The 244,330-nt window shown below is 44.7% G+C and overlaps 1 protein-coding gene and 1 non-coding gene across 9 annotated transcripts; both read left to right on the top strand.

Annotated features, from left to right (window-relative positions):
- The first annotated feature begins 31,589 nt into the window (after nucleotides 1–31,589).
- On the top strand, nucleotides 31,590–231,054 carry nedd4l (NEDD4 like E3 ubiquitin protein ligase). 8 transcript variants are annotated; one of them, XM_042335933.1, is made up of 32 exons: nucleotides 31,590–31,678; nucleotides 88,184–88,257; nucleotides 117,090–117,171; nucleotides 119,848–119,886; nucleotides 121,690–121,743; nucleotides 169,317–169,367; nucleotides 180,277–180,338; nucleotides 183,021–183,056; nucleotides 185,589–185,691; nucleotides 187,443–187,603; nucleotides 189,921–190,044; nucleotides 191,661–191,834; nucleotides 192,969–193,040; nucleotides 197,543–197,611; nucleotides 201,491–201,625; nucleotides 205,596–205,712; nucleotides 208,941–209,138; nucleotides 211,272–211,349; nucleotides 212,015–212,069; nucleotides 212,241–212,299; nucleotides 213,897–213,962; nucleotides 214,789–215,018; nucleotides 215,743–215,864; nucleotides 216,978–217,048; nucleotides 218,065–218,160; nucleotides 218,250–218,323; nucleotides 219,214–219,274; nucleotides 219,873–219,932; nucleotides 221,026–221,133; nucleotides 226,799–226,895; nucleotides 228,463–228,535; nucleotides 229,275–231,054. In XM_042335933.1, exons 1-32 carry the CDS (start codon nucleotides 31,634–31,636, stop codon nucleotides 229,375–229,377), a joined length of 2,949 nt encoding a protein of 982 aa, XP_042191867.1. In that variant the 5' UTR covers nucleotides 31,590–31,633; the 3' UTR covers nucleotides 229,378–231,054. The 8 variants fall into 8 exon arrangements, with proteins under 8 accessions (XP_042191867.1, XP_042191866.1, XP_042191863.1 ...); XM_042335932.1 differs by having other exon boundaries at nucleotides 183,018–183,056; nucleotides 201,494–201,625; XM_042335929.1 differs by having other exon boundaries at nucleotides 183,018–183,056.
- Nucleotides 204,205–204,276, top strand: trnat-ugu. The gene has a single exon. It is a non-coding gene; the product is annotated as a tRNA-Thr (tRNA).
- Nucleotides 231,055–244,330: the final 13,276 nt, after the last annotated feature.

The raw sequence follows: 244,330 nt of genomic DNA, 5'->3' as shown, positions 1-244,330 counted from the left end.
TGTGAAGCGCTTTGAGACGTATAGAAGACGTGAAAAGTGCTATATTAAATGCAAGGATTATTATTATAGGTAGTTTCCTGTTAACTAGCAGCTACTTGCATTAATACTGTACCCTAGAGTGTTACAGTAATAATAATCCTTGCATTTGATGTAGTGCCTTATAATAGTAATAATCCTTGCATTTGATATAGCGCTTTTCACGTCGAGAGGACATCCCAAAGCGCTTCACAGAACACACTGTAAAGTGAATTGACTGAACGAGAACTTCAATGCCTGGAAAGGGTTGTGAATAGGAGAGATAGTATACTCCACTGAAGATTAAATGAAGCAGCAAATGACGTTAATGATTGATCTGATTCATGGGAATTTAGGTTTCTGCGACTGAACAAAGCACTCAAAATGAGAATGAATTTAAAATATGCCCGATTGGACCAGACAAAGTGTAACCTGCACCTGAGAGCAATGGGTACGAGCAGTATTTGTATTTTGAATGAAATTATAGAGTTTAAATTTCATATACAAGTCACAAATCGTCTTTCAAAACGATCTGACTTATTCCAAGGCAAAATGGATCTTACAGGTGCTAAAGTGCAGTTTCTTTCTCCTGCCCAGTCAAATTTTTCACTTTCTCTACTATGTGGATTATTAGCCTGGACTGTGAGCTCAATATAATAATAATACTAGTACTTCCGTTTGATATAGCGGCTTATTGTGTCATTGAGACGTCTCAAAGCGCTTCACAGAATGTATTGTAAAGTTGATTGACTGTATATTTTGTGGACGAAATGCAGAAGCAATTGCGCACAGCAGTGTCCCACAAACAGCCATGGACTGAGTGACCAATTTTTTTTTTGAGAGATTATTACTCCCGGAAAGTGATCCACCAATAAACTAACAACACGGTTCCAACTTACTGCTGGGTAAACAGAGGTGTGTGGAATAAGGAAACTTGCCTGAGGCTTCTTCATGTCCGGGAATCAAACCTGGATCCACTTGCTTGCGAGGCGAGCGCTTGGGGTTGCACTACGCTACGGGGTTGTACTGCCTGAGTTCAGTGGAGAACTGCAAACAGCACGTCACGAGAGAAGGCAAACCACAACAGGGGAGAGAAGGAAAAACAATCCTCTCCAGGCTGCTGGTGAAAGGTTATCCACTCGTTATTCCAGCAACAAGGTCGTGGATTGTTTGCAGAGTGAATTTCGGTGGGAATTTCTCAGGGGCCCTGGCCAGCAATCTGTCAGATAAAATCGATCACTCTCACTCCATGACTGTTTGTGAGGTCTAAAAAATGCAAAGTCACTACACTTTACAGAATACAAATGAACAATTTTACACATGTTTCACATCAGGAGGAAGTCCCAATGAGCTTGATAATCCTGGACTTAGAACCTGAGCTGAGGGTGAGAGCCAATTGTGGGTGGCGAGGGGATAGATGGCCAAAGGAAGATCTCAAGACAGATCAGTAAAATCCCGAGAGGCTCTTTGAGATGTTTGACAGCATGATAAGAGGCTATATCAAATGCAAGGTTAAATTAATTCCTCTATTTTTTTTTGTGTGTCTGCCATCTGTGGAAACCCTTCACCATGCTTAACAGTATTGAAACCAAACAGATACTTGTATTAATACTTCATTATTATGATCTAATACTTAGTTATGTTTATTCAAAAAAACTAATAATAATTTGGTCATTCAATCCACAACTGTTTGTGGGACACTGATGCGATGCAATTGGCTGCCATTTTTCGCCCACTAAATATATAGTCGATTCATTTTACAGTATATTCTGTGAAGCACTTTGAGACGTCTCAAACGAGGGTGCTATATCAAATGCAAGGATTATTATTATTACTATTGGAGTTTGCGAAATTGTCAGGAATTCTACAGTTGACTTGACTCCATTTAAGGATTTTCAAGGCTTGCATTCTCAAATGCTTCACCTTCACTGACAAAGCAAAAAACCTGATGAGGCTGGAATTCATCTAATGTTCCTCGGAGTTGCAACACACTTGATGAACCATTGCAGCCTATGTCAGTGAGACAGTGCCAATAGCGGCCAAGAACTTTAATCCATTATAATTTGAAACAGACAATCTTAGCAATACACACGTTAACCATATTCCACAGGTGTCAACATGACTCAGTTTTAGCACTCTCGCCTCTATCTCAGAAGCCCCACACCAGGACTTGAAACTTAGATAGTCTAGGCAGGTGCTTCAGTGCATTGCTGGGGGTATTCTGCACTGTCAGAGGTGCCGTCCTTTGGATCAGACGTTCACAAACCAAGGTAAAGTCTCACTGTTCAGATAGATGGATGTTACAGATTCCATAGCACTATTCGGAAAGGGTAGGGAGCTTTGCTCATTATTTAGCCAACAATAACAACAGCATTTGATATAGTGGTTTACCACATCATTGAGACAGTTCAAAGCAATTCACAGGATTTTATAGCAAAGTTTTGTGACTGTGCTTAAGGGAAGACAATTTGCGCTCGTCAATGTATAATTTCACGGAATATGTTAGTATATTTCTTTATTATCAATTTAAAGCACTCTAACCACTAACTATAGCCACACCAACTTGTTCTACTCCCAGTGTCCTTTTGTACTTCCTGTCTTTATTTTATTGGATCTTTCTTAACTGTTCTTTAATTCTTAAAGAGATATCCTATAAATCTCTCACAAATATCCATGGAGTGAATGATCAATATTATCTGGGAATTGCTGGCCAGGCACTGGGAGAAACTCCCTTCTATTTTTGAATAGCACCATGGAATCTTTAACATCCACCTGAACAAGCAACTGGCACCGCAGTTCAAAGTCTCATCCGGAGGACAACATCTCAAACAATGCATTGGAGCAGCAGCCTAGACAATACGAGTTCTTAGCCTTGACCCCATAACCTTCTGATTCAGAGACGAAAGTCCTACCTACTGAACCAGGCTGAAACAATATCAAGTACAAGTAGTCATGGAGTGGGGAAAAGGTGGGAGGAGAGGGTTGCAAAGAGAGGACAAAGGCTACTCATCTCAACAAAGACGTGGAGTCTAATAAGGAAGAAAAAAAGCTGAAACTCACACTGCCAGTAGTCCTGTATTAGTTTAACTGAGGATTGATCGGATCTTGACAAAACACACACACAGAAACACAGCAGCGAGGGTGATCCATTATTGTTGCTCTTTAGGAATACAGAGCTGCCACATTTAGTGGGCAAGTGAATTCCATTGTATAGAGCGACTCCTGACATTGTCTGGTGCCTTTCACACTTGAAGATGGAACTGACCAAGATAACTTTCTGAAGCCAGGAAGCAGAAGAGCATCAGGTTTCTCTGCATGCATTACATTGCCTGCCCTAGTGATGGGTCTTATATTATCCCTCATTAATGATGTAGGGCACCCTCAATGGACTGTAACAGGAGCCTTCACAACTGAAGCTCCCAATTAAATGATTCAAATTGGCTTGTGCCTCTTAAGCATAAACATCCTTCCATTTAGTCTAAATCAAGCATTTGATTTGTAGGAGGGATTCGTTTTTCCTTCTCCTCCACCTTCTCTCTCTCTCGCTCCCCCTTTTCCAACCTCCCTGCCCAGCATGAATCACATGATCTATACATGACATGTAACACAAAAATAATAATAGTCAGGAGATGAACGACCAATTTATGATTGTTGGCCAGGATAAGGGGGGAAAACTCCCTTCTCTTTGTAACTATCAACTTGAATTGTCAGACCAGACCTTGGTCTCATCATCTGAAGGAATGGCAATTCTAATAATGATGAACTCTCGTTCCTCCGCATCCTGCCCATTATAATAACACAATGGTAGTAATCCCTGCATTTGACATAGCGCCTCATCATTTTGGTTACACATCTCTCAAATAGCTTCACGGGATTGTACTGTAAATTGTAGTGACTATACTTTGTATAATTTAAAGAAATATATAATAATTTGGTCACTCAATCCCCGACGGTTTGCACGACACTGCTGTGAGCTACTGGCTGTCGCAGCTCACCCACGAAATACACAGTCAATCCATATGTATTTGGATACACAGTCAATACAATATGTATTTTGTGAAGCGCTTTGAGACAATCTTTTGAGAAATGTGCATCACAACTCTGTTCAAAGCCGAACTGAGCTGAGTTAACCAGATGGTCCAGTTGTAAATCAGCATTAAATCACCTGAAAAGGTTTGACTGATATTAATCACACAACGTCAAACTTTTCTGCTTGGCAGCAGATCGAGTTCCAGCGTGGCATATCCAGGAGGCACTAAATCATTTACTGCACCATATCAAGAACGCCAATTGGTCAGAAGGAAAACTTGCCATACTAGTCACACTGGCTATCTAGCATTCTGGCACCAATTTCCCTGTTGTATATTAACTCAGGAGGGCTGTTTGAGATTACAGACAGCGCCTTCCAACAACACACAATGGCATACAATGTAAAGGAAGAATTTGCACTGGGCGAGGATGGTAGTACTCTCACTTTCAAGTCAGAATGTGTATTCAAGCCCCATTTCCGCACTTTGAGCTCACAGTCTGGGCTGAAACCCCAGTCCAGTGCTGGGAAACCCTGCATTGTCGGTGGTGCCGTCTTTTGGATCAGACATTAAACCGAGGTCCTGTCAACCTGTTCAGTTGGGCATCTCACGGTACTATTCGAAATGAGAAAAGGGAGTTTATCCAAGTGTCCCTCACTAACAAACCCCCAGATAAAATTGGTCATTCATTGGTCATGGCTGTTTGTAGGACATAGCTGTCAGCAAATTGTCTACCATGTTCGCCTTCCAGGTTATGAGTCACTACAGTCACTACACTTACAGTAAAATCATGTGAAGCGCTTTGAGAAATCGTGCAAATGAGAAAGACGCAATATCAAATGCTAGGATGATGATCACCACTGTAAGATATCCATAGTCACGTCAGGCGATCCAACTATAATTAAAAGCTCATAACCTGGCAGGTCTCGCGCTTTAAGAACACATAAATGAGACCAACCTGCTTCATGTTCTCTGCTCTACCTGACCAACCATCAACAGACAGTCGTTTACACATTATACATTAAAAATATCTCTGATTTTGGTGCTTTCAGTTCACTTGAATGCTGCACGTCTCACTCAATTCCGCCCCTCTTTCCACTAACCCATCATTGGGGCTCACAAGCTTTCATCCCTGCTCTCTGGAACTCTCTACACCCCTCGCCCTCTTTAATTGCATTCAAAATCCCTCATCACCCCCACTCCCTTTGTGGTTCCTTACCTGCCCGTTTACCATTTACCTATTCCCATCTCACTCAGTGTTAAGGACATATTCTCTGTGAAAGACACGTTTGCAAGGTTGTTGTTCTCAAGTGTTTTTTTAAATTAAAAAAAAAGTTTCCAAGAGTTGTTTTTAAAAAAAACAATGTGACTTAGATTTATACAGCGCCTAGGGACGTCAGGAGGATGTCTCAAAGCACTTCACAAGCGTGGCTATCTGGGGCCCCAAATTTAAGGGGAGGGGAAAACAAGAGAACAAAAAATATGTCCAATATGCAAACTTCAAGGCAGGCTTTAACATGTACAGCACCTTTATACACAGTAGTGTTTAAGCACTTAATAGTGGTGGACCTTGACTCAAAAAGAGAGAGATCACCACAGGCATGATCAAAGTGGAAAATCTTCAGGTGCGATCTGAAGACGGGTAAAGAGGGGGCAAGGTGCAAATATTGAGGCTGGGAGTACTAGAGGTGTGGGCAGTGGCTGAAAGCAGATCTGCCGATTTAGAAATGGGGAAAGAGGGAGGGGGCAAGTCGGGAAGGAGTGTCAGACAGTGGGGGCAGAAATGACACTAATGGTGGAGTGTAGCGCCTAGGGACATCCTCCCGACTTGAAAGGCGCTATACAAATGCAATTTGCTGTGGTTGTGCATCAGGTAGAGGGCAAGTATTCTCAGAAACGCATGGAAAAAAAAAACACATTTCTCCTCTCCCCCCTCAAAAAAAAATTCATTTCAGAATATATCAATATTCCTTAATAAAAAATCAGCCAAAATTGAACATTCCAGCCCGTGAAGGGTTAATGGCCAAGAATTAGACAGGTGTAGAAATTCAGTCCAGCTCATTAACTACTCACGGCAATCACAAATTACAAGCCATCGCTGCAGAAGGCAGCCTTGCTTTTAGCACTGTCTCGGGTGGGGTGAAGGCAAGGGCAGTGTGGTTGTTGAGGCAGCTCTAAATTGATAAAGGGATTCAACGCAGCGACAGAGAGACTGTTTCCTTTGGTGGGGTAATCCAGAACAAGGGAGGATCATCTTAAAATTAGATCTAGGCCATTTAGGAGTGAGATCAGGAGCAGTTTTTCCACTCAAAGTGTAGTGAAAATCTGGAACTCTCTCCCCCAAATGGCTGTGGATACTGAGATCCATTCACATCTTCAAGGTGCACAGATATTTTTAGGTCAGGGTATCAAGGGATGTGGGGCAAAGGCGGGTAAATGGAGTTGAGGCACAGAGGTACAGATCAGCCATGATCTGATAGAATGGCAGAACAGGCTGGAGGGGTTGAATGGCCTCCTCCTGTTCCTATGCCGCACCCGTCTGGACACGACAGCAGCTGGGAGAAGCCTGAGGTGGAGATTCTTTGGGTATTGCATTCTTGACTTGGAACTGAACGTAAACATCCCACCAGTGATAATTAGCACATGCCGTATTTTTTTCACCAATCCGTATACAAGTCGGACTCCGGATCCAAAAAAAAATACTTGATACCAGGTTTGTTTCTGAAGGAAACCATAAACCGGTCAAAGTCACGGGGGCTGCTTGCCTGATAAATGGGGGAAATTTAGTAGCTCAGCAGTTTGCTCTGTTCTGCACATACACAAAGCGTTGCACTGTTCTGCCAAGGCAAGCTTGAACAATGCCAGCCTGCGAAAGAGAGAGGAGAGAGAAGGAAAGATGGGGGTGGGGGGGGAATTAATGGGACAACTGAACAGTCGGTGACTTTTACCGAGTGAGAGAGAGAGAGAGAGAAATGCACAATGGCCGAGTGATGTGGAGTCTTTCACAGCTCAGGCTCTATCTCTCTCTCTCACTCACACACAGGGGTGTGGCTGCTCACAGGTCAGTCTGCACCTCACCAGGGACTGCTTGCACGTTTTAAAGGCAGCTTCTACCCTAGCAGGTCGCTGATTTATTTCCTTCAGCAAAGCAGAGGGTCAATGAACTGTCTACCTTTCCGTTCCTCTCGATTCCAACCCCCAGCTCGGGTGAAAACCCTTCACTGTCCAGCGGCTAAATAAATGCAATTTATGTAGCGCCTTCAACTCCTGACATTTTTACCTGTATCCTCTGATGATGTTCCTTCCACCCCCCCCAAATAGAGAATTAACTTTGATAAACTGGATTTACAACACATTTTGTTTTAAAACAAAACAAACAAACATGAACAGTCTGATAAAGTCCCACAAAAGAGACTTGTAAGCAAAATAGAAGTCCACGGTATTAAAGGACAGTGGCAGTATGGAAAACTGGCTGGGAGTCAGAAAACAGAGAGAAATGGTGAATGGTTGATTTGTGACTGGAGGGAAGTGTGCAGTGATGTCCCCCAGGGGTCAGTATTGGGACCACTGCTGTTTTTGATCTATATAAATGACCTGTTCTTGGGTATAGGGAGTACAAGTTTGCAGATGATACTGATGGTACAATCTTAAAGGGGGAGAAGGAATAGAGAGACCTGGGGGTTCATATAAGTAAATCTTTCAAGGTGGCAGGACAGGTAGCTTTAAAAAGCATACGGGATACTAGGTTTTATAAATAGGGGCATAGAATACAAAAGTCAGGAAGTTATGATGAACCTTTATAAAATACTGGTTAGGCCTCAGCGAGAGACTGGGTTCAGTTCTGGGCTCCACTTTAGGAAGGAAATCAAGTTATTGGGGAGGGTGCAAAGGAGATTTTCCAGGATGGTGTCAGGAATGAGGGATCAGTTATCAGGAGAGGCGAGAGAAGCCGGGATTACTCTCCTTGGAGCAGAGAAGGTTAAGAGGAGATTTAATAGAAGTTTTCAAAATTCTGAGGGGATTCGATAGGGTGAACAAGGAGAAACTATTTCCACTGGTGGGTGGGTCGGTAATCCAAGGACATCGATTTAAATAGTTGTTAAAAGAAACAGAGGGGAGGTGAGGAGAAAAAAAAATTCTCCTCACAGAGGAGAAAACACAGACAATTGTTCGGATCTGGAATGCATTGCCTGAAAGAGTGGTGGAAGCCGATTCGATAAGAACTTCTAAGAGAGAAGTAGATAATTACTTGGGTAGGACAAGTTTGCAGGGTTTTGGGGAGCGAGCGGGGGAGTGGGATTGATTTGGATAGATCTTTTCAAGAGCAGGCACAGACACGATGGACTGAATGGCCTCCTTCTGTGCAATTCTATGATCCTGTAATTCCGGATTACTGCTAGTTACAAATAAAATAATAATCCTTGCGTTTGATACAGTGCCTTTAGTTAGGTCACTCAATCTAAGACTGTTGTGGGACACTGCTGTGTGCAATTGGCTGCCGTGTTTCGTCCACAAAATGCGCAGTCAATCCACTTTGTAGTGTATTCTGTGGAGCATTTTGAGACAACAACAACTTGGATTTATTTAGTGCCCTCCATGCCGGATGGCGTCTCAGCTCATGTGGAGGGGTAAATTTGGGGTATTGCAATGATCCACAACATGATAATGAATCAGGGAGGGTAGGGAGGATGGGATGGGGAAGCAATATAAAAATGTCAGCGCGAGCAAGGAACCGAGATTGAGGTCTGCCAACATGCAAACAGGTCAAAACATGTACCAGACTGTCCAAGATTGTCTGGATCTGATCAGAGCACTGTAGTGTCATGTAGGCTGAACAATCAGACCATTAAATCGGAACTGTGATAAAGCTGCATGATGGCTCCCAAACCAGACACAAAATCAGTGCCTCTGGCAGGGATTAGCCTCAGCTTTGATGTGCTTCCTGGTGGAGTTCAGGGAGCTTTTGTGAACAATATTATTAGATACCTGAAGATTGCCTACACACTGCCACACACGCTCCGTGTCATATTCCATCAGCTGGAATGTGGTTCTCTCGCGTTCTCCTTTAAAAGGGCAAATGTCAGGCTCCCTAAGGTTGGCATCAGTGAGAGAAACTGACACTCTCAACAACAACTTGCCTTTACACATCGCTCTTCGCACAGGGTAAAGTCTCGGAGCGCTTTATCGGGACAGTATTGATCACCACCTGCGGAGCTGTGCGGTTTTAGCTGGTTAGACTCCAGCAGTTACCCCAACCCACACTCTGGGATCCCCAAGCCTTGGCTCTTGCCAACCTGCGCCTAATACTTTCCGGAATTAGGTAAGCAGGAGGTGTCCCTCCAGAGAGAGAGCGCATTCCATTCCAACAATCTCTCTCTGGGATTTCCATGTGTAGGTGGGATGCAGGGAATTCTCAGTTTGGTTTCGATTCTCTTAAGCGCGGTCATGGGTTTCCGCGTGTGTCAGACACCCGGCTGACAAGGGGTGGGGGTGGGGTGCGGCAAGGCAGAGGGATTGGGGGAAGAGAGTGCCAAAGCTTCGGAGCGTAGAGGCCGAAAACACGGCCACCGATGGTGCAGCAGAGGGGCCGAGGTACAAGCAGGAGACCAGAGCCAGCCGAGCGGAGGCGGCAGGGTGAAAGGGAGTCAGAAAGGTAGGGAGGTGCCAGGACATGAAGGGATTTGTAGACTAGCGAGAGGATCTTGAAATCGATCCGTTCTGCGAAGGGGAGACAACCGAGCCTGGCGTGACAGGGCTCAGTGCGGGTGAGAAGACAGGCGGCGGAGCTTTGGATGAGTTGCGGCTTGTGAATGGTTCAGCTTGGGGAGACCAGCGAGGAGAGCGAAGGAAAAGTTGAAACAGGACGTAACAATGGCTTGTGTTTGAGTGGCAATGGGCGTGGGATCAGTGACGAGGAGATAGAGAGCGAGAGAACGAGAGAGAGAGGAAAAATGAGACAACTGACTACGTCACTCAGACTAAAAGTCGGGAACAAATGATGCTTTTAACCCACGACTGTTTCGAGATGTCAATCACCAAGATTTCTCCCCCCCCCACCCCACACACCCCTTGAAACAACAAAAACAATGATAAAAATTCAGGATTGACGTCGGCGCAGAACAAAAGTCACAGACACAGAAGGCGTCAAAAAGTTTCAAGCGAATAAAATAAAACACGAGCTGCCACACGTTTCGAAGTGTCGTCACATCCACGTCCCAGGTCAGGTACTTACGCTGCACGCACACACGCACACGCGCATACGCACAGAAAATACAGACACACGCAGAAAACACAGACACTCGCAGAAAACACGCAGACACGCACACTGACACGCGCGCAGGCACGCACGCAGAAAACACAAACGCGCCCGCACGCACGCATGCACCGTGAAGAACACAGAGTTGCACGCAGACACGCACGCAGACACAGAAAACACAGACATGCAGACACGCAAAACACAAAACAGACACACCCCACACACACACACCCCGCACCCCGCACCCCCCACAGACACACCGCACCCCCCACAGACACACCACACCCCGCACACCGCACCCCGCACCCCCCACAGACACACCACACCCCCCACAGACACACCGCACCCCCACAGACACACCGCACCCCCCACAGACACACCACACCCCCACAGACACACCCCACCCCCCACAGACATACCCCACCCCCCACAGACACCCCCACCCCCCACAGACACACCCCACCCCCCACAGACACACCCCACCCCCCCACAGACACACCCCACCTCCCACAGACACACCCCACTCCCCACAGACACATCCCACTCCCCACAGACACACCCCCCCCCACAGACGCACCCCACCTCCCACAGACACATCCCACTCCCACAGACACACCGCACCTCCCACAGACACACCCCACCCCCCACAGACACACCCCACCCCCCCACAGACACACCCCACCCCCACAGACACACCCCACCTCCCACAGACACACCCCACTCCCCACAGACACATCCCACTCCCCACAGACACACCCCACCCCCCACAGACGCACCCCACCTCCCACAGACACATCCCACTCCCACAGACACACCCCACCCCCCACAGACACACCCCACCTCCCACAGACACACACCACTCCCCACACAAACCACATAGACACACCACAGAACACACACACCACAGACACACACACACCACAGACACACACATAACAGACACACCCCACCCCCCACAGATGCACCCCACCTCCCACAGACACATCCCACCTCCCACAGACACACCCCACCCCCACAGACACACCCCACCCCCCACAGACACACACCACTCCCCACACAAACCACATAGACACACCACAGACACACACCACACAACACACACACCACAGACACACAACACACACACACACCACAGACACACACACACACCACAGACACACACATCACAGACACACACCACAGAGACACCACAGACACACAACACACACACCACAGACACACAACACACACACCACAGACACACAACACACACACCAGACACACAACACACACACCAGACACACAACACACACCACACACACCAGACACAACAGACACACAACACACACACACACCACAGACACACACACCACAGACACACACACCACACACTACAGACACACAACACAGACACACACCACAGACACACACACACCACAGACACACACCACAGACACACACACACACACCACATACACACCGCACACACACATACCACAGACACACTGCACACACACGTCACAGACACACCGCACACACACACACCACAGACATACAACACACAACACAGACACACAACAGACACACACCACAGACACACCATACACACTCCACAGACACACCACAGACACACACCACAGACACAGACACACCACACACACACCACAGACACACACCACAGACACAGACACACCACAGACACACACACACACAACACAGATACACACGCAAGTAGATCTCTGACTTAAAAACACCACATCCATCACTCCCGAATCAAACTCGCCCTCTGAACAACAACTAAAATTACATTTGTGTTTGTGCCTTTCACATCAGGAGGACATCCCAAAGCGCTGCCCACTCATCCCATCTCCAGAAGCATCCAATTGCACCACCTTACCTGCTTCCGCAAAAGTCGCAGGCTTTAATAACGTTGCCCTCTTCTTCGGTGACTATGGAGAGATCGGGCTGGGAGAGCCACAGCTCTGCTGCCTTCCAGCGCAAAAAAGATTGTGTTTCAACTGGAGCCCAACAAACTGGACAGACAAGTTTCCCAACTTCCTAAACGAGGCTCTTATTTCTCCTTCGCCTTCTCTTCACAAACAAAAAAAAAGCAGCAACGCCTTCAGGCAAACACCTTACAGAGGGTCTCGCTGGGTAAAGGAAAACTGACACCTGAACATATTCTGCTCCTTTAAACCTGGGGTCGGGTTGATACAGAAAGAGAGAGCGATAAAGAAAGGGGGGGGAGGGAGATCACGTGATTCCAGGTGTAGTCACTATCGTCCTTTCTCATCAGTAACACCTTTCTCTCTTATGTGCTCTATCGTACATCAGGGCCACAGCCTTTTTTGAATGGTCTCTTCTAAAGTTGCACTGTACGTTATTTTGTTGCACACAGTGGAAGCACTAAAGAAAGAGGGGAACTGGCAGGTGTATGTGTGGGGATGAGTTTTACTATTTGGGTTTAATTACTTTCTCTTTCTGCTGACACAGGCTCCTCCGAGAGCGAGAGAGAGCAGTAAGTGTTTGTTGTGAGTATTCTTTTATGCAATCCCTCCCTCCCTCACTCCTCCTCACTTTCTCTCTCTCTCTCTCTTTCCACCGCTCCCACCTCAACGAAAAGACAAGAGACGTCAACACCTGCCTGTGTAAGCCTTCCTCGAGCTGCCTGGAGGAAAGCAGGATTTTTGCTTGAAGCTTAAAAATAATCAGCCGACAAACCCGGGGGCATTTAGAAACTTAATGCCGCTAAGGTTTTTTTTTGCTTCCCCATTAATATCTGTACACATACAACAACGGGTGATTAGCTGTGGGTTTTACCTGTGACAAAAAGGAGGCAGCAGGTAAACATTACTCAGGCAACAAGCCGCCCCTTATTTGCAAATCTCACACAGCTGGGTTATATGAAATTATTCAAAGGGCTGAAATGTGAATGCTGTATCATTAGGACGCCTGTGTTTCAAGGAAGAAGGAAGGGGGAAGAGTAGTCGTAAAGGGTGTTTACATAGTAATTACCCTTGCATCTGATATACAACTACAGCAACAAGGCACTGGACAGTGTACAGAATTTCAGACCCGAGCTGGGGTTGGGGGAGAGAAGGGAGGGGAGAGGAAGAGGAAGAGGGGTGGCCGATGGCATGGTCGAAGAGGAGCGTCTTGAGGCGGGACTTGAAGGAGGCTAAGGAGGGGGCGAGGCGGAGTGATTGGGGGGTGGAATTCCAGAGGTTGGGGGCAGAGTGGCTGAAGGCTCTCCCGCGGGTGGGTCGGGGGACGTGGAGCAGCCAGAGCCGGCTGAGCGGAGGGAACGGGCGGGTTGGTAGAGGGTTAGGAGGTCACAGAGGTAGGGTGGGGCGAGGCTGTGGAGGGCTTTGTAGGTGAGGACCAGGATCTTGAACTGGATCCTCTGAAGGATAGGGAGCCAGTGGAGTCGGGTGAGAGTGGGGGAGATGGGGTCACGGAGTTTGGTGCGGGAGAGGACACGGGCTGCAGAGTTCTGGATTATCTGCAGCCTGTGGAGGAGGAGTTGGGAAGGCCAACAAGTAGGGCGTTTGCATAGTCGGGCCTGGAGGTGATGAAGGCATGAACAAGAGTTTCAGTGGCCTGAGGGGTGAGGTAGTGGTGAAGTCGGGCGATGTTACGGAGGTGAGGGAAGGCAGAGCGGGTCATGGCTTGAATGTGGGGGAGAAAAGACAGTTGAGGGTTGAATAAGACACCGAGGTTCCTGACTGGTTTGGTGAGTTGTAGTGTGCAACCATGGAGGTTGATGCTGCCAGAGCCTGAGGTGCTGAGGCGTTGGCGCGAGGCAATCAGGAGGGCCTCAGTCTTGTTCACATTGTAGGAAGTTTGCCCTCATCCAGGACTTGATGTCCGACAGACAGTCTGTCAGGACAGCAGTGCTCCTGGAGTTGAGGGTATAATCGTTAAAATGTTTCAAAACAATTCACAAAGTATTGTAAAGTGGATTGACTGTGTATTTTCAGGGTGAAACGTGGCAGCCAATTGCATACAGCAGTGTCATATGAACAGTCATGGATCATTATATTTTGGAGGGATTATTACCTCTGGAAAGTGATCTGCCAGCAACTAACAACCAGTTTCCTACTGCAGTTACTCCAACGCACATTCTGGGGGTCTCCAAGCCTTGGCTCTAGCCAACCTGCGCCTCTTGATCTCTGATGGACTTAAACTTGGTGAAGAGTTTCTGCACCTGTCAGACACCAAGCTGATCAAAATACAGTCAGGCAAGATACAAGAGCAGTAGAACACAGCTGACTGTCCGCAAATCTGCTTATTTGTGTCAGTCTGGCTCAGTCTGTACCACTCTGGCCTCAGAAGTTTGTCGGTTCAAGATGCATGTTGGAACTAGAAACTCATATAATCTAGGCTGACACTCCAATGCAGCGCTGGGGGTGCGTTGCATTGTTGAAGGTGCCATTCTCAGATGAAATGTTAAACCGAGGTTCCTGTCTGCCTGTCCAGGTGGGCGTTAAAGATCCTACGACAATTTTTTGAAAAGAGAAGGGAGTTTCTCTTGGTACCCTGGCCGACAATCCTCCAAATAAAATTGGTCACTCACTCCTCGGCTGTTTGTGGGACATTGCTCTGCGCACATTGGCTGTTGCATTTTCCCTATAAAACTGGTAAAATGGGCAGACATGTGGCAGATGAAGTTTAACATGTAGAAATGCAAAGTATGTATTTTGGGAGGAACAATGAGGAGAAGGCAATATAAGCTGATGATACAATTTTAAAGGGGGTGAAGGAACAGAGAGACCTGGGGGTTCATATAAGTAAATCTTTGAAAGTGGCAGGACAGGTACATAAAGCTGTTAAAAAAGCATACGGGATCCTAGACTTTATAAATAGGGGCATAGAATACAAAAGTCAGTAAGTTATGATGGACCTTTAAAAAACACATGTTAGGCCTCAGTTAGAGACTGGGTTCAGTTCTGGGCAATACACTGTAGGTAGAATGTCAAGGTGTTGTAGAGGGTGTAGAGGAGATTTACCAGGATGGTACCAGGAATGAGGGACTTCAGCTATTAAGAGAGGTGAGAGAAGCCAGGATTATTCTCCTTGGAGCAGAGAATTTTAAGAGGAGACATAATAGAAGTTTTCAAAATTATGAGGGTGTTTTCACACAACAAGTTGTTCGAATGCATTGACTGAAAAGGTGGTGGAAGTCGATTCAATAACAACTTTTAGGGGAGAAGTAGATAATTATTTGGGGAAGACAAGTTTGCAGGCTCCCAATGTGAAAGGCGCTGTATCAGATGTAAAGATTATTATTTTGCAATGGGGCTGCAATACGAATACAAAGTCAGGTTGCTATGTGCGCTAATTTACAGTCGGGTACATGTGTGCAACATTAGCAGATCAGTGTCTTTCTGTTGCAAAGAGGGCGAGGTGGAGTAATCCGATACAGGTAAGTAAAAGAGACACACAAGATACGTGAGTGAGTCAGCGAGCGAAAGAGAGAGAGAATTAGTCCCAATTAGTGGGGCTATCAGACTCTCTGGATATTGGACATTGTAGCATTACAAGGTTGATTTACTAAGACGTTACCGGGTGGGGAAGGGGGGAGTGGATACAGATGGGCAAGTTTCCTAACTCCACACATCTGTTAATAATCCCTCAAGAAAATAAATAATAAATAATAAATTGGTCACTTCAATCCATGACTGTTTGCGGTACACTGCTGTGTGCAGTTGGCTGCCACGTTTTACCCACAAATATACAGTCAATTCACTTTACAGTATATCCTGTGAAGCACTTTGAGACATCTAGAAGACATGAAAAGCGCTATATCAAATGCAAGGATTATTATTGTTATTATTAGATATCAAGAAAGTGGAGCTTTTCTCTCTGAAGTTGGGATGATCAGGTGGACGTTAAAAATCCCACGGCACTTTTTGAAAAGCGAAGGGAGTTTCTCTTGGTATCCTGGCCGATAATCCTTCACATAAAATTGGTCACTCGCTCCGTGGCTGTTTGTGGGATAATGCTGAGCGCAAACTGGCAGCCATGTTTCACCCGCAAAACATGGCCTTTACAGTATATCCTGTGAAGTGTTTTGTGCAGGTTTCAACAATGTGATAAAGCCCTCTATCTAATGCAAGGATGATTATCAAAGTCAATTGACATCAATTCCCGTGAAGTGCTTTGAGACCCTTGAAGCAGGTTATTGCATGGTATCTGTTTGTAACATCGCAAAGTGCTTGACAATGTGGAAGGGGTGGGGAAGGGAAAACAATATGGTGATCGAATGGCCTTCTTTTACGCTGCTATAAGAATCTGGATTTTAATTGCGAGGATCCTTATTATTACACATCAATATATGTTTGCTGTGGTTCTCTATGAGAGGCTGTTGCTATACTTGTCAAACAGACCTTACTGACTCTCTCATTCAATTCTTTGTCGTTTACAGCCTCCTTCCTTATGTGTCTCTAGTATGCTTATTGTAATAGCACCAGATTACCGTTATGCATTTGCTAGGTAGTATTGTGCTGCTGCTAATTACTGAGTCTCAAATGACCTTGCTCTCCACAAGGCTGGCAGCTGCATTGGAAATTATTTGTTGGAAAGTCACTGAGGCGTAATTCTGTGAGAAGTATACGGTAGCTGATCTGTGCCTCGCTGACAATGGGAAATTGACTTTGGATATTAATAACCAGTTCAGTTATTCCTCTGTCAAATGTACGATCAGGTTATACACCATCACGTATTCATCACTTCACTCACTATGACTGTTCAAGGATTATTATCATTATGGTTATATGTTCCACTGTAAAGAGGAATGTATTTCACTATCATTATTATTAATAATAGTAATAATAATGATATAGCCAGTTTGATATAGCCAGTTTCATCTGGATGTTAAAGATCCCATGGCATGATTGGAAAATCCCTCAAATAAAATTAGTCACTCACTCCTTGGCTGACTATTAATAATAATAATCCTTGCTTTTGATATCGCATCTTATCATGTCATTGAGACGTCTCAAAGCGCATCACAGAATGTACTATAAAATGGATTCACTGTATGGAGTCCTGTAGCTCAGTGGTTAGAACATTCGCCTTGCAAGTGAGAGGACCTGGGTTCAATTCCAGGCAGGTCAGGGTGAAACCTTGGGCAAGTTTCCTTACTCCACACACCTAATAATAATCCATCCAAATAAAAACAATAATAAATTGGTCATTTTTAATCCACGACTGTTTGTGGGACACTGCTGTACGCAATTGGCTGCCGCGTTTCGCCCACAAATATACAGTCAATTCACTTTACAGCATATTCTGTGAAGCGCTTTGAGACGTCTAGAAGATGTGAAAAGCGCTATATCAAATGCAAGGATTATTATTATTATATTTTCTAGGTGAAATGGTTCAACCAATAGCGCACAGCAAAGTCCCACAAACAGTCGAAGATCGAGTGACCAAATTTGTTTTTGAGGGATTATTTATTCCCAGAAAGCAAGCTGACAATTGACTAACAACTGGATACTTACTGCTAGGTAAGCAGAGGTGTGCAGAGAAAGGAAAATTGCTTAAGATTTCGCCCCACTCAGGAATCAAACCCGGGTCCTCTCGCTTGCAAGGTGAGTGGATATAATAAAGACCTCATTGGGTACAGAATGCCTGCCACATTGGCCTCTTGATAGAATCACTATTACGAGACAGCAATTATCTGTGAAATGATTTGAGAGATTTTAATGTTATAGGCTCAATATTACATGGAAGGATTATAGTTTTGACTGGGCTACAGTCTCTAGGGCATGAATTGGCTACAGCTCAGCGTGTGTATTGATACAGAGGTTTAGCAGTGTTTGGTCTTCTATTACCGTGGCCCCATTACCTGAATCTAAGCCCAGTTTGTTTTGTTATGTACACAATTTGAGCAGTAGGTGAAGCAGCCCTGCTTCATTCAGTGCTCGGCATTGATCTTCCTCTCGCAATCACTTTTAGTGCGGTTATTCAAAGGGAGAAGCTTAATCATATCAATAGAATTATTGTATCAAGAACAACAGTACTTGTATTTTGGAGTCCTGTAATGTATTTGTTAGAGTACTTTCCTCACAAGCAAGATAACCCCGATTTGATTCCTGGGCGTGGCAAAACCTTAGACAAGTTTCCTTACTCCACACACCTGTTTATCAGTAAGTAGCTTCTTTCTGCGAATCGTTTCTCACTGCTTGTTAGTCGATTGGCAGATCACTTTATGGGGGAAATAATCCCTCCAAACAAATAATAATTTAGTCACTCAGTGCATGACTGTGTGTGGGACCTGCTATGCACAATTGACTGCTGCATTTTTCCCACAAAATATACAGTCAATCCATTTTGCAGTACATTCTGTGAAGTGCTTTGAGACGATTCAACGTGTGATAAGGCACTGTATCGAATGCAAGGATTTTATTATTATTAATAACAATTAGCCCTTATATTACACACAGTATCCTGACCAACAATTCCCCCCCAACCAACAAACCATGGAGGGCTTGGAAGGTGAGGACCAGGATCTTGAACTGTATCCTCTGTGTGATGGGAAGCCAGTGGAGTTGGGTGAGGATGGGAATGATAGGGTCGCGGAGCCTAGTGCATGAGAGGATATGGGCTGCAGAGTTCTGGATGATCTGCGCCTATGGCGGGAAGAGTTGGGGAGGCCGACAAGCAGTGAGTTTGCATAATAATAATAAGAATAAGAATAATCCTTGCATTGATATCGCGCTTTTCACGTCTTCTAGACATCTCAAAGCGCTTCACTGAATATACTGTAAAGTGAATTGACTGTATATTTGTGGGCGAACGTGGCAGCTAATTGCGCACAGCAATGTCCCACAAACAGTCATGGATTGAAATGACCAATTTATTATTTTTTTTTGGAGGGATTATTATTAGGCTCTGTGTGGAGTAAGGAAACTTGCCCAAGGTTTCGCCCTCTGCCTGGAATTGAACTCAGGTCTCTCACTTGCAAAGCGAGTGCTCTAACCACTGAGCTACAGGACTCCATAGTCATTGAGATAGTTGCATTGACAACCGGGTAAGGCACTAAACCAAATATAGCAAATATGTTGTTGGCACATGACAACGGCTTTCACCTACACTGCATTGGAGTGTCAGTTTTGACTCTTTGAGATCAAATTCCCCAAACTCAGCTGACCCTTATAGGAATCTAGTGGAGCTGTAACGCAGCAATGAGTCAGCACTTTTCGATGGGGGCGCTGGGTTGGAGGAGAACTTTGATCACAAAATCCTGCAGGAGTCCTGTAGCTCAGTGGTTAGAGCGTTCACCTCGCAAACGAAAGATCTGCGTTCAATTCCTGGCAGGGCGAAATCTTGGGCAAGTTTCCTTACTCACTCCACACCCTGAAAAGTAATCCCTTAAGAAACAAAAGATAACAATAAAGTTAGTCGCTGCAATCCTCGTCTGTTTATGAGACGCTGCTGTGCACAATTGGCTGTCGCATTTCGCCCACACATATACAGCCAATTCACTTTACAGTATATTGTGTGAAGCGCATTGAGTCGTCTAGAAGAGGTGAAAAGCATTACATCAAATGCAAGGATTATTATTACAATTAAAGTCGATATACAAGAAAAAATTTCGGCATTTAGTGTGCGTGTGTAAAAAAAGGGTTTGGATATAGGTAAACTACTGTCACCTAGTGGAGTCTTTTGGCAAAGCATCAACACACATCCTGTAAGATCCGCAAACCATTTACCTGTCCCTACTAAGCATATTTATGTGTTGAGAATGGCCCCTTCTACCAGCATCTATGTATATTCAAGATGGCATTGATGGATAAACTCAGGCATGCATGGATTACTGTGTTTATTTACCCTTTCCCCATCACACTTCCCTACCGGCCCCTTGTCCCTCCGTAGATCAGCTTCAAGATCCTTGCTCTGATCTTCAAATCCCTCCAAATACTTGCCTTTCCCTCCACCTCTGCAACCACCCCAGCCTCACTATCCCCGCACCCCCCCCCCCACCCCGCTGAGCCTTTACTCTCTGCAACTACCCCTCTCTCACACTCACCTTCTCTGCCTGTGTTCAGTACCCTTGTAAAACCCCTTCAATAATAATAATAACAATTATCCTTGCATTTGACATACGCTAGTGTTTTATCATGTCGCTGAGTTGTCTCTGAGCGCTACACAGAATATATTGTAAAGTGGATTGAGTCTTTCAGTCACCTACCTTGAACTGCCTCCCTTATTCCATTCTGTCCCTGTATCATGCTTCAAAGTACATCCTTTATAAGGATTCCTGTAAAAGTATTAGCAATGAGTATGGTGTTGGGTAAAGGATTAGGTTAGAAATTACTTTAGTAATTAAACCTCAGAGAGTGGAACTATCACAGGAGAAGGAATAAAGTAGGGGAGCTTAAGAGGAACTTCTTCATGCCAAGGGTGATGTGAATGTGGAACTCTCTGCTGGATGTTGTGGTTGAAGCAGATTGCATCAGCATATTCTAAAGGAAAATTGATGTGTACATGAGGAAGAAGGGAATAGAGGGGTATAGAGATGAGACTTGTGTAGATACTAGCATCTCCTTGCAAGCTGCAGACCATTCAGAACTCCAAAATACAGTTAATTCACTTTACAGTATATTCTGTGATGCGCTTTGAGACGTCTCGAAGACTATATCAAATGTAAGGATTATTATTATCTCCAGCAAGTTGAGCGTTTGGGGGTTCACCAGACATCTATGTTTTCAGGGATGGAACTTCACATTATTACTTTACAAGTTGCATTTTTCACCCCTGAAATTCTCAAATTTAATTTTTAACCTCTTTCCCCCACCTCCTCCCTCCTTTTCTTGATTTTAAAAGACTGAGTTGCTTGTTTTTTGAATGTCTGGTGTATGTAGAAACCCATTACCGTGCTTAAGCATGTCCAAACTGCACACATCCTGCTTCACTAATTCCAGAGAATATTAGGTGCGGGTTGCAAGAGCCAAGAGCTAAGGCTGGAGTCTAGCCAGCTAACACCGCATAGCTTACCATAGCACCTACTGGCAAGCTTTCCCACCGCTAGGACCACGTTACCTGATAGCGGTTTGACTTGCAGGGTTAACAGGAGCTGCGTGGGGGGATTCCCTGCTCGATCTCTCCCCATAGCCCTGCAAACCAGTCCTCTCCATATAATTATCTACTTCTCCCTTAAAAGTTGTTATCGAATCGGCTTCCACCACCCTTTCAAGCAATGCATTCCAGATCCGAACAACTTGCTATGTGAAAAAATTTCTCCTCACCTCGTCTCTGTTTCTTTTAACAACTATTTTAAATTTGTGTCCTTCGGTTACAGACCCACCCGCCAGTTGAAAATGTTTCTCCTTGTTCATCCTATTGAATCCCCTCATAATTTTGAAAACTTCTATTAAATCTCCTCTTAACCTTCTCTGCTCCAAGGAGAATAATCCTAGCGTCTCTAGCCTCTCCTGATAACTCAGCGCTTGGGACGTCCTCCCGAATTGAAAGGCGCCCTATAAATGGAATCTTGTTGTTGTTGTTGAAGTCCCTCATTCCTGGTACCATCCTGATAAATTTCCTTTGCACCCTCTACAACGTTGACATCCTACCTACAGTGCGTTGCCCAGAACTGAACCCAGTCTCTCGCTGAGGTCTAACCAGTGTTTTGTAAAGGTTCATCATAACTTCCTGACTTTTGTATTCTATGCCCCTATTCATAAAGCCTAATATCCCATATGCTTTTTTATCAACTTTACCTTTCTGTACTGCCACCTTCAAAGATTTACTTATATGAACCCCCAGTTCTCTCTGTTCCTCATTTTTCCTCCCAAAATTCATCACTTTGCATTTCTCCACATTAAACTTCATCTGCCACTTGTCTGCCCATTTTACCAGTCTGTCTATGTCCATTTGAAGTCTGCTGCTATCCTCCTCACTGGTTACTACTTTTCCCAGCTTAGTATCATCTGCAATCTTAGAAATTGTACTCCCTATACCCAAGTCCAGGTCATTTATATAGATCAAAAAACAGCAGTGGTCCCAATACTGACCCCTGGGGGACATCACTGCACACTTCCCTCCAGTTAGAAAAACAACCGTTCACCACCACTCTCTGCTTCCTGTCACCCAGCCAGTCCTGTATCCATGCTGCCACTATCCCTTTAATACTGTGGGCTTCTATTTTGCTTACAAGTCTCTTATGTGGCACTTTATCAAACGCCTTTTGAAAATCCATATAAGTTACATCAACTGCACTACCTTCATCCACCCTCTCCGTTACTTCATCAAAAAACTCTTATTTGTTAGACATGATTCTTCTTTAACAAATCTGTGTTGGCTGTCCTTTATTAACCCATCTTGATGGGATTCGGCATAGAATTGGTTTACATGTTGTGCTGGGATTCAGTGCTAAATTGGTTTATATACTGAGCTGAGATTCAAAGCTAAAATAGGTAATATACCATCCTCGGTTTCAGTATTTAAATAGTTAATATAATGCGCTGGGATTCAGTGCTGAAATTATTAATATATTGTGCTACGATTCAGAGATTAATCATTGTGCTGTGACTCAGATGTCAAACAAGTAAAATCCTTTACATACAGTACTTAATACCTTAATTTGCTGTTTAGTCATCAAATGCATTTGAGGTTAAGTGATATGTTCACAACTCTGGAGCAGTATTTTTGCACGTGGTACAGTCAAACACAGTCAGCCTCAAGGGGGAGCAAACACGTAGCAATCACACAAAGGAACATTTTCCTTGTGCACTTGAATTTAATCACTGTGTCCAGATCAAACACTTTGCTTTCTACAGGTATAACAAAATGGGCAGTAATGTTACAACACAAGATATTTCTGCTTATTTCACTCACTCCAATTTCCGAAAGGCCATGATTTATATCACAGGGGGTTCTCCCCGCACAATACAATAATAATAATCCTTGCATTTGATGGAGTGCTTTATCACGTCTTCGAAGCGTCTCAAAGCGCTTGACAGAATATGCTGTAAAGTGAATTGACTAGGTTTTGTGCATGAAACGTGGCAGCCAATTGCTCACAGCAGTGTCCCACAAACAGTCTGGATTTGGCAAGCACATTTTTCTAAGGGATTATTACTCCTGGAAACACAATCCACCAACCAACTAACAACCCGGTTTCCTACTTACTGAGAGGTAAATAGAGACGTGAGGAGTAAGAAACCTGTCTAATATTTCGTCCCGCCTGGGAATCGAAACCAGGTCCTCTCGCTTGTGAGGCAAGTTCTCTAACCAATACGTGACAGAACTCTCCCCCCCGCCCACCCCCACACACAATGCTCCACAAAATATATATATATATATATATATATACATGTGATGGTGGAGCGGATAGGAATTTTGAAATTGATCCCGTCTGCAGTAGGGAACTTGTGGAGTCTGGCAAGGACCAGGGCGAGGGAGGTGCAGAGTTTAGTGAGGACACAGGCAGCAGACTTTTGAATTCATGAGACGTTAAACCAAGGACCTGTCTGCGAGTTCAGGTGGGTGTTAAAGATCCCATGGCACTATTTGAAAAGAGAAGAGAGTTTCTCCCTGTGCCCTGGCTAACGATACCCCAAATAAAATTGGTCACAAACAAGCCAGCACTGCATGGGAGGGTTGGCCTAGATCGGGTGGGCTCAATGGCCCAACATGGGGCTTGAGCCCACAACCTTCAGATCAGGAGGCGAGAGGGCAACAGTACTAACTAAGCCAGACTGATGCCTCAGGTCAACTGAGAAGAAAAAGATTCCAACAACAACTTGGATTTATACAGCGCTACTCAAGTAGGGTAGGGAGCTTCCATAATTCTATTGACAAGATCAAGAGGAAGTGGTGTACCAGACTGTCTGAAACAAGAGAGTTAAATGTATGACAAATGCTTGGCCGCCTCATTCCATCAGCTCTTATCTGCTAATAGCAAAAATAGACATTCCAGCAAGTTTGGACTGGATTTTATTTCCTGTTCCAGTAATGAACAGAAAAATTATTTCTATCCTGGAATCAGCGCCCAAATTCACCTTTAACTACTGCTTTAATTAGCACCTGACAAAGGATGAATTAACTAAAAGGGAATCTTTTCATCGCAATCGCACTCATCCAACTGGAGTGACCTTATACATAACAAAAGGGAAAATGATTCAGAGGAACATGTTGATTCACGTGGTCTGTGCTTGAGTACTACTGCACATGCCCAAAACAACTTGCGTTTATACAGTGATACAACACAAAATACACATTATACGCAGTGTCTAATTATGTCGGGAGGACGTCTCGAAGCACTCGACGATGCTGGCAGGTTACCTGAGCTGGGAGTGGTAGCTCAAGGCAATATCCAGACAGTTGATGTATTTACTGCTCTCATGTAAATGCCTGCAAACAAAGTCTGTGATAAAATAGCAGCAATAAACAATTTGTATTTATATAGCATCGTTTTCGAGGGGGAGTGTCTCAAACCGGTTAACAGTGGCGGAGCCTGAGGCTGAGTCGGGGGAGGGAGGAGGTGACTGTTAGCACGGTTGAAGAGGAAGGTCTTCAGTCATGATCTAAATAAGGGAAAGAGGGGACAAGGTGGAAGGATTGTGAGTTCCAAAGCTTTGGGGTATAGTGGCTGAAAGTGCAGCCGCTGATGGTGGAGCAGAGGGAACGAGGGACAAGCAGGAGGCCAGAGTCACAATAAAAAGCTTTAGCACAAAACAGTGTGTTTCAAAAAGACTGTTAAAGGGGAAATATAGTCTTCTGAATATTGTGGAATACCTGATCAATGATTAAGAATCACTCAATATTCACTCAATCCACGACTGTTTGTGGGACACTGCTGTGCGCAATTGGCTGTTGTGTTATGCCCACAAAATATGCAGTCAATTCACTTTACAGTGTGTTCTATGAAGCGCTTTGGGACGTCCTCCCGACGTGAAAAGCGCTATATCAAATGCAAGGATTATTATTATTATTATTATTATTATCACGTCAGAAAGTAATTACTGACCAGTGCAGCATCTATTTGTAGGGGAACACAGCAGTCAATGTTACGCATGATAGTTTTCCACAAAGACTCGGATGGTGAATAAACAATTTTAACTGGAGGGTTTTGGCCAGCTCAACAGGAGAAATTCGCTTCTGTTTATAATAATATGACGAGTTCTTTAACATCCACCCAAACAAGCAGACGAGACCTCGGTTGAACGTTTCATCAGAAGGACAACAATTCCCACAGTGCAGGGCTGCCCCAACACTGTACGGGAGGCAAAAATGCTGCCAACTGAGCCAAGTTAACACACGTACATGCTTACTACCAGTTGTTAGTGACTCCAAAATGCTACCAACTGAGCCAAGTTAACACACGTACATGCTTACTACCAGTTGTTAGTGACTCATAAAAGGAAGTCTTGTTTGAGAAAGGGGAATTTTATACTGAATTTTATACTGAATGTTCTTATTGTCATCAATATAATAATAATAACAATACTTGCATTTGATGCAAATATTGTTATTGAGGAGTCCTGTAGCTCAGTGGTTAGAGCACTCGCTTTGCAAGCGAGAGACCTGAGTTCAATTCAAGGCAGGGCGAAACCTTGGGCAAGTTGCCTTACTCTACACGCCTAATAATAATCCCTCCAAAAACCAAAAACAATAATTAAATTGGTCATTTTCAATCTACGACTGTTTGTGGGACATTGCTGTGCGTAATTGGCTGCCGCGTTCACCCACAAATATACAGTCAATTCACTTTACAGTGTGTTCTGTGAAGCGCTTTGGGACATCCTCCCGACGTGAAAAGCGCTATACCAAATGCAAGGATTATTATTGGATTAAAGGGTATGGAGGAAAAGGGTAAATTTCACCATATCCTTTAATATGGATTCCTGCAGGGAACTGGTTAGAGCTCTCGCCTCCTAAATAAGAGGACCCAGGTTTGATTCCTGGGTAGGGCGAAACCTTAGGATAGGTTCCTTACTCCATACGCCTCTGTTCACCAAGCAGTAAGTAGGATTGATGGATCACTTTCCAGGAATAATAATCCCTCCAAAAAATTTAAGTTACTCAATTCACGACTGTTTGTGGGACATTGCTGTGTGCAATTGGCTATAGCATTTCGCCCACAAAATATACAGTCAATGCAATTTACAGTATATTCTGAGAAGCGCTTTGAGACGTCTCACTGATGTTATAAGGCGCTATGTCAAATGCAAGGATTAATTTTATTAGTATTATTATTATCTGCCTGATCTAAACAACAGAAAGAGCACACTGAACTTCTACTTCTCCAAAAGATTGTTCTCCTTGTGTTTCTGTGTTCCTATGAATGAAAAAAGTGGTATGTGATGTGATCATTTTTATTAATAGTGATAATAATAATCCTTGCATTTGATAGAGTGCCATTCAGATCAGTAGGACATTCCAAAGTGCATACCAGGATATACTGTAAATTGCACTGACTGTGTGGTTTGTGGGTGAAACTCAGCAGTCAATTTACGCATAGCAATGTCCCAGAAACAACCATGAAGTGAATGACCAATTTTTTCTGGGGGATTTGCTAGCCAGGTCACCAGGAGAAACTAGGAAGATTAACTTTTTTAATACAAAGAGCTGGTGTCACACAATAATTGTAATAATCCACGCATTTGATATAGCACCTCATCACAATGTTGAAGCATTTCAAAGAGCTTCAGAGGATTTTACTGCAGTGACATTGCATTTGGCAGGCGAATGCAACAGCCAATTTACTCACAGTACAGAAACAAACAGCCACGGAGTAAGTGACCAATTTTATCTGGGGAATTGTGGCCATGACATTGGCAGAAAGTAGAAAGAGGGAGAAGGAGAGGAAGCACAGTTTTACTTTTAAATTAAAATATTTTTTAGTTCACGTACAAAATACACAGTCATTCCAATTTAGAGTAAATCTTGTGAAGCTCTTTGAGACGTCCTCCTGAAATGAAAGGCGCTATATCAAATGTGAGGATTTTATTATTGCGCTAACACCAAATCAAAAAGCAAAGCTTTGTTTGCTTTTTGATTTGAAAGGCCGTCCTTGCAATAACCTTTGTTTCCGTTGATGGACTGCAATGATCTGAACGCTACAAGATGCCATTTCAACTGCAAGTTGTTGTTGATCCTACAAGTTTCTGCCTCTCCTAATGAAGAGAACCAAAGTGCTGGGACTTTGCATTCATCAGTGTACAGCAATACTGCATGTGCAGTCCATCAAACATTTCCTTCTGGACCCATTCTGGAAAATATTGTGCCACTAAGCTTTGGATCCCTGTCCCTCTACCCTTCCATCTCATCCTCTCTTGAAATCCTGCCTGAAAAATTACCTCTTCCTCCATATTTATGGTCCCCCCTCACCCTTCCCCTTCTCTCTTGTTCAGCATCTGATGAAATGCCCTGAGACATAATCTTACGTGAATAATGTTAATAATTCTTACATCTGATATAGCGCCTTTCACCTTGCATTGGGAGGACATTAGTAAGGCATTTACAGAATATGTTGCAAGGTGAAATGACTGTGTGTTTTGTGGGTGAACACAGAAGCTGATTTGTGCGCAACAGTGTCCCACAAATAGCCATGAGGTGAATGAGGCTTGTTTGCTAGGTCATGGGGAGAAACTCCTTTTGCTTGATAGATACCATATAAGCAACAACAACTTGCATTTATATAGCGCCCCGCTCACAGGTTAGTGTCCCAGAGTGCTTTACATCACCCTAAGTGACCGTAAGCACTGTCAAAGACAAAGGTCTTCAGGCATGACCTGAAGATGGGGAAGGAGGGGGCAAGGCAGAGGGATTGAGGGAGGGAGGCCACGCTTTCAGCCACTATGTCCGAAGCTTTGGAACTCTCTCCCAATCCCTCCACCTTGTCGGCCCCTCTCCCCTATTTTAGATCACGACTGAGGACCTTCCTCTTCAACCGTGCTTACGGTCACCTCCTCCCTCCTCCCAGCTCGGCTTCAAGCTCTGCTACTGTTAATACTCCGAGACGTTGCCCCAGGTGAAGGGCACTAAAATAAATGCAAGTTGTTGGTGTTGAGAGTTCCAAAGTTCAGGACGTAATGGCTGATAGCTTAGCCGCCAAAAGTGGTATAAATGCAAGTTGTTGTTGTTGGTGACTCAGTTGGTATTCCTCTTGATTCAGGATCAAAAGGTTATGGGCTCCAATTGAAACATGAGCTCAGAGTCAAGGTTGATAGTCCAGCAGAGTGCTGGGGGAAGCACTACATAGTTGAAGGTCTTGACCTTCAGAAAATATACTAAACTGCTTGTTTTTAGACCACGTGAAAGCCATCTCTTGATGCTATTCTAAAAGTGATGGGACTTCACACTGGGCACCCCAGATTAATTGACCATTCACTTCATGGTTGTTTATTGGACATTGCTGTCAACAAATTCGCTGTCACATTTGCCTGTAAAAATACAAATACTAGGCTTGGCAGCACTTAATTGTGTTATGTTTTCGGATGCTTTGACACCATATAATAATACATTCTTGCATTTAATATAGGCCTTATCATGTTATTGAGATGCCTCAAAGTGCTTCACAGGATATCAAACAATAAAGTGCTATGGTTGTGCATATTTTATCGGCACTAAATCAAATACAACAATTACAGTATTTACTGTAAAGTGTTTAGGGATGTTATAATAATAATAGTCCTTGCATTTGGTATAGCGCCTTATCACATCTTCGAGACATCTCAAAACGTTTCAGAGGATATACTGTAAAGCGAATTGGCTGCATATTTTGTGAGCGAAACCCGGCAGTCGTGGATTGAGTGACCAAATTATTATTATTATTATTTTTTTATGGAAAGAATTATTATACCCGGACAATGATCCGCCAATCGACTAACAAGCGATATGTCACGCGATTGTCAGGATGGTGGAAGGCGAACTGGATGGACATTGGTCTTCTTTTGCCTCGCAAATTCTTATGTTATTATGGATGCCCAGACAGCACTGTCAGACATTCCCCCTACTCCCTGCGGATGGAAAGGCGCTGCTGTGTAAATCGCATTGTCTGGAAAATCCTATGGGAATCTGTCCTCTGTCGCCAATGATAGTGACTCCCATCAGTTGAAATCTAATCTTAAATTCTTCCCCTTCCAACCAACCACCGATATACAGTGTCTAGCTGCCTTACTTAGATGGTAGCACTCTCAGAAGTCAGCGCTGAGTCAGAAGATTCAAGCTCCACATTGTTTTTTTGAAGTCATAATGTAGGCTACTGCCAATGCTGTACTTGGTGCATTGCATTGTCAAAGGTACCCGGCCTCTATATGAGACATTAAACTGAGATACTGTCCGCCTGGTTTGGCAGGATGTTAAAAATTCCACAGCATAAATCCCCCAAACAAATGAGTTTCTCCTCATGTCTTGGCCAACAATCCCTCCCCGTAAAAATACATTACTGTGTGCAAATTGGCTGCTGTGTTTGTCTACAAATGCACAGTCACTACACTTCACAGAATTTTTGTGAAGTGATTTGAGTGTATAGTATATAGGCACTGTATCAAATGTGAGGATAAAAATAATAAACAATCCTTGCATTTGACATAGAGCCTTATCACTTCGTCAAGACATCTCAAAGCGCTTCACAATACACGTGGCAAAGTGGTGTGACTGTTTGCACCGCCTGATGCAGTAAAACCGGTGGACGGGTTTTGGGACGTTTCAACGAGGTGATAAAACTGCTCGCAAAACGCGGGGATTATTAAAACATAGATTCTACAGTGGATAGGAATGAGACGTCATCTCACTCTTAAATGAGAATGGCTTTATTTATTTCCATTGGCCGCCTTGAATGGCCGGGCAGCAGGAAGGATGCAATTAGGCAATGAAACCGCATTTACCAAAAAAGGTGTGTGTGTGTGTTTGTGGAAAGGGGAGGAGGTTTCGATGTTTATTTGAATACTGAACTCGCTTTAGGAAGCCGGCTTCAGACATTACCCAGAACGAGCGAGCGAGAGAGAGAGAGAGGGAGAGAGAATTCGAGGCGGATCAAGCTCGTAACCTTCCCTGCCAGCTTTGCCGGGCCCAAACTGCTCGACGGGCGTTCGCCACCTGACTGTACGGAACGCCAGTCACTCCGCTTGACGGTAAAAGCCCCGTTCCGTTCAAAGAAAAAAAAAGCGCGCTCCGAGACGCCTCCGAGCGGAGCCGCGAAAGGCGGCCGGGGGGGGCCGGACGTCATCGCGTCAGCGCGGCCCGAGGTCCGAAATAGAAAAAAGAAAAAAGAGAAAAGAAAACCTCAGAAAATAAAAACGCAAAGCTTGGAAAAAATCCGAAAAAAAATTTGCGCTTTCTTTTATGTTATTTTCCTTTTTTTTAAATTATTTTTAATTTTTTTATTTTTTTTAAAAATAAATAAATGTATAATAAATAAATAAATAATAGGGGGGGGTGGTGAGACAAGTCCCTTTTTTGGGGGGGGGGGGGGGGAAGAATGAGCTCGTTTATAGCCTGGAATGGTTGGCATTCCCAATGATCAGGAGGTCAGGATTGAGGGGGGAATCGAACATGGAACCACCTCACAGGAGGAGGAGTGGGTGGAGGGGAAGGGGGAGGGGCCGGGGGGCGGGGCGAGGGGGGGGCGCGCAACCTAGAGTGCTGGTCGCTGGCCGATCCCGCCCTCCGACCGACCTATCGCCCTTCGCGTCGCCACCTTCCGCGCAGCCGATTGGTCCGAGCCGCCCGCCCCCTTATCATTGTCCGGCTGAAAGGGCGCCGCTGATTGGGCGCCGCCGGCTGTCTGTCAATCTGGCGGCGGCGGCGGCGGGGAGGGGGAGGGGCCGCGGGGTAGGTTGAGGGGTGCGGGTGGGGAGGGGGGACGCGAGTGCGCATGTGCAGGGGGTTCCCTCAGCTGAAGAGGAGAGTGGACTCTGTGCACAAAGATCTCTCTCTCTCTCTCTCTATCTGTCTCTCTTTCTCTCTCTCCCTCTCTCCCTCCTTCCCTCCCTCTTCTTTTTCTCCCTCATTATTTGTCCTCAAAGCGCACACACACACACACACACACATATATAATCGGTCCCTATCAATCCAAAAAAAACACAGTGGGTTTTTCTTTCTCTTTCTCTCTTCTCTCTCTCTCTCTGCGAAGAAGACAATTGTGGGGTTTTTTTTTCTCTCTCTTCTCTCTCTCTCCCCCTCTCTTTCCCCTCCTCCCTCCCTCCCTCCCTCTGGGGTGAGTGGGGGAAGGAAAAGGGGGATATTCCTGAAGGAAGAAGGTGTTTTATTGTTCGAGCACTTTTCCCCCCTTTCTCCCCCTCCTCCTCTCTCTCTCTCTCCCTCCTTCCTTCCTTCCTTCCTTCCCTCTCTCCCTCTCTCCCCTTCTCTCTCTCTCTCTCTCTCTCCTCTCTCCCCTATGGCGACCCACAACGAGCCCATCTACGGACTTTCAGAAGATGAAGTGAGTAAAAAGCGGTGATGTTTATTTATTTATCTATTTATTGATGGCCCTCTCCCTCCCCCCCACCCCCCCCACCCCCAGACCCCATCTCTCAAAAGCCTCCCCCCCACCACCCCCCCACCCCCAGACCCCATCTCTCAAAAGCCTCCCCCCCCCCCACCCCCCCACCCCCAGACCCCATCTCTCAAAAGCCTCCCCCCCACCCCCACCACCCCCACCCCCATCTCTCAAAAGCCTCCCCCCCCCCACCACCCCCCCAGACCCCATCTCTCAAAAGCCTCCCCCCCCCCCACCACCCCCCCCCAGACCCCATCTCTCAAAAGCCTCCCCCCCCCCACCCCCAGACCCCATCTCTCAAAAGCCTCCCCCCCCCCACCACCCCACCCCCAGACCCCATCTCTCAAAAGCCTCCCCCCCCCCACCACCCCCCCCCAGACCCCATCTCTCAAAAGCCTCCCCCCACCCCACCCCCAGACCCCATCTCTCAAAAGCCTCCCCCCCACCACCACCCCCACCCCCAGACCCCATCTCTCAAAAGCCTCCCCCCCCACCCCCCCACCCCCAGACCCCATCTCTCAAAAGCCCCCCCCACCACCACCCCACCCCCAGACCCCATCTCTCAAAAGCCTCCCCCCACCCCACCCCCAGACCCCATCTCTCAAAAGCCCCCCCCACCACCACCCCACCCCCAGACCCCATCTCTCAAAAGCCTCCCCCCCCCACCCCACCCCAGACCCCATCTCTCAAAAGCCTCCCCCCACCACCCCACCCCCAGACCCCATCTCTCAAAAGCCTCCCCCCCCCCACCACCCCACCCCCAGACCCCATCTCTCAAAAGCCTCCCCCCCCCCACCCCCCCACCCCCAGACCCCATCTCTCAAAAGCCTCCCCCCCCCCACCACCCCACCCCAGACCCCATCTCTCAAAAGCCCCCCCCACCCCCCACCACCCCACCCCCAGACCCCATCTCTCAAAAGCCTCCCCCCCCCCCACCACCCCACCCCCAGACCCCATCTCTCAAAAGCCCCCCCACCCCACCCCCCACCCCACCCCTTGCCCTTCTCTCTCTCTCTCTCTCTCTGCCCACCCCAAACACGCCCACCCGCCGATCCACCCCCCGTGGGTCTTCCGCCGGGCGCCTCGAGACGTCTCGACGGCGCGGTCGGGCGCGCTGTCAAGCGCGAGGCTCGCGGTTGCTGGTGGTGGTCGGTTATGTCGGGCGAAGGTATGCGGTCGCCCGACTCCGGCGGTTGGCGGACAGGAAAGCTTTACTCTCGGGCGAAGCAGTGAGAAATAGCTTTATCTGAATATATGTATAAACAATTCCCTTTCCTGTCGCCGCAGATCTCTTACTCCTCCTCCCCCCCCCACCCACCACCTCTTCTCTTTTCTTGGGAGAGAAATTAAAACGGGTAACTGCTATGTGTCAATTTGTAACCCCCCCCTTTCTCTCAGGGTGCGATTTCAGGGCTCTCATCCCTTTCACTGTTCAGCATCAATAACAATAGTATTAATCGCGATAATCCTTACATTCACGCCATATCGCATTGTTTAGTAGTCTCAAAGCACTTCACAGGATGTACTGTAAAGTGGATTGACTGTATTTTGTGTGCGAACCCGGGAGGCAATTGCAGGGATTTATACAATAGCTGCCTTCCTGCTCCTTGTTTGCTTTGACTCCCCAGTCCTGTTTTATGATGGCCAACAATAACGGTCGAGCAAAAAAGTGTTGCGCGTTTCTTTTGAAGCGTTTGGAGTGAGAAGAAGTGGGGGGGGAGCAGTTGGAAAGTCTGTGTCTCTTGTTTTTCCAGGCGCAGCTTATAGAGCAAAAGTGGCGATGGATGGCGGGTGCGGGGTTTTTAATGTGCGATCAACCGCGGTGGATTGATCGCAAGAACTGTCCCAGAGAGGAACAAATTGACACGTAGCGGTTACTCATTTTAATTTTTTATTTTGTTCCCATTCTCCTTCTCTTGGGAGAAGGAGGTAGTAGGAAGGGGAGTCGGAGCAGATTTTCGGGGAAACAAATGGGGATTTTATAAGTATTCATAATAATAGTAATAATAATCCATGCATTTGATATAACGCCTTATTAGGTTGAGACATCTCAAAGCGCTTCACAGATTATATTATAATTGACTGTGTATTTTGTAGGTGAAACTTGGCACAAATCACAAACAGTCGTGGTTTGAAAAAAAAAGCTGTCTCATTTTCTCACCCAAGTGAAAGGTTTTCCTTCCCCTTATCAACCGCTGGCATTCATTTTTTTTTAAAAAAAAGCAGCGCAGAATTTTTTTTTGCGTGATTGCTTTTTTTTAAAAGAAAGTACGAAAGAGAAATGAGCGTTCAGACAATCTGTCTCTCCAGGAGGCAAGCAGGAACTGGGCAAAAGAGTATTGTGGAAATCCCATTAAAAAAAACGGTCTTAGTCTCCACCAACACACATGGTGGTGGGCGGATATTGTAATCTGATTTTATTAGTGCACTTGGTGTCATCATAAAGGCACATCGTGACTGTTTTAGGAGAATGTGGTTCAAACCTTCCAAACAAATAGCCTTGGTGTAAACTTGCCTGTTTTTTTTATCTTAAGATCATGCATTTGGCACATCAGGTTGTGCGTAAATAATGAAGTAGTGAAGCATTTTAGCGCTGTGAAGATGGGGAGTGGGAAGAGAAGAAGTCAGAAATCCCAGTGCAGGTCAAGGTTTCCCTTTGGTTGAAATCCAGTTAATCGTTTCTGGAATTCATTGCGGTGAAACTGGGAGCCTTCTGCATATTTGAAGGAAACAAAATCTGGATTGCGAATCACATCATTCAGCGATTCTTCCGATTACTTTCTATATTTAGATACAGTAAACTTTTGATAACTCGTCAGTCCCAGGAAAATGCATAAATAAACATGGCTGGGATACTGACTATATTTGCATTATATTTTTGACTTGAGTGGTTGTGATAAGTTTCGCCCACAAATAATAATAATAATCCTTGCATTTGATATAGCGCTTTTCACGTCGGGAGGACGTCCCAAAGCGCTTCACAGAACACACTGTAAAGTGAATTGACTGTATATTTGTGGGCGAACGCAAATATATAATGCAAATATACAGTCAGTTCACTTTACAGTGTATTCTGTGAAGCGCTTTGAGACCTCGAGAAGACGTGAAAAGTGCTATATCAAATGCAAGGATTATTATTTATTATTATGAGTTAAGCCAAGGTTGAGTTATCAGGCGTTTACTGTAGGTTCAGGAAGGCAGTACGTTTATGTTCGCAACAAATAGTAACAGACAGGACAGTATTTTTGGAAGACAGACCTTTACTTCTATGAAAGTAGAGTTAGGAATTCTTTCTCCTTCCCCATTTGTATAAACACATCACTCATGTCACTTGTAGCAAGAACTGCATTTTAGTGCACTTTATCAAGATGCAAGAACAACAACAACGTGCATTTATACAGCACCTGTCATGCAGGGTGGAGTCTCGGAGCACTTAAATTGGCGGAATACGACGCAGGGCCTCTTACAGTAACAACTGGCAAATGTAGTGACTGTTTTATGCTTGATGCCGCAATGAAAATGACGCTTGGTGTTTTCGGGACTTTTATTTGAAACTTTCTTCTTCACTTTCTCCTATAGTGGGGCTGGTGGGAAGGGGGAGAGAAGTGTGTGATCCACTTGACCATCAAGGTTTAGTGGGACGATGGAGTGCAGAGAGGCAGGAGGGCGGCTGAAGGCACGGTCGAAGAGGGGGGTCTTCAGTCTTGCCTTGAAGGAGGCACGGGAGTAGCGAGGGGGGACAGAGAGGCTGAAAGCCCGGCCGCCAATGGTAGGGCGGGTCGGCTGGGAGACATGGAGCAGGCCGGAGCCCGCTGAATGGAGGGAGCGGACAGGTTGATAGGGAGTCAACAGGTCAGAGAGGTAGGAGGGGGCAAGGCCGTGGAGCGCCTTGAAAGTGAGGACGAGGATTTTGAACTCTATCCTCTGAGGGATGGGGAGGCAGTGGAGCCGGGCGAGGGTGGGGGTGAGATGGGGTCACGGAGCCTGGGGCGGGAGAGGACACGATGGCTGTAGAGTTCTGGATGATCTGCAACTTGTGGAGGGCAGAGTTGGGGAGACTTGACAAGGAGGGGTTTCTGTAGTCCAGCCTTGAGGTGATGAATGCGTGTGTGAGGGTTTGCCTGAGGGGTGAGGCAATGGGGGAGTCGGGCAATGTTGTGGAGGTGGGGGAAGGCAATCCCGCCCCTTCCTCCCCCCACGCTTGGGTCCTGATCCCAAAATTTCAGTGCCATGGGACGTCCTCCCGACTTGAAAGGCGCTTTACAAATGTAATGTTGTTGTAAACCTATGTTTTGACCACCACAGAATAGTAAGAATATTATAAATAATAATTGATAAATCTTTTCATTTGATATTGCACCTTTCACACTGGAGGGATGCCTCAAAGCGCTTCACAGGATTTACTATAAAGTGTGGCAAATGTTTTATTTTATATGTGAAGAGCAGTCAGTTTGTGCACATCAGTGTTCTGTAGACAGCCATGAAGTGAATGACTAGTTGACCGGGTGACAGAGGGATTCCCTTTTCTTTTTTGAATAATAATCCCATCAAACAAAATAATAATTTTGTCGTGGGAATGATGCGATCAAATGCAAGGATTATTATCGTAATAGTGCCATTTGATCATTAACGTCCACCTGAGCAGACAGTACCTCGGTGTGATGTCTCATTCTGAAGGACTCAACAACAACAAAATTACATTTATAGAGCGCCTTTCACGTCGGGAGGACATCCCAAGGCGCTGAAAGGGCATCTGCAGCAGTGCTCGGGTGGGGGTTGAATGGGGGTCAGCCTAGACTATGTGAATCAAACGCTCTGTCATAGGGCTTGAACCCTTACCTTCTGATTTGGAGTCTATAGAGCTGCATAAGCATGAAGCATACCTTTTGGAAATGTCGTTGAGTTAATTAATATTGCTTAGATTTGATATAGCGCCTTATCTCGTCTTTAAAATGTCCCAAAATGCTTCACAGAATATACTGTAAAGTGGATTGACTATATATTTTGTAGGCGAAACAGTCGTGGATTACGTGACCAATTTTTTTTGGTGGATTATTACCCCAGGAAAGCGATCTGCCAATCAACTAACAGCCAGGTTCCTACTTACTGCAAGGTAAACAGAGGAGTGTGGAGTAAGGAGACTTGTCTAAGGTTTCAGTCTGTCTGGGAATCAAATGTGGGTTCTCTCACTTTCAAGGCGAGTGCTCTAACCAATACGCTACAGGACTCGATTTTTTTTTCTTCAGAAATCTCATTGCTTTCTGCCTTTCTCTCTTTTCTCCCTTACTCACTTTTTCCTGTTTATCTTTTTGGTCTTAAATGAAGCCGTTGAGAAGCAGATGAACATTCATCCTTCACTCTTGTCTGACCCCTCCTCCCCCAGGTAATGTGTGCACAGGCACAGATGTACGGTATTAAGGTCATTTTCACAGCATATGTGCCTGTCTCTAACCCTGGAGGAGCTATCTGATGCTCTCCTGCTCGAATGATCACATTTTCTTGTAATATAAAGTGAGTAGCTGTTCTGCTTAAAAAAAAGCAATTTGCCTTCGGGAAGAACCAAACATAACAGCATAAAAATTGGTCAACGAAAGAAGACCAAGATCCATCCAGTTCGCCATCCACCATCCTGGCAGTCGCTTGCACATTCACGTCCCAAACTATATACTGTATCCCACAATATTATTTCCTAAAATAAATCTATTTGAAAGAATCACCACTTTCTGCTTCCACTGTGTCCCTAGGGAGCCTGTTCCATACATGTACTACTTGTTATTAAGCTTGCAGACCTTCACTTAAGCAATTTTTAAAAAAAAATCTTTTCTGGGTCCCGACGGTGGAGAGTCTCGCTCAAAGGGAGCCTGAAATGGGATTCGTTGGGCGAAGGAGATTGGATATTAACTGGAATTGCATGGCAGCACAGATAAGGTTTAAGGCCGTTCGATGGACCCTGTTTATCACATGCTGTCTTTGCAGTAAATGCATTGTCCTGTCCTGTCGCCAATTTTTTTATTCGTTTTGCTCACAAATGCTCAGTGACTGCTCCTTACAGTATAATCCCGTGAAGCGCTTAGACGAGTCGTCCCCATGTAAAAGCCGCGATATTAAATGTAAGGAATATTATTCCACCGCACGCTCCCAAGATACGTAATGATGTGCTGGAGGGAGCAATTTTGTCTGTGGAGAGGAGGAGGCCGAGGTTGAGTGTGGATGTATGAGAGTTCTGTTTCATACAGTTTGAGTGATTGGGGTCACAGAAGCTGTTGGAGCCTGCGATATTGTTGGTTATGCGTGTCTCAAGTCGGGAAGATGTCCCAAAGTAATTGTGCACAACAGTATTCCGCAAACGACTATTGAACAAATTACCAATTTTTTCTGGGGGTATTGTTGGCCAGGTCTCTGGGACAAACTCCCTCTTCTTTTTGAATAGTGCCGTGGGATCTTTAACATCTATCCGAACAGGCAGTTGGTTTAATGTCTCATCTGAAGCACGGCACCTCTGACAATGCAGCCCTACCCCGACGATGCAGCCCCCCGCCTGTCCCCCCACCCCCCACCACCACCGGTATTGTATTGGAGAGTCTGTATGTGGAGGTCAGCCTAGATAATTAATTGAAGTCCCGGCAAATTGCACAGTCTTCTGTCTCAGAAGCCAGAGCGTTACCAGCTGAGCCAGACTGACACACGATGTCACATTGATATACATTGTCTGAGTAAGGAGTGAGCTCAATGGTACGGATGTCCTTTTGATTTCTTTCTGTATTTCCGACTGAGTTTGGGGGAACCCTTTGAGATGACCTCCCAACGTGAAAAGGACTTTGTAAGTGTGTTTGGCCTTTGTGGGTTTGTTGTTGTCGTGGCTCACTGATGAATTGCCATAGCTGCTCCCTGAGGGTAAAACTGAGAAGAATGACCAGAATTTCCACTCTACCGGTTTGTGCTGAATTGGCTGATCTCAGCCAGGGTAGCAATGGAGGGGTGGGGTGGGGGAGTTGGGTCAATTGGCCTATGCACGCTCTGGGCTAGGTTCGAATTCCTGGTCTGCAATGGGAATCTGTTCTAAGTGCTCCGAGACGCTGCCCAGCATGAAGGCTCTGTATAAATGTAAATTATTGGTGTCTATATCCAGGAGACTCTTGTTGCAGGCAAATTTGGTTGAAGGTAGGATCAGGCTGAGAGATGCATTAATCAACTGATTTTGTTCCCATCCCACCACCCATTTCTCTTGCCCTCCTCTTACAGTCAAATGAGCTACTGACACTTAACTGGGTTCAGATATGAAAAATGACGTCTGTGGATCTGGAGCTGTACGACACTTGAGGAGAGTTGAGTGGGTTGGAATGAGGAATGAGAGGAAAAGTAATGTATCTTCCGTAGTTTGGTACTGGATCTTTCTGTGCATCGAATACTTTTCAATTTTCCAACGCTCCCATCAAAAACTGATGCTGCAAATGGTTACCAGTGATGTTTATTTTACAGCCTCCATTTCATCTCGCATGTTACGTGCCATGTATTGTGATATGTGATATTGTCAGCGCACAGTAATACGATTATGTTACCGATGTACAATTGCTACAACACAACGATATTAATAATCATAAGAATGCTCATATTTACATAGTGCCTTTTATGTCGGGAGGACGTTTCAAAGCGCTCCACAGGATTTTCTGCAAAGGTTAGAAAATGAGGGGATTAAGTCCAATACAAATCAAATTTACATTTATATAGCATTTATCACACCAATGTTATTTGCAGCTTATACTGCGTAAGTACATTTGTCCGTGAAATGCTTCCCTCCAGGCATGTTCGGTGACAGGGCTCCAACATAAACTATGCTGTTACATACTTTTTTTTATATGCTGTTGGATTTGGCTGCCAGAATTTGAAGCAATTTGAATTTGAATTTGAAGTAATTTTGCTGTATCAACGCAGGGCGTTGCTCTTTTTTTTAAACACTTGGTGTGAATGTTCGGCTGCATTGCTTTCACAGGTATATTTTCACTGCAGGAGAACTTGTGGCACAGTGGATGGATGAGATGCTAATCATTTCATCTTTGAGACTTGGGTTTGAATCCAATTAAGTCAACCGCGCTTAGCTGGTAGAGGGTTTAGACCCCATAGTGGGACATGAAACCTCTCAGTTTGGGCTGCTGTTCCATTGTATGTTGCATTGTTAGAGTTGCTGTCTTTTGAATGGGATATTTTTGGCCCACAAAATATACTATCAATTCACTTTGCCGTATATTCTGTGAAGAGCTTTGAGAAGTCTATGAAGACGTGCTAAGGCGCTATATCAAATGCAAGGCTTATTATTATTAAAGTCAAGGTCTCATCTGCCTGTTCAAGTGGATATTAAAGATCTCATGGCGCTAAGGATACTATACGAAATTCTTTTTATAAAAAGATATATACATATATATATCTTTTTATAAAAGGAGTTTCTTATAGTATCCTTAGCAACAATTTCCAAATAAAATTAAGACTGTTTGTGGTACATTGCTGTGCATAAAGTGGTTGCCACATTGGCCTACAAATAAATAATAATAATCCTTACATTTGATTTAGCGCTTTTCACGTCTTCGAAACGGCTCAAAATGCTTCACAGAATATACTGTAAAGTGAATTGACTGTATATTGGTAGGCAAACGGGGGAGCCAATTGCACGCAGTAGTGTCCCACAAACAGTCATGGATTGAGTTACCAAATTATTATTGTTTTTTTTTGAGGGATTATTATCAGGTGTGTGGAGCAGGGAAACTTGCCCAAGGTTTTGTCCTGCTCGGAATTGAACCCAGTTTCTTGCTTGCGAGGCGAATGCTCTAAACACTGAGCTACAGGACGCCATAGTAATTGCATTTGAGGTAACTTTGAGATGTTATGATATGAGAATCTCGGCACCAATTGCCATTATATTATTCATGGTTAATAAAAAAATGCATTTAGTAGCTGCCTCAATCTGATAACCTGTGGGCAATGAGTTCTGCCGCGGTTCAGTGGGTTACATTACAGGTCGGAAATTATTTGGTTTATTAACGGAATGGGGTCTAAAGTTATTTAATCACTGGGAATCCACTTGGAACGTCTTTGGCTTAAAAGTCTAAACCACGATGAGGCAGAAATTGCTTCCATCTTATTCAGAAAATTGAATTCCGAGCAACTTGGGTTGAAAAGTCCAGGCTGATTATGTGGGGTGAGTGGAACTCGGTGGGATTTTTTTCTTTCTCCTCCCCCCCCCCCCCCCCCCCCCCACATCCTCCTGAATTGCCAATTGGAGTGCTACCTCCAGAAGAGATCTGTTAACCACTTAACCAGGGGCTGAACTGAACCTCCCAGCTCTGTATTCCTCAGTTCCACACATGTCTGCGGCATTACGAATGGAGCTGTTGGTGAATCTATGGCACGGCAATACATCTTGCGTTTACGTGGCATTTGAGCGAGTCTTTGGTAAAGAAAAGATTGTCGGATTTGATATAACATTTTCCACGTCAGGAGGACTTTTCAAAGTGCTCGTGATAGAGCAGGAAGTCGAGAATGGTATTTGGCCTATTCTTCATATTGTTTTTCAGCTTGCACACTGGCACTATCTATTTACATCCCTCTGCTTTTGCCTCACCCCAACGTACCTTTTGGCCTTGTCAAAATGCAAGTTCTTTTCAATCATTAATGGAGGAAAAGCATTGGAAGCTTATTTAGGTACTATTAAGTGTGCTTGAATAGCGAGCTATACAAAAAGAAACTGTGTGAGTGATAAATAAATCCTTACATTTGGTGCAGCGACCATTCATGTCATGACGACTTCCCAAATTGCTTCACAGATTTTTATTGTGAAGAGGAGTACTGTTATCCACTCCGAGATGACGCCCTATGCGCAGGGCGCAATATAAAAGTAAGTTATTGTTGATTGTTTTGTGGGTGAACGGGCAGCCAAATTGCGCACAGCAATACCGCACATACAGCAATGACGTGAATGACCAATTTTATTTGGATTGTTGACCAGGACATGGGGAGAAACTCCCTTATATATACAGTGAACCTCACATAGGTCGTATCATTTGGGACCATACATTTAATATGACTAATGCAAAGTGTGAATTATGTCAAACTTGCATAGAATATAAACTCTTGAACAGGACTCGGTCAGATGTACGACTTAGGCAATAATACAATTTTTGCAGTTCAGGCATACGTGAGTTTTACGGTGTGTGTGGTGTGTGTCATATATAATATTTACAGTAAAGAGTCCTGTAGCTCAATGGTTAAAGCACTCGCATTGCAAGCGAGAGATCTGGGTTGATTCCCGGCAGGGTGAAATGTTGGGCAAGTTTCCTTACTCCACACGCCTCTGTCTACCTAGCAGTAAGTAGGAACCCGGTTGTTAGTCGATTTGGCGAATTGCTTTTCTGGTGGTAATAATTCCTTCAAAAAGATAAATCAATCACTCAGTCCACGACTGTTTTGAGGGATACAACTATGTGCAATTGGCTGCTGCATTTCGCCCAGTATATATACAATATATACAGTATATTCTTTGAAGCTCTTTGAGACGTCTCAAAGATGTGCTAAAGGGCTAAAGCAAATGCAAGGATTATAATATACACACACGTTTACATATTGTATGCTGAAATGTAATCGTTGAGTCTAGTTGACCTTCATCCCCATCTCCCACTTTTCCTCTGGCATTGGGTACCAGAAGCATTTACTGCATTGCTTGTGATAAGAAAACTTCACCAGAAAAAATGCTTGAGTTCAGCACTTAGTGGCAGTGCTCAAATACTGCAGACACAGTGTCAACATTTACAGATTAATTGGCTTCGCATGAGGGAGCACTCGCATTCATTCCTTTTACTCTGAAGTACAATGCATTCCGTATCTTTGCTTAAGGATAATTGATACACTGAATAATTTAGGTTTCTCTTCTACAAAAAACAGAAGTAGGAATAATAAAAATAATCCTTGCAGTTGATATAGCGCCTTATCACGTCTTCGAGACAACCACAAAATTACATTTGTATAGTGCCTTTCATGTCGGGAGGATGTCCCAAGGCTCTGGACAGAGTACAGCATTTCAGACCCGAGCTGGGGTCAGGAGGGGAGAATGGAGGGGAGGGGAAGGGAGATGGCTGATGGCATGGTCGAAGAGGAGGGTCTTGAGGCGAGACTTGAAGGAGAGCTAAGGAGGGGGCGAGGCGGAGTGACTGGGGGATTCCAGAGATGAGTGGCTGAAGGCTCTCCCGCCAATGGTGAGGCGGGTGGGTCGGGGGACATAGTGCAGGCTGGAGCCGGCTGAGTGGAGGGAGCGGGCAGGTTGGTAGGCCGTTAGGAGGTCACAGAGATAGGGTGGGGCGAGGCCATGGAGGGCTTTGTAGGTGAGAACCAGGATCTTGAAGTGGATCCTCTGAAGGATAGAGTGTCAATGGAGTCAGGTGAGAATGGGGGAGATGGGGTCACGGAGTTTGGTGCGGGAGAGGACACGGGCTGAAGAGTTCTGGATTATCTGCAGCCTGTGGAGGGAGGAGTTGGGAAGGCTGACAAGCAGGGCGCTTGCATAGTCGAACCTGGAAGTGATGAAGACATGAACACGAGTTTCAGCGGCCTGAGGGGTGAGGTAGTGGTGGAGTCGGGCAATGTTATGGTGATGAGGGAAGGCAACAACAACAAGATTACATTTGTATAGCACCTTTCACGTTGGGAGGATGTCCCAAGGTGCTGGTAGAGCGGGTCATGGCTTGAATGTGGGGACGAAAAGACAGTTGAGGGTCGAACACGACACCCAGGTTCCTGACTGGTTTGGTGAGTTGAAGTGTGCAACCATGGAGGTTGATGCTGTCAGAGCCTGAGGTGCTGAGGTGCTGGCGCGAGTCTTGTTCACATTCAACTGTAGGAAATTTGGCATCATCCAGGACTTGATGTCCGACAGGCAGTCTGTCAGGACAGCAGTGGTCCTGGAGGTGAGGGTGAGGGCAGAAAGACAGAGTTGGGTGTCATCCGAGACATGTGGAAGTTGACCCCATGTCTGCGGATGATGTCACCAAGGGGGAGCATATAGATATCAAAGAGGAGAGGGCCAAGGACAGAGCCCTGGGGGACGCCCGACTTGACAGTGCGGGGGCTGGAGGGGAAACCGTCAGAGGCAACAAAGTGGAGACTGTGAGAGAAATAGGAATCGAACCAGGCAAGGGCAGGTCCACGAAGATTGAGTGAAGAGGAGAGGTGGTGTATGAGGATGGAGTAGTTGACAGTGTTGAAGGCGGCAGAGAGATCGAGGAGGACAAGCAGGCGGAAGGAGCCCTGATCACAGATGTTCAGAATGTCATGAGCAACATCTCAAAGTGCTTTGCAGGATATACTGAGAAGTGAATTGGCTGTATATTTTGTGGGCAAAATGAGAATGAACGAGAGAGAGACACAAGGATGAAAATATTGCAGTTACGGTACACTTTTATTTCAATTGTCTCTGGTAGTGGGGGCTCTGACACATATGGCAAAAGAACAGATGTATGCTGATGTTGCCCTTATTAGTATGAGCTTGGAGAAACATCCTGCCCTTGTGAAGACGAGGCAGTAATTGACAGTTCTGATTTCTATCACACTCTAACCCGCCTGAGGGGTGCTGTACAAATGCAAGATGTTCTTGATCCAGATCACCGTTCATTGAGAAATTTTCATTAGGGTAGGAATATCAATGATAGGAAATGGAATGTGTAATCAGTTTTTGGTGCTCGTTGCCAATTAGTGTCAGTTGCTCGCAAATTGGACGTTCTGCAGACCACACACTGGGCTTCCATATGTGACCCCTGATCTCCTCCCGTTGATTGTCAGAAGGTTGTGGTTTGAAGCCCCAAGCCCCACGCTGGGGCAGCACTACATTGCTGCCGGAGCCGTCCCATCGAATAAAATGTTAAACTGAAGTCCTACCTGCCTTTTGAGGTAGACCTAACTCACAACCAGAAGAGAAAAGGGTGGCCCTCCTGGTCTCCTGGCCAACAATCCTTCAGATAAAATTAGCTGTTTGTGAGACATTCCTGTGTGCTAATGGACTGTAGCATTCACATACACGATACAGTCACTGCACTTTACAATAAATCCTGTGAAGTGCTTTGAGGTGCCCTTCTAACGTGGAAGATGCTACATTAAATGGGGGAAAAAAAATGTGCTGTTTAAAGGCACAGGTTTACTACAAGAACAACATATTGCATTTATGTAACATCTTTTGTGCAGAATAGCGTCTCGTACTTGTAGTGAGACAACCATCAACGATTATTTCTGCAAGTTGGTGAATTGACTGGAGGCTAGTCACTGAAAGTGTTAAGAAGAATGGTGGAAGAAACCTTATCACGCAGAGTAGCTTGTGAGAGCACAGAAGGCTTTGCTACAAGTAGCTGTTAAAGCTGATGTTGATGGCGTTATAAAGAAGAATTGGATTAGGTTCGGGGAAAGAACAGCAATTGGAATTAATTGGCTCCATCGGGGCAGCTGTCACCAGCACAGGTTTGATTACAACACGGAAGGCAACCATGCAGCCAATCTCAAAGTATCTGTGACTGGCAGTCAAGGACTGAGGGCAACTAGATTGTGGGTAACAATTTGAGTAATTGGAATATAGATAGGGAATTATGGATTCCTGACTGACTTGTGCAAAACAAAGGGTTTTTATATACAGTATATAATTTTGTGCAATTTAATATTAGGTTGCAGGAAAAAAAGACGAGAGGGTTGTGCTGAATTTCATTTGTTTGATTAAAACCTTGGAAAATATTAGAATTGGAGCTAAGTCTAAAATTAAGTGGATGGAAAGAACTATAAGTAATAATAATCCTTGCATTTGATATAGTGCCTTACCACATCTTCGAGACATCTCAAGGCGCTTCACAGAATATATGGTGAAGTGAAATGACTGTATATTTTCTGGGCGAAATGCAGCAGCCAATTGTGCACATGAAAAAAGGCCTTGAGGATCTTCAAGTAATCATTGTCTGGTGCAGTGACTGTTTCTTACAGGCCACTGTGGCAGCTATTTGCATCGGTTAGGTTCTTTGAGCAACCGTGAGCTGACTGCTGTGTTGGTCCACAACTAGTCGCTGCGCTTTACAGTAAATCCTGTTAAGATGCATTGATAATATAATTAGACACGACAACCCTGAAACTGTTCATTCAGCCCAACCTAGTCCATATTTAGACTCCGTGAGTCTCAACCCGGGTCCTCTCGCTTGTAAGGCGAGGGGTCTAACCACTGAGCTATAGGATTTCATTATTTCCTTCCTCAACATGCTTGTTGCCTTTCTGCTAAAAAATGTTTTTTTTCCTGCTCTTGCATTGTCTTTCGTTCTTACTTTGAACCTTTGAGTATGAGCGCATGTTGAAAGGTGTTGATGGGTAAATAGGGAGAGACTAGTTCTGCTGACCATCGGGTCTGTAAAGGAGAGATAAATTGAGGATGACAACCAGAAGGGGGAAGTTAGAATTGCTTACTGTAAGAGCATGAGGATATTATGGGGTTAAGGTAGATGAGTCTGGTAGGGTAGCAAGCAACAGCACAGATGCAATGTGTGCTCTATGAATAATAATAATCCTTGCATTTTGATATTGCACCTTACATCAAGATGTCTCAAAGCGCTTCACAGAATATACTGTAAAGTGAATGACTGTATATTTTGTGGGCGAGTATGTTTCAGCCTTGCTTTATTAATGCACAGTCACGACACGAATGCCACGTTTTTCTGATCCACAGTAATTCCTGTGCAGCGCTTAGACATGTTATGATGTTGTGATAAGGTGCTGTATTAAAGGCCAAAGTTAGTGCACCTTTACTGCACTTCATCTTTCGCAAAGACGGTCCGAAAAAAGTGAGATCATAAAAATATTTTGCCCTCTTCTCCTTAAGTCATCACTTCTTTCCTCCCCCTTTCTGTCTCAGATTAGATTTGATTAGAGAGATGTTACAAATCTCATGCTAATAATATAGAGACACATAGCATAGTGGTTTGCATGCTTGCTTCCCAAGTAAGAGGACTCCCAATTTGATTCCTGGGCAGGGAAAACCCCAGGCAAGTTTCTTTACTGTTTCCTTACCTCTGTTTACTTAGCAGTAACTAGGAATCCGGTTGTTCGTCGATTGGCGAATTGCTTTTCCGTGGGTAATAATCCCTTCAATAAAAATAATTTGGTCACTCACTCCACGACTGTTTGTGGGACACTGCTGCGCACAATGGGTTCCCACGTTTCACCCACCAAATACGCAGTCAATCCACTTCACAATATATTCTGTGAAGCGCTTTGAGACGTCTCAAAAACGTGATAAGGCACTATATCAAATGCAAGCATTATTATTTGGGAAGTGGACTCAAGCAGATTTTTTTCCTTCTCCCCCCCCCCTCCCACCCCTGCACTGCCTGAAATCCTTTTCTGGAATGTAGCTATCTGCCTTTCAGTTGTGGATCAAGATAATTAATTTGGCAAATATTGTGTATCCTTTCACCTTGGGTAGCTCTCATCACTTAATGTTAAACACTGAGCAAAATGTGACTAATTCTTTTGGGATTTTGACTGAATCTGAGTTGATAAAGAAGTTGAATTTTGTTAATGTATTGTGTCTCATCACATCGACTTACCGGAGTGATATTTCACAATTACTGTCTGTCTAGTAATGCTTTTCTTGGCAAAAGCGGCAGCTATTTATAATAATAAACTTGCATTTGATGCAGCACCCCATCACACATTGTTCCACTAATAGTCATCAATTTAATAACTATATTATTACTTTAAAGGAATTATTACCCCCAGAAAGCAATCCTCCAATTAACTAACAACTAGGTTGCTACTTACTGCTAGGTAAACAGAGGGAGTGTGGAGCAAGGAAACTTGCTAAGGTTTCACCCTGTCTGGGAATCAAACCAGGGTCTTCTCGCTTGCAGAGCGAATGCACTAACCAATATGCTACAGGACTCTGATGTACACGAATGAGCCAATGAGCTATTTATCTGGAGGAATGGCCAGATGTAGGCCAGCAAGGTAGAAGCTTTAACATCTCATCTGCAGGAAGGCACTTATGCCGTGCTGATCCAAAATTGCCTTGAAGATTCAGCGCAGGCGAGGAGCTTGTGTCCCAATGTGGGTCTCGATCCCAGAGGCAAATGTGCTGCAGACTGAGTGAGGCTGATACCTGAAGCGTTACTGGAACTTGAACTTGATTGACTTTGTCGTGCTACCCATTCGGTGTCTGTTGTAGCTGATCAGTTAATATTTTGATTGACATTTTTGTGGGAAGCACAGCCGCTTCCCACAAACAGCCATGAAGCGAGTGACCAATTTTAAGTGAATGAGAGATTTAAGATCATTGGCAAAAGAACCAGAGGGGAGATGAGCAGAATTTTTTTTATGCGGCGACTTGTTACGATCTAGAATGCACTGCCTCAAAGGGAGGTGGAAGCAGATTCAATGATAACTTTCAAAACAGAGTTGGATGTATACTTGGAAATAAAAAAAATTGCAAGGCTATGGGGAAAGAGCAGGGAAATGGGACTAATTGGGTAGCTCTTTCAAAGAGCTGACACAGCACTATGGGACAAATGGCCTCCTTCTGTGCTGTAGGGATCTATGATTCTGTGATTTTTAATGGGGATTGTTGGCCAGAGCTGTGGGAAAAACTTCCCGAAGTGTTTAGAGTCTTTCATTTTTTTTTGAGAGACGGCGAAAGAGTGTTTCATTTCTTCTCTGCGTTCTCGACTCCCCCTTCCCCCGCCACTGAAATCCATCTGATTCATCCTATCGCACTCCTGGACCAGCTGAGCTGCCGTTGTCTCTTTTAAAGACGAACGGGAGACCTACAGCGGAGGGAATCTTAAACCGTTGGCTGCTTTAATTTGTTGCTGATGCAATGTGTAATTTCCATGACTCGGATGTGACCTTCCCCGTTGTCAGGCCAGTTAAGCTGGCTGTACATCTCTCGATCTGCTCGTCAGATTTGGAAGCGCTAGCAGCAAGCCATATGTGCGTGCACATATGCTCCAGCTTCAGATTTTACTCAATGAACTCTAATAAATCCAACCATTCTTAAACCTCTCCCCTCCCAATCGTTTCCATTTACTCTGAGGATAATTCCACGTACCAACGAACTCTCCTAAGCTCATCTTTTGCTCATAATAATAATAGTAGTAATAATAATAATCCTTACATTTGCCTAATAGCCATGGAGTGAGGGACCAATTTTTTTATTTGGGGGATTGTTGGCCAGAACGCCAGGAGAGAGAAACTCCCTTCTCTTTTTGAATAGTTCCATGGTATTTCTTGGAATGATCCTATAACTGTTCTTGCGTCACTGTTTTCCTTCCCAGGAGTTTTCCTAAGCGCTCCAGGACGCTACCCATATAAAGGTCCTATATATATGCATGTTGTTGTTTCACAGAGAGGACAGCTTGGTTCCTGACAGTGGAAGGGGAGGATTATTATTACTATTCTGGGGAATGTTGAACTATGCGGCTGACGTTGTGTTGAATCACTGCAAAGTCTCTACCTTGGGAGGTCTTGTTTAATTGCAACGTGGACCAGGAGAGGGGATAGAGGATATGTTCAAATTGTTTACACAGTAGAAACCTATGGACCAAAGTATTCCCTGGCTCTGGTATGCAGTGCACAAGAGTGAACATGTGTATGTGGAGGGGTATGTGTATTACCAGCAGGTGATGAACACCACCTTACAGTAGCTTCGCGCTGGTTTGGCCTTTGTTGTGGCTATTTGCAAAGCCTGCTTCAAAATTTACCGTTCTGAACATGCTTTTGGTTATTTTTTTCATCCCCTCCCACCTCAGTTCGGGTGCTCAGCCAGTCAGAGTGCCTTCAGGTGTTCTTGTGCTGTGAAAGGCGTGATATAAAGGTTTATTGTGTTTTCATGTGTCAGCTTGCTTCATTTGAAATTATTTGGGTCAGAAGTTCCTGTGTTCAGTCATAAACTATTATGGGACTTTGAATTCACAGTCTGTCGCTGGCGGATCGCTAGGCACACTGTCAGATATGCCGTCCTGCAGATAAGACTTTAATAATAATAATAATCCTTGCATTTGATATAGCGCTTTTCACGTCGGGAGGACGTCCCAAAGCGCTTCACAGAACACACTGAAGTGAATTGACTGTATATTTGTGGGCGAACGCGGCAGCCAATTGCGCACAGCAATGTCCCACAAACAGTCGTAGATTGAAAATGACCAATTTATTTGTTTTTTTTTGATTTTTTTGGACTATTATTGGGCGTGTGGAGTAAGGAAACTTGCCCAAGGTTTCGCCTCTGCCTGGAATTGAACTCAGGTCTCTCGCTTGCAAAGTGAGTGCTCTAACCACTGAGCTACAGGACTCCACTTTAAACCAAATGCCTGTTCAGGTGGATGTAGAAGATCCCACGACACTGTTTCTCTCTCCCACTGTCCTGGCCAACAATCCTCCAGATATTTCTCCCACAAAAGACAGTCAATTCACTTTACAGTGTATTGTGTGAAGCACTTTGTATTCTTGAAGACATGATAAATAAATAAGAATCCTTGCAATTGATGCAGCGCCTTATCATGTCTTTGAGATGTCTATACTATAAAGTGAATTGAGTGTATATTTTGCGGGCGAAATGCGGCATTCATTTGCCTGCAGCAGTGTCCCACAAACAGTTGTGGATTGGAGTGACCAATATATTACTTTTTTTGATGGAAAAAGATAAGGTGCTATATCAAAGGATAAGATGAGCCATGATCTAATCAAATGGCGGAAAAAGCTCGAAGGGGTGAATGGCCTCCTCCTATTACAATGTTCCTATGCTCCAAATACAAAGATTGTTATTATAAAAAGGATCACTTCATGGCTGTTTGTAGGACATTTCTAAGTACAAATCAGTTGCCCTTTTCTATTTACGACTAATAGCAATCCTTACTTTTGGTAGAGTGCCTTTCAAGTCAGGAGGACGACTCAAAGTGCTTCGCAGGGTATGCTGTAGAGTGTTGTGACTGTGTTTTGTGGGCGAACGCAAGTGAAACACACAGTCAGTCACTGCACTTAACGTAACATGCTGAAGAATACGTTTGAGACATTTTAACTTGATAAAACGCTACACCAAGAGTGGTTGTTGATGCCTGCCAATCCTGTGGGTGCTTCATTTTTGATCAATGACTTGAAAAGCCCTGAACCACCTAAAACTTGAGCCACTTTCCCTCAATGTTGAGTGAGCAATACTGCTGCATATCTCAGTGAGGCCGGGGCCTGTATTAACAGTAGCACATTTGACGAGTTTACCCACCGCAGACTAAGATCTTGGAATGCCATGTGCAGTACATTATAATCTTCCTCCCTTGTTGTCTTTCAATGCCTGTAATTGCAAGCTTCCCACAGACACCAAGTTGTTTACTCACACCAATGATGTGGAGTAACATATTCCTTGTTAGCCTTGCATTTGATGTAGTGTCTTATCACATGTTTGAAAGCGCTTCGCAGGATTGCACTGCGCAATTTGTAGATGAACGTCACACCCAATTTATGTCCCACAAACCTCCATGACGTGAATGACCAATTTTATAATAATAATAATCCTTGCATTTGTTATAGTGCCTTATCACGTCTTCGAGACGTCTCAAAGCGCTTCACAGGATATACTATAAAGTGAATTCCACGAGACGGTAGATCGGTAACCTGAGGGCACCGATTTTAAAATAGTTGTGAAAAGAAATTGAGGAGAGGTGAGGAGAAATTTTTTCACCCAGCGAGTTGTTCAGATCTGGAATGCATTACCTGAAAGGGTGGTGGAAGCCGATTTGATACCAACTTTTAAGAGAGAAGTAGAGAATTATTTGGGGTTGACAAGTTTGCAGGGCTATGGGGAGAGCGCGGGGGAGTGGGATTGATTTGGATGGTTCTCTTCAAAGATCCGGCACAAACACCATGTGCCGAATGGCCTCCTTCTGTGCTGTATGATTCTATGACTGTTTATTTTGTGGGCAAAACTTTTATCTGGGGGATTGTTGGCCAAGCCACTGGGAGAAACTCCCTTCTCTTTTCAAGTCGTGCCACATCCACCCAAACAGACAGATGGTATCTCAGTTGTACATCTTATCCAAAGGACGGCACACACAAAATTAGAGCCTTCCCACCCGCAGAGTATCCTTCCTTCTGAGACGAGAGTATCATTTTAGATAAGAGCACAAAGTCTCGATGTGGGACGTTAACCCACAACCTTCTGTTTGGTTGAATGTACAAACTCCATGCTACCTGTACGTACTGAGCAATGCACACGTTCTAGTAATAATAATAACAATAATAATATTTGCATTTGATATAGTGCCTTATCATGTCTTTGAGACGTCTCAAAACGCTTCACAAAATATACTCTAAAGTAAATTGACTGTATATTTTGTGGGTGAAACATGGCAGTCAATTGCGCACAGTAAAGGCCCACAAACTGGTGGACTGACAATTATTATTATTTATTTATTTTTTGAAGGGATTATTACCCCTGATTATTTAATCCTGAGACATCGTCACGTTGTCGAGATGGCTTAAAGTCCGTCACAGAATATATTGTAAAGTGAATGACTGCATATTTTGTGGGCGAAACACGGCAGCCAATTGCGCACAGCAGTGTCCCACAAATAGCCGTGGATTGAGTGACCGAGTTGTTGTCATCTTTTTCTGAAGGGCCGAATGGCCTACTCTTGTGCTGTGAATTTCAATGGTTCTTATGCTCTGTGGTGCAAGAGTGATCTTGCTTAGCTAAGGCACATTCTTACTGTATATTTTCACATGGGTTTCCCGGGGGCACAGACTTTTTTCTTTGAGGGTTGATGCTTGGGCACTTTCCGACCGTTGTTTCCCAGGCAGCTTAACACAAGACTCCATCGTTAAAACCACTGCTGCATTTTAAGCCTGGAAGAGACGTAGTGGGAAAGACTGTATTCAAATTTAGGGCGTTACTACCGTTTAAATGTGACCCGATCACTTGTACACGAGGGTACACGGCTACTTAGCAGCTGGTGAGCCGCTGGCTAGAGCTGTGAATTAAATTCAGTTTAGAGGCAGTGATGAGAAAAATATTCGTAGACTTCTTTTTCCTCTCTCCCTGCTTATATTTTTTCTGTCCTTCAAATTTGGGTCCACCCCGCCATCTCCTTCCCACCCATCTGCCTACCCGAACACGTCCAACTTTCGCCTCTGTGCGTCGTTCCTCAACTGTGAGGATGGGCAGAGCATCAACTATCTCTCAGTGCAGCTTTGTCATGTGCTTCTGCACCTGTTGTGTGGTAGGGCTCAGCAAGATCTGGGTCTTTTCGTGCTCCTAAAATGGTCCGAAGTGATTTCACACTGGTGTCAGCTTGGCTCAGTCGATAGCTCTCTGACATTTGGACCAGGGGCTTGTGGATTCAAATCCTACCCCAGGACATGGAGCCACAGATCAGGCAGGTGCTCAGTGCAGTACTGTGGGAGTGCTGCATTACCGGGGCTGCCATTCTTTGGGCAAGATGCCGCTGACAGCAACATCTTGCATTTATACAGCATCATCACACAGGAGAGCGCCTCAGATGCTGCACAGTGGCGGACCTGAGGTCCTGTTTGCCTGGCAGGTGGATGTTAAAATCAAAAGGTTTTCTCTCCCCCCACCCCACCCCATCCAGTTTCCTCTCCTCCCATTCTGTCCTTGCCAACAGTCCTATTAGTTGGTCATCATCACTCCATGGCTGTTAGTGGAACATGTTTGCCCACCTAAACATTTTTTTGGGTCAGCTGAGTGTCTGACACATGCGGAAGCCCATCACCATGCTTAAGAGTTTCCAAACCAAGCTGAGAATCCTATGCATCCCACCTACACATGCTCTCCCGAGGAACGCATCCTGCTTATCTAATTCCGGAACGTATTAAGCGCAGGTTGGCAGGAGCCAAGGCTTGGGAACCCCAGAGTGTATGCTGGGGTAACTGCTGGAGTCTAACCAGCTAAAATTCCATAGCTTGCCATTGATATCGCTGTCTGGCAAGCTTTCCCGCTGCTGGTCCCCTACGCGTTAGGGCTTTGGCTTGCAGGGTTAAGAGGAGCTGAGTCGGATGACTTCCAGTCAGACGCTGCACTTTGACAATTCGCTGTGAAGTGCTTTGCGACATGTTAACATTGTGGTGCTACAAAAGTTCTTCCTCTTTTGACTGACAGGGTGATGGGTTGTGCAGAGCGATGTGATCGTCGAGGTTGGTCAGCTGGGTTGTCTTGACACATGCAGTGAATATTTACACGCACGATTTATCACCATGATCGTGTAAGGTAGCGATGAGGTGATCCGAAAGGGAATTTAGGAGGAACTACCTCACGCAGATAGAACACTTGCTTTTAAGGGGAAGTTAGGTGGACGCACGAGGGAGAAGAAAATGGTATTTATCTGTGTAATTTGTGGGTGTTTTGCATATCTTGTGTGTCAGCTTGTTTCAATGGTAGCACTCTAGCCTCTCAGTCAGAAGATTGTAGTTTCAAATACCCATGTCAGGACTTGAACTGAGCTGACATCAAATATAAAAGAGAGAAGGGAATTTCCTCTCCTGGTGTCCTGGTCAGAAAACCCCCTAAAAAAAATTGCTCATTCACTCCAAAGCTGTTCGTGACATTGTGAACGCAATTCTGCGGCAGTGTTTGATTTCATAGATTCATAGAATGTTACGGTACAGAAGGCGGCCATTCGGCCCATCGAGTCTGTGCCGGCTCTTTGATAGAGCAAGTCACTTTCACTAACCCCAATCACCAGCTTTCTCCCCATAACCCTGCAAACCCATCTTCCTCAGATACCTATCCAGTTCTCTCTTAAAAGCTGTTATCGAATCGGACTTCGCTACCCTTTCAGGCAGATCATTCCAAATTTGAACAACGCGCTGAGTGAAAAAAATTCTTCTAACCTCCCCTCTGCTTTTTTTGGTAGATATCTTAAGACTGTGACCACGGGTCGCAGACACACCTACCAGCGGAAACAGCTTTTCCTTATCTAGCCTGTCGAAACCTTTCATGATCTTGAACAACAACAGGATTTCATTTGTAGAGCGCCTTTCATGTCGGGAGGACGTCCCAAGGCGCTGGACAGTTGGGTCAGGACCCGAGCAAGGGGGAAATGGTCAGGGTGAGGGGAGGGAAGGGAGGGAGTGAGGAAATCCAGCATCTCCTTGCAGACCTCCGCAGACCTCCTTGAAAACCTATCAGTTCCCTGCATAACCTTCTCTGCTCTAATGGGAAAAGTCCTTCTCCAGCCTGACCTCATAGCTAATGTTCCCCATTCCTGGTATCATTCTCGTGAATCTCCTCTGCACCCTTTCCAGTGCCTTAATGTCCTTCCTGAAGTAAGTTACCCAGAACTGGACGCAGTACTCCAGCTGAGGCCTCTCTGTACGTTCACCCCCCTTAAGATTGGGCTACCAAGTCTATATTGCCTCCTATCATTTTTCCTACCTAAGCGTATCACCTCACACTTATCCACATTGAAATCCATCTGTCACATGTCAGCCCATTCCACCATTCTGTTGGTTACAGTCCTCCTCACTATTTACTACCCTATCGAGCTCAAGTCACTTCAATTCACAGTAAATCCTGAGAAGAGCCTTGAGGCGTCCTTCTGACATGTTAAGGAGCTATACCAAATGCAATTATTATTATTATTATTTGAACAATGGTCACTCTGGGCAGGATACTGTATGGAAACAGGTATCTGTGGAGCCAAACCCATCAAGTAGAAGCCAGACTGGAGGCAGAAGCACACAGCAATGGGTTAAAAAAATAGAAGAGGTTTGGGACACACTGTATTTTTAAAAAAAAACAAATGCTGCTGCAGATTTTTTTTATTCATTACTGAGGGTGTCGATCATTTTGTGTGCTCCTCTTTCTATTCTCTTTCCCCCCACCACCTGTATTATCACACCAGGGGATAAAAATTCAACTTTGCGTTAGTGGTATTGACCATTTTGTCTTAAATTTTAAGAAGTCAAAAATTTAAAAGCTCTTCCATGCCTAGATCAAAAGTTTTTCATTTTTAACAAAAAATGTGTGGAGAAAAAACAACTTTCAAGTTAAGGTATCATTTGAGAATCTTCCACAGTTCTGCACTTTATAACTATTATTTTGCAGGCTAAGACTAGATGGACTTCTGGAGCTCATAATCCATTTGCCGAAGTCTCAAGTGATAGCGCCCCCTTATTTTACCAAGTCCAGTGTGTAGTGTGTGTGTAGCGTGTGTTGTGTGCATAGTGTGTGTGAGCTAGACGGACAGCCCATGTTTTCTACATTTCTGCTGCTTTCAAGGCTTGAATGAATGTGTCCCATATGCTCATCGGCCAACAATGTTAATGGGGCAAGATGCTTAGCCCAGTGTGAAATATTCTGCTATTTTAAAAGAGAAACTTTTCCAAATTGATTCAGTTAAAATTATCGTGAGATGTGTTGCATTTTGCTGTGTTCTAAGGCAGCTCTTAGTGGCAGTGAACTAATCTTTTACTCCGCTTTAAAATTCCAATAGTAATAATAATAATAATAATAATAATCCTTGCATTTGATATAGCGCTTTTCACGTCGGGAGGACGTCCCAAAGCGCTTCACAGAACACACTGTAAAGTGAATTGACTGTATATTTGTGGGCGAACGCGGCAGCCAATTGCACACAGCAATGTCCCACAAACAGTCGTAGATTGAAAATGACCAATTTATTATTGTTTTTGGTTTTTGGAGGGATTATTTTGGTTTTTGGAATGGCATCCAATAGTAATGGCATCCAATAGTAATGGCAAAATAAGAGTGTAAAGGGCAAGGAGGGGAAGGATTCCTGAAATGTGTGCAGGATAACTTTCTGGATTAATGTTTCCAGTCCAATGAGGAGTGCTGGATCTAGTTCTGGGGAATGAAGTGGGGCAATTGGAGCAGGTTTCAGTAGGTTAGCATCTGGACAACAGTGATCACAACATCATTAGGTTTAGAGTACTTATAGAAAGAGACAAGGAGCAATCAAAGGTGAAGATACTCAACTGGAAGAGGGCTAACTTCAGTGAGTTAAAAAGGGACCTGGCCAAGGTGGACTGGAAAGAAAGATTGGCAGATAAAACAGCTAACGAGCAATTGGAAGCCTTCAAGGAGGAGATAGTTCGGGGACAGAACAAATACATTCCGACAAAGGGGAATAATAATAATAATAATAATCCTTGCATTTGATATAGCGCTTTTCATGTCGGGAGGACGTCCCAAAGCGCTTCACAGAATATACTGTAAAGTGAATTGACTGTATATTTGTGGGCGAAACGCGGCAGCCAATTGCGCACAGCAATGTCCCACAAACAGTCATGGATTGAAAATGACCAATTTATTATTGTTTTGGGTTTTGGAGGGATTATTATTAGGCTCTGTGTGGAGTAAGGAAACTTGCCCAAGGTTTCGCCCTCTGCCTGGAATTGAACTCAGGTCTTTCGCTTGCAAAGCGAGTGCTCTAACCACTGAGCTACAGGACTCCAAGGTAGGGAATCCAAACCTCCCTGAATGAATAAGGAAATTGGGATTTAAATAAATAGAAAAAGGAGGCCTATGATAAATGTCAAGTCCAAAATACAGAAGATAATCAAATAGAGGACAACTGAAAAAGGGAATAAGAGGGACAAAGAGAATGTATGAGAAAAGATTAGTGGGTAACATAAAAGGGAAACCTAAAGTATTTTATAAGCATATAAAGAATAAAAGGTTAGTCAAAGGTAGGGTGGATTCAATTAGGGACTAAAGAGGAAATCTTGTGGAGGCAGAGGGCATGGCTGATGTACTGAATGAGTACTTTGCATCTGTCTTCACAAAAGAAGAGGATGCAGCCAATACCACAGTATCAGAGGAGAGAGTAGAGAAATTGGATAGGATAAGAATAAACCGCGAGCGGGCACTAAATAGGTTGTCGGTGCTCAAGGTAGATAAGTCACCCGGTCTGGAGGGGATGCATCCTAGGTTACTGAAGGAAATAACGGAGGCTCTGGCTGCAATCCTTCAATCTTCCTCGGACACCAGGGTGGTGCCCGAGGACTGGAGGGTTGCAGATGTTACTTCCCTGTACAAAACAGGGAGAAGGACAAACCCAGGAACTGCAGGGCAGTCAGCCTAACCTCAGTAGTGGGGAAACTTCTAGAGACTATCATCCAGGACAAAATAAATTTTCACTTACAAAAAATATTGGTTAATAAAGGACAGCCAACACAGATTTGTTAAAGGCAAATCATGTCTAACAAACTTTTTTGATGAACTAACGGAGAGAGTGGATGAAGCTAGTGCAGTTGATGTAGTTTATATGGATTTTCAAAAGACGTTTGATAAAGTGCCACATAAGACTTGTAAGCAAAATAGAAGCGCATGGTATTAAAGGGACAGTGGCAGCATGGATACAGGACTGGCTGGGAAACAGGAAACAGAGAGTGGTGGTGAACGGATGTTTGTCTGACTGGAGGGAAGTGATGTCCCCCAGGGGTCAGTATTGGGACCACTGCGGTTTTTGACCCATATAAATGACCTGGACTTGGGTAGGGAGTGCAATTTCCAATTTTGCAGATGATACTAAGCTGGGAAAAGTAGTAAACAGTGAGGAGGATAGTAGCAGACTTCAAATGGACATAGACAGACTGGTAAAATGGGCAGACATTTGGCAGATGAAGTTTAATGTGGAGAAATGCAAAATGATGAATTTTGGGAGGAAAAAGGAGGAGAGACAATATAAGCTGATGGTAGAATCTTAAAGGGGCGAAGGAACAAAGAGACCTGGAGGTTCATATAAGTAAATCGTTGAAGGTGGCAGTACAGAAAGGTAAAGTTGATAAAAAAGCATATGGGATATTAGGGTTTATGAATAGGGGCATAGAATACAAAAGTCAGGAAGTTATGATGAACCTTTACAAAATACTGATTAGGCTTCAGCTAGAGACTATGTTCAGTTCTGGGCAACGCATTTTAGGAAGGATGTTGAGGAATGTCAAATTATGAAGGGATTCGATAGGGTGACGAAGAAACTATTTCCACTGGCGAGTGGGTTGGTAACCCGAGGACACTGATTTAAACTAGTTGTTAAAAGAAACAGAGGGCAGGTGAGGAGAATTTCTTTCACACAGCGAGTTGTTGGGATCTGGAATGCTTTGCCTGAAAGGGTGGTGGAAGCCGATTCGATACCAACATTTAAGAGAGAAGTAGATAATTATTTGGGGAGGACCGGTTTGCAGAGCTATGAGGAGGGAGTGTGGGAATGGGATTGAATTGGATAGCTCTTTTCAAAGAGTCGGCCCAGACACGATGGACCAAATGGCTTCCTCCTGTGCTGTAAAATTCTACGATTCTATGAATCCTTGCGTATGACCTCCAGTCAACTCAAAAGTGCTTTACAAAAATGCGAGGATTATTCTGTAAAGTGTAGTCTCTGCATTTTGAAGGTTATTTGGCAACCAATTTGTTCACCGCAATGGTTTGGACATTGTCTCTTTGACAATGCAGCGCTCCCCCTGCATTTCTCTGGAACGTCAACCTAGACTGTAGGCTCTGTACAGCTGTTGCAGTTTTCGGGGAAATAAAAAGGCCTAATTCGTGATAGAAACTTAAAATGTCTCTGCAGCTCTTGTTCTTCCTGTTTTGAGCAGTATGGCTGTGAAACCGAACTTTGTCATAATCTTTGCGTTTTGATATTTGATATGGAGTGCTGTAGCTCAGTGGTTAGAGTACTCGCCTCGCAAGAGAGAGGAGCTGGGTTTGATTTCCTGGCTGGGCAGAACCGTAGTCAAGTTTCGTTACTCCACATGCCTCTGTTTACCTCGCAGTAAATAGGAACTCGACCAAGGCAGAAAAATAGATTGAAAGTACGGTGGAAGGGGGAAAAGGAGAGGATTAAGTGCCTTGACAGAAAGCAAAAGACAGGAGAGAGCTCTTTCAAGTTCTGCTCGGAAACCCAGCTTCCAAATTTAAGACTGAGACCATGAGATATAACAGGCCTCAGGAGAGGGGGAAACACAATACTCTAAAACTGCGGCACCGTCGGAGGTCATTCGACCCATTGTGATAGTGAAATAACAGCGCTTACCGGCTGCTGTCTAGGGCTGTCTGTTTGGCTGCTATACAAATAAATTGCATGTTGTAAAACAGAGTATCCAGTGCGAACCAATACTGCTGTTGATCCGCAGTGCTTTTGATTGCAGTATTGTAAATCCGTCTGGCATGTTTCCTTGGAGTGAGTACAATCCCTGGAGACTGCAAATCCCCCTTTTCCCTCTTCTCCATGCCCCACTCGCACACTCTTTCTCTTTCTTCCAAATTTATTTTTTGTCCCGCTCCCTGAAACTCTGCCTTGCACCCTCCCTCGGCTTGTTTGTCTGCAAACCTACATCTCTTTGACTGCGTTTTTGGTCATCTTTCCCCTCCATTTTCCATTCCCTCCCCCCACCTCCTCTCAGACTGGGTATCCAGACAATGCTTTGGCACGTCCCCCAATGTGAAAGGCATTTTATAAGTGTAAATGTTATTGTTATGTTAGCTCAGTGGTTAGAGCACTCGCTTTGCAAGTGAGAGACCTGAGTTCAATTCCAGGCAGGGCGAGACCTTGGGCAAGTTTCCTTACTCCACACGCCTAATAATAATCCCTCCAAAAAACAAAAAACAATAATAAATTGGTCATTTTTAATCTACGACTGTTTGTGGGACATTGCTGTGCGCAATTGGCTGCCGCGTTCGCCCACAAATATACAGTCAATTCACTTTACAGTCTATTCTGTGAAGCGCTTTGGGACGTCCTCCCGACGTGAAAAGCGCTATATCAAATGCAAGGATTATTATTATTATTATTATTATGTATTGCCTTTCTCCCTGGCTGTCAGAAGCGCTGAATCAATCTCAAAGCAGAAGTTGAAGGGATGAATGGATCCACTGGGACCTGAATCGAAAATCTTCTGGCCTCAAATTCTGTGCTAGGACTAATCTCCAATATGATGATGGCAGTTTCAGTGTGATAGAGTGATGAAACGATGAGAAAGGAGCCACTGAAAATCTGATAGCTAGCATGTGAGAAAGATAATAATAATCCTTACGTTTGATAATAATAATAATCCTTGCATTTGATATAGCGCTTTTCACGTCGGGAGGACGTCCCGAAGCGCTTCACAGAATAGACTGTAAAGTGAATTGATTGTATATTTGTGGGCGAACGCGGCAGCCAATTGCGCAAAGCAATGTCCCACAAACAGTTGTGGATTGAAGATGACCAATTTATTATTGTTTTTGGTTTTGCAGGGATTATTATTAGGCTCTGTGTGGAGTAAGGAAACTTGCCCAAGGTTTCGCCCTGTGCCTGGAATTGAACTCAGGTCTCTCGCTTACAAAGCGAGTTCTCTAACCACTGAGCTACAGGACTCCACTAATATATAGCGCCTTATCACTTCGTTGAGACGTCTCAAAGCTCTTCACAGAATATATTGTAGAGTGCATTGACTGTGTATTTTGTGGACCAAACGCAACAGCTAATTGCGCACAACCTTGTCCCGCAAACAGTCTTGGATTGAGTGACCATATTTTCCTGGGGGGACCCCTGGAATGGATCCACCAATCAACTACAAACGGGTTCCTACTTACTACTAGGTAAATAGAGACGGGTGGAGGAAGGAAACTTGCCTAAGGTTTCCCCCGCCCGGGAATTGAACCTGGTTCCTCACAACAACAGGATGGGTAGGGGGAGAGAGACATTTGAAAGACAGTTACCATTAGCGAATAAAATGGTGGTGTAGGTTCAAAGGGCTGACTGAAATCTATTCTTGTATCTGATGGCCATTTTAAATGTACGTTTCGATGGATAGATAGAGAGAAGCTATTTCCTCTGTGGGGGAATCCAGAACAAGGGGGAATTATCTAAAAATAGAGCGAGGCCATTTAGGATTGAAATTAGGAGGTAGATTTTCACCCAAAATAATAATAATAATAATCCTTGCATTTGATATAGCGCTTTTCACGTCGGGAGGACGTCCCAAAGCGCTTCACAGAACACACTGTAAAGTGAATTGACTGTATATTTGTGTGCGAACATACATTTTTTATATTTTTATATAAATTTTTTTATATTTTTTATACATTTTATATTTGTGGAAAAGGCAGTGGAAATCTGTCACTCTCCCCCAAAAGGCTGTGGATGCTGGATCCACTCACGTTTCCAAGATGGAAGTCGATAAATATTTGTTAGGTAAGGGTATTAAGGGATATGGGGCAAGGGCGGGTATAGTTCAGCCATTATCTCATAAAATGGCGGAACAGGCTCAAGGGGGCTAAATAGCCTACTCCAGTTTCTATGTCTATGTATCTGTGAGTCTTGCAAAGTCTTTTGACATAGGAGAAGGGAGCTTGTTCCAGTCAGGCATGGAAGTAATTAGCAGCTCTTGAGTTAATGCAATGAGACAGCTCCATTACTCATCCCTGCTTGGCTCACCTTTGTCCATAATGGTCTAGACCTCAGATGTTTGCAAAAAAAATCAGACGTCTTCTGGAACAGAAGTTGGTCCAAATGAGAATTAACCCTGGATTTCCCAGAACTTTCAACATTAACAAGTAGAAATAATAATAACCCCTGCATTTGGTACAGCTCCTTTTCACATCTTTGAGACATCTCCAATGCCCTTCACAGAATATACTGTAAAGTGAATTGACTGTATATTTTGTGGACAAAACGCGGCAGCCAATTGCGCACAGATGTGTTCTACAAACAGTCGTGGATTGAGTGACCAATTTATTTTTATTTATTTTGGGGAATTAGTAATCCACCAACCAACTAACAACCGGGTTCCTACTTACTAATAGGTAAACAGGGGTATGTGGAGTAAGGATACTTGCCCAACGTTTCGCCCTGCTGGGAATCGAACCCAGATCCTCTTGCTTGCGAGGCGAGTGCTCTAACCACTAAGCTATAGGACTCCAAGAATGCTTCAGAATCTATGGTGTTGACACCTGATGAAAAGACCAACCACTCTGTCCCTTCAACAAAACTCGAAGGCATAGAGTGTTTAGGAGCAGGGATTCTTCCCGCTCGGTCCTATTAACCCTGTGTTTTAAAACTGGAATAGGTACAGGAGAAACGGAACGCGCTCTCTCTCTCCCATGAGGGACTTGTCCTGCCTGCCGAATTCTGGACAGTTTTAGGGTTAAAGTTGCCGAGAGCCAAAGTTTGGGGGAGCCCAGAATGTGTGTTGTGGTAACTGCTGATCTTGCATAAGTAGTCCTGTAATTACAGATTTTTGATAATTAAGAATTAAAATATAAATTGGTAGTGATTGGTAGATAATTAGTTTTACATGTTTGGATTAAACCCTTTCATCCTTCAAGCGACAGAGATGAGCCAATACCTTTGTGCTGTGTCAAGAACTGTGCCAGGAACTGTGTTCCTTCTTACTGCTGGGTTAACAGAGGCACGTAGAGTTAGGAAACTTGCCGAAGGTTTTGCCCCACCCGGGATACCACAATCTTAGTTGCTTAAAGCAGTACCGCTACTCTGTTCAGCATCTAAGATGCAGCAATGTTGTTTGGCTTGACGCCAACTGAGGGGAGATGCATTATCATTAGTGGAGATGGTCATATTCCCAGGATGATTCAGCACCAAATGTTCCTGTTAATTCAGCTTCCGCTCGCTGTTGGGTTCAGCAGGTCTTCTTCCAAAGGACAACTGTTGATCAGCATCAACTGCTCTCGCTGTGAAACACAAGCGTTGAGCGAAAGTTGCTGAATATAAAAAATATGATGAGGTTTTAATAATTCCTGGAAAGAACAGATGTTTATGTAACATTTGTGGAGGGAAGGACACATTATTCCAACAAAAACTTGGTTGTTTTTGCTTTATTTTTTGCATATAACATGAGAAACTGAGAATGGATGTTGGTAAGGACTGATGTAGGGAGAGGAACTGACAGAAGGTTGGAGGAAATGGGAAGAGAAGAGCAGTACTTTGTGCTGTGTCAAGTCCATTGTGTTAGGCTGTGCTTGTCTTAATCAACTTGCCTCTGTTGCTCAGTCACCATCCGGTCCTTATTTCGTCTTCCAGAGCTGATGTGCCTGTTTAATTTTGCTCCTGTCCCGAAAAGATCACTTGAACATCCTTCAATCTTTCCCTCATTTAGATTGATTGAACGTTTTTTGATGTTGGACTTAACGGGTTGCATCATCAGGGGAGAATTGGTTATTTTTAATTTATTATTATTATGGTGATATTATGTTGATATTAATCTGAATGGAGATTGTGATCCGATGAGCAAGCAAATGGTAAATTTTGCACCGAGGTATTGCAAGTTGCAAGTTTTTGATTTCCCCCAAGAAAGCCAAGGTTACTTAATCACTTTTTTTCCTGAAGATCATCTTGGATTCTTGCGCAAACCATCCTATTCATTTGGTTCACATCCCAAACTCTCAGCTGCACAGCATTACAGAAGAGAAGCTCTTAATTGTTACCAAATAATTATGGTCTCACGCCACATTTCACCAGATTAGTTGAGATAAAAAAGACCCTTCTGCTCATCTGATCCCATTGCTACTGTCCTCCCATCACAAAATTGAGTAGTTCCTTTTAAAGAGTCCCAGGGTCCTGGTCACAACCACCCCATCTGCTAACTCTGTTCCAGTTGTTATTTAGCCTCTGGGTAAAGAAATATCTTGGCGTCTGTTCTGAAATTGCTGATTGCAACCCTTAATCCTTGACTGTACAGCACCTTGAGATGTCCTCCCGACATGCGTGTGTTAAACAAATATAATTTGTTGTTATTAAACCTATGACCTCAAGTACTACTCTCTCGCTGCATCTTAAAGTATTGATCTGGGTTTACATTTTCCATCCCATTTAAAATTTTATATTTTCTGACGAAAGGTCATTGACCTGAAACATTAACTCACTTTCCTCTCTTCATGGATGCTGCCTGACCTGCTGCGTGTTCCCAGTGACTTCTGTGTTTATACCAAATTTACAGCATTTGTAGTATTTTGCCTTTTTTTAAAAAAAAATTAATACACTTCTCCCAGGTCCTTTTGGGGGCCTTCAGCCATTATGCCGCAAAATAGTTCTCTGCCTCAATCCCTTTGCCGTGCCCCCTCCTCATCTTAAACAAGACAAAATTCAAGTCATAAAACTGACCAACAGTTGTAATGGAGAAGCCCCTTCCCCTACCCTCACGTAAAAATTGATAATTCAGTTCACTTCATGGCTGTTCAAGGGACATTGCTGTGCAGTTGCCTTTGCCTACAAAATCTACAGTCACTGTGGCTTTCTTGTGAGGCACTTTGAGATGCCTCTGATGTTATGAGGCAGTGAATCAAATGCAAGAATTATTAATAATAATAATCCTTGCATTTGATATAGTGCCTTATCGAGTCTGTGAGACATGTCAAAGTGCTTCACAAAATCTACTGTAAAGTGAATTGACTGCATATTTTGTTGTCGAAATTAAGTTTCCATTGACATCCCTTCGTTTGTGCTGTTGCTTCATCGCACTTCATTGTGGTTTTCTGTGCAAACTGTTGACTACAACCACATCATTAAGGGGACGGCTTTGCTTCTTATTTAAATTGGGATCAATGGACTGAGCACTTGTGGAGTCCTGTAACATTTTGGTTAGACCCCAATTTTTTTTGAGGGATTATTACCCCTGGAAAGTGCTCCGCGGATTGACTAACAACCAGGTTCCTACTTACTGCTGAGTAATCAGAGGCATGTGGAGTAAGGAAACTTGCTTAAGGATTCACCCCACCTGGGAATCGAACCCGAGTCCTCTCCCTTGCGAGGCGAGTGCATTAACCGCTACATTATGGGTCTCCACTTAAGTGAGCTTTTCAACTAGGAAAATAGTCAGACTTTCATGTCACTAATAGCGATCCCCTATGAAGTGCTCTGTACCGTCTGACGTTTGCGTTGTTAAATGCAAAGATAGAATAATGGTTATAATCCCACTCCGCTGCTCGCTCCTCAAACCCTTTAATCCAGACCAACTCATTATAACTCTGGTTCCGTAAACGAGTGAGCTTTGAACAAAAATGGCCGGCTTCTGGATTGTTGCTTCCTCACTCATGTCATTTGCACTTCCGATGCTTAGGGTACAAAGATGAACAGCAACTAGGAATTGACATCGACACAATCGATGCACAGGAAATGTCTTTGATGGTGAACGGTTGTCCTGGAAGTTGGGCATTTTTTAAGTTTGGAAAGCCAACTTGTCAGGTCCAATTAGTGGTGGAGTCCAAAGGATTACTGTACGTAAGGCTGCCCTTGAGGGTGTTCTGAAGGGCTTGCGCTGAACAAGAGGAACATAAAAATCCGAGAGTACCATATCATTGGAGCCAACATCTTTTGACAAGACAATAAATTGAGGTCCTGTATTCCTGCATGTTAAAGATCCCATGGCACTTCTCTAACAGAAGGGATTCTCCCAGTCCTGGCCACCAATCCTCCAGATCACATTTACTGTGTAAAAATTTGCTGCCACATTCGTCTTCAAAGTCGCTCTACTTCACAGGAAATTCTGTGAAGCGCTCAGAGACGCTTTTCCCACAAGAAGGGAGTTATTTATATAAATGCAAGTTGTTGTTTTAGTTTCCCCTCCACCACTTTCCCGTGTTCAGTAAGAATCATGTGAGCTGGCTTGTTGAGTCCCAATTTGTGAAGTATAGGAGAATTGGGTCAGATACCAATTGATTGACCAGTAGTTTTTCCAGCAGCCTGGAACCACAGAAATGCTTCTGTCTCGGAAATTTGTTCAGTACGGCTTCATCGTACCCGACACACTTTGAACCCCTGAGTAACTCCCAAGACTCATCGTTGGAGCGTACATTAAAATCCTTGTTGTGGATAATGAGAGGTGCAATTAACGCTTCAAGTATTTTTGGGGATCAAAGTCGATAGTAATAAAATCGCTTTAGTTTTGCAAATTCTGTTTGAATATTGCCCCCCCTCCCACCGACAGCTCTGGGAAAATACATAGCGAAATGTGTGCGCTGTAATTCCAAGCGCTAATCTGTCTCTTTAATCTCGTTGCCTGAATTTGCGACAGCAGTTTTCATGACGTTGCGTTCACAGTAATTTTGTGCCATGCTGACCTCGGGTTGTGCACATTCTCTTGAGCCAGCTGGGAATCTCCTTGATATTGAACTCGAGCCCCTAAGGTGAAAAGGTACTTTGCTCACCTGGGTCAATATTAAGACTCCTTACAAAAAGGAGGACATTAATAATAATCCTTGCATTTAATATAGCATCTTATCAGGTCATCAAAACGTCTCAAAGCGCTTCACAGAATATACTGTAAAGTGAATTGACTGTATATTTTGTGAGTGAAACGTGGCAGCCGATTGCACACAGCTGCGTCCTACAAACAGTCGTGGATTGAAGGACCAATTATTATGATTTTTTAAGGGAACAGGAAACCGATCCACCAATCGACTAACGACCGGGTTCCTACTTACTGCTAAGTAAACACACGTGTGTGGACTAAGGTTTCACCCTGCCCAGGAATTTAACCTGGGTCCTCTCAACAACAACAACAAATTACATTTGTATAGCGCCTTTCACGTTAAAAGGACGTCCCAAGGCGCCGAGCGGTCAGAATATACTGTAAAATGAATTAACTGTATATTTTATGGGTGAGGTGTGGCAGCCAATTGCACACAGCAGTATCCCACAAACAGTTGTGCATGTGTGACCACTTTTTTTTAAAAGGGATTATTACCCCCTTTGTTATTTTGTAATAATTTTTATTATTTTGTGGGTTAAACTTGTGTCTTGTAGTTTTGTACATCTCATTCCTTTTGTTCTGGGGCTGAGCCTCACTGCTCTCCTCTTGAATTACCTGTTATTACAGTGTTGTTATTGTTACTTCTCAGTTCTTGGGCATATTTTAGTTGTTCTATGTCTTGTCAATGACCCTCCCAGTGTGTATCTAGCAGAGCCATCCTTGTGAAGCTTTCCACTTAACGTGGTAACTTTGTTCTCATAAGAGAAACAGAAGTCGCTGGGAACACTCAGCAGGTCAGGCAGCATCTACGGAGAAAAGGGAGTGAGTCAACATTTGGGGGCCGCGCCCCTTCTCGTCAGAGCATGACGAAGGGTCGTGGACTGAAAACGTTGACTCGCTTTCCTTTCTCCATAGATGCTGCCTGACCTGCTGAGTGTTCCCAGCGACCTCCGTTTTTGTTTCAGATTTCCAGCATCTGCAATATTTAGCACTTTGTTCCCATGTGGAGTTAAAGATTCCCGCGGCACCATTCAAAAAGTGAAGGGAACTTCACAAACCTCCAGATAAAATTGCCAGTGAAAGGAAAAACTGTATAATAATAATCTAAAATAACAATTTTTTAAAAATATATGATTAATAATAGTAATAAGAATACTACTACTAATAAAAATACTACTACTAATAATAATATTCCTTGAATGTTATCTCACCTCTCATCCGAAGGACGTTTTGAGACATTTTGAGTCGCTATAAAAAAATGCATGTTGTTATTTTGATTTATTGTACTTAAGTCTTTTTCTCCCCCTTTCTCTCTCTCTGTCTCCCTCACACACTCAGTTATTCTTGCACGTATTGTTGATGACTTTTCACCCCTTTAATGTTAACTGCTGCTACTCTAGCCGGCAGATCCGTTTTGTCTTCCAAACTTGTGATCCGCGCTGTTAGCCATTGGAGGCGAAGTAGGTCAATGCCTCACTCTGTTGCATCCACTTTGAGAGAAACGCCGAAATAAAGTTATTCTGAGAGCACTGCTGTTTAATTTTGGATGAGGTGCAGAAGTTATTTTTGTCTAGAGCACCTGGGAGTCCAAACTCAGAACCATACGATACAAATATAGCTCTGTTTACGTCTCGTGGATGTGCAAAGGTGCTTAACAAAAATGGCTTGGCACCTGAGCGTGGGGAGGTTGGAGCCGAGAGGTTGGAGCTGAGGGGGAGGGGAAAGATGACTGAAAATTAAGTTAAGGAGGTAGGTCTTGGGGTGGACCTTGAATTAAGTAACTCCGTGAGGTGAGGGAAGGAATGAGTCAGAAGGATGAAGTTCCAGAGAGTGGGGGTAGAGAGGCTAATAGCCTGCCCGCTGATGGTATAATGGTGGGTGGGTGGACATGAAATGAAAGTCACAAAACACATTCTCTATCTGTGACCAGGGCTCCCTCTGCCTCCTCCTCCTTCTGGATCTCTCTGCTGCATTCGACACAGTCGAACACGCCATTCTCCTCCACCGCCTCTCCCTCATCCACCTTAGTGGGACCGCACTCCCATGGTTCAAGTCCCAGGGCTTCATCCTTGGCCCTCGTCTTTCCCTTACCTACATGCACCCACTGGGCGATGTCATCCGCAGACACGGAGTAAACTTCCACATGTATGCAGATGACACACAAATCTACTTTGCCTCCTCCAGCACCAACTCCAGACCTGCCGATGTTCTATCAGCTTGTCTGGCAGACATCAGGGGCCTGGATGAGTGTAAACTTCCTGTAGCTGAATATGGACAAGACGGAAGCCATACTCATTGGCTCCCATCAGTGCCTTCACTCCTGCGGATCTAAAGTCCTCAACCTCCCTGGGATCTCCCTCAGACTCACCGAACCAGTGCGCAATCTAGGAGTCTGGTTCGACCCCCAGCAGTCCTTCCTCTCCCACATCCGGCCCCTGACCAGGACCGCCTTCCTCCACTTCCGCCACATTGCCTGCCTCCGACCATACCTTATCCCAAATGAAGCCGAAACTCTCATGATGTTTCTCACCTCCCGCTTGGATTACTCAAGCACACTCCTCGCTGGTCTCCCCACCATTCCAAAGATGCAGCTCATTCAGAACTCTGCCGCCCGCATACTGACCCACATCTCGCCAGTTCTGGCCAAGCTCCATTCGCAGTCATGTTCAAATCCATTCACTCCCTGGCACCTCCCTACCTCTCCGACCTCCTCACTCCCCAATCCACCACATCTGCTCTGCCTCTGCTCGACTGGCTCCGGCCTCCTACTTGTCCCTTGCATTCTCTGTCCTACCATCGGAGGTCGTGCTTTCAGTCGCTACACACTAAAACTCTGGAACACTCTCCCTCAATCCTTCCGCCTTCCCCCCTCTCTCCCCTTTTTCAAGCATCGCCTGAAAATCTTCCTCTTCGACCGAGCTTACGGCCACCTCCCCTCCCCCCTCTTGGCTCGGAGTCAGGCTCTGCCATTGTTAAGTGCTCTGAGACGCTACCCTGCTTGGGGTGGAGGTGTGCGTGCGCGCGCGCTATGTAAGTGTGAGTTGATGTTGTTGAAGCAGTCTGATGCCCGGTTGAACTTAGACGGGTTTGGGTCCCATCGCATTTAGTCTGTACGGTTATCGCAGGCGAAGTATGAATTTAGTAGCTTCGCTCATTTGCACACAAAGGTAAATATCCTACAATATGGCTGGCATTGGGCTGCACACACTTATGCTCTTTGAGCAGCTTGAGGCTGGGCTTCCCTGGTGGCCCAAATAGTTCATATCCACCATATGGTGTGGCGCTGATTAACACGTCCCCTCCGGACGCCAGTTGGGTTGTTGAAGTTTGCCTCAGTACAGTATATCCTGTGAAGCGCTTTGAGACGTCTCAACGATAAGGTGCTATATCAAATGCGAGGATTATTATTATTGTGATGTTGGATGCTGTGAAGGGTGTTCTTTACATTGAATTGCATGTTGGTACATGCTGGTGAGCAAGGAGGAAAAAAAAAAGCACAGGTATTCTACGTCATGATAAATGCAAAATCCTAACCTCCCTCTCACATAATTTTTGGGTAATTTTTTTTATATATGCGCACTGGTTGCCAACTCCCATCGCTCGTATGTTGTGCTTGTATGGTGAGAGAGGGGAGTAATAATGTGTTGCCTAAGTTAGTGAAACATTCACCAGAGTGAAAGTTTCACTAACTTAAGGCAACACCAGTTTCAAAAGTTTGAACCCTGATTGTGCAAGAATATTAATTCCATGTCCCTTGTCAATGCCTTTGTCACCTCTCGGCTGAACTACTCTAACTTCCTCCTCTCTGGTCTCCCCTTCTCCACTATTCACAAAATCCAGCTCATTCAAAACTCCGCCACCCACATTCTCACCCGCAACAAACTTCCTACCCCAATTATTCCAGTCCTTGTCAAACTCCACCGTCACAGAGAGGATCGACTGCAGGATCCTCACTCTAGTGTTTAAATCCCTCCATTCCTTGCACCCGCCCCCTCCCCAACTCTCTAACCTCTCTCCTCACAACAGTACCCATTGCCTCTGCTCTACTGGGTCTGGCCTCCTCCGTGTCCCCCGAATCCTCCGCTTCACCATCTGCAGCCGTGCCTTCAGCCACTACGCCCTGAAACTTTGGAACTCCCTCCCTCAACCCCTTCGTCTCGCCTCCTCTTTCCCTAATTTCAGGTCGCTCCTGAAGACCTTCCTCTTCGACCGTGCCTACAGTCACCTTCCCCCTCCCCCGGCTCAGCCTCGGGCTCCACCACTGTTAAGCTCTGTTAGACGCCGCCCAGCTGGAGGACGCTATATACATGCAAGTTGTTGTTATTACATGTTACCTGAGGCAGCATGAAGTTGCTGGGCAAGGTGTCAGTCTCGCTCAGTCACTCTCTGCTCTGAGTCAGAAGACTGTGGGTTCAAGTCATATGCCAGGATTTTGAACAAACAGACGGGACTGACTCACCAATACAGTGCTGGGGGAACACTGCATTATCGAGATGCCATCCTTTGGATGAGACCTCAAAGTGAGGTCCTGTCTACCTGTATTATTCAGAAAACAGAAGGGGAGTTTCTCCTGGGATCCAGGCCATCAATTTCCCCCCGCCCTGACTGAAATTGGTCAATCCTGTCCTGACTGTGGGACATTGCACTGTGCCAATTGACTGCTGTATTTGCCTACAAATATTCACTATGATTTTACAGTAAAATCCTGTGAAACACCTTAATAATAATAATAATAATCCTTGCATTTAATATAGCGCTTTTCACGTCAGGAGGACGTCCCAAAGCGCTTCACAGAACACACTGTAAACTGAATTGACTGTATATTTGTGGGCGAACGCGGCAGCCAATTGCGCACAGCAATGTCCCACAAACAGTCGTAGATTGAAAATGACCAATTTATTATTATTTTTTGTTTTTGGAGGGATTATTATTAGGCTCTGTGTGGAGTAAGGAAACTTGCCCAAGGTTTCGCCCTGCCTGGAATTGCAAAGCGAGTGCTCTAACCACTGAGCTACAGGACTCCACCTTGAGACATGTTGACAATGTAATGAGGCACTATATCAAATGTAAGAATTATTTTGGGTATTATGTGTGTGTGTGTGAATTTACGCAATTACTGCCTGAGGACATTGCTGCCTCTGCATTTTTTGTCTCCCGAATATAAATATCTCATCAACATACTGATTACTCAGATGCTTCAATTTTTCTTTCCTATAATTTTTCTCTTTCCCCTCTCCCCACTACAGTTCACAATATTGCCTTAATATTTGACTTGGTTGGGGAAGGGGCAGAGTTGCTTTAAAAATTTCAATCGCTTTTCATCGAACGGTCTTGACTTGAGACGATTATACAACCTGAGATGTAAACCTTTAAATACAAACACTGCACTCGACAGTGAAATCCTTTGAAGCGCTTGAGACAGTTCAATGATAAATGCACTAATACTAATAACAATCCTTACATTTGGTCTAGTGTTTTCATGTCAGGCGGAAGTTCTAAAGCACTTCACAAAATATTCTGTAAAGTGGAGTCACTGTAATTTGTGGGCGAACATGGCAGTCAGTTGCGTCCCAAAACAGCCATAGTTAGTGAAAATTTCAACCCAGATTGTGCAAGAATATTAATTGCATATTACCTGAGGCAGCATGAAGTTGCGGGGCAAGGTGTCAGCTTGGTTAAGTCACTCTTTACTCTGAGTCAGAGGATTGTGGGTTCAAGCCGCATGTTTGAACCCATTTTTATTTGGGAGATTGTAGGCCAGGACACTGGGAGAAAATCAGTTCTCTTTTCGAATGGTGCAGTGAGATGCTTAATGCCCACAAGTACCTCATTTAGACTGTGAGTTTCAAGGGAGGTGAAGGGAAAGATGACTTTGTCCCTCTGTCTAACGGGAGGAAGTGCTCCGGGACGCTACCCTGCGTGAAGTGTGCTATATAAATGCAAATTGTTGTTGCTGCTGTTGTTATGACTGCAGTTCTTCTAAGATTGAGTGAAAGGGATCATAGATTGCAAAAAGCTTCACAACCTGAGCCTTAAGGGTGTCATAAGTTTTTTTTTTAAAAAAATTAAGGTTTGAGGTACAGATCAACCTGTTCCGCAGTCTATTAGGATCATGGTTGATCTGTACCTCAAATCTTATTTTTTTTTAAAAAAAACTTGTAATAAAAAAAATCAACAATGAAACAACAATGAGTCTTAACTGACGTCTGCTTTCCTGCATTTCGTCTTCAGAAGCAGTTTCTAATTTAAGAGTGAGCTTTTCGAGATTCGAGCTGCAGCTGAGGCTTGAGGAATTTCAGGCTTGACGTCTTTCAGCAACTGTTAAAGAATATGTTACAGAAAGAATATGTTTAGCTCAGCCTTTTTAGCTCATTTATATATATATATATATATTTATACATTTAAACATGCAGTCCCTTTAACCTGGAAAGAAATGTCTTGAAGCATTTTCCAAAATGAGATTGAAAAGTGGACGTTACAGAAACTGAACATTAGAAGTTAGCAGCACAGAAGATGATCATTCGGCCCATTGTGTTTGTGCTCTTTTAACAAACATTCCTTTCAGTTCCATTGACCTGCCGTTTCACCATATCCCTGTAGCTAACTCGTTGTGGATAATCTATCTAATTCTGGGACATTGCTGTGCTCAAATTGGCTGTGGTGTTTGCCCACAAACAATATACGTGGGCAAACATATTTTGCCCATTTTATACGTTACAATATATCCTGTGAATCGCTTTTCAGACCTCTCGATAGCATAAGAACGTAAGAATTGGGAGCAGGAGTAGGCCATTTGGCCCCTCGAGCCTGTGCCCCGCCATTCGATAAGGTCATGGCTGATCTTCAGACCTAACTCTAATTACCTGCCCTATCCCCATATCCCCTAATCTTCTGTTTTTTTAAAAATCTATCAGTCTCAGCCTTGAAGATGTTCAAGGACTGAGCATCTACAGCCTTCTGGGGCAGTGAATTCCATAAATTCACTACCCTCTGAGTGAAGAAATGTTTCCTCAACTCTGTTCTAAAAGGCTGACCCTTAATTTTAAGACTGTGAGCCCTGTCACAGGCGCATTATGAAAAGCAATAATTATTATACTATTAGTTGAGTCCTCAACAATGTGTCAAAGCAATCCATATCCCACCACCATCTTGTTTTTTTTGAACCTCCCTTTTATTTATTGTCAGAACATAAATATATGGCAAGGGTTCTCAATCCCTGCGCTCGTGCTGTTTGCCCCCCTGCAGCCTTTGGTAAAAGTGATACTGAACTTGGTGATATCTTAATTCATGAAGTGATACCTGAATTACAATCTCCTGTTGCTGTGCTACTGTTTGGTTTGCTGCACACAATGTGGGTCTCTTACCCACCCCCCGCCCCACCTACCCCATGACTTTCTGTTGGGAACAAAGGCACTACCCAACCTCACGTGGGACTGAAAACAAAAACAGAAGTCGCTGGGAACACTCAGCGGGTCAGGCAACATCTTTCGAGAAAGGAAAGTGAGTCAACTATTCGGGTCCGCAACCCGTCAGAACAGATTGGGCTCTGACGAAGAGTCGTCGATCCGAAACGTTGACTCACTTTCCTTTCTCCAAAGATGTTGCCTGACCTGCTGAGTGTTCCCAGCCACTTCTGTTTTTGTTTTCAGATTTCCAGCACCTGCAGTATTTTGCGTTTTGCTGACTGTTTAAAACCCCTGTAAATTTGGCACAGGGCTACACAAAGTATACACATCAACAGCAGCATTTTTTATTTGTATATCCCAGAAAATTTACAGTAAATTCACTTTGCAGTATATTCCGTGAAACGGTTTGTCACGTCTCAACGACGTGATAAGCGTTATGCAAATGCAAGAATTATTATTATTATTAATCCTTACATTTGGCCTTTCACATTGGGAAGATGTTCCAAAGCACTGTAAAATGCAGTTACGGTGTATTTTTGAGGGCGAATGCGGCAGCAAATTTGCACTCAGCAGTGTCCCATAAATAGCCATAAAACGAATGAACGATTTTATGGGAGATTGTTTTCTTTCTAATGTAGTGCTTCTTCCTCACATCCCCCACCACATGCCGCAGTGCTTCCTCCTGCTCTCACCCCCACAACCCCCCCCACCCCTCGCACTGCATTATAATATCAGTCTAGGCCGTAAGCTTAAAGCCCTGACATGGGGCTTGATCCCACAATCATCTGACTCGGAGGAGAGAGTGTTGAGTATTGAGCCAAGCTGAGTGTTGGAGTCACACAGGCAAAAGTACAAGAACTATTTTTGTGAACGACGTCCCACAGACAACTATTGAGATAATGAGAGTGAAAAGCCTCCGCCCACACAACCCCCCACACCCGCTTTGCCAGCTGCAAACTGATGCTTTTTCAATGCCATTGCTGTCTCATTGGAAATACCTAGATCAGAGCAAACTTACTGAGATGCATGCGATACCTCCCTGGAGAATGCAGCAATTAACTTTTTTTTCTTGACTCCGTGTCTTAGATTATTTATTTAACGTTGGCAAAGTCTGGTGCTGCTAACCCCTTTCCCTCTCCATTACCACGGGTACAATTCCAAGCCGGAATCTTTACGCTAAGTTATGTATTTATTGGCTTTAGATTGCCGCATGTTTGAGGTGACCTTCTGACCAAGAGGCTTTGGTTGTGTCGAGTGGTAACCACAAGATGAAGGGCTGGTGTGGCCACTCATCAACCACAGTAGCAAATTGCATTTATATAGTAACTTATATTTTACATTGGGAGGACGTCCCAAGGTGCTGGACAATAAAGGGTTTGTACCCGAGCTGGGAGTTGGGATGAGAGAAGGATGGAGAGGAGGTTAGTTGACCGAAGCCGTGGTCATAAAGGAATCTTTTGAGACACGCCTTGAAGGAGGCAAATAATCCTAATAATCCTTGCATTTGATATAACGGCTTAACACGTCTTCTAGATGTCTCAAAACGCTTCACGGAATATACTGTTAAGTGACAAAATGCAAAATACTGCAGATACTGTAAATCTGAAACAAAGTGTTAAAGTACTGTTCTAAAGTACTATTAAGTGAATTGACTATATTTTGTGGGCGAAACGCAGCAGCAATTGCGCGCAGCAGTGTTGCACAGTCATAGATTGAATTATTTAGTCAATTTATTACTATTATTTGTTGAAGGAATTAGATCTCCTCCATGTGGATTATTCATTCACTCTGAGAACTTGCTGCTTTGACTTCTGCTGAATAGAGGAGTGGGGATGGCGCGAGAAAAGCGTGAATAAAATGTTTTTGGAGACCAGATTGTTGTCTAGGTCAGATGTTCCCTGCATAGTCAGGGGGTTCATTTGGCAATGCAGTGATGCAACAACGTAGATCACGCCCCTCTTTTCCTCTCTCTTTTTCTCCCCTCTCATTCCAATACTGAACTAAATAATTCTATGGGGTTGCAGGAAACCGAGGCTTAACCCCTTTCTAAAGGAAATGGATAGATATCAGAGGGTGAGTTGTCACAAGGTCACCTTTGCGCCCCTTCCAGCCACTTGGCTTGGCTTAAGAGCAACAACAACAACAAGATTTCATTTATAGAGCTCCCTTCACGTCGGGAGGACGTCCCAAGGCGCTGGACAGTTGGGTCGGGATCCGAGCAGGGGGGAAATGGTCAGGGTGAGGGGAGGGGAGGGAGAGAGGAGGAGGTTGAGAGTCGAGAGGGGAGCTGAAGGCACGGTTGAAGAGAAAGGTCTTGAGACCGGCCTTGAAGGAGGAAAGGGAGGAAGCAAGGAGAAGGCACTAGGGGATGGAGTTCCAGAGCCGAGGGGCTGAGAGGCTGAAGGCCCGACCACTGATGGTAGGGCGGTTGGGGCGGGGGATGTGGAGCAGACCGGAGCCTGAGGAACGGAGGGTACGGGTAGGGGGATAGTAGGTCGGAGAGGTAGGAGGGAGCGAGGCCATGAATGGCCTTGTAGGTGAGGATGAGGATCTTGAATTTGATCCTCTGGGGGATGGGGAGCCAGTGGAGGCGAGCGAGGGAGGGAGTGATGTGGTCCCGAAGCCCTGGTGCGGGACAGTACACGAGCTGCAGAGTTCTGAATGTTCTGCAGTGTGGAGGGAGGTGGCGGGAAGGCCGGCGAGGAGAGAGTTCCCATAGTCCAGCCTTGAGGTGACAAAGGCGTGAACCAGGGTTTCAGCAGCGTGAGGGGTGAGGTAGTGCCGTAGTCTGGCGATATTCCAGAGGTGATGGAAGGTGGTGCCAGTTGTGGTGCGGATATGAGGAAGAAAGGACAGCTCAGGGTTGAACAGAACACCGAGGTTCCTGACCGGCTTTGAGAGGTGGAGAGTGCAGCCTTGGATGCTGATGCTGTCAGCGCAGCAGAGGATGGAGAGCTGGCAAGAGTTGCAAGAGCTCTGTGACACAACAGAGACGGCCTGGGTTGCACAAGGCAATGATGGCTGCAAAAAACAAAAACAAATGAAAGAAAAAATCCAATTACACCATTGTAATTTGGTCACTTAATCCACAACATTTGTAGGACACTGTTGTGCGCGATTGGCTGCCGCGTTTCGCCAACAAAATATTAAGTCAATTCACTTTACAGTATATTCTGTGAACCGCTTTGGGACGGCTAGAAGACCTGATAAGGCACCAAATCAAATGCAGGGTTATTATTACACTTGCATTGATATAGCATCCTTTACACACACAAAAGAAAATCCTGGGCAGTGACCAAGCAAGCAGGGAGAGCGCGGTTGGTCTTAAGGTGGGAAAGAAAGATGAATAGGACGAGGTGGAAAGTTCCAGGAGATATGGGGAATGACAGTGGCTGAAGGCACGGCCCACAAATGATGGAAGAAGAGGCAGTGAGAACCAGTGCTTTGCAGTGTTGGTAAAACCACTGCGGTAAGCAAGGTGGCATTGCCATCACAGGCCTGGCTCAATGTGCATCACCTCTGCATTACGTGTTAACTTTTATACAATTCGATGCCAACCTTTGCTGGAGAAATGGCAGTGTGAGTGAGATGAAACCACAACTGCTTCACTGCCTCAGGCTGTTGGCTCCCTGGTGGAAAATGAAGGGACAGAGGTGGTTTGATAACTAACAAGGGGATGAAGAGCTTAATTAAAATGCAGCTGTGAGTTTTTTAAAAAATTCTAAGCTGCATTAGAACGGCAGTGAGCACAGCCGTGCGGGGGCTCAGTTACACAGTGATCTATTCAGTGCATTTATCCAGAACTCCGCGCACACATTACCCCGGTCGTCACCAGTCTCCACTGACTCCCTGCCTCCCAGTGTGGATCATTTTTTGTTTTTGCCTCTTTCCCCCCTTCCCCATCTTTTTCAAAGCCCTCGTCTACAATTCCATCCACTCCCCCCTTCCCACGATGTGATAAAACTCTAAATCTGCGCATGGATTAATGCTATAAGGATCAATTATTGTTAAATTGTAGACGTGGCCTGATATTTATCCTGGAGTTTTTACGTGCCTTTAGGATTCAGTAGAGGTGACGACAAGGACAGTGTATAATTGCAACCAAATACAGTACTAAAGTCAGCAAGTCTTATTTATTTTTGCTACGTTCCAGGCCCTTGACAGCAATTGCACTTTACAACTTGTGTTGAAGCCATTTGTTCCGCGTGGGGTCATTTTATTTACTCCCTGCCACCCACCCATTGGGTGAAGCTCAGTGTTAATTTGCTGGATCCCTCCCTGTGCAAGTTTTTTCCTTTTTAATTAAGATCTTGGAGTGCTGTAGCGTAGTGATTAGTGCGCTCGCCTCGCAAGTGAAAGGACCAATTTTTGGGTTCAATTCCCGAACGGAATGATACCTTAGGCAAGTTTGCTTAGCCATGTACCTGTTTATAATAATATAATATAATAATCTTTGCATTTGATATAGCGCTTTTCACATCCTCTAGACGTCTCAAAGCGCTTCCCAGAATATGCTGTAAAGTGAATTGACTATATATTTGTGGGCGAAACACAGCAGCCAATTGCGCACAGCAGCATCCCGCAAACAGTCGTGGATTAAAAATGACCAATTTATTATTGTTTTGTGTCGGAGGGATTATTATTAGGCGTGTGGAGTAAGGAAACGTGCCCAAGGTTTCGTCCTGCCTGGAATTGAACCCAGGTATCTCGCTTGCAAAGCGAGTGTTCTAACCACTGAGCTACAGGACTCCGATATAATATTATTATTATACACCTGTTTACTTTAGGAATCTAATAATTTGATCACTAAGGTCACGGCTGTTTGTAGGACATTGTTGTCAACAATTGGCTGCTGCGTTTTGCACAAAAAATACACAGTCAATCCACTTTACAGTATATTCTGTGAAGCGCTTTGAGACATCTCAAATACAACGATTATTATTAATATTAATAATCCTTTTACTATTTGGTAATGGGGCCTTTCACGTCGGGTATATATTGTGGTGACTGTTTTTGGGTGAACTCTGCAGCTAATTTACACACAGCAATGTCCCACAAATGACCATAACAATAAATACGTGAGATTGTAAGTGTGTAAGGATCTTATGGACGTACCATGCTGGTGCTGTTACAGCTTATACAATCCCAAAGTAAATATTGGACGCTGCTTTTTGCAGTGTTTAATGTTTAACGTGAGAACTGTAGTAAAGGTTGAAACATTGGCAGACCAGAACAGGGAATGGGGGACATGCAGCTGAAGCAGGAAATCCCTGTTGCCTCATCTGTAAATAAAATGGAAATCACTTCATTTCATTTGCATTTTCGTCTCGGAATCAGAAGGTGGTGGGTATAAGCCGCACATCGGCACTTTGAACTCGTAGTGTCTGCTTCACGTCCCCCACCTTCCTTGCTCGCCCCACTATTGGCGGGAGCGCCTTCTGCCACTGTGCCTCCACCCTCTGGAACTCCATCCTACTGTCCCTCCACCTCATCCCCCTCCCTCACCACCTCAAGACTCACCTCAAGACGCTTGGGAACTCAGCAGGTCAGGCAGCATCTATGGAGAGAGGAAAGTGACTTAACATTTCAGGTCGAACTTTCGTCAGAACTGGCTAAAGTTCTGATGAAAGGTCATCCACCTGCAACGTTAACTCACTTCCCTCTCTCCATAGATACTGCTTGACCTGTTGAGTGTTCCCAGCGACTTCTGTAAGAATTATCATTGTCATTATCATTCCCTCGTGTGCTGTTTGCAAGTATTCCCTTTGTGTTGGAAGTTGGGTACTTGGAATGTTCACGTCCCCGGGGAGTTACATAAACCTGATTAGCTTTGTAATATTTAAGCCCCGTTTTGATCACTGCATCGTCACCTGTGCAGGATTGGAGCTAACTTCAAAGAGCAAGAAGAATTTAGGAGACAGTTGTGTGTTTGCAGTAATGCTTGCATTTGATGTAGTGTCTTATCCCTTTAACAAGGTTCACTGTTAAGTGTGGTGACTATGTATTTGTAGGCATTTGTCGGAGACCGTTTGCACACTGCCATGTGACACAATCAGCCATGAAATGAGTGTCCAATATTTACACGGAGAATTGTTGGGCAGGACAACAATAATAATAATAATAATCCTTGCATTTGATATAGCGCTTTTCACGTCGAGAGGACGTCCCAAAGCACTTCACAGAACACACTGTAAAGTGAATTGACTGTATATTTGTGGGCAAACGCGGCAGCCAATTGCGCACAGCAATGTCAGACAAACAGTCGTAGATTGAAAATGACCAATTTATTATTGTTTTTGGTTTTGTAGGGATTATTATTAGGCTCTGTGTGGAGTAAGGAAACTTGCCCAAGGTTTCGCCCTCTGCCTGGAATTGAACTCAGGTCTCTCGCTTGTCAAAGCGAGTGCTCTAACCACTGAGCTTCAGGACTCCACAACAGCAAGATTACATTTGTATAGCGCCTTTCATGTCCCAAGGCGTTGGACAGTGTACAGCATTTCAGACTCGAGCTGGGGTCAGGGGGGGACGAAGGGAGGGGACGAGAAGGGGGTGACTCATGGCATGGTCGAAGAGGAGGGTTTTGAGACGTGACTTGAAGAACAACAACAAGATTTCACTTATAGTGTGCCTTTCACGTCGGGAGGACGTCCCAAGGCACTGGACAGTTGGGTTGGGACCTGAGCAGGGGGGGAATGATCAGGGTGAGGGGAGGGAAGGGAGGGAGCGAGGAGGAGGTTGAGAGTCGAGAGGGGAGCTGAAGGCACGGTCGAAGAGAAAGGTCTTGAGACCGGCCTTGAAGGAGGAAAGGCTAAGGAGGGGGCGAGGCAGAGTGATTAGGGGATGGAATTCCAGAGGTTGGCAGCAGAGTGACTGAAGGCTCTCCCGCCAATGGTGGGGCGGGTAGGTCGGGGGACGTGGAGCAGACTGGAACCGGCTGATTGGAGGGAGCGGGCGGGTTGGTAGGGGGTTAGGAGGTCACAGAGGTAGGGTGGGGCGAGGCCACGGAGGGCTTTGTAGGTGAGCACCAGGATCTTGAACTGGATCCTCTGAAGGATAGGGAGCCAATGGAGTCGGGTGAGAATGGGGGAGATGGGGTCACAGAGTTTGGTGCGGGAGAGGACACGGGCTGCAGAGATCTGGAGTATCTGCAGCCTGTGGAGGGAGGAGTTGGGAAGGCCGACAAGCAGAGCGTATGCATAGTTGAGCCTTGAGGTGATGAAGGCATGAACAAGAGTTTCAACGGCCTGAGAGGTTAGATAGTGGCGGAGTCAGGCGATGTTATGGAGGTGAGGGAAGGCAGAGCGGGTCATGGCAGGACACTGGGAGAAAGTCCTTACTCTTCTAAATAATAATAATAATCCTTGCATTAGATATAGGACCTTATCACATTTCTCAAAGTGCTTCACAGAAATTCTGCAAAGTGAATTGATTGTATATTTTGTGGGCAAAACCCACCATCAATTGAGCACAGCGGTGTCCCACAAACAGTCGTGGATTGAGTGACCAATTTTTGTTTAATCCTGCCATGAGAGATCTTTAATGTCCACCTAAACAGGCATAGGGGACCTTGGTTTGATATTCATTCTTAGGGAAGGCATCTCTAACCTATAACCTTCTGACTCAGAGGAGAGAATGTTACTTGCTGAGCCAGGCTGACACCTGGTGTTTGAAGGCAGAAAGACGTGGAGCAAACCACCAGTAACAACAATAACAAGACTACATTTGTATAGCGCCTTTCACATCGGGAGGATGTCCCAAGGCGCTGGACGGTGTACAGCATTTCAGACCCGAGCTGGGGTCAGGGGGAGAAGGGAGGGGAAGGGGGGGTGACCAATGGCATGGTTGAAGAGGAAGGTTTTGAGGGGGAACTTGAAGGAGGCTAAGGAGGGAGCGAGGCTGATTGATTGGGGGATGGAGTTCCAGAGATTGGTGGCAGAGTGGTGCCGGGTGGGTCGGGGGATGTGGAGCAGGTCGGAGCCAGCTGAGTTGTGGGAGCGGGCGGGTTGGTAGGGTGTTAGTAGGTCACAGAGGTAGGGTGGGACGAGACCATTGAGGGCTTTGTAGGTGAGGACCAGGATTTTGAACTGGATCCTCTGAAGGATAGGGAGCCAGTAGAGTCGGGCGAGAATGGGGTGATGGGGTCACGGAGTTTGGTGCGGGAGAGGACACGGGCTGCAGAGTTCTGGATTATCTGCAGCTTGTGGAGGGAGGAGTTGGGAAGGCCGACAAGCAGGGCGTTTGCATAGTCGAGCCTGGAGGTGAACAAGAGTTTCAGTGGCCTGAGGGGTGAGGTAGTGGCGGAGTCGGGTGATGTTGCAGAGGTGAGGGAAGGCAGTGCGAGTCATGGCTTGAATGTGGGGAAGAAAAGACACTTGAGGGTCGAACAAGACACCGAGGTTCCTGACTGGCGGTGAGTTGAAGTGTGCAACAATGGAGGTTGATGTTGCCAGAGCCTGAGGTGCAGAGGCGTTGGCGCGAGCCAATAAGGAGGGCCTCAGTCTTGTTCACATTCAGCTGTAGGAAGTTTGCCCTCATCCAAGACTTGATTTCTGACAGGCAGTCTGTCAGGACAGCAGTGGTCCTGGAGTTGAGGCAGAAAGATAGAGTTGGGTGTCATCCGCAGTTGACCCCATGTCTGCGGATGATGTCACCAAGGGGGAGCATGTAGATATTAAAGATTGAGTAAAGCGGAGAGGCGGTGTATGAGGATGGAGTGGTCGAAAGTGTCGAAGACGGCAGAGAGGTCGAGGAGGACAAGGAAGCAGAGGGAGCCCTGATCACAGATGATCAGAATGTCATTAGTGACTTTGACCAGAGCTGTTTCCGTACTGTGGGTCACGCGGAAGCCGGATTGGAGGGGTTCAAAGAGGGAATAACGAGAGAGAAATGATTGGAGCTGGGACGCGACGACTCGTTCCAGGACCTTGGAGAGGAATGGGAGGTTAGAGATGGGGCAGTAGCTGGAGAGGAGGGATGGATCCAGGGAAGGTTTTTTCAGGATGGGGGTGATGAAAGCTGTTTTTAGGGGGTGGGAACTGAACTGGTGGACAGGGAGTGGTTGATGACATCGGGCAGGAGTGGGGCCAGAAGGTGGAGCTGGGAGACGAGCAGAAAGGTGGGGATGGGATCGAGGGAGCAGCTGGTGGGTTTGAGCTTGTAAACAATCGCGGAGTGGGAGGAGGGAGCGATAGGGTCGAAGGAGTATGGGTGGGTGGTGGGTCATGAGGGAGAGGTAATGTGGGAGTGGCTGTGGACGGGACAGAGGTTTTGAGGAAATCCAGCATCTCCTCACAGTTGGAGTTTGAGGATGGGTGAGGCGTGGTAAGGTGGATGGAGGAGACGGTTTGTGGTGGAAAAGAGAAGCCGGGGGTTGTCCTTCGCCTCCAAGATAACCTTGGCGTAGAAGGAGGATTTGGCAGAGGCAAGAGCACAGCGGTAGGTCTTGGAGTCGTGAAGCCAGATCTGCTGATGAACCGTTAGTTTGGATTTGGACCAGTCGCGTTCGGCAGCTCGCACTTATGCCTTGAGGGAACGGAGATGGCTGGTGTACCAGGGGGATTTACGACAGTATGAGGCAGTTTGGGAGGTGTGGGGGGACAAGGGAGTTTAGAATGAAGGAGAGGGAGTTGTGGAGAAAAGAGAGTGAGGATGGGAGATCGGTCAGGGAGGGCCAGAGGTGTAGGAGTTCAGATGACTCCAGGGCAGGGGAGAGGGAGGAAAACATTTTCCACGGATGATATGTGATGGTGGAGGATTGAGAAAGGGGAATGGATACGGAAGTGTTGAGGGAGATGAAGTGGTGGTCCGAGATGGCTTTATCGATGATGGTGATGCCCGAGACAGTGAGGAGGAGAAGTCGGCAGAGGTAGAGCAGGAGAGGGTGAAGTGGAGGTTGAAGTCGCCTAGGATTAGGAGGCGTTCAGAACAGAAGGAGAGGGAAGATAGGAGGGTGGAGATGTCCAAAAGGAAGGTAGGGGAAGGCTTGGGGATGGTAGACAAGGAGGATTTTGAGGGAGAGCCTGGAGGGATGGTAGAAGGTAAGGTGTTCAAAGGAGGAGAAGGTTCTGGAGGAGTAAGGGGAAAGGCCGAGAGGGGACTGGGAGATGAGAGCCACACCAGCGCCACGGCGATTAGGCAGTGGGGTTTGGTGAAAGGTGTAACCTGGAAGTGTGGCCTCAACTAGTGAGAAAGGTGTCGCCTGGGGTGACCCAGCTTTCGGTGAGGACGAGGATGTCGATATTTTCCTTGACGGTGAAGTCATGGATTGTGAGGGACTTGTTAGTTAATGAGCGGACGGTCTGCAGACCGATGCGGAGGCAACAGTTAGTAGTGGGAGTGTGGGGGAGATGAGGGGTGGGAGGGGGTGGGCAGATGGGTTGGATGGGGATGTGAGCGAGGGAGGAAAGGTTGGCTTCAGTGGGTGAGGGCTGGTGGGTCTTGTGGCGAGAGTGGGGAAAGGGGCAGTCAGGGTAGGTGCTGTAGGACAGCCGACGGCATCTGCCACTGTGGGCACAACGGAGAACGTGAAAGGAGGAGCAGAGGGAGGCCGTGGGGGAGTCGAGGACGGATAGGAGTCGGGGCAGGCGGAGGGAGAGGAGGGTTGAGCAGGAATAGTGGAGGGAATAGTGGTGGGAAGGGGATGGTTCGGGAACATATTGGGGAAGCAGCTCGGGTCAGTTGCGGCAGCTAATGTGCGCACTCTGAGACTTGGAGCGGACAGGAGTGTTCAGCGAGCCTTGGTTAGCCCGGATTTGTGAAACCAATGGATTTTGGGGGAAAGTTTCAGAGAGTGGGAGCTGCAAATTCATGCATTGCAGAAGGCAGGCACCTTGATTAAATATCGAACAACAATCTAGTGTTAGGTACAGGGTGGAGCCCTCAGTCCATCGAGCCAACTCCACCATGAAGTCTGCAACAACCCTCGTAATAGGATTTTCCCAATTTTTTCTGCATGTCTGGTCTCTTACATGTGGATGGGTGTCTCTCTCTTTCTCTCCCTTTGCTTTCTCTCTCGCTCTCTCTCTTTCCCTTTGCTTCCTCTCTCTTTTTGTTCCTTTTTTTCGCTCTTTTCTCCCTCCCTCTCTCTCTCTCTCTCTCTCTCTCTGTCTTCATCATGACTCATGAGACTACCTGTTTGAAATTTCTGAGGCAGTCAGTCCCATATTCTCACAGTCTTGATATAAATACTTTTCCCGCTGAGCTTCTCTTTTACACTCTTAATTTCATGGTTAAGCCTGGATGCCTGATTTTTAGAGTGAAGAGCATTTGTCTATTTCCTCTGTGAATTCCCTTTATCATTATTTCGAGCACTTCAGTCAGATCCACTCCCTGGTGCATTTTTCAAGCAGTCTGGGCCCAACATGCATTGGAGTCATCGAACTCCAATAAGTGTAATGTACAGACTGTTCCAATAGTGCTCTAAATCAGCCTCAATGTTCACAGAGTTAGCATAGTGAGACACAATACAAATGTTACGGAGATTGGGCGAAGATGGGCCGAAAGTCTGACTGGTGGGGCAGGTAGGATGAGGGACGTGAAGCAAACTATTCGGTGATCGTTGAGAAGGGGAAGTGGCTCTGTTGGTACTGTACACTAGAAACTGCTGACATTGATTTTGCTCAAAGAGGCAGGGAAATCATTTTTTGCTGCAATAGGCTAGAAATTTGTTTTTTGCTACTCAAGTTGAACTCCTGTGTTGAGTGCCAATGGTGGGTCTTTACACTGAAGACAAAACTGTTTAATTATTAATTGCAGAGAGATCAAAACTCGGGCTTTGTATTTGAAGCTACAGAACTGCGAGCTTTAGCAGAGGAGGAAAGATGGAGGGCGAGAGGGACGGTGTTAAATTCCGGCTCGGATATTCCCTACCCATTAATGGAAGTCTTCATTATTCTCCTCAGCAAGCCACGGTAACCGGATAGGGACGAGCTGTTCCGTTTTCCATCAATATTGAATATGAGGGGCAATCCCTTCGGCACCAGCTGAATTGTGCATTGAATACTTTTTATTAAAAAGAATATAAATTGCTTCAAGCATGGTGATTTTTTTTGGCCCTCGGACTGTATCGAGTTTCAATGGTTCCGTGGGGAAATAGAAGGGTTCTCTTCGCAGGATTTTACTGTGGATTTGGAATAGCGCTTTATCACATATTCTCTCTACCAACTGAACCAGGCTGACAGCTGGCTGACAGTGAAGTGCTTGCTCTCTGGATATGTGCCCTCCATCTGTTGAAGTACTGCTAAAATCTCTTCAAACAAAATAATAATTTGGTCACTTAACCCACGACTGTTTGTAGGACACTGCTGATGCAATTGGCTGCCGCGTTTCACCCACAAAATATACAATCAATTCACTTTACAGTATACAGTGTATTCAGTAAAATCTTTGAGACATCTCAGCAACATGGTAAGATGCTATATTTAATGCAAGGATTATTATTATTAAACTCTGCCTAGAGATATTAAACTTCAAAGCCAAGACAACCAGGATGTCTAGTGTGAGGGAGACTTCAGTGCCACCCTGGTGATTTGTAGGGTGCTCTTGAGTGCTAGTTAAGTTCCTCTGTAATACAGACACTGATTTTAAAAAAAAAGTTTTTTTTCTTCTCTCCAACTCTTAGCTTTCATTGTTTGCCGAAGGGACTTCTTAACGTGTCCTGGTATTTAGTCCAGAGAATGTGATATGCTGCATAAATCTTTACACCATTTCAGATACATTATTCTTTCTCCGTGCTCTCTACAGTTGCATTATGTGTGGGTTCATTATTTTTGGAGGGTCAATTTCAGCATTCATAGAATATTCTAAGACTTACAAATGTACAGCTCGCAAATGGGACATTTGGCCCAACCAGTCTCTGCGTGTGCTCTTGAGGAGTGTTACTTTGGAATGGAAGATGCTGTACAATATCATTACATATGGAGAAATCTCCACATGAGTCAAGATTATTTTGTGTTTTGCACCCCCACCCACTCTCCGCACCCTACAAAAATGGACAAGTCTACCATGGTGGGAAGGGGATTTGGGCTGTGACTGAGTCCCCTTTCTTCATCTTAGGTGACTTCAGCTTGGAGTCCTGTAGCTCAGTGGTTAGAGCGCTCGCCTAGCAAGCGAGGGGACCGGGACTTGGTTCCCGCCAGGGCGAAACGTTGGGTAAGTTTCCTTACTCCACACGCCTCTGTTTACCTGGAGTAAGTAAGAACCCAGTTGTTAGTCGATTGGTGGGTCGCTTGGAGCGCCTGCTTAGATGATGGGTTCAGAGTTCTGACTCGGAGCCACAACCTTCTGATGTGGAGGTGAGATGCTACGAGCTGAGTCAGGCTGACACACTGGCTCAGTTGATAGCTCGCTGCTGTGGCCTTGGGGGCAGGGATTCTTCTCATTCAGTTGCTGTTATCCCTATAAGCCAAAGCCTTAACAGCTTTTGTTAGGGTGGTCCTCACTGGACAGGCTGGTTAAATTCCAGCATTTCCCTTCCTTCTCTCCTCCCCTCCCACCACAGAAAAAAACTCACACTCTGCATTCACTGAACCTCGGCTCTTGGCAATGTGTGCCTAACCTAATATTCTTTGGCATGAGGTTAGCATTGATACATCCCTCCAAGGGGAAGAGTGCATTTCACTGAAGGCACAGTGAAATCTCCACGGGTAGGTGGCCTACCTTTGAATGGTTTAGATACTCATGAACACGGCGAGGGTTTCTTCAGACCCCAGACCAAAAAAAAAGGAAAAGAGTATCTTAAATAGAGGATTCGTGTTTTGTATTTCATACGTAAACTAATGGTCTGCAATTGACGTTAGAGCTGTCTAATTTGCCCCTTTTTCTCTCCTTTCAGGAAGAATCCCGTATTCTCCGAGTCAAGGTCATTTCAGGCATTGATCTGGCGAGGAAGGACATCTTTGGAGCCAGGTACGTACCATTGGCAGGGACTCTGCGGAGTAAGACTTTTAAGAGCTTTCTATTGCCATCTGAAACCGAGCCACATCAGTTGTAGGAATCGATGAATCCAACTTCGTCCTCGAACGTTGTGTACGTTTTACCTGGATCAGTGATGGCGATCCTTTTTGGTCGTCCGACAAAAGTTCTTGATTGAATATTTCTTGATTTGTGCTATAAATCGAGAAATATTCAATCAAGAAAATAATGGAAACACACTATTGATTGAACATGGACGTACCTAACTAGGGCGAATGTTTGTCGGGCCAGGGGTTGGCCATCACTAACTGAAATACTTCCTACAGGTCCGTCTCTTGCTGTATTTCTGAGGGCGTTTTTATGTTGTGTTTTTTAGCATTGGTTCCCTTGGCGTAGCTGAGCACTGTGAGGTAGAACTTTGACCTCCGTTTGACATTTTAGCTTTTGGCAGAAAAAATGTCAGGAATCTTTGGCTTGCAAAATACATTCCCTGGTACAGAGAAGTTTGCTGTTAAATGGAGACTTGAGTCTGAATAGTGTTCAGACTTCCTTTTCTTTCCTCTCTCACATTCTCATGTTTCTGTCCGCATTGTCATTACGCTTGCATTTTTCGAGTGTGACACCTAAATTGAAAAGATTTTGGACTCCAAATCGATTGCAGTGTCATTTCTCTTCGAGGGCAAGGAGTCTTCCCACTTGGAGAAGACAATGCTAACCGGACAAGCAGTGGGAAGCTTGTCAGGCCACAGGAAGCTTGGATGATAGTTGTGTGTTTCATTTAAAACAACAGTACAGCTTTATAGAAGATCAATTTTAACTCTACACTTGGCTATATTGACTACATGAATCCCACCACCTCCCTCTCTTGGTCTTCCCACATTGCTCCCAGCCACAAAGCTTCCCCTTCACACTCCCCTGCAGGTTGGCATCACCAGCCTCTCGCTACACTGGCACCATCTTATCTTATAGTCCTGTAGCTCAGTGGTTGAAGCACTCGCCTCGCAAGCGAGACACCTGGATTCAATTCGCGGCAGGGCGAAACATTGGGCAAGTTTCTTTACTCCACATGCCTCCGTTTACCTAGCAGAAAGTAGGTACACAGTTATTAGCCATTGGCAGATCGCTCTTTCAGGGGTAATAATTCCTTCNAAAAATAATAATAATAATAATTTAGTTAATCCATGACTGTCTGTGGGACACTGCTGTGCACAATTGGCTGGTGTGTTTCGCCCCCAAAATACAGTCAATTCACTTCACAGTATGTTCTGTGAAGTGCTTTGAGATAAGGCAAATGTAAGGATTATTATTATTAATCTCCCCTCCCACACCCCCCCGCCCCAACAAGAAACACCGCTTGAACACTCCATGCTTATGCTTGCCGGCTACTGACCCATGTTCACAATGCCCTTTTCTGGGCTCCACAATATCCCCCAACAGATCGAATTCAGGAGATCTTCGTGCTCTTGTTCAGGTGTTCCCACAGCTTTGCTCCTGAAACGTCCTGCCACTCCACGCTCCAAATCTTTGCCAGTTTCTCCCCCTCAATCCCTCAGCCTTGCCCCCTTCTTTAGATCACGAAACCTTCCTCTTCGACCGTGCTTACGGTCACCTCCCTCCCCTCTGCTCAGCCACTGTTAAACGCTCCTAAGATGCTGCTCCACGTGAGGGGCTCTATATAAATGCAAGTTGTTGTTGGTTGTTCCCTCTGCTCAGCAGCTGCTAGCCTACTTTATATTTTCTCTCTCTTTCCCTTTCCCACCACACACCCCCTATTCCCAACATCATCTCTCTGCCCTGTCTTTGCTTCAGGTCTCAGTGTTTCAGTGAGCTCTTGGGGGTCAATAGATCTTACGTCAGCCTTCAGCTACAATCAATATTTTTTTTGCAGATTGTGTTAATGAAATGGGAGCGATTGATTAGGGAGTAAGGACTTTGTGTGTGGCGAAACCTGGATTTTATCCACTCTTGTCATTGTTGTTATCTTAAATAATGTATGGATGACATCTGGGCAGATAAATGCAGTAAAGTATAGTTTACATTGAGGCAGCATCTTTCATGTCGAGAGGACATATCAAAGAGTACTGGATGGGCACCCAAGCTGGGGTGTTAGCCGGGGAGAGTGGGGGGGTGGTCTTGAGACGTGCTTTGAAGGAGGCAAGGGAGAGGGTGAAGCAGAGTGACTGTGGGATGGAGTTCCAGATGTTGGAGGCAGGATGGCTGAAGGCCCGACCCCTGGTGGTTGGACGGCCAGAGTGGGGGACGTTGAGCAGGCCAGAGTCCGCTGAGCGGAGGGAGCGGACAGGTCGGGATAGAGTTAGCAGGTCACAGAGGTAGGGAGGAGCAAGGCTGTGGAAGGCTTTGAAAATCAGATTTTAAACTCTATCCTCTGGGGAAAATGGAGGAGTGAGTTGTGAGTGGGGGGGGGGAGGGGGGGTGTGGGTGTGGGTGGTGGAATGAAATTCCAGAGAGAACACTGTGCTGAGCAGTAATGTCTACTCCGCTTAACTGCGCTCACTGCAGGCAATGGTTACGAGGTGGCCTGGATACCTGCGGCATTTTTCATTCTTGCTCTATTTTAAGCAGAGCGAGCGTTAGTTTTTCTGGCCTGCGATTCAGGTGGTTCTTAAAGGGGCAACTGATATAATCCAAATACAATCCATTTTCTTTTGACAATGCCTATTAATTAATAATACTAACCCTTGCATTTGATATATAATTAATTTAATTATCATGTATCAAATAACAATTAGATATAATAATTAAGTTATTAAATATTTGATATATAACAATAATTTAAAAATTTAATAATTAATCTTGATATTTATTGCACCTTTCAAATCAAGTCTCAAAGGGCTTTACAGGATTTATTATAAAGTTTGCCAAATGCACTGATCTCTGTAACTCCATCTTGGATTTGCTCCCTCCCTCCTCTCGTTAAAAGCTCATACTTCTTTGACTGCACATTTGGTCATCTTTTCTCCTCCATGTTTGGCTCCCACCCCAGCTCAGGTGTCGAGTCACGTTAATGTTAAATAACTGTGAAAAGAACCATGTAAACATATTGCATTCTGTTTTGTAGGCAAACGTGGCATTCAGTTTGTGCATAGCAAGTCCCACAAACAGCTCTCGCTGGACTTGTAGGACTGACAGCAAATCAATTCACAACCCCGCTAGCTGGCATCAGCCCCGGACTGCCAGACCAGTTATTGGCCTCCAAGGACGAGAAATGTAATTGCTCTCAGTCCGTAAATGTCTGTCGGGCAAGATTGGCTTTTTTATTCTGGAGTCATAGCCGACAAAGCCTTCTCTTTAAAGAGAAGGGAATTTCTCCCAGTTCCTGGTCAACAATCTCCAATTATAATAATAATAATAATCCTTGCATTTGATATAGCGCTTTTCACGTCGGGAGGACGTCCCAAAGCGCTTCACAGAACACACTGTAAAGTGAATTGACTGCATATTTGTGGGCGAAAGCGGCGCACAGCAATGTCCCACAAACAGTCGTAGATTGAAAATGACCAATTTATTATTGTTTTTGGTTTTGGAGGGATTATTATTAGGCTCTGTGTGGAGTAAGGAGACTTGCCCAAGGTTTCGCCCTCTGCCTGGAATTGAACTCAGGTCTCTCACTTGCAAAGCGAGTGCTCTAACCACTGAGCTACAGGACTCCAATTAAAAGTTGGTCATTCACTTTGTGGCTGTTTGTGGGATGTTGCTGTGAGCAAATTGGCTGCCGCATTCGCCCACAAAATACATTCACTGCACTTTATTGTATATCCTGGAAAGCACCTTGGAGCATTTTGCCATCGTCAAAAGTGCAATACCAAACATAAAGATTTTGTTTTCCTCTCTCCAACTCACCACTTGTTGCATTACTGAGCAGAATGGCTCTTGGCGTCACACTGGATATTAACCGGTATCTGACAGGAAGACATGTTTTGCCAAAATGATTTTGAATCATTCCATGATGCTTTGGCACTTTGATAAGAGAAAGGAGTTTCCCACATTGGCCTGGCCTTCAAAATATTCCTGGCTGTTCACCCACAAAATAATAATAATACTAATCTTTCCATTTGATATAGCGCCTTATCATGGCGTCAATACTTCTCAAAGTGGTTCACATGCTGTATGATGTACTGTAAAGTGGATTGACTGTATTTTGTGAGCGAAGCTTGTCCAGGTGGTATCCTGTTGTGGAAAGCGCCATATCAAATGCAAGTATTATAATTAATAATGATATCATGATGATAATAATTCAGATTTGCTCATTTACCTCTTGGCTGTTTGTGGGATTTTGCTGCATACATTGTTTGCCTTACAAAATAAACAGTCATTACACTTGACATCTGTAACTGTGAAGCACTCGAGATGTCTCGACGTGAATCACAGTTGCTGATAGACTTCAAGTCCTTTCATCTTCATCCAGTCAGGAAAAGGATGCTGACCGTACCTCGGTCAGGCTGGTTATAGTGAATGTTGAACACCTCTTCCCACTCTCGGGAATTCAGTAGGGATTTTTTCCCCCTTACCTTTAACAGTCCATTACATTGAGAAGAATCATGCTTTGAAATGCTTCCTTTCTTCCCACCCTCCCCTTCCTCATGTTTGCTGCCCAGGTGTTTGTGACACACTATGCTTATCTACTACTTGGTCACAATGCAGACTGCTTCTAATAATAATAATAAAAATAATAATATTCCTTGCATTTGATATAGCGCCTTATTACGTCTTCAAGACGTCTCAAAGTGCTTCACAGAATATACTGTAAAGTGAATTGACTGTGTATTTGTGGGCGAAACCCGGCAGCCAATTACGCACAGGAGTGTCCCACAATAGTCGTGGATGAAGTGACCAATTACTATTATTATTTGTTTTATTGAATGGATTTTTACACCCAGAGAACATCCACCAATCGACTCACAACAAGGTTCCTACTCACTGCTAGGCAAAAGGAGGTGTATGGAGTAAGGAAACTTGCCTAGGTTTTCACCCTGCCCGGGAATCAAACCCAGATCCTCTCGCTTGCAAGGCAAGTGCTCTAACCATTACGCTACAGGGCTCCGCGTTCTAAAGTCAACGAGAAAAGTTGCCACCAACTTTTTTTATGAACTGAACTGAAAACTGCAGCAGAAATCGTACCTTTTTATGTGGAGATCATGGTTGAGATGAGATTTCATTCTTCCTTCCCACCATCCCCTGCCACCACAAAGTCAACTGCTTTTTAAAGGAGTCATTGTCCTGGCTTCAATCATCCTTCCTAGCAGCCTGTTGCGATTGTTGATTAAAGAGAAATCTTCCTGGTGTCTGTTCTGAAATCTCCCTTCAAAATTCTAACACTGGGTCCTCTTGATCTGCTGCCTTGTTGCATCTTAAAGTATTAATCTGAGTTTATATTTTTATTCCTGTTTAAAGAATAATAATAATCCTTGTATTTGATGTAGCACCTCATCACATCGTTGAGACATCTCAAAGCGCTTCACAGGATATACTGTAAAGTGGATTAATTGACTATATTTTGTGGGCCAAACATGGCAGCCAATTGCGTACAGCAGTATTCCACAAACAGTCATGGAATGAGTCTTCCCAATTTTATTTGGCAAACTGTTGGCCACGACACCAGGAGAAACTTCCTTCCCTTTTCAAATAGTGCCCTGGGTTCTTTACCATCCACCTGAACAGTCACCTTAGTTCCTTGGTTAAACATTAAGGACTGAAGTATAAAATGTTATTCTCCTTTATGAGTTCATCTCTGAGTTGTCTGCTTTCAAGAATGAACAGACCTCGCTGGTCTAATCTGGAACAACAGCAAATTACATTTGTTTAGCGCCTTTCACGCCAGGAGGACGTCCCATTGCTCATAGCTCATTCCTCTTACGCTGGGGATCATTCTCGTTACTTTCTTCTCCCCTCCCTCTAGAGCCTTGACTGTCACGTTATGTCATGGTGGGGTCTGACAGGAGCACTGTACAGCTTGAGTATGACATTTGGGGATTAAAATTCAACCGATTTGGCCCTGTATTCTGTTCCCCTTGATGATAATAACGAAATTACATTTATATAGTGCCTTCGCATCGGGAGGACGATAATAATAGTCCTGGCATTTGATGTAGCGCCTTATTATGTTGTTGAGACTTGTGCTTCACAGAATGTATTGTAAAGTGATTTTGTGGGCCAAACGCAGCAGCCAATTGCGTACAGCAGTGTCCCACAAAAAGTAATGAGTGAGTGACCAAATTATTATTATTTGTAAAATTGGTTTAAGATTGACATAATTTTTGTCTTTGAGGCATTATTACTCCTGGAAAACAATTCGCAATCGACTGACAACCAGGTTCTCACTTACTGCTAGATAAACAGAGGCTTGTGGAGTAAGAAAACTTGCCTAAGGTTTTGCCCTGCCCGGAGATCGGATCTGGGTCCTCTCATTTGCGAGGCAAGTTCTCTATCCAAATTCCTTCAGGAATCCACTCAGTGTAAATCTGTACCTCAATAATGGAGGCATGCAAACACATTCCACAAACCTATTAACCTGCAATTTTTGCAATTGGGTTAGCTCTGGGGCTTGTCTGATTATAAAGTACCAGCACACGACACACGAGTGTATAATAGCTGGAACTAAGTGGTGCACTTAAACCTTGCGTTTTAGTAATCAAACAAATATTGAGTTACTTAAATAATTGTCTTGGGTCATTGCTTAAATGGATTTATTTCGAAAAGACAAATGACTTGTTGTAAATTGCTGCCTTTTATAGTTCTATTTTGGTCAGCCGGATGTCGGTTGCTTGCGGAAATCCCATGGTTAAGAGCATTCGAAAAGAATGGGGGTTTCTCTCTCAATAATGACCGCCTCCCGCTCCCCAAAAATAATTGGTCACTCACTCCATCACTGTTTGTGGGACATCGCCGTGCATAAATTAGCTGCTGCTTTCGCCCACAAAACACACAGTAACGACACACGGTCACTGCACTTTACAATATATAATAATAATCCTTGCATTTGACACAGCGCCTTATCACGTCTTCTAGATGACCCAAAGAGCTTCACGGAATATACTGCAAAGTGAATTGACTGTATATTTTGTGGACGAAACGTGAATATCAAGTGAAGTGCTTCGGAATTTCCTCCTGATGTGAACAGTGCTATTCTAAGTCCAAGGATCATTGTTATTATCCAACTGATTTGTAATAATAATAATAATAATAATCCTTGCATTTGATATAGCGCTTTTCACGTCAGGAGGACGTCCCAAAGCGCTTCACAGAACACACTGTAAAGTGAATTGACTGTATATTTGTGGGCGAACGCGGCAGCCAATTGCGCACAGCAATGTCCCACAAACAGTCGTAGATTGAAAATGACCAATTTATTATTGTTTTTTGGGTTTTGGAGGGATTATTATTAGGCTCTGTGTGGAGAAAGGAAACTTGCCCAAGGTTTCGCCCTCTGCCTGGAATTGAACTCAGGACTCTCGCTTGCAAAGCGAGTGCTCTAACCACTGAGCTACAGGACTTGTAATTCCACATGTGTATACTAGCGACACATGGAAATGAGCCAGCCTGCATACCTTAATTCCAGAGAGTATTATGGGTCTGGTTGTCGAGATCCAAGGCTTGGGGGACCTAGAGTGCATGTTGGGATACTGCTGCTGGAGCTCAAACAGTTACAACTGTAAAGATTGCCATTGAAAGCACTTTGCAGTAAATGCTTGTTACGTCCTTTGAGATATCTTTTTACAGTGAAGTGGTGACGTTGTTGTAAAAACTTCTTTGCAAGATGACGCCTGGGAGATTGTTCTCCACAAGGTGTTCATTAGATCTGATATCTTTCCAGGCACAGGGCGAAACCTTGGGCAAGTTTCCTTACTCCACACAGAGCCTAATAATAATCCCTCCAAAAACAAAAAATAATAAATTGGTCATTTTCAATCTACGACTGTTTGTGGGACATTGCTGTGTGCAATTGGCTGCCGCGTTCGCCCACAAATATACAGTCAATTCACTTCAGTGTGTTCTGTGAAGCGCTTTGGGACGTCCTCCCGACGTGAAAAGCGCTATATCAAATGCAAGGATTATTATTATTATATATAAAGGTCTGGGTCTGTGGTCCACCACTTCTGTTATAACCAAGAACTGCATCACCAAGTTATTGTGTTTGTATTTCATGAATCATCAGAACTTCAGATAAGAATGACATCTTACCCTTTATATATTATACAAATATACAGTCAATTCACTTTACAGTATATTCTGTGAAGCAATTTCCGACGTCTCGAAGATGTGATAAGGCACTATATCCAATGCAAGGATTATTATTATATAACATATAAAGGGTAAGATGTCATTCTTATCTGAAGTTCTATATAATTTGAATGTTAATATACACATTTAAATTATATATTATATATTTTATATAAATATATCAAACACATCTTTTTGTCCTGATTTTACTGGAGCTGATTTTTTTAAAAAACAATTAAACCTTTTTTTTCAACAAGTATCTGGTGAGGAAGCGTGGAATCTGTGTGTTTCAGATCATCAGAACTCTGCAGCCCGTGTCCTCACCCGCACCAGGCTCCGTGACACTGTCGCCCCCATCCTCCCCGACTCCACTGACTTCCCATCACACAGAGGATACAGTTCAAGATCCTGGTCCTCACCTTCAAGGCCCTCCATGGCCTTGCTATCCCTACCTCTGCGACATCCTAAACCCCCTACCAATCTGCTCGTTCGCTCTGCTCAGTGGGCTCCAGCTGCTTCAGGTCCCCGCCTCGCCCGCCCGACCATTGGTGGGCAGGCCTTCTGCCACTCTGCCCCCACCCTTTGGAATTCCATCCCGCAGTCCCTCTGCCTCGCCCCATCCCATGCCTCCTTCAGGACCCATCTCAAGACCCTCCTCTTCGACCATGCTTTCGATCATCCTCCTTTCCCCCCTGCCCTCCCTCTCCCCGACCCCCAGCTCGGTTACAAAACACTGACTGTCCAGCGCCTTGGGACTTCCTCCTGACGTGAAAGGCGCCATACAAATGTAATTTTGTTGTTGTTTTGCAGCCTAGTTCAAGATTTGAGTGATAATCTTGATGACGGTTGTTGCATTTGATGTAGCACTTATTACTCTGCCCAAATGTCTCAAAGCAAGCTTTGCTATAATTTGCAGACAAACCCTGTGAAGCACTTTGACACATTTGTCAATAATAGGAAACTGGATGCACACGCAAGGGAGAAGGGGAAAGAAGGATATGGGAATGGATGGGCAGTGGGTGGAGACTCATTTGGAGCATAAATTCTGGCATGGACTGGAGTAATAATAATTATTATAATAATCCTTGTATTTGATATAGCGTCTTATCGTTGAGACGTCTCCAAGCGCTTCACAGAATATACTGTAAAGTGAATTGACTATTTTGTGGATGAAACACGGCAGCCAATTGCACACAGCAGCGTCCCACAAACAATCATGGATTGAATAACTAAATTATTGCCCCCGGAAAGTGATCCACCAGTTGACTAACTGTGTTCCTATTTACTGCTAGGTAAACTAAAAAGCTATAAAGAAAATATAGAAAAACAGATTATTTTCTAGAGGGGAGAGATTAGATAGTGTTAATGTTCAGAGGGATTTGGGTGTCCTTGTACACCAGTCTCAAAAAGTTAGTTTGCAGGTGCAGCAGCAACTAAGAAGGCGAACGGCATGTTAGCGTTCATTGCACAAGGTTCAGAGTACAAGAGTAGGGAAGTCTTGCTGCGGCCGTATAGGGCCTTGGTGAGACCGCACCGAGAGTATTGTGTGCAGTTTTGGTTTCCTTATTTAAAAAAGGAAATACTTGCCTTAGAGGGGGTGCAGCGTAGATTCACTCGGTTAGTTCCTGGGATGAGGAGACTGACCTAGGAGGATAGGATAGGCTGAATAAACTAGGGCTGTATTCTCTAGAGTACAGAAGAGTTAGGGGAGATCATATTGAAACATATAAGATTCTTAAAGGGCTGATAAAGTAGACACTGAGGGTCTGTTTCCCCGGTAGGAGAAGCTATGACCAGGGGTCACAGTCTTAAAATTATGGGTCAGCCTTTTAGAAGAGAGTTGAGGAAACATTTCTTCACTCAGAGGGTAGTGAATTTATGGAATTCACTACCCCAGAAGGCTGTAGATGCTCAGTCCTTGAACATCTTCAAGGCTGAGACTGATAGATTTTTAAAAAACAGAGGGATTAGGAGATATGGGGATAGGGCAGTTAATTAGAGTTAGGTCAGAAGATCAGCCATGATCTTATCGAATGGCGGGGCAGGCTCGAGGGGCCGAATGGCCTACTCCTGCTCCTAATTCTTATGTTCTTATGTTCTTAAACAGGAGTGTGGAGTAAGGAAACTTCCCTAAGGTTTTGCCCCACCCGAGAATCGAACCTGTATCCTCTCACTTGCAAGGCAAGTGCTCTAACTACTATGCTACAGGACTAATTTGGTCGAATGGCCCGCTTTTGTGTCATACAATCTATGACTGGACATCTTATAAGCGAATGATATTTGTAAAGTAGTATTTATCCAATTATTTTACCCCTTTTTTTATATAAATGTTTTTAAATTGTAAATTCAATGGAGGGAGGGTTCTTCTTCCCCTCTCCCCCGTCCTCTCACACCTTTTAGAAAACCAATTGAATTCCCTGCGAGGAGTCCTGCGATTGAACAGAGGTCCAGCACTAAGGTGAAATTGCATCATCCATCTGAAAGTGGTGTAATTTCTATCGAGAGCGACAGCAGATGTGAAGCAAGGCTTTGTTGAACAGCACGAGGCTTCATCCAAATTAGTGCTTAACTGGGTCACAATGGCTCTTTTGTGTGCTTTGATAAGTTCTTTCCCTTTGTTGATTAAAACAACCAGCGGTGCTAAAATAACCAACCATTCATTACGGCCCTTCAGCCGAAATGTAATTCAAGTCCATCAACCAGAAGTCAGCCATCGAGCAAGGCTAGGGTATCCTCTCAGTGCAGTGCTGTTTCACAGTACAATACAGACTTGCATCATGCCGTGCCTTTCACGTCAGGAGGACGTCTCAAGGCGCTTCAACTAAGCCTTATGAGGGTAACAAAGTGTTATGAGCTTCCAGCAAGAGATTTCAGTTGATGGAAAGACAACTTGTTGCTGGGGAAAAAAAATGGCAAAGATTGCAAGTAGACTGTTCAAACACAAAGGTGAACTTCAGAGTGTTTTTATTTTAAGATGTCCTTCCGACATGTGAGACCGCCACATCGATGTGGATTGAATTATATAAAAATCTATGAAAGGAGAGGAATTCCTTATTCTCACAATAATTCCGTTTAGTTCTGTGGAATGCTTTCTTAAGACAATGTTTCTGCGCTTTTTTTTCTTTAGACGTGTCTGAATTGAATTTTCTGTTAGCGAAAGTGAGGAAATGTTCCTCAGTCAACTTTGAACTACTTATAGCTTGATTGGATATTGTGGATTCTTACTTTGGTATAATGCTTTTCACTCCAGGAGGATATAAATTGTAAAGTGCAGTGACTGTTTTGTGGGCCAATACGGTAACCAATTTGCCCACGGCAATGCCCATAAACAGCCGAGTAGTGTGTATGACCAGTTTTATTCTGGGGGATTGTTGGCCGGGACACCGGAAGAGAGAAACCCCCTTCACTTTTAAGAGAGTGCCATAGGATTTTTAACATCTACCTGAACGGGCAGACGAGACGGGTGTGTGTGTGAGTCTCGGTTTTATGTCTCTTTCGAAGGACAGCAACTCCCGACAATGCAGGACACCCACAGCCCTGCATTGGAGTGTCATCCCAGACTGAGTTTCAAGTCTCGACTTGGGGCTTGAACCCATGACCTTCTGACTTTGAGGCGAGTATGCTACAAACTGAGCCAGGCTGATACGCAAAATATTCCCACGTTGCAGTTCTTGCCCCTTGTCCCTTTATTAAGCGTTGCTTGGGATTAAAAGTGTTTGAGCATCTTAACCCATTCAAAAGTTTCCCGCAGTGCATTTTTTCTTCACTTCCCGACATCACATTGAGCAAATTTACAGGCATTGTTGTGCTGTGTGGCCTTTGCTGGGAATTTGGCTTTGTTCTTGGAATTTTTCATATTGAGAAACAAGACTTTTTTTGCCACCCTGCCAAGCAGTTCTTTGAATCGAGTTTGTGAACGTCTCGTGGGATATTTCCGAGTCTGGCTCAGTTGGTAGTAGTTGCACCTCTGCCCTCCTTGCCGGTCTCACCAGCTCCATTACTCACAACTCATTCAGAACTCCGCCGCCAACACTAAACTCCGCAACCTCATCACACCAGTCCTCGCCAGGTTCCACCGGCTCCCTATCACAGAATGGATCGATTTCAAGATCCTCTCACACATCTACAAATCTCCTCTCCTCATGCCCTGGCACCTTCCTACCTTTCTGACCTCCATTCTCCCCACTCCCCTCGGCTGGATCTGGCCTCCTGCTCGTCCCTCGCACCCTCCGCTCCACCATCAGCGGATGCGTTTCCAGCCTCTATGCCCTGAAGCTTTGGAACTCTTTCCCTCAAACCCTCCGCCTTGCCCCCTTACTCCCCTCTTTTAGCTCACGACTGAAGATCTGCCTCTTCGATCACGACCAAAGACCTTCCTCAACGACCATGGCTGCCGTCACCTCCCTCCCCGGCTCGGCATGAGGCTCCACCAATAATAAGCGCTCAGAGACACTGTCTTGTATGAAGGGCACTATAGAAATGCAAGTTGTTATTGAGGCAGAAAGTTATGGAATAAAGCCCTAGGACTTTCCCCTCCCCACTCCTACTCAGGTGTCGAGCCACGTTGTCGAATACTTTGGGATGTCCAATAAAGGCACTGAACAAATTAGATAGATTTCTATTGTGTAATAATATCTCGGTATATAATGTATAGTTTGGGACACCACATGTCATGTGGCTGTCAGGATGGTGGAAGGCAAACTGGGTGGACCTAACTTATGTTCATATGTGTATTGTAATGTTAGATGCTGTTTCTGTGAGGCTTTTGAACATGTGAGTTTTCCAGAGATTGTTCTCACAGATAAAAATTGCCCGTTTGCTTTATGGCTTCTTTGCGGGATATTGTGTGTGCAGATTGGTGTCCTGTGAAGCTGGTGGAGTGTCTCCAGCGCGCCACTTTAAAATAAAAACACACAAATGTAGATGCTCAGGGCTGTGGATCTACAAGTACTCTGTGTGAGTTAACTAAAATTTAAAAGATGCTACATTTTAACCCACGCAAAGCAAGTGGCTGGTGTGTGTGTGTGTGTTTGTTTGTGTGTTTTTGGGGGTAGCGTGGGTGGGGGGAGTTGGTTGTTGCTGTGGGGTTGTACGTGTGGTGCGTGTGGGGAGGGTTGTGTGTGATGTATGTGTGAGGGCGGGTGGGGGGATTGGGGAGTCATGTGAGTTTGTGATTTAGAGGAACCGTGATTTGCAAACAGCTGGACAGAATCCGAATCCTGCCCTTTGATTTCTTTCCGACATGAGACATGCCAGCCAACTACATGGGGTGGGGTGGGGGATATTTTCAAGGTTTTCCCTCCCGTCCTCCCGTTTCTTTCGAAACCACATTGTGTCATGACCACATGACTCGTGTCCTGTATCCTGTAAACTCCCCATCATAGCAGCTCTTTTCAATTTTTTTTTCTCTCTCTCACCCTCTCTTTCCCTCTCTCTCTCTGTGCTACTGCTTGGCATCAATCCTATTAATTTCTGTGTCACGAATGAGTTGCTTTTTGTGCGAGGTACCATGTCTCCCTTTGTCTCCCTTGCGCGCGCTCTCTCTCTCTCTCTCTCTCTTTCTCTCTCTTTCTCTCTCGCTGGACAGAGTGCAAATTACCAGCAAGGTTATGAATGCCTGTGTGTGTCTTTTGTCTTCCTGCCAAAATGTTAGCTTATACGTTTTTTTATTGAATTAAAATCGCAGGAAGTCCTTTCCTGTGCTTAATGCCTCTTCCCATCCCACCGCCATGGATTCACAATGCAACGTTCCATGCATTTTATCAAAGATTCCGGGATGCACGATAAAGGCTCAACAACAACAACAGCTTGCACTCATGTAGGGGTCTTTACGTCGGATAATGTCTCAAAGCGCTTTACGGTGACTGGGTCAGACACTGAGTAAGGAAAAGAGGAGAGGGTGGTGGGGGTTGACCACAGGCACAGGTAAAGAGGTAAGGGAGTTGAAGATAAAGGGGGTGAGATGGAGGGTAGGAGAAGAGAATTCCCGAGGTAACGTGGATAACGTCTGAAAGCTCAACCACCCATGGGGACGGAGAGGGGATTGGGAGTTGTGCAGCAAGCTCGAGTGAACCAAAAGGGAAATGGGAGGTGGAGGGGAGAGAAGATCAGAGAGATAAGGAGGTGCTAGCGTGTAAAGGGAGTTGCGGGTGAGAACCTTGGAATCTATTATTTTCTCTGGTGGGGAATCGAGAACAGAAGGCATAATCTTAAAACGAGAGTTAGGCCAGTTTGGAGTGAATCCAGGAAGGGTTTTTGTTAGACAAAGGGAAGTGGGAAGCCCTAAAGGCTGTGGAGGCTGGTCAATTTGAAATTTTAAGGACTGAGGTGGATAGTTATTTGTTAAGGGTAACGAGGGATATGGAGAAAAGGCGAGTAAATGGAGTTGAGGTACAGATCAGTCATGGTCTAATCTGAAGGAAAGGCTCAAAGGGCTAAATGGCCTACTTCTGTTCGAATGAATTGATCCGCAGGGAGCCAGTGGACCCCGGCGAGGACTTGGGTGATGGGAGTTTTAGATGAGCAGTAGGGGTGGGTAATAATAATAATCATTGCATTTGATATAGCTCCTCATCACCTCGTTGAGACGTCTCAAAGTGATTCACAGAATATACTGTAAAGTGAATTGACTGTGTACTTGTATATTAAATAGGAAAGAAACAATTTTCTTTAGTTTGGCAATACGACAAAAAGGAAATGAGATAGCAGCGTCTCAGGATTGTTAGAAAGATTAGGGCAGTGTCTTCACTCAAAGGATCATTGGGGTTTGGAATCCATTACTATGAGTGGCTTAATGAGGTTGGATCAATGGAAACATTTACTGGGGAACTGGATGAACATCCACCTGAGCAGGAAAAACACAATGAAGGATGTGAAAGTGGCAATATTGGGAGGTGGGAGGTAACAGGGTTTCCTTGGAGCTGAACTAACGGTAGTCTCTCTCAGTAGTTTAGTTCCTTAGCCAGTTGGGCCTGCAGTATTCCAGGGCTCTGTACCATATTCCAGCACAGCCCAGCCTGGCTCATTGGTAGGACCTGGAAGGGCAGACCAGTCACTGGGGGTGGTGATTCTTCCCACTTAGCTCTTGTTAACCCTGCAAGACAAAGCTCTAAAAGGTAGGATGGTCCTAGCTGGACAAGCAACAGGAAAGCTAACCAGGCAGTGCTATCAATGGCAAGCTGTGTAGTTTTAACTTGCTAGATTCCAGCAGTTACCTCAACAAGCCTTGGGGACCCAAGCCTTGGCTCTTGCTAACATGTGCCCAATATTCTCCGGAATTAGGTAAGAAGGGTGCATCCCTCTAGGGAGAGAGTTCTATTCCAATACTTCTATTCCAATGCAAGACTTTTCATGTGTAGGTTAGATGCTTCGAGCTCTATTTGGTCGGGACACTCTGAAGCATGGCTTTCCACACGAGTCAGACACCTTGATAATAATAATAATCCTTGCATTTGATACAGCGCTTTATCGCGTCGTTCAGACGTCTCAAAGCGCTTCACAGAATATACTGTAAAGTGAATTGACTGTATATTTGTGGGCGAAACGCGACAGCCAATTGTCCCACAAACAGTGGTGGATTGAAGTGACCAATTTATTATTTTTTTTTCTTTGAGGGATTATTATCAGGCGTGTGTAGTAAAGAAATTTGCCCAAGGTTTCGCCCTAACCTGCCTGGAATTGAACTCAGGTCTCTCGCTTGCGAGGCGAGTGCTCTAACCACTGAGCTACAGGACTCCACATAAAGTTAATACTGACAGAAAAATGTCTAAAGTGGAACGTTTACAGTAATGGTCAATGGCTTCTTTCAGTGTTGAAAATTTCTGCTTCTTGGTAAGAAATAGGTGACGGGGCTCGATTTATCTATCGATCACACATTTGCTTCTTTTCCAGTTCTAAATTAAATGGCGGAACAGGCTCAAAGGGCTGAATAGCCTACCCCTGTTCCTATGTTTCTATAGGAACCCTGTTCCTTCCTATGTTCCTTCCTATGTTCCAAGGGGCTACATAAATTAACCACGTTAACTGTTTTTAAATGTAGACCACCGAGTTGTCAAGTATGGGGGAGCCCTGCTGGGGTATGGTGGGAGTGGCAGGCAGAAAATCTCAACCGATGTTAAAATGATGGGTGATCAGTACACAAAGCCTCCTCGTTTCAAAATGATGTACCATCCTTCAGATGAGGTGTTAAAGCGAGGACCTGTCTCTACTAGTTCAGGTGGACATTGAAGATCTCTCTGCACTATTTGAAAAGAGAAGGGTGTTTCTTCCGGCATCCTGGCTATAGTTCCCCACATAAAATCGGTCATTCACTTTGAGGCCGTTTGTAGGATCTTGCTGGGCCAAATTGGCTGCTGCGTTCAACTACAAAATACAGTCAATGCACTTTCACAGTACATCCTGGGAAGCGCTTCGAGAAGTCCTCTCGACTGTGAAAGACGGCGTATCAAATGCAAAGAGTGCTTCTATTGAGTTTCCCAACCCACTGGGAATCTTTTAACTTTCTAACCTCTTGATTCAAACTGCACTGTATGCAAGAAGTTCTCGCTCTTGTCTGAGACCACTTGGTTTGTTTGCTGTGAATGGGGAGCACGCGGAAGAGTTCAAACATGAGTACACTGCTTAGCTATGCTTGGCCGCAGTTTGCACAATTCGCGTTCTGTTATTTACAGAATGGAGATGCGTGAAATGGATTTGGTGGATATCTATGTCTGTGTAATGGAGATGATGTGAATGTAGCACTCTGGCTCGTTGCACAGTTGTATCTCAACTTACGTTTGGTTGGTTGCATGCTCAGTCCAGTAGAGGCCAGCATTTCAGCACAGCCTCTCTCTGTGGACAGTTGCCCCTGCCTAGTTCCTTCCTGCACAGGCTGACCCTCCATAGCTACGCAGTCCAGCCTTCTCTTGCACTAGGCTTCACGAGCCCATCGCGCTCCCACCCTCCCCTGTCCCCATGCTCTTTCAGCACCCTATTCCGCTCTCCCACCTCCACCCCCAAAGTGGGTTAAATTCAAGATCCCTGTCCACGCATTAAAATAATTTCAAGAGTTTGTGAAATTTCCTTACTCCACACTCCCTTAGAACTAAAAAGGAACCCGGTCATTAGTCGATTGGTGGATCGCTTTCCGGGGTAATAACTCCTCGAAAACAAATTGGTCTCTCAATCCACGACTGTTTGCGGGACACTGCTGTGTGCAATTGGCTGCTGCGATTCACCCACAAAATACATAGTCAATCCAGTTTGCAATATTCTCTGTGAAGAACTTTGAGACGTCTCAAGGACATGATAAGGCCCAAGATCTATCTTTATAACCTTGTTATTGGCCATCATTTCCTCCTAACCTTCCCCCCCAAGCTCAAGCTCCCTATTGGTTTTGTGAAGTGCTCTGAGACGTCCTCGTGTTAATAAAAACTCCATATAAATGTAAAGTAATGTTTGTAACCTTATATAACAACAATAATAATCCTTATGTAGCGCCTTATCACGTCTTCGAAACATCTCAAACGCTTCACAGGATATACTGTAAAGTAAATTGACTGTATATTTTACGGGTGAAACGCGGCAGCCAATTGTGCACAGCAGTGTCCCACAAACAGATGTGAATTGAGTGACTAAAATATTATTTTTTGAAGCGATTATTACCCCATGAAAAGCGACCCACCAATCCACGATAAACCAGATTCCCACTTACTGCTCGGTAAGCAGGGACATGTAGAGTAAGAGAACTTGATACTTAAGCAAATTGAATAGGCAGAGATTTTCAGTTTATCATAGGAAGGTTTGGGGGGTGAGATTTAGAATATATTTGGTGGATGTTTAGTATTTCAACGAGGAAGGTCTTGAGGAGGACCTTCAAGGAGGAAAGGGAAGGGAGAGAGTCAAAGAGTCTCTGAGATACAGATTTCTAATTTGAATTGTATTTTAATATCAGAGGAACAGAGTGTGGGGAGGGGGAGGTGGATATTTAAAACATTTCTGGCAATGTAAACTACTTTTGAAAGGCAAATATTTGTCTTCTGAAATAAAAGTAGTACGATGGTGACTATTGGGTGTTTGTTTTTGCTGAAACCCTGAGTCGATTCCCACTGGTATTCTATACAATATCAATTTGCTATATCTCTGTGAGCAGCTGGTGAAGTATTGCTTCAAGACCAATGATGAGCTGACTGTCAACTAGAGGAGCAAATTACTTTCTCATTTTGAGCTTGTGTGGACACTGCTGTGCGTAATTGATTGCCACATTTTGCCCACAAAATATACTGTCAGTTCACTTCATATATATTCATTGATATATGGAATCCTGTAGCTTAGTGGTTAGAGCACTTGCCTCGCAAGCGAGAGATCTGGGTTCGATTCCCGGAAGGTCGAAACCTTACTCCACATGCCCCTGTTTACCCCGCAGTAAGTCGGAACCTGGTTATTAGTCGATTGGTTGATCGTTTTTCCGGGGGTAATAATGCCCTCAAAAAATGAATAATAAATTGGTCACTTCAAGCCACCACTGTTTGTGGGATACTGCTGTGCGCAATTGGCTGTCGCGTTTCGCCCACAAAATATACAGTCAATTCACTTCACAGTATAATCTGTGAAGAGTTTTGAGATGTCTTGAAGACGTGATAAGGCACTATATCAAATGCAAGAGTTATTATTCTTGAAGCGCTTTGAGACATCTCAACAATGTGATAAGATGCTACATTGAATGTAGGATTATTATTATTAAAGTGAATTAACTTAATGTTGTGACTATTTTGTGGCTGTATTTTATCCCGATAAGCACACAATTTAGCTGTGTCATGTGGGTCAACTCAAATGGTTGGAAGCGGGAAGCTGCTGCCTTGAACCAAGGGACAATTTACCAATTGATGAGCTAGGAACACGTTTCAGAAGGCTGGGGCTCTGCTTTGAAGTGTGTGTGTGTATGTATATAAATAAGATTGAGAAAATGAATCCAGAACTATGCTTTCAGACACACCATGGGAGCAGTACAAATGGATGTAAATTCAGGATTGTAAAGGGCGGAATTGTCAGGCAAAGTGGTTGAGATCAGGTCACTGGCCTTGTCTTCAGAAGCAGGTTCAGTGCTGTAATGGGTACCCTGGAAGGATTAGATTAAATGAGCCAAAGAGCCTTCTTCATCCAATCCTCCCTGTGATTTTGTTAGCCTTCACTAAAGGCAGCGATTTTTCCAGTTGCTACTGTTAACCCCGCAAGCCAAAGTTCTTAACTTGCAGGGAGATTCCAGCTGGACAAGCAGCGGGAAAGCTCGCCAGACATGCTCTATGGCAATCTATGCTGGATGGGTAGGATGAGTGTTCTGGAAGGATAACATTTAATGGATTAAAGAACCTCTGTTCCTTTATTTTATCGATCAAGAAGTCCTGTAGCTCAACGGTTAGAGTACTCGCCTCGCAAGCAAGAGAGCTGGGTTTGATTCCCGGCAGGGCGAAACGTTGGGCGAGTTTCCTTACTCCACGCGCCTCTGTTTACCTAAGTAGGAACCTGATTGTTAGCAATGAGATACTGCTGAACGCAATTGGTTGCTGCGTTTCGTCCACAAAATACACAATCAATAAACTTTACTGTATATTATAATAAATAATAATAATTCTTGCATTTGATATGGCACTTTTCATGTCTTCTAGATGTCGCAAGGTGCTTCACAGAATATACTGTCAAGTGAACATATTCTGTGAAGTGGTTTGAGATGCGTCAAAGACGTCATGAGGTGCTATATCAAATGCAAGGATTATTATTGTTATAAAGGTGGTTAATGAAGTTGATATACAGATCAGCCATGATCCAATAGATTGGCGGAACAGGCTCGAGGAGCCGAATGGCCTACTCCTGTGTCTATGTTCCTATGGAGTTTGGCCTGGTCAAATCGTGCCTTATCACATTGTTGATTGGTCAAAGCGCTTCACGTGAATTACTGTTAAGTGCAGTGACTGTGGATTTGTTGATGAACTCGGCAGCCTATTTGCCTACGCAATAACCCACAATAAGCGGTGAAGTGAGTGACCAATTTTATCTTGGGGATTGTCATCCAGGACACCAGGAGAAATTCCACTCTTTTCAAATAGTGCCACGGGAGCTTTAACGTCCACCTGAATTGGCAGACGGGACCTCGGTTTCGAGTCTCATCCAAAGGACATCCCTCGTGTTCCAGAGGTATTTAGTGCATATTGTCCAGGCCCCTATCGTCTTGATTGATTCACAAGCTGTGGTTGGTGAAAAGCATATTACGTCACCCACTGCAAACTGAAACTCTGCTCTGACATATTGCAAGGTCTGTGACAAACTTATTTCCATACCAAGTCTCAGCATTAAGACCCACTTGTCATCAGCTCACTAGATGTATACGCTTGAGACTTTCGAAGATGCATGTTTCTTGGACAGACTTACCAGGAACTGATGGCTGGTGGCCAAATCTGTTTGAAAAAATCCACTCGACCCCTCCAGACACACACACACCCCCAACCCATCTTTTGAGAGTCTTGTAACTTAGTGGTTAAAACACTCGCAAGTGAGAGGATGTGGGTTCAATTCCCAGCAGGGCGAAATCTTGTGCAAGTTTCCTTACTCCACACGCCTCGGTTTGCCTAGCAGTAAGTATCAACCCAGTTGTTAGTCGATTGGTGGATCGCTTTTCCAGGGGTAATTATTCCTTCAAAATAAATAAAAATAATTTGGGCACTCAATGCAGGACTGTTTGTGGGACATAACTGTGCGCAATTGGCTGCTGCGTTTCGTCCACAAAAATACACCATCCATTCACTATACTTTAATACTATTATTATTGACGTCCTCCCAACGTGAAAGGCGCTATACAAATGGAATATTTTTGTTATTATTATTATCAAAATGCAAGGATTATTATTGTAAGAACAGTCATGTGACCCAAATCTGTGGGAGAAATTACGGCAGAGTACTAAACTTTCTCTCAAAGATCACGCAACTTGTGCATTTGTAGCTGGAAGATTAATTATAATCATTGCTTTTGTTATAGAACTATCCACATCTAGAGGATGTCTCAAAGCACTTCAAAGGATTTGCTGTCGATTGTAATGACTGTATTTTGTAGGTGAATGCAGCCGCCAATTTGCACACAGTTAATGTACCCACAAACAGCTGTGAAGTGTCTCACTTCACTGTTTTGAATAGTGGGATCTTTAACCACCAGAATGGGTAGAAGAGACCTCAGTTTCACATCTCATCTGAAAGACGGCACCTCTGGCAATACTACGCTTCCCCGGCACTGCAATGAGGTTTTAGCCGTGACTGCTAGTTCAAAGTCCTGGCGTTGGGCTTCAACATAAAACAAATTCTGACTCGGAGGTGAGATTTATTACCAACTGAGCCAGGCTGACACTATGTGGTTGGAGCACTCGCTTTGCAAGTGGGAGACCTGAGTTCAATTCCAGGCAGAGGGCGAAACCTTGGGCAAGTTTCCTTACTCCACACAGAGCCTAATAATAATCCCTCCAAAAAAAAAAAACAATAATAAATTGTTCATTTTCAATCCACGACTGTTTGTGGGACATTGCTGTGCGCAATTGGCTGCCACGTTCGCCCACAAATATACAGTCAATTCACTTTACAATATATTCTGTGAAGCACTTTGGGACGTCTAGAAGACGTGAAAAGCGCTATATCAAATGCAAGGTTATTATTAATGAAATTATATGGATAGGTGATGAGGTGGGGGAGAGGTGGTGGGGGGGGAACCAACATGAGAGAGGTGCAATAACAACAACAACTTGCATTTGTATAGCGCCCCTTATGCAGGGCAGCGTTCTAGAGCGCCAGAATAATCCAAACAGCTAAATAATAATCCTTGCATTTGATATAGCGCTTTTCACGTCGGGAGGACGTCCCAAAGCGCTTCACAGAACACACTGTAAAGTGAATTGACTGTATATTTGTGGGCGAACGCGGCAGCCAATTGCGCACAGCAGTGTCCCACAAACAGTCGTAGATTGAAAAAGACCAATTTATTATTGTTTTTGGTTTTTGGAGGGATTATTATTAGGCTCTGTGTGGAGTAAGGAAACTTGCCCAAGGTTTCGCCCTCTGCCTGGAATTGAACTCAGGTCTCTCACTTGCAAAGCGAGTGCTCTAACCACTGAGCTACAGGACTCCACATTGAGATTGGGAGCACACACACACACAGTTGACTGTTTTCTTGAACTCTTGTAACAGCTGCCGGGCCTGATCTGGTGGTGGCTTGGGCACTTTTTTGAAAGGCCCGACTGATCGGTGCCGTTTCTGCCCCATCTGTCTCAGGCCGTCAAATGGTGTCGCGAACCGACTCGAGTGTTGATGTGTATAAATAGTTTGTCGTGACGGAACCCACCCAGACTCACACATGGTATGTGGCTCACAGCTGTAGCCCTTGCCTCAGACCAAAGTGCTTGCATCTTTGTTGTGTGTGTGTCCCTGTGTCTGTCTATGTATGTGTCTGCCTGTCTGTATCTATCTATATGAGTGTGTGTGTCCCTATGTCTGCGTGTGTGTGTGTCTCTGTGTGTGTGTGTGTCTCTGTGTGTGTGTGTGTGTGTGTGTGTGTGTGCGCGCGTGTATCTGTGTGTGTCTGTGTGCTCGCACATTGGATAGTGTACCGTACATCTTATACCACTAGTCATGGTATACCTATAGATGTGGCCTAAATCACCTGTCCGAAAACTTATCTCTTTGGTTGCGCTTTCAGTCATCTTTCACCTCAACCCCTCCCTTCCCCCACCACCCGACTCCCTCCCCCAACTCGGGTGACCATCTAGCATTGTTCAGAGATTTTTCGGCCGTCTTCTCGACATGAAAGGCACTATGTAAATGTAGATTGTATTGTATATCAAAGCTTCGACAGAGTCGGACTGCATTGCATGGATTCAGCACTAGCCAGAAGGATTGCCATGATCTCTTTGTGGTCCTACACATTCCTGTCACCTACCCGATGTCCTGGGGAGGTGACAGCAATATGTCGGATCACAAAGATACGCGATTGAACTTGTAATTCCTTTGAAGGGATTGATGTTCTAGTGAGGTTGAGTAGTGGGAGGAAGGGGGAAGGAGAGAGAGAGAGAGAATGAGAGAAGAGAGTAGAGAATAAGTGGGCAATTGATTTTTCGGTCCTTTGCAGACACACTCTCAAGGACGAATGCGCCTCTCACTGAGCCAGGCTGTCACGCTGACATTTTGTCAGGTTCAATGTAAACTTGCAAAGATACATGTTGGAAGACAGGTAAATTCAGATGCGTTGGGGACACATGTCAAGTACCCTTTGAAGCAGAGTGCGTTCAAAAACCTCATGGCAAGTGCATGTTCAATGAAGTTTCTGTGGAAGTGCAGGAAAGGTCTGGTTTTATAAAGATGTTGTTTGGATTCCAGACGGTTTTAAAAACCTTGGACCACTGTGTGTGTATCGTATGTGTGTTTGGTGCGTGCTCTTGCCTCACCGTAACAGTCTCTGATATAACAGACTGCTTATTGTTATCCCTTTATAACTGCTCTTGATTATTAAACAGGTACTAACAGGTATTTGGCAACTCCCTCAAATGCAGCATTGTTCAAACAGAATGGCTGTCAGTGGGACATTGGGGTGTGCAATGCCGTGTTCACCAACAAAATAGTCATAAACACTTCACAGTAAATTCTGTGAAGTGCATTGATACATCTCAACAATGTCATAAAGTGCTGCATCAGATGCAAATTTTATACAATATGCCTTTGCTTTTGATGGTTTTAGAACAAAATTGATGTAGTGTCTTTCAAATCACTGATTACAACAACAACAACAAGATTCCATTTATAGAACGCCTTTTACGTCGGGAGGACGTCCCAAGGCGCTGCACAGTTGGGTCAGGACCCGAGCAGGGGGGAAAATGGTCAGGGTGAGGGTAGGGAAGGGAGGGAGCGGGAGGGGGGACATGGTCGGGTGAGGGGAGGGAAGGGAGGGGGCGAGGAGGGAGTAGAGAGTTGAGAGGGGAGCTGAAGGCACGGTCAAAGGGAAAGGTCTTGAGACCAGCCTTGAAGGAGGAAAGGGAGGAGGCGGCGAAGGCACTGGGGAATAGAGTTCCAGAGCCTGGGGGCTGAGAGGCTGAAGGCCCGGCCACCGGGGGATGTGGAGCAGACCGGAGCCAGAGGAACGGAGGGTATGGGCAGGTAAGTAGGGGGGTAGTAGGTCAGAGAGGTAGGAGGGAGCGAGGCCGTGAATGGCCTTGTAGGTGAGGATGAGGATCTTGAATTCGATCCTCTGGGGGATGGGGAGCCAGTGGAGGCGAGCGAGGATGGGAGTGATGTGGTCCCGAAGCCTGGTGCGGGACAGTACACGAGCTGCAGAGTTCTGAAATTACGGTTATGCAATTCTGGAATTACGGTTTTGCATTAACTATGAGCTGGCACGAGTTGATTTATATTCTTGGCCAACGTGAGATGCTGAAATTGCTGGAAATGCGTATGTGATGTGCTAATTATCATAACATGGGTTATATTTGGCCTCTTGAGATGTCAAAATTAATAACTGCGGTATGTGATGTATGGAATCATGTTGGAATAATAATAATTATACATTAATAATCCTTGCATTAGATGAAGCACCTATAATGTCAAAACATATCAAAAGAGATGTAGAGTCCTGCAGCGGATTGGTTAGAGCACCAAGAGAGAGGAGCCGCGTTCGATTTCCGAGCAGAATGAAACCTTAAGCAAGTTTCCTTACTTCACACGCTTCTGTTTACCCAGCAGTAAGTTGGAGCCTGGTTGTTAGTTGATTGGTGGAGCGCTTTTCCGGGTTCCCTTAAAAAAATTATAATAGTAATTTGATCACTCAATACAGACTGTTTGTGGGACACCGCTGTGGGCTGTCATGTTTCACCTACAAAATATTCCGTCAATTCACTTGAATATTCTGTGAAGCGCTTTGAGACATCTCAGCAACGCGATAAAGCGCTATATCAAATGCAAGGATGATTATTATTATAAAGAGCTCTATTGTACTTGCCACAACAACTTGCATTTATATAGCGTCCCATCACGCAGGCCAGCATCTCGGATCGCTCGCTGAGTAGAGGCAGACTTTGACTCCACTCCAGGGAGAAAAGGGAGGTGAAGACTGATAAAGAGGGAGCATTCATTGTTCAGTGCAGTGATTGTTTTTTGTACATGGCAGTCAATTTTGTGCACAGCAATGTCCTCATACAGCCAGGAGGTGAATGGCCAATTTTATCTGGGGGATTATTGGCCGGGACACTGAGAGAGAAACTTTCGTTCATTTTTCAAATTGCTGTCATGGAATCTTTAACATCCATCTCAACAGACAGTGGAGAAATTGAGTTATTTGATTTAATGAAGGATGGTGCTTCTGACCAACTGGATCTGTCAGACTAGATTGGTTTCAGTCCAAAGCTATCACTGCAGCCATTGAGCTGGCTGACTGCCTGCTCGTGTCTCATCCCGGTGTTTCAGCGCTGTGCTTTAGAGAACCCAAACCCCTGCATTAGACTATGTGAGTCCGATGTGAGGCTTGAACCAACAACCTTGTGACTCAGATGCACTTGAGCCAGGCTGACACAAAAGAAGGGTTGAGGCGGAGGCATCGAGGCAGGGAGTTTCAGTTACAAGTTGGACTTGTAATTTGGTCTTATCGGGATTCTCCGAACCAGCAGGCTATCGAGTGAATCTTCTCCAGGAGCAGAATGTTCCTTCACATTCACTATCAGGTGAATCATTCCCACACTTCGTGATCGTCATGTCACACACTGAATTTCTTTTACACCCCATTGAATTTGGTGCAATTCTGTTAGCCTTTATCGGCCAGTGTCTGTTTCCACAAAAGCTTGTGTTCGATTATAATGATAATAATAATCCTTGCATTACGAAACACGAAGCAGCCAATTGCACACAGCAGTGTCTCAATGGATCCATCAATCATCTCAGGATCCATTCACATTCCCCTCCATTCCTTCCACCCCCATAGTATGTCTTGATCTTTGGAGTTCTGTTAAAAAAAAATCCTTCCATTTGATATAGCGCTTTTCACGTCTTCTAGATGTCTCAAAAGCGCTTCACAGAATATACTGTAAAGTGAATTGACTGTATATTTGCAAGTTGCTGTTGTATTTTCCGAAAACGATGAATGGTACTTAACATCCCGATTTGCCGAGAAACTGTTCATTACTTCATTTGCTCTCGGTGAAATGCACAAAGGAAGCCTGGCAGCTCTGGGTATATAATTCCAGCTTCCTCGCATTGTAAACATCATGTTTCTGTCGTGTAATGATAATGATCCGACCCTTTTGATAATGAAGAATGCTGGAAACCAGTAATTGTGACCTTTGGTGACACTGCTTGTCACCACAGCATTGCCTCCTTCCTTTTTAATACATTGGCAAAGACGTAACTGATGACGGCTGATCCTTTGGTCTTAACTAGCATCGACTACCAGGCCTGTCAAACCAGGATGGTGGAAGGCGAATTAGATGGAACTTGGTCTTCTTTCACCAGCAAATTCATATGTTCTTATGTCCTGCTGTGCGCAATTAGCTGCTGTGTTTCGCCCACAAAATATACACTCTGTTCACTTCACGGTGTATTATGTAAAGGGCTTTGAGAAGTCTCGAAGACATGGAGGCCTGTAGCTCAGTGGTTAGAGCACTCGCCTCGCAAGCGAGAGACCTGGGATCGATTCCCAGCAGGGCAAAACTTTGGGTAAGTTTCCTTCCTCCACACACCTCTGTAAAGTGAATTGACTGTATATTTTGTGGGTGAAATGCAGCAGCCAATTGCGCATAGCAATTGGCTCACAGTGGGCGGCCTGGGAATCGAACCCGAGTCCCCTTGCTTGCGAAATGAGCTTAATTAATATTAGTGGCTGTGGAGAAAAATACCAGTGTTGAGTTAATGGGCTGAATTCTTCATTTTTGTGCTGTAATATTTTATAGTTCTATGTAAACTTCAGCATTTTTTTTAGAAAAAAAGATTTGTTTTTGAACATTAAAACTTGAGGGTGTTTTAATATTAAAATAAATGTGATGTTATAATCCCTTGGCTTTGCAAGGAGTTCGCACTGAATACTTTTCAAGATACAAGATATAGAGCGTAGGGTTCATCTGCAAAGCAGTGTATATGGCAGTGATAAACCAGGAATTTTAATACTTTTGCGGAAACTTAACAGACTAAATACTGTGAGTGTTTGTTCGTGAAAAGGACCGCAGTGGCTGTGAGTTTTCTTTTGGAGGAAACCCGTTGTTTTCGGACTGAGTTCGTCAGGTTGAAAGTCTGTGCTCGATGCTGCTTTGCCTTCTCTATCCTTCTCCCTGTTTCAATCCCCTCGACCATGACTATGGTCACCTTTCCTTCCTCCCTGACTCAGGGTCAAACTCTTCCATTGTTCAGCGCTCTGAGACGCTACGCTGCATGAAGGGTGCTGCGTAAATACAAGTTGTTGTTTGTTGTTACTGCTACCTTACCTTCTGTGTGTTCGTTCCATATACTGAGCAGTCATGAGAAGAGGCAAGATTCAGTGGACTTTTAAGTAAGATACAGCCTTATGATGGTATATGCTTTATACAACAACTTTAATTTGTATAACACTATTTTTGTATGATAGTGCCTCGGACCTCAGACCTGTGTTTACCACACTATCATTTATATGCGTCCTTTACGCCAGTCGGCGTCTCAGAGTGCTTAACAGTGCCGTAGCCCGATGCCAAGGGGAGGGGGAAGGTGACCGTAGGGAAGGTCAATGGGTGAATGGTGGCCCCACTTTATTTTTTTAATTTATTCTATCTTTTCTGAGATGCCCGCACTTGAATGAAGTTCTCCCCAGCGCTGTCTCACTTATGTTCAGATACAGAGTCCCGATAGACGGCTGCGACTGTACTTCCCTATTGTATTCTATTGCTTCTTATTATCCGCAGAATTCCATCTGCCTTTCTCATAGCTCTCTACTCCTGTGAGCTACTTTTAGTGAGGTATATATCAGCATCTTGGAGTGACTGTGCATGTCATGCGAGACTGAGGGGTGGGGAGATGTAGAGGAGGGAGTGGGAATGAAAGGCTGAGTGTCATCTGCAAACAGCTCCCTGAATTTACATTGCGTCCTCACAAGGTACAGTACAATACACATTATTCTCAAAACCCTCCTCTTCGATCAAGCCTCCACCTTTCCCAATCCCGACCCCCAGCTCGGGTCCAAATCCCTGACAGTCCAGCGCCTTGGGAAGTCCTCCTGACGTGAAGGGCACTACACAAATGTAATTTGTTTTATGTTATACGTATGTTTGACATTCGTAGGTCAGATGTCCCAAAGGCACTTAACAATACTGACCAGGGTGTGTGGAGAAGCGAGGATAAAGAGGAAGATCTTGAGACATACCTTGAATGAGATGTGAGAGAGAGAGCGAGTCAGAGGGAATCCGGGATGGAGTTTGGGAGAGTGAGGACAGAAAGGCTGAAAGCTCGGTTGCCAATGCTGGAGTAGACAGGGAGGGGGAACATGAAGCAGGTAGTATAACATCTTGGAGAGCTTCACTGAAGGAGTGTTAATAAAACTGAAGCTAAAACTTCCAATGTTTTTGTTTGTTTCTCCCCAGTGATCCTTATGTGAAGCTATCGTTGTATGTGGCTGACGAGAACCGAGAATTGGGGTTGATTCAGACCAAAACTATAAAAAAGGTAAGTTTCCAGGGAATGGGTAAGGGAGCTTACTGACCCAGTGACACTTGCCAGCGGACTTCATAGGACAGTGAAAGGAACAAAACCTGTAAAGTTTCCCTGCTGTCAATAAAATTGATCACTGACTTCACAGCTGTTTGTGGGGCACTGCTGTGCAAAAATTGGCTACTGAGTTCCCCCACAAAATATGCACAGTCACACCACTTTTTAGTATATCCTGTGAAATGCTTTGAGATGTCTTGACAATGTGATGGGGTGCTATTTCAATCGTAAGAATTATTATTATTATTTATTATTATTATTTTTAGTCAATGTCAGGAGCATAAATTTTTAGGTTAGAAAATTTCAGGGCCTGTACCTCAAATGCATTTTATCTGAACCTGCGCTACAGTAAAGTAGTTTATCACTGGGATGCACTATATTCACAGTTGTACACTGTAACCCCAATACTCGTGTGTGTATTTACAAAGGTAGCGCTCAATAGAACTCGAGGTAATTGGACTTTTGAAGTTTAATTGCGAATGTCCCGCAATTAATGCAGCAATGATCCTCGGGTTTGATATGCAGCATCTCGGAAGTAATTTTCAAGCATAGTGACTGTATGTTTGTCAGCAAATTGCCAACAAAATATACAGTCAATTCACTTTACAGTCTATTCTGTGAAGTCCTGTGAGATGTCCCAATGGCGTGATGAGATGTTAAATCAAATACAAGAATTATTGTTAAAAAAGCACGAGCTCAGAAAATTGGCTTTGGGTTTCTGCGAGAGATAGAGCTTGCCTCCAATCCTCCACACTGTTGCGTCTTTTGGCCTCCTCCACGCCTTCCGCCCCCGTCTGTCTCTTGCACCAATTAACAAGTATAGAACAAATATGTTCTTCAGCAAGATAGGAAGGAGCTCATCTCAATCTCTCCCACACACAAAAAATCTTCCCTCCTGCTTGCCAAATTCACATACGTACAAAATCCAAGAGGAAGGAATTAGATAAAAGTTCCTCCTCACCCTCATGTAATCGCTGGTTCAGCACTCCAGCACTATGGCTACTGAATCATTAATTATTAATAATCATCTGTGCACATTGACCATCCTTGCATTTGATACAGTATTTTATCATGGTATCACAGTTTCAAAGCGCTTCATAGATTTACATCAAGGACTGGTTGGGGAATGCAGCAACCGATTTGCGTACAGTGATGTCTGAAGAACAGCCATAATTTGTAGTAATTTACAGCTCAGATATGAGCACATCCGGCTCATCGAGTCTCAGAGCAAGTTGTCCGTCAAGCATCTTATCTTTCAGATACCTGTCAGCCTCCCACTTTTCAAGTGCCCTCTGCATTTTGTAAGTCCTACACTCGGAGGATTAATAAAATAATGATAATCTTTCCATTTTGTATATTGCCATATCATGTCATCAAGATGTCTCAAATTGCTTCACAGGATTTTTTTTCTTGACTCACCCGGACACACACGGAACCCATCACCGTGCTTCAGACTGAGAATTCTGCGCATCCCACTACACATAGAAATTCCAGAGATAGATTGTTGGAATGGGATGTGCTCTCTCTCCCTGGAGAGAGGCATCCAGTTTACCTAATTCCAGAAAATATTAGGCACAGGTTGGCAAGAGCCAAGGCTTGGGGAACCAGCTAAAACGTGCCTTTAATAGCACTGTTTGACAAGATTTCCATCTGCTTGCCCAGCTAGGACTACACCACCGGTTAAGGCTTTGGCTTGCAGGGTTAAGAGAAGCTGAATGGGAGGAATCTCTGCCCGCAGTGATGATATATACTCATAGGTCTCCTCAGCTCCACCATCCACAAAATCCACCTAATACAAAAGTCCGCGGCCGACATACGCAACCGTATATCACACCAGTTCCATACGCCCATCACACCAGTTCTAGTCAGGCTTCAATGGCTCCCTATCACCAAATGGATTGATTTTAAGATCCCTTTATGCCCTGGCACCTCCCTACCTCTCCGACATGCATACTCCCCAACCCACTACCCGCTGCCTCCACTCGACTAGTTCTGGACTCTTGCATGTGCCTTATCTCTGGAACACTCTTCCTCTATCCTTCCGCTTTTCCCCCTTCTTCCCCATCTTCAGGTCATGGTTGATGTTCTTCCTATTCGAGCATGCCTACGGTCACCTCCACCGCTCCCTAACTTGCTGTTGTTCTCTACCACTGTCAAGCTGGGAAGCTACCCTGCATGAGTGGCGCTATATAAATGCAATTTGTTGTTCCTTCGCATCCTGTGAAGCACTTTGAGATGTCTTCCCGACATGAAACATTAAATATAAAGATTATTTATATTAATTCTACGATGCAGGAAGATGCTGGGCTATATGGATCGTAGTGATTTAATTTCAAGGGACGCCGAGTGCTTAAAATAAAGAAGTAAATGGGGAAAGAGAACTAATAAAATGGCTAAGCTTAGGTCTCGCCTTGTGTTTGCATATACAGCAGCCAGATCATAACGGTACCAAGTTTGTGAAGAGATGCCTGAAGTCTTCATGTTAAACAACAACAACGACTTGCGTTTATATAGCACCCCTCGGGCAGACAAATGTTTCAGAGGCGGAGCCTGATGCCGAGCTAGGGGGATGGGAAGAGGTGACCATTGGCGATTGTGTGGTTTTTAACTGACGGAAATAATTTTGTTTTTCAGACACTGAATCCAAAATGGAATGAAGAATTTTATTTCCGGGTAAGTAAAGAGTTTACACACACACACACAAACTATAAATAAACTGAATAGTCCAGTATTTAATTCGCTGTAAAGTGAAAATCTTGGTTAGTTTGTACAAGACCTTGGTGAGACCACACTTGGAGTACTGTGTCAATTCTGGGCTCCACACCACTAAGAAGGATATGGCAGTGATGGAAATACTCTACAGAGTAGATTTACTAGGATGATACCAGGCCTGGCAGGTTATGGCTATCAGGATAGACTGGATAAGCTAGATTTTTTTTCACTAGAGAAGAGACATTTAAGAGACGACCTAATAGAGGAGTTTAAAAAATTATAATTGGGTTTGATAAGGTTAATCAATAGGTTGGGGACTTGTAACCAGGAGACACAGGTATGAGATCATGACTAGGGGATCTAAAAGCGAATTTAGGAGAGTTTATTTCATGCAGAGGATGGTGAGACTCTGGAACTCACTACCTGAAGCAGTGGTTGAATCAGATAGTGTAGATGTATTTAAGAGGAAGCTAGACTTTCACATGAGGGAGCGGGGAATTGAAGGGTAAGGGAGGGAGTAAGGAATGGGTAGAGACTCGTGTGGAGTATAAACACCAGCATGGACAGGTTGGGCTGAGTGACCTGTTTCCGTGCTTTGCATATCTTTGAAGTTTTCCTTGAGTGAAAAGGCCCCTTGTTATAATGATCAGCTAATCTGCTCTCATTATAAACTTGTGATGTAGTAAAGCAAACAGTGTGTGTGAGTGCATGCGTGCGTGAGTGCTCTGCCACGATCAAACAATACCCATCTCTTCTCCCTTAATAGAAATCGTTCAACAACCCTGACTTATTGGAGATCTTTTAATCCATTTCTATTGATCCATGAATAAGAAGGGTCTGACTTGCTTGCCATTTGACATCTCTTTTCGAAACACCAGAGCCCCTGACCCCCCTGAGATGCCATACATTTCTCTTATCATTTTCCCTCCTGTTACCCACCCCCACCCCCCCTCCAATAGTGCATTAGTGCAGATTAGAAACAAACTATTTAGCCCAACTATTCCACACCAGGGTAGATACTCCAATGGAGCCCACAACCTCCTATTTCCCTTACCTACAATGATTGCCCTACGTATCTGAAGATGGCCGTTCACATAATGTGAATATCTGGATGTGTGAATTTGTTTATAGTGTAGAAGCTGCTGCTCGCACAGCAAACACACTCTTAGATAACAAACGGTGTTAGCTGGTGTCAAGGAATGTCCGAGAAATCCAGACCACTTGCTAACTGCACTGGCAGAAACCATTACACCCTGGAAAGTGATCCACCAATCGATCAACAACTGGGTTCCTACTTACTGCTAGGTAAACAGAGGTGTGCGGAGTAAGGAAACTTGCCTAAGATTTAGCCAGGGTGTAATGGCTTCTGCCAGTGTGGTTATAAGTGGTTTGGTTTTCTGGGACATTCCTTGACACCAGGTTAACACTGTTTGTTATCCAAGATTTTTTCCCCACCTGGGAATCAAACCCAAATCCTCTCGCTTGTGAGGCGAGCACGCTAACCACTACACTATGGCATTCCTTAACCTATACCCTTTTTCCCTTCTCCCTCATGTACAGATTCTTTGACAATATCTGTCCTTTGGGAGAAATAATTTTTAAGCATTAGAACTTGATTTTCCTTTGTATCGGGCTCGGCATGCTTGTGCTGCTCTTCGTATGAAGACAGTCTTTTCTGAAGGTCGATTCTGATATTTTCGCTGTAGATGGACCAGCAGGTGATTAATTGAGAATGTGGCAGTAACATAATTACTCCCATTGCAGGTCAATCCCCAGAACCACAGATTGCAGTTCGAAGTGTTTGATGAAAACCGACTGGTGAGTGCTAATTGTGATAAGTTGCCTCCTTTTGCTGATTTCCTGAGTTGTGTACTCTTAGAGAGACTCACAATCTCTCCTGGTGTCGGCTGGTAAATCTGTTTCTAATTCAAATCCAAGATTCGCGTAGAATTATGAAAACACCTTAAGCTTTGCAGCGCTCTGAGACACTACCCTGTGTGAAGGGTGCTATATAATGGCAAGTTGTTGTCAATTCAATCTTAATTTGGAAGCCCAGTTGTCCCTCACATGGCTTCCGAATCGATAAGAGTAATGAAATTAAAATTATGAATTTTCCAATCTTAATTTTAAGACACAAAGTAGTTTTACAGGCGAAGACTGGGTGAAATTTTGGGTCTCGCTCAGATGCCCTGCTATGACTGTGAAATTGTACATTTTTCACCGCTGGGGGCAGGCTTTCTGCCACTCTGCCCCCACCCTCTGGAACTCCATCCCATAGTCCCTCCTCCTCTCCCCCTCCTTTGCCTCCTTCAAGGCCCATCTCAAGACCCTCCTCTTCGAGCGTGCTTTCGATCACCCTGCTTAACCCCTGCCCTCCACCCTCCGATCCTGACCCCCAGCTCAGGTCCAAATCTCTGACTATCCAGCGCCTTGGGAGTCCTCCTGACGTGAAAGGTGCTATACAAATGTAATTTTGTTGTTGTTGTTGTTTACATTGCTTGCCTCAGATTCCTCATTCCAAATGCCATCACACCCACGCCTTTGTCATACTCCTTGTTGGTCTCCCAAGTTCCACTATCCATAAAGTCCAGCTGATGAGAACTGTTACCTGTATCATCACCCAGGCCAAACTCTGCAAGTCCATCATTCCCACTGTCTCCTTGATCATCATCAAGATCCTCACCCTTGCATTCAAATCCCTTTTATGCACTTGTACTGTACCCCACTCTCCTGCTGCCTCTCCCTCAGACCTGATGTCTGTCTTTCCCCCCAATCCACTATTGGCGACACCAGGTGAGGTGGAGAAATTAAGGTTGGGACTAATCTCTGGAACTCACTACCTTAATCTCTCCTCCACATCATTAAAGTGCACCTGAAAACCTACATCTTTGACCGTACTTCCCCCTCCCCCCTTTTCCCTTGCTCGGCATCCAACCGCTGTCACACTGTATGGTGCCTCAAGACATTATCCTTGGTGAAAGCTGTAATGTAAATGTAAGTAGTAGTTGTTACTGTCAACAATCTCGGTAATACTTGGTCTCTTGATCTCCTCTGCTTCAAAGTCGAGTGGTATGTAATTGTGTGTATTTTTTCCTGTTGATGAATACATTTGCTCAACTCCTCCCCACCCTCCACTTTTTTTTAACATCTTTTAACATCTGCCGGGTTCCCAGTCGGTATTGTTAAACACTTTGGGATGACCTCCTGATGTGAAAGGTGCTGTGTAAATATAGAATTGTATTTTGAGAGGTGGGGCCCTGATATCAGTGTTTTTTGGGGCAGATGGGTGTCTGACACATGTGGAAACCCAACACTGTGTTTAAGAGTATCCAAACCAGAATTTCTTGCATCCCACCTACACATGGAAATTCCAGAGATGATAATAATTCTTGCATATGATTCAGCACCTCATCACATTGTTGAGATATCTCAAAGTATTTCGCAGAATACATCCTGAATATATAGTGAATTGATTCTACATTTTGTGGGTGAAAGCGAGAGATGATATGTGGAAGTGGAAATAGAGTTATATGATTGTGGCATTGAGACCAGCTCCAGTGGAGGCTCAAGAGACTATACAGTGTCAGTGGCAAATGGGTAACGTACATTATTAATGATGATTAAACTATGCTGCTGCTGAAGCCGATTGTGGAAAGCTGGTTTGAACACCCTGGGGGGTATTTTGCCTTGTCATAATCTATTGCCCTGAGGTTCTCTTTGCAGTCCCATGAGCAAGAAATGTTCTTGGAAAGCAAAAATGTTGTAATTTCTAGGGTTGAAGAGCACTGCTTAACCATACAATGGTACGTACGGTTTCGTTACTTGTTTTTCAGGTAAATTTGTCTCTCAGGTAAAATTTCCTCAGTGATGGGGTTAGTGGGTGGGATCCAGAAAAAAGGGCCATTTAGAAGTGAAACCAGGAACCATTTTTTTCGTGCAGAGTGGTGGAAACTCTTTCCCCAAAAGGCTGTGGATGCTGGATCCATTAAAATTCTCAAGATTGAGGTGGATAGATTTTTGTTAGGTCAGGGTATCGAGGGATAGGCGGCTAATTGCAGTTGAGGTACAGATTAGCCATCATCGAATAGAATGGCAGAACAGGCTCGAGGGGCCTACTCCTTTTCCTCTGTTCCTAAACCCATTTCTGGTTATTTTGTTAGCTGTTAAGGTGGCTTGAAATGTTGAAGAGAAAATTCTACACATAAACATTGTGGTTTTGTATTGAAATCTGTTCCAACCCAGTGCAAAGTTTGTGTCCTTAGTCCTCATTAGGTGTAGTGGTTCTCCTTTAGACCTTGACTTTTAAGTCAAAGTCTGCACTTCATGATGATAATAATAATATAAAAAATTTTGCATTCGATATAGCACCTCATCACCTCGTTGAGAAGTCTCGCCAAAGTGCTTCATATGATTTTACTTTTTAATATGTAGTGACTGTGTATCTGTAGCGAGTGCTTATTGTGGTAATTGGCAACAGCAGTAGTTACTGTGGCTATCACCCTGGTGTCTGGTATCGCTGGGTGTCTGTACATACGGAAACCCATCACCATGGTTGAGTGTAATAATAATCCTTGCATTTGATATAGAGCTTTATTACGTTGTCGAGACGTCTCAAAGCACTTCACAGAACATACTGTAAGGCAAATTGTAAAGTGTATTTTGTGGGCGAAACACGGCAGCCAATTGCGCACGGCAGTGTCCCAACCAAACTCATGCTCACTTCACGGCTGTTCATGGGACCTGGCTGTTACCAAAATGGCTGTCCATTTGTCTATACATTTAATGGTTACACTCAACAGCTGTTTCTTTGAAGTGCTTTGAGGCAATTCAATGTAGCTGCCATTGGGTTGGGTGTTGTTATAGTTCAATACATAAGCAAATCGATATAACTACCCAATGTCTCAGTCTCAGTAAACCAGCTGAGTTTGTTTACAATTCACTGTCTCATCAGTGAATTTTGCTTTGGACGCTATGTTGGGGCCTGTGTTTATCTCCTCATCTATTTTTAAATCTCACTTAAGACCTATCTCTTGAACGGCGCCTATGGCCACTTCCCCCACCCTCTTCTCCATAGCTCAGCATCCAACCCCACCACTGTGTAATGCTCTCATGAGAAACCATCCTGCATGAAGGGTGCTATATAAATACTTCTTGTTGTTGATCTTGTGACTCACACACCTTGTGACACTACTCTCGAGTCCCAGCTTATCCACATCACTTCATTACTTTGTCTTGTGATACTCTGTCTTCCCCAGCAGCCACAACAACAGCTCGTGTTTACATAGCCTGTAGGGTAATTTTTCTGAGTGTTTTACAAAAATAATAAGAATAATAATCCTTGCATTTGATATAGCATCTCATCACGTGGTTGAGACGGCTCAAAGCGCTTCACAGAGTGTATTGTAAAGTGAATTGACTGTATTTTGTGGGCGAGGTACGGCAGCCAATTGCGCACAGCAGTGTCCCACAAATAGTCGAAGATTGAGTGAGATTGAGATTATTATCCCCAGAAAGTGATCCACCAATTGACTAACAACTGGGTTCCTACTTACTAACTAGGTAAACAGAGGTGTGTGGAGTTAAGAAACGTGCCTAAGGTTTTGCCCCGTCCTGGAATCGAACCTGGGCCCTCATGCTTGCAAGGCGAGTGTGTTATGCTACGCTATGGGATTCCACGAGTTGGGCTCAGGACAACAACAATACAAAAAAAATGACGTTTGTAAAGCGCCTTTCACATCGGGAGGATGTCCCAAGACGCTGAACAGTCAGGGATCAGGACCCGAGTGTGGGGGGGGGGTGGGTGGCGCAGAGTTGGGATGAGGGAGGGCAGAGGGGTAGGAAGACGGCTGAAGGCACCTTCGAAAAGGAGGGTCTTCAGTCGTGCCTTGAAGGAGGCAAAAGAGGGAGCAAGGCAAAAGGGTTGTGGGATGGAGTTCCAAAGAATGGGGACGGAGAGGCTGAAAGCCTGGTCGTTGATGATAGGGTGGGTCGGGCAGGAAACATGGGCGGAGCGGAGGGAGTGGACAGTTTGATAGGGGGTCAGCAGGTCAGAGATGTAGGAGGGGGCAAGGCCGTGGAGGGTCTTGAAAGTGAGGATGAGGATTTTGAATTCTATCCTCTGAGGGATGGGGAGCCAGTGGAGAGGAGCGAAGGTAGGGTTGATGGGGTCACGGAGCCTGGTGTGGGCAAGTGACCAGGGCAAGGGAGAGAAGAAGGGGGAGGTTGGCCGTAGACTCAGCTAAAGAGGTAGATTTCGAGGCCGTACTTTAAAAAAAAAAGGAGCCCGGGTGTGTTGAGAAGGAGGGAGAGTGACAGAGAGGGGCTTTGGAGGAGCAAATGGTAGAGGATCTGAAGGCTTGACTTGTATCAGAGTATGGACCAAAGCCACTAATGTGACCTTCTGTGGGGTTTTGAGTTGCTTCTGCAGCTGCTGTGAGTTGCCAGGTGGTACGTGGGTGGGACACACGGAAGGATTGTGCGAGTGAGTGTGTTTTTTTTTACTTATTTTTTTTGAACGTTGAAGTTTAAAAAAAACTTAAGGAGATGTTTGTGCCAAGAGCTCACAGTTGTTGAGTCAGATGAGCAAAAAAGCTCCGATTATTCTTCAATGGAATCAGGCAGTCGGCAAAAACAGGAGCCTCAACATCAACCAGGTCCCTCTCTCTCCGCATGTTTCTCAACGCAGGCCATTAGCAAGATGGATTTCTGTTGATTTGGCAGGAGGAGAGAGCTTTGCCACTGGCAAACCATCAGGGTTTATGTTAGCTTGTTTGGCCGCAGTTAATTTGCAAAAAAAACTTACTCAATTACAATGTGACCTGATGTCAGTCCTTTCGTCCAACTGTCTCATGGCCATGAGTTGCGCTTTGGTTGCTGCACTGTTGGCGGTGCGCATGAATGTTGTTTTGTTGGTGACTGTTCATTGGGTTGTGTCATTCTTAACCGAGTTGTTGTTGTTGTAGTTGCTTATGGTCGGTCACCTCTTCCCTCCTCCTGCCTCGGCGTCAGGTTCCAGCTCCGTTAAACGCTCCCAGGTGCTGCCCCATGTAAAGGGCGATATGTAAATGCAAATTATTGTTGTTGTTGGCATGTTTTGGGGGGAAGATTGCGAAAGGTTTTGCAGAGATAAATAGCAAAGTGGGACTGAGGTAACTAAACCTTTGGGAAATTAGACTCCTATTGTTGGGATCACCTTTCCAATGGATCTGAGGCAAACACTTAGAACTGAAATCAGATCAGCCCAGGTGAACCTCGCGATCTGCCTGGCCAGGTGTATTAATACGCCAGCAGGTATTCTCCAGGGCATCAAGCGGGTTGACATCACGGTCCTAGCTCTCGTCTGTGGAATTCTCTCCCTCAATCCCTTCGCCTTGCCCCCTCTCTCCCCATTTTCAGGTTATGCTTGAAGACCTTCCTCTTCCACCGTGTTTGTGGTCAGCTTCCCCCTCCCACTGGCTCTGCATCGGGCTCCGCCACTGCTAAGCGCTCTGAGACACCCTCCAGCATGAAGGGCGCGATGTAAATGCAAGTTGTTGTTGTCTGCAAATCACTCCAAGCATTAGCACCTTCTTATTTCTCTGATCTTCTCCGACCACACTCCTCTGCCCACTTCCTCCTATCAGCAAACTCGGATTTTCTGAGTGTCCCTTACACTCTCCGTGTTGCCATTCAGATCCGACCCCCTCCCAACCTCTGGAGCTTCCTCCCCCTTTTTTCATCCCCGAAATCCTCAAGTGCCACCTCAAAAACTTAACTTTTAGACTGTGGCCACCTCCCTACTCTGTCCAACCCTGTCACTGTAAAGCCCTCTGAGATGTTGCCCTACGTGAAATGTGTCAGATCAGTGTGTTCATCAGTGTGCTTGTTGGAGTTAGTAGTGTGGTAGGTGCTGAAGTTGCATTAAGAGTCAGTGGATTTTGGGGGTTCATGTGGTGCATGGTGTGTGTTTGCATGTGTGTGTGTTAGCAGGTAGTGTGTTTGAATTGAACCCCCAGCTCTGGGAAAATGCGTAGCGAAATGTGTGCGCTGTATTTCCTAATCTGTCTCTTTAATATCATTCCCTGAATTTGCTACTGCAGTTTTCATGACATTGTATTCACAATAATTTTGTGTCTTGGTCCCACACTGACCTATTGTTTTCCTCATGTTGTTGTATAATATTCCTTGCCTTTGATATAGCGCCTTGCCATGTCGTTGAGACATCGCAAAGGGCTTCACAGAATATACTGTAAAGTGAATTAACTGTCCATTTTGTGGGTGAAATATGGCAGCCAGTCGAACACAGCAGTGTCCCACAAACAGTCGTGGATTGAGTGACCAAATTATTATTATTTATTTATTTTTATTTGTTGAAGAGATTATTACCCCCAGAAAAGCGATCCGCCAATTGACTAACAACTGTGTTCCTACTTACTACTCGGTGTGGAGTAAGGAAACTTGACCAACATTTAGCTCCTGCCCGGGAATTGAACCTTGCGAGGCAAGTGCTCTTAACCACTGTGCTGCAGGACTCCACAATGCAAAGTGTCACGTAATGTTACATATAAATAGTAGTGCGTTGATGCAACTCGACAGCATGATAAGGCGCTATAGCAAATGCAAGGATTATTTTGATTATAATACTGTTGCAGGGTTTGTGGAGACATACATGCAGGATCTAGACAACTTGCCTTGCGGTTTTGTTGTAGTTATTTGTTGACAGAAAACAAGTCAATGCGTTTCTTAAGACAAAAATTGGTAACAGTGTCGGATGCTCTGGAATTTTTTTTGATTAAATTGTTGTGGTCGTTGGTTGACAAATGTTGGAAGGAAAAAAATTGTCATCTTTGCATTGATGCCGTGACTCATCACATCAGCAAGACCTCTCAAGCGTTTCACAGGACTTCAAATTTTGTAGACGAACGTGCCAGCCAATTCTTTTGCCCCCCGTTAACGTCCTATGCACAGCCAGGGGGCGAGTGACAGATTTTTAGCTGGAGGATTCTCGGCCAATAACATTTGGTAAAACTGGCTTCTCTCTTCAAATAGAACAAATATAAGTTGTTGTTGTTGTTTTTGACCCATTGGACTGTTCAATGTCCACCTGTACAGGCAGTCGGGGCTCGGTTTAACATCAGTCCCATGGATGAATCTCTGTCAAGTGTGTAGGATCATCAACAAAGACTCTTGAATTAAATGTCTGGATGTGTGGTTGAACCCGCAGCCCTTGGGGTCGGAGGCGAGAGTGCTTTACTGTGAAGTGCTTCGAGATGTCTTCCTGGCGTGAAAGGCAGTGTCCCAAGTGTGAGGATTGTTGTCGTTTATCCTTGCTCCGCGTTGCGCTGTTGCAGACTCACGGGCAGATTTATGGTGCTGGTAAGCTGCTCTGAGCTGCAAGTTGTCTCACTGGGGCCGGGGGCAGCTTGTGATGGAAAAGCAACAGCTGCCAAAGGTGCCTTCTCTTACAGGCTTTACTCTGGCTCTAGCTCTGGCTCGCTGTGTGCGCGCGTGTGTAGTATGTGTGTGTGCATGAGACTGTAGCCTATCATGTGTATAGTGTGTATGTGTAGTGTGCTCTTATCTGTGGAGTGCTTGTATGTGTGGTGTGTTTGTATGTCTATGGTCAGTGTGCGTGTATCTGTGGTCAGTGTGCGTGTGTCTGTGGTGTGTGGGTGTGTCTGTGGGGTGTGGGTGTGTCTGATGTGTGCGCGTGTGTCTGTGGTGTATGCGCGCGAAGTGCCTGTGAGTGTGTGTGGTGCGCGCGTGTGCGTGTGAGCGCGGGTGCAGAGTGCTGCGCGCTGTGGCGCGGCGCGGTGCGCGCGGGGGGGGGGGGGCCAGCACGTACGCGCGCGTTTGTATTTTATTCACGTATGACATATATTAACGAGAGGGGGGGGGAAAAAAAAGTTTCTGGCCTGGCGGCTGACGGGGAGCAGTCTGGAGCATGTGACTCCCCCAACCCCCTACCCCACGTCTCTCTGTGTGGCAGCACTGATCGCCCCTGTCCAATCACGCCTGGAATGCTGCCTGTCACGCCGGCTATTTCTGCTATCTGTCGCTATCAAGCTGCAGTGTGCTAACAGTTTGGCAGATGGGACAGTTTTTTTTTCGCTGGAGCCTACATCTTTGATTTTTTTTTTTTTTACGCACACTCCTGGCAGCGAGTTTTCCTCTTTCTTTCTTTCTCTCGCTCTCTCTCTCTCTCTCTCTTTCCCCCCACTCCCTCCCTTTCTCTCTCTCTCTCGTCAGCCCCCTTCACCCCCTTCACCACCACTCACTCTCTTTCTCTCTTTCTCCACCTCCTCTCTCTCTCTTTCCACACCCCCCACTCTCTCTTTCCCCCTCTCTCTCTCTCTCTCGCTCTTCCTCTCCGACCCCCCTCTCTCTCTCTCGCTCTCTCTTTCTCTCTCCCTCTTTCTGTCTCTCTTTCTCCCTCCTTCCCGCCCTCTTCCCCCTCCTTTCTCTCTTCTCCCCCTCTCTCTTCCCCCCTCTCTCTCTCTCTCCCCACCAGTCCCTCCCTCTCTTGAAAACCCAAGGCTTCCCTTTCTTCAGTTCACTCTTCCCCCCCCGCGCCTGTTAAGCGATGGCTCACCGACTGCGTCTCTACTTTGGTTCCCGCCGGAGCAACACGGACCCTGGATCCAGAGCATCGGACGAGGAGGAGGGGGAGAACGACGTGCACATGACCCTCCGCACCCGGCCGCAGAGCCCAACCCCCCGGGGCCAGTCCCCCGGCCCCCCGGAACAATCCTCCGCCAGCCGCAGCTCCTCCGTGTTCATCCCTCAGCTGCTGACGGTGGACCCTAGACCCACTCGGAGTACCTCGGTGCACATTTCACTCCAGCGCACACCCACCGACGATGGTGAAGACCACATGGAGACGGACGCGAGTCCTGAGGACCCCCCCTCCTATGGAGAGTCCACCGAGCCTCCCTGGCGCCTGCTCGCCAGCCCCCTGATGAACGGGGCCCCTCGCCGGCTCCCAGGCAGCGCTCTTCGTGCCCCGTCACTCGGCCGCCGCCTGTCGCTACAGCAGGAGCCGGGGCCCGGCGGGGGGGCCGGGGGGCCGCCCTGCCTAGTGCTGCAGTTTCAGCAGCAGCGAGGAGCCCGAGGAACGGCCCCTGACTCCCCCCGCCTCCGGCTGTCTCGCAGCACCTCAACCTCGCCCCTCGCCCGGGACAGCGAGCGCAGCCCACCTACCCGGCCCCCCCCCATCACCACCACCACCACCACCACCGCAGGCTCCGCTCACTCCAACATGCCACGGAGCTGCTCGCTCGAAGCCCTCCCCCAGGCCAGGGCCTGTAAGCTCAGGGTCCGGGGGAGCCAGAGCAGGGCGAGCCCTCGTCTCCGTATCCTCCTGAGCCGGGGGTGCCCAGCCAGTGTCATCGGCCTCCCCCGAGCAGCAACAGACTTGGTCATCGGAGAGGACTGCGAGGTATGTCAGCCCTTCAGGGCTGTGCCTGCGTCTGCCTTCGCTGGTTTTATTTCTGTACCTCGTGTGGTGTGTGGCATCTTGTTTGTTTGTTTGTTTGTTTATTTGTTTGTTTATTCGAGGCCGGCTCCCTGGTCTCCGGACTCGTCACCATTCAATCAGATTTCGGAGTTTCTATATGTTTGTGTGCTTTTTTTTGAGCAACACTATATCTCAGACAGCAACAAGTGGTGAGGTTTCACTTAACTTACCTCCTTTCCCCCATTCCACTTTCTCTCTTTCCCTCTTCCCTCACCCCCTCTTCTTTCTCTCCCTCGCCCCCTCCTCTCTCTCTCTCCCTCACCCCCTCCTCTCTCTCCCTTGCCCCCTCCTCTCTCTCACCCCCTCTTCTCTCTCCCTTGCCCACTCCTCTCTCTCTCCCTCGCCTCCTCCTCTATCTGTCTCTCTCTCTCTTTCTCTCCCTCGCACCCTCCTCCTTTCTCCTTCGCCCCTTCATCTCTCTCTCCCCCTCGACTTCTCTCTCTCTTTCTCCCTGCCCTCCCCCCCCCCCCTCCATCCCTTCAACTAAGTTCGAACAAAAATTTTTGTAGGATGTGAAGTGACCATTTGTTGCTATTGTTCACTACCTTAAGTACTTGTTGCACTAACACAGCGTTGCACGGGTTTTCGCTCAGTTGCAGTGATTTCCGGTTCTTTTCTATGGAACAGAAAGAGTCACAAACGGACGTTGAAATCTAATAGCCCCTTCGTAGATTCCCTACTGCCTTATAGTCCCTGGTTTGTTACTGTAAATCCAGTATCAGGGAGGAGAGAATGTGTACGGGTGTTTGTCCGGAGGGGGGCGCGGTGGGGAAAGAGAGAGAGGGGGAGGAGGGTGTGTGTGTGTGTGCCAGGGGGCGGGGGGTGGGCATGTGGGCCAAGAGAGCGAGGAAGGAGGGTGTATGTTGGTGAGGGAGTTGTCCGAGGTGGGGAGAGAGCGAGAGAGAGAGGGGGGGAGAGGAAGGTGTGTGTGGGAGGAGGCGAGGGAGAAGAGAGGGAGAGATGGGGGAGAAGGCTGTATGCTCGTGTGTGCTTGTGGGGAGAGCTCCAGGGAAGTGAGAGGGAGGGAGGTGTGTGGTGGGGGGGGGTGGGGTGAGGGGGGAGTGCGGAGAGGCGAGGGGGAAAGTGGGGCAGGAGTGTGTGTGTAGTGGTGGTGGGGGGGGTGGGGAGTCTGTGCCGTGAAAGTATATGAGAGGGGGGTGGGGGTTGAGGCAGTGCATTTAGATGAAGGAGGGGAACAGTTCTGTTGTGCGTGGGTTGGGCGAGCTGGTTGTGGGGGGGTTCTTGATTGACCAAAATAATTGGTGTGAATATGATTGTGTGTGTGTGGGGGGGGGTGGGGGAAGGAGGTGGATGATTACATCTGATTACACCTCGTCCATAACTTCAGGTGACTGAAGTTATGGACGAGATGTAATCTTAATACATAGAGAGTGCTGGTCGGAGAGCGAGCGAGAGAGAGACAGAGACCCGTGTCACCAGCTGTGAAAACAGGTCTTGAAATAGTATGTTCTCTCGATCATATGGTTGTATGGTGCAGAGAATCAGCAAAGGCAGCAGTGTTGCCTGCTGCGCATCTATCTCATCCCTCCCCTGATGTGTGCCTCTTTGTATCGGGCTTATCTTCCTGAGGGTTGATAACATGTGGTATAGAAATTCTACCTGGGTCGAGCGTAACTTTATTAACATACCATCTCAGAGGATCCAAAATTTGACAAATTGATGAATTCATTTGACGATGATGATAATAATAATCGGAATACTAATAATTATTATAATTCTTGCATTTGGTACCGAGTCTTTCACGATGGGAGGACATCCCAAAGCGCTTAACAGGGTATACTGTAAAGTGTGGTGACTCTATTTTATGGGTGAACGTGGCAATCAATTTGCACACAGCAGTGTCCACACAAAGAGTTGCAGAGTGAATGACCAATTTTTGGGGGGGGTTTGTTTGCCAGGACCTTGGAAGAAATTTCCTTCTCTTTTCGAATTGCACCTTGGGATCTTGAAAGTCTACATGAATAGGCACAGGCGGGAGCTGTTTAACGTCTCATAAAGTGCCTAATCATGTTGATGAAACATCTCAAAGTGCTTCACAGGATTTTATCTAGACCCAGGAAGAAGTTTACCCCATATACTTGTTGCAAAGAATTTTTTGAAAATTTTAAAATACCTTATAAATAATCCATCATTTGATTTAGCACCTTTCAAATTGGGAGGATGTCTCAAAGCTCTTTGCGAGTTTAGTGACGATGTATTTTATCGGTCATCTTATGTTTTTTACCTAATTTGATGTACAAGATAGATTGGAGACATTTCAACTATCTGATTAGGTGCTATATCAAATGCAAGTATTATTGTTATTACAACTACAACACAAAATTACATTTGCATAGTGCTGTTCATGTCGAGAGGACATCCCAAAACTCTGGAACTCCATCTCACAGTCCTATCGCCTGGCCCCCTCCCTTGTCCCCTTCAAGTCCCATCTCAAGACTTTGCTCAGCGATCGTGCCTTCGGTCACCCTCCTACCCCTACCCTCCCTGCCCTCCACCCCTCCTGAACCCAACCACCAGCTCGGATGCAGATCCCTGACTGTCCAGCACCTTGGGACGTCCCCCTGACATGAAAGGCTCTGTACAAACCTAATTCGTTGTTGTTGGACAGTCAGAGATATGGACCCGAGCAGTGGCGGGGGGTTAGGATCAGGGAGGATGGAGGGCAGGGAGGGTGGCCTAAGACGCGGTTGAAGTGGAGGGTCTTGAGACATACCTTGAAGGAGGCAAGGGAGGGAGCGAGGCGAGGGGAATGTGGAATAGAGGGTGGGGGCAGAGAGGCTACATGGAGCAGGCCGAAGCCTGCTAAACAGAGGGAGCAGACAGGGTTGATATAGAAAAGGTGGATCTGCAAATTATTGTTATCATTATCATTTGCAGCTCCCTTGTACAAAATATTTTAATGAGCAAAAAAATTGGTTTCACACTTTCACACAAAAAAGCTTTCAGGTTAACATTAAGGATCTCATTACTCTATTTGAAAAAAGGAGGGAATTTCTCTATCCCAGTATCCTGGCCAACAATCCCCCAGATAAAATTGGTCACTCACTTTTGTGGGACATTGCTGTGTGCAATTGGCTGCCATATTTGCCCACAAAACACTGGTTATTACACTTTCCAGTGTGAAGCACTTTGGGGCATTCTCCTGATGTGAAAGGCGCTATATCAAATGCAAGGATTGTTGTTATCAAGAATGAATTTAACAATTTGCTAAATTCTGGATGCTCTGAATGCTACATTGATAAAGTAAATCTCAGGTGGAACTTCTAGCTCATGCGTAGTCAACCCTCAGGGAATTAAGCCTGACACAGGTCTTCTCCTTTCGTCCTGTCCGATGTTCCTGCAGATGTGTTTCGGCCACAAAATACACAGTCAATCCATTTTACAATATATTCTGTGAAGCACTTTGAGATGCTTGTTAGTCAACTGGCATGGGTAATAATCCCTTCAAATAAAAAAATTATTTGGTCAGTCAATCCACGACTGTTTGTGGAACACTGCTGCGCGCAGTTGGCTGATGCAAGGCACAATGGGCCGAATGGCCTGCTTCTGTGCTATAAGATTATGATTCTATGGCATTGCTGAGTGCAAATTGATTGCTGTCAATCGTGTTCCTACTTACTGCTCGATATAAAGGTGTGTGGAATAAGGAAACTTGACCAATGCTTCGCTCTGCCCAGGAATCAAACCCAAGTCTTTGCTTGTGAGATGAGTGATCTAACCACTATGCCACTGGATCCTGCCTTCATTCTCCTTTCTTTATTTTCTTTCCTTCTATTTGGAGTGTAGTTCCTTGGTTAGAGCACTTGCCTCGCAAGGGAGAGCCTGGGTTTGATTTCTGGCAGGGCAAGTTTCCTTACTCCACAAGCCTCTGTTTACCTAGTAGTAAGTATGAACCCAGTTGTTAGTTGATTAAAGGATCAATTTTCGGGGGTAATAATTCCTTCAAATAAGTAATAACAATAAATTGGTCACTTCAATCCACGACTGTTTGTGGGACGCTGCTGTGTGTAATTGGCTGCTGGGTTTCACCCACAAAATACATGGTCGTTTCACTTTACAGTGTATTATGTGAAGCACTTTGAGACGTCTTGAAGACGTGATAAGACGCTATTTCAAATGCAAGGATTTCTTTTATTATTATTATTATTTGGCACCTCTGGTAGGAGTTTACAATGACTGGCCTGGTTTTCATTCTCGTTCCCCAGCCCACCCCTGAAACCATTCCTTTCCTGTAGGAGAAGGAAGTAGCTGACCTGGGTTGGCGGGGGGGTGATGGCCGCTGATGAAGAATCACAGCCGAAATGCGGAGCTCGGTTGATGCGGGTTCACAGATCTCAACTCCTGCCAATCTGTGGCGCAGTGAGTGGAGTCCCTGAGCGAAGTCAGGAGGGCAAGATTTTAGGCAAGTTTCCTTACTCCACACGCTTCTATTTACCAAGCAATAAGTAGGAATCCGGTTGTTCGTCGATTGGCGGATCGCTTTCCTGGTGTAATAATCCTTCCTCGCCACCCCCCAAAAAAAAGTGTGTTCACTCAATCCCCGACTATTTGTGGGACGCTGCCGTGCGCAATTGGCTGCCGCGTTCGCCCACAAATATACAGTCAATTCACTTTACAGTATGTTCTGTGAAGCGCTTTGGAACGTCCTCCCGACGTGAAAAGCGCTATATCAAATGCAACGATTATTATTATTATTATTTTCTAGCCAATCCACTTCCTTCCGTGAAGTGCTTTGAGGCGTCTCAACGATGTGATAAGGCGCTGTGTCAAATGTAAGGATTATTACTATTGTTATTGACGGTCTTTACATTGTGCTTGTTTGCTTTCAACACATGGAATTTAAATAAATATTAACTCACAAGTGCTTTGACTGGCTGACTGATTGACTGAATGATTGACTGGCTAACTGATTGAGCTATGATTGTGGCCCTCCTCTTTTCCCCCTCCCCCCTCGCTCCCAACTTTTTTCTACCAACTCTTACAGGGAGTGGTTGCTGCTCCAGTGACTTGTCCTGAGGAATGCATGGCATTTTTCTCTGCGTGGCGTTCTGAAAAACAAAGACACACACACACACAACCACTCACACAAAAATAATTTGTGATCTTTGTGTTTCCATGTTGGTGCTGAAAAAAAACGCTCAGGGTTCAATTTACAACTTTGTGCTGATTTAGGGAGTGTCAGGGATTCAGAATTTCCCCTCCCACTCGCAACAGATATGCGCTGTTTTACTGGTTCACGAAACAGGGGCTGTAACCTTCAGTTGGTTGCTGATAGCGAGATTGGCCGGAGCCAGAGATTATTGCTTTAAGGCATCTTGGCTGGTGGAACACGAAGGCTGGGAGCAGGGACACTCGGAGCCTCGGTGAAGCTTGTGCGTGTGTGTGTGTGTGCGTTAGTGCGTGTGTGCGCGAGTGTGCACACACACGTATGTGACAGGGTACAGCCACCACTGGCACCGATGAGAGGCTGCTGCTTCAACAACATTTCCATGAGAGTGGATCAAATGAACCCAGGTACTTGTGCCCTAATGCAACATACTGCCTGCTCTGCAGCCTGGTTCAGGTGCCTTCGAGTCAGTCGGTAGCACTGCTGCTTCTGACGCAGAAGGTTGTCAAGACCTTGAACTCGTGCAGTCTAGCCCGACAACAACAACTTCCATTTATATAGCGCCCCTCATACAGGTTAGAGTCCCAGAGTGCTTGACAGCAGAGGGGCACGACACTCAGTCGGGGGAGGGGGAGATGACCGTAGGCATGGTTGAATAGGAAAGTCTTCAGGCATGACCTAAAGATGGGGAAGAAAGGGGCAAGGCGGAGGGATAGAGGAAGACTGTTCCAGAGTTTCAGGGTGTAGTGGCTGAAAGTTTGGCCACCGATGGTGGAATGGAGGGCATGAGGGACAAGCAGAAGACAGGAGCCAGTTGAGCGGAGGCAGTGGGTAATGGGTTGTGCGTAATAAATTTGTATGCAGAGTGTGGAGGAGCTCTGCATTGTTGGAGGTGCCATCCTTCGGATGAAATGTTAAACCAAGGTCCCGTCTGCTTATTCACGTGGACTTTTTAAAGATCCTATGGTACTATTTGAAAATAGAAGGGAGTTTTTCCTGGATTCCTTGCCAACTATCTGCCCCCACCCCAAATAAAATTGGTCGCCCACTTTATGGCTGTTTGTGAGACATCGCTGTGCACAAAATTGGCTGCTGCATTTACCTACAAACATACAGTCACAACACGTCACAGAATTTTGAGACATCTCGACGTTGTGATAACAAGAGATTTATGTTTACATTGCGCATTTCGCATCCCAAGGGGCTCAGCACCTGAGCTGGGGGTTGGGAGCTGAGGGAAGTGGGTGGGGAGGGGAGGAAAGATGACTGAAGGTGCAGTCAAAGAGCAGGACTTTGATACAGACCTTGAAAGAGATGAGGGAGGGAGTGAGTCGGAGGGACTCCGGGATGGAGTTCCAGTAAGTTGGAGCTGTGTACGCTGAAAGCTTGATCGCCCATTCTGGGATGGGAAGGGCGGGGAATATGGAGCAGGCCGGTCGGTGCCTGCTAAGTGGAGGAAGTAAGCTGGTTGGTTAAGATGTAATGTGAGCACAAGGTTCTGTTGCTCTTCTGGTTTGACCGTACTTACGTTCACCTTCCCTCCCGGCTCGACACCAGGCTCCGCTCTGTGTGAGGGCGTGATATAAGTGCAAGATGTTGTTGTTTATCGTGTGAGATGCTGGTTGTTTCACTTCATGTCTGTTTCTGGGGACATTGCTGTGCACCAATTAGCTGCCGTGTCGACCTACAAATTGCACATTCACTACACCTTACAGTTTATCCCTTGAAGCATGTTGAGACTTCATTCTGACTTAATAGGCACGATATCCCCCTCGTTTTTGGTACAAATACTAAACTATCCACTGGATGAGAAATGCTTACGTGCCAAATGCCTAAAAGTGGGAACCAGAGAGTAATGTACTGGTCAAAAAGACCTGATGCAGGATTATTATTATTATGAACGGGCTGAAACCAAGAGAGAATGCAATTTTTTATTGTAATAATAATTTCTGCATTTGATACAGGAGCCCTGTGGCTCAGTGGTTAGAACACTCGCCTCGCAAGTGAGAGACCTGGGTTCGATTTCTGGCAGGACATGAGCGACACCCCTGATAATAATCCCTCAAGAAAAAAGCAATAATAATTTGGTCACTCATTCCACGACTGTTTGTGGGACACTGCTGTGCGCAATTGGCTGCCGCATTTCGCTCACAAAATATACAATCATTTCACTTTACAGTATATTCTGTAAAGTGCTTTGAGATGTCTAGAAGACGCACTATATCAAATACAAAGATCATTTTATTATAGAGACGTTTCCAAGCACTTCGCAGAATATAATTAATGTAATAATAATCCTTGCATTTGATATAGCGCCTTATCATGTCATAGAAACGTCTCAAAGCGCTTCACAGAATATGCTGTAAGTGGATTGACTGCATTTTGTGGGTGTAACGCGGCAGCCAATTATGTACAGCAGTGTCCCACAAACAGCCATGGATTCAGCGACCAATTTTTTATGAAGATACAGGAAGCGATTCCCAAACACCTAACAACCAGGTTCCTACTTACTGCTGGGTAAACAGGCGTGTGGAGTAGGGAGACTCACCTAAATTTTCCATATCTTAAAGTGGTGTGACTGTGTGTGTTTTGTGGGCAGTGGTCCATATTTTATGATAACATCTTATCGCATTAGAGCCTGTAGAGGAAGAGTCCACAGAAAATTTAAACCAAGTATTATGACTGTTGTTTTTATTTGTAGGAAAACATGGTAGCTATTTCTGAACACAAAACAAAATCCCATAATCAACCAGGATGTGAGCGAGTATTTAATCTGAGGGATTGTCAGTCAGACTACTGAGGGAAACCTCCTTCTCTCTTTTAATAATCATACTTCGGGATCTTTAAATCTTTAAATATGGAGTCCTGTAGCTCAGTGGTTAGAGCACTCGCTTTGCAAGTGAGAGACCTGAGTTCAATTCCAGGCAGAGGGCGAAACCTTGGGCAAGTTTCCTTACTCCACACAGAGCCTAATAATAATCCCTCCAAAACCAAAAACAATAATAAATTGGTTATTTTCAATCCATGACTGTTTGTGGGACATTGCTGTGCGCAATTGGCTGCCGCGTTCGCCCACAAATATGCAAGGATTATTATTATTATTAAATGTCCTCTTTAAATGAGTAGACTGGTGCTGGGTTCAAGGTCTTTCTGCAAGGTCATTCTGCCTTGCAAAAAATGAGTAGCTTTTCATCCAAACTATGTATTCTGTTATTGTGGTGTGGACTGAAGCGTATTTTTTTATTTCTCTCAGACTCAATGTTGCAAGGTTATTGTCTGCAATGTGGTGCTAGGTTATTCATTAGCTTGTGAGTCGTAATGAAAGTACATGGGTTACTTAGTAGACTCGGTAAGATATTGCTCAGCGAGTGAATCACTGAACCGGCCCGGAACCTTGCTGTTAGGGTTGATCCTAACCTCTCCTTACTGGCTTAAGATGGCTCTTCTTTACCTTGCGCACCAAATGCCCGTGCTTCGGATGAGACGTTAATTAAACCAAGGTGCATATTAAAGATCCCATGGCACTATTTGAAAGAAGAAGGGAGTTTCTGTCATACACAGTCGCTCTATTTTACAGTATATCCTGTGAAGCGCTTTGAGATGCCTTAACGACGTGATACGGCGCTAAATCAAATGCAAGCATTGTTGTTATAAAACCCTTATTTGCACCTTCATTACTTGACTCACACACTCACTCTTCCCCGATCTCCCGAGTTCCCACATTCGTAGGCTCTAGTTGACTACGCCACCCACTTCCTCACCCGACCCACCAAACTCTGAGACCTCACTCTCTCCCAACAGTTTGGGAGGTTCTCGCCCTGATCTCTAAATTTTTTCACGCTCTGAAACCTCCCATCACTGTGACCCATTCTGGCCTGTGTGAGGAGCGCTATATAAATGCAAGTTGTTGTTGATCCTTTCCGACCCCACTCCTCTGCTCACATCTTCCACGCGTTTAACTCAGGATTCCTGCTCGTACTCCGTCCCCTCCATGCCATCTTTGGTGGCCGAGCCTTCAACCAGCACTCCAGAGCACTGCTGATAAGTGTGAGGTGATACATTTAGGTAGGGAAAATGATAGGAGGCATTATAGACTTGGTAGCTCAATCTTAAGGGGGTGAACGTACAGAGAGATCTGGGTGTTCAAGTAAGCGAATCATTAAAGGCAGCGGAGCAGGTAGATAAGGCAGTAAAAAAGGCATTTGGTGTACTGAGCTTTACTAGTTGGGGCATAGAGTATAAGAGTAGGGAGGTTATGGTTAATCTATACAAAACACTGGTTAGGCCTCAGCTGGAGTACTGTGTCCAGTTCTGGGCACCTTACTTCAGGAAGGACATTAAGGCACTGGAAAGGGTGCAGAGGAGATTCACGAGAATGATACTAGGAATGGGGAACCTTAGCTATGAGGTCAGGCTGGAGAAGTTAGGACTTTTCCCATTAGAGCAGAGAAGGTTACGCGGGGACCTGATAGAGGTCTTCAAGATCATGAAAGGTTTCGACAGGCTCGATAAGGAAAAGCTGTTTCCGCTGGTAGGTGTGTCTGTGACTCGTGGTCAAGTCTTAAGATATCTACCAAAAGAAGCAGAGGGGAAGTTAGAAGAAATGTTTTCACTCAGTGAGTTGTTCGAATTTGGAATGATCTGCCTAAAAGGGTAGTAAAGTCCGATTCGATAACAGCTTTTAAGAGAGAACTGGATAGGTATCTGGGGAAGACGGGTTTGCAGGGTTATGGGGAGAAAGCTGGTGATTGGGGTTAGTGAAAGTGACTTGCTCTGTCAAAGAGCCGGCACAGACTCGATGGGCCGAATGGCCTCCTTCTGTGCCGTAACATTCTATGAATCTATGAAAAATAACAGCACAGCCATACTGGCTCAGCAGCAGGACCTGGAAGGGCACTCAGCTCCTGTTAACCCTGCAAGCCAAAGGTGGTCCTAGCTGGACAAGCAGCGGGAAAGCCTTGCCACATCTGCCTATTCATTCAAAACAAATAGGGTGTTTCTCAGGGGTCTTTGCTGTTCAGTATGCCATTTGCTGTGCGTAAGGTGGCTGGCCACATCAACCCATAAATGCACAGTGACTATACTTAGCAGCAATTATTATTATAAAGTTCTTTGAGATATTTAGAAATTATAGGAGCGATATGAAATACAAGGGTTATTATTATTGTGTGGAGTCCTGTAGCTCAGCGGTTAGAGCACTCGCTTTGCAAGCGAGACACCTGGGTTTGATTCCAGGCAGGGCGAAACCTTGGGCAGGTTTCCTTGCTCCACACCCTAATAATAATCCCTCCAAAAACAAAAACAATAATAGATTGGTCATTTTCAATCCATGACTGTTTGTGGGACACTGCTGGGCACAATTGGCTGCCGCGTTTCGCCCACAAATATACGGTCAATTCACTTTACTGTCTATTCTGTGAAGCGCTTTGAGATGTCGATAAGACACGAAAAGCGCTATATCAAATGAAAGGATCATTATTATTATTATACATCATATACCGCCAAATCAATACAGTGACTGTATTTGTAGGCAACCATGACGACCAATTTGTGCATAGCAGTCATTGGAGTGAATGACCATTTCTATTTGGGATTGTTGGCCTGGACACGGGAAGAAACTTGTTTTTTGAACAGCGCAATGGGATGTTTAATGTCCTGTTGCACCAGGACAGGCCGGACCTCTGTTTAACCATCTCATACGAATGATGGCACCTCTGACAATGCAGTGCTCTTTGACCCCTTTCCCCCTCCACCCCACCACTAGCACTGCATTGGACCATCAACCCAGACTGAGTTCCATGTCCCGACGTGGGTCTTGAACCGTCTGATTCTGAGGCAACCGAGCGACTAAGTGTATAATTCTCAAACAAGACGTGGCAATGATGTGAGCTGAAGGCAGGTCACATTTACACACACACACACAGTCACGCACACAGACATACACACCATCCGATGACTCATTCCGCCTAAAAGCTAATGGTCTCGAATTAATTTGGCAATAACCTTGCCGTGTCTTCACGCCTACAGGTTTCTCCAGAACCCAGGCAACGTGACTTGCAGCCCGATAATTAACCTGTGAAAAGCAAATGTAATTAAAACAGTGAAATAGTATTCTGGTGGTTGATGGGTGGGGGGCAGGGGATGCATTGGGAAACCTTGTCTTACCGATGAGGTGATTTTGTCTTTTCACAGTTCGGGGATAAACAGAGGTGGTGGTGGGCGGGGACAGGAAATGTATGCGTTTGACCTTAGAAGAGTGATGCAGAGGGAATTCTGCATTTAATTTTAACCTGGTGTTTTCTAAGTAAGCCAGCCTCTCTTTCTTTGCTTTTCACTTCGCTGGGCTAGACCTGTACTCCTTCCATCGAGATGCGTGAGTGGACAGAAGTGTTTTTTTTTGTTTTGTTTATAACTTTGTGGTGCGTAAACCCTACCACACCAGGTTTGGACTTTGAGCTTGTACAGTCCAGGCTGATGCTCCAATGCAGGGCTGGGGAAGTGTTATATTATCAGATCAGACATTAAACTGAGGCCTCGTCTACCTGTTCAGCTGGACGTTAAAGATCCTACGTTACTGCTCGAGAAGCGAAAGCAGTTTCTCCCGGTGTCCCGGTCAACAATCCCCCCCCACCCCCAGATAAAATTAGTCATTTGCTTTGTGGTTATATTATGGGGCATTGTTGTGTGCATTTGGGCTGCCGCAATTGCGAACAAAAAATGCAGTCACTATGCTTTATACGCTGGATGAATTCAAAATGAGGTGGGTAGATTTTTGTTAGGTAACGATATCATGGAATACGGAACAAAGGCAGGTAATTGGAGTTGAGATACAGATCTGCCTTGACCTAGTAGAATGGTGGAACAGGGGCTGAATGGCCTCCTTCTGTTCTAATGTGTACAGTGTAAGAACATTGAGACATCCTCCTGATATGAGAGGCTATACAAAGGATTATTTATTAATTACTGTCATCTGGTTGGTAACAGGAAAAGTATAATTTTTATCGTTACCAGAGAAACGTGGGAGTTTTTTTATGCAGGCGGTCATTACAACATGGAATGACCTACCTCAGACTGTAGTTGATGCAGAATCCATAGCCTTTTTACAACGCAATACAATATTATTCTACCTTGATATAGAGCTGTTCATGTCGTGAGGATGTCCCAGGCTGGCACCCCAGCTATGGGTGGGAGTATCGGAATCTTAATTTATGTTCCAATTCGGTTTCTTCACCAGAAACTCCAAATTTCTTATGGTCTTAGCCTTAAGACAGTTGGTCACTCAACCCACGACTGTGGGACACTGCTGTGCGCAATTGGCTGCCGCGTTTCGTCCACAAAATACACAGTCGATCCACTTTATAATGCATTCTGTGAAGCACTTTGAGGCGTCTCAATGATGTGAAAGGCGCTATATCAATTGTAAGGGTTATTATTATTGTAAAAGTGTGGAAAAAGAGGTAGGAATTGAGACTGATCTTGAAAGAGGTGAGGGAGGGAGGGAGTGAGTCGGAGGGTCTGTGGCATGAGCGATACTTTTAAAAGCGAATTGGATGAATATTTAAAACGGGGAGAAATATAAAAGGGGCAATGGGGGGGTTTGGGGGCGGGTGAGAAATGCGTAGGGGAATGCGACAAATTGGAAAGCTCTTTCTGAGGAATGGTGGCGAAGAGGCGATAGACGGGCTGTGATCTCCTCCTCTTGCACTGAAGAATTCAGTGAATTCTCAGTGTGGAAAATGGTCTTAAGATATGACTCGTTGCCCGAGGGAAATGTTTGAGCTGAGTTGATGTCTGCTGTTGTCCCGGCGCCACCATTGTGTAACGGGTCTAAGGATAATTGGGGCTGCACTTCTGACCTTAACTGAATACAGTGGAGCCCTGTTATAATGTGGAGGGTTTGCAGGTCTGTAAATTGCCAACTAGCCTTATAATCATAACAAAATGATAATAATAATCCTTGCATTGCATGTAATACCTTTCAGGTCAGGAAGAAATCCTGAAGCCATAGGGTCTAATATAAAGTGCAGTGACTGTGTGTTTTGTAGGTGAACACAGCAGCCAATTTGCACACAGCAACTGCCATCAGGTGAACAACAACAACAAATGACATTTGTACAGCGCCTTTGAACGACCAACTTCACTTGAGGAATTGTTGTCCCAGTGGGCGGAGTGGCTTTCTTCACTGTAATTTTCTGTCATGTCACATGTATCACATATAAATGCAAGTTGTTGAATCATAGAATTATACAGCACAGAAGGAGGCCATTTGGCCCATCGTGTCTGTGTCGGCTCTTTGAAAAGAGCTATCCAATTCAATCCCACTCCCCCGCTCTCTCCATAGCCCTGCAAACTTGTCCTTCCCAAATAATTATCCAGTTGTTGTTGTTGATGTTGGCTGCACCAAGATGAACCGGAAGTTGGCCATAATTTAGCTTGGGAGCCTGGCTGCAGTTCGCTGGCTGAACTCAACTCTGCAACATAGACTGGAGATACTCACTTGTGTATTGTCACTTGAGGAACTTTTAAGCTAGTGCATCTCAATAGGACATCTCTTTGACTTGCTTCCTCTCTCTTCCCCTTGCCCCTTCTCGCGACTGAAGATTATCCTCTTCGGCAGTCCCTGCAGTTATCTCTCCTTTCTCCCTGGCTCAGAATCAAACTACACCACCATTAATATCTCCGAGACACCGCCACACTTGAAGGGTGCTGTATAAATATGAGCTGTTGTTCCATCTTTGCTGGTTTTAAAACCCTATTTTTTTTAATAACGCTCTGGAGTGAGGCCACTGTTACGCACTCTGAGACTCTACCCTATGTGGAGGGCGCTTTATAACTGCAAGTTGTTGTTGTTGACTTCATAATAATAATCCTTGCATTTGATATAGCGCCTTCGAGACGTCTCAAAGCACTTCACAGAATATACTGTAAAGTGATTTGACTGTATATTTTGTGGGCGAAATGCGGCAGCCAATTGCGCACAGCAGCGTCTCACAAGCAGTCGTGGATTGAAGTAGCCAATTTTTTATTTTGCGTGACTTGCTTCCAATCTTTAAATCTCCCTGAGCAGAACCTCCCCATTGCATCTGTCAATAGCTGTGAGTTTGATCTACGTCTGATCTGAGTCCGATCTGGAAAGGCATCATTTACAAGAGCAAATCGCAGTTTAGTTCACGTCACATTTGCTAAATCACTGTCACGACTGAAGCACAAAGCGGAGACTTGATTTAACAAATGACCTCTGTGCTATGCTTGCTTGGCTCAACTCCCAAAGAAAATTGACTCGGGGATTATTAAGGCTAATATGAGGTTCAATCTAAAACTTTCTTGTACACCCTACATTGGTTTGAGAAATTATTCATCAATCTGTGTGATCTGAAAGCACAGCCCTTCAGCTGAGCCAGAATATGATATTCCTTGGCATTCTCCATCAATAATATAAATGCATTACAATCCTTGCTTTTGATCTAGCGCCTTATCATGTTGAAGTGGCTCGACGTGCTTCAAAAGGTTTCAGTGACTGTGAGTCAGAGCATTGGGAGTTCAAGTGTTTGTATTCGTCAGCAAATGTGGCAGCCAATTTGTGCACAACTGTGAAGCTGCATTTTCTTTCTCGCTGAGGAGGTTTGTTGGCCAGGACACAGGGAGAAACTGCTGTCTGTTTTTGAATAATGCCGTGGGATCTTTATCATCCCCCTGAATGTTTTTTTTGGGGTCCCAGAGTGTGCGTTGGGGTACTGCTAGTGTCTAACCAGCTGAAATCGGATAGCTTGCCATTGACATTGGTGTCTGCCAAGGTTTCCAGTTGTTAATCCAACCAGGACCATCTTACCCATTAGAGTTTTGGCTTGCAGGGTTAACAGGAGCAGGGTGGGATGATTGACTGCCCCCAGTGACTGATCAGTCTTTCTAAGTCCTGCCAATGAGCCAGGCTGGCTGTGCTGTCATCAACAGTGCCCTGGAAAACTGTGGACCCGCCTGGCTCAGAAACCGGACAACCGAGACCACCACAGAGGGTTGGCTTGATTCCGACATTCCATTGCCAGTCAAGTAATCTTGGAGCCAGTCCAGCTCCAAGGATACCCCACTTATCTGGTAGATTGTGTGTTCAAACTCCTAACACAGGGCTGGAACCCTCAGCTTTCTGAGGCGAGAGTGTCACCAATTGAGTCAGGGTGACAGCTAAATATTGCGATGGTGCAAGTAGAGTCATATCGATCAGCAGTGGGAAAAGAGGGTTGGATCAATCAGCAAGCCTTATCAGGCGTGCCTTTACATAAATTAATAGACTTTTCATGAATGCAAGGTAGCTGTTGAAGAGTAAATATTACTCTGAAATGAAGTAGAAGGAGTATGCAATCTATAGCCAAGGATTTATATGGTAAATCCATGGAACGGGCTCCCTTGGGAGTCAGTGGAAGCAGAAGTGTCAATTCTTTGAAATGCAATTTAAATTGATTTCTTTTAGGAAATAATATTTGGGGATACATTATAGTAGCAGTTTATGTGTATGACTGCCAGGACGGTGGAAGGTGAATTGGATGAACCTTAGTCTTTTTTTGTCTAGCATTTTCCATGGTCATGCAATGAACTTGCAGCTCGGAAACACTTAACTAATTTTGAAATCTCATTGTGAAATTGTGATGTATGTAAGAGGGTGCAATTTTTGTGCAGGAAATGTAAATTCTCTATTACATTATTTGCTCCAATTTAGAACGATAGAAATTTACAGCACAGAAGAAAGCCATTTGGCCCATCGAGTGCATGCTGGCTCTCTTAAAAGCAATTATTTTGGTCTTATTTACATTCCCTTTCCCCACATCCCTGAGGTTTACCTGTTTTTTTTTAGGTATTTGGGACGTCCTCCTGATGTGAAAGGCGCTATACAAATGCAATTTTGTTGTTGTTGTATTTATCTTGTCACACTTAGAAAAATGATATAGATTCTGTGTTAGCACATTCACTGTGTGTTGGGTTGGGGTGTAACTCCATTTAGCCTGTCGGGTTCAGGTGTTACCACATTTGTCTTGTGTTGGGTTGAGTTCTTACCCCATTTATTCTGCATTAGGTTGGGGTTTTATTCCACTTACCCTGTGTTGGGTTGTAGTGTTATCTTATATACCCCATGTTGAATTGGTGTGTTTTCCCATTTACCATCCATTGGGTTGGGTTGTTATCTCATTTACCCTGAGCCAGTTGGATCTGCAGTACTCCAGAGCATTGCTGATGACAGTCCAACAGCTGGTATCATTGGCAGGTCTTAGAAAGGGCAGACCAATTATTGGGGGCATGGACCCTTCCTGTTAACCCTGCAAGTCAAAGTCCTAACTGGCAGGGTAGTCCTAACTGGACAAGCAGCAGATAAGCTTGCCAGGCAGTACTTCCAATGGCACGCTATGCAGTTTTAGCTGGTTAGGCACCAGCAATGCCCCAACGCACACTCTGAGGTCCCAAGCCTTGACTCTTGCTGACCTACACTTGATACTCTGGTGTTAGGAAGCAGGAACTGTTCCTCTAGGGCAGAGAGTGTGCATTCCATTAAATGTCTCAGGAATTTCCATGTGTAATTGGGATGCACAGGACTCAATTCGTATTGGATACTATTACATTTGATGATGGGTTTTTGCGTATGTTAGAAACCCGTAATTTGGGTGATAGAACATTTATCCTGTGTTGGGTTGGAGTAGGTATTAAAGAAGAAGCCATAAGAGGAAAATATTTTTTTTTATTGGTTTCGTAAATATTTCACTCATTATATCCTCTATAATCTTGCTTATCCCTGTGCCCTCTGTTCCGCCATCGGTGGCTGTGTTTTCAGTCAGCACGCCCCGAATCTGGAACACTCTCCCTCAATCCCTTGCCACCTCCTTCCCTCTTCGACCATGTTTACAATCACCTCCCCCTCCTCTTGTCTCAGCATCGTGCTCCACCACTGTCAAGTGCTCTGGGACTATACCCTACGTGAGGGGCGCTATTTAAATACAAGTTGTTATTGTTGTAGTTTCTAAAACTTGAGCAAACAGCAGAGGCAGTGCTGAATTATTCTGTGTGGTCCGTGGCTCTTAATTGCAGGTGGAACAAATGGGGTTGAATTGAGACCATATTATTAATTTAAAGTTTGGTAGTAACTTTATTTTTAATGTTTGACTAAACTTGCGGCTTTGATCCTGAAATCCCGAGGGGTAACGCCATCGCTGGCGCACAGCCTCACGCATCATCAAGTCTCTGGGATTGTTCCAGCGGGTTTGGTCTTTTATTCCTATAAATACCTTTTGGCTGTCCTTTTCACAAATACTTTACGTATGGCTTCGGTTGGTTTAAGTCCAAACTGATTACACATCACAAAGCTTCACCTTTGCAAGGTGAAGGCTGAAATCTGAGCCAAGTGCCCAGAGGCAAAAGGTTTGTTGTGAGTTTTGAAGGAGCTTGTAATCTTTACCGTAATTTGATGTTCCTCATTCAGGCCTTCTGCTGTGCAATGCTATCCCCAAAACAATGACGTGGATTACCTGTACTCGATTGTAAAAGTAAACCCAGATCAATGCTTTAGGATTCACCAAGACAGTAGAACAAAGGACGCGGGTTTAGAGTTGTAAAGCGTAATTCAAGACAGATACCGAGAAGTAATTTTTTAACTCAGAATAAAACAATAATAAATTGGTCATTTTCAATCTACGCCTGTTTGTGGGACATTGCTGTGCGCAATTGGCTGCCGCGTTCGCCCACAAATATACAGTCAATTCACTTTACAGTGTGTTCTGTGAAGCGCTTTGGGACGTCCTCCCGACGTGAAAAGCGCTATATCAAATGCAAGGATTATTATTATTAAGGTAAACAACGACTGGAACAGGTTGCCAGGATGTGTGGTAGGGGCTAGGACATTGGAACTCATTTAGAACGAAGCCTGATTGCTGCGTGTTGGGGAACGGTGGTGGTGGGGGGGGGGTGCGGTAGTGTGGGAGTTCTGGAAGGATGATAACAAATGAGCTGAAGGTCTTTCTTTGAAGGGCCTTCATCACATCATCTTGTGATCTTGTGAACTCTTTGCAATATGATGCAGACCCTGATGAACGCCACAGCTATAAGGTTGTAGGTGACCTGATTCCATCACTCGAGCACTGTTACTTTTCTTATCCGAGTCAATATGACTACGTCTTTTAAGATTCTGAAGGACTAGATCATGTAGACTGCGATAAGCTGTTTTATCTTGTACTGAACAGTAGAACCAGAGGACATGGACTGCGATTGAAGAGGGATAAATTCAGAACAAATCTGAGGAGACACTACAGAGACCGAGTAGTAAACTTATGGAACAGGCTCCCTAGGGAGACGATGGAAGCAGAAAGTGTTGTTTATTCCAAGAACAAATTAATTAGATGTCTGCTAGAGAACCTCACCGCCCAGCATGGAGGGCGCTATATAAATCCAAGTTGTTTCTCAGGATACAGTATATAGTTTGGGAGACGACATCGCAAGCGACTGCCAGGATGGTGGAAGGCGAACTAGATTGGTCTTCTTTCACCTAGCAAATTCTTATGTTATGTAGTTGATGATTAAAGCTGCCTCGGTTTGAAGGACCAGTTAATCTAGTTATAATAATAATAATAATAATCCTTGCATTTGATATAGCACTTTTCACGTCGGGAGGACGTCCCAAAGCGCTTCACAGAACATACTGTAAAGTGAATTGACTGTATATTTGTGGGCGAACGCGGCAGCCAATTGCGCACAGCAATGTCCCACAAACAGTCGTAGATTGAAAATGACCAATTTATTATTGTTTTTGGTTTTGGAGGGATTATTATTAGGCTCTGTGTGGAGTAAGGAAACTTGCCCAAGGTTTCGCCCTCTGCCTGGAATTGAACTCAGGTCTCTCACTTGCAAAGCGAGTGCTCTAACCATTGAGCTACAGGACTTCTGTAGTTAGTTTGAAGGACCCTCCTCTGTTTCGACAACAACAAATTGCATTTATATAGGACATCCCAAAGCACTGGACATAAACCCATTAATTTTGCAGGCAAATGTGGCAGCCAATTTTGTACACGGTAATGTCCCACAACCTCCATGTTAATGGCGCAATGGTTAACGCACTCGCCCCGCAAGCGAGAGGACCCTGGGTTTGATTCCCGGTCAGGGTGAAACCTTAGGCAAGTTTCCTTACTCCTCTGTTTACCTAGAGGTTGTGAGTCGATTGGCTTATCACTTCCAGGGAGTAATAATCCAATAAAAATGTGGATTATTATCACTCAATCCATAGCTGTTTGTGGGACACTGCTGGACGCATTGGCTGGCGCATTTCGCCCACAAAATATAATCAATTCACTACAGTATACTATAAAGCGTTTTGAGATGTTTCAATGGTTCAATAAAGAGCGATATTAAAAATACAAGGATTATTATCAGTTAGCGACTAATTTTACAGAGATGATTGCTGACTTTTCGAATAGTGCAATGGGATCTTTAACGTTCACCTCACTTTAGCATCTTATCCAAAGGATAGCTCTGTTCCCCTGAGCACTGTATTGGAGTGTAAGCCAGGTTTGTGGGTTTCAAGTTCCAATGTGGAGCTTGAACTCAACAACCCTCCAACTCAAAGGTACAAGTGGTAATGATAATAATAAACCTTGCATTGATAAATCGCCATGTCAGATCGTCCAGCGCCTTGGGACGTCCTCCCGAAGTGAAAGCCGATATACAAATGTAATTGTGTTGTTGTTGAGACGTCTCAAAGCGTCAGCAGGGCTCATTACCACATGTGAGGGAGTGCCTAAGCTTGGTAAGATTTCTTAAAGCTGAAATACTCCCTTTCCCCAGAACGCATACGATTACTAGCTGTCATTTACACTCAAGCAGTCTCTCAAGTGATTGTCGCCCCTGTATAGTTTGGCTGATCTTACTGACCAGCTGCTTGCGATCGCTCAGCGGGCACTGGGCTGCATTGTATCCCCCTACCCTGCCTGCTCCCTCCATCGACTGTCCGGCTTTTCAGCCTTATGTGCACCCATTCTCAGGAACTCCATCCCAAGTCCCTCCAACTCGCTCCCTCACCTTGTTAAAGGTCCGTCTCAGCTCTTTGACCACAATTTTGGTTATCTTTCCCACTCCCAGCTCAGGTGCCAGGTTTATTAAACACCCGGCTGACATAGCAGACGCTGTAAAAAGTAAATTTGTATCATATTGTGTTGACATTGCACATGCTGCATATTTTAAGCTCACTGTGAATCTCGAGTTTGAGTCCTTTTATCCATTGCGATGATAAACAGTGCATTTTATAAATTATTGCATCTTATCGAGACCTGTGTGAGGAGCCATGGCCAGACCAACTGAAGAGAGTAACACAGAACATGGTTAATCAGCTTTATGCTTTTAGATTGTGCGGGAGGAGATGCAGGGAACATTCTCTGCCTCAATCTCTGCCTTGTGCTGCCCTCACTATCTATAATAATTTTGAGACACCTCAAAGCGCGTCACAGAATATATTGTAAAGTCGAGTGACTGTATTTTATGGGCTACCTTCAACTGCGCCTTTGGTTATCCACCCCTTTCCTCCCCAACCCTCTTGAGTTCAGTGTCCAACTTGGCTACTGGGAGGCACTCCCAAGACATTATCCCAGGCGAAGGCTGCTGTATAAATGCAAGTTGTTGTTGATTTTGTATTCAAGCACCTCATGAGGAAGGTTCACTGATCAGACAAACTTAGGCCAAGTGCTGTGACACAACCGGTGAAGTTCGCTTTGATTGTACTTCTTGCTTGGTGGTTGAAGAGGTAGGTTTTAAGGTGAGAGCAGGGAGGAGTTTGTAAGGGTTTCAAACTATAGAAATTCACAGCACAGAAGAAACGCCATTCGTCCTATTGTGTCTGCACTGGCTCCAGCTTAAAGAGCAATCCTTTCAGTCCCATCTACCACCCAAATCACCCCCATCCCTCCATACACTGGAGGTTTTTCCGCTCCCTAAGCTCAGCAGGCTTTGGCTTGCTCCATGTCACCGCCCTTCCCACCCCACTATCAGCGGTCAGGCCTTCAGCCTCTCTGCCCCCACCCTTTGAAACTCCATCCCACAGTCCGGTTGCCTCCCCCCCCCTCCTCTGCCTTCTTCAAGACCCATCTCAAGGCCTTCCTCTTCGACGCATCTTAGGTCACCCTCCTACCCCTACCCTACCTGCCCTCCACCCTCCCCTACCCCACCTGATCCCAACCCCCAGCCTGGGTGCAAATCCTTGACTGTCCAACACCTTGTGACATCCTCCCGACACGAAAGGCGCTCTACAAATTTGTTGTTGCTGTTAAGGTATAGTACCAGACAGAGTGCTGTGACTCTAGTTGTTGAAGGTTCGATCTGGGAGGGAGGAAGGGTGGATCACTCAGAATAGAGGAGGTTAAGAGAATAGGCTACTTTTCTTGTTGAATCATGGAAACAATTTCCTACCGTAACCTGTTTTTCCCATCTTATGTGATTCCTCGTTGTACGTGCCCTTGATGTTCACTCGCTGCTCATGGGCCCCAGTGTAAAGTGACCCAGTCTATAGCACAATCACACTCAGACTCTCGCTGTTTCCAAAAGTCAGCGTCTTCCAGCTGACACCCTATCTGCAGGAAGGAGCATGATCAGTTTGTCTGTTGTGTCAAGTTAAGCTTCAATTGCTAAGGAAAAACAATTTGTTCTCAGTAACGCACAGTGGATTGTGCATCACAAAAGGACATTGTTCAGCACACCCTCAGCTCTCTGACCAGAGTTATCTGATTTCAGTTTTGCGGAGGGAATGTTTTTAATTCCTTCGGCTGTAGTTCTTTGTGCCTGACCAAACTCTGCTGACCTACTAACTCAATCGAATTTGGCCACAGATCGAAGCTCCCTTGGGGATAAATGGAAAGCGAAAAGAGAAGGGTTCAAATCGCCTCTCCTCATCTCCTTCCCTCTTGGCTCCCATCCCCAACATGGATATGCGGCTGGCATTGTGCTGTAGCTCAGTGGTTAGAGCACTCGCCTCACAAGTGAGAGGACCCGGGTTCGATTCCCAGGCCAGGCGAAACCTTAGGCAAGTTTCCGTACTCCACAAGCCTCTGTTTACCTATCAGTATATTAGAACCCGGTTGTTAGTTGATTGTCGGATGGCTAATCGGTAATAATCATTCAATCCACAGTGGTTGTGGGACACTGTTGTCTGCCATTGACTCCTGTGTTTCGCTCACAAAGTACACAGTCAATCCACTTTATATTATACTTGAGGTGTCTCAACGATGTGATGAGGTACTGTTATCAAATGCAAGGATTTTTTAAATGATTTCTGTCAAGTGCTTTGAAGCGTTCTCCTGATGTGAAAGGTACCATGTAAGTGTAAACTATTGTATTGTAAAAAGGCCCAGAGGTCCATCAAGTTGCTTACAAATTATCAGTCACTACACAATACAGTGAATCCCACAAAGCTTTTTGAGATGTCCTCCCAACCTGAAAGGCGCTACGTCAAAGGTAAGGATTGTTTCTATTAAGAAACATTTCCAGAAAAAATTCTCCCCATCTGCTGTCCCTTGTGCCTCTTCAGGTGGACATCAAGTTCCCAGGGCACAGGGCGATGTCACAACCGACCAAGCCAAATAATAAGTGATTATTGGCAAGGACACTGGGAGAAACCTGCTACTCTTTTTGAACTGAACCATGGGATCTTTTAACATCCAACAGAACAGGTGGGCGCTCGCTTTAATATCTTATGCAAAGGACAGCACCTCCAACGATGCATCATTTGTCCCACCCAGCGCTGTATTGGAGTGTCAGATTGGACAGTGGGTTTAGAGTCTCCCGACTTAGAATTTCAAGCCCTAATTCCCAAGGGAAGAGTGCTACAGACTGACATCTATTCAACTATAGAAAGAAGTTAGAAGTTATCACAGCCACGGACAATGCTTTCAGCACCTGATTTTACACCTGGGCAAACTTTTCCATCAGGGTACAGAAGTGACAAACTCGGGAGAATGAAGCCTGGATGTGTTTTTTGTCATTCTTCAAACTAACAGTCTTAATTTTAAAGCTGTTTTTACTGTAGTTCTTGTAAGAACCAAAGAGAAAAAACCTAAGAGAAAAACAATTTAAGAATTTGCTCACAGCAAGGTCAGGCAAAAGGGCTTGGAGAAAATAACAAGTCGTATCTGGGGGCTTGTTGGTTAGGGCACGGGAGAAACTTCTCAAATAGAACCAAAGGATCTTTAACATCTACTGGCAACCCTTGGTCAAACATGTCATCTGAAGTATAGCATCTCTTACAATGTAGCACATCCCTCCCTCCCATACAATATTCCAATGGAATTATATTCATAGTTTAATTTTAATTTATATAATATTCAAAGTTTCAACATGGGTCTTGAACACACATTTCTGCTACCAACTCAGTCAGGCTCAGAGAAATAGACAGGTACTGTACCTTGGTGGCAGACGCATAAAGGAGAATAAAAGATCTGTCAGGATCTGAGAAATTGGTGGAACAGGTTCGATGTGCTGAATGTTTTCCTATTCCTATTATTCTGCGTTCCCTGTGCCTTGACACCTTATTTTATATCTTTAAATCCCACGTACATCTTTACCTGCGCCTACGGTCACCTACCCCTTCTTTCTTGCTCGCCGTTCAACCTTCGACGCTATCCTGCATGAAGGGAGCTGTGTAAATGCAAGTTGTCGTTCTTTGGTTGGGGCCAGTTGATGGTCTACAACGCAAGTCATCCTTGTTGAAGGCCGTGTATGTTCCCAATCACAGCACGGTTACACCTGGAGAAGGTTTTCCTTCACTCTGAAGAGCGAGAGTTGCTTTGGCTCTTGAAGGAGACCTTTAAGGCTGTCATTTGCAAGGTGATTAGCCATTCACACAGTTGCTCGTTACCGTTCGTGACATTGTAGGGGATTACTTCAACCGTAACTTAACTCCGGTGTGCCGACGTCTGCCAGGCGTCAACAGAATGACCTTTCCGGCTACCAAGACTGTCGGCACTCACTCTGGAAAACCAAGGAAAATAGAGAGCTGAGCTGCCGTGGGACACGAAGAATGGCTTTACGTGGCTCGTGGTTAATATGAAGTCCTGTAGCGTAGTGGTTAGAGCACTTACCTCGTAAGCGAGCGGACGCGGGTTCTATTCCTGGGCAGGGTGAAACCTTAGGCAAGTTTACCTATGTAGGAACCTGGTTGCCAGTCGATTGGCAGATCGCTATCTGGGGGTAATAATCTCTTCCCCCACCAAAAAAATAGTAATAATTTGGTCAATCAATCTGGACACTGCTAAGCAATTGGCTGCCAAGTTTCGCCCACAAAATACACAGTCAATGCCCTTTACAATATATGGGCCGAATGCAAAGGCCTTCTTCTGTGTTTGAATTTGTATGTCTCTATAGGCTTTTAAAAGGGAACGAGATAAATAATAATAATCCTTGCATTTGATATAGCGCTTTATCACGTCGTTGAGACATCTCGAAGCACTTCGCAGTATATACGGTAAAGTGGATTGATTGTTTTTTGTGTGTGAAACATGGTAGCCAATTGCGCACAGCAGTGTCCTACAAACAGTTGTGGATTGAGTGACCAAATGACTTGCACTTGTCTTTACACGTGGGTGAAAGACCTGCAGGGATCGTGATCTGTAGATATTTCATGCTCATTGGCTGACTGATCAGATGCTCTCCATTTACTTTGCAATGTGATCGCCGCCTTTCACTTCGGGTGAACGTCTCCAATTCCTTAGTTTAGGCAATGGAGAGCTCTTGTGATATCCCCCCACGCTTATTGTTATCCCGTATTGGTCTTGGTCAGCCCGGTGTCTGCCCCATGGGAAAATAATGACCGTGCTTAAGCATCTCCGAACTGTTTCACCAACTGCTGCGTGCAATTGGCCGTCGTGTTAGTCAATTCACTTTATAGTGAATAATATATTAATAATAATATTATCATTATTATAGTATATTCTGTAAATTCTGTATATTCTACATTCACAGAGAAAGAAAGGTCTTGAGATAGGCCTTGAAGGAGGCAATTGAGCTCTGCGATGGACCATCAGTGGTGGGGCGGGCAGGGCAGGGGACATGGAGCAGACCAGTCAGTGCCTGTTGAGCAGAGGGAGCGGGCAGGTTGGTAATATTTTAGCCGGTTGCAGGGGTAGGGATGAGCAAGACCGTGGAGGGCTTTGAAAGTGAGGACGAAAATCTTGAATTCGCTCCTCTGCGAGATGAGGAGCTGGTAAAGTCAGACAAGGATGAGGCATGAAAGGCACTGACTGCATAAACCTAGCGTTATTGTTTATTGTTGCTGAGAATTATTTCCCTAATGCGATTATTTCAGCACTCGGGGATGCTATCCTGCATGAAGCGCACTATATAATTGCCTGGGGTTGTTGTGGTGGTTCTTGGTGTTGCTTGTTGTGTTGTTGGTTGTTCCTGTCCCTCTGCTCCCACGTATTGGTTAAGTACAGTGAGTGATGATTGTTGTGACCTGGATTGAACGAAACCTGCTGTTCTCTAACATCCTTAAAGTTGCATTGTCTCAGGCCTCAGTAATTACTGGCAAGTCTGGGGGCTGTTTTTTTTATATAGCTGTGTGCTCCCTTGGAACTGAGTCAGTGAGTCAGTCAGTGTATGTTGGAACTTGTATTTGGTTCAATCTGCTCATGCACTGATTGTTCGGATGACTGGAATCTCACAGTAGTCATTTATGGAAGGTTTCAGAAACTATTTTTCCATTAGCCATAATAATAACAATCCTTGCATTTGATATCACGCTTTTCACGTCTTCTCGATGTCTCAAAACGCTTCACAGAATGTACTGTAAAGTAAATTGTCTGTATATTAATGGGCAAAACACGGCACAATTGCGCACAGCAGTGTCCACCAACAGTCGTGGATTGAAGTGACCAATTTATTGTTTTTTTTGAGGAATTATTATTAGGCGTATCTCAGCTTCTCTTGTCTCTCCGCATAACTAAAGTCCCTCATCCCTGGTACCATTCTGGTAAATCTCCTCTGAACCCTCTCCAAGGCATTGATATCTTTCCTAAAGTGTGGTGCCCAGAATTGGACGCAATACTCCAGCTGAATGATGAAGAATAGTGTTTCTTAATTATTTTATTTTGATGGTAATTATTATAATGTTATGATAATATGACTATATTATTTTATCAGGAGGCTTGTTAGTCCCCCGTTGTGTGTAAATGGCTATTTATAAGTCACACATTCAATTCACTAAACAATCTATTCTGTGAAGCACTTTGAGCTGTCTCAATTACGTGATAAGCCACTATATCAATTATTATTATGTGAACAACCCTTGCGTTTAACAAAACATCAGGAGGATGTCTCGTAGTGCGTTTCTGTAAAGTGTAGTGACTGTGGTGAATGCAGCAGCCAATATGTGCACAGAAATTTCCCACAAACAGCCATGAATGAATGATGATTTTTATCAGAGGGATTGTTGAACCCCAGTATGTATAAATGGCTACTTAAATATCATTTGTATAAAGTAAGCATTATACCCAATAATTTTTTTAATCAGTTAGCTTGCCTCAGGTGGTAGCACACACTTCCCCCGAGTTAGAAGGTTGAGGGTTCAGCTTATAGTCTCAGGGCTGACGCTGCAGTGCGGTGCTGGGGGAGTGTTGCATTGTTGGAGGTGCCGTCTTTTGGCTGAGATGTTAAACCTAGAAACACTGCTGCGCGCAGATTGCCAGCTTGAGTCACTACACTTTGCAGTAGAGCACTCACCTCGCAAGCGAAAGACCCGTGGGTTCGATTCCCGGCAGAGCGAAATGTTGGGTAGGTTTTCTTACTCCACCTCTGTTTACCTAGCAGCAAGTAGGAACCTGGTTGTTAGTCGATTGGCGGATCGCTTTTCCGGGGGTAATAATTCCTTCAAAAAGAAATAATAATTTGGTCACTCAATCCACGATTGTCTGTGGGACACTGCTATGCGCAGTTAGCTTTGCCACCAAATATACAGTCAATTCACTTTATTCCCTCAACTATCCTTTCTACCCCATATCTGTGCCATGACCCGCTCTGCTTTCCCCCACCTCCGCAACATCGCCCGTCTCTGCCACTGTTTCACTCTACATGTCGCCGAAACCCTCATACACGCTTTCATTACATCGAGGTTTGACTATGCAAACTTCTTGCTTGTCGGCCTCCCAAATTCCTCCCTCCACAGACTGCAGCTCATCCAGAACTCTGCAGCCCTTGTCTGCACCATGCTTCATGACCCTATCCTCTCCATCCTCGCCTGACTCCACTGGCTTCTCACACAGAGGATACAGTTCAAGATCCTAGTCCTCACCATCAAAGCATGGTCTTTCTCCCTCCTACCTCTGTCACCTCCTAAGCCCCTACCATCCTGCTTGCTCCCTCCACTCAGCGGGCTCCAGCCTGCTTCACGTCCCCCACCTCGATCGCTCCACTATTGGAGGGCGGGCCTTCTGTCACTCTGCCCCCACCCTCTGTAACTTCTCCCGCAGTCCCTCTGCCTCGCCCCCTCCCTTGCCGCTCTCAAGACCCATCTCAAGATCCTCCTCTTCGACCGTGCTTTCGATCTCCCTGCTTTCCCTGCGCCCTCCACTCTCCCCAATCCCACGCCCCCAAGCTCAGGTCTGAAACTCTTGTCTGTCCAGCACCTTGGGACGTCCTCCCGACGTGAAAGGCGCTGTAGAAATGTAATTTTATTGTGATGGTCAAAAAGATGAGTTTTAAGTTGGATTTTGATGGGGTTAATGGCCAGAGAGGACACGGGCTGAAAAGGTCTGGATAGACTGCAGCTTTTATTGGGAGGAACTGGGAAGTTGGCCATTTCTTTAATAGCGATCGCTATCTGGCAGTCACTTCTTATAAAACACGCAGCTGTTTTTTTCTCTTAGCTTTCAGTGAACAGCTGAAGCGTGTTGGCTGTGGTAGCCAGGGACACTTGTACGTACTAGTCTTTCCCGGTCTCAAACCTTGCTGCACAATGATCTTCTGTTAATACTCTTAGTTCAGAATCGAGCATTAAAACATCCACAATAAGAAAAGAAGATAGTCACATCCAGTCACTGTCATTCGCACGGTTGTATCACTTTACAGTATATCCTGTGAAGCGCTTTGAGACGTCATGATGACAAGATAAGGCTCTGTGTTAGGGAGAGTGATGGCTGGGGGAGAGAGAGGGAGAAGATTATTATTATAATAATAATAATCCTAGGATTTGATATAGCCCTTTATCATGTCATGACGTCTCAAAGCGCTTCACAGAATATATTGTAAAGTGGTTTGACTGTATTTGGCAAATGAAATCCAACAATCAATTGTGCACAGCAGCGTCCACAAACAGTCGCGGATTGAGTGACCAATTTTTTTTCAACAAACAACCAGGTTCCTACTTACTGCTGGGTAAATAGAGATGTATGGAGTAAGGAAACTTGCCTAAGGTTTTGACTAGAATCGACCCCTGGTCCTCTTGCTTGTGAGGCGAGAATGCTAACCACTGCACTACGGGTCTCCACAATAGCATTTAATATAGTTTCTCATCAAGTAATTGTTATGCAACTTAACCTCCTGTTTGTGGTGCCTCTCCAGACTGACCCGTTTTAAGATCATACTGAATTGTGCTAAAATCTTAAATTCAGTGCTGACCTCGATAGTTGTTTTTCTGCATTTTTTTCTATCAAAAAGAGACATCTTCCAAATTCAGGTATAATTTAAGAATTTACTGCTATGCTGAGCGATCATAATTTTAGGGGGAAAAAAAAATCCCTAACCTGTGTGAAAAGGTGATATGTAAATGTGAGTTGTTGCTTTGTCATAAAATTTAAGACTGCACAGAATTTTGGAAAATTCACAATTTTGAAACGGATTACTTTTACGGTCACTTCTCCCTCTCACTCCCCCAACCATCACTCTCCCTAAAACTCCCTACCTCTATTCTTCCGGGAATTTGACTTGTCTGTTGTCAAACAGCACCTGTCTTGTTTTGGTCGCAATTCCGTGTTGTGAGACACTGCTGTAAACACTGTCAATGGGGGCTAGACTATCTCTTCAATCTGATGCAGACCATACTGTCATCTGTGCAACCTGGAGAGTGTTCGGACAGTGAAGAAGGAGCTCGAACTTCGGTTGCGCTGGTGAAAGGGATTGAGTGATTTCACCGCTCTGGGCGGTAGGTTTTTTGTGGTGTGTGGCTTCCATGGGTGGATTATTTTATTTTAACTTTTTTTTTCACAAAAAAATATTTTTGCACCTTCACATATTATCTTGAAAAAAAAGCTTTGCAATCTGCCAGGTTTGTGGTAGTGAAGCAGTTCGACTGGTCTCACCAACATTGCCAGCATCAAATTAGCTGCTGCATTTCTGTGTGCGTGTGTGTGCGTGTGTGTTTGTATGAGACAGAGAGAAACTGGCTAGCAATTAGAACCATGGGAGTGAGGGAGAAAGAGACAGACTGGTTTGCAGTCAGAACCGCGCAAGTGTGCGAGAGAGGGAGAGTGACTGGATCACAATCAGATCTCTTTGAGTGTGCAAGGGAGAGAAAGTGAGTGTGCAAGAGAAAGAGCACAATATTACTGTGCACAATTTGGCTGTCGTGTTCGCCTATAAATGCACAGTCACTTTACAGTGAAAACTCTTTGAGACGTTGCAATGATGCAAGTTCAAATGCAAGAATTGTATTTTATTTATTATGGTTTCCTGTAATGTCACCAGTCCTGGACTTTTTCAGGAATCGGACAGAATTGACCACGGAAAACGAACTGCTTTAGCTCACAGTGGGTTGATGGGTTTCCCCTGTGCAATCTTTATCAGGAGGTTTGATTGTGGATGCTCGGTGGATGCGAAGCTTTGGTTACGGGGAGAGACTCAGGTGGGGGATTTCATTGCGGCTGCGCATAACAACAATAATAATAGTAATCCTTGCATTTGATATAGTCTTCTAGACGTCTCAAAGCGCTTCACAGTACAGTACTGTACAGTGAATTAACTGTATATTTTGTGGGCGAAACGTGGCAGCCAACTGCACACAGCAATGTCCCACAAACAGTCTTGAATTGAAGTGACTGATTTATTATTTTTTGTTTTGGAAGGAATTATCTGGGTTCAATTCCAGGCAGAGGGCGAAACCTTAGGCAAGTTTCCTTACTCCACATGCCTAATAATAATCCCTCCAAAAGAAAAAACAATAATAAATTGGTCATTTTCAATCCACGACTTTTTGTGGGACAATGCTGTAAGCAATTGGCTGCCGCGTTTAGCCCACAAATATACGGTCAGTTCACTTTACATCATATTCTGTGAAGTGCTTTGAGATGTCTAGAAGACGTGAAAAGCGCTATATCAAATGCAAGGATTATTATTCCCGGAAAAGCGATCTGCCAATTGACTAACAACATGGTTCCTCCTTACTGCTAGGTAAACAGAGGTGTGTGGAGCAAGGAAACTTGCCCAACATTTCGCCCTTCCGTGAATCGAACCCGGGTTTGTCGCTTGCGAGGCGATTGCTTTGGCCACTGAGCTACAGGACTCCACGAATATTGACTTTCAGTATCTGTTCCTTTGCAGCGTAGATGTTACAACAAGTGAGTGATATTTGCTCATCGATTTGTGTCCTGGGATTGATGCAAATGTATGTGCGTGCTGCTTACTGCCTTGGAAATCAGAATAAATTGATGTGATCTTTAAACTGGTATGAATTTTTTTTATTAGTGCAGCTTTGAAATTCACAATCTTGCCACAATTGTGTTCAGTTTCATCCACAAAATACACATTCAATCCACTTTACATTATATCCTGTGGAGTACTTTGAGACGTCTTGACAACGTGATAAGGTGCTATATCAAATGCAAGGATTATTATTATAGGTGGGCTCAATTGCCTCTTTGAATACTTAGTGTCGTCCTACAAGTCGGATATAATTAATAATCCTTACATTTGCGATAGTGTCTTTCATGTCAGGAGGACACCTCAAAGCGCTTCACACGATATACTGTAAAGTACAGTGATTGTGTGTGTTTTGTGGGTGAATGTGGCGGCCAATTTGTGGGTACAGCAATGAATGTCCCACAAACAGCCGCGGTTTATTCAGAGAAAATTTCCAAAGGCTGTTGGTCTCTCCTGAACAAGACGTTAAAAGTGTCCAAATCTGCCGTGCTGCTGTGATGCAGTGATAAGCGGGTAGAATGCAGAATGTGGAATGTAAACTTGATCCATGATTTCTTCTGGTCAGCCGGGTGTCTGACATTTGCGGAAACCTATCAACGTGCTTCAGAATATCCTAACCAAACTGAAAGTTCCACATATGTACAGTACCCATGCGTGGAAATTGCCCTGTGTCTGAAAGGGAATGTGCACTCTCTCACAAAGAGCTTTGCAGGACTTACTCCAAAGTGTAGTGACTGCGTATTGTGGAGTTGAACGCAATAGCCAATTCGCTTACAGCAATGACCCATAAACAGCCATGAAGTGAATATTGACTAATTTTGTTTGGTGAATTGTTGGCCAGGACACTGAGAGAAACTGCTTTCTCTCTTCAGGTTGTGCCATGGGATCTTTAATGTTCTGTCTACTTGTTTAGGTGGACACCTGAAAAGGTAGACAGGATCTTGGTTTAATGTCTCATCCGGAGGGTAGCACTTCCTACAGCATCCCTGCCACCCACTTCCCCCCAGCACTGTATTGGAGTGTCAGCCTAGACCTGGATTTCAAGGTCTTAATGTGGGGCACAAACCCACCACCTGGAGGTGAGAGTACTATCAACTGAGTCAGGCTGATGGATTCAGAATCATTGCCTTAAGGCTTATCTGCAGTTCACTAGAAAAAGTCTTGGTTTGGAATTGAATGTGCCCATAAGGCAATCTATATCTATATGAAGTAGGTAGTAAGTACCTTGTTAGTGGGAGGATTGACCTTTACAATGGCTGGGGAGGGAAGAAAAGCAGGACGGAAACTTGCCTTGTACAGTCTTCTGTCTTGGGGAAGAGTAAGTTGCAGTCAGTATCAGCATGTGTGGTCCACAGGAAGTAATATCAGTGGAGAGCTCAAGACTGGAAGTTGAGCATTTTTATCACACATCACACCAACCACTATGTTATAACTGGGCTCTACTGTGCTACAATTTGAAATAGCCTTAGTTTCATTGCCCATTTGAGGTCGAAATTTGAGTCAAAATAGTGACGCAGCGATGTGTTAATTTTCTGTTCTTTGGATTAGATGTTGAACCAAGGCCCCACCTGTCTATTCAGGTGGATGTTAAAGGTCCCTTGGAACTATTCAAAAGGAGAAGGAGTTTCTCCCCCTGTCCTAGTCAACAATCCTTCAAATGAAATCAATCATTCACATTATGGCTCTTTGTGGAACATTACTGTGTGCAAATTGGCTGCCATATTCACCCACAAAACACAGTCATTGCACTTCACGGAACATCCTATAAAGTGCTTTGGGACGTCTTCCTGATGTGAAAAACCCTATCCCATGTAAGGTTTATTATTACTTTCGCCTGGGAATCGATGCATGTCTGATGTCCAGGCGTTCATCAGACATTTTGACTGAAAGGGAGTGTGGCATTAGGAAGGCAGTAAAAATAGGGCTTCAGAAAGAATACATTTTATGAGCCCTTCGACCATGCTGGGAAAATGATCTTCCTTTGAAGTAAATTGGTCTGTGCTGAATAATGACCCTGTGAGGAGAAAGGGATCAATCTGAATTCCAGCAGCGTACTTACTCCTTTTTTGAAAGTTAATTTTTTTGAAAGTTTATTTTAATAAACCTCCTTCTTCTCTGATCTTCAGCCTGGAACTATGTTTGATGAGGAAACCAGGGAAAGATTTTGCTGAATGTGTTCCCTATATTGTACTTAGTTGTCTCATTTGTTATGTGCACAATATTCTTAATATGCAAATATTATTACATAAGAATCAATAGCATTTACATTTATATAACCAGGAGGATGTCTCAAAGCATTTGAATAACTTTTGCTGGGTACAAGGGGTGGGTGGGAAGTGAAGGAGATAGGAAAAAAAATTAATAATGATAAATATCCTTGTATTTGATATAGTGTCTAATCACATTGGTGAGATGTCTCAAAGGGCTTCACAGAATATCCTGTAAAGTGAATTAACTGGTTCAGGTGTATATTTTGGAAGGATAGAGTATATTAGAGTATATAAGAGCGCTTGCATAATCCTTGAATTTGATATCATGCCGTAGAAACATCTCAGAATGCTTCATAAGATTCATGTCAAGTTGTGTATCTTTGAAGGTGAAATGTCCCATAAAGCGAATGACTAATTTTTTTATTTAGAATAATCCTTGTGTGTTTAGCGCCTTTCATATCGGGACCACGTGAAATGTAAATGTATATACTTTTACGTTTGTATTGTATTAGCAGGATTTGACTGTGACATGTGGTGATTGTAGGCGAACACAGTAACCAATTTGCTCACGAAGACACTAGGAGAAACTCTTCTCTTTTCAAGTAGTGCTACGGGATCTTTTAACACCCCCCTGAACAGATAGATAGGACCTTGGGTTATTGTTTCATCCAAAGCATATTGTTGTAATGAGTTTGTATTTACAGTTTGTTGCTCCTTTTGCATAAAGTGCTGGTCCCCAGAGTGCTTTACAGAACATATTCGAAATGAAAGTGAATAATTTTGGCGGATTTGGAGCTGATCTGTGCCAGCAGTGTCCCCATAAATGAAATTAGTATTTTTTTTTAAAAAAATGTTAATTTAGAGGAAAGCGTCTCTGTAAGGTTCCTTTTCAAGACTGAAGAGCTTTAGCTGATCAATCAATGCTCCTAACACTGGGAATTGTCCTCACTACTCTCCTCTTGCACTGCCTCTAGGGCCCGGGCTCCCCATCTTGTGTTTTGCTTGATTTTGGCTTCTTGGGATCTGAACTCAACTGATACGACAATACTGCTCAGAATCCTGTTTGCCTTGTTTATATTTGATAGTAACTGAGAGTAGTACAGCCCAGGAGTCCTCCCGTTTTTTCCCCGCTATTTTCATTCCCCCCCCCCCCCAAAACCGATAGCAGAACTCCAGGACGAAGGTAAGAGGCTGTTTTTCGGATTGCCTCTTTTTTTTTGTCAGCCGGGTGTCTGAAACATGGGGAAACCCATTGCCAGGCTTAAGAGTATCCAAACCAAGCTGAGATTTCCTACACATGGAAATTGCAGTGATAGCTTGTTGGAATGGGTCAGGATCACCTCTCTTAAGCGGAGCCTGTGTTTGTAGAGGAACAAAGCACAATGTATTGGGGAATGCCTAACCCTACGGTAGCCACGAAGAGACGAGAGTGACTCTCTGTACAATTTCTTTTGTGTGAGTGTTGATGGTTTAATCACAGAATTTATTTTTGTAGATTTGAAAATGGTGAATTGTATGTCAGGGGTCACAGTGTATTGAGCGTATTACAATGTAATACAGTACAATTTACATTCATATAGCATCTTTCATGTCGGGAGAATGTCTCAAAGTGTTTCACAGTGCTGGACGGGCATCCAAGCTGTGGGTGGGAGCCCAGGAGTGGAGAGGAGAAAGATGACTGAAAGAGGTGTGATTTGAGATCAGCCAGCCAATTTGTACACAGCAGTATCCCAAAACAGCTGTGAAGTGAGTGACCAAGGAGGAGTCCTGTAACTCGGGAGTCCTGTAGCTCGGTGGTTAGAGCACTCGCTTCGCAAGCGATAGACCTGGGTTCGATTCCTGTTAGGGCAAAACCTTGGGCAAGTTTCCTTACTCCACACCCCTGATAATAATCCCTCAAGAAAAAAAAGAAAAAACAATAATAGAATTGGTCATTTTGAACCCACGACTGTTTGCGGGACGCTGCTGTGCGCAATTGGCTGCCGCGTTTCGCCCACAATAAACAGTCAATTCACTTTACAGTATATTCTCGAAGACATGAAAAGTGCTATATCAAATGCAGGGATTATTTATATTATTTTATCTGGAGAGATAACTTTCTTCCCTTGTCGGGACATGGCATAGATGGGGAATTCAATTGAACAGGGCACAGATCGAGAGCTCAGTTTAACTTCTTGAGGGACTATTACACCAACCAACTAACAACCAGGTTTCTACTTAATTCCTCAAAATGAAGAATTGATGTATTGATCCATACTTCTTTTCTTAAAAAAAGTTGTCTTTAATCTTCTGTCTTTTTCCCCTCCCTCTCTCTCTCTCTCCTCCCTCCCCCCATTTGCTAACCTCCTTGCCTGCGTCAGAAGGGTAGTTTGGGAAACAATTTCAATGCTGTAGCTCTTCCCAAGCCCCCCCTGCCCCCATCCATCCCAGGGTCAGGTAGCTTGTTAGCTGTTAATCCTTAAAAGTCTCTCCCTCCCAAATTGCCCCAGTTCTGACGAAGGGTCGTGGACCCGAAACGTTGACTCTGGTTTCCTTTCTTCATAGAAAATATGGAAAATATAGCCCGACCTGCTGAGTGTTCTGTTTTTGTTTCAGATTTCCTGCATCTGCAGTATTTTGCATTTTGTAATTGTTGTTGCTGTCCCTGGCCTGAAATCATTCCCTCCAGGATGATTTACTTGGTCAGCTGTGTGACTGACACACTGGGGAATCAGTCCCCGTCTGAAACAGACGGAGAGTTCTACGGAAACCTTAGACAAAATGGGCTTTGAACTCAGGCCAAGACTGGGTGGCATTTCAGGCCTCTGGTCCATTAATGTGCGGCTTAAAAAATAAGTGGTGCGGCTCACAACTTACTGAAGACTACCTCTATTTACTTCCCGGGTTGTATATATTTATGGTACTCAGAATAATCCTTGCATTTAAAACATTTGAATAAGCATCTTATCACGTCGTTGAGGCGTCTCAACGCTCTTCACAATATTTTACTGTAAATGAATGGAACTCCAGTCAAACACCTTATTTTCAGTGTCAAGGCTATTATTAGAGGCTGAAAATTATGAACTGACGGAAGAACCAGACTATGATGCTGGACTGTTTGTGTGTAGCAAAATGTTCTATTGCAGCTGCCTTTTACTTCTTTTTCATAATCAGCAATAATAATAATCCTTGCTTTCGATAGACAACAACAGCGACTTGCATTCATAGTGGCTTATCATGTCGCCGAGATGTCTCAAAGGCACTTGGCAAGATTTCATTGTGAAGTGCTGGAAATTTCCAGGCGTTTTGACAGGGAGGGAGGGGAGTGAAAGGGGCGTATTAATAGCCTGTGTAGCTCTACTCAACATCTTATTAAGTTCCTTTCTGAATTGACATACAGAGATTAAACAAGAGCTGCTGGAAAGCTCAGTTATTGGTTAACGTTGAGGGTAGTACTGCTCACCCATATTTTTTATTATTCTCTTCCCTCCACTGATCAATCCTCCTCCTCCTCCTCCTGTGGCTTCAGATCTTTAATTGACGTTTGCATCGCTGTGAGAAAGGGTTGTCAGCTATCCGTGGGCTCATCTTTGCTGCTTCTCGCCTCCGGGAAACCGGGCATTGTTAACCTGGGATGACTTTCATGAATTCACGGCCTATAAGGAAGCAACACTTTGCTTTCACTTGTTGTTGGCTTTACTTTCCCTCCTCCTGCCCCCTCCAACATCACATGCTGTACACATGTTACGATGCTCCATGTTATAACCCACTACGACTCCATGGCTCATCTCTCCTTTTATTCTCTTCTTCTCACCCTCCATTCCCAATGTGCACAGGAGCGCGCACACGCAAGAAACTTTTTTTTTATTTCCAGAGTTGTGCTTTGAAATGTCTGTTATCCAGGTCATGTTTCCCTTGCAGATTAAGCGTACGCCAGTGGGTGTCTGTGTGTGTGTATGTGTGTGGAAGCTGGGCTCTTCAGTCTTGAGAGAAGATGTCTCAGAATGGATCTAATAGAAGTGTGTTAAATTAAAAATGGGATTGACAAAGTAAACCTAGATCAATGCTTTAAGATTCACCAAACCAGTGGAACAAGAGGACAAAGGTTTAGTGCGAAGGACAAGATCAGGAAGTTTTGTCTTCATCTACAGGCTAATTAATGGCTGGAATAGGTTGGGTGGTTGGGGCCAGGATACTGTGACTCATTTTTAAAAAAAGTAACTCATTGCTGTGGTGAAGGATGAGATGAGATCACACAATTGATCTGGATGAAGAATCTGATCTGATCTCTTCAGAACTCTTGGCCTGCCCGTCTATGGAATAAGCTGTTTTTTAAATGAGTCTAATGTTCTACCATCTTTGCTGGCAACCTGTTCCAGTTGTGGATTGTCCTCTGCGTAAGGGAAACACTTCCTGTCATTTGTCCTGACCTTGCTGTTGACAACTCAAAGTCCCTCTTCTCCTAAAGTGTTGATCTGGGTTTACTTTTTCAACAATAATAATAAAAAGAATCCTTGCATTTGATATAGCACCTTATCACGTTGTTGCGATGTCTCAAAGCACTATACAGAATATACAGCAGTGTCCCACAAACATTGTGAATTGAATGACTAATTGAGTTTAATTGAGCTCGGTAAACAGAGGTATGTGGAGTAAGTAAACTTGCCTAAGTTTTGGCCCTCCAGGGAATCGAACCCAGATCCTCCTTAAAACACGTTTTAAATTTTGTATATATCTATGAGATCCCTCCTGTTCTCTTAACATTGCTGAGCTGAGATATACTGAAGTGCTTTCTTCATCCAAACTAATCTTGTGAGACAAGTGTTATGTTGTTTCCCCATATGGATTGGCATAAATGTAGTTAAAATCTACCAAAACAGGGATTATTTGTCAAGTTTTCTGTTCCCAGTAAATTCTCACTAAAATGTCTTTATTTTCTTCACAGACGAGAGATGATTTCCTGGGACAAGTTGACGTACCTCTTAACCATTTACCGGTAAGTTTGGAAATTTGACACTTATTTTGGGCTCACAGGTGTCTTAAGCATCTGGTAATCTGAGGCACAACTAAGCTGTGCACCAAATGCTGCAGTATCGGAGGAGAGGGTAGAGGAAATGGATAGGATAAGTATAAACAGAGAGGAAGTACTGAAAAGGTTGACTGCGCTGAAGGTAGATAAGTCGCCCGGTCCAGACGGGATGCAACCAAGATTACTATGGGAGGCACAGATACAAATAGCGGAGGCTTTGGCTACAATTTTTCAACCTTCGTTGGACACAGGAGTGGTGCCGGAGGACTGGAGAGTGGCCAATGTGACTTCCCTGTACAAAAAGTGACAGAAGGATAAACCTGGGAACTACAGGCCAGTCAGCCTAACATCAGTAGTGGGGAAACTGGAGAAACCCTCCTGGAGACTATAATCCGGGACAGAATAAATCTTCACCTAGAAAAATATGGGTTAATTAGGGACAGCCAACATGGATTTGTTAAAGGCAAATCTTGTCTAACAAATCTAAGAGAATTTTTCGATGAGGTAACGGAGAGGGCGGATAAAGGTAGTGCAGTTGATGTAGTTCATATGGACTTTCAAAAGGCATTTGAGAAAGTGCCACATGAAAGACTTGTAAGAAAGATAGAAGCCCCTGGTATAAAAGGGACAGTGGCAGTACGGATCCAGAACTGACTGGGATACAGAAAGCAGAGAGTTGTGGTGAACAGCTGCTTTTCTGACTGGAGGGAAGTGTATAGTGGCGTCCCCCGGGGATCGGTATTAGGACCACTGCTCTTAATATACATAAATGATCTGGACTTGGGTATAGCAAGCACTGTTTCCAAGTTTGCAGCGACACAAAGTTAGGTAGGGTAGTAAACAGTGAGAAGGATAGTAGCCAACTGCAGGAAGACATAGACAAATGGTAAAATGGGCAGACACATGGCAGATAATAATAATAATAATCCTTGCATTTGATATAGCGCTTTTCACGTTGGGAGGACATCCCAAAGCGCTTCACAGAACACACTGTAAAGTGAATTGACTGTATATTTGTTGGCAAACGCGGCAGCCAATTGCGCACAGCAATGTCCCACAAACAGTCGTAGATTGAAAATGACCAATTTATTATTGTTTTTGGTTTTGGAGGGATTATTATTAGGCTCTGTGTGGAGTAAGGAAACTTGCCCAAGGTTTCGCCCTGTCTGGAATTGAACTCAGGTCTCTCGCTTGCAAAGCGAGTGCTCTAACCACTGAGCTACAGGACTCCACGAGTTGAGATGAGTTTCATTGTGGAAAAATGCGAGGTAATGCATTTTGGTAGAAAGAATGAGGGGAGACAATACAGGCTGGTAATACAATCTTAAGGGGGGTTAAAGAACAGAGAGATCTGGGGGTGCAGGTAAATGAATCCTTGAAAGTGGCAGGACAGGTAGATAAGTCTGTAAAAAGGGCACATGGGATACTAGGCTTTATAATTAGGGATATAGAGTGCAAGAGTCAGGAGGTTATGATTAACCTATATAAAACACTGGTTAGGCCTCAGTTAGAATACTGCACCCAGTTCTGGGCACCACACTGTAGGAAGGATGTTAAGGCATTGGAAAGGGTGCAGAGGAGATTTACGAGGATGGTACCAGGAATGAGGGACCTTGATGATGAGGAAAGGCTGGAGAGGTCGGGATTATTCTCATTGGAGCAGAGAAGGTTACGAGGAGACTTAATAGAGGTCTTCAAAATCATGAGGGGATTTGATGGGTTAGAAAGAGAAAAACTGTTTCCACTGATGGGTGTGTCGGTGACTCGAGGTCACAGATTCAAAATAGTCTCCAAAAGAAGCAGAGGGGAGGTGAGAAGAAAGTTTTTCACGCAGCGAGTTGTTTGAATACATTGCCTGAAAGGATGGTCGAGGCCGATTCTATAACTACTTTTAAAAACGCGGTGGACGGGTATTTGAAGAGGACAGGTTTGCAGGGTTATGGGGAACGGGCTGGGGAGTGGAAGTGACATTAATTGCTTAATTAAAGAGCTGGCACAGACTTGATGGGCTGAATGGCCTCTTTTTGTGCTGTACGATTCTATGATTCTATGATTCTATAAGCTGCAAAGTTTTGCTGCTGTGCATGAGTTTGGGCAATGTTCCCTGATGACATTTTCAATTAGTTTGAGTGCATAATTCTCAAAAAAAAAGATGTTGACCCTTTTAACCTAGCAAAAAAAATGGTCACTCAATTCACAACTGTTTGTGAGACACAGTCAATTCATTATAATATATCCTGTGAAGTGCTTTGAGACATTTCGACGACATGATAAGGCACTATATCAAATGCAAGTATCTTGCACACGTGAAGTTAAAAAAAAAACTTACATTTGTTACTGCGCCTTTTACGCAAGAGGATGTCCTAAAGTGCATCTCAGGATATTTTGTAGAAGGTTTTGTGGCGAATGCAGCAGCTAATTTGACACAGCAGTCTTCCACAAACAGCTATGAAGTGAATGATGAATTGTATTTAGGGGATTGTTGGTTAGGTGGAAACTCCTCTTTTCCAATAGTGCCAGGGGATATTTTAACATCCACGTGAACAGGCAGTCGGGACCTCAGTTTAACATTTCATCTTAAGGACGGTACCTCCAACAATGCTCCAATGCATGACCCCAGCACTGAATTGGAGTGTCACAATTGGAAGTTTAAGACATTGTGGTTGAACCTTTAGCAAAATGATGTTGACACATCAGCATCTTGCCGTCTTATGGCGACAATTTGCTTTAAGACTTTCTCCTGCCTCAAAGTGCTTCACAGGATTTATTGAACAGTGTGTTCTATAGCAAACATGGCCACCAATTTTGTGCACAGCAGTGTCCCACAGAGCTCCATGCAGGGAATGACCTGGGGAATCGTTGGTCAGGCCATTGAAAGCACAAGCAAAGGGACCGAAAGCAAGAAGCAGGGTTTCCACTGCCCGCTATAATTCCCTCTTATAGTGCAGAGGATGAGATGCAAAACTAAAGGAATGGGTGAAGGCTTTTCACCCCATCGAGTCTCTTGATGTCCGACAGGCAGGACAGCAGTAGTCCTGGAGTTGCGGGTGGAGGCAGAAAGATAGAGATGGGTGTCATCTGCATACATATGGAAGTTGAAGGAGCATGTAGATATAGAGGAGAGGAGAGTTCTTATCTCTCTCACCATCTCCATTTTGTTGCCTCTAACGGTTTCTCCTCCAAACCCCCGCACTGACACATCTGGTGTCCCCCAGGGCTCTGTCCTTGGCCCTCTTCCTCATTAATATCTACATGCTCCCCCTTGGTGACATTATCTGCAGACATGGGGTCAACTTCTACATGTATGCGGATGGCTCCAACTCTATCTTTCTGCCTCCACCCTCACCTCCAGGACCACTGCTGTCCTGACAGACTGCCTGTCGGACATCAAGTCCTGGATGAGGGCAAATTTCCTACAGTTGAATGTGAACAAGACTGAGGCCCTCCAGATTGGCTCGCGCCAGCGCCTCAGCATCTCAGGCTCTGGCAGCATCAACCTCCACGGTTGCACACTTCAACTCACCGCCAGTCAGGAACCTCGGTGTCTTGTTCGACCTTCAACTGTCTTTTCTCCCCTACATTCAAGCCATGACCCGCTCTGCCTTCCCTCACCTCCGTAACATCGCCCGACTCTGCCACTACCTCACCCTCAGGCCACTGAAACTCTTGTTCATGCCTTCATCATCTCCAGGCTCGACTGTGCAAACGCCCTGCTTGTCGGCCTTCCCAACTCCTCCCTCCACAGGCTGCAGATAATCCAGAACTCTGCAGCCCGTGTCCTCTCCCGCACCAAACTCTGTGACCTCATCTCCCCCATTCTCGCCCGACTCCATTGGCTCCCTATCCTTCAGTTCAAGATCCTGGTCCTCACCTACAAAGCCCTCCATGGCCTCGCTTCACCCTATCTCTGTAACCTCCTAATCCCCTACCAACTCGCCCGCTCCCTCTGCTCAGCCGGCTCCAGCCTGCTCCCAAGTCGCCCGACCCACCTGCCCCACCATTGATGGGAGAGCCTTCAGCCACTCTACCCCCAACCTCTGGAATTCCATCCCCCAGTTACTCCGCCTCGCCCCCACCTTAGCCTCCTTCAAGTCCCGCCCCAAAACCCTCTTCTTCGACCATGCCAACGGCCACCCCCCTTTTCCCTCCCCTCCCTTCTCCCTCCCTGACCCCAGCTCGGGTCTGAAATGCTGTACACTGTCCAGCGCCTTGAGATGTTCTCCCGACGTGAGAGGCGCTATACAAATGTAATCTTGTTGTTGTTTGGCCAGTTCATTAGGTCATGGTAGATCTTTTGTTTGCCAATTTCTGCGCCTTCTCTCCCTGCATAAATCTTGCGTTCGATCATAAATACCTATAATGTTGACATATTTCCAAAGCATCAGACAAAACATTGTTGTCAAGTGTAGTGTAAAAATATATTTTTTTAAATTCATAAGAGCATGGCAGGCCATTGACCAGTCATTTACTACCATAGAGCCATCGTCATTCAGAGCACAGATATAAGCCATTTATCCCATTATGTCTGTGCTGACTTTGTGAATAGCAATCCATTCAATTTATCCAACTTTTTTTTCCCCCCTCTGCCCCCCACCTCTATATCTCTGAATATAACTCCTCTAGATATTGATCTATGAGTTCCCTCTTGAAATCTAACATGAAAAGTGATTTTATTTTTCTGGTGTCGGAGAATTGGGAAAAGGATATGAGCTTCCAAACATTTTATATATTCAAAACTGTTTTTAGTGAACGGCTCCCCTTTCCCTTCTCTGTCTCCCCCAACCCCCCCCACCTTGTACGGTCACTCACAGCCTCACCAGGGCAGCCCTCCATCAAAGGACGATATAAAGGGATTCCCCTGTGTTAAAGAGACCAGTTTCACTGCTTAAGTCTGTGGTAGCATTACCCCTGCACGTATTAGCATTGGAAGCAGTAAAACCGGTTGACAAATCAGCCAGGGGCAGATCAGTTTGTCACAAGATAAGCACAAGGCAAGAATGCTCACTGTGTCCTTCCTCAGTTGTCTCCAATGCCTGAGATGTGGGGTAGGATTTTGGCGCCATGGTTTAGTTTGGTTGCATCACTCTCATAGCTTCCCCCACCAGCACCACCACTTGGCTTTTGCTTTTTTGCAGCAATTTGACAGGTTAGTTAGTGTGAAGCCTGTTTCTAAATAGAATGTCTCTCTTTAATGCATCGGCTCTTCTCTGGATGTTGCGCTATTGGAGGGGGGGGGGGGGGGGGAGTCTCAGTGAGCGGCACCCAAGATAGAGGGACTGAGGATGCTGAGATTGAGGAGTGTGTGTGGGGTGGGGGGAGAGTGTGGGTGTGTGTGTAAGGTGGAAGAAGATAATCCGAGCGCTCATTCATTGTAAAGAGAAACATCTTTGCGTGCCCCTTTACAATGGTGCTGCTAATTGTTGCTAATCCTGCTTTAAAGTATAATAATCCTTGCATTTGATATAGAGCCTTGTCACGTCGTTGAGACATCTCAAAGTGCTTCACACAATATGCTGTAAAGCGAATTGACTATTTTTGTGGGTGACATTTACCTGTTTGACCACATCTGCGGTAAACTCCTTCCGTCTCTTCTTCCCCCCCCTTCCCCTTAGCTTCAAAGTGTTCAGATGTTATTCTACATGAAGGGTGCTAAGTCAATGCACATCTTTGTTGTGGTTGTTGTGCTGAGGAGCTGTAGGAATGTCTTTGAAATGTCCAAACCCATTTGATTTGATTTGACTCAGCTTGTTGACTGCTTCATACCGGGTAAGATCAAGCTTTCAAGCCACTTTGCCCTGCTCTCTGGAAAACTCTTCCCTAATCCCTTCGCCTTGCTTTCTCCCTCTCGCTTGCTTTCAAAACCTTTTGGTGTCGTCTTATCTGATTGCGCTTTCAGATACCTCTTCCTGTTGTCCTCCCCACCCCAATCTCCCGTTATCTCGAGCTCCCACTCTGACTTTGTAAAGTGCCTACAGGTATATGCAATACCTGAAAGGCATTTTATAAGTGCGACTTCTTGTTCCAATAGATTGGGTTTCATTCAGATCGAGAAAGGAATTTGAAAATCTCCATTGCGTCACCGAGTACTTAGCCCCCCCTCCTCCTCTCACCCCCATTGTATGACCTTCAACATTTCTTTAGCTTTAGGCATGTCTGTTACTCAAGTTGCTGAATCACTCCTGGAAGTAGTGTCAGAATACACTTAATGTTAATTCTCTCACCAAATGTCCCCTCTACAGTAAGAGGTGCCACCCAGTGGTACCTTGTGGAAATGTCTTCACCTCACGTCGCAACAACAACAAAATTACATTTGATTAGCGTCTTTCACGTCGGGAGGACGTCCCAAGGCGCTGGACAGACAGAGTTTCGGACCAGAGCATTGTTATATAATAACAATAATACGGTTTAACTGCTGATAACTGATAGCAAGGGAAAAGGGCTCAGTGAAGAAGAGTTAGGCATATGTATATATACGTATATAAATGTAGCTGGGATATTAACAGTATAATAATAATAATCCTTGCATTCGATATAGCATCAGTGAGATACAACAACAGCTTGAATTTATATAACGCCCTTCACACAGAGACCCAAAGCGCTTTACTTCAAGATGTCGCGAAAGCACTTCACAGCATATACTGTCAAGTGAATTGACTGTACATTTTGTGGGATAAACGCGGCAGCCGATTGCGCACAGCAGGGTCCCATACACAGTCGTGGATTGAGTGACCAAATTATTATTAATAATTTTTTAGGGATTATTACCTCCTGGAAAGCAATCCACCAATCGACTAACAACCGGGTTGCTACTTACTGCTAGGTAAACAGAGGCGTGTGGAGTGAGGAAATTCGCCTAAGGCTTTGCCCTGCACGGAAATTGAACCCAGATCCTCTCACTTGCGAGGAGAGTGCTCTAACTAATACGCTACAGGACTCCACACATGGTGACTTTAGTGACAGTGGCAATTTAAAACAGGGATGAGTTATCAGGCATCTGTGGGTCTGATACAGTACCTTTCAATCCAGAGGACGTCTCAGAGCATTTCACAGAATATACTATAAAAAGCAGTGCCTATGTGTTTTTTTGTACGCGAACCCTGCTGCCAATAACTCATGAAGTGAATGACGCATTTTATCGGGGAGGAGGCCAAGACACGGGAAGAAACTCCCTTCTCTATCCTTTCGAATAGTATCTAAGAAACCTAGAAACTTTCAGCGCAGAAAGAGGTTGTTGGGCCCATGATGTGGAGGGGATTGCAAATATTAGCCAAGCTAAATACTTATAATAATCCTTGCATTTGATATAGCGCCTTTCACATCATTGAGACCTCTCAAATCACTTCACAGAATATATTGTAAAGTGGATTGACCGTGTATTTTGCGGCCGAAATGTGCTGAAGACCAGTGAGGGGGGAAGGGGAATGGTTGGGGTGAGGGGAGGGATGGGGGGGGAGAGGGGTGTGTGTGACTGGAGCAGAGTAAGATTGAGGAATTTTATTTCTTTGTGCATTTCGATGTGGAGAAGGGGGAGGAGGAAATCAACGGGTACAGACTGTGCAGATTCAATCCTCCTCTAAGAAAAGGGATCTTCTGTGCGTCTTCTTATTAGCAAACGGACAGTTTCAGTTGGCAGCTTTCCACGTTGGCTGTGGCAGCGAATCCACCTTCAGCAGATGGGATGCCTGCGGTGGGGAGCCTTTGCAGGATACACTCCGTACTGAGATGCTGAAACCTCTTCAGTCATCTGTATTTGTTTGAAAGAATAACCTTCCTCCTCCACATGCCATCTGTTGCCCTGTCCTCGTGTTACGAACCTTATTAAAAGGACACACGTTTACAAACGCGCTTGTGTGTCCGTGTCCCTTCAAACCACAAGTGGAGATTTTTTGCTTCACCCTCTCATGGCTCAAATAATGGAACTTCGTTAATCTGACCCAACAGCAAAGTGCCCTGTAATGCACATTTTTCTTCTGCAAACACGTGCTCCACTTCAGAGAGGTGATCTTGAACGCTGGACTCTCCTTCGTTCTGGAATTCTGCTATTGGTTTTTCGGGAGGAAGAGAAAAGAGAGGGTGGGTGGGGGAGTGAGGAGAAACGAGAGGACTCCTGGGCTGTATGAGTCTCAGTTTATTATTAAATATAGTTTTTATGGGTTTTTTTGGTCAGCCGGGTGTCTGACACATGCAGAAACCCATCACTTAAGAGTGCTTAAGAGTATCCAAACCAAGCTGAGAATTCCATGCATCCCACCTACATATGGAAATCCCAGAGTTGGTTGTTGGAACGGAATGGGCACTCTCTCCCCGGAGGGATGCATCCTGCTTACCTAATTCCTGGAAAGTATCCGGCACAGGTTGGCAGGAGCCAAGGCTTGGAGACCCCAGAGTGACACCCATGTTGAGACTTTGAGCTCACCGTCTTGGCTGATGCTCAACTGGGACAGGAGAGGGGAAAGCACTACAAGGTCAGAGTTGCTGTCCTTCAAATAAAACATTTAACTCAGGCCACTCTGCCTGTTCAGGAGGACGTTAAAGATCCCGTGGCACTATTCGAAAAGAGAAGTGAGTTTCTCCTGGTGACCAGGCTGACAATTTGCCAGATAAAATCAGTCGATATGGGTCATTGTCTAGAATTGTGCGCAATTTGGCTACCGCCTCATCCATAAAATGCACAGTCACTACACTTTACGGTATATCACGCGAAGTGCTTTGAGATGTGTTCCTGACATGAAAGGCTCTACATGGATTGCAGGGATTATTATAAGAACATCTCAACACAAAGACAATGGGATACGGATAATATTTTTGATAAAATGGTTAATGAACAAGTTAATGTGCAACTAAGTCCCAATTTAGGATGGCTCAGCCCACCAAGCTAAACAGAGCACGATTTGCAAAGGTCCATTTATTTTATAAAGAGGACGTGACTGTTGTGAATACTGAGTCATAAAACCAATTGCAAAAACTAATGCCCTGCAGTTAACAGCCCGATGGTGTGTGGGTGGCTGCTGTGGGTGAATTTAAGGTGAGCAAGACCCAGGATTACCAGCTGCACATCCTCTCCAGCAGTGAGCACAGTATGCTTCTGAAAGTGATTATCTCTGAAATGCATCCAAAACGCACACTGCTTATTGATGGATTACGCCCCTACTCTTATTAGTCTGGCTGGGTATAAAAAACAATAATATTAATGCATTTGACATAGCGTCTTATCATGTGTTTGAGACATCTCAAAGCGCTTCACAGAATATACTGTGACATAGATTGAGCAAAACTAAACAATTGCGCACAGCAGTGTCTCACAAACAGTCGTGGATTGAGTGACCATTTTTTTTTCTCGGAAAGCGATCTACCAATCGACTATCAACTGGGTTCCTACTTACTGCTTGGTAAACAGCGGCTTGTGGAGTAAGGAAACTTGCCTAAGTTTTTGCTTCGCCCGGGAAACGAACCGAGGTCCTCTCGCTTGCTAGATTGCTGGACTCCACAAATGTGCACCCATTTGAATTCAGGTGGGCGTTAAAAATCCTGTGGCAAGAGGGTTAAAAGGAGAATGTTTTTTCTCTTGTATCTTGATAAACAATCACCCAAATAAAAATTGGTCACTCATTTCATAACCGTTTGTAGGACTGTGCAAATTGGCTGCCGCATTCACCTATGAATGCACAGTCACTATACAGTAATTTCAGTGAATACTTTGAGATGTCTCAATGACTTGATAAGGTGCTATATCAAATGCAAGGATTATTATTGTTAATTTGTAAGCAGAGTTGTGCGGAGTAAGGAAACTCGCCTAAGGTTTTTGTCCTGCCTGGGAAATAATAGGATGCGTTGACTCATGCTATAAGAGGTCTCACTATCTGCACCATCCGGGGCAAGAGTGACCCAGGCTATCTGTGACACTAATGCTGGCCATGGGCTAGTTACTCTTTACCACTAAGAGCACGTTGGCCCATAGCCAGGCATTAGTGTGACAGACAGCTTGGCCCAGCAACGTCACTCTCGTAGCAAATTACACTCATAAAGAAACGTCTGAAAGTGCTTTACAGCGCGGGAGTTTAGAAGGGTCAAGATTCCCCAGTAATGTAATAATCCATCTCCTCCCTGCGGTTTGAAAGATGGATGCTCGGGTTGCAGAGGTATTGGGACGTTCTTAAGACGTGAAAGACGCTATACAAATGTAATTTAGCTTCGTGGTATTGAGAGAGCGTAGGAGAAAAGACAAGGCGTTAATTTAAAAATCTGCTCAACAACAACAAGATAACATTTGTAAAGCGCCTTTCACGTCGGGAGGACGTCCCAAGGCGCTGGACAGAGTACAGCATTTCAGACCCATTATATATGCTCAAATATAATCTGGTGGAACTGGCTCGGGGGGGGGCTGAATGGCCTCCTCCTGTTCCTGTGGTTCTATGTTTCACTTTATAGATGTTTATTGTGGCTGCTGTATTTGCCTGGTAATGAAAGCCTCCCAATTCACGTGTCTGAAGTCCTCCTGAAGTGAAAGTGTGTGTTGTGTTATGTTCAAGATCTAACTCTTCGACTATGCTTTTAATCATCATCCCCCCCAAAAAAATAAAATAAACAAAACTCGGGTCCCAGCCACGATTGTTAAATCGCCCGCAGGACGTGCCCCCTGATATGAAACACACTATAATATTAATAATCCTTGCATTTGATATAATGCCTTATCATGCCATTGAGACAGATCAAAACGCTTCACAGAATATACTGAAAAGTGAATTAAGTGGATATTTTGTGGGTGAAGCATGGCAGCACAAACAGTCGTGAATTGATGTATTGTTGCATTGTATTAAGGAGCGGTTTCATTAATTATTTCTCTCCCCCCACCCACACTCCCCCTTTTTCTAAACAGGCAGAAAATCCTGCCTTGGAAAGACCGTACACTTTCAAGGACTTCCTGCTTAGGCCAAGGAGGTGAGTTGTACAAAACCAACACTATTTTATGGAATAATGACTTTCTTTTCTTCAAGGGTCAGTTTGTGATTTTTTCTGTTATTAAAGAACAACTTTGCCCACGCAACGACCCTCAGTTAGGTTCCATTTACCCTTGTTTCGTCAAAGGGCTCAGATGTTTGTCCGAGTTGAAGGGTGCTGGACGAGTGTTTTGTATTTGCCTTGCTGCTGGGATTTTCTTTTATTGTTCTTTTTGTCAAGCAATACAAGCGTGGAAACTGGAACTTTAAATTTGGTCTGCAATGATGGGCGACTACTTGGTCTCAGCATCTCGGGATGAACAAAGCACCCGGCTCTGTTGCTTAAGTGCTTCTCTGGCTATGCTTCTGGCAGACGTCAGCTGAACAGAGGCAGTGAAGTTATCCGAGATGTTGTAAAAGCATCAATCTTCATGTTGGGCTGGAATGAGAGATTTGAAAGAAATTGGCTTGTCTTTTTAAACAACGTCCTTCAGATGGTGAGGCCTGAGCTTGCAAGTACAAGTTCCCAATCTCACTTATGCTGCAAATTTGGCGGTGGGAGGTGGGTGGGGGGGGGGGGGGGGAGGAGGAGGAGGAGAAGATGGAGATGCGCTGAGCAGATGTCTAGCACTTCTCTACAAGGACTGAAATAAAATCAGCAGAATATTCTCGCACATTGCTTAGAGAGGGCTTGGCTCCTCATCTCTTTCAAGGTCCATTTCTTCAAGGTCCATTTTGAGACCGACCTCTTTGACCGTACTTTCGGTCATCTTTCCTCCCCACCCCCGGCTCCCACCGTGAACTCGGGTATGAACCCAGGATTATTTAGTGCCGTGGGACATCCTGACGTGAAAGGCCCTGTATTAATGCAAAATTGTATTGTATTGCCCACAAAACACAGTCACTCTGCTTTACGGTATACGCTGTGAAGTGCTTGGGACATCGTCCTGATGTGAAAGGCATTATACAAAACATAAGGGTTGTTGTTGTTGTTGTCAGTTTCCAAGTGAACAGATAGATCTCCAGGTTCCCACTCGGAAAACCACTCGGCCAAAACATTTTTTACGGAATAGTTGTAGGTGGGGAAACTTCAGAGATAGAATCACTTCACTTTAATAACTTTGAATGGGACCCCATCCCAACCCAGCTGCTGGTCACCCAACTCCTCTTCCTCTCCCCGTTGCTGGCTGACACAGTCAACCAGTCACTTTCTTCAGGTTCTGTTCCTCTCCCCCTTAAAACTGCTGTCATCGCTCTCTTCCTCAAAAAACCCACCCTTGATCCCTCCAACCTCACAAATTACTGCCCCTTTTTTCCATCTTGCCTTTCTTTGCCAAAGCTCTGGAATGCGTTGGCGCTAACCAGCTGCGTTCTCACCCCATGTATGCAGATGACACACAAATCTACTTCTCTTCCTCCAGGTTCTCTCTGCTTGTCTGGCAGACATCAGGGCCTGGATGAGCGAAAACTTCCTACAACTAAATGTTGACAAGATGGAAGCCATACTCATTGGCTCTCATCAACGTCTTCTATCCTGAGGCTCTGACCTCCTCAACCTCCCTGGTCTATCCCTCAGACTTACCGAACCGGTGCGCAACCCAGGCATCAGGTTCGACCCACAGCTGTTCTTATTCCCCTACATCCGGTCCTTGACCAGGACCACCTTCCTCCACCTCTGCCAGATTTCCGGCCTCCGACCGTACCTTATCCCAGACATAACCGAAAGACTCCTCCATGCATTCATCACCTCCTGACTCGATTTCTCAAATACCCTCTTGGCCGGTCTCCCCAACTTCACCATGCACAGGATCCAGCTGATCCAAAACTCCGCCGCCCGCATATTCATCTGCGCTAAACTCCTTACCCCCATCACACCAGTTCTAGCCACGCTCCACTGGCTGCCTATTGCCGAATAGATTGATTTCAAGATTCTCACACTCGTTTTCAAATCCCTTCATGCCCTGGCTCCTCTCTTCCTCTGACCTCTTTACCCCACAACCCGCTGCCTCCGCTCGACTGCCTTCTTCATGTCCCTCATACACTCCGTTCCACCATTGATGGCTGCGCTTTCAGCCATTATGCCCAGAAACTCTGGAACACTCTTCCTCTATCCCTCTGCGTTGCCCCTTCCCCCATCTTCAGGTTGCGCCTGAAGACCTTTATTTGACCATGCTTATGGTTACCTCCCCATCCCCCCCAGCTGGCGTCGTGCTCTGCCACTGTTAAGTGCTCTGGGTGCTATACAAATGCAAGTTGTTGTTGTTGACATTAAACTGAAGTCCTGTCTGCCTGTTCACTTGGATGTTAAAGATCCCATGGCAAGCTTCGAAAAGAGAAGAGAGTTTCTCCCTGTGTCCTGGCCAACAATTCCCCCAAATAAAATTGGTTGCTCACTCTGTCGCTGTTTGTGGGACATTGCTGTGAAAACTGGCGTCAAGCATTTCGCCCACAAAATACACAGCCACTGCATTTTACAATACATCATGTGAAGCGCTTTGAGATGTCTCAATGGTGTGATAAGGCGCTGCATCCTATGCAAGGATTATTATTATTAATATTATTATTAGCAATGACAATGCTGCAACATTTTCTTTGGCAGAAAGAATGAAATCCGAGGGATTTTTTAAAAAGTTGTAATTACTTTCTTCAATTTTCTCCCCTCCCCCTCCTCACTCTCTAGAAGGCGTGTTGACTCCCGTTTCACAAGATCACAAGAGAGGTATGGATGAAGAAGGCCCCACAGCCCATTTCATCTCATCCTTCCTTCCCTGCTATCTTCCCCATTGCAGCATTAAGCTGCTTCTTAAATGAGTCCAGTATCTTGGCCTCAAATCCCACCCCTCCCCCCCCACCCCCAACTTCCTGGTAAATTTCTCCAGCTGTTTATCTCCCTCTGTGTAAAGGAATACTTTCTGGTGTCTGTCTTAAACATTGCCCTTCACAACCCTGAACCTGTGCCCTCCTGACGCCGCTTTTAGAGCATCTGAAGATACTTTTCTGGGTTTACTTTCTTAATGCCTGTGGTACCTCTAAGGTTTACTCTGAAATGTCTCTTTTCAAGGCTGAAGGGTCCTGGTTTATCTAGTTTTCCTTATAGCTTTTCTCTACAACGCTGAGGATCAGCCCAGTTGTTTTCCTCTATTGCTGTCTCTAGACCCCAGCAGCCTCCTTATAATCGTGGTCACCAGAATTACCCAATACTCCAGATCTGGTCTGAACCAGGGCACTTTACGACTTGGGTGTATCTTCTGGGTGTCTGAACTCAACTGATTTGGCTACATAACCTCTGGTTTCCTCACATTGGTTTAGACACGGTGAGCGATGAAACAACTAACACCACTGGGTCTCTTTCAGCTTCCGACTTTGCAGGTCCCGGCTGATCAATGGAGGACACGTGCCTCCCTCTTTCATTTCCTACACACCACACCTTGCATTTAAATGCATTGAACGCCATCTGCCACTGGTCAGCCCAGGTCTATGCCCTGTCGGACTCTCTACCATTTACAAATCTGTACAATGACTCTATTCTCTCCATCAAGTAACGGTGGGCAGCCTGTCCTGAGCTTTGTGCAAACATCCAGGGTGGTGATGTGTGGTGGTGGTGGTGGTGTGAGAGTTGCAGAAGCAGATCCGTATTAATTTTAATTCCAATCTCTTGACGGACTGCAGACTAATGCTCCCAGAATGCCTTTCTGAATGTAAAGTGTACTAATGTCTGTGGAATTTCAAGTTGCTCTGACTCATGTAGAAGGATGTCCATTTCAAAGCTCAAAAAACAAGGACCGCCAATTGTTTTAAAAGGCAAATAGGCGGATGTTCGGAAAAGAGTAATACTGAAGGGGGAAGGGTTAGTGAGCAGGAGATTGGAATTAGATTAGGTAGAACCATAGAAATTTACAGCACAGAGAAAGACCATTTAGCCCATCATGTCTGTGCTGTCTCTTTTAAAAGAGTAATCCTTTCAGACCCATTAACCTGTCCTTACTCCAGATCCCTGTAGTTTACTCCTTTTTAGGTATTTATCTAGTTCCCCTATGAAAGCTGATAAAGCCCATAGAAATGTACAATGCAGAAAAAGGCATATTTGAGAAGAGAAGTGAATAGAGGGTGTGTTTGTGTGTGTGGTGGCGGGGGGGGGGGGGGCAAGGGAGCGGGATTAGATTGGGGTGAGGGCTTCTGTTGAGTTTAAGCACTACAGATTATTTGGGATGAAAGGCTCCAGATTCTAAGTATCTATGTGAGGCCATTTTACCCATCGTAACTGTGGTGGCTCTTTGAAAGAGCAATTCATTCGGTCACATTTCCCCACCCCCCCTCTCCCCCGCTGCCCCTCTCTCCCCCGCGCCCCCCTCTCCCCCGCGCCCCCCTCTCCCCCACTGCCTCCCATTACCCCTTGCAAATGACTCCTCGTTAGATATCCATCTTGTTCCATCTAGAAAACATAATGCGACTGTTTATCATTGAACATTCCCATCTCAGAAACACTAGGATCCATTTGTGGCCATTACTCATAAGATCTTATAAAAGAGAGGCGAGCCCGCTAAATAATTCCCACCTTTTTGACCTAGCTCCCCTAACAAAAACCTACTGCTTCACCAGCAACGAATCCATGTCTATGTCTTGCCCACGATGTAGAAAAAAAATCAGAGGGACAGAAAGGAATAGGTTTAGAATGTGAATCAGTGGGGGGCGGTGAGAGAGAGTCAGAGAGAGAGAGTTCATGGCTGGAACTACAATAACACTGAGTTGATAGAAGAAACTTTGGTTAGCACTGTAGTCGATTTATATTTTGTATGATGACTAATTATTCACACTGTTTCCATATCCACAATGGGGCCCACACCAAATAGTGTGGATATCAGGCTCTCTATTTTTAGTTTGTTTAACATGAATTACCATTCCAAAAGCCCTGAGGGCTATAGACGCAGAATCAATTGGGATGTTTAAAAGGGAGCTGGATTCATACAGTACTCAGAAATTAACAGTATGGAAAAAATATAATAGGATTCAAGAGTCTTACATGATCTAATAGACTTGCATAACAGACTAGTTGGGCTGAATGACCTCCTCCTTTTCTGTTAATCCCAAATTCGAGTGAGGACACTTTTGAGCTTTGAAAATAAATTGTCTGTATGGGACAGAAGCACTTCTAAGTAATCCTGAAAGGCACTCTATAGACTAAATTATTGTAAGAGGACGGATCCTTACAAATGTTCTTGTGATCTTATATTTATGATCTTGTGGTCCGCAGTCACAAATCCCGGGTAAAAGGGTTTCTGCGATTGAAAATGGCTTACCTGCCCAAGAATGGTGGTCAAGAAGAAGAAACTCCCGAACAGAGAGAAGAGTCTGAGGTATAAATGGGAGATGGTGTGTGGGGGGGGGTGGGGTGTGTTTGTGTGTGTGTCTGCAACTGTATAGGGCTTTGGTGAGACCGCACCTAGAGTATTGTGTGCAGTTTTGGTCTCCTTATTTAAAAAAGGACATACTTGCCCTAGAGGGGGTGCAGCGTAGATTCACTCGGTTAGTTCCTGGGATGACGGGACTGACCTATGAGGATAGGCTGAATAAACTAGGGCTGTATTCTCTAGAGTACAGAAGAATTAGGGGGGATCTTAGTGAAACTTATACGATTCTTAAAGGGCTGATAAAGTAGACACAGAGGGACTGTTTCCCCGGTAGGAGAATCTATAACCAGGGGTCACAGTCTTAAAATTAAGGGTCAGCCTTTTAGAACAGAGTTGAGCAAACATTTCTTCACTCAGAGGGTAATGAATTTATGGACTTCACTACCCCAGAAGATGCTCAGTCCTTGAACATTTTCAAGGCTGAGACTGATAGATTCTTAAAAAATAGAGGGATTAGGGGATATGGAGACAGGGCAGGTAATCAGAGTTAGGTGAGAAGATCAGCCATGATCTTATTGAATGGCGGAGCAGGCACGAAGGGCCGAATGGCCTACTCCTGCTCCTAATTCTTATGTTCTTATGTTCTTATGTGTGTGAAGGGCGGTGCACGACATGTCGCAGGTGTCATCCTTCGGCTGAGGCGTTAAACCAAGGTCCCGTCTGCCTGTTCAAGTAAATCTTAAAAGATTTATTTGGAAAGAGAAGGGAGTTTCTTTTGGTGACCTGGCTGACAATCCCCCAGATAAAATTGCTCATTCACTTCATGACTGTTTGCGGGACATACCTGTGCAGAAATTGAGTGCCCCGTTTGCCTTCAGATACACTTTTGTTGCACTTTTACTGTGAAATCTTGCAAAGCCCTGTGAGACATTTTGCCGAATGGATCAGGCAGTCTTATCAAGTGGAAAACATCATTTATTTATCACAGATGTTTGGACGAGCTGAATGAAAGCTCGCCACAGATGGCTGAGCATTCAGTTTTGTGTGGAGGTGGAACTGCGTTTCAACTACAAGGAAAGCTTGTGCCTACACCACACGTCATGCCATGACATGACAACCAGGTAGCTACACCCTTGTGTTAAGTCATTGGATCCCATTAAATAATACTTAACAAGAGCAATGCAAGTTTTCAGTTTCGATAGACAGGATGCACTCCCCACTTGTATTTAGTCTGGTTTTAACAAACATCTCCTGCCTTGGAATGAGAGGAGATGAAAGTGCTCTCTGCTTGACCAATGGTGGAGGTAAAGGCTTTTCAGTTGGAAGAGAACTAGCCATTATGTGTACACTCAGAGAAACATTGTTAGGGGCAGGGGAGTGGAGTGGAGCAGAGAGAGAATCTGTCCCTCCTGGCTGACACTGGTGTGGCTGCATGTCGGAGGAAAGGGGAGTGCGAAGGAAAAAGGCGTCAACATTTAAATTAATTCGTTAAGTGCATTCGCACTAGCCAAACGTGAATAAACACCTGGGAATGACTTACTGGTGCATTTGAAGTTTGTGGAGAGAGAAGTTGTGTCGACCTGTGGTTTGTGGAGAGTGTTTGTCTGTGTAGAGGGAGAGAGAGTGAGTGGATGGAGGTGTTTTACTCAAATAGTTTTTCTTCATCGTGGAATCTCGCTGGGGATTTTTTATTTCTCTGTAAGTAGTTCATTGATACTACTTTGTGTGATTTTTGTTTTACTTCTCTACCCATTCAGCGCGTCTGGGACCTGGTGGATCCCAATGACTCAAGTTCCCAGCGAGAGCAGCACTCGCCACCTTTACCGCCCGGTTGGGAAGAGAAGACCGACAACCTGGGCCGAACCTACTATGTGAACCACAACCACAGGTCCACGCAGTGGCAGCGACCGAGTCTTATGTAAGTGACTAAACAACAACAGAGTTTGGGAGGACGTCCCAGGGCGCTGGTCAGTCAAGGATTTGGACCTGAGCTGAGGTTTGGGATCAGGAGGGGTGGAGGGAAGGGAGGGGAGGGGTAGGAGGGTGGCCAAAGATGCGGTCGAAAAGAAAGGTCTTGAGACCACCAGCTGTTCCAAAATCCCCAATGCATGCCCAACTTGGAAGGTCTTGTCCCTCATCTAAATAAATCTCTTCATTCTCCACCCCCCACCCCCACCCACACACACACACACAGCCAGTACCTCCCTGATCTCCTTCCCCACTCAGCTCGCTTGCGCCCGCTGCCCAAACTCCTTTATACCACGATCGGTGGTTGAACTTTTCAGCTACTTTGCCCCTAACCTCTGGAATTTTCCCCCTATACCTCTGCAATTCCCCCCCCACACCCTTTCATCACGCATAAGGAACTACCTTTGCAATCGCACTTGACCTCCCATCTTCCATCCACCCCGCCTCTTGCTTTGACCCTATCTTTGTGAAGCTTTCACTTTCGAAGTCCTCCACAGTATTTCTTCTCTCTCTTCGACTGACTAACATCTTACAAACCTTCCCGCTCCCTCAACTCAGCGGACATTGGCCTGCTTCATGTCCCTTGTCCTGTCAGCTTCACTATCGGTGGTCAGGCCTTCAGCCTTTCTGCCCCCACCCTCTGGAACTCCATCCCGGGGGCCCTCCACCTCACTGCCTCACTTGCCTCCTTCAAGGCCCACCTCAAGACCTTCCTCTTTGACCGTGCCTTCAGTCACCCTCCCACTCACACCCCCCCTTGACCCCCAATTCTTTTGATTCCAACCCCCAGCTCGGGTACAAACCCTTGACTGTCGAGCCCCTTGGGACGTTATCCCAACATGAAAGCTGCTGAACAGCACGTAATTTGTTGTTGAAGCGCTCCGAGATGTTATCTTATATAAAGTTGGGAAGGGGGGAGGGTGGGAAACATTATGCTTTTTCCCCTCATCCTCTTCTCCCATCAAAGAGCGCATCCTCCAGCTTTGTTGCAAGGACACTTCAGGAAGTTAATGTCAATGGCTGTTGCAGACCTCGCTGAACATACTGGGTATTGCTAATTTGATCTTGTTTTGCACTTTGAAACCTACATCCTGCTCTGCAACTTAACTGGGTCAAAACAAGACACATCAAAGTCTTGGATGCACATGTTAGATGCTGCAGACTCTTCCAAATCGATATCTGATGCTGTGCAATCACTGAATATCTATCTACATATGGCTTTGACTAGAAACCAGTGGGGAAGCAGCTTTGAATTCCACTGCTAACAACATTTACCACACTCTTGAGATGTTAACCATAACAGCTGATATGCTCTTCAGTATAATACAGAGGCAACCTTAGTTATGAATGACTTTCTGTCCATTTGTGATCAGTGCTCTCTCTGTCTCCCAATCCTTCTTAATCTCTCCTCTGCTTTTGACATTGTTGACTACTCTGTTCTTCTCCACCGCTCTCCTCTCAGCTACACCTTCTGTCCTTGCTGGGATTCGTTCTTTCGATGTCTTGTTTGACCCTCAACTGTCTTTTAAACCACACATCTGTGCCATGATCAGCTCTGCCTTCCCCCACCTCCGCAACATTTCCCGCCTCCAGCACTACCTCGCCCCTCTTTCCTCACATCCAGGCTTAACAATGTAACTACCAGCTCACTGAACTTCCCATCTCTCCCCTCCACAAGCGGCAGATTATTCGGGACTCTGCAGCTCATGTCCTCTCCTTCGTTAAGTTCCATGAGTCAATCACCCCCATCCTCTCCCGGCTTTACTAGCTCCGATCCCCCAGTAGATTGAATCCAAGAACTTCGCCCTTAACTTTAAAGCCCTCCATGGCCTTGCTCCGCCCTACCTCTGTTACCTACTAAAGCTCTATCAACCTGTATACTCACAGGCACTGGCCTGCTCCACCATCAGCAGTCAGATCTGCAGCCTTTCTGCCTCCACCCTCTGGAACTCATCCCGGAGTCCCTCTGCCTCGCACCTCCCTTTCCTCCATCAAGGTCCATCTCAAGACCTTCCTCTACGACCTCAGCTTTGGTCACCTCCACCCCGTTTCCCTCCAACCCTCTTGGCTCCAACTCCAGCTTGGGTGCAAACTCTTCACTGTCCAGCGACTTGGGAAATCCTCCCGATGTGAAAGGGGCTATATTAATGCAATTTGTTGTTGCTGCCTGTTATTGTTAACCTAACCAGCTGCTAACCAGTCCCTCAACCACGTTCATATCCGTGGGGAATACTGTTTTATCTTCTTTGTTTCTGATTCCCCGGCAGAGACGTTGAAAATGAGTCGGACAGTAACATTCGTCAGATACAGCAAGAAGCTCACAGAGTCTTCCGGTCTCGTAGACACATCAGCGAAGATCTGGAACCCTCAGAAAACCGAGACAACAGCGACGTAAGGCAATTTCTCCCATTTTCACTTTCACACAGGAACAGCTGAGCCACGAGATTTAGTGCCCAATTAATAACAAAGTCCGAGATCCACTTGCTTTCACTCAACAAACCATTAAGACACTCACCCATGTTTGGCTCTTATCTGCTTCTGTTTACTCTTATTGCAAACGAGAGCTCCCTTTGCCCTCCCAGGACCAGTTCATCGTATGATGTACATTGGAGGCAGTGGGTGCGATTGTTGGAAATATAACCAAGTTGCGAGCAAAAGACAATGAAAATCAAAAGCAACCTGCCCCAGAGACCAGATTAAAGTTTGAATGCACTGCATGTGTGCTCCTTTAGTCTAAATAATTCAAAGGAGCAGTGCGCTGAATCTTTAATTGTGTTGCGATATAAATAGACAACAATTTAATTGTGTCGAGATATAAATAGACAACAGCAAGATAACTTGCATTTATATAGTGACCTCTACATGGGGCAGCATCTTGGAGCACTTAACAATGACGGAGCCTGAGGCCGAGCCGGAGGGAGGGAAGAGGTGACCATAAGCACTGTCGAAGAGGAAGGTCTTCATTGGTGATGTGAAAGAGGGGAAGGATTAGGAGCAAGGCAGAGGGATTGGGGGAGAGAGTAGTGAATATGTATACTTTGGGGCATAGTGGCTGAAAGCGCGGCCACCGATCGTGGAGCAGATGGGACGAGGGATCAACAGGAGGCTGGAGTCAGCCGAGCGGAAGCAGCGGGTAGTGGAATGGGAAGACAGTCTTTATCCTGATGATAATCTTAAATGCTGGTAACCCAAAGAATGATATTTATTAAATACCGAAATCTCTGTGGCACAGTGAGCTTCAGGTAGTTGGCAGGTTGTACTAACAATAATCTTGTATTTGAAATCTCGTGTCAGGAAGGTGTGTTTGATGTATTAAGGGTGTGGTGAAGGGGCAGGGCATTGGGATTAACAGATTTGCCAAAATCTAATAAACTAGTGGAACAGGTTTGATGTGCTGAATAGCCTCTACCTGTTTCTGTTTTCCTATGTTCTAGTTAGTTGACAGATGGTGACTGGGTGGAGATGCTGACTTTACAGTTACATGAAACTGAATACCATTACCATCATGATACCATTTTTATGCCAGCTTGGCTCATTTTGATAGCGCTCTTGCCTCTGAGACAGAAGATTGTGTGTTCAAGCCCCACGTCGAGCATTTGAGCTCATAAGGTCTACTGCAGTGCAGTGCTCCCAGACACTATCCTGCATGAAGGGCGCTATACAAAAGCAAGTTGGTGTTGGTGCATTGTTAAAGAGGTGGACGTTAAAGATTCCACGCCACTGTTTGAAAAGAGAATGGAGGGAGTTTCTCTTGTCCTGGTCAACAAATGCCTTAAGTAAAAATGGACGTTCTTCATTGTGGTTTGTGAGATATCGCTGTGAGTAAATTGGTTACCATGGTCACCCCCCTCCCCCCGGCTCGGAGCTAATCCCCACCACTGTTAAGCACTCTGGGACGCTACCCAGCGTGAGGCGTGCTACATAGTGCAAGCTATTGTTGTCTGTACTGTAGACCTCTTGCAGTGTAGGAGAGCTTTGCTGATTGTTGCCCTTGTGTGGCTGTGCAGCTTTGGGAGACCATCTCTGAGGAGGCCAGTCTGAGTGGAGAGCCACTATTTCTGCCCCTCCCGGAATCGCCAACAGACGAACCTCTGACCAGCCCCCCCGACATCTCCGACGAGCTTAATGTGAGACTACAAGTGGCTGCGGAATCCAACGGGGAGCCGACGAGCCCGCTTGGCGTGAGTATATGCTTCAACAATGGATGGAACGGGTCAGGGAGACCTGCGTTCGGAGGAAGAATTAATCCACGACTTTTTGTGGGATGTTGCTATATACACAATTGCCTGTCGCGATTCGCCGACAAAATATACAATCAATTCACTTTACAGCGTATTCTGTGAAGTGTTTTAAGATGTCTCAATGATACGATAAGGCGCTATATCAAATACAATGATGATTATTATTTTCATTATTATTATCATCTCTGGTATACCTCCTGGGGATTGGAGAAGGCCTGAGGCCAGCTTGCCGTATGGCTTGTTTGCTTGCCTGCGTGATGCAGGACAAAGAAAGCTATGAGCTCCCTGAAAAATCTTGGGAGTCTTTCCACCATGAAGCAAAGTGAGCCATACATGCTGGGTGCCCTGCCTCTTGAAAAGCCATGCTCATCATATAAATTAAAAGTAAATACACATCAATTCACTGCAGTTAGTGGCAACAATAAGTAAGCAGTAAGTAGGAACCCGGTTGTTAGTCAAATGGCAGATCACTTTCCAGGGATAATGAATCCCTCAAAAGAATGGTCACTCAATCCACGACTGTTTGTGGGACTCCACTGTGTGCAATTGGCTGCTGAGGTTCGCCCGCAAACTACACACTCAATACACTTGCCAGTGTATTCTGTGAAGCGCTTTGAGAGGTCTCGACGACGTGATAAGGCGCTATGTCAAATGAATTACTTAGAATTATATTATTATATCAAGCGATCACTTGTTGTGTGTCGGAGAAGTTGGAATCTACCGGGAGGCCATATTCAAAGTCAGTGAACAAATTAGCCAGTCGTGTGATCGGGTTGGTTTTCATCCTTCGTGTTGTGTTACAACCTGAACTGAGTTTCAAACCGCGATCACCAAAGCTGCTGCTTTCCTTCTATCTCAGATAAATTGACTTCAGGTTGCTGCCTGGGGAGGAACTGGCTCTCAGATCCACCTTTATTTCATTGATCAGTGTCCGCATAGCACCTCCAGGGATCCCCCTCTGCCTCACCCCCTCCCTTGTATCCTTTCACGTCGGTCTCAAGATCTTCCTCCTTGACTGCGCCTTTGATTTGAAAGCCACAATATGAATTGTGTTGTTTTTTGTTCTATTCACAGGACGAACCTCTGGCAAGGTTGCGCTCCGCTAGCGTGACAGATGGCATGGGAGAGCCGCCTGCAGCCGCCATGGTAAATCCCTCCAAATGGCAATTTATTCCGGTCTCTCCCTCTGCCTCCTCCTCCTCCTTCTGTCTGTCATGATTATCTCTTGCTTTGGCAAGTCCTTCTTTCTTGCGAGACACACTCAGGCGTTTTTCAAGCCCCCTTTTGTTTAAGGGACCATCAATTGTTTGCGCGCCTCGAAGTTGAGGGATCGTGAGCAGGAAGCGGAAACCTGTATCCAGTGAAGTTTAAATCCCCATCAGCAGCCGTGCAGGCTCCTGAAGATTATGCGAGAGCTTTAGTTACATGGCGAGATTGGAGAAAGGAGAGGGTAGTTTTTCACTTGAACAAAGAGAAGGAGAGTTGCTAGAGGTGTTCAAAGTTTACAATGAGTTTTTACTAAAGTGAACAGAGAGAAATTGTTTCCAGTTAACAGTTAGGTGGAGGTCATAGATTTGAGATTTTCGCCACCAGATTTAGTGTAAAAAGGCTGAGATTGGTGGTGGTGGAGGGAGAAAGGTGACCAAAGATGCAGTTGACAAGGTAGACCATAGAGTATTTTTTTCAAAGGTGGGGATGGAAAAGAGAGGTGAGGCAAGAGGGACTCCGTGATGGACCGTTGGCACAAACGAGAGAGAAGTTCTTTAGATGCGACCAGAAGATGGGGAAGGAGGAGGCAAGGCGGAAGGATTGAGAAATAGTGTTCCAGAGTTTCGGGGCCCAGTGGCTGAAAATGTGGTCACCAATGGTGGAACGGAGGACATGAGGGACAAACAGGAGACCGGCGATATGTAATGGAATGGGGAAAAGCAGGTTGGAGAGAGTAAGCAGAAATCACATGTGTGTCTGGTGCAGACTCACACCCACATCTGGTTAATTTAGTTTGGCCTTTGGGTTCCCAGTGCCTCCTTACAGAAGCTGTGCAAAGACCCTGTGGAGATGCGTTTGTCTGTGGAGAGACTTATTTAAACTTCACTCTGGTTTGCAGTTCAACACGCAACCACCTTCCCTCTCATCCCAGGCAATCTCGCTTAGGAAGCTTGGATAGTTTTGTTTGCAAGAAAAAAAAGGCTTGGTGAAACATTCTTTCTTGGCGCCGCTTTGCAGGACTTTGGTTCAGAGCAAAGTCAGAAAATTCCAGCAATATTTATGGGTGGGCGGGCCGGAAGGAGAGTGGGGGTGGTGGAGGGGTAGGGCACAGAGTTGCTGAAGGAATCAGTATCCCCAAAGGTACCATATGACTTGATGTCTTGGGGATTATCCTTTTTAAAGCTGACTTGATTTTAACCTGCAACAAGTTTAGAGATGCAGTTGTCAACCCAAAGATACAAATTTCACTGGTTGCTGGATTTTTCAGTTTTGTTCTTTACTGGTGGGGTTGGACGTGACTTGGTGTGAACATAGCAACTGGTTGGTCATCGGACATCTGGTGTTCATGGTGACTTTTGGGAGGAGGATGTGGGGAGGGCTTTGTTGCTTTGGGGACTTTCGTGGACTCACATCTTCGGAAACAGGAGGGGTGAAACACGCAAATAAGGCGACCGTTTAAAGAGTAGAGCCAGGGCAGGTCAACAGTGCTTGGATATTAATCCACTAAACCACACTGCAGTTTTACAGATTAAGTTTTTCTGATGCAAAATGCGGAGCAAACAGTACACAGGCCAGGGAAACTGGGTGCAGCCCTTGCCTCATTTGCATCTTAGCACCGTATTTGACTGCCTGCGTTTTGTTAATCATAATGATTAGGAGTTTTTAGGTATTTGCAAATCTCTTAGATGTTGAAGTCGTACCAAGACGGTATATTTGGTGTCCCCAGTGCGTTTCATTTTCTTCTTTTTTTCTTCTTCTGGAGTAATAGCTAGCATTTGTATCTTAATATTCAAAAGATATAATGCATTAGCTGTAAGTTGCATCGGAGGTGATGTTAAAAGTGCTAACAAAAAGAGTGTCTCAAAATACGTTCTTCAAAGGATCTTCACTGAGAGAGGGTGTGGAGTCATTGTATAATATGATATAGTATTGTGTAATATAATAATAATATACAAACTATGATGATATGATAGAATATCGTTTAATGTGATAATATTATACGTATAATAAAAATCCTTGCATTTGGTATAGCGCCTCTACTGTAATGGAGTTTACTGCAAACATTTACTGTGAAGTGGAGGTAGTGTGTATCTTTAGGTGAATGGAGCAGCCCAATTGTGGACAGCAGTGACATCGGAAGAGGAATAGGACAGACGGCTCAAGGAGCCTGACCCACCACTTACGAGACCTTGCCCGATCTGAAATTTAATTCAACCTTCCTGCCCTCTCTCCATATCCCTCTATACCCCTGTCTATCGCGCATATATATATATTTGCCTTTTAAATTTTTCAGCTCTCTGACTCTGCCTGCACTTCCCTCTGGGTTGAATGAATTCCACATTCCCACCACCCACTGTGTGGAAATTTGCTTCCTTATTTCACTTCTAAAGGGTTTAGCTTCACCTTAAAGTCTATGGCCTCCAGTACTTAATTCTCTTTCCAGAGAAAACAGTTGTTCACTATTCACCCTGTCAAATCGCTTCATAATTCTATACACCTTGATCATGTCCATTGTTCATGCATGACTCTTGGCAGTACAAGTCAGCCTGACCTCTCCCACCCGGCTGCCACACATGCACACAACTAGTAGAGAGTGCGGTAGCAAGAACCCGGTTTGCTTTTCTGTGTTGTGAGTGCACACTTAGTTGCACTTTAGCTGGGCAGTGTGTGCTCCTCTGTCTCCCGTCCCTCTGCACCTCTGCTGAAAACGGAGATTTAGTTTCCCAGCGCAGTGTTCCACAGGGGGGACCACAACATAGCTGGAACTCGCTAATTACGAATCCCATTTTGCAGCTCCAGCAATTTTTATAATTTAGACCCAGCTGCGTGCGTTATGGGCAACTATCAGTGGCTCCATCCTTTGGAACTCCATCCCAGACTCCCTTTGCCTCACCCACTTCCTTGCCTCCTTCAAGGCCAGTCTCAAGACCTTCCTCTTCGACTGCGCCTTCGGTCACCCTTCTACCCTCCCCGCCCTCCACCCTGCCTGATCACAACCCTCTGCTTGGGTCCAAGTCTGTGACTGTCCAGGGCCTTGGGATATCCTCCTGACATGAAAGGCGCTGTACAAATATAATTGTTGATAGTTGATGTTGCGTCCCCTCTGTTCACCCAGCAGGTGGTATTTGTCCCTGTTCGTTTTCCCCAACTTCTCAGTTGACTTTAGTAGGGAGCCCAGCAAACTCGCTAACCATTCCACTTGGGCTTATTTCATCAGGACCATTTCAGCTTGAAAAATTTGAGATGGCGTGGAAATCGAGAAACCAGAATCTTGCATCCAGTCTTAATTTTGAAGCATTTTTTCCACGCTTATTTTTCTTTAAGAAGCACAAAAAAAGCTTCCAAGTTAAAAAAAGTAGCTTCCAAGTTAAAACAATAACTTGTGTTCAACAATGCACTTCATGACTCAAAATGCTGTCAGAAAGATAAGTTTTGAGACATACCTTAAACAAGGGTCGGGAGGCGGCGAGCAAGTCAGAGGTTGGAGTTCTTGAGGGATGCAACTTTGAGCGAGTTATCTGAGTATTTAAAAAAAGGTTCTGTCACCTCAGAACAGAGAGTGGGAGACCTTGATACCTTCTGTTCTCTCACACTAAAAGTCAGTCTTTTCTTTTGGGAGCCAAAGTGGTACTCAAATGTCTTTTAGGAGAGAAACCAAGGCTTTGGATATTTTTGAGATGTCTTATTTGAAAGACGTGATACCAAATGCAAGGATTATTATTATTGTTATTATTTCACTGTTGACTATAGATGCTCCTTTCTGTTTGCATCCAATAGATGGAGGTAGTTTTGCTTGGCTTTTTATAGTAAGATTCAGTGTCTGGTAATTTGCTGTTAAGTCAACACTCCAAGCTTTATTGGTGCTCCCATTTCTACTAACCTGCTTTGCGGATTACAAAGGCTTTGCAATGGTTAACCCAAATCTGGTTGAAATTGGTTTTTGATTTTTTTTTGGGGGGGGTAACACTAAATTGGAAATATCATTAATTATCCGTTTATATAACAAAAAAATTAACTCAAGTTATTAGAAATTCCACTTTCCACCAATGTCTCTTTTTTAAAAAAATATACAATTCCAGCAAATTGTGAAGTTTAAGATGTCGATTGGGAAGATGTTGGCTGTGGTTCCACAACAAACTGTGGTTACACAACAAACCAATGCAAAACCTTGTTCCTCTAACATGAATCGTTTCCTGCTCCGGGAATGTGGATTTCCAGAAACATTCCCAGAAAATGGAAATGTACTTCTTTGACACAAAAAAGAGGTGATCCTTTCTCGAATCTGAAATCATCTCTATAATTTCTACTTTACTTATATTAACTTAGTTGCTCGTAATTTTTATATCTACTTATAGATTTATATATATTTCTATATCTATACATATATATAAATATTTTATATCTATACAAACCCACACAATGGCATTATGATTTATCAGCAGACCAGCCCACCTCCAAGACCTCGTTCTTCAACTGTTACAGGTGGTGAACAATCAAATGAACTGACGGTAATTCACTCAGCAACAAAATAAATCAGCGTTTGTTCTTTATACGCAGGTTTATCTGATAAATTGTGTTGTAAGTTTGGCTGAAGACTTGAGTTTTTGCTATCAGTACCTCTCCTCCCTCTCATTTAAAAGGAAATTGGGATAGACATAAACATCCCCATCATCTGTCCTATTAATATTGTAATCATCTCTTGTTTAGACGCTGAATTAATTGGGTGCAAGAGTTACTTTCACGAGTTATTACTGTTATCTCGTTATCATCGTGTGGACGGTGAGAGGATGGTTGTTGATCATGAGCTGAATTGCCATCAACAGAGACCGTCGTAAAACTAGGATGATTTCATATCCTATTGTATTGATGGGTTCATTAAATCGTGCAAGACCAACCCGGCACCAAAGCCAAAGCAAGGCAGTGTCCATCTAAACATGAAACAACCTTGTAGCAAAAATTGACCCCAAAAAGTACCTGTTGGTCTCATCTGTTGTGACCGACTTTGCGAAGGGGGTTCCTGATGGCGAAACTCACTTTAGTAAGCTAAAATGAAGTGATTTTTTTGACTCGTGCTCCTTCCGAGTGCTGAATTAGCTGGTGAATTACAGCATTAGTTTGCGATTAACCGGTTCATGTAGTGACTGCACTTTCAGTACGCTTAAAGGAGTGCTCTCCTTTGGATCCGGTGCAGGTGGTATCAAGTTCAGGATGAGAAATGATTGGAGTGCAGTAAAATGGCTGTTAAATGTCTCATCTCATAGAATTATACAATTATACAACACGGAAAGAGGCCGTTCGGCCCATCGTGTCTGTGCCAGCTCTTTGAAAAGAGCTATCCAAATCAATCCCACTTCCCCACTCTCTCGCCAATCTGTCTGAGCTGCGTGTGGGGGAGACAGGAAGACAGAGGTATTGGTATCAGGTAAAACAAATTTAACTCCCTCACTCATCGCACTGATGTTTCCTTCAGTCTATGGAACCGAATATGATCCGTATAGCCACGGGAGGGCTATGTCTTCTGTGCTTAGGCTCTGATTAAAGGGACGCTAACCACAATAGATATCCGGCTACAATTGTTGCATCTCCTCACATTGCTTTATCCTCCCCTTTAATAAAGTGTTTCTCATCCATTCCCATCTCCCTGGGAAAGTCCAAGAGAAAGCCACTCGGGTGCTCAGACGTATTCTTGAGTTTATGAATCTGAAATCCCCGACCTATGTGTCATCTCCACTCCCCTTGGTCTGGTGAATCAGCGTCTGTGTGTAAGATTAATGATGCTCCCCGCCGTGCCACAGGAACTGCTTATATTTCCCTGCTCCCAGCGCTGCTTAATTGGACGCCTCAAGTAAGCCGGTCGTGTCCGTCTGCAACCAACCGTAGCAAATCGCCCAACGCTACTAGTCAAACGTGGTAATATTAACCAGCACATCTGTTCCCAAAGGCTCAGAGCCCAGGATAAGCCTTTAATCCTCAATTTGGGTCTGCAGTGTGCATCTTCGCTGCTGAGCGACCAAGTCTGGCCAAGGTTATAATCCTCGAAATCCCAAGTCACCCAGTTCAGTAAATCAATGTCGCTCCCAGGCTTCTCGAGCAGCGCTGTGTTTGATTTTTTTCTTTTTTTGGTGTGTGTAGTGACGATGGTAATGACGGTGGTGGTAACTGTCCTTCGTTCAAAGCTGGTTGTTTTAAAAGGGGAAAGCTGGCACCGACAAGGACGAGAAGGAGCTTGGAGATAAAAGAGAGAGAGCGAGCTTAATGCTGCATATCTGAAATGAAATGCAACTGCTGGTCCTCGCTAAAGTGTTTCACCCAAAACACTGGTTTCTCCCTTTCTCAGCAGCTGATCTTGTTGTTGTGCGTTTCGCCCCCAAATACACTTTACAGTCTACCCTGTGAAGCGCTTTGAGATGTCTCAACGACCTGATAAGGCGCTATAGCGAATGCAAAGATTATTACTGTTACTATTATTTTCAGCGTTTTCTGTTTCTGTTTCCTCTTTACTTCAGATGCCGTAGAAATCAAAAAGATCTCAGCACACTTCGAGGCCATTGGCCAATGTTGCCTGTGCCTTGCTAGCAACTTGTCCACCGCTCCCCTCCCTCACTCCCATTATTTGCTCGAGCCCCATTACCCCGTTCTTTTCAATGCTCTTTGAGCAGCAATATCAGCAACGCCTTGCATTTACACAGCACCCTTCATGCAGGAGAGCGCCTTGGACCACCACACACTGACCAAGGGGGGAGAGGGAGGTGACCATAAGAGGTAGATCATAACGTGGGATTTAACGATGGATAAAGATGGATTGAGGCAGGGAGTTCAGGAGTTTTAAGGGAATAGTGGCTGAAGGCACCAAGGTTCAAACAGCTATTTAACTTTGTTTTGTTTTAATATGCCTTAATCTTGCGCAGACGCCACTGATTAATACATCCCCTTTAAGAAATGGGTTACACGAGGATTAAAACTTGGGCCGATTTCTGTTCCTCTTTAACACACACCCGTTTTAGTGCCAAAGTTTTTACAGCTTTTATATCCTGTAGTTTAGGATTAGCTTTAGTTTCGCAATCATCTCCATCATATATAAATGTGTGTTTGTATTATATATATAATATATTTTGTTTGTTACTATTTTGTTTTGGTCAGTATTCAAACCAAACTGAGAACTCTATGCATCCCACCCACACATGGAAATTCCAGAGATAGACTGTTGGAAAGGGATGCACACTGTAATCCCTGGAGGGACGCAGCCAGTTTACCTAATTCCGGAAAGTATTAGGCGCAGGTAGACAAGACCCAAGGCTTGGGGACCCCAGATGTACTGTATACACATGGTAACCAAAAAGTTGTGATACCATTATCAATCTCTAATAAGTCTGAAACAAATAATGAAGAAATATAGTAATAATTATTAAAATAAATGGTTTCCCAGCTTTTTAGTCGCCCTATATAATTGTAAACAAAAGAGATCAAATTTTGGGGGCAGTTATGAATCTCTTCCCTGCAAACGTGAAGAACTGTGCTTGTGGTTTTGCCCATTAATAGTTTTGGTTTGGCCTAGAGTCCAACTCATGTCAGCCAAACCACGATGATGAATAGGAACGAAGAAAATCCTTGCGTTGAGTCATGCAGCTCCCTCCTACTTCAGCAATTTTTATTTTGGAACGGATCCCTTCAGAGCTGGGTTTTAGGCAGAAATCCATAGAAAAGGTATTTCAGTAAGTGTTGCCACACCACCGATCCATTTGAAACAGACACACTTGTCCGATCCATTTGAAACAGACCATTGAGACTTTGTGCGGAGTCCTGTAGCGTATTGGTTAGAGCAGTTGCCTCGTGAGCAAGAGTACCCGGGTTCGATTCCCAGGTTGGGCAAAAGCTTAGGCAAGTTCCTTACCTAGATTATTTACCTCCAGTTTATTTACCTAGCAGTAAGTAGACACCCGCTTGTTAGTCGATTGGCAGTTTGCTTTCCCAGGGGTTAATAATCCCTTTATTTTTTTAAATAAAATAAACAAATAAAATAATAATAATTTGTCACTGTTTTGCCTACAAAACATACAAGTCAATTCACTTTACAGTATATTCTTTGAAGCACTTAGAGACGTCTCAACGACGTGATACGGTGCTATATCAAATGCAAGGATTATTAATCTTAATATTATTAATATTATTATTTTGTCCAAGCTATTTCCCTCTTGGGCTCTTTAAGGAGACATCTATTGGTTGTGTGTACTCTGTTTTGGGTTGTGTAAACGTGCTATCTGTTCGCTGTTTCATCCACTTTTTTCTAAATTATTATTTCTGTTTTGCTTTAGTAAAAATGTGCGCTTTTTATAAAAGTTTTCCTTTGCTTAGAAAAGCTAACTTAAAATTTGATCATCTTGCACAAGCAGTCATCAGCAGCCTACGAGCTCACAACCCCTGGCTTACCACCGGGGTGGGAAGAGAGGAAAGACACAAAGGGACGTTCCTATTATGTAAACCATAACAGCAGAACTACCACTTGGACACGGCCGATTGTACAGGTACGAGGACTGTGCCCCTGAGCAACTCAAAAGAGCAAGAAGATGCTAATGGTATAATGGGACACTCATTCTTTTTTCCTCTCCCTGAGTTTTTATGCTGATCATTTTTTTGTGTGTGTATGTGCGCGTATGTGTTTGTTTATTTTTATTTTGCCGGCACTCGCCGATTATCCCAGAACTGAGAGGTTATACCTATCAGGAAAGGCTGAACATACTTGGACTCTTCTCTTGAAAACAGGAGGGTAAGGGGTGACCTGATAGAATTCTTTAAAATTATGTAAGGTTTTGATAGGGTAGACATAGGGAAGATGTTTCCACTTGTGGGGGAGACCAAAACCAGGGACCATCAATATCAAATAGTCACAAATAGATCAAACAGGGAAGTTGAAAGAAATTTCCTCACACAGAGAGTAGTGGGAATGTGGAACGTGCTACCACAAGGAGTTGTTGAGGCAAATAGCATAGATGTATTAAAGGGAAAGCTCGATAGGTACATAAGGGAGAAAGGAACAGAAGGTTATGCTTGAAGGCTTAGTTGAGGAAGGGAGGAGGCGGCTCATGTGGAGCATAAACACCGGCATAGACCAGTTGGGACGAATGTTTCTGTGCTGAATTTCCAATGTATTCCTGCAGTGCGCAGGGTTAGAGCCGTGCCCCCCCCCCAAATACAAATAGGGTCCCTTGAAACCAACCCATAACGCTGGTCAGTGGATTGGTTAAAGCACTCGAGAAGACCTGGGTTCCATTCCTGGGCGTGGTGAAATCCTTAGGCAAGTTTCCTTACTCCACACTCCTCTGTTTACCTTGCAGTAAGTAAGAACCCGGTTGTTGGTCGATTGGCGGATTGCTTTCCGGGGTAATAATACCTTTTAAAAAAAATGTGGTCACTGTTTGTGGGACACTGTTGTGCAATTGGGTGCCACGTTTCGACCACAAAATACGCAGTTAATTCACTTTACAATATATTCTGTGCTTTTGAGTGCTTTGAGACGTCTCAACGACGTGATAAGTTGCTCTATCAAATGGAAGGATTATTATTAATATTTAAAAAACCCTAACCTATGTCAATGTGTATGTATAAATGTATATATTTTTTAAACAATCTGTCGCAATCCATGTTTAAAATGACAACCCAAGCCTGGTATTTGCTTGCTAAAGGTGCTTTTACCCTTCAGAGCCACTTTGGAAATCAGGATGTAATTTTGGTATCGGGATATTTCCTTAGGTTTTCTTTTTCAATTCAAGCCACTGGTTGCATAATTTGCATTGCATTGACAGTAGGCGTTTTAAACTGACAAAATGTTTTATCTGTGGAGGTTTGGGAAGTCCGTAGGGTATTGGTTAGAACACTAGCCTTGAAAACAAGGGCACCTGGATTCGATTCCGGGGCGGGCGAAACCTTAGGCAAATTTCCTCACTCCACATGCCTCTGTAGAAACCCAGTTGTTAGTTGATTGATGGATCGCTTTCCATGGGTAATAATCCCTTAAAAAAATCACTCAATCCACAACTGTTTGTGGGATATTCTGTGCGCAATTGCCTGCCGCTTTTTGCCTATAAGATATACAGTCAATTCGCCTTACAGTATATTCTGTGAAGCTTTGAAGCACTTGGAGAAATCTCGAAGACGTGATAAGGAGCTATATCAAATGCAAGGATTATTATTACGGATTTGCAAATAATGAATGCTCCACGTACCCGAGTGTGCCTCACACTTGCCCACCGGACACTGACCAAAGAAAACTCGACCTCTGGCGAGGTCGACTCGATTGGGTCATGTGCAAGATTTGATATTTGCCAATCGACCACAGATTCTCGAGACTCTCAGATCTGAGAACAGGCTGGCAGAGCTGATCTTGTTTGCACAGGAGAAAAGAAGATTGAGAGCAGATGTGATCGTGTCTTTGTAAAGCTGAAACACATAGATGTGGGCATGTGACCTTGAGGACAGGACAATAGAGGCTAACAGTTAACAAGCCTGAAACCTGCCTGGAGATTGCGAGAACTTTTCCTCTTTCACCTTCCCCACTTCCCTGCTTTGTCCAACATCCACAGTAGTTGATGTGAGTGTTGATTAAAAAAAGATCCGTGTAACTGGAGGAGTCCAGAAGCGTATTGGTTAGCGCACTCGCCTCGCAAGCGAGAGGACCAGGGTTTGATTTCCATGCAGGGCGAAACTTTAGACAAGTTTCCTTACTCCAGGCACCACTGTTTACCTAGCAGTAAGTAGGAACCCGGTTGTTGATCAATTGGTGGATCGCTTTTTTGGGGGAAATAAAAAAAATAATTGGGTCACGCAATCCATGATTGTGTGAGGGACGCTGCTGTATGCAATTGGCTGATGCGTTTTGCCCACAGAATATTCTGTGAAGTACTTTTGAGACTTCTCGAAGATGCCATAAGGTGCTATATCAAATGCAAGGATTATTATTATTGTTAAATATCTGATTGAAGGGGAGGAACGATGTCCACTGGGATGAGTCAATTCTCTCGACACAATAGCTTCTGTGCTGATGGGGCTCAGAGCATCTGTGTCTGATGAATGTAGGTGGTCTGGATTTAATAGCTGAGAGGTGTGGAGTCCTGTAGCTCAGTGGTTAGAGCACTCGCCTTGTAAGCGAGACACCTGGGTTCAATTCCAAGCAGGACGAAACCTTGGGCAAGTTTCCTTACCCACACGCCTAATAATCCTCAAAAAAAAACAATAATAAATTGGTCATTTTCAATCCTCGACTGTTTGTGGGACACTGCTGTGTGCAATTGGCTGCCACGTTTCGCCCACAAATATACGGTCAATTCACTTTACAGCATATTCTGTGAAGCGCTTTGAGACGTCTAGAAGACGTGAAAAACGGTGGGAATGAGTGGAAATACTGAATTTAGGTCAACTCAGGCCTTGGGAATAATCATACACAAATTTCCTTCAGAAAGTATGGGAGGGTGGGTGGAATATGGAAGATAGCAGAAGTGGACATGTAGCCTTTTCTTATTCAATATATTCAGATGCCAAATGGCTTACCTGTATCCATTTATATGACAAAAATTGTAGAGAACAATACCACACAGAACAAACCTCACGAGTGGTTAACATGTAGTTTTATCGATGAATGTTTCAAACTTTTTAAAGTTTTTTTAAGTCAAAACCACCATACAGGCACACGGGTACTTCACTATAAAGAGTATTTTTTTTTATCCTGCGTTTCCAATAAGATTTTAAAAAATGATCCCCCGCAAATACGGAGTTTGGATTCAGTCCCAGAATATTCCCACTTCAATCCATCAGTGTTTTCTGGTTGAGGTGAAGTGGAGAAAGAGAGAACAGAAAGATGCGTAGCAGCAGAATGTAATTGTGACTGTGTAAAAGTGGATTAACATTGAATGACTGAAAATCTGAATTTTTGCCTTTTTCTACTTAAAAAAAAATCCCTTAGCCTTTCAGCACACTGGTGTTAGTGCGAAGATAGGAGACGTGATCAGCGCCATTAAATGCGTACGCACTAATATGTTCATTTATGTATTCCTGTGTGCGGGAATTTTCGAGGGTTAGCATATCAGGGTGGTCCAACTGGTGGCCCACGGTCCACATCCGCCCGGGGGCCAATTTCATCCGCACCCCCCCTCCCTATTTCATCTCGCCCATTCGTTCCTTCCATAAACCTATAAATGTAGCGTTATATTTCTGGAGGGAAACACAAAAATTATTGCTTATGCAACCTGCAGATGCTTCTCGAATAGGTCATCCCGGCCACGGCAACCAAAAGGTTGAACCAACAACAACAAATGACACTTGTACAGCGCCCTTCACATCAGAAAGACGTCCTAGGGTGCTGGCCGGCCCGGGGTTATTGGACCACCCTGGATAAGCATTTTTAGGGGGTTGTAGAGACCTTTTACGATCCCTTAAGTGACCTAAGCTTCAGAGGAAGCGCTTGCGCGCTAAGTACTAACTTATTCTTCTTCCTACTGTCAGCATGCAGATGATGGTGCTCCGGTTCCCACAGCCAACAGCAGCCACTTAAGTGAGCCTCAGATAAGGCGTCCTCGCAGTCTCAGCTCACCCACAGTAACTTTGTCAACCCCGATTGAGGTGAGAGTGGAGGGTTCTCCTGCACCCTGCAGGACTCTCAAATCACCTTAACATTTCATTCTTTCTTTCCTACCTTCCTTCCTTTCACAACGTGTTGCTTTCAGCCAGGGCAAACCATTCATCGAATGTCTTTCCAGGCTGATCACTTATTATTCTTTTAACTACTGTGTGATAATGATTCTTTTCTTTTAAAAAAACTCTTTTCCTCCCTTTCCCCTTTGTAAAGCGATTCTCTGCATGCATAACTTCTCATAATCAAGAGTTTTTCCTGTGTTTTTTTTAAAACTAAATCAAAGTAACTATCCAACTCAGTGTGCTTAGTTACACTCAAATAGTGGTCAACCGGTGTCAACTTAAGAAGCCAGAACCAGACTCTGCGAAAAGAAATATAATCTATTTAAATGCATTTACAATTGAGCTTTCGGGATTTCAAGTCTTCAGGGCAAGTGTGGACCTGATGTAAAAGATACACAAATTGACTGATTTTCTGAGAATCATTAAACTTTGATTCAAACAAACAAGCATAAGAATGGGAGCAATCTTGTTTCTGGACCTCCTCTTAGTTACAAGAATCTGTTGACCACTATTTAAAAAGGAATTGCTGTCCATGTTCCACAACACCACACCCCAAAACAAAACACAGTGAAATAGTTTGGTGTAAATTAGTCATTTATCGATAAGCTTGCAAGTGGTGGGGAAATATTTCTGTAGACTTATTCCTATGTTCTAACCATTGTGTTGCTCATTATGCACCAGGTTACTGCACCAAACTATTTTGGTCATCACAACATTTTGTATTCTGGCAAGAGTGTGTGGAAACATCCATTTGATTAAGTTCGGAAATGATGTTTCACTAGGGCCTTGGAAGGGGGGAATGATGAGATATTAAGATTGGGCTTTGAGAAGACTTTTAACCTGTCACTCAAAGGACTGGTAGTTTTCGGTGGGGGGTGTGTGTGTGGGGTAGAGGAGTGATTATTTGCATAGATTTAGCACTATGCCTATTGCATTTGCTGTGTTCTCTGATCGTACCCAGTGAATTTGGATTTAGGATACATTTTGGATAACTGGATTAGGTAAATGTCTTTGTGATGTGGGGAGAGGATTGGAGGGCACTAGATGGGGAGGGGAAGAGAAGAGAGGGGGAAATGATTGCTAGAAATGTTGATTTTATTTGAGCAATACACTTAAAGTCTGTAATTTGTCAGAAATGTTTGATTGGTGTATTGGTGATTTGTCTTTGAATGTCTGTATTTGTTTGTATTTTACTTTATTCCAGTTTTGTGTGAAGTCTGATTATTTCCCTCCACTTCCAGTTAGTGTCGTTCATGATATCAAATTCTGTTATTGTAAGGAAACTGATATCAGCTTAGCTCAGTTGGTAGCAATCTTGCCTCGTAGTCAGATGCTGTGGGTTCAAGCCCCACTTTGAACTTGGAATCATATAGGCTAAGCTGACACTCCAGTGCAGTACTGGGAATATGCTGCATTATCGGAGATGCCGTCCGTCAAATGAGAAGTAAAGCGAGATCCTAGCAGCCTTTCTCTATTCGAGAAGAGATGGAAGTTTCTCCCAGTGTCCCAGCCAACAATCCCCCAGATACAATTAGTTATTCACTCCATGGCTGTTTATGGGACATTGCAATTTGGCTGCTGCATTCATCCGTAAAACACACAGTCCCTGCACTTTACAGGACATCCTATGAAATGCTTTGAGATGCCCTCCTGACATGAAAGGCACAGTACCAAATGTAAAGATTATTACTAAGGATTATTAAACGTGCAGAGAAAAAAGTGAGGTGGTGGAAGCAGAAAGTGTCGATGCATTCAAGAACAAATCAGACAGATCTCTGTTAGGAAATAATATCTCGGGATCCAGTATTTAATTTGTGACACAACATGGCATACGACTGCCGGGATGGTGGAAGGTAAACTGGAGGGACCTTCTATCCTCCAGCAATTCTTATGTTCTTATATTCCCCTCTGTTCCATGAGCACGTTGTCTTATTTTGCCTTTTCAAACTCACTGGGGTTTGAAGGGGAAGCTCTTTTTTGCTGGGGGCTGAAGAGCACAAGACTGTATATTTCTCCCACAAGAGCTCCTGTGATGCCTGGCTGACGACTGAGGCCTTGTTGTCCAGGAGAGATGGGAATCTCATCAAATGACACTTGGCCAAATGCAACAAAGCCACTCTCTTCTGCAAACACGGATGTTTACCAGAGTAAAGGGAAAGGCTCAGAGGAATAATGTGGAATTATTATTTTTGGCTCTGACAGAATAGTTATCGGCACCTATTTGATGATGTCTGTTTAACCCTTGAGATCGCTGTCATATACATTTTTTTATTTTAAAAAAACCCCCAAAAGGCTGAAAATTCTCATGGACGCTGACAAGCTATGCGGTTTTAGCTGATTAGACTCCAGCAGTTACCCCAACGCACACTCTGGGGTCCCCCAAGCCTTGGCTCTTGCCAACCTGTGCCTAATAATTACCGGAATTAGGTAAGCAGGATGTGTCCCTCCAGGGAGAGAGAGCGCATTCCATTCCAACAGTTTATCTCTGGGATTTCCATGTGTAGGTGGGATGCATGCAATTCGCAGTTTGGTTTGGAGACTCTTTAGCACGGGGTGATTGGTTTCCGCATATGTCAGACACCCAGCTGACCAAAAAAAAATCACACAGTGCGGAGGGAACTGTGCATAACACCAAACATGAATTTTAACCCAAAAGAGGGGCAGATTGCTTAGGTTACTCGAGTCGGGTCCCTCTCTGAAGTGTATTAAGTCCTGGGTCAATCACAATGACAACGAGGCTCGGTGAGTATCTCAATGCATCAAATTCAGTCACAGCAATGTCACCAGGTTGAAGCTGAGGCCAGATTGGTTGGGTTCACAGCAGGGGACGTGTTTTATTTGCAGTGGGGAGTGTAGGCGGGTTGCATGGAACTCTCAGTTCGGTTTGGTTAGTTTCAAACACGGTGATGGGTTTCTGTGTGCGTGTGTAAGACACCCGGCCGGCCAAAAAAAATGTCTTCATGTGCATTGAATTAAAGTCAAATGGATTTATCTGAAATGGGATGCCCATCTCTTTAGGTTTCAAGCACGAGCTAACTAAATATATATTATATATATATATGTACACATTTTTTTATAATGTTGAACAGGTTGGTGATCAGCCTCACTGCTCACAGACTGGTGTGAGTATTAACACTCTCCTTTTTATTTCAGGGCGCGAGAGATTCTCCTCTGCGCAGACCTCCGAAGGACACCTTCTCCACCCCTCAGTCCCCGCAGCTTTCACCCTACAATTCACCAAAGCCCCTGAACAAGGCTTCACAGAGCTTCCTGCCTCCTGGCTGGGAAATGCGCATTGCTCCCAATGGCCGCCCGTTCTTTATCGACCACAATACAAGAACAACGACATGGGTAAGTGCTAGCCTTTCTACCCCCTCCCACTCTCTCCCCCCACCCCCTCTCCACCCCAACTCCCTCTCTACCCCACACCCCCCTCTCTCTATCCACACACCCCCCCTCTCTCCCCGCCATGCCCTCTCACTTTCTTCCTCCTCTCTCCCTCTCACTCTTCCTCTCCTCTTTCCTTCTTCCCTCCCCCCTCTCTCTTCATCTCTCTTTGCTCGCTGTTTGTCTCTTCTCTCTCTCTCTTTTCCTTCTCCCCTCTCTCTTTCACTCTGCCATCCTCATCTCCCCTTTTCTCTTTATTTTGCCCCCTTCTCTTTCTTCAGCCACCGTGTTTTGCCTACAAAATATATAGTCACTACACTTTACAGTGTATTCTGTGAAGCGCTTTGAGACGCCTTGAATAAGGCGCTGTATCAAGTGCAAGGCATATAATAATAGATTGTCTTCTTCTCTCTTTCTCTCCCTCTGTTTTCCCGTCTTTCTACATCTACTCCTCTTCTTTGTCTCTCTTTCTCTCCCAGCCCTCTCTTTCGTTTTGTCTCCCTCTCTCCCACCTCTTTGTCTCTCCCTTTTTCTCCTTCGCCCCCTCTCTGTCTTTCTTTCTTGCTCTGTTTAATAGAACTGTATTTTGTAAAATAAGCCATGACACCAGTAATGAGAGGGAATATGAAGTCATTGGCGAGGATCACCCTCTCTCTACCACCTGATCCACCTGATAAATCTCTTATGTATTGGAGCGGGTCTCCTGCCAGTGCGAACACAAGGATAGTTGGACTGTGCACAGCTAACAAATCTCCCTACAGTCTGGCAATCACCAGAGAGATCAAATATCTTTGGTAACTTCATACTTGGGTGGAGGGATGGTGGGTGGGGGCACTCTGTGTTCCTGTATATGTGACTTTCACTTCAAAATATAAATATAATACAAATACCCCAACTAGTCTGTGCGGTTTTTATACTCCACATGAATCCTCACCTCATCTATTCCTCTCTCCTTCGGGTAGGCATCTGGAATTTCCTCTTAAATACATTGATGTAAGACTTGCCTCTTTCACTGCACTTTCGGTCATCTTTTCACCCCCCACTACCCCACAAGCTCCTTAACCCTCCCCCTCCCTTCCAACTCAGGTGTCCAGCCAGTAACGTGAAGCACCTTGAGATGTCCTTGTGTTATTAAAGTCGCTAAATAAATGTAAAAGATATTATTGGATAGTGCTGATGCTCTTTTTCTTTGTATCAACCACGGGCTCCCGCACCGAGCTCCACAAACCCTCATGTTTGTCTGTAACCTTCACGCTCGAATGCTCAGGGCTTTGGCTTGCAGGGTTCACAGGAGCTGAGTGGCAAGAATCCCTGTCGTCCTGAGCGATTTCCTCACTCCTTTTCCATCTCTTTTATTTAGGAGTCCTGCAGCTGAGTGGTTAGAGCACTCGCCTTGCAAGCGAGAGACCTGGGTTCGATTCCCAGCAGGGCGAAACCTTGGGCAAGTTTCCTTACTCCCACACAGCCTAATAATAATCACTCAAGAAAAAAATAATAATTTGGTCACTCAATCATCAGCTGTTTGTGAGACATTGCTGTGCACAGTTGGCTGCCGCATTTCACCCACAAACATACAGTCAATTCACTTTCCATTATATTCTGTGAAGCGCTTTGAGACGTCTAAGCAGACGTGAGAAGCGCTACATCAAATGCAAGGATTATTATTATTATTTCTTTTGGTTTAAATTTCAAAGGTCATATTCTTCACTTGCTCTTCTGGCTTTTAATTTCTCATCTCTCCTCCCTTTCTTCCGTCTGCCCACCCCCCCCCCATGCCCCCCCTTCCCCTTCCCTCCACCACTACCAACACCTCTCACCACATCAATGTATTTAAGAGGAAACTTAAGATGTATACACAAGGGAGACGGGGATTAGGTGAGGTGCGAACGTGTATAGACTATAATAAACCTTGTTATTGGGCAAAACGAAGTGGTTTGATGTGCGAGTGTGTATTTTGAACAACAACAACAACAAATTACATTCGTATAGCGCCTTTCACGTCAGGAATGGCTTAACTTAAACCTCTCGATCGATGAGCTGAGGAGGGAGGTTAACGGTCGCTGTGACAGTTCTCAGAAAGAGTTATTATTATTCCAGGAGGACCCGCGGCTGAAATACCCGGTGCATTTAAGAACGAAAGCAGCTCTGGATCCGAACGATCTCGGCCCCCTCCTCGTGAGTATCGCTCTTTTGCTTTGTTTCATCTTCAATAATACACAATCCAAAATTACATTTGTAAAGCAGCTGACACGTCAGGAGGACGTCCCAAGGCGCTGGACAGTCAGGGATTTGGACCTGAGCTTAACAGCCTGCGGATTGCTTAATCGTGGATATTTCGATGACTAGTTTCCCAACCGGAGTCTGACCTCAACCCAAACCTTGGGGGAGGAGGGGAGGGAGTGGTGGTGAAAACAGTCTCAATCAGACCACACATCAAAGCTTTTTTTTGTATATACCTAAACCAAATACACTCCAATAATTAAAAAGAACTACATACTCTTAAGCATGGTGATGGGTCTCTGCATCACCCAGGTGACCAAAAAAAAAGTGGCTTTTTTTAAACAAACATATTCTCTCTCAACACACATCATCCCTCCTCACTATCTGTCTTTCAGCTTCAAAAAAATGCCAACCCTCCCCTCCCTCTCTTGGTTCAAGTTTGGCCACTCTTGTTATCGGGCAAAAGCACTGTTTCAGTGTACGAGTGTGTAGTAAGTTCTAGAGGTGACGAGGTGAGAAGGGAAGTGAAATGCCCAGGTCTGTCGGGAAGAACAGTCTCTGCTATTGAGTGATTTGGTGGATCTTACAAGTATTATTTTGCCTCTTTTTCCTCATATCAGCCTGGCTGGGAGGAGAGGGTTCATTTAGATGGAAGGTCGTTCTTCATAGACCACAGTGAGTAAACCACGCTTGTTCCGAAAAGTTGCATACTGTTAATATAAAAAGAAAGAATTAATGGTAAAGTTATACAAATTTGCATGAGCAGTTATATAAATTTGAATGATATTTTTTGTAGTGATTGTTCTCTCTTTGTACTTACCGTCATATTGTATTGTCCACACGTAGATACCAAAATCACTCAATGGGAGGACCCAAGACTACAAAACCCAGCTATCACTGGGCCGGTGAGTCACCAATAGCTTTGTTAACTGAACTAAAGCTGCCTGAAGCTTTACTCTGTTATAAGTCTGAAACACCTCACTCAAAGTTACTTTGTGTTAGTAATGCAGCAAGGATAACAATAGTAATTATTTTGTTTTGCCCCAAAAAGTACACAGTCACTACACTTTACAGTATAAACTGTGAACAACAACTTGCATTTACATAACTCCCCTCAATCAGGGTAATGTCCCAGAGCGTTTTGAGACGTCTCAACGACATGATAAGACGCTATATCAAATGCGAGGGTTATTATAATACAGTGGAATGCAGTTATAACCCCGTTGGCACTTTACAGACCCCAACGGGGTTTCTGCTGCAATAATCCTTGCATTTGCTGTTGAGCCTGTCACGTCTCAAAGCGGTCGGTACTTGTCACCAAGCAGTTGTGTATTTGAAGACAAACAAGGGTTTTGTAATGAGCAGCGGGCTTCTAGATTTGCGGAGTTCAAGCGGTGACCGCACACAACAAAAGTTGGGACTTCCGTTGACCTCCACTTGAGGTTTTAGGTCAAGGAGAGATCTTTTTGAATGTGATTACACTGTCCTCTAGTGGGTGTTGATAGTAAACGCTACAATAAATGTGCAGTAAATAAATACCTTGACTTTGCTCCATTTGATTTGTTTCACTGCAATTCATTTTTTTTAAAAAATCAGCTTGAACAACAACTTGCATTTATATAGCGCCCCTTACACAGGTGGTGTCCCAGAGTGCTCAATGCTTTCCTCTTTGATTATGCCTTCCATTATGTTCCTCCCATCGCCTCCAGCCCCCATCCGGCTCACGCCTCACTATATCTCTGTAAAGTGCTTTGAGAGGTCTTAACTACGTGAAAGGTGCTGCATAAATGCAAATTCGGCATTTAATCTGCAATATTTGCCTGAAACTTGCAAGTTGGATTGTGCTTTCAGCTATCTCTGACCACGCTTTCAGACATCTTTATTCCCCCTCACCCCCACCCCTAGCTCGGTTGCAAATCCTGGACTGAGACATTACCCTGCGTGGAGGGCTCTAATAAGTGCAAGTTGTCGTTGTTGTCGACTGTCCAGTGCCTTGGAAGTCCTCCTGATATGAAACCAGCTACATAAATGTAAACTTAATTTGTATTCTGTGCAGTCACTGCACTTTGCAGTATGATGTATCATGTGATGGCCTTTGAGATACTCTCCCGAAGTGAAAGGCTCTATAATACCTGCAAGGATTGTTTATTTATTATTATAATTTAAGAAGTTTTTGCACCATCTTAGTGTACTGATCCACAAGGATACTATCTGTATGAGACATGAAACTCTTCCATCATGTCTCTGATCTGCCAGTACTTCAGAAGGATGTGAAAGATTGCATGACTCATTTGGAAAGACGAAGGGAGTTTCTCCTGATGTCCTGAACCAAAAAGAAATAAAAATTGTCCTAAAACTGAATCTGTTGCCTCAACACTGCTGGTTAGCACCTGTGAAGCAATTTGAGAAATTTCAATGAGATCAGTTGTGTCAAAGGTTTTTACTTTCTCAAAACATTGCGATTGATGTTGAATTAATAAATCAATCTCTGTTCCCTTTCAGGCTGTGCCGTATTCCAGAGAATTTAAGCAAAAGTATGACTACTTTCGGAAGAAACTGAAGAAACCTGTAAGTACTTTACACCTTTGCTGAGAGCTCTTAGAGAACAAGTGAAATCGCATAAAACTGAAGAACTTCAATCCACGACTGTTTATGAGATACTGCTGTGCGCAATAGGCTGCCGCGTTTCACCCACAAAATATACAGTCGATTCGCTTCATAATATATTCTGTGAAGTGCTTTGAGATGTCTCACAAATGCCCTGCTTGTCGACCTTCCCAACTCCTCCCTCCACAGGCTGCAGATAATCCAGAACTCTGCAGCCCGTGTCCTCTCCCGCACCAAACTCCGTGACCCCATCTCCCCATTCTCGCCCGACTCTACTGGCTCCCTATCCTTCAGAGGATCCAGTTCAAGATCCTGGTCCTCACCTACAAAGCCCTCCAGGGCCTCGCCCCATCCTATCTCTGTGACCTCCTAACCCCCTACCAACCCGCCCTCTCTCTCCGCTCAGCTGGCTCCGGCTTGCTCCACATCACTCGAGCCACCCGCCCAACCATTGGTGGGAGAGCCTTCAGCCATTCTGTCCCCAACCTCTGAAATTCCATCCCGCCTTGCCCCCTCTTTAGTCTCCTTCAAGTCCCGTCTCAAAACCCTCCTTTTCGACCTTTCCCTCTCCCCCCGACCCCAGTTCGGGTCTGAAATGCTGTACACTGTCCAGCGCCTTGGGACGTCCTCCCGACTTGGAACGTGCTATACAAATGTAATCTTGTTGTTGTTGTTGTTTTCTCGACGGAATGATAGGGAGCTATATCTCATGTAAGTATTATTATAGTATCAAATGCAGGGACTCCATTATATTGACTGCATCACCCTGATTTTGCTTGTCTTTCAGGCTGACATACCCAACAGATTTGAAATGAAGTTACACCGAGGCAACATCCTAGAGGAGTCGTACAGGCGGATCATGTCCTTAAAGCGGCCCGACGTGCTCAAGGCCAGACTTTGGATAGAGTTTGAGTCAGAGAAGGGGCTCGATTACGGAGGCGTCGCAAGAGAATGGTTCTTCCTTCTATCCAAAGAAATGTTCAATCCTTACTATGGGCTCTTTGAATATTCAGCCACGTAAGTGCTCGCACGTGCAATGCATTTCAACTGCGATGAAGGTTATAGCAGTGATGGGAAGAGTACAACATAGGTTTACTAGGATGATACCAGGGCTGGCAGGTTACTCCTATCAGGGTAGACTGGTTAGGCCTTTTTTTTCACTGGAGAAAAGACAATCAAGAGAGGACCTTATAGAGGTTCTACAAGGTTAACATAAACAGCTGTTTCCATGATTGGGGTCCGTAAGTCGGGGACACAAGTATAAGATATTGACTGGGGGGGATTCTAAATTCTAAAAGAGAGTTTAAGAAAGGAAATACTTCACACAGAGGGGAGTGAGATTCTGCAACTTGTTGCCTGAAGCGGTAGTTAAATCAGATAGTGAAGAACATTATAGAGGAAGCTAGACCTTCACATGAGGGAGGGAGAGGGGATTAGGAGGGGTTGGGAGGGAGTAAGGAATGGATGAAGATTTGCAAAGAGTATAAACACCGGCACGGATTGCTTGGGCGAATGGCTTGCTTTCGTGCTGTAAATTCCATGTAAAAAAATTTTGCAAGTCCCGTAATGTTGATGCACCAGACTAAGGCAATCACAAAACGGTTTTGTTGGACGTCTCGAGACATAATAAGGAGCTGTATCAAATGCAAGGAACTCCCCTTCCTCTACTTCTCGTTGGAAGCATTTTAAACAGCAGATTTCTTTTTTATTTCCTCCCACTTCCACCCACATCCCCAAACAGAGATAACTACACACTTCAGATCAACCCAAACTCTGGTCTTTGTAACGAAGATCATCTGTCTTACTTCAAGTTCATCGGGCGAGTGGCTGGGATGGCAGTACATCACGGGAAGCTACTTGATGGTAAGCTAAAGGCTCTCCTGCTGTGGTTTTCCAGAGACATGGATCTCAACAACCCCCGGAGTTGTGCAGTTTGGTCTAGTTTTCGAATAGAAATGTAGCCTTGATCCACCACCCAAGGGATGCTCCTCAAAACCAGGCCAAAACTGTGGCTGGCTCAGTTGGTAGTGCTCTTGCCTTTGAGGCAGAAGGTTGTTGGTTCAAGCCAAGGCTTTGAGCTCACATAGTCTAGGCTCATGCTCCAGGGTCGTGCTCGAGGAGTGCTACATAGGAACAGGAGTAGACCATTCAGCCCCTCCAGCATGTTCTACCATATTATTAGATTATGGCTGATCTGTACCTCAACTCCATTGACCGACCTTTTCTCCATAAGCCTTTGTTACTCTGGACCTAACAAATGTCTTATCAACCTCAGTCTTGCCAATTCCAATTGACCCAGCATCCACAGCTTTTAGGGGGAGAGAATTCCAGATGTCCACAACCCTTTGTGTGTTTGAATCTGCAATTCCTCCTAATTTCAATTTTAAGATTAAGCTCCCCCCCACCCCACCATCTTGTCTAGAAGTGCCGGATGTGTCATTGTCACGAGAGGTTTAAACCGAGGCCTTGGCTGCCTGTTCAGGTGGACGTTAAATATCCCGCAGCACTATTTGAAAAGTAAAGGGAGTTTCTTTATCCCGTTGTCCTGGCCAACAATCCCCCAGATAAAATTTGTTATTCAATTCATGCCTGTTTGTGGGACATTGCTGTGCGCAAATTGCCTGCCACGACCACCTTCAAAATACACAGTCACAACACGTTACAGTAAAATCCTGTGAAGCACTTTGAAACAGCACAGCCTCTTGACGTGGAAGGTACCATATCAAATGCAAGAATTATTATTGTTAATTATTACCCAGAGGGTAATAGGGTTACATAGCAGCGTGCTTAAGACCAGGACACATGTTATGATGGGAGAATGGAAGGGTAGAAGAGCTTTTTTCATCTGAACCGCTCTTATAACCTCTCTAATAATCTTGTGCTGGTGATGTGAAAGGTGCTACATCAAGTGCCAGCATTATTGTTTTTCAGATGAAGCTTACAGTTCAGTGTTTCTCTCGGATGCTTTTATTTCAGGTTTCTTCATCAGACCATTTTACAAGATGATGCTTGGCAAAGCCATCACTCTGAAAGACATGGAGTCAGTGGTAAGTTTATGATGAGTGATTTTGGGACAGCTTCTTGTATTTAGAGACACCACCAAGAGGCACCAACCTAGAGTGATATACCATGGAGACAGGTCATTCATCCCAACAAGTCCCTGCTGATGTTTATACTCCATACGGGTCCCTCACGTCTGTGGGTTACCCTCCCCTCTCCTTTGCTGGGCTCCAATCCTGTTACTGTGGTGCACTCTTGAGAAATAATCCTACTTTAAGGTGCCTTAAATTGTTCTTGTTCTAAGCGTGTCTGAAGGCAGGCTTGAACCTTCAGCATGTCCCTCAACTCCAGTGCTCCACCACCAGCGGCCATGCTTTCAACCACTACGTCTGGGACACTGCCTCTTTGCCCATCTTCAGATCACACCTAAAGACCTTCGACCTTCGACCGCACCTATGCTCTCCACTTTCTCCCTGACTCGGCGTCAAAGTCCGCCACTGTTGAGTACTCCAAGACGCTCCCCATGAATGCAAGTAGCTGAGAATGGAGTGAGATTGGAACAGTAGTAGCTTATCCCTCGTCCTCTCCTTTCCACCGTTGGCGGCCGTGCTTTCAGCCACTATTCCCCGAAACTCTGGAACTCTCTTCCTCAATCGCTCGGCCTTGGCCCCTCCTTCCTCATTTTCAGGTCACGCCTCAAGACCTTCCTCTTCGACCGTGCCTACGGTCCAGGTCTCTACCTGGCTCAGCGTCAGGCTCTGCCACTGTTAAGTGCTTCAAGATGCACGTAGGCCGGTTATAAATGCAAGTTGTTTTAACAGAACATGTCAGCTGATTAACAGGTTTTCACTGAGTGCACTTCTCTTAATGAATAATTAATTCATAATTATTGATAATTAAGTATTTTTGTCCACAAAATACACAGTCAACCTACTTTACAATTTATCCTGGGAAACACTTTGAGGCGTTTCAACGACGTGATAAGGCCCTATATCAAATGCAAGGATTATTATTATTTTTATTATTATTATTATTAATTCCAACTCTTGTTGCTCTATTTCAGGACGGTGAATATTTCAATTCTTTGAGATGGATTCTCGAGAATGACCCAACTGAGCTGGATCTCAGATTTTGTATAGACGAGGATAATTTTGGACAGGTAACGTTGACTTTTCCCTCTTGCCTCTCGTTGGCTGAAGGCCACTGACTCGAGGTGTGCAGCTTTAAATCTCGTGTCTTCTGTGTTAGACTTACCAGGTGGACTTGAAACCCAATGGTTCAGAAATGGTGGTCACCAATGAAAACAAGAAGGAGTACATAGAGTAAGTATTCAATTGCGCTCTTTGCACTCGCTACCATGCATGAGGGGTGCTATATAAATACAAGTTATTGTTGTTTTCCTTAGCTTTACTGTCACCAACTCTGTTCCTCCCTCGGAAAACTGGCCCATCTGAGTGGCTTTTTGTGCTCATTTGTTTTTTAGAGCCTTCAGTAATGGGACAGTTGCACTGAGCTCATAAAGTTTTGTGGCTTGTAACGATTTGGTGAATCTGTAGCCACTTTCCCCTCACATTCCAATATTGTGTTGTGCCCCAAATTGTACTTGTAGCGTAGTGGTTAGAGCACTCGCCTCGCAGGCGAGAGAACCCGGGCTCGATTCCCGGGCAGGCAAAACCTTAGGCACGCACCTCTGTTTACAAAACAATAAATAGGAACCGGTTGTTAGTCGATTGGCGGATCACTTTTCCGGGGGTAATAACACCTTCAAAAATAAATAAATAAGTAGTAATAATTTGGCCACTCAAGCCACGACTGTCTGTGGGACGCTGCTGTCACAATAGGCTGCGCGTTTCGCCCACAAAATATACAGTCAATTCACTTTTACAGTATATTCTGTGAAGTGCTTTGAGACGTCATTGGGACTGCCCAATTCTTGAGCAACGCAGTTGTGAGGGAGTTGTGGATCCCTGTGGAAATAGCGATTCCGGTTTCCTATTGCACCGGTGTGGAAGTAAAACCTATCCGCTGACTGGCTCCAAAGGTGTTGTTAAAATCTTTCTGATTTCTTTGCCTCTATTTATCAAAAGGCTAAGCAACCGTTTTCTGTTAGCTGTTAGTTGATGCTAATCACTTATTCAGAAAGTGTAGAATGATTTTACGTTGTGCAGTGACTTATTTCTGTTTCTTTATCTCTCCCCCCCCCCCCCCGCAGCTTAGTCATACAGTGGAGATTTGTAAACCGGGTACAAAAACAGATGAATGCCTTTATGGAGGTACCGTAACCCTTTGCTCTTTCAGGAGCACTCAGTATCTGTGAGAGACTTGTTATTTGTTGTTCAAGCCCCACATCAGGACTTTGAGCTCCAGTGCCGCTTGGAGAGCTCTGCAGAGTCTGAATTGCCGTCCTTCGGATGAAACTTTCCACCGGGGTCCCATTTGTCAGCATAGACTATATCAGCAGAATCCCGACCTGGGGCTTGAACCCACAGCCTTCTGACTCAGAGGCTAGAGTGCCCATGTAGCCAGGTGCTAAGCTGAGCCAGGCATTGCTTTCACAGAAAGAAACACACTGCCTCAGTTGGCATTGGGCACATCTCGAACATTAGCATTGCCAAGGTCGACAGCCTGGCCACTCAGCTGGTTTGTGGCAAGTCGTGGAATCAAGACTGACTATAGGTGAAAATAATTTGTGAAAATGTCCACCTTAACAGCGGAGGTCAATGTGATTCCTCAGCAACAGATGGAGGTAGTTGGTGGGGCACGCATGCCTGTATTGAAGCTCTGAAATATAAATTGTTGCTGTGTTATTTTGGTTCTTTCAACGCACTTACATTGCAAAAAATAATTTCCTTTACTGATCTCCTCTTGCAGGGTTTCACAGAGCTCATTCCTATTGACCTAATTAAAATATTTGATGAAAACGAGCTGGAGGTTAGTGATTATCNTTTTTTCTTCTTCTCTCTCTTACCCTCCCAGCTACATAAATAACGGTTAGCATGTCCTTAAGAAGAATTTTGAATGTGTTTCATATCCAGCGTCATGGCATGAATGCTGAACAGCTGAGTTCAGACAAGTTCCTAAAATTAAAGAGAATCTGGGACATTAGTGCTGAGAGAGAGATGCCCAAGGGATCTATTGGGGTAGTGGACGGGCAGTCCAGTTAAACCAACTGCCTACTCTTGTCTGTAAACCTTAATGCTGTTGGACCCCGTGCTGTGACAGGAAACTACAATCAGTGGCTACCTCTCTTGCAAGCGTTTCCGCAGTGCTGGGTTGAGCGATTGAGGTACGATTGAGATAGACACCCCAAAAGTAATGCCTCACTTCTATCCTCAAATCCTAACATAGACACAACAGAAGCTCTTTTTAAATACACCAGTGCAGGTATTTGTTTCCACAAAGTCACCAACAAGATATTCACAGTTGAGTTACCATGCTTATCAGTGCCAGTAGCAGTGTCGGGATGTATAAAGGTATCTTGTGTATGTTTTTCATTACTGTACCACTTACCATTCTTCACAAAATAAATACGAGGCATTACCTTTGGGATGTCCCTCATTGCAATTAACTTTGCTCGTGACTCTGTTCCATGGATCTTTCCTTTCCTCCGGCATGTTGAATGCCGCTGTTTAGTACAATGAATACTGATCTCGTGTTCATTCGTGTGTGGAGTGTGATGGTCTCCTCTTCACACGTGATGTTCTACCTGTTGTGTGAATAATGTTTTGCTACTAAGGCGAGGTTGGTTGAAGCAGCGAGATTACGAAACGCTTCATCACATACAATCTTTGACGTGAGCAAAGGTACAATTTATAATCCTCACCTTTACATCGTTCCTTCTCCCTACTTAAAGGATCAATAAAAATATTGATGCTGACAAACTTGAGTTTGGAAAACTGACTATTTGTATTTAACCAATGCCTCTTTTTCTGTTGAGTAAAATGCACTTGAGTCCCGTAAACTGTTGTATACTTAACTTATGTCGTTAGTTAATTCTGAGCACATTTGTTTCTTTCCCTTTTAGTTGCTGATGTGCGGCCTCGGCGATGTAGACGTCAATGACTGGAGGCAACACACAGTCTACAAGAACGGCTACTGCGCAAATCACCCAGTCATTCAGTGGTACTGGAAGGTAAGGTCCAGCCTAGCTGTGTGTTAACCCAGGTCACGTCTGTGCCCAGTTTGTGCTGCCAGTGGCAGTGCCTGTAACATTGCCCGTATTGGCAGCCAAAATGCACGCAGCAATCTTCCCCAAACAGCCGTGGAACAAATCACCAGTTTTATCAAGGGGAATCTTGAGGGCTAAGACACTGGTTATGTGTGAAACTTTGCTGCCTAGAGTTGCCACACTAGATCAGTATGTTAGGGGCTGTTGCAACTTAGCTTTCCTCAATGCTCACATGAACAGGATGATTGACTGTGTTGGATCTTCTCCCCTATTCTCTAGAAAAGACCAGGGAGCTCATCTTAAGGACGAAGTGCAACCTGACATCATCTAATAGTAAATCAAATAAGCCTTTAGCACCATTATAATAATTAATACATTTTTACTAAACACCATTGACGCTAGGTAGCGTCTCAGAGCGCTGTACAATGGTGAAGTTGGACACTGAGAGGAGGAGACGGAAGTGACCATATAAGCAGTCAATGTGGCCACTTTTACCCCAAAGTGCTTCCTAGGACATCTGTAAAGTGTGGTGATTGTGTGAGTGTTGAATGAAAATGTCGGATGCTGGATTGATTTGTATCTTCTAGACTGGGGTGGAGAGCTTTTTTTTAGGTTAGGGTATTAAGAGATGCGGGTAATTGGACTTGAGGTTCAGATCAGCTACAATCTTATAGAATGGCAGAACAGCCTCGAGGGGCTGAATGGCCTACTCCTGTTTCTATGTGAATCATTGCGAAGTTAAGTGCACGAGCAGTTTTGGGTCTCGGCAGCTGATGTATGTGTCACATTGCAAACCTGACATTCTCGGGTCAGGTTAGGATGCCCTGATTCCTCTGCTCCTGGCTCTGCATCGAGTTAGGTTAGCTTGACCTGTGTCAAGCACAGTTCTTCATCCAGCAGCAGCAGGAACCATGTAAACCGCCTAACAGTATGTCACCGTTCAAGGCAAAAGATAACTCTGGACAAGCACCTGTAAACAGCGATGTAGCTCACAGATCTGCAAGTTTCCCTTTTTTTGTTTAACGCAGAGCACCGTGTGAGTGCACGTGCAGCTGCCTGGCTCAGTCATTTGCGCTCTCACCTCTGGGTTAGAAAGCTGTCTCCTCGAGCCCCACATCGGGACTTTGAGCTCAGAGTCTAGGCAGACACTCTTGTACAACAACAGCAAAATGACATTTATGGAGCGCCATTCACATCAAAAGGACGTCCCAAGGCATTGTACGTGCTTCGAAAGCGCTGCATTTTTCTTTTTATCAGATGGTGTGTTAAATTGGCTGCTGCATTTTGCCCACAAAATACAGTCAATCCACTTTGCAGTATAGTCTGTGAAGCGCTTTGAGACGTCTCAACGATGTGATAAGACGCTATATCAAATGCATGGATTACTACTATTACTATTATTAAACTGAGGTCCAGTCTGCCTGTTCAGATGGCTGTTATATACCAACGCCACCATTCGACAATAGAGGAGAGTTTTTTTCCCGGCAGTCCTGGCAGCTAATCCTGCAGATTAAAAAAATGGTTGTTCCCTTCATGGCTTTTTGTGGGACGTTGCTGGGAGCAAATTGGATACGGCGTTTCCCCCCTAACACACAATTACTTAACTGTGAAACTGAACTTTAAGAGGCTATGATGCTGTAGGTGTGATATCAAATGCAAGAATTCTTTTTATAAAACACGATCATGGTAGAGATTTAATTTTCAGTAATTATTTTAAGAACCAGATGATTTTTTTCGTGTTAATGGCTGAAGGAAAACTGACTCGACCTCTTCCAGGCCTGGGTGTCCTCCCGACATGAAAAGCACTTACAAATGTAATTTTGTTGTTGCTGTTGTTTGAAGTCATTCCACTTAAAGCCAATTTGGTTTGACTTTTTGAGGTTATTTCTTCTGCAAAAAAAAGTTTGATGCATTGCAAAATCTGCAATTTGGAGATGATCTTATCAGAGATAGTCTTTATCTGAAAGACTGCAGTATTTGGCCATGCTTTAGGGTTCATTGTGCTTTGTTGTGCAAACGTACATGAAACAGTTGCCAATGTCGTGGTCTATCTGAAACTGATACTCCCCCCCCCCCCCCCCCCCCCCACACACACACAAAAAAGAAAAATGATTTCAGAAATATTGAGTTTGGATAAAACCAGTCTTTACTCTGTGGCTGTCTGTTAGACTGCTGTGTGCAAGCTGGTGCCTGCGTTCATCTAGAAAAGTACACGGTCAACTAGACTCTACCAGTAAAATCCTGTGAAGCACTTTTTGAGAAGTCTCCGTGATATAAGGTGCTCTGTCAAATGCAACATTTATTATTACAATTGAAACTGGTGGGGATAATAATAAATACTTGCATTTGAGATAGCACCTTATCACCTCGACAAGACCTGCGCAGATATGCTGGCATAGACATATAATTTGTACAATGTTTGGGGGTTGAGGAAGGGAAACTCAACATTAAAATTAGCTCAATGGATCAGAAGTCTTACTTATAGGTAAGTATCTCATCTGTCCACCATTAAAGACCCTATTTGTTGACCCTGTCTATAGATTTTTTATAGCACTTTTCACGTAGGCAGGACGTTTCAAAGCACTTTAGACGGCCGGCTTGGATCCTGATCTGGGTTGAAAGGGAAAGGTGACTGAAAGTGCGATCAAAGCGAGAGCCTGATTGAAGGTGGACTTTGACCTTTGAAACGTGAAAGTATCATTCTTGACTGATAAGGATTTGATCAGCACATAGTATTGCAATCGTTGTGTGCTTTGCCAGACCAGCCACATCTAGTTAAATCTCTTGCTCTGAAGCAGTCACAAGTGGGCTTGGCTGAACTCCCATCCAACAAAACCTTACTCAGTCCAATCCAGCTGCAATATTCAATCAATATTTCCGAAATGATGGCAGAAGGTTTCATTTAAATGAATCCGTTCTTCGGATGAGACGCTCGAACGAGGTCCCATCTGCCTGTTCAGGTGGATGTTAAAGATATCATGACACTGTTCGAAACGAGAAAGGAGTTTCTTTCTCTCCCAATGTCCTGGTCAACAAATCCCCCAAATAAAATCGGTCACTCACTCCATGGCTGTTTGTGGGACATTCCTGTGTGCAACTGGCTGCCGTGGTTTGCCGACAAAAAACACAGTCATTACACTTTAAAGTATAAGATGTCTAAGCAACATGATGATGCACTATATCAAATGCAAGGATTATTATTATTAAATGAATAATTAACCTTTGCAACTAATGATCAGAGTAAAACTTTTAAGTAAGAATTTACAGTATTTCTTCAATTCCAAACATCTTCACTCAGAGGAAGAAACAGGTTCTAAGACTGTTTTTGACTGATAGAATGGCGGAACCTGCTTGAGGGGCTGAATGGCCTACTCCTGTTCCTTTGTTCCTATGTTGATATGGTCTTGTTGCAGGACTGTGATCATGGAAATACTTAATTTAAAGAATCACACATTTCATTTCAAATGTCTTGAAAAGAGAATTTAGGAGGAACGACTTCAGACAGAGCATCGTGAGATTATGGAACTCACTGCCTGAGATGGTGGTTGAAGGTAGTGTAGAAGCATTCAAGAGGAAGCTAGACTTCCACAGAGGGAGAGGGGAACAGGAGGGTTTGGCAGGGTGGAAGGAATGGATGAAGATTTGTGTGGAGTATAAACACCAGTACGAACTGTTTCCGTGCTGTACATTCTTTATAAACTTTGTAAACTATATTTATGGGGGGGAAGTGGGAACTACTTGGAGCTGAGTTTGCTCCAAAGCAATGAGCTGGCAATGTGGAGTCCTGTAGCTCAGTGGTTAGAGCACTCGCTTTGCAAGCAAGAGACCTGAGTTCAATTCCAGGCAGGACGAAACCTTGGGCAAGTTTCCTTACTCCACACAGAGCCTAATAATAATCCCTCCAAAACAAAACAATAATAAATTGGTCATTTTCAATCTACGACTGTTTGTGGGACATTGCTGTGCGCAATTGGCTGCCGCGTTCGCCCACAAATATACAGTCAATTCACTTTACAGTGTGTTCTGTGAAGCGCTTTGGGACGTCCTCCCGACGTGAAAAGCGCTATATCAAATGCAAGGATTATTATTATTATTATAATGGGAGAATGTCTAAATCATGACAATTTGAGTCAGTTTGGATGGACAGATCAACCATTTGAAGCAAGGGCTTCTTCTATGTGTATACAATAATACAAGGAGTACTGCAGCTTCTAATTCACTGCATTTAGTGTGCTGTTGTCACAGTGGGGAAAATGTTGCTTGAAATTAGTTTGGAAGAAAACACTGACCGGCTGGCTTTTCCGTGTGCAAATTGACTGCCAAATCCACCTACAAAAAATACAGTCACTACACTCACAACAATTATCTGTGAAGTGATTTGAGGCGTATAGATACTATATAAAATAATAATAGTAATATAATAATTATTACAACAGCCAATTGCGCACAGCAGTGTCCCACAAAGTCATGGATTGAGTGACCACATTTTTTCCTACTTACTGCTGGGTAAACAGAAGCACGTTGAGTAAGGAAACTTGCCTAAGGTTTTGACCTGTCCGGAAATCGAACCCGGGATCTCGTTATTATTATTATTATTGAGATTTGTGGTCTTTTAGATATTTGCTCACGGACTGGGCTGCACCACACCTTTCTGTCAGAAGTGAGTGACCCTCAGTAAATTTGAACTTCGAGATCTCGTCATATTTGTCTTGACCGTACCCTTTCATAACAGAGAGTCGTGGGCACTTTGTGCAATGCAGTGTACAACTGGAACATCCCACAACATATTAAGTGGATCAAAGATCAAACAATGAACTGTTTTCCCTTGTGTTTTAACAACAGGCTGGTCAAGTGATTGATGATCAATTTTTCTTTCTTTCAACCCTGACCCTTTTTGAGTCTTACGTGAAATTTATCGATGCTATACTTTTGTTTCCAAAGAGACTCTTTCGATAATAATAAATAATGATCCTCGCATTCAATACTTCCCCTTTCACATGAGGGGTAAAAGTCTCAAAGCGCTTCACAGAATTTACTGTGCAGTGCATTGACTGTTTTGTGAGCAAACTGTTAAGTTGAAACTACTTCCACCCCACGCCTTCCTCACGTTTTCTCTTTCTCACCCCCATTGGGATATATGGAGTTCTGTAGCTTGGTGGTTAGAGCGCTCGCCTCGCAATCTAGAGGACCTGGGTTTGATTCCCAGGAAGGGCGAAACGTTGGGCAAGTTTCCTTACTCCTTAAGCCTCAGTTTACCTAGCATTAAGTAGGAACCCAGTTGTTAGTCAATTTAGGAAACTGTTTCTTCTCCTTTTTAAAAAAATTAATAATTTGGTAACTCAATCACGACTGTTTGTTGGCTGCCGCGTTTTGCAAACAAAATATGCAGTCAATTCACTGTACAGTATATTCTGTGGAGCACTTTGGGATATTTTGAAGACGTGATAAGGTGCTACATCAAATGCAAGGATTATCATGATTAGGATTATTATTTAGCAAACTTGATCACAGCGCAGTATATGTTGTGAAGAGCTTTGAGATGTCCTCCTGACGTGAAAAGCGCTGCACCGAATGTGAGGATTATTATTTTTATTACTTCATATCAATTGGCCTTTGTGTTATCTCACAGGCGGTATTATTGATGGACGCTGAGAAACGTATCCGATTACTACAGTTTGTCACTGGAACATCAAGAGTGCCTATGAATGGATTTGCCGAGCTCTATGGTATGTACTTACTTTGCTTTCGATCGCCAACGACAACAAATTATATTTGGATACCGCCTTTCATGTCCGGAGGACATCCCAAGGCGCTGGACAGTCAAGGATTTGGATGGAAGCTGGGGGTTGGGATCAGAAGGGGTGGAGGGCAGGGAGGTAGCGATAGGAGAGTGACCGAAGGCACGGTCGAACAGTAGGGTCTTGAGACATGTCTTGAAGGAGGCAAAGGAGCTGGTGAGGTGAAGTGACAGTGGGATGGTGTTCCAAAGGGTGGGGGCAGAAAGACTGAAGGCCCGACCATCGAGGTGGGGTGGACAGGGGACGTGGAGCAGGGCAGAGCCTCCTGAGCGGAGGTAGCGAACATGTTGGCATGCCATTTTGTTGGATATCTTTTTATAGCTGTTTCGGGAGAATTTGCTGTTACATTCACCTGGAAATATACAGTCACTTCACAGTAATAAACCTGTGAATCGCTTTCACACATGTCGACGACGTGATAAGACAACATCAAATGCAGGGACTGTTATTTATAGGGCCTGACACTGCGTGCCGACATACAGAGATTTGTGATTTTGTCACCATCCCTTATTTGGACCAAGTTCTGGATGTGCTTCTCCGATGATAAAAAAAATCCTTACATTCTACGTAGCACTTTTCACATCGACTGTACCCCATTAGACTACAAATACACAGTCGCTACCCTTCGCAGTAAATCCTATGAAGAACTTCGAGACGTTCCGCTTACGTGCAACGTTCTATACCAAATACAAGGATTCTTATTATGTGTATTTACACATTTGAGAACTTTTCTAGAAACGCAGATTGTACTTTTGAACATGTTACATGACGCACCTGTGACTAGTGTTTGCCCTGTTTCACATAGACATATTAGAATCATTAAGAACAATCCATTGGACTGAACTCTTAGTGAAAGCAATACAGAAGCACTGCATTGGGTTGGTATGGAGCAATGGAGATGGTGCCTGTGCTTAGTCGAGCTATGAGCATGGTATTTGCTTTCAATCTGCCCTCACGACCCCAAAATGCTTGGACTTTCTGGTTACTCAGCAGTGATTACAGTAAATATCCAGGCAGTTGTTTGGCAAAGACATTATTGAAATTGCAGTGCAATTTTTCTTTGCTTTTTTTAAAAAAAGGGTGACTAGTTATTTTACCGGTTGTGTCGATTAGTGGATCGCTTTCCATGGATAATAACCCCATCAAAAAAAAATAATAATTTGGTCACTCAATCCACTACTATTTGTGGGACACAGCTGTGGCTGTCACGTTTCGCCCACAAAATTACACCCAATTACTTTACAGTATATTCTGTGAAGCGCATTGAGACGTTTCAATGACGTGATAAGGCTGTATATCAAATGCAAGGATTATTATTCTAATTAATGAGCCTCCTAATCCTTTGATTATCGAACATAGTACGGATCGATCCGGTGATCTCACAGCTCTATCCACTACACCATACATATTCTGGTTCCGTTACTTCTTAACCGTAGTGCGTTACGGATGTCTGCATTGCCGAAATCGTCTGACTTGCGATTGGTATTTCCCACAGGCTCGAATGGTCCTCAGCTGTTTACAATAGAGCAGTGGGGAACTCCAGAGAAGCTGCCGAGGGCTCACACATGGTAAGGAAAGCTCGTGTTGTACCTTTAGATTTTCAACACCTCTGTACCAAAGTGCTGGTTGAATATTTAATACAAAATGCTATTTGGGTTTTTGTTTGAATACATTTCAAATATTTTTTCACCTCTGACATGAAAGATGAGTGCTTTTTTTTATTAGTTCGATGATACTAGGTGTAAATTGACCACACTGACACTTTACATAGGTGAATGGTGGATGTTAAAGAACCAATGGGGCTATTGGGAAGGAGAAGGGAGTTTCTCCCGGTGTCCTGGCCAACAGTGCCCCAAATAAAATTGGTCAAAAGGCAAAATACTGCAGATGTTGGAAATTTGTAGACGAAGAAATCGCTGGGAACACATAGCAGGTCAGGCAGCATCCATGGAGAGAGGAAAATTCGTTAACATTTCAGGTCAATGACCAGAAGATGAAATGAATGGCCAAATAAAATTGGTCATTCACTTCCTGAAATTACTGTGTGCAAATTGTTAGCCTACAAAATGCATAGTCACTACACTTTATAATATATCCTGTGGAGCTTCCTCCTGACGTGAAAGGTGCTCTATCAGATGCAGGGATTATCAGCGCCTTGGGACGTCCTTCCGACGTGAAAGGCTCTTTACAAACGTACTTTTGTTGTTGTTGTGATATTATTATTTGAATTAGCAAGCACCATCGGCTCCATGTTTCTGCGGTTGCTTAGCGTATTGAGCGTTTAACAAAGCTATCTTCTGCTCACAGCTTTAACCGACTGGATTTACCGCCTTATGAAACATTTGAAGACTTGAGAGAGAAGCTCCTAATGGCAGTGGAAAACGCTCAAGGATTTGAAGGAGTGGATTAAACAGCAGACGGGTCGAGCGGGGAATGGCCGTGTCTTTGGTTTGTGTTTTAAAGATAGGAACTTTACCGGTGATATCATTGCACACTGACATTGGTACATGGAACAAATTCTTCTCTGCCAATTCTTATTCCAAATTTCTGGAAGACTGGAAGATTGAAGCCTATAGATATTCCTTCTAGACACACGACACATAATGAGGAATGGACTATGTGTGGACTAGAAGTGTATTTCATTAGGACTTAACAAGTGTATTAAAATTGTGTCCTTAAACGGCACAACATAGATATTTTACCAACTTTGTAAGGAAGTGAATGGAACCTCACTTTTACAGGTATAGTATTATCACTTTGTTTACTTAATTGAATGCAAATTATCATATATATAGAGAGAGAGTGAGAGACAGAGAGAGAGTCTTGCGTTATAATACACATTTAAAAGGCACGAATAAAGGTTTGTCTTGTACACCTGCTCGCACACAAACACACCACACACAACTAAACACACTCGTGAACAGCTATAGTATTGCAGTGTATCTGCACTGTGAAATATTTCCGTGCCTCTTACGCTCCGGTATATATGAACAAAAAAAGGCAAAGCCAAATGCGAATTTTTTATTATTATTGGTATAATTTAACACTTTCCTGGAAATTATGAAAACTCTTGAGATGGCTGACATTTTTCTTTCCTCTTAATAGAATTGTTACAAATGAACTTTGAAGTGTCTCAAAACAAAGAACTTGCAGCAAACGTCTCCTGCTTTGTTTTTTAAGATGAGTGCGTCAGTTTCCTTTAGCTCAACGATCGATTGATCCACTTGAATATATTATGAGAAAAAGTCTGTACAGAAAAGTTAGTGTACATAAATAAGTATTTGAGATGTTTTTTTTCTTTAAAAATCAAACTACAGTATAAGCCCTGAATGTGTGTGTTTTCTGTGAGGAGGATGCATTGTCTTGTTAATGAATATCCTTTGATCTTGTGTTAGAGAGAGAAATTAGGAGTCCCATAGCATTGTGGTTAGAGCGCCAGTCTCGCAAGCGAGAGGACCTGAGTTCGATTCCCAGGCGGGGCTAACCCTTGGGCAAGTTTCCTCACTCCACACACATCTGTTCACCTCGCAGTAAGTAGGAACCCGGTTGCTAGTCGAATCGGAGTATCACTTTCCGGGAGTAACGATCCCTAAATAATAAATTTGGTCACTCAATCCGTGACTGTGTGTGGGACATTGCTGTGTGCAATTGGCCACTGCGTATCTCCCACAAGCTACACAGTCAATTCACTTTACGGTATATTGTGTGAAGCGCTTTGAGGCGTCTTTGAGATGCGATAAGACGCTATCTCGAATGCTAGGATTATTATTATTATAAAAGAGCACTGAGGCGGAAGAGTAACAAACGCTTGTAACAAAACTCTAACTCAGTTCCTTTCGAATCTACAATAGCTGATGTTATCAACAGCGCTATGACGGTTAAAGTAACAAAAAAAGTCAAATGCTCAAACACCTCTACATCTAACGGCACTTTATGCATCACGTTAAGGTCATAACCGATCGATTTGTTGTTTTTTTTATTGAATGTGATCTCACTTTATACTTGCTGCTGGTAACTGGATGTGTTTTCCCTCTCTGTAAACCCGGCAATGAATGATGTCAAAAAAAAACTGCAGATCTGAGCCCAACACCCTTTGTCCTGTACTTTATTTGTTTGTTTCTTTCTTTCTTCCTTCCTTCCTTCCTTCCTTGCTTGTGAAGTCCTGTAGTGTAGCAATTGGGGGAACTGGCCTAGCAAGCGAGAGTACCCGGGTTCGATTCCCGGGCAAGCCTGTTTACCTAGTAATATTTGTTGTTAGACGATTGGCAGGTCGTTTTCCCATAAAAAATAAATAAATAAATAAATAAATTGGTCACTCAGTCCAGAACTGTTTGAGGGACACTGCTGTGCGTAATTGGCTGCCGTGTTTCGTCCACAAAATGCAGTCAATTCACAGTACAGTGTATTCTGTGAAGAGATTTGAGACACCTCAGCAATGTGATAAGGCGCTATCACCAATGCATGGATTATTATTTTTCTTCCTTCCTCTTTTGTCACTTTGCTTCAGGTTTGCACTGCGGAATTCAACAGGTGAAATTCCACTGGCCCACATAATCCAACACAAAATCTCTCACCTGAAAGCATTGCAGCTCGCTCTCTCCTTTAATTTCACACAAAAATAGTCTCTCTCTCTACATATGTATATATACTGTACATATATATTCATGTTGCAATTTTTTATTTTACTCAAATCATCCATCAGATCTTAAACAACGTCTAACACGATGCATTCATAAAGTGCAACACATTCTTGGAACTGAATATATTTCACCAAAAAAAACATGATACAAATTTACATTTATATACAGCGCCTTTCACGTTGGGAGGATGTGCCAAGGTGCTGGAAAGTCCTGAAAACCACAAAAACCTGTTGTGAAGATGCAGACAGCTGTTGCTGAAGGAGTTCATGATCAAGAGTAGTGTTAAGAAAATCTATCTTCATATTACTTTCCCCTGATTGTTCTCATTGTGGAGTCCTATAGCGTATTGGTTAGAGCAATTGCCTTGCAAGTGAGAGGACCTGGGTTCGAATCCAGGGCAGGGCAAAATCTTCAGAAAGTTTCCTTACTCCACACACAGTAAGTAGGAACCTGGTTGCTTGTCGATTGGTGGATTGGCCTCTGGGAGTAATAATCCCTCCAAAAAAAATAATCATTCGGTCACTCAATCTAAGGTCTAAATCTAAAATTGCGACAAATTGGGACACTGCTGTGCTCAATTGGCTGCCGTGTTTCACCCACAATATACCCAGTCAATTCACAGTATATTCTGTGAAGTGCTTTGAGGCGTCTCACCGGAGTCATAACGCTCTATTATTTTAACCGATTCGTGGAGTCCTGTAGCTCTGATGAGAGCACTCGCTTTGCAAGCGAGAGACCTGGGTTCGATTCCCGGCAGGTCAGGGCGAAACCTTGGGCAAGTTTCCTTACGCCACACGCCTGACGATAATCCTTCAAAAAAAAACAATAATAAATTGGTCATATGAAGACTGTTTGTGGGACACTGCTGTGCGCAATTGGCTGCTGCGTTTCGCCCACAAATATACAGTCAATTCACTTTACAGTCTATCCTGTGAAGCGCTTTGAGACGTCGGGAAGACGTGAAAAGCGCTATATCAAATGCAAGGATTATTTATATATTATTATTATTAAGAGGGAGCAAATTGTTATTCATTGCACTCGCTTCACCCTCAGGGGCAGGACAGTCTGAACCATGGGCTGACGTATTATAATAAAAATTCCAATACAAATTTACATACGGCGCTTTTCACATCGGGATGCTGTCCCAAAGCACTTCACCATCCTGGCTTGGCACCCCGACTGGAGCTGGTTGCCAAGAAGCGGGAGGGAAAGGGAAAGATTCCCGAGGTCGATCTTGAGTTGGAGAAAGAGGTGAAGTAGTGGGTGAGTCGGAGGGAGTCCGGGATGGATCTACAGGGAGTTACATGACGCAACTATGGAGACTTCAGGACATTGACTTCCAGTCCTGGTGTGGCCTTGAGAGCCTCAAACCCAGTGCTGCATTGACAGGAGAGGCCTTGCCCACCATGATGGAGTTACAAATGTGGCCTCTGATATGTGCATTATTGCTGATGTTAATTACCGAAGTTAAATGCCACCCCGTTGACAATGTCCTCCCCATCCCTCCTGCAAGTCAGTCAGAATTTCGGGTGTGAAGTCCACTTGCAAGAATTATTGGATTTATTTGTGAGTCATGGCAATGGAGCACTGTTTAGTGGGATATGATATGATTTTCACCACTCCAGGTAGCCCAGTGCCATCATCTGTGGCTGCCGGGTCCCATGGGTGCCACTGGCCAGCTTCAGACCTAACCATTGTGGGGGTGTTGGACGGGAGGAGGCATCATGCCCATAGAACAGTCAGTCTCTTCCGTTATTGACTGGAGGAATTGTCTGTCATATGAAGACGCTTGGATTAATTACAAGGGGTTAATTAATTATGTTAATTAACTGAATGTGAAGTCCCATAGCGTAAAGGTTAGCGCACTCACCTCGCAAGCGAGAGGACCCAGGTTCGATTCCTGGGCAGCGCGAAACCTTAGGCAAGTTTCCTAACTCCACACGCGTCAGTTTACCAAGCAGTATGAAGGAACCTGGTTGTTAGTCGATTGGTGGATCACTTTCCGGGGATAATTGCCTCTTCTGTATTCTGTGAAGCGTTTTGAGAAGTCTGAACGAAGTGCCAAATGCAAGGATAGTTATTAGTATTATTAATTAGAACATCACTGCATAATTTTCATCTTAAAGTTGTCATATATATTTAATAATATATATGAATAGCCTGCCAAGTGATCATTTTATTTTAAGCAAAGGGACGGGGTGGGGGCGGAGGGCAACAGGACCGATGTTTGTGGTGATTGTCAGGCACTGTCTGGAGGAATTGGTTTGAATGAGCTCTGTTCAGATGGATCTTTAATCCAAGATCCACAAGGACTCGTAAACTTAGAGATGCAGGCCCTTTGTCTTAGGGGCATGATGACTCCCCAATCCACTAACCGTCTCCTCCGCTCGACTGGCTCTGACCTCCTGCATGTCCTTTGTGCCCTCCGTTCCACCATTGGTGTCCTCACTTTCAGCCACTATGCTTTGAAACTCTGGAATACTCTCCCTCAATCCCTCCGCCTTGTCCCCTCTTACCCATCTTCAAATCGCGTCTCAAGAACTTCCTCTTCGACTGTGCCTTTGGAGCAGGCCAGATCCCGCTGGGCAGAGGGAGCAGTTGACATGGGGTTAGCAGGGCACAGAGGTAGGAAAGGGCAAGGCCGTGGAAGGCATTGAAGGCATTGGAGACAAGGATTTCGAAATCTATCCTTTGGGGGATGGGGACCCCAGAGTGTGCGTTGGGGTAACTGCTGGAGCCTAACCATCTAAAACCACATAACTTGTCATTGATATTACTGTCTGGCAAGTTTTCCTGCTGTTTGTCCAGCTAGGGCCATCCTATTTGTTAGTGCTTTGGGTTGCAGGGTTAACAGGAGTTGAGTGGGATGATTCCTTGGCACAAGGTGACGATTTGGAAGAGATGTTAACCTGCTCGGCTTTGCTAGGCAAACTGTCCACACAGCCAAATTGCCTTCAACAGCTCGACCAAGGTGGATGCATCATAGACTCACTCATTATAATATAATATATTATTATATGTTATTATATTATATATCATTAGCTGTGAGGAGTAATGTAATGAATGAGGTCCCTGGACTTCAATCCTATAATCTCTGGATCCAAAGTTCAGTGTTTCAACTATCCGAAAGATCTTATAATAATAATCCTTGCATTTGATATGGTACCTAATCATTAGCCAAAGCCCTAACGGGTCACGTGGGTCCCCAAGTCTTGCTACTGACAACCTGTATCTAATACTTTCTGGAATTAGGTGAGCAGGATGCGTCCCTCCAGGGTGAGAGAGCGCATTCCATTCCAACAACCTATCTCTGGGATTTCCATGTGTAGGGATGGATGGAATTCTCAGTTTGGTTTGGATACTCTTAAGCAACGGTGATGGGTTTCCGCATGCGTCAGACATCCGGCTGACCAAAAGAAAAAGACGCCACCTCTGAAAACGATGGCGTGGAGGATGAGTGAGGAAAGAGTGAAATAGTGCGTGGGTTTTGTCTGCGAGGCCGGGCTTTGCTTGTTGTCTCGGCCGTTGAAAGCTTGGCTCCTGTGCTGGCTCCTGTCAGCCATCTAGATTAGCACGAGGACATGTTCTCCGCTTGTGGAATCATTCATCAAACAGAACTTTGAACCCTGGTTAAGAGTTAAAGAGTAACAGAGGCAGGAGCCTGCCTAAGCGACCAGCCGCATAAAAGGATAACGTAACAAGTAAGACTTTGTTCAGAGTGAAGTGAAAATAGTCACACCAAGGCCATCCTCTCTCTGAAGAGAAATACATAGGGACTTGGTTGTCGATCAAAAGGCAGATCCCTTTTCAGGGGTAATAATCCCTTCAAAATAATTGAAGGGCTAAATAATTCATTTAGTTGCGCAATCCACCACTGTTTATGGGACACTGCCATGCGCAACTGGCTACCGCGTTTCGCCAGCGGAGTATACAGTATACTTTACAATATATTCTATGAAGCGCTTTGAGACGTCTCAACAAGGTGAAAAGGCCCTACACCAAATATAGCGCTTTTCACGTTGGGAGGACGTCCCAAAGTGCTTCACAGAACACACTGTAAAGTGAATTGACTGTATATTTGTGGGCGAACGCGGCAGCCAATTGCGCACAGCAATGTCCCACAAACAGTCGTAGATTGGAAATGACCAATTTATTATTGTTTTTGGTTTTGGAGGGACTATTATTAGGCTCTGTGTGGAGTAAGGAAACTTGCCCAAGGTTTCGCCCTCTGCCTGGAATTGAACTCAGGTCTCTCGCTTGCAAAGCGAGTGCTCTAACCACTGAGCTACAGGACTCCACTGTATAATAAAATAATTGGTCATTCACTTCATGGCTGTTTGTGGGACATTGCTGTGTGCAAATTGGCTGCCGTATTCACCTACACAAACACACAGTCACTACACTTTACAGTGCATTGTGTGAAGCACTTTGGGATATCCTCCTGACGTACATGAGGATTATTTCTTATTATTTCTACTGAAAAGTGGATTAACTGTATATTTTGTGTGCAAATGCAGCAGCCAGTTGCGCACAGCAATCTCCCCTCAAACAGCCAGGACGTGGCTAATTTTTTCTGGGAGGATTGTTGCCAAGGACGCAGGGAGGGAGAAACTCCTTTCTCTTTTCGAATAGCAAAGCGGATCTTTAATGTCTGCCTGACCGGGCACAGACGGGACCTTCGTTTAACGGTGAAACTGAGGAGGCCCTCACTAATGAGACCCAGGTCTTAGTTCCCGGTAAAAGGAACTCAGATAAGGAGCGCGATACAGATCAGTATTTTGAATGAGCAAACAAGCAGTACAGGGAGCTTTGGCGGTTCATGTTTGCTCTCTCAGATAGCTTTCTTTGTAACTGCTCTGCTATGCTCTTAAAACATTGTGACACAAACACACACCGAGAGGCAAAAAAATAAAGGTTCACTGGAATTCAGATGCTGCTTGCACTAATGTGCAATCTCTCTTGTGCTTTTGGAGTATTTAAAGGGACAATCTGCCCGCCTTTGATCAGTAGTGTTTTTTTTGTGTAGGTTAGTAGGTCAACCTTGCAACTAACATATGCAATATTCAGTTCAGAGCACTTTCATTTGCTTGCAACTGTCCGCTCTTGACGGAACTATTAAAAAACTTCTCTGGGGAATTATAAAAAGGGAGTAAGGGTATAGGATTTCAGGATGAGTAAGAATTTCCCTTTTGTTGATATATCCATGTGTTTACTATCTGATACTTAGCAGTAAGTAGGAACCCGGCTGTTAGTCAATTGATGGATCGCGTTCCGGGGGTAATAATCCCTTCAATCGATCAATCAATCAAACAATTGGTCACCCAATCCATGAATGTTTGTGGGACACTGCTGTACGCAATTGGCTGCCGCATTTCGCCTACAAAATGCGGCAGCCAGAGACTCCTCTGTGGAGTCCTGTAGCTCAGTAGTTAGAGCACTTGCCGTGCAAAGTGAGAGACCTGAGTTCAATTCCAGGCAGAGGGCGAAACCTTGGGCAAGTTTCCTTACTCCACACAGAGCCTAATAATAATCCCTCCAAAAACCAAAAACAATAATAAATTGGTCATTTTCAATCTACGACTGTTTGTGGGACATTGCTGTGTGCAATTGGCTGCCGCGTTCGCGCACAAATATACTTTACAGTGAAAAGCGCTATATCAAATGCAAGGATTATTATTATTATTATTTATTATTACAAAATACACAGGTAATCCACTTTACAGTTCATTCTATGAAGAGCTTTGAGACGTCTGAACGACGTGATAAGGCTCTATATCAAGTGCAAGGGGTATTTTTATGTGGTCAACTGGATCCCAACGGTAAAGGTGAGGTAATGACTTCAATACATTGTGTTCTGCAAACCGTTGACCTGCCTGTCTGTCTTCCCGCCCACCCGCTCCTTTTTTTTAATAACAGAAAGATAACCCAGTGTGTGCATACACCAGGACATGTTCTACCTTTTATCAGCAAGGGGAGGCATCTGTTTAAACAATTTTGTTTTCGGAGATAAGTGCTGTGGCATTCGTTCTGATCACAAGCTGACAGGCCTGAGACTGCTGACCCACTGGTTAGCTGCCTGTACTACACTGTTCTGATGTGACCTCGATGAGCAATCGGAAAGGGCGATTGGAAGGTGAGCCAAATGCACACACACATACACACAAAAAAAAAGCGAACTTTCTTCATTTCTGAATAAACAGAGAATCAGCAGGATTCGATGAGTGTTGCACAATGGGACTGCGAGCAGAGAAAGTCAGACGCACCACGTTTTCAAGGTTTTTTTTTCCGGTCAGCCACGTGGAAACCCATCACCGTGCTTCAAGAGTATCCAACCCAGACTGAGAGTTGCATATGTGTATGACAGCATCACCATCCATGGATGCACTCTACACCTCTCTACAGAAGTACAGAATCTTGAGTCTTGCTTGACCCTCAACTGTCCTTTCTATCACTCTGTGCCATGATCCACTCTGCCTTCCCCCACCTCTGCAACATTGCCCGGCTCCACCGTTGCCTCATCCCTCAGGCCGCCAAGACCCTCATCCAAGCATTCAACACATCTAGGCTTGACTACTCTAATTTCCTGCTTGTCGGCCTCCACAACTCTTCCCTCCACAAGCTCGTGTCCTCACCCGCATCAGGCTCCGTGACCCCATCACTCCCATCTGGAGTCAGTAGTTGGAGCACTCGCAAGCGAGAGACCTGGGTTCAATTCCCGGCAGGGCAAAATGTTGGCAAGTTTCCTTACTCCACACGCTTCTGTTTACCTAGCAGTAAGTAGGAACCCGGTTGTTAGTCGATTGACAGATCGCTTTTTCAGGGATAATAATCCTTCAAAAAAAATAATAATTTGGTCCCTCAATCAACAACGGTGTGTGGGTTACTGCTGTGCACATTTGGCTGCCGTGTTTCACCCACAAGTATACAGTCGACTAACTTCACAGTATATTCTGTGAAGCACTTTGAGACGTCTAGAAAACGTGATAAGACGCTATATCAAATGCAAGGATTATTATTATTATTATCTTTGCCTGGCTCCACTGGCTCCCCATACCCCACAGAATAGAATTAAAAATCCTCGCCTTCAAAGCCCTTCACAGCCTTGCTCCTCCCTCCCCCTATGATTTGCTAACACCATACAAACTTGTCCGTTCCCCCCGCTCCGTGGGCTCCGGCCTGTTCCACGTCCCCCGCCTGGCCTGCCTCACCATTGACGGTCGGACCTTCAGCCTTTCTGCTCCCACACTTTGAAGCCCTATAGTCCCTTTGCCTCGTCCCCTCCTTTGCCTCCTTCAAAGCCCATCTCGAAACCCATGCATTTTGGAAGGAAGAATGCGGAGAGGCAAATAAGCAATATAAGCTAGATGGTACAATCTTAAAGGGGGTGAAGGAACAGCCTGAAAGGGTGGTGGAGGCCGATTCGATGACAACTTTCAAGCAAGAAGTAGATAGATACTTGAGGAGGACAAATTTGTAGGGCTATGGGGACAGAGCGGGAGAGTGGGATTAATTTGGACAGCTCTTTCAAAGAGCCGGCACAGACACGATAGGCCAAATGGCCTCTTTAAAGGATTATTATTATTATATAATTTTAAATACATAGAATATTACAGCACAGAAGGAGGTGTAATATTTCCGAGCCAGTTCTTTGAGCTACCCAATCAATCCCACTCCACCGCTCTTTCCCCATACCCCTGCTTTTTCCTTTTCAAGTACCTATCTAATTCCCTTTTGAAAGTTGTAATTGAATCTGTTTCCACCACCTTTTCAGGCAGTGCATTCCAGACCATAACAACTGCCGGTGTAAAAAAAAACAATTCTCCTCATCTCCCCGCTAGTTCTTTTGCCAATTATCTTAAATCTATGTGCCCTGGTAACTGACCCACCAGCCAGTGGAAACAATTTCTCCCCATCTAATCTATCAAAACCCCTCATAATTTTTGAATACATCTATTAAATCTGCCCTTAACCTTCTCTGAGAACAATCCCAATTTAGGTTTATTTAACGCCCTTCACATCGAGAGGATGTCCCAAGGTGCTTATGTCAAAAAATTAAAGGAAATGCATGCTGCCACCATGTCGGTAACTTGTTAGCCTTCTCCAAGCTCAACAATATCTCTTAATAAGATTTATATCGTCAGCCGTCAACTAGCTTGTTTCTCTTTTATTGGGGTCAGCCAGATATCTGGCACCGTGATTAAGAGTCTCCAAACCAGACTGAGAATTCCATGCATCTCACCTGAGTACCGAAATTCCAGAGATAGATTGTCGGAACGGAATGTGCCATTCCCTGTTCACCTAATTCCACAAAACATTAGGTGCGGGTTGGCAAGGGCCAAGGTCTCCAGGTTCTCTCTTGCGGAATGACCAACCGGGCAGGTATTGGAGATTTATTGGAACTCACAAAACTGTACCCAATAAACTTCAGTCACTGCCTTCACTGGATGAGTGCAGACACTAATACATCCACAAATAATTCCCTGGTAACTAACATAAGATTAAAAAAAACAGGAAAAAGAACTCACTTATAATAATCATAATAATCCTTCCATTTGATACAGTGTCTTTCGCTGTGGGAGGCAAACAGACTGCAATGTTCCACAAACAGCCATGAAGCAAGTGACCAATTTTAATCTAAGGGATTGTTGGTCGGGACACCATGAGAAACTCTTTTCTCTTTTCGTATAGTGCCATGGGATTTTTAATGTCCACCTGAAGCTGATTGTCCAGCTGGAACAATTAAAGGTGAAGATACTCAACTGGAAGAGGGCTAATTTAAGTGAGTTAAAAAGAGACCTAGCTAAGGTGCATTGGAAAGATAGATTGGCAGGTAAAACAGCTAATGAGCAATGGGAAGCCTTCAACAACAACTTGGATTTATATAGTGCCCTCCACACCTGACGGCATCTCAGAGCGCTTCACAGTAATGGATCCCGGGGCCGAGCCAGTGGAAGGGTGAGGAAGGTGATCAAAGGCGCAGTCGAAAAGAAACGTCTTCAGCCAAGACCTGAAAAGGAAGAGAGGGAGCGAGGCGAAGGGAGTGAGGAAGGCAGTTCCAGAGTCTCGGGGCATAGTGGCTGAAGACACGGCCGCCGAGGGTGGAGTGGAGGACTCGGGGAACGAGGAGGAGGCCAGATCCAGTGGAGAGGAGGAGAGAGGACGTCAGAGAGGTAGGGGGGGTGCAGAGGAGTGGAGGGATTTGAAGACAAGGGTGAGGACCATGAAGTCGATCCTCTCTTGGATAGGCAGCCAGTGCAGTCTGGCAAGGACTGGGGTGATTGGGAGCGGAGTTTGGTGCGAGTAAGAATGTGGGCTGCAGAGTTTTGTATGACCTGGATGTTATGGATGGTAGTGGAGGGGAGACCGGCGAGGAGGGCATTTGAGTAGTCCAGCCGAGAGGTGACAAAGGCATGGACCAGGGTTTCAGCGGCTTTTGGAGTGAGGTATTGGCGGAGACGGGCAATGTTTCGGAAGTGAAAGAAAGTGATGCTGGTGAGGGACCAGATGTGGGGGAGGAAGGATAATTGGGGGTTGAACCTGATGCTTAGGTTGCATACGGGTTCACAGAGTTTTAGGGGGAGGTCGGGTAGGTGGAGGAGGTGAGAACCGTGTGATTTTAGATGTTGACGGAGCCAAAGAGTATGGCTTCCATCTTGTCAACGTTCAGCTGAAGGAAAATTTGCGCTCATCCAACTCCTGAGGTCTGACAGGCATGCTGACAGAACATCAGGGAACTGGAGGAATTGCAAATAGAGTTGGGTGTTGTCCGCATACATGTGGAAGTGTAGCCCATGTCTGCGGTTGACATCCCCAAGAGGGAGCATGTAGATCAGAAAGAGGAGGGGGCCAAGGATGGATCCTTGGGGTACCCTGCAGATAACCGGGTGAGAGCGGGAGGAGAAGCCGTTTGCGCAGATGTACTGCAGGTGGTTTATGAGGTAGGACTCGAACCAGGCGAGTGCGGTCCCACTGAGGTGGATGATGGAGGAAAGGTGGTGGAGGAGGATGGAGTGATCGACATGGAGGAAAGATCCAGGAGGCAGAGGGAGCCCTGGTCACAGATAGAGAGGATGTCGTTTGTGACTTTCATAAGCGAATTCTCTGTACTGTGGGCAGGGCGGAAACCGGACTGGAGGGGTTTGAAGAGGGAGTGGGAGGAGAGTGCGCGGAGTTGATTTGCAACAATGCGTTCTGGGACCTTTGAGAGGAAGGGCAGGTTAGAAATATAGCGGTAGTGGCTGGGGTTTGAGGAATCTAGGGAGGGTTTTTTTCAGGAGGGGGTGATGACAGAAGTTTTGAGAGGAGCAGGGACTGATCCAGAGGAGAGGGATTGGTTGATGACATCATCCAGTAGTGGGCAGAGGAGGGGGAGCTGGGTGACCAGCAAGTTGGTGGGGAGGAAGTCGAGGTAACAGATGGTGGAGGAGACAGTTTGGGGACAGAACAAATACAACAATAACTTGCACTTATATAGTGCCCTCTATGCTGGGCGGCGTCTCAGAGCATTTAACAATGGCAGAACACGAGGCCAGGGGGAAGGTGACCGTAAGCGTGGTCGAAGAGGAAGGTCTTCAGGCGCAACCTGAAGATGGGGAAGGAGGGGGTGAAGCGAAGAGGTTGAAGGAGAGAGTTCTAAAGTTTCAGGGCGTAGTGGCTGATGGTGGAACGGAGGATTCGGGGGACATGGAGGAGCCCGGAGGCAGTGGGTACTGCTGTGGGGAGAGAGGAGGTTAGAGAGGAAAGAGGGGCAAGGAATGGAGGGATTTAAACACCAGAGTGAGGATCTTGAAGTCGATCCGCTCCGTGACCGGGAGTCAGTGGAGTTTGACAAGGACTAGAGTAATCGGGGTGCGGAGTTTGGTACGGGTGAGAATGTGGGTGGCAGAGTTTTGAATGAGTTGGATTTTGTTAATAGTGGAGGAGGGGAGCCCGGAGAGAAGGGAGTTAGAGTATTCCAGCTGAGAGGTGACAAAGGCAGCTTTTGGGATGAGGTATTGTCGGAGACTGGCGATGTGGCGGAGGTGGAAAAAAGTGGTGCTGGTCAAGTAGGAAGGATAACTGGGGATCAAACCTGACGCCTAAGTTGCGCATGGGTTCAGAGAGTTTACAAATACATTCCCACAAAGGGGAAAGTTAGGGCATCCAAGGAAATTGGGATTAAAAGAAAACAGAAAAAGGAGCTTTATGATAAATGTCAAATCCAAAATACAGAAGAAATCAAATAGAATATAGAAACTACAAAAGAGATCTGAAAAAGGAAATAAGAGGGCAAAGAGGTTGTATGAGAAAAGATTAGCGTATGACATAAAAGGTTAGTCAAAGGCAGGGTGGGTCCAATTAGGGACCAAAGAGGAATTCTTCTTGTGAAGGTAGAGGGCATGGCTGCCGTACTGAATGAACACTTTGCATCTGTCCTCACAAAAGAAGACTATGCAGCCAATGCCACAATATCGGAGGAGAGGGTAGAGAAATTGGATAGGATAAGAATAAACCGAGAGAAGGTACCAAATAGGTCATCGGTGCTTAAGATAGATAAGTCACCAGGTCCAGATGGGACTCATCCTAGGTTACTGAGGAAAGTAAGGGTGGAAATAACGGAGACTCAAGCCACAATCTTTCAATCCTCATTGGACACCGGGGTGGTGCCAGAGGACTGGAGGGTTGCGAATTTTACTCCCATGTATAAAAAAGGGCAGAAGGATAAACCCGGGAACAACAGACCAGTCAGCCTAATGTCAGTAGTGGAGAAACTTCTAGAGACTATAATCAGGGACAAAATAAATTTTCATTTTTCAAGAAAAATATTTGTTAATGAAGGCCAGCCAACACGGATTTGTTAAAGGCAAATCATGTCTAACAAACCTGATAGAGATTTTGATGAAGTAACAGGGAAGGTGGATGAAGGAAGTGCAGTTGTTGTAGTTTATATGGATTTTCAAAAGACGTTTGACAAAGTATCACATAAGAGACTTGAAAGCAAAATAAAAGCCCACAGTATTAAAGCAACAGTGGTGGCATGGATACAGAACTGGCTGGGAGACAGAAAATAGAGAGTGGTGGTGAACGGTTATTTTTCTGACTGGAGGGAAGTGTGTAGTGGTGTCCCCCAGGGCTCAGTATTGGGACCATTGCTGTTCCTTTTATCTATATAAATGACCTGGACTTGGGTATAGGGAGTACAATTTCTAAGATTGCAGATGATACTAAGCTGGGAAAAGTAGTAACCAGTGAGGAGGATAGTAGCAGACTGTAAATGGACGTAGACAGACTGGTAAAATGGGCAGACACGTGGCAGATGAAGTTTAATGTGGAGAAATGCGAAGTGATGCATTTTTAGAGGAAGAATGAGGAGAGGCAATATAAGCTGATGGTACAGTCTTAAAGTGGGTGAAGGAACAGAGAGACCTGAACGGTTCATATAAGTAAATCTTTGAAGGTGGCCGGACAGGTAGATAAAGCTGTTAAAAAAACGCATACGGAAATTAGGCTTTATAAATAGGGGCATAGAATACAAAAGTCAGAAAGTTATGATGAACCTTTATAAAAACTGGTTAGGCCTCAGCGAGAGACTGTGGTCAGTTCTGGGCACCACACTTTAGGAAGGATGGCAAGGCATTGGAGAGGGTGCAATGGAGATTTACCAGGATGGTACCAGGAATGAGGGACTTCAGTTATCAGGAGAGAACAACAATTTGGATTTATATAGCGCCCTCCACGCCGGAC

This window comes from Callorhinchus milii, unplaced genomic scaffold (assembly GCF_018977255.1).
Source record: "Callorhinchus milii isolate IMCB2004 unplaced genomic scaffold, IMCB_Cmil_1.0 Scaffold1, whole genome shotgun sequence".
In the NCBI taxonomy this organism is placed as follows: Eukaryota; Metazoa; Chordata; class Chondrichthyes; order Chimaeriformes; family Callorhinchidae; genus Callorhinchus; species Callorhinchus milii.
This window is presented reverse-complemented; position numbering and strand designations above follow the sequence as displayed.

Excerpts from the sequence above, each read along its gene's own strand:
- nedd4l (XM_042335929.1), top strand. The coding sequence starts at position 31,634 with ATGGCGACCCACAACGAGCCCATCTACGGACTTTCAGAAGATGAA. Across the intron at positions 185,692-187,442 it reads AACAGAGAGAAGAGTCTGAG|CGCGTCTGGGACCTGGTGGA; the intron begins GTATAAATGGGA and ends CTACCCATTCAG. Across the intron at positions 228,536-229,274 it reads CTGCCGAGGGCTCACACATG|CTTTAACCGACTGGATTTAC; the intron begins GTAAGGAAAGCT and ends TTCTGCTCACAG.